The sequence below is a fragment of the Trachurus trachurus genome (assembly GCF_905171665.1).
Source record: "Trachurus trachurus genome assembly, chromosome: 12".
Classification (NCBI taxonomy): domain Eukaryota; kingdom Metazoa; phylum Chordata; class Actinopteri; order Carangiformes; family Carangidae; genus Trachurus; species Trachurus trachurus.
In genome coordinates this window covers 1,973,733-2,262,090 of record NC_139908.1, presented here as the reverse complement: position 1 = coordinate 2,262,090, position 288,358 = coordinate 1,973,733, and the positions used below count along the sequence as shown (strand labels likewise).

Below are 288,358 nucleotides of genomic sequence, written 5' to 3'. Positions count from 1 at the left end.
AGGATGTCCGCCTCCCTCTCCTCTAGGAAGCTCTGCTCCTCCTCGGCCAGACGCTGCTCCTCCTCCTGCAGCGCAGAAACAAGTGTCTGGTTCAGGTGAACACACTTCACTGACCTGCTCATCCAGACTTCTGCAAACCATTTGTTCACACCAAGGTTATAATAGTTTTGGATTTTTTTTTTTTTTTAAGTATATTTTTTCGGCTTTTTGCCTTTATTCGATAGTGATGACAGTAGAGATAGACAGGAAATGGGGAGGCAGAGAGAGGGGGAATGACACGCAGGAAAGGTCTGCCCGACGCGGGATTCGAACCGGGGACGCCTGCGGCGAGGACTGTAGCCTCTACATGGGACGGCCGCTCTACCCACTGCGCCACGCACCGCCCCTAGTTTTGGATTTTTAATTATAGTTTAGTTTTATTTAGTTTTGACTTCTTTTTCCTCTAATTCAGTTAGTTTTAATTAGTTTGTAGAGCAGGTTTGCTAGTTTTAGTTAGTTTTAATTTTTTTTTCTAAACGCTTAGTTTTAGTTTAGTTTTTATTAGTTTTAGTTTTTTCATACTTTGGGTTATTTGTTAGTTGAATGATTCAAAAAGATCAGAGCAAGTATTGTGTAATAAAACTCAAAAGATACCATTTAACAAATGTGTTCAGTTACTGCAGTTTTTTTTACATACCAGTACAGTAAAGTAACAATAGGCTTACAGTAGCCTACCTCACATGTTGTAGCCTATTGTATTTAACATAAAGTAGCATAAAGTGAACACAGCACAATTTTTTCAATTCTAGTTTTCGTCATTTCGTTCGTTTTCGTTAACGATACGTACACTACATGCCGGCTTTTCGATTGTTTAGTCGTAAATTATGAATGGTGTAAATACAGGGAGAGATTCTTGCAGCTTTTTCACCATTTTCTTCAGTCGCAGTGTGAAGGGGAAATAGTTTTGATATAATCTGAGAAGACTCCCACTATCCATGTAAAACGGGTTTTTCCTCAGTGTTTCCTAGTTTGTTCAAATGAGTTTGTAAATCAGATGTTAAGATAGAAGATAAGAACTAATAATCGGTACCAGATTATTAGTTCTTCGGTTCGGTCCCAGAGGATCAATAATTGATCCTCTGGGACCGAGTTACAGACCTGTTACATGGTCCGACTCAGATCAATAGGCAAGGCAAGGCAAGGCATCTTTATAGCGCATTTCATACCAAGGCAACTCAATGTGCTTTACATAAAGACAAAACATTAAAAAAAGAAGCATAAGACAGAATAAAAACAAACAAAACACTAAAAACAGGTAGCGAGGTTAACTGTTGTTGGTATAAAGCCAGAGGTGGTAGTAACGCGCTATATTTACTCCCTTACATTTACTTGACTACCGGTAACTTTTTGGATAAACTGTACTTGTAAAAGTAGTTTTAATGCAGCATACTTTTTACTTTTACTGGAGTATATCTGTGAAGGAGAAGCGGTACAGAGCTACGTTCTGCTCGCTACTTCGTTCTTTTTATCGATCCAATGTGCGATCTAATCAGAGGTTACTCAGCAGTTACTCAGTACTTTTTTCCCCCAAGTACTTTCTTTTTCTTGCTCAAGTAAATAGTTGGATGGCTACTTTTGACTTTTACTTGAGTAATATTATTCTAAAGTTATCATCCCACTGATACAAGCACGTTATATGCACTATGTAGTCTGTGTGTGTGTGTGTGTGTGTGTGTGTGTGTGTGTGTGTGTGTGTGTGTGTGTGTGTGTGTGTGTGTGTGTGTGTGTGTGTGTGTATTACCATGTCTTCCTGGCGGCCAGCGGCCTTGGCAGCTCCTGCAGTGTCACCTGAGGACAGGAACAGAGTGAAGTTCTGCTGGTATTGCTCTCTCTCCTTAACCACGATGCCGATCACCTGCTCACACAGGAAACATGGAAAAACGTTTAAAGTTTATTTCATTTATGTAGCAACTTAACATCCAACCGTCTTTGCTTCACAAACAAAACCTTCACGAGGTTTTGCACCAAAATATGTAAAGGAAGCAATATCTAATTAAATATGCGCTAATTTGCACATATTTCCAGAACAGAAATGTGAACAATGGATAAAGCTACTTTCAAAATTCTTGTTTTATTTAATTGACATATTAGAGTCAGAAGTTTTTACAGAGAGGATTTTGGATATCTCTTTTTATCACTCTGTAAATGAGAAAATACTGTCACCAGTCCTTAAATAATCTAATGTCTCCATGTTTTTAGTAATAAAATGTTGTATAAATGAGGCTGTGAATGATATATCAACAATCCCCTCTGTAAAAACCTTCAGAATATAGAAAGGGATCAAAGTGGAAGGTTTGGTGTCTGTAAGTGCTGCTGAAGTGGAGATTTCTAGCTCAGAGTCTGAGTCTGAACAACTCTTTCTGAGGAAACGGCCTTTAAAGACTTGGACTGTAAAACTACATAGATTGTTAATGTAAATCCTACTTTTACGATTTGTTACGGATACGGAGGAAATGAGAGTTTTGGGTGAATGTCTGAACATCCTCACCTCTGACTTCGACATGAAGATCTCTGTTATCACCTCCTTCTCGTCCTCCTTCAGCTCCTTCATTAGTTCCTCCAGCCGCTCTTTTCTGAACATTTTCACACACGGACACACCTTCACCCCACCCCACCACACACACACACACACACACACACACACACACATACACATAGACACACAAATGGTTTCATCATAATGTAATAAGCTAATGTTATTGTGTTATATTAGGTCTGTGCTCTGTGCTGGCGGTCGGTACCTGTTAATGTCAATTTATTTATATAGCACATTTCATATGGCAAGCATAAACTCAATGTGCTTCAGAGATGCAATACATGTGAGTGCATATTAAAACAAAGGCTAGTGCATGTCACCTGGGCGCTGTGCAGGACGTCCGGTTTGGTCCTCAGCTCCTCCGGCTTGATGAAGGTCATCTTGGTGCAGACGGGTCTGTGGTCCTCCAGGTGCTGCGTCATCTCGATCCGTCCCGCCGTCGTGCAGAACTCTCGCTTCGCCAAGTCCTCAAAGCCCGTTTTGGATCGGTCCCTTTCGTAACACTCCACCACCTTGTGTTTGCACAAATACACAAATAAACACACACACACATTTGAATACAAAACAAAGTTAGACAGAAAACAAATCTCCATGGGCTATAATTTTGTCCGGCGCAAACTAAGGAAAAACAAACTATCTATCATCTCTCTCAGCCAACTACAAACAAGAGTTAAGAAGAAAATAAGACATCTGCGTCTTTCTGTTACACTGAAACCATGAAGAGCTCTAATGGTTTAACTGAAATTAATAAGCTGGAGAGCTTCAGCCTGCACCTTTTGGATCTATGTAATATTTATATTTAATGAAGTTTGAACTAAGGAATGTTTTATTGAAGGTCCATTGATTGTGATCGATGCTCTACTGTAAATAATTTGTGCACAAGATCAAATAAACTAAACTAGATAGATAGGTAGGGAGTACATATTCGGCTCATCTCAGAAAATTCACCCCCTTACACAGGGTTTAGATTTAGCTTCCTAAATGTGAGCGTCTTTATTAGTGGAAAAATTGTGTTTTTTGTTTGTTTTTTACACTGGACAACGGTTCTCAGTGCATCAGGACAAACCTGATTAACGATATTAGTAACCTCCTCTCGGGTTACGTTTACATCACTTTTTATTTCGCGTTTAGACGAGCGTTTTTGGGGTGGAAATCTGCGTGCATACGGAGACGCAAAAGTCTGTGGAATTGAATGTTGTATGCACGCCAGGCGCCGAGTGGCAGTGTGACACACAACACACAACACCACCACATCCGCACGCCTGTGTACAACCCAGAATGTTTTCCTCTTCTTCTTCTTCTTCTTCTTCTTGATTTTTTCGTTTTTAAGATTTCCACTCTGGAGGGTGGTTTCACTTTTTTTCGTTTTCAAGCCCCCAAAACGCTGTTGCCGTCTAAACGAAAGGCACATCCGATGAAATATTTTGCCGTTTTCATCCGCGAGCGTTGCTTCATCAGTCCGTAGAGGTCTGGTTGTGTTACCATATATTCTGCCACTGTGAGATTGGACCTCCTGGAACAAAGCATCAGTTTCCTCCTGGGAGGAGGTTTGGCTGTCTGGCGTCGCTGTCTCTGCAGTGCACCTCGCCACAGCGCATTTAAAGGTGGGTTAGGAAAACTTGCAAAGTGCGCCTGGTCTACGAAACCAGAGCCGAAGCCTCAGTAGCAGCTCTCATCACCATGGAGACACAAGCCATGTTTCCATCCAAAGTGATTTGAATCATGTGTGTTTCCATCTACGGACTTTGCACCCCCCCCCCCCCCCAGACTGACGGTCTGATTTGAAAACATTAGCACGATTTAGCGCATATGTTTATTACCGTCATAACGCGACCGTGTGTGTGTGGGAGAGAGAGAGAGAGAGAGTCGCCACAGACTTTATTAATGATAAACACTGGATTCGCTGGTTGATAAGTTTGGTTTTTACTGAGGAGGAACTATGAAGAACTGTGCAAAATTAAGGTGTGTGGGGGCTTTTATTTTGCCGTGGCGATGCGCCACAATTAATTAATTGTTGTGTGACAGCGGAAACCCTGATGTTGTCTTGTGAGTGAACTGCAACACGGGAGCAGATGGGGTGAACCACACTTGCGCTACGTCACACTTAATTCGCATACAGCTGTTTCCATCCCATTCGAATCAACCAAAACCCGGCCATAGCGAGCGTATTTCAGTTTGTGCGAATCAGGGGATTTTAATTTGAATCACGGCGTTTCCATCATCATTTTCCGATGCGATACATCTCGATGCATCTAAACAGCTGATGGAAACGCACCTACAGTAAAACCAGAAACATTGAGGTTCCATCAGTCTCTTAACTCCCTGTTGACATCATCTACCTTGAACACCTGCTGCTCTCTGCTCTGGTATTTCCCTGGATTCGGGTCCGGTGGGTTGAAAACGACGTGTCGGTAGTAGAGCTTGTCGGGTCGGCCGCCGTACACGTCCGTCATCTCGCCCGGCGACACCACCCGCCGCACCAGCCCGTCCACGCGGCCGAAGCGGAACTCCAGGTCGTGCACCGAGTCGGCGCTGAGGCTCTGGTACCGGTGAGCTGAGAGAGAGAAGAACAGTGTTGGAGGTCAGAGGTCAAGACAACCTGCAGGATTTGGTGTTTTACTCCAAATCTACTGTCGTTTTATCAGTTGTGATCTTTGAAGTGAAGTGTGACTCACATACGAGGTGGGAGCTCCTGTTGCGGTTGAAGCGTTCTGTGGTGAAGCCGTCGACCTCGTTGACCTCCCTCTCCTCCATGTGGTCGTTCCTGTGTCGATACCACTCCTTCACCAGGACCACCTCAGAGTCTTCAACACACACACACACATGCACAGGTTTCATCAGGTTTCCTCCATGTTTTATATGGCTAGGAAATCAGAGAGTCTTTTCATCGCTCACATTCTGGGTCTTTGTACGTAGTGAGCCGTGTGACCAGACCATCTGGCCTCAGGTACGGAGCGAACCTCTGCAGCTCGGCCTCTTTGTACCGGGTCAGCCTGTGTCCTCCAGGCCAGCAGGTCTCCAGGTCTGAGAGAGAGAGGAGAGGCACAAGCTCTGTTGCTGTTTTCACTCGGCTTGATTCAGACTCATCGTGGTGTTTTATATGTTTGTGTCTGGGTGTCACTCGTTCATTTATAGACGAAAGAACACATACAAACTTTAACAAGAGTGTCTCTAGTTTGAATAGCAACATCCAGCATTAGTGGAGAAAACCTGTGTGTGGAGTTTCAGTACCTTTCTCTGAGATGATGATGTCACCGACCCAGGACCGCGGCATCTTATGACCCCGCTGCTTCTTCTCCACCTGCAACAAACAACAACACAATGTCAATATGACGATTGGTGGCAATGGTTTATGGGGTTAAAAATCTGAAATAAATTGAATATTTGGTATGGATCATCAGAGGAGAAGTACAATAGAAGATCTATGCAAAAAAACTGGAAAAACATTCATGTGTACTATTTTTATGGCGTTTTTTCCGTGGACACTTTTGTCCTCTTCTGGTAACAGTGTGAGTAAAGTTTGGAATCTGGGATTGGATAAAAAACTAAAAAAAATCCATCCAAATCAAGTGTGTCACTAATCAATGACTGGTAAAATCCCCACCCTACAAATCCAGTTTACATTCAGTATATTGAAAATATCCCCCTTTTTGTGTGCTTTTTTTTGCCATTTTTTGTCACAGGACCCTATATACTGGCATTTAAGGGGTTAAAAGTCTGAAATTAATTGAATATTTGGTATTGATCATCAGAGGAGAAGGAGGCGTTTTTTCCCGTGGACACTTCAGTTAGGAGTGTGACTTTTTTGAGTTGGGCTAGTTGGGAGAAAAATGATGACCTTTTACCAGATATGATGGCAATAACCCTAAACAGTGCCAAAAAATCAAGAATCGAAAAATGAAAATGGAAATGAATGAAAAATGAAATAGTTTTTTCTTTTAATTATAGTTTTTATTTTTTTCAGTTAACAAAAATGTTTTTTCAATTCTAGTTTTCGTCATTTTGTTCGTTTTTGTTAACGATAATAACCTTGGTCCCAGCTGAGTCTTACTTTGAGACCGTAGCTGCTACACAAGGTGATGATGATAAGGTGAGCTATATACAGTACACACACACATACACACCTCAGTGTCTTGGATCGTTCGGTCCAGCTGCAACAAGACCGGCTCCCACATGTTTAAATCTTCCAGGTCATACACCATGTCCTACACAGAGAGAGAGAGTATCCATCGTCTCTTGATTTAGACTAAAACAACATATATTATATTATATTACATCTGCGGTGTCGTGGACTCACCGTGCAGCCGCCGCTGCAGTCCTGCATGTTGACGTAGTAGTTGCGGTGGTTCCACACGCTCTCGATGCCCAGGAAGTAGTGGTGTCCGGTGTCGTAGCTGAGCCCGGTCAGAGGCTCGATGAAGAAGTTCTCCTCGACACAGTTGCTCCCCGTCAACACCAGCACCCAGCAGTGGACCCTCAGCCCCCGCAGCGGGTCGGCCAGCCGCCGCTCAGTCTCCTACAGGACACAGTAGACACAGGAGGCTTTAATCTCTACACCAGAGGAAACTGCTGCTGCTCACTGGGCTTTGGTTACATATTATTTATTATAGCAACCTTTTTTATTATCATCATCTATTCTATCTCACAGTTTTACTCAGATGTTCTTACACCTTCTTCTGTTTTAACTCTTTTATCCCATCTTTCTTATCTTATTGTATCTCATTTTATTTGTTTTCATCATGCATACCCTCCTTTTATTTGTTTTATCTGATTAACTGCATCCTGCACTTTAATCTGAGTCCCAGTGGTCTCAGTTTGTTGTTGGGTTCTTGTGTTGTTGTAATGCTTGGGCGCTTCATCTTTTACGGTTTATGGCATTTGTGACTTGTCTCTTTTATGTTGTTTTGTGCAGCACTTTAAAAATGTGTGTTTTTAAAGGTGCTATATAAATAAAGTTATTATTATTATCATCAATTAGCCAATGTATGACTTGTTTCACACTAAATTCAGCAGTGTTTATTCTGATCAATGAACATTCATCGTTTCCTTCATTACATATGAAAGTCAATTCAATCCTTTTGGCTCAGACTTTCACGATAAAACAAGATTATAATCAAAACAACATTTAAGCTTTGTTCCCACTTTGTAGAACTGTGTAGGTGTTACAACATTACCTTCTGCTGTTTTTCTTTCTCCAGCAGTGCGGCCTTCGCTTCCTCTCGCCGCACCAGAAACTGACTCTTGAACTCGTAATCCCAGTCGCGTCTCTGTAGGTATTTATTCTCCAGAGCCTCCTGGTCCAACATCACAGTCTGTACAGGAAAACACAACACATTTAATACTAGAACATTTCCTCTGAGGCTCAGAGGTTACCACGGCAACTTGAGGTGGTTGCCAATGACGATAGGGGCCCCCCAGGCTGAGGCAGACAGAAACGTGGAGAAAAAGAGCGATTTTCTGCCTCTGCACTGGTCTCACATTTAGGCTTATTCTGACAAAACGGTAGCTCCTATCAGAACAAAACACAGATCATCATCGCTGTAAGGACTTCCTGAACGATGTGGTGTGATTTTGGTGTTTCTACGGTAAATATTTTGGAGACACTTGTGAGTTTAAAACAGGGGTCCGTTCTGCTTCTCTCAGAAAATCTTTGTATTGGAGTCAATGAGGAGCAGAGACAGACGTGGCCGCACTCAGAGGCTGACAATTCAAATTCTGTAAGTCTCTCCGATATTTTGAGCACATGGTGAGAGAAAGAACAAGTTTGTCTACAAATTTGGAAAAAAAATCATGTGTGTAGAGTGTAAATTGTGTTCAGGAGGAGTGTGGAAAGAGAAAAAAATCAGGAATTTTTCTGGGCTTTCTCCCACTCTAACTGATGATGTCACCCAACATTCCGTGCAATACACACCCATTATAATCTCAAGATGTCAAAAATCATCATGGTCATTGATCAGGGGATTATCGAAAACTATATGACCTATCAAAATGTGGATTCATAAACTAATACACAAGACTTGTGTCTACTGTTTAAAGTTTAAATGAAGTCTCTAGGTGAAAGTATGCCTGAGCAGTAGACGTTTGAAAAACTCCACTAGCACTGGTCAACTGTATATTTCTATGCGCCCACAATGTAACGTTACATTTCTGATACATCACTAATCCTGATCTTTTCAAACACCTCCAAACTGCACACAAGTAGAGACTAGGAAATTAAATTGTACTTTGCAGCGACCTCCTACCTGGATCTGGGAGTCCAGCGCAGGACAGTCCTGGTGGCTGTGGTCGCGCAGACACACGTCCTTGTCGGCGTAGCCGCTGACGCAGTAGGCGTTGAAGCCGGAGCCCAGCAGCAGGCTGCACAGCAGGGTGGCAAACTCAAAACACGTGGCTCTCTGACTCTGCAGCACCGACGTGGAGGAGAACAGGAACCTGGGCTGGGAGAGAAAAACACACACTGTCAGGATCTGGAAGGTGCATGTGTGTGTGTTTATTATATTAGTGAACGTGGACACAAGACATAAGAACTACAGGCAACTCCAGGGAAGTCCTGGACCGAACGGCTGCAGGACTAGAAACCAACAGCCTGGACCAGAATCCTGAGTGTTGATCAGTTCTGACCTGCAGCTACAGGAAACGTTTGGTTGAGTTTCAACCACTTATTAAATCTAAGGGTTCAGTCACTTCTTCCACCTGCACTGTGAATGTTTAATGGAAATGTTCAATAAAGACATGAAATATTATAACTGTTTGTGTGGTATTAGTTTAAGCACATTGTGTTTATTCATACTTGTGACTTAGATGTAGATCGGATCACCAATAAATGCAGAAAACTAAGAAAAGTTTCGTTCACATCCTTCTTCTTGCGACTGTGTTGTGTTTCATGTATTGACATAAACTAAACCAAGAAATCTATGGCAAAGCATCATGGGATCTGTAGTCCAAAAGTCCTGTCATGACACACCACTTAAACACCAACATAAGTGTATTTCATAGTGTGGTGTATTGTGTATTGCTTTTTCTCAGAAGAAAGAAACATTTCCCTCCTGGGATCAATAAAGTCATTCTGATTCAGATTTTATGTTTTATATCAAACACTTGATTGAAAAGTGTCTAAAGTCACTAAGAACCACTTTCACTGTGAGGAGTATTTAGTAATGAGAAGCTGTTTAGTTTGGCCTGAGGGATGTGAGGTTGTGTCTCTCTGACAGACACTGAGGACAGGTGGACTCTCACCAGGTTGCCCGGCGGCTCTAAGAGCTCCAGAGACAGGAAGTTGGCCACGAAGGAGGCGCTGCCGTCCCAGTCGAAGACATCAGGGTGGACGGTCAGCGTGGGACGGAGAGTCGTACACACGAACTTCTGAACGTCAGAAAAACAAAACACACACTGATATTATACAAGAATAGACAGAGACAGAAACACCCTCTGACTTCATTTCTGGCTCAAACTCTGGTTCTGAACTTCATATGAAAGTCGACTGCACAACTTCCCCTCACTGATAACGAGCTGTGTTTCTACTGAAGTCATTAACACACAGCGAAGCCAGTAAGTCTGCTCCATTGAATTTAATATTTACCGTCAACATGAAGACTCATTCACTCACTGCCGCACTGAGCAATAGGACCATAGCTGCATCTGGATGTTTTTATGCACATCTGTTTTAAACTATAGCCTACCCGTCCTCATCACAACATGTCACCGCAGCTGTTAGTCATCCTGCACGTTCATTGCTATGAGTTTATAAAACCTCTATCTGTCACTGATATTTATACATTGATCAGTACTTTTACATTTACTGTGTTAGTGTCTATATACTGTATTCTTGACCTAAGTAAAAGTAGGCTACCAATACAATAAAATTAAAATATAGCAATGATAATACAACTTGAGTAAAAATAGCCTACTGCAGGAAAAATGTAGCTACATTAAAAGTAAAAAGTAAAGTATCCTGTCATTGATCCTGTGTTATTGATCTGGTTTTAACTTTATCATTCATACACTTGGATAGTTTAGTCCACTGGTTTCCAACCTGGGGGTCGGGCCCCTAAAAGGCTCATGTGATAAATCTGAGGGGTCATCAGAGAGAAATAAAGTTTAGATAATACATCTTCAAGTCACTTTCACTAAATACTGGACATCTTAACTTTGTTGGGTCTATTAATAAATACCTTGTTATAAAACATGATACATTTCTGCACCATAGAAAAACAGAAGGTCACTCACTGCCGCATTGAGCAATAGGACCACAGCTGCAGCTGGATGTTTTTATGCAACATCTGTTTAAACTTTAGGCTACCCGTCCTAAATCATCACAACATGTCACCAAGACAGAGACACACTGGAAGAGTTGAAGCTCAGCTGGAGTTTCTGCGTTACCTCGACACCACACTCGTTGACGGGACACAGCAGCAGCGGCTTGCGGTCGGGAAACAGGAGGGAAAACTGACGCTGGAAGTTTTCTGCGGTTTCCACCAGTCGGTCCTCGTCGGGACCGTTGGACGTGTAGGACTCAGGGTAGACCACCTCAAAGCTCAGGCTGGAGAAACATGCCACATTTTGTAATAAAATTCTTGAACGCAATTTGTAGCCTAATAAACGTTGCCACATTTTGTAATAAGTTGTTACATAAATGCACCAAATTATTACAAAATGCATTTGTTGTTGCATTTTTTTTATGAAACAAAAGGTTATAATTTGATGCATTATGTAACAACTTATTACAAAATGTGTTGTCATTACATCATGAGGTTAAATGTATTACCTTATTACATAATGTGGCGCTACAAACCTATATGAGATCGTTTTCTAAAGTACAGTAAGTAATCCAGTACTAAGTATTCAGAATACATTATTTTCCTGCGTAATCCAAATACATTACAGATTACATTTTAGGGCATGTAGTCAGTAATCTGTAGGGGAATACATTATGTGGAGGATGTCATTGCTCACACTGGTGGCGGCTCTGAGATATGAACGCCACTGAGATCCTCGTCCAGCTCACTGTGATCCTCTGCTGTCGTAACACATCTGGGTTTCTTCGGCATCTTGTTGAACAGTAGTCGATGTGGTCGCTACATGCAGCTGAAGTTAAGTCACAGAACAACGAGTCAGGAAAATACGTTCACGTATACAACTGTCATCTCTATATACAACAGTGACACTATATTTCTAAGCCACTTATAGATTCTCTTTTATGTTTTTTATAACTCTGCCCCAACTCTAAGCATGTTAAATCCAGGTTAAATACATTTCTCTTTCCATGTTGAGCTCTTTTAAATAACCTTTAAATCTTAGTCATCTTAATTGTTTTAATACAAATCAATATTTCATGCTGCAAACTCATATTTTATGCTCTATTTTTCTAGTTTTTATTATACTTTCTTTCCCTTTTTTCTTGCTTTTAATTGTGTTTAATGTTTCCCCCTTTTTTTCTTTCTTTTTTCCCCCCTATTTAGAGTTTTAAAATGGTATGTTTTTATCTTCCATGTTTTGTATTTATGTAAAGCACATTGAGTTGCCCCTTGGTTGGTATGAAATGCGCTATATAAATAAAGCAGCCTTACCTGAAAGGGTTGTCTATGATTAGTTTGTAACTATGACAACGAGCAGGAGTAAAACCGGGGTATTGTTGTATTGTTGTAAACTGTACAATGTCCAGAGTCCAAACGTCACCAGAATAAACGGTTTAGTTAAGTTAAAAAGTTGTATATTGTTTATGAAAGTCTGTTTTACTCACCCACTCTCTCTGAATTGAATTGGTTTGCAGCGCCTTGTAAGCTGTAGCGCATCCATGGTAACAGCGGAACGTCATGACGTAACACAACGTTTCAAGCAGCGGCAAAAACAAAACCAACAAACACACAGTGGCGTAAATGTAAAGGTTGTTAGCGGTTGGTAACTCACTCAGTTAACATAAAAACATCATCATCTGTTCTTTCTGTAGCTACTTCACGTCGAAGTTCTCCTCAGGTTTGGCTGTGGCAGTCACCTGACGCTGCTGTGGCCCAATGACACGGCGTCGCCACCACACGGCCGCCATCTTGGCTCAATCAGCCTAGCTTCATCAGATGGAGCATGTTGCTACTAAAATAACCACAATTTACTCCGTTTTTGACCGATTTTCAAACAGTTTGATTTGTTTTTAACATCAGAAATGCAGTTATGATGCTACAGGCTACTTAAAATCATGAATAATTTAAAATAACATTATAGTAACATTATGCAAATAGTTAAAGACACAATTATGAATAGTGTTTTTAGTGAAGATGACTGGATCTAGCTACTGTCAGAGTTTGACTCAACTAATCTCAGCTCAACACTTCATTTTATTTTATTTTTATTTTTTTTTTAATTTCATTTTATTCGACTCCTCTGAACTCAGTTTGACTGCAGAGTTGCTTCCCTTCCCTTCAGTCCTCGACCCTCTGACTTCATTTCTGGCTCAAACTCTGGTTCTGAATTTCATATGAAAGTCGACTGCACAACTTCCCCTCACTGATAACGAGCTGTGTTTCTACTGAAGTCATTAACACACAGTGAAGCCAGTAAGTCTGCTCCATTGAATGTAATATTTACCGTCAACGTGTAGACTAATTCGAGCCATAGGACAAAAGCTGCAGCTGGATGTTTTTATGCACATCTGTTTAAACTATAGCCTACCCGTCCTAAATCATCACAACACGTCACCGCAGCTGTTAGTCATCCTGCATGTTCATTGCTATGAGTTTATAAAACCTCTATCTGTCACTGATGGGCCTACATTGATAAATACTTTTACATTTACTGTGTTAGTTATAGGCTACTGTATTCTTGACCTAAGTAAAAGTAGGCTACCAATACAATAATGTAAAATTAAAATATAGCAATGATAATACAACTTGAGTAAAAGCAGCCTACTGCAAGGAAAATGTACGTTAAAAGTAAAAAGTAAAGTATCCTGTCATTGATCCTGAGTTATTGATCTGGTTTTAACTTTATCATTCATACACTTGGATAGTTTAGTCCACTGGTTTCCAACCTGGGGGTCGGGCCCCTAAAATGGTCATGTGATAAATCTGAGGGGTCATCAGAGAGAAATAAAGTTTAGATAATACATCTTCAAGTCACTTTCACTTATACTGGACATCTTAACTTTGTTGGGTCTATTATTAAATACTTTATAAAACATGATACATTTCTGCACCATAGAAAAACAGAAGGTCAGGATAACACAATAATGCCACAGGGCTTATTTCCATTGTGGTCCCTAAATACAACATAATCAGCCCCAAAAATCACAAGTCTAAGAGTTTAATACAGTACAGTAAATGTAGCCTATTATGATTGGTGTCTGAGCCATTTTTTCAGTTCCTTTTTAAACCTTTCTGTCCTGCTAACAGACTTAAGAGTTCTGGGTAGCAGGCATTAGGGCATTAAGCGATTCCACAAGATGGTTCCAACGTACAAAAAAAGATTATTTTCCCACATTACCCCATACTCTTGGGGGGTCAAACTGCCCCTAGTAGAGTACGTATGGACCTCAGTAACCCGATTAAAAATAATTAATGAACTTAATTAGGCCAGAATCTACAAATTCCTCATTATTATTGTCCTCTCATAATAATAACTCTAATAACTGTAATTTCTTAAAAATGTAATTCTTACTTCATACTGCCAAAAGCACTTAGTTTGCACTTCATTGACTACAAATGAGCAATCCAGCACTTTTATCTAAAACATTTCTACCTCGCACTTTACATCAGGAGCAGCCCCCTTGGATTGTCTTTTAGTGTTTTATGTGCCGTTCCTCCTTACACTGTGATAAGTAGCCTGTTTGAAGGTCGATGTTTTATGTATTGTTTCTATATACACTGCAAAAACTCAAAATCCTACCAAGAATATTTGTCTTATTTCTAGTCAAAATGTCATTTAGTCAAAATAAATCTCATTATACCTAAAATAAGACTCATCACATTAAAAAGTAGCTTGTTTTTAGACACTTTTTACTTCTTTCAAGCAGATTTTCACTTGAAATAATCTGATAGTGAGGCAAGTTTTTCTTTCTTATTACAAGCACAAAAAACTTCCTTTCACTGGCAGATTTTTCTACTTATTTCAAGTGAAAATTTGTTTGAAACAAGTGAAAATGATCTAAAAACAAGATAATTTTTAGGTGATGAGTCTTATTTTAAGTTAAAAGAGATTAGTTTTGACTAGAAATTAGACATTTTGACAAGAAATAAGACAAATATTCTTGGAAAGATTTTGAGTTTTTGCAGTGTAGATGTTGTATATTACTATTTTTATTGTATTATGTAATGGACTACAGATAGAAATGAGCTCTCTGCCAAATCCGATACTACACATATCTCTGTGTACACCGTCCTAACAAAAACAAAAACAGCCAGTTTAGGCTCTAGTTTGTGTTGTTGGTTGTATCTGGTTGTTTCCCGGTGTTGGTGTGTGACTGACAGCTGCACAGCTGCCAGGTGGGGGGGCTGAGATGTTAGGATATCCTGTCTCTTATCACTTCCCTTCCCCTCCATTGTTCTCGGAGCAGCCTGGGAATATTCTCCTCCTCCTTTTCCACATCAACTCGTTTTTATTATCCACAATGAAATGTCACCTGCCGTGGGGCCGTTTGGCACTCGGAGAGGCGCGAGGCCTTGGCAGATGTGTTTAATGTCGGGGCGGGTTTTTGATCTGTATTGTCTGCTGATAGCAGGAACAAGAGGATTACGCACAGCAGCAGCACCACTGGACTTGTTGGGAGGAAGTCGCCTCGGCCATAACCAACAGGAGTCAGAGACCACACACCCTGATTGATCTGTTTTCACCACACAACGCAACACAACACTGCAAAAACTCAAATATCTTACCAAGAATATTTGTCTTATTTCTAGTCAAAATGTAATTTCTAATCAAAACAAACCTCATTATACTTAAAATAAGACTCATCACATTAAAAAGTAGCTTGTTTTTTGACACAAAGTGCTCCGTGAGTCACACAGACTCATGTTGAAGATGAAAGTGACTCTGTGTGTTTAGGTCACAGGTGTTGGCCTTACGACCTGAATATATCCTGCTTTCAAAGTAAAAGTGAGTTGCTATGAATCATTGATGAGAGTTTGGTTCGTTCAAACCGACAGAGCTAACGTCTAACTTGTTTAATGAAGTGGAGCTGGACTTAATTTGTTTTTTTATGATTATTTTGTCTTTTTAAATGTTTCACTGTCTCAGACGCACTTTTACATTTTGTCGACTATGTAGAATAACATCTACAGAATCTTCTATTCTATTCTAGTCAAGTTGAGTCCAGTGAAGTGAAGTGAAATAGGAGTTCACTGGAGTTGGACGAGTGTGAGGGAAGTGAAGTAAAATGAAGTGACGTGCACCAGGAGCTGCATTCAAGTGAAATGGTTCATCTGAGTTACGTAAAAAGGGAAAAGTGACGTCACATGTTGATGCAAAGACGGTTTAGAAACAAGATACTTCACTGTCTGTTTCCTGTCTCTGTGTCCCGTGGGTTTCCCCATGACTCCGCCCCCTTTAGGAGACCAGCAGACAGACTGTGACTCCGCCCCCTTTAGGAGACCAGCAGACTGTGACTCCGCCCCCTTTAGGAGACCAACAGACCGTGACCCCGCCCCCTTTAGGAGACCAGCAGACCGTGACTCCGCCCCCTTTAGGAAACCAGCAACCGTGACTCCGCCCCCTTTAGGAAACCAGCAGACCATAGCTCCGCCCCCTTTAGGAGACCAGCAGAACATGACTCCGCCCCCTTTAGGAGACCAGCAGACCGTGACTCCGCCCCCTTTAGGAGACCAGCAGCAGCAGCAGGTCTTGAGTCTATTGACTCCGATGGGAGAAGTGAATGTGAGCTCAGATTATGGTAGATTCTTTTGCTCCATGGTCACTGAAGTAAATATTGGACTCATTTTTGGACATTTTGACACTAAAATGGACAAATTTCCAACCGTACCCATGTCTGCAGGGAAGATGGCGGACACGGGCGGCGCCATCGGTCCAATCCACACCGGAAGTCCCTAAAGGAAGTCGGTCTTCTGTGTATTTTATTTGCCGCTCCGTACCAGACATCTGATCTACCTGAAGTTTGCAACTGAACTAAAGTTTGCAATCCAACATAAAATTATAATTTTAAAACGTAAATGGATTATGGAGATTAAAACTGAATAATTATAAATGAAGACAGAAGGACATCTGTCTTCCCCGTGTGTTTTTTTTTTGCATGAAGTGGCCCAGATTTAAAACACTTGAATAATCATTCACACGACTGTCCAGCATGTAAAACTGAGACGAAAAAAATAATAATCAATCATCAATCATCAATTCCAATGTTAGTGTTCGTTAATGTTGATTTGCAATTACCATAGCCTATATAAATAATATAATGAATAAGATACACGAAAAAAAAGCCCAACTTCCAGCCCTCTCCAAATTTCAGGCAAATCAGCAGAAAATGAACTTTGGTCAGTCAAAGATCTCCTAGGTAATGTCAACTAAACGTCCACGCTAACTAATGTTTGTAATGCTAAATATAACTGTTAGCTGTGTAAATATTTAATGTTATCATCATGAGAAAATATAAATATTTCACTTTCGGGGGAAACTTTTGCGGGACAGGTGGCCACGCCCACTTTAGGAGACAGGAAGTGATGAACCGTTTCATCTCATTGGTGCAGGTTGTAGTGAAGCATCCAGCAGCATCAAGATCTGAGCTGAGATCAGCTGAAGTGGATCTGAGCTCATCAACACGGCGTCGTGATCTGAACTCAGAACTCAGAGCTCCACATCCACATCAGGCTGCAGGGCAAAGTGCCACTTCACTGTCGGTCGTAAATCTCAGTGTTTCACAGTGAGTTTTTGTGTTTAACTGTAAACACTGGGCCACAGAAAGAGAGGAGGAAGCATCTGGCTGTGTGAGGACACGCATGCAACACACACACACACACACACACACACACACACACACACACAGTGGTTGTGCACCGTTAGCTCCTGTTGGCAGCCTCCTCAGTCCGGACTGTAATTAAAAGTGGTTGCGCTCGTGTTATTGAGCCGACAGGAAAACCTTTTTTATGACCTACTCACCTACTACGTGACATCATGACTTGCTCTCCTCCTCGTGCACACGTGTGTTCATGTGTGTGTGCGTGCATGCATGCATGTGTGCGTGTGTGTGCAATCACTGTCGGAAATAATGAGCTTTCCAGACTCGGAGCTGATTGTGTTGTTTGCTGCAGGAATGTTGTTTGTCAGCAAGATGTTGACGTCCATGCTGCTTCACCGCCACCTGCCACCTCTGTCCTCAATCTGAAAAGGCCATCATCACATCTGGTCCACACACACACACACACACACACACACACACACACACACACACACACACACACACACACACTGCAAAAAATCAAATATCTTACCAAGAATATTTGTCTTATTTTTAGTCAAAATGTCTCATTTCTAGTCAAAACGAATCTATTTATACTTAAAATAAGACTCATCACATTAAAAAGTAGCTTGTTTTTAGACAGATTTTCACTTAAAATAATCTGATAGTGGAGCAAGTTTTTCTTCCTAAATACAAGCACAAAAAACTTGCTTTCACTGGCAGATTTTTCTACTTATTTCAAGTGAAAATTAGTTTGAAACAAGTGAAAATGATCTAAAAACAAGTTCATTTTTAGGTGATGAGTCTTATTTTAAGTGAAAAGAGATTAGTTTTAACTAGAAATGAGACATTTTGACAAGAAATAAGACAAATATTCTTGGAAAGATTTTGAGTTTTTGCAGTGCACACATACACACACACACACACACACAGACACACACACACGGTGCTGAGTTATTCTCGGAGCTCCTTGTGCTTTAAAAACCTGCACTTGAGCACAAATATTTAGAGTTGAGCTTCAGTTTGCTGCTGCTGGACTTTATCTCTGCAGCCAGTTTCCTCCTCCCTGTTTGTGTTTATCGGCCGTGGCATCCGAAGGCACCAGCACCTCCTCCTCCTCCTCCTCCTCCTCCTCCTCCTCCTGATACCAGCTGCAGAGGGAAGAGAAAACGACGTCCATCTGTCCACAAACTGAACCTAAAAAAACCAAAGAAAACATTTCTGCTCAAGATAAAAACTTCACTTTTTCTCACCAACGTCTTCACTTTCCAGGGCCGTTGCTAGGAATTCTGGGCCCCCTTAAAGAATACTAAAGTGGGCCCCTCCCCCTAACTTTTCCTTTTTTTTCTTCTCTTAGACTACGTATGTATTATCGTTTTTTATTTAGCCTTCTTTGTTTTGATGCTAATGCAGCATTACACTGCAAAAACTCAAGTATCTTAGCAAGAATATTTGTCTTATTTCTAGTGAAAGGCTGTCTTTACACTGCACGGTTCAAGTGGCCCAATTCCGATTTTTTTCTCTCAAGTGGCTCAGATCGGATCTGTAACATGAATGTGTAAACGGGACAAATGCGCATGGAATCGGATATTGTCCGATCAGATTCAGGCCCCCGTTATATGTGGAAATAAATCAGATACAAATCGGATCTCTGCCAATGCGTCTGCAGTCTAAACAGACAGATTGGATCTTCCCTGGCAATGCGTGTCATACGTCATCAATGATAATATTAATTCACGTGCTCACGCGTCTCGCTGAACCTCTGTAGTCCGTGATTGACATGTGGGGCTGAGCTGGACTACCGTGGCCAGCTGTGGCCAGCTGTAATCACTGTCACAGGTGTTACAGTGTTTAATAAACTCGTCGTCCCTGTAAATGAGGGAAACCTCAGTGACCAATGAGTTAAAATAAAGGTTTAAATAAATAAAAAAAATAATTTTTGTGGTGTCCGTGCGTCTGTTTTTTTCCCCCTCACTAGTTCTTGTTTTCATATAGGCCTATAACATTCATTTCTATGTGGATCGATACGAGGGCAAGCGAGGGAGCGCGAGATAAACACCAGATTTCACGTTTTCCTACCGGCAAAAACTGAACCGAGCCGATAAGAAATCAAGAGAGGAAAAACAAACTTTGTATACAAATGTGTGAGGCTGTCCCGTCCTCACTACGTGAGCGACGGAGGATCAAACGGTGGCACAACTGTCACCGTCATCCACGCAGCGCCGCAGCCACTTCACTAACGTTATTTTGTAACGTTCACTTTGTAAGTGACGTGTTGTATATAAACTCTGAACACCAGACTCACCTTTGTTTAAAAATATTATTATATTATTACGTGACAATTTCCTGAAATCACTAGTTTATTTCCAGCGGGTTGTTTCATGCAAGCAGCAGGTGTAAATGCAGATTATCAGATCTGGGTCACTTCTGATAGAACATGTAAATAGACCGTCGGAATTGGGCATCAAGGCCTGCAGTGTAAAGACAGCCAAAATGTCATTTCTAGTCAAAAAAAATCTCATTATACTTAAAATAAGACACATCATATTAAAAGTAGCTTGTTTTTAGATACTTTTTACTTCTTTCAAGCAGACTTTCACTGGCAGATTTTTCTATTTATTGTGAATTTAAGTGAAAATGATCTAAAAACTAGTTAATTTTTAGGTGATGAGTCTTATTTTAAGTGGAAAGAGATTAGTTTTGACTAGAAATGAGACATTTGGACAAGAAATAAGACAAATATTCTTGGAAAGATGTAGAGTTTTTACAGTGTACTATGAGTATTAGTCAGGGTCTGAGCAGAATAAATCAGTCATACAAAGATTAGACTACTGGGGTTTTTTATGGGCCCCACTGGGCGCTGGGCCCCTAGAGTTATCATCACCTTTCTCCCCTATACAACGGCCCTGTCACTTTCTATAGAATCTCCTTTTTTCCCGACGGGAAACGAATGCACCACAGCAGGTTGTGTTGTGTTGTGTTTACGTCTCTCTGCTGCCCAACGACAACATTTTTTCCCCTGCGGATGCAACAATCTACACTGAGGGTTTTTATCAGTCCAGAAATAACCACAGAGAGACAGACACACACAGACACACACACACACACACTGCAGTGATTAGAGACTTTAGAAACGAACAAAACAAAAAACAGTTCATTGAAATATGAAAATAAATCACAAATGTGGGGAAAAAATCACAAACAGCTGAAAAAACATGGATTCAAAACCAAACTAACAACGTTTTCCTTTTCTGTTCTATTTTTTATTCTCATATTTTGGAATAAAGAACTGTAACAAGATACTTTTTCCCTTCAGTGTATTAATTAACAAAGTTTTTCCATCAGTTTAACTCTGATCTCTGCTCTGGTTCACTTTTATATTCTACTTGATTAAACTTAATAATAACTACACACTGAAGCATTCATTATTATAAATACGAGTTAATTCTTCTTTAATCATTTGCTGACACTTAAAGGACAATTCCGGGTAAATTCAACTGGGGGCTGTATTTTCCAAACATTTTAGGTCTAAAAGAAGGAATCTGAAGATTTTTCAGTTTAATTGCTCCTGTTTTGTGGTAGAACTTCAATCCGCTCCCATTCATCGCTGCCGTGGCGACGCGGGGACAGACACTACAGCAAAACAGGAGCAATTAAACTGAAAATCTTCAGATTCCTTCTTTTAGACCTAAAATGTTTGGAAAATACAGCCCTGAGTTGAATTTACCCAGAATTGTCCTTTAAACAGTGATCTAATGCAATGGTTCTCAAAGTGGGGTCCGAGGACCCCCAGGGGTCCTAGAGAGGACCAAAGTGGGTCCCCAACTTTTTCTTGAAATTTTACGACTTTTTTTTTTTTTAAGAAATTTTTTGAGATTTCTTTAGTTTTTTTAGTTAGTTTGTTTGTTTGTTTGTTTTAGAAATTTTACTCCTTTTTCAATTTTTGTAATTTTTTTTTTTTTTTAGATATCTTACCACTTTTTTCAAGAAATAATTAAAAAACTTTTTTTTGAGAAATTTTACCACTTTTTTCTAGAATTTTTAAACTTTTTTTTTTAAAAGAAATTTTACCACTTTTTTCTAGAATTTTAAAACTTTTTTTTAAAGAAATTTTCACCACATTTTTCTAGAAATTTTTTTAGTTTTTTTAGTTAGTTTGTTTGTTTGGTTTTTTTTAGAAATTTTACTCCTTTTTCAATTTTTGTAATTTTTTTTTTTTTTAGATATCTTACCACTTTTTTCAAGATATTATTTTAAAAACTTTTTTTGAGAAATTTTACCACTTTTTTCTAGAATTTTTTGAGATTATTATTATTTTTTCCTTTTTTTGAGAAATCTTACCACTTTTTTCTAGAAATTTTTTTTAAAACTTTTTTGAGAATTTTTACCACTTTTTTCTGTTTGAACTGAATATTTAAACGTTTTTGGAGAAATTGTAGGCTACCTCTTTTTTCCAGATATTTCTCTACAATATTTCCAAAATTTCACACCATTGGCTCTAATTTGAACTTACATTGACTAAAAAAGTAAAGGTCTCAGAACTTCTTCCCTTTTTTATGGTCTCAGAACAAATATTTGTGTATTTCTGGTGTTTGCTTCAAATTTTTGTCCAATGGGGGTCCGTGGTCTAATTTCTGTCAATTTAGGGTCCTTGATGTAAAAAAGTTTGAGAACCACTGATCTAATGAACATCAATAATTAGTTTGTTATTGATGAACAAGACATTATAGATGATTATTATTAATATGACTCACTGATCAGTATCAGAGTCAGAAGAATGGATTGTAATGTTTGTGTTGTTGTGAATTCACTTTGTTCTTTTGTGTTTTTCTTTTTAATAAAAACCTGGTTTTCGTGTCGAAGCTGCAGCAACGTGAACGTTTGAACTTCGAGGACTTTGAGTTTTTCACCATCAGCAGCAGCAGCAGAGTCATTACAGAGGGAGGGGTCGACTCGACACGCATGACTCTGTCTGCACTAAACACACACACACACACACACACACACACACACACACACACACACACACACACACACACACACACACACACACACACACACACACACACACACACAGGATGCTATTTTCAAACTAATCACCTCCATGGAGATGAAGAGTGCAGCTGCAGCGTTGTGGGCGTCGTCGTCTGATTCGAACTTTTGAAAAAAGACAAAGTTAAATAAAAACTGGAGCACTGACTGACGACCCAGAATGCTTTGCTGCCTCTGCTGACTCTGCAGTGTGTGTAGGATGTATAGGATGTGTGTGTGTGTAGTGTGTGTGGGGTCGCCTCAGGCCTCGTTGTTGTGCGTCTCCACTTAAAAACTCCCAAACAAACGACGAGTTGAAGGAACTTTTCATCGGAGCGGCCGCGGCACAATGGAGCTGCTTCCTGTGGCTCAGACAGAAAAATAGGCTACACTGAGCACAACATCCCATAATACTACTGACTGTGGAGAATCATCTGTTATGGTTATACATTCTGATATAATGTGGTATTTATGATATTTAAGTAACAGAATCTGTGATAATATAATATAATATAACGTGTCTATTATGCCTTATAATGTAAAACTCACAGGTTAAAGGGATAGTTCAACATTTTAGCAAATTTGCCCATTGCCATAATCCCTATAGTCATAGCAGTAGGTTCGTTACCTTTAATTGTCGGTGCAAGCTGTTTTTAGAACGGCGGAGCAGAGCCGTGAGCTGCTCAGAGCTACACTACGGAGGCTCATTATGGGATTTCTAGGTTTCCCTCATCATCAAACTCATCAAATACACAATCCAACAACTCCACAATAACGCTCTGGTGGACAAGTTGTGACCTGCACATTCACCACGCTATGAGATAATAACACAACGTTACCACACAGAGTTGTTTTAGAGGGAAATTCATGCAAAACAGCTGATGCACGTTGCCTTCAGGGACAGTTTTTCATCAACAGTCTCTGTATTTCCCTCTAAAACAACTCAAACAACTAATATTTGCATCAGTTCTAGAGTCCTTCACTTTTATATCAATAAGTAATGCACCTTATTTAAATAGATGTTCATTTGAGATGTCAAATAGCTTAGTTTGATATCTTTTAGCAAATGTTTGAAAGGCTTACTAATAGAATATCTTCATTTAAAGAGTCAAAACTATATTTATACTGTATGTTAGGTCCTCACTAGTCTTTCTTACCTGCAGGTATGTTATCGGTTATCGGTGTCGGTTTTTTAAAATAGTTATCGTGCATCTCTAATTTAGATCAATAAAGTTATTTCTCTACCTGATCAGATGTCAGTTCCCTGTTGGACATGTGAGGGTGGAGGAGGGGGCAACTGTTCTCATCCTGATCTGCACCAGGACTTCACGTGTCCGAGGGTCTGACAGGAAAAACCAACGAGAGTGTGTGTGTGTGTGTGTGTGTGTGTGTGTGTGTGGAGTGTATCAGTGTTTCTGTCCAGTGTTTAAACACAGAGAGAAAGAGAGAGACTGTGTGTGTGTGTGTGTGTGTGTGTGTGTGTGTGTGTGTGTGTGTGTGTGTGTGTGTGTGTGTGTGTGTGTGTGTGTGTGTGTGTGTGTGTGTGTGTGTGTGTGTGTGTGTGTGTGTGTTGATTAACCTAAATAAAAAGCTGGAAATTCCTCCTCAGTCTCTGAATCGCAGGAAGAGACCTCACACACATCTGCTGCTGCCTGCAGCTCCACCGCCAGTGTGTGTGTGTGTGTGTGTGTGTGTGTGTGTGTGTGTGTGTGTGTGTGTGTGTGTGTGTGTATGTGTGTGTATGAGGGCAGAGATGGACAGAGTACTTGACCCCAGTACTTGAGTAAGAGCACAAATACTACTGGTCAAAATTTACTCCGCTACAAGTAAAAGTAGTTCAGTCGACATGTTACTGCAGTAAGAGTAAAAAACTACTTGCTTTTAAAGGTACTTAATAGGTACCTTTAAATTTACTTTAAGTCAAAGTAAAAGTCAGAGTAAATGTCTTATTCTTCATATCAATGAATGACTCTAATTGTTTCTAAATGAATGTAAGGAGCTTTTAACTCTTGTTAGTGAGAATGGTAAATGGACTTGCACTTATACAGCGCTTTTCTAGTCACTTGGACCACTCAAAGCGCTTTACAAATGGTCGCATTCACCCTTTCACACACATTCATACAGCACTGTTCACAGACAGGCTTTGGGAACTAATCATTCACACACATTCATACATCCGATGATACATCGGAGGGCAAGTGTGGGTTTTGACAAGAAAGAAGATAAATATTCTTGGAAAGATTTTGAGTTTTTGCAGTGTAGGCTATTTCATTTTTTTCAGTTTTAATTTCCTTTGTATCTAAACCCCCCCCCCCCCCCCCCCAAAAAAAGAAACACTTGTCCGACTGCCATGGTTCAACACTATCAATAATGTCGATTTGCGCTATTATGAAATATTTTTATGGGGGGAAAAAAACAGTTTAATGAGTATAACTGTATATATGTAAGATGCTGACTCATGCTGGCTTTGAGCTAGCTTACCATTCTGTGTAATTAGCCTGTTATAGATATTTGTCGTAAAAAAAAAAAAAAGAATTTTGGTTTTCTGATTTATTTATTTTTCTACACGTGTTATATAAATCTAAAAAAAAACAAAAAAACAACAACAAAAAAATAGGATGAATCTCCTTGTTGTTTACAACTAGTCCTACTTCCGGGTAGAAAACCAGCATGAGAACAATAGTGACGGACGAGAGTTTCACTATATATAATTTTTCATGTCACTATATCACCGTTTAGACTAATCTGATGTTTGTAAAGTTTATAAAACCAATGATTGGACAAACATTACTATTTACATGTTACTGCTACTGTGGGTTCAGTGTCTTGCCCAAGGACACTTGGACATGCGGACTGGGGGAGCCGGGAATCGAACCACCGACCTTCCGGTTAATGGACCTCCTGAGCCACAGCCGCCCTGGACGCCACAGAATGAACTCTTTGAAAGCAGCTGCACTGATGTGCTGCTTTTAGGGGTTAGGGTTTCCTTCTCTGACAAACACAGCTTGTGTCCAATAGGATTTTAGAAAAAGACCTGAAAGTAACCAGTACTTTTCAGCCGTACTACTAATTAACTCTTGGAAATGTATTCAAGTAAGAGTAATAAGTACCAAAGAAATCTACACTGCAAAAACTCAAAATCTTACCAAGAATATTTGTCTTATTTCCAGTCAAAACAAATCTCGTTCTACTTAAAATAAGACTCATCACATGAAAAAGTAGATTGTTTTTAGACACGTTTTACTTCTTTCAAGCAGATTTTCACTTAAAATAATCTGACAGTGGAGCAAGTTTTTCTTTCTTATTACAAGCACAAAAAAAACTTGCTTCACTATCAGATTTTTCTACTTATTTCAAGTGAAAATTTGTTCAAAACAAGTGAAAATGATCTAAAAACAAGTTAATTTTTAGGTGATGAGTCTTATTCTAAGTGGAATGAGATTAGTTTTGACTAGAAATTAGACATTTTGACAAGAAATAAGACAAATATTCTTGGAAAGATTTTGAGTTTTTGCAGTGTAATACTCAAGTAAAGTACAAATCCTCTGGATATGTACTCAAGTAAATTTACTCCGTTACTGTCCACCACTGTATGAGGGTGTGTGTGAGTTAGAGATGTAGCTGCTCTCATTGGCTGAGTGAGTGAGAGCTGATTGGCCCAAAGTTCAGCAGCAGCTTCTCTCCCATAAAAGTGTCTGAGCCGAGTGGAGCGCGCTCATTACGCACGAGACCCAGAGACCAGAGCATCCTTCTGCACCTCCTTCTCCTCCCCTCAGGACCACAGACCTCCTCCTCCTCCTCTAACACACACACACACACACACACACACACACACACCTCTCTGCTCCTCTGCACCATGATCGCCGCCTGTCTGGAGTCGCTGGGCCTCGCGCTGTGTGTGACGGGCTGGCTGCTGGTGATGGTCGCGTGCGGCCTGCCCACGTGGAAGGTGACGGCCTTCATCGACTCCAACATCGTGGTGGCGCAGACCATCTGGGACGGGCTGTGGATGTCCTGCGTGGTGCAGAGCACGGGCCAGATGCAGTGTAAAGTCCACGACTCGCTGCTCGCGCTCACCCAGGACCTGCAGACGGCGCGCGCCCTCACCGTCATCTCCGCGGTGCTCGGGGCCGTGGGGCTCGCGGTCACGGTGGCCGGAGCGCAGTGCACCAACTGCATGCGCGACGAGGCGCTGAAGGCGCGCGTGGTGAACGCCGGCGGGGTCGTGTACATCGTGAGCGCGCTGTTCGTGCTCGTGCCGCTGTGCTGGATGGCCAACAGCATCATCGTGGACTTCTACGACCCGCAGGTGCGTCATCATCCTCCTCCAAACACTGCGTCTTACACACTCACACACACTCACAGAGGCTTGAAAATTAAAAAAAAAATCATCCACATTAAGCCAAAATGATGTCATTTAATACCATTTTAAGTTTTACACTGTAAAAACTCAAAATCTTACCAAGAATATTTGTCTTATTTTTTGTCAAAATGTCATCAAAACTAATCTCTTTCCACTTAAAATAAGACTCATCACCTAAAAATTATTTTCACTTGTTTCAAACAAATTTTCACTCGAAATAAGTAGAAAAATCTGCCAGTGAAAGCAGGTTTTTCTTCCTTATTACAAGCACAAAAAACTTGCTTTCACTGGCAGATTTTTCTACTTATAAGTGGAAAGAGATTAGTTTTGACTAGAAATGAGACATTGTGACAAAAAATAAGACAAATATTCTTGGAAAGATTTTGAGTTTTTGCAGTGCATTTTAAATGATGATGATAATTTCAGTTTATATATTTGCAGTTTTACACTGCAAAAACTCAAAATCTTACCAGAATATTTATCTTATTTCTTGTCAAAATGTCATTTCTAGTCAAAACTAATCTCATTATACTTCAAATAAGACCCATCACATTAAAAAGCAGCTTGTTTTTAGACACTTTTTACTTCTTTCTAGCAGATTTTCACTTGAAATAAGTAGAAAATCTGATAGTGGAGCAAGTTTTTCTTTCTTATTACAAGCACAAAAAACTTCCTTTCACTGGCAGATTTTTCTACTTATTTCAAGTGAAAATAAGTTTGAAACAAGTGAAAATGATCTAAAAACAAGTTAATTTTTAGGTGATGAGTCTAAGTGGAAAGAGATTAGTTTTGACTAGAAATTAGACATTTTGACAAGAAAGAAGATAAATATTCTTGGAAAGATTTTGAGTTTTTGCAGTGTAGGCTATTTCATTTTTTTCAGTTTTAATTTCCTTTGTATCTAAAAAAAAAAAAACAACCAAAAAAACACTTGTCCCACTGCCATGGTTCAACACTATCAATAATGTCGATTTGCGCTATTATGAAATATTTTTATGGGGGGGAAAAAAACAGTTTAATGAGTATAAATGTAAAAATGCTGACTCATGCTGGCTTTGAGCTAGCTTACCATTCTGTGTAATTAGCCTGTTATAGATATTTGTCGTAAAAAAAAAAAGAATTTTGGTTTTCTGATTTATTTATTTATTTTTCTACACGTGTATATAAATCTAAAAAAACAAAAAAACAATAACAAAAAAATAGGACGAATCTCCTTGTTGTTTACAACTACTTCCTGGTAGAAAACCAGCATGAGAACAATAGTGACGGACGAGAGTTTCACTATATCTAATTTTTCATGTCACTATATCACCGTTTACACTAATCTGATGTTTGTAAAGTTTATAAAACCAGTGATTGGACAAACATTACTATTTCTGTGTGCACATTTTTGTAATTAGTCATGGTTATCATAGATTAGCCGGGCTAACGGTTAGCTACCTGTTTAACTTTAATAACTCAGTGACTCAATAAACGCTCCATGAAAAAATATTTTCTCCAGCGGATATCTGAGTTCCAACATGACTGAGCTAACTGGAGTAGTTTCATGTCGTGTCCGACAACGGGAGGGTTTTAACAGCTGTCGTCCTGCTGTTAGCTTAGCTACCGTTAGCTTAGATACCGCCGTTAGCTTAGCTACCGTTAGCTTAGCTACCGTTAGCTGTCCCTGTCAGCTGAGCCACTGATGCTTTCTAGACACCGTGATTCCCCCAAACTGAATAAATACAACACATAGCAACACAAAACACACACACAGAAATAATAACGTTTCTTCAATCATTTCAGATTTGTCTAAACGGTGATAGGGCGTGAAAAATATGATATAGCTAAACTCTCTTTCGTTACTATTGATCTCATTCAAATTACGTGCTGGTTTTCTACCCGGAAGTAGAATGTAAACAACAAGGAGATTCGGTCTATAGACAGCATGGAAAGGTTGTTGATTTGTTTTTAACAATAAGTGTTTTGCATCATAAGATAAAATCTGATGCTAAAAAATGAAAAAAAAAAAAAAAAACAGAATTAAAAATGTTTAACTTTTTTGACTTTTTTTTTTATAATGACCCACAGGTGCCTTCGTCTAAGAAGCGTGAGATCGGCGCGGCGATCTACATCGGCTGGGCGGCGGCAGCGCTGCTGCTGTTCGGCGGCACGCTGCTCTGCTGCTCGCTGTCGTCCATGGTGCGCGGCGTCGCCCCCATCAAGTACGCACCCACCAAGACGCTGCCCGGGTCCGACATGATGGAAAAGAAGTACTACGTCTAGAACCAACCGGGACTACGTTAAAGGGACATTGTGTGTAACTTCTTCCTGTTGTCTATTCACGAAAATCGACTGATGATGACACTGCAATGCTGCATTCACCTGCAGTCGGGCAGACGGCCGTCGGTCGGTAACAAACCAGATGTAATTTTAGTCACACACTGCAAAAACTCAAAATCTTTCCAAGAATATTTGTCTTATTTCTTCTCAAAATGTCTAATTTCTAGTCAAAACTAATCTCTTTTCACTTAAAATAAGACTCATCGCCTAAAAATTAACTTCTTTTTAGATCATTTTCACTTGTTTCAAACAAATTTTCACTTGAAATAAGTAAAAAAAATCTGATAGTGAAAGGAAGTTTTTTGTGTTTATGATAAGAAAGAAAAACTTGCTCCACTATCAGATTTTTCTACTTATTTCAAGTGAAAAAATGCTTGAAAGAAGTAAAAAGTGTCTAAAAACAAGCTACTTTTTAACGTGATGAGTCTTATTTTAAGTAGAATGAGATTTGTTTTGACTAGAAATAAGACAAAATATTCTTGGTAAGATATGGAGTTTTTGCAGTGCAGAAGTCGAGAGAAAGACGGTAAAACGTGGGTCAGGTAAACAATACGACATCGCCATGACAACATGTTGTCATGTGTATTATTTTGCCTCGTGCTGACGGACCACTTGACCACTTTTGTATTATTGTTTGCCCCCCCCCCACACACTTTTTTTGAGAAATTTTACCACATTTTTCTATAACTTTTTTGAAAAATGTTACCACTTTTCTAGAATTTCTTTCAGAAATGTTACCAGTTTCTTCTAGAATTTTAAAAACTTTTTTTTAAACACTTTTTCTGAGAAACGTTACCAGAATTTTTTTTTTTTAATTGCAAAATTTTACCACTTTTTTCTAAAAAATGTTAAAGTTTTTTGTTGTTTTTTTTGAGAAATTTTACCAAATTTTTCGTTTATTTTTTTGATAAATTTTTACCACTTTTCCTAGAATTTCTTTCAGAAATGTTACCAGTTTCTTCAAAATTTTTTAAAACTGCCGTCTGCCCGATTTCAGGTGAATGCAGCATGAAAAATACGATTGAGTTGCTTGAGATATACAACCGCAATGCAAGATGGGAGGAATTCCTACACAATGTACCTTTAACTCTCTAAGAGAAGTTTGTCTGTATCCCGCTGGGAGCGCGTGTGTGCGTGCCACAGACGCACGCAAACGCGCGGCGCCTGCAAAGAGCGCAGCACGTGAGACTGTTGATGTTGATGTTGAACGGACTATAAAAAGTGTAAAAAAAGAAGAAAAGAAAAGTGATGTGATGAGGCGGCGGAGGTTTATTTATCTGTTTTTCTAATGAGTGAGTGGGCGGAGCTTTATTTTTATCAGTTATTAACAGAGACCAATCAGGGCGAAGCTGAAGCCGCTGTGTCATCGTGCTGCGGCTCAGCTTCATTGTAAATAGTGAACCGACCGCTCCAACGTTGTGATGGAAGGAGCTCATTTGCATATGAATGCGTCATGTACAGTGTGTTTTTTTTACTTGATGTCATTTTTTATATGAAGTTTTCATTAATTAAAAAAATGTTGTTTTTTCTAATAAATGAATTTAAATGGATGAACTGTTTCTGTTTGTTATCTGTGAACTGATACTTGTGTTTATAAGACAAAGAACACTTGTACTTGGTGTGGGTGGGGGGTTAGGGGGTTTTACTGACACTAATTATCCAAAGGTCCGGAGGGACGCCAATTGTAGTTTGAATGAAATAGTTGAGATTCCTGCAGATTGATTTTGTTGCATTTAAAACAACAACAAATAATAACTATTAAACGAAATTGTGAAATGATTCGAATGTGGAACCGACGACACAAAATGTCAGAGGACAGAAGAAATAACAATGGAGCAGATTACAGTTCCCCCTCCATTACACTGCAAAAATTCAAAATCTTACCAAGAATATTTGTCCTATTTCTGGTCAACATGTCATTTCTAGTCAAAACAAATCTCATTCTACTTAAAATAAGACTCATCACATTAAAAGCAGCTTGTTTTTAGACACTTTTTACTTCTTTCAAGCAGATTTTCACTTGAAATAAGTAGAAGAATCTGATAGTGGAGCAAGTTTTTCTTTCTTATTACAAGCACAAAAAAACTTTCACTGGCAGATTTTTCTACTTATTTCAAGTGAAAATTAGTTTGAAACAAGTGAAAATGATCTAAAAACAAGTTCATTTTTAGGTGATGAGTCTTATTTTAAGTGGAAAGAGATTAGTTTTGACCAGAAATTAGACATTTTAACAAGAAATAAGAGTTTTTGCAGTGCTGGAAAAGAAGACAGGAACATTTGTTTAATTAATCTCTGATGAACTCCTTTGATGTTTTTTTTTTTGGTTTTGAACCCCAAAGATGATCTGGGCCCGTATTCCTAAAGATTCTAAGAATCCTCTCAGAGAGCTCCTAACTTAACCTAAAAATTCCTAGCAAGGAGTCTTAGCTTAGGAGTGATTCCAGAACACTCTCAGAGAACTCTGAGCAAGGAGTGGACAGAAACTCCTATCTTAGTGAGGAGGTGTGGTTGACCCCCGTTGCTAGGTATGAGTCATCATTTCAAACGCTGTGATTGGTTGATCCATAAAGTTAGATAAAGGGGCGGTGTTTAGCTCAGTTGGTAGAGCAGCCGCCCCATGTGTTGAGGCTATAGTCCTCGCTGCAGGTGACCCGGTTTGAATCCTGTGTCGAGCAGTCCTATCATGTCATTCCCTCTCTTTCTGCTTCCTCTCTCTCTCTCAACTGTTCTGTCAATTAAAGACCAAAAAGCCCAAAAAACCTACTTCAAAAAAAGCTAGATTAAAAAATATACTTTTGGTGATAATGTGCAAAGGATGGACCCTCAAATCGATAAATTTAACCATAGAATCCAATGTTATGAAGACTGTGTAATTGTAAAAAATATTTCACATAAAACAAAATATCTGTTAAATGAATTGTAAGCTATACTTTAAAATTATCCCACAAAATGTGTGAAAACTGGCACAGTATTGGCATAGTGAAATATATATTTATTTGCTTATATTAATTACCATGCTAGTAATTTTTGCACTTTCAACTTTCAACATTTCAACTCAATTTGGTATTAACGAGGGTAAAATGGCTCAGCTTTAATCAGTGTCTGTGATTGCTGACCGGCCTATAAGAAGCAGTGTTGGTTGGCTTTGAAATCTACCACAAACCAGTGAACAGCAATGGAGAAGAAAAGAACAAGGAAATCCAACTGGACAGAGGAACAGGAACAATCTGTAGCGTTTCATTAATTCACTGTCATCCAGTGTTTGGAGAATATCTCTCCTGCCTCTTCTGTCCACCATTCTGTCCTCTGCTTAGGGAACTCCTAAGCCACTTAAAAGTCCTCTTCCCTACTCTTAACAGATCCCACCTTAGGAGCTCTCTTAAGAGCTAGGATTCTTTAGGAATAGCTTTTATCTTTACTAGGATCTACTCTTAACTTTTAGGAGAAATTCTAAGAAAACATCATGATTCTAAGAATTTTCTTAGAATTTGGCCACTAGGAGCAACTCTTTGCACTAAGAATCTTTAGGAATACGGCCCCAGATTGCTGCTGAGGATCTGTCTGTTTTAACTTTGTTTCTTTCTTTTCTTATTTCTTGGATGTGTTGATGACAAGCTCTGGTCCGGTTTCTTTGTGTCTTATAAGCCAATGTGAGCTGAGTGTGCGCATGACACTATAATAACATTCAGTTCATTCATTCATTCATTCATTCAACAAAAGTGAATTTTTAGGTTTAAGATTGGAGTTTTCTGAAATCTTCTTCTAGTAATAATAATAAGAATCATTATTTATAGAGCTCTGAACCCGATTAACATAAGAAAACATGAAAGTCTAAACTGTGTGAGTGTGAACAGACTTAACGCAGCGTCAGTAGCAAGAAAAGTCATTAAATCAAATAAAAACTTCAGTCTGTAAAACAAAAAACTGCACAATAAGAGATTTAAATGTGTTTCTGTCATGATCAATGAAGTTGATTGTATCGATCTGGGCTTTTTGTTGTAGTTAATGAAACAATGAAGGGAAAAAAATCTCAATAAATAAAGTTTGGAAGAGAAAAGACGATTTAAAACCAATAAAACTCTCAGACGCCCCAGTAACGAGGTCAAAGGTCACGTGTGAGCGCTGACATGTGAACTTGTTTGTATGTGAACCGGAGGAAACAAACACACACAGAGCCCAGAAACATTAATGTGAAACAAAACAATGCAGCAGCAGCAGAGTCAGACTATCACCAGGATCAGACCAATCAGCAGCAGGAAGCCTGAGATCTGGAGCAGTGGAGCAATCAGTGCCCTCACGTGGACACACACACACACACACACACACACACACACACACACACACACACACACACACACACACACACACACACACACACACAGACACAGACACACAATCAGGAGCTGAGTGCACGCAACCACTAAGTAGGTGGTGAGTCACTGTGACCTCAAATTCACAGTCAGAGTGAAAACAAAGACTGTTTTTATTCAGAAATACGGGGTCATCGATTCACCTGGAGGAGATGTGAAGTCATCAGTTACCGGGCTCCTTTACTGTGGAACCAGCTCTCTCCATGGGTCAAAGAGGCAGACACTCTAACTACATTTAAGTCTAGGCTTAAGACCTTCCTTTATGACAGGGCTTTTAGTTAGGGCTGGTTCAGGTAGCTCTGAACCATTTTATAGCTACGCTGCTATAGGCTTAGACCGCTGGGGGACACATCTGGTTACACAGAGCCCTCTCCTTTCCTCTCCTTTCTCCTTTCCTCTCATTTTGAACTGTCATTATCATTATCTGTTGCACTTTGTAGTTTGGCCTTGGTGTCTCGCACTCTCTCTGTGTTTCCACATGTGACAGTTGAGGTTCCTGTCACTATGCCTCCAATTGATCATGTGCCCTGGCTACTTGGCCAAAGGGATGTCCCTTTGGGTGCAAGCGCACATGACTCTTACCCGGGAGGTGTGGGTTCAATCCCCGCCCGGGACCTCTTCACCTTGCCACACACAGATCCATCGGAGCTCCATCTCTCTGCATCGCCCCTCCTCCCGCCCTTCCCCCTGCTGTTGCACTGCAAAAACTCAAAATCTTACCAAGAATATTTGTCTTATTTCTAGTCAAAACAAATCTAATTCTACTTAAAATAAGACTCGTCACATTAAAAAGCAGCTTGTTTTTAGACACTTTTTACTTTTTCAAGCAGATTTTCACTTGAAATAAGTAGAAAAATCTGATAGTGGAGCAAGTTTCTCTTTCTTATTACAAGCACAAAAAACTTGTTTCACTGGCAGATTTTTCTACTTATTTCAATTGAAAATTAGTTTGAAACAAGTAAAAAATATCTAAAAACAAGTTAATTTTTAGGTGATGAGTCTTATTTTAAGTGGAAAGAGATTAATTTTGACTAAAATTCAGACATTTTGACAAGAAATAAGACAAATATTCTTGGAAAGATTTTGAGTTTTTGCAGTGTAGACTGGCCTCCCCTCCCTTTCCCATGGACCAGTCTGCCATCCAGTCCTCCCATCGAGCTGGCCAGCTCTCCCTGCCTCCCTTTCCTACCAGAAGCTTCCTCCTTCAGCTGTTGTTAACATTTCCATGTTTCTCACATTCTGTGTCATAAACTATAAACTGTTGTCCGTCCTGGGTGAGGGATCCCTCCTCTGTTGCTCACCCTGAGGTTTCTCCTGGTTTTCCCTGTTAAAAGGGTTTTCCATGGAGTTTTTCCTCAGTGGATGTGAGGGTCTAAGGACAGAGGATGTTGTTATGATGGGATGTAAAGCCCTTTGAGACAAACTGTTTGTAAAAACGGGCTATACAAATAAAATTGCCTTGCCTTGACCTGGAGGAGATGTGATGTCATCGGTTCACCTGGAGGAGGTGTGAGGTCATCAGTTCACCTGGAGGAGGTGTGATGTCATCGGTTCACCTGGAGGAGGTGTGAGGTCATCATGAAGGAGAGGTGATGTCATGATGTGCTTCCTCGTTCTGTTTCTGTTCTTAAAACAATTCAAAGTCAATAAAGAAACATTTTGTTAATAAACTCACCTGGGAAACACCTGGATGCTGATGCAGGTCGATGGAGTTCAGGCGTCAGGAGAAGTTCACGTGTGCGAGACAAAACCAATCTGGGATGTAACATGTAATAATACTTAATAATTACATGTATAATCACCTTGTTTTAAGACGTTGAGTTAAAGTCAGAGAAAGATTCAGGAGCTTCGACCGTTTGATCACATGAACATGAAACATCAATAAAGACTCAGCAGCTTCAGAAACATCTGGTTTGTTTGTGTTTAATAAAATCTTCATTTCTCTCCAAGTCGTCCTGTTGCAGTTGTGTTTTTATTTCCATTTCCACACAATAAATTACAAGAAAGATAATATGAAATATGTACAAGACACTGAGGCAGATGAGGTTTCAGGCCGGAGAAAAATAATACAAAATAAAACAGACACAATCATCATCGTTGTTCTTGTTCAAGTATCAGCTGCAGAAACTAAACCAGAAAACCAAACACACTGAAGGCACCGTGTCGCCCCCTGGTGGCCGAAGACACTACACACCGACTCATTCATTTATTTATTAACTCAATAAAACTAAAACATTATTATTGCCCAAGAATAAACCATAATAAACCTGGTTGTTGATATTTAAATCAGATCAGTTCAATCAAAACCACAAAAAACATTCAGTCCATAAACATGAACATAAACATCTGATCTCAGCGTTGGCACTCGATCGATTTTAAAACAGTTTTATAAAGATATTTAACATCTACAGCAGATAAACTCATGTATTATTCATTTAACTAGTTTATCAAACAGATTATAAAGTAAAAATGCACTTATAGAAAGGTGAGTTTGTGTTGATGTACTGTAATGAAAGCTGTAGTTCCTGCTGTGGCCAGTAGAGGTCCTCACTCACTCACAGTTCATCTCAATGTGTCCGAGGTCAAAGTTCATTGTCATTTATCTTTTTCTTTTTTTTTTGGATGAAGGTAAAATGTGTCTCAGTATCATTCTGCATAATCAGCATCATGAGTGTTGTGTTGCTATGGAGACACCGTGGACAGCAGATGATGCTCTCCAGAGAGGAAAAAGGGACAGCATCAGTTTTTGTTTTATTTTAAAGCAGAACTATGCAGGATTTCGGCTGTAATTATTGTGGCTCAGAGTCACTGTGATGGTAGAGTGACCTATTATGAGGTGAATGGGGTCTAGGCCAATGCGCTCACCCCCCCCACTGGCTGAAAACCGCACTTGCAAGATCAGTCCTCCGTCTCGGTGTAAATCTCATCAATGGATAGAACTATCGCGAGAAACTGCCTTACGGCAGTACGAGATAAGAACGCAGATGACATCATGCATGTCATGAATCGTGATTGGTTTGAGTTCGGAAAGTCGGAGGAAACCATGGAAACATGTTTGTACTGATGAAGTTCGGCTTGTGGCTAACACGGAGCTAATGCTAACAGACACACACACACACCATGGATCTTTTATAAGATAATGTAATACATCATGACACACACACACACGCCTTCGCGTTTTGGAACCTTTATTCATGTGTGTGTGTATGTCTGTGTCTTTGTGTCTTTGTCTGTGTGTGGCCGTATTAGCGTTAGCTCCGTGTTAGCATTAGCTCCCTGTTAGCGTTAGCTCCGTGTTAGCATTAGCTCCGTGCTTAGCAAACACCGCTCTCTACCTTCAGCAGTAAACACAAGCACGTGTAGGGAGGGGGTGGAGGAGGTGGGGCGGCGAGTTTTTTTTTTACGACAGTGACATGTGCCTCCCAGAACTGTGGGGGAGCCCCGGAGAGGGAAAAAAAGAGAAACCAACGAAGGAGCGAGCTATTTCCGGCCAAGTTGCATAGTTCTGCTTTAAAGTGAAAATAAAATAAAAAAATCAAATCAAATCTGAATTTAAATTAAACAGTTTCTGTGTTTATATAGTTATTTAATATGTAATATATTGTTATATTTGCTGTTTGGCTGTTTGAACACAGTGATGCAGATTTCCTTTGACACTCAGACATGATGCTGTTTAAGGGGGACGGGTTCGTTCAAGGGATAGTTCACCCAAAATTCAAATTTCACTCATTATCTCCTCCCCCTCATGTGGACTAATAAGGGCTGGGAGAAGTTTCAGAGTCCTCCGTCCCTTCTCTGAGTTACGTCCATATGTCCATATGACACTGGGAGCTTCCGCTACAGTGTCACAGCTTAAAATATAGACTTATTTAATTTTTTTCGGAACAATTTCTCATGTCGGGGCTTCAATACAAGAGGGACATTACATACGAGCAGCATGGAGGTATTTGGATGTTTTTTGGAGTGTCTTTTTGGACGAAGAAAAGTGAGCTCCGTTCTCAACCGTCATATGGACATGCAGTGCTGCACGGAGGATATTTAAAAAGCTAAGTTTGACTATCCGAAATTAACATCGTAGATATCAACAACGTCTTTCTGACTGGTCGTAATCACATTTTGAATAGTTGGATTTTTCATTCCAGATCTCTGTAATTCAGTTTTGCCGAGTCAAAAAGAACATTTCAGATATCTGCAACTACGTTCTTCCTAGGACAAATGACGTCACTTTAACCATTCATGTGTATGGGGTTTGTCATTACAGATATCTACAATTCAGTTGCAGATATCCACTATGTGAATTACGGATATCTGTAACTGAATTACGACTAGTACGAATTCCAGTTTGAGATATCTACAATTTGATTCTGACTAGTCATAATTCCAGTTACAGATATCTACAACGTAATTTCGCCTAGTCAAAACTTAATTTAAGATATCCGAAACGGGACATGTAGATATCTTTAATTGAGGTGAATTAAATATATCTTGAACTGGAATTATAACTAGTCAGAATCAAATTGTAGATATCTCAAACTGGAATTAGGAATAGTCCTAACTCAGAGAAGCCACGGAGGACTCTGAAACTTCTCCCAGCCCTTAGTCCACATGAGGGGGAGGAGATAATGAGTGAAATTTGAATTTTGGGTGAACTATCCCTTTGACATCCACAGTCGTTAGATCCATTAACGGATCTGTAACTCACATTCTGTTCAGTTTAGTCTCCGACTCTTTGATTGATTGATTGATTATTGATCTTCTGGCTCCATGTCTTCATCACTGGCCTCTGTGTCTCTACCGGTGTCGTCGACTTGATCTGATCTCAGATCTGAGGTTTTAAGTCCGAGCTGCGGCAGCGACACACACACTGACACACACACACTGACACACACACACTTACAGACACACACACACGGCGGCTCTACGACTGGTACTCCTTCAGCAACTGGCCGGCGATGACGAGTCTCTGGATCTCGCTGGTTCCCTCGTAGATCTCGGTGATGCGAGCGTCGCGATAATGACGCTCCGCCGGCATGTCGGACACGTAGCCCATTCCCCCCAGGACCTGGATCGCCTGGAGGAGGAGGAGGAGGAGGAGGAGGAGGAGGAGGAGGAGGAGGAGGAGGAGGAGGAGGAGGAGGAGCAGCACATGGACAACATGTCAGAGCTCTGTGTTAAGTCTACCACACAAATAAAGATAATCGGGCTGATTTTGCCCCGATTTCCCCCCTTCCGACCAAAGACAGAAATCACCCGATTATCTTAAGGTCTTAAGATTATCTTATAAGATTCTCTTGTAGTGTGTGGTGTGTTAAGAGTCAAAATTCCCCCGACAATCGGCTCGGAAAACGCTCGGCGCCGATAATCGTAAGTATTAAACATGTTCAATATTTACGATTATCGGAGCCGACAACCGTGGCTGTTTCAATCAAAAGTCATCTTGTGTGTGGAAAGCCGGTGGAGAAGCGCCTGCCACAGCCAGTAATAGAGTAACCATGTTTAAACGATCATGTGACCGCCGCTCACAGCCGCTTTACTGCTCGGCGTCTGAAGCCACAGACACACACACAGATGGTATCGTTGTAAAGGCTGAAGTGTCCCGCTTTCATAAAAAAAAACTTACATTACATTAAAAAATTACATCTCTCACTGTCCATTCCGGAAATAGACCCGAAAGAGTAGCTACAACAATACGGATCTCTTTCTGAGTTTTCTGACCAGAGGGTCAAGATTCTGAAAAATCTTAATGTGTGTGGTGAGCTGTGTTTGGAATATCGCAGCACACCACACACAATACGATCAAAACTGTTCAATCACAGATTTTTTATCTTCTTGTGTGGGGTCTCTCACAGATAAAAAATCGGTTGAGATTTAGAAAATCTTTATGTGTGTACCCCCCATTAGAGAGGGTGCGCTTGGTTTCTCCACCTCCCTCTGGTTCGGTTGATTCTTACCTGGTGTGAGCAGAAAGTGGCGGCTTCAGACGCTGCTAGTTTGGCCATGGCTGCTTCCTGCAGGGAGAGAGAGAAGAGAAGAGAAGAGAAGAGAGAGAAGAGAAGAGAAGAGGAGTTTAAATCTCTACATCGTGAAACCAAACCGTCTATGTGACATCAGAGGAGGAAGTTTCTTCACCTTGGTGAACGGTTTCTTTGAGTCTCGGAGCAGCGCGGCCTTCCAGGTGAGCAGCCGGGCGCTCTCCAACGCCACCGCCATGTCGGCCAGCTTGAACTACAACACACACAGACGATGATTTATTTATTTATTTAGATCTAGACAGTGATCATCATCAGTATTGTAGGAGGCGTTCAAAGGCTTAAAGGTTTAAAAACAACCAAAATAAACATTTTATGATTAAACTACAAGACACGACTCACGAAAAATATATTTAAAAGGTTCTGGGAAACTGATATGAGCATTTTATTTTGAAAAACAGAGCAGTTTTAAACCTGCATAATGCGTTGCCGTGGTTACCTGTATGGCCTGCAGCTTGCCGATGGGCGCTCCGAACGCCGTGCGTTTGTGTGCGTAGTCGGCGGCGCAGTCCAGAGACGCCTGAGCGATGCCGAGCGCCTGAGCGGCGATGCCGATGCGTCCGCTGTCCAGGGTTTGCTGTGACGACACAGACACAGGAAGTGATGATGATGTCACTGAGAATCGCAATTCTCATTTAATACGATTCAAAATCGATATAAAATGTCCCAAAATCAATTTTAAAAAATAAAAAAATGAAACAAATCTGTCGGCCTCCATCTCCTTAGAATTTAAAAGGCAGCATGTTTAACTGCACTTTTAATTTTGTTACTTCAGCAGTATGTGATATTGCTTTTATGCAACAGTTTCAACAATTCCATCTAAGCATGGATACATGTTTAAAACTCAATAAGCTTTAACACTTTAAGACACTTTAGTCATTCTGTCTTGCAAAGCAGACTGGAGTAGATCATGAGGATCCTTTGCACCGACAGACTGAAGCAGAAATCATTAGGAATCAAATCGTTTTGAATCGAAAATCCATTTTGAATCGAATCGTAGCCCCAAAAAACAGAATCAAATCTAATCGTGAGATAGTAAAAGATTCTCACCCCTAATGTACAACATAAAACAAATACGTTTTTATTTTATTCTCCTTTTGTATTAATTAAGTGTTTTAATAATCTTAATTATTTGCTGCCACTCTGAATTTCTTTGTGTTTTAATGTGAAACAATAAAATAGAATCTATTTATCTATTTATCTGGTGATTAAGATGCAAACATGATTTAATTTCATGTGACCAGAGATGGACGGAGTACTCGACCCCAGTACTTGAGTAAGAGTACAAATACTTACTACTGGTCAAAATTTACTCCGTTACTAGTAAAAGTAGCTCAGTCGACATGTTACTCCAGTAAGAGTAAAAAAGTACTTGCTTTTAAAGGTACTTTAAGTCAAAGTCAAAGTAAGAGTCAGAGTAAATGTCTTATTCTTCACATCAATGAATGACTCTAATTGTTTCTAAATGAATGTAAGGAGCTTTTAACTCTTGTTAGTGAGAATGAACTCTTTGAAAGCAGCTGCACTGATGTGCTGCTTTTAGGGGTTAGGGTTTCCTTCTCTGACAAACACAACTTGTGTCCAATAGGATTTTAGAAAAAGACCTGAAAGTAACCAGTACTTTTCAGCCTTCCTACTAATTAACTCCAGTAAAAGTAAAAAATATTTGTCTTGGAAATGTATTCAAGTAGAGTAATATGTACCAAAGAAATCTAATACTCAAGTAAAGTACAAATCCTCTTAAGTACAGTACTCAAGTAAATTTACTCCGTTACTGTCCACCACTGCATGTGACTAAAAGGCTTTTATTGTGAAACGTCAGCATCAGGAGGTGTCATGTCTCACTGATGGTAAAGTAAAACTGATTTAACAGCATTAAACATGAACAAACAGGAAGGAATATTATTAAAATATATATTTTAATCAGATCTGAATCATTCTGTCATTAGAATAAAAAAGTCTTTATAGTTTCTCTCCAGATGAAAAGTCTTCTATTCCAGCTGCTGTTGAGAGAAGCTGGATATGTAAATGTTGCCGTGACCCAGATGAACTCTGTTTGTTCTTTCTGCTGAAGATCCTGTTTCTTTTCCTCCTGCAGCTGTTTAACACCAAACTCCTTTAATCCTGTTGACTCTACGGATCTTACTCTGAAACTCCGTCCGTCCGTGCAAACACAGCTTCTGTTTCAACACCGTGTGTGTGTGTGTGTGTGTGTGTGTGTGTGATGCTCCGGGTTACCATGGCGATCTTGAAGCCGGCGCCCCGCGGCCCCAGCATGTTGCCCAGCGGGACCCTGCAGTCCTCCAGGATGATGTTGGCGGTGGACGAGGCGCGGATGCCCAGCTTGTCCTCCTTCTTCCCCAGGGAGAGGCCGGGGTGAGGCATCGGCACCAGGAAGGCACTGATGCCCTGAGGGGGAAGAGACAGAGGAACAGGAGATTCAATAACATAGAATAGAATAGAATAGAATAGAATAGAATAGAATAGAATAGAATAGAATAGAATAGAATAGAATAGGCCCGTGAAGGTTCTCAGTCATCCAGGTCATCTTATTCTTGTGGAGTTGTAGTAAAAGAGCAACAAGTTCAGTTGCTTTTTTACTACAACTCCACAAGAATAGAATAGAATAGAAACCAGGGGCCAGATTCACAAAACCTTACGAAAAAAAATCTTCTTAAGTGTCATTTTTTTTTCTTAACATCAGTCTTAAAGGGATAGTTCACCCAAAATTGAAATTTCTAAGGGCTGTGAGAAGTTTCAGAGTCCTCCGTGGCTTCTTGTTTGCTTTATTTACTCACGAAGTTGGGCTTACATGTTTATGATCTGAATCTTGCGCATAGAGACACTTTTGGAGTAGATGAAACTGTGATCCAGCAGCACTGTTTATTAAAACTGTTGTTGCTGTGCTGTGTGTGTGAGTAGTTAGCGCAATGGCACAGGCTGCACTTGTCAAGTGTGTCCCGATTGCTTTAAAAATCTCCCACCACACGCTTGACCACTTAATCCACGCTTGCACACTATATGTAAATATACGTTCCGCCGGCAAAACATCACCAAAGTGTGTGCGTAACCAAGCGCACTGAGCCAAGTGTGGAGGAATGGGACAGGCCCGGAGTCTTCCTTCAGGCAAAACACTACTACTATACCGCTTTGGGCCACTGGCGCCACCAAACTCAACTAAAACTGAAAGTTCTTAAGTACTGCTTTAATTACAAGACGGACATTACATACGAGCAGCATGGAGGTATTTTGATGTTTTTTGGTGTGTCTTTTTGTTACGAAGACAGTTGGTATCCATTTGCAACCGTTATATGGACATGCACTGCTACGCCGAGACCCCCTGTAACTCAGAGAAGCCACGGAGGACTCTGAAACTTCTCCCAGCCCTTAGTCCACATGAGGGGGAGGAGATAATGAGGGAAATTTCAATTTTGGGTGAACTATCGATTTAAGACCATATTGGTGAATCCGGCCCCTGGTCTGGTGTTAGCGGTGCAGCGTCATACCTTGTGTTTGAGCTTCTTGTCCGTGGTGGCGAACACGACGGTGGCCGAGGCGTCCCAGCTGTTGGTGATCCAGGCTTTGGTCCCGTTCAGGACCCACTCGTCTCCGTCCTGCCGGGCCACGGTGGACGCCGCGCCCGCGTCGCTGCCGTTACCTGAGCAGATCAGATTAATCAGCCTTAAAACACATTTTTACTCCCTGACTTCAACTCTGCATGAGACTCTGCTCTTGTTTTTGGTCTTTTATGGTTTGCTTTTATTTATTGTTTCTAATTTTTTTTTTTTTCTTTTAAAAACAATGAAACAACTGTTCTACTGTCTGTTTTATTTATTTTATTGCATTTAATTGTTTTATGTCTTATGTACAGCACTTTTATTTTCAATTACGGTTGTTTTAAAGTGCTTTATAAATAAAGTTGAGTTGAGTTGAGTCTGAGGAGTCGGGTCCTTCAGGTTCTTCAGAGGTCAAAGAAAACTATCAAAGTTTCAGTTCAATAAGTCCCTGATGGTTTTATTTTATAGATCATACATTCGGTGTTGGACACATTACTTTTATTATTTTTTAGTTATAGTTACTAGTTACTTTCCTCTGTGGGGTGAAATTGTGGAAAAGAGCTCAAAAACAGCACAAATATAGAAACTGTTTTTAAAAAATTACACAAAAACATGTTTCTAAAAAAAATATGAGGATGAGGAAAAGAAGTTGGAGAGTTGAATAATATTTTGACTACATAAGGGGTTTATAAAGTTGAGGTTTACTTTGTTTTGCTTTGAATATAAGATGATGGAGTAGCTCAGATTCCATCTGCTCCTTTTCAAGCGTACTTTGTTTACTGATCTGAATATTGGTCTTGTTTTTTGGGGACACTATAACACGTGTTATTTATCTTACATGTCTTTCCTTTTCTCTCTTTTTTTTAATATGTTCGAAATAAAGAATAATCAATCAAAACAAGGTGTTTGCTTGCTTACTAAGCTATTTGGATTAAAATGTGGCAGGAAATGGTACATAGTGTAATGGAGGAATGAAATAATAAATGTATATTTTTGTGCTATGATTTTAATTAGAACATATAGTTAAAATTATAGGTGTAGGATTAGATAAGTTTATACTTCTTCCTACTCCTTTTCACTCATGTAAACTGCGTTGCTTATGAGATGTTACTTTTTTGTGTATACATTTTTGCTGTTCACTTATTTCCTTATCATTATATTATTATTTCATCTTTTTTTTTTTTTTTTACATTGTCGTTTACATGATCGAAATAAAGATATCAATCAATCAATCAATCAATCAATCAATGGTTGTCCACCTGGTTCACTGAGGGAGAAGCAGCCGACCTTCTCTCCGGTGGTGAACGGTGTGATCCACTCCTTCTTCTGCTCCTCGGAGCCAAACTTCAGGATGGGTCCGATGTAGAGAGACTGAGACCACAACCACAACCACAACCGTTAACCTCACATACATACCGTATACAGTATATATAGGGGACAACAGACTGAAGCTTGATTTTAAACATACATTTGCAAGGCTAAGCTTAAAACAAATGTGTATTTCTGTTGCAGGTGTAAAAGTATGGCATTCACAAAGCAATGAATTGAAAAGTTGTACAAGTATGTCTCAGTTTAAGAAGTATGTAGTAACTATGTGTAGCTACATTATGTACATATGTGCAACCATGTGTAGAATGTAAACCATGAATGGAAAAAATAGAAATGAAATATATATATATATTAATGTATATATGAGCCTGTGAGTGCTGAGGCTCCACCCACGTTGTTGACGGACACCACGACCCCGGTGCTGGCGCAGCCTCTGCTGATCTCCTCCACGGCCAGACTGTAGGCCAGGTAATCCATCCCCGCTCCGCCCAGCTCCTCCGGCACCTCCATGGCCATCACCCCCATCGCCCCCAGCTCAGAGATCTAGGGCAGGAGGGAACAGAGCAGCAGCGTTAACGTGTTCAATACCGATGCATTTTCATTTTTTAGAATCATATTTAACCCTGAACTCTCCAGATGTGGTGTCTCCTCCTCTGTGTCTCTAACCCTCCTCTCCTCCATGTGCATTTGTTTCCAATGAAGCCGGTGAGAAATCAATCCATGGAGCGGTGGATAAGGTTATTTATCATATACGACAGTGATTCTCAAACTATTTTACATCAAGGACCCTAAACTGACACAAATTAGACCACGGACCCCCAGAAATACACAAATATTTGTTCTGAGACTGAAGAACATTACTTTTTTAGTCAATGTACTTTCAAATTAGGGCCAGTGGTGTGAATTTTTGGAAATATTGTAGAGAAATTTCTGAAAATAAAGTGGTACAATTTCTCCCAAAACATTTACCGGTAAACATTTCTAGAAAAATGTGGTAAAAATTCTCAAAAAATGCCGCAGAGACGAGAGCTGGGACACCGGGTCGGAGGCTCTGATCTTACAAGGTTGGTTTTCAGCCAAGAGACGCTCCATTCTCCCTGGAACTAGTTACTAGTCAGTGATTTAACCAGAACTAGGACATGGAGCTGAGTTAAGGTGGAAATACTAAAGAGTTAAGGTGGAAATACTTTGGAGTTCCTTTTTAAAGAGTTCATATATTCTTCTAGTTTGAGTTCAGAAAAGAAAATGTAATCCAAACCAAGAGGAATAAATGATTTCCTTATTCTAACACACTTACTTGACTGAAGTTACAAGTCATTGATTTAGGGGCCGTGTCCACCAGACGCGTTTTCAGCGCTCTGGGCGTCTATTTTACATTCAAACCCTATTGAGTCGGCGCTCACAGCGCTCAGCGCCCTCGGCGGTAAAACGCCCTGGGCGCTTGCTTCTTTTTGTCGCGGCGCTCAGAGCGCTTCGAGTTGAAATCTGTTCAACTTTTAGAACAGCGCTACGCTCGTCAATGTCACTTTTCCCCGCACTGACCAATCAGAATCAAGAAGGGGCGGGACTTACGTTACCGACAGCAACACAACCGGAGACGTGGCTCGGTTTATATCATGACCCACACTTGTATTGAAGGTAGGCTGACCTCAGGGTCCATGTCAAAAGCTGCCGCTAATGCTGTTGTGTATTTCTGACACTCGTTGTAGTGTTTACATTAAACAAGGCAGGAACACGGAAGTGTCAGAGGACTCGTTTTGTAACCTAGCAACAGCGGCATTCTGACGAGGGAGAGAGAGAGCGCTAAGCGCTGGGAAAGCAGCGCTGAGAGCGCTGTCAGCGCTGAAAGCGCGTCTGGTGGACACGGCCCCTTAAGCAGCACTAGGACTCTGAAGCTGTGAGTTAAGGGACACATGGAGCTGAGTTAAGGTGAGGGTCCTACATAGTTCCTCTTTAAAGGGACAACGAGGAGTTTTGGAAAGCAAAGTGTTCTCATACTACATTTCCCATGAGCCTCCGCAGCGTGAAATTCTTTGACCGGCGCAAGACAGACTCATGTTTTCATTCATCAAGAATTAAAGTCAGAGGTTGGAAGACGATCACATACCGTCGTAGTTCCCACCATAAACGGAGATTCTGCAGCGTTATTCTCATGACTCGCCACGAAACCGAAAGTAAAGAAACGCTGGTCGGCTCGCCCAGCATTTCCACCACCACTAATAATAACAAAATAACCATAGAGACAAAACCATAGATTTATAGAAAATGGACCATTAACAAGTGGTAACGGAGATTCATCCACATTAATATGAGACTTTTTATAACCAAATACAAACTCCTCGTTGTCCCTTTAAATAATCAATTTCTTAAATTTCACATTTACCATGAGACTATTCTGTAATTCCTCCTTTTTAAGTCGTCCTCCTGTCCTTCTGTTATGAAACAGTGTCTTTAAATTTTCAGAAAGTTATAACTAATAAGATATAGATATAATAGATATAACAGAACCGATGTAAAAAGAAAAAAACACTGATCTGAAGCTGATGGATTCTCTGAGGGTTCATCACCACCAACGACTCCTGAACTTTGTAGATGCTTCAGCTCATAAACCAGGTGTGTTTTCTGCAGGTGTGTGTGTGTGTTTCTACCTGTTGTCCGGGGTACGAGTGCTCCTTGTCCAGTCGGCCGGCGATGGGGATCAGCTCTCTGTCGGCGAAGTCCCTGCAGGTCTGTCTGAGGATCTGATGAGTGTCCGGGAGCTCGGCGAGCTGAGAGAAACCTCGACAGCCGCTGAGACACAGGCCGAGAGCTGAAGACAGGACGAGAGGAGACGAGACAGTTATTTATTTATTTATCTGGAGCAGAATCTCTGTTGTCTCCTCCTGCTACAGCATCAACTTTATATTTCATAACAGAGCAGCAAACAAATCATTTTGAGGGAGAAGCAGCAGCTCATCACGGCTCCACAGAGACAAAGAACAGAGCTGAACGATCTGATGATTCATCTGTCAACAAACCAAGAGGAAGTAAAAGTCAAGTAAATATGGTTCTGGAAAGATCGCACTGCAAAAAATTCTAAATCTTTCCCACAATATTTGTCTTATTTCTTGTCAAAATGCTATCCTGACAAGCCAGATTATATCATTAACATGTCTAGTCTGGCATGGATGAAGGCTGTCTTTCAAACTGCCTCTGCACCAATAGGGTAGCGCTACGACCAATCAGAGCAAAGAGCAGGATGACGTTGGTAGATTAAACTTATCTTAAACACATCCCGTCGGCAAAACACCAAATACATCCTTCTTCCAAATGAACGACTTCAGTGCAGTTTCCTGCTCAACTTTTAAAGAAAATGACAAGTTTAATTCTTTCAAAGTTGATGCCAACGCCGATTCAAACGATTCCTTTGCCAAAGCCATCTATCTTCTTGTTCATGTTTTTCACCGACTCTCTAAACAGATAGAGCGCTGTGATTGGTCAACACAAACGCTGTTCGAAACTCAAAAAGTTCCTATGGCTCGTTTCTAGACCCACCTACGGAGCAAAGAGATTTGCTGCTGCTAGGGGGCAGCTAGATTTCTAGGCTAGTCAAAATGTCTAATTTCTAGTCAAAACTGAACCCTTTTCACTTAAAATAAGACTGATCACCTTAAAATGAACTTGTTTTTAGATCATTTTCACTTGTTTCAAACTAATTTTTACTTGAAATAAGTAGAAAAATCTGCCAGTGAAAGCAAGTTTTTTTTGTGCTTATAATAAGGAAGAAAAACTTGCTCCACTATCAGATTTTTCTACTTATTTCAAGTGAAAATCTGCTTGAAAGAAGTAAAAAGTGTCTAAAAACAAGCTACTTTTTAATGTGATGAGTCTTATTTTAAGTATAATGAGATTTGTTTTGACTAGAAATAAGACAAATATTCTTGGTAAGATTTTGAGTTTTTGCAGTGCGAACTACAACCAGCTGATTAAAGCTGCAGATTTCATGTTTCTCTAGTCTTTTATTTGATGGATGTTTCCACGCGGCCTGAGGGAACAGACGCTGAGCTTTGTGGATGTTTCACGTGTCTCAGAGTGGAAACACACACACACACACACACAGACGACGGTGATGAACAGCGAAGGGTTGAAACCTGAGGATGAATCTTTGCCTCCTCCTCCTCCTCTCCTCTCTCCTCTCTTCTCCTCCTCTCCTCTCTGTTGACAGACCAGACTCGCCGGTCGGTCGTTCGTTCGTTCGTTTCTCTGAGAAACTTCGCTTCAAAGTGACGAGTGACAGAAACGACAAGCGCTTTTGTCAACACGCAGTAAAATCCTCCCAACGAAGGAACAAACGAAACCACTCGCTGACACGTCTCATAAAAACACCCACACCGACTGACTGACTGACTGACTGACACTCAGCTGTCGGCTCAACACTTCGTTTCAGAGCTGGAACTCAGAATTATGTTCATTATTATTTATAAAAAAACGTGGGTTATTTATTTTATAACCATCATCAGGTCCATGAAACATTATAACGACAGTGAAGAATCTTCCAACGGCGACAAAAAATGTTTTGTTCAGAAAAAGACAAATACTTATACAGGATAAATGGCAAAAATCCATCTCACCTTCTTTTAATAACGGGAAATTAACTGTAAATACAATTTTGGAAATAGAAAGATTTAGGCTACATATAGAAGAACCAGAATGTCTGAAAAGATGGAATAAGTGGATTGACTATATAAATAAAGAAAACTGAAGAGTCCAGCTCTTTTATTGTATTGCATTGTATTATATTGAATTTTTCTGTGTAATTTATATAACCTTGTTTTCACTTTTAGCACTCCCCTCCCCCTTCCCCTTCAGGCTGCACTTGAAAATAAGAATTTTGTTCTTAATTTGCTCGCCTGGTTAAATAAAGGTTAAATAAAAAATAAAAATAAAAAGCTCTGAAGACAATTAACTGTGTATATATGTGCATGCATGTGTATAATATCTTTTTGTTTATCTTATTTCTTTATTTTACTGTCTTTATCCCACCTTTTTCCGCCTTTATTATTATTATTCCTTTTTTATTCTTTCTGTTACCATGAACTTTTTCATTTTCTTTTATGTTTTCCACTACAACATGCATACGCTCGCTCCAATGGCTAAAAAAAGATGTGTAATGGAACATGAATCAACGACTTGTGCAATCCTGCAATAAAGTATAAAAATGTTTTGTTTTCCCCCAACCAACCCACTAAATCTTTTATTTGTTATTATGAAAAACTGTAAATGAATGAAGCTGCAAACATCAAATAACTGACGGGTAATATTGGCACAATAATGATCTTGCAATTAACTGAGTAATTGTTTGTAGTAAAACCTCATTCTTTCATCTAGACTTACAATACACACCACATCACTTTTCTTATCCGTTTGATCACATTCTTAACATTATTGTGCACATTTTTTGATGTTGTTTTGCTGATTCTCTCATGTGATAATAAATTAATCAAATCAAACCCGATCAGGAAAGTAATACACAAAATAAAATCTACTTCAATCAATTTGAAGGTAAATTCCTGCATTACAGAGTAGGGAATGGATGTCACGATTACTTGTTTTCACAATTAATTATTAATTATTGTGATTCTACGATATTGCAGATTCTCTTGATTTTTAGTCTTTAGCATTTTTAACATTTATCTGCACACAAACACTGTAGTGGCCTATAAATGAACATACTCCATTATAAAGTGAACTTAAACCCTTTTCAAAACCTGGACTCTCTGTATGTTAATAAGGCGAACAAATGCACATTGCACAATATTTTAAAAAATTTAAAAAAAAATTTAAAATTAAAAAATTAAAAATTCAAAGAAAAATCAAATTTTTGAAAAAAAAAATCGATTTAAAAATCGTCAAAAAAGATATTGCGATATTTATGTGAATCGATTTTTTTTCTCCCACCCCTTGAATTGGTAGGAATTTAAATGTTAGAGTGTCTTTTGTAATTTAAAAAAAAAAAGATTAAAATTAACTTAAATATTTGGCATCGATGACACTTCCCCTGGCGGATTAATAACTGGTCATATTTTAATAGATATCTAAAATATTTTATAATTAGTAATGTATATTTTAACTATATTTGATTTTACACATCAATAGTGTTGTGAAATGTATTAATGCATAATAATCGTGATACCGTGATTATTTCTCTGACAATAATCGTACCAAAAAAATCTCTATCTCCCTATTATAGAGAGGAAAACCTATAGCAGAGGTTGTTATTGATCAGCTGTGAACCTGCAGAGAGAGAGGAGCGAGAGGGGAGGGAGCCTGTGGTGCTGCAGGACGTCTGCAGTGATCAGATCCACTTCTCCTCTGATCCTTTTGATTGATTAACTGGTCCGAGGACGAGAGCGAACAACAGGCAGCGAGCGGGGACGGGGGGGGGGGGGGGGGGGGGGGAGCCCCAGCTGCAGCCGCCGAGCCGCCCACGGCCAGCCAGAAGTGACACAGGATGTTATTACTGGGGTAATGATTCACAAAGTTCACAGTTGGATTTGATCTGTTATGATGGAGTCAGATTCAATTGGCTGTCAGGACGCTGAGGAGACGAGGAGAACAGAGAGAGACTGCAGCAGCAGCGCTACAGTACATTAAAGGGATAGTTCACCCAAAATTGAAATTTCATTATCATGATCTACTCCCCCTCATGTGGACTAAGGGCTGGGAGAAGTTTCAGAGTCCTCCGTGGCTTCTCTGAGTTACAGGGGGTCTCGGCGTAGCAGTGCATGTCCATATAACGGTTGCAAATGGATACCAACTGTCTTCATAACAAAAAGACACACCAAAAAACATCCAAATACCTCCATGCTGCTCGTATGTAATGTCCGTCTTGTATTGAAGCCCCGAAATGAGAAATTGTCCCGAAAAATATTTAATAAGTCTATATTTCAAGCTTGTTTGTAGCAGAAGCTCCTCTTCCCAGTTGGTCCAAATTACTTTTTTTTCGGGACAATTTAGCATTTCGGGGCTTCAATACAAGAGGGACATTACATACGAGCAGCATGGAGGTATTTGGATGTGTTTCGGTGTGTCTATTTGTTACGAAGACAGTTGGTATCCATTTGCAACCGTTATATGGACATGCACTGCTATGCCGAGACCCCCTGAAATTTCAATTTTGGGTGAACTATCCCTTTAACAGCATCCTCACATGACTACACAGAAAGAAACTGAGAGATAAACGATAGACTCCCATCACTCTGACAAGTCTGTGCAGTGTTGTTGTGCTCGTTATATGATGCTTATACGTCACTAAAAAAGTCAAACATCTAAAATATTCTGCAGGGAAAATAAACAAATATTCACTTTTCTATTTAAGATCATGCTCAAATTGATGCAAAAGTTTGGTCTCTACTTAGCTACATAGTTTGCCCGTATAAAGATGTAAATGAATACAACCCAACACAGTCATCCTCCATAATCTTTCTTTAGTTTTTATGAACCTAAGAAATAGAAACCTGTAATTGCAGCGTGCGGCCTTCTGGCAGCTCACACAGTTTGCAGATAGTTTTAGTTTTTGGAGCAGCTAAGAGTCTTTCTATTCTTATTTTAGATGTTGAGGTCTGTTTTGGATCATTGTCCCGCTGCAGAGTCCAGCCTCCCTTCACTGACATGACTGACTGAGTGCAGGACGTTTTCTTCTCCTATGTGGTGGGATTCTCTCTCTCTCTCTCTCCTCTGTTTCCTGCACTTTTACAACTGAGCACCAACTACACAGCACATCACTAATACTTTATCTACTTATCTACTTATCTACTACTTATAGTAGTTTTTACACGGCATCATGCAAAAGTTTGGTTTAAAATTAATGTGAACAGTTCATCAAGTGGAAGATGAAATGATCTCCAAAAGACATAAAGTTAAACATGAAACACTCTTTTTCAATATTTTAATAATCAATATCAGTGTATTATTTTTTAGTTTTCTACAGTTTCAGAGTGAAACAGGGAAACAAAGCAGCAGCCTGCAAAAGAATGGGAAACTTGAGCTCTCAGATAACTTTGACCAAGGTATCAGACAAGAGATTTACTATTTACACACTGTCATAGTTTCCAAGGGGGGGGCTACTAGTTACTAACTATGCAGGGGGGGCAAACCTTTGCTGAGGGACCTTTTCCTTTTATTTCTGTTGTTTTGAAAATGTAAAATATATGTGTAAATGGAAAGGAAATGCGTCATCTGTAACTTTATGCATTTTGGAGATCATTTTATCTTCCACTGATGAACTGTTTACATCAACAGAGATTAAATTTTAAACCAGAGGTGCAAACACTTTTGCATGACACTGTATAAACTTCTATAACGTCTTTATTTCAGTTGCCATGTTAATTTGCACTACCTCTCCTCTCCTGGGTCATTGAATGCAGCATGTGTTATGTAGGTGAAAGGTCATGGACTCCATCAGTCACCTTCCCTCTCACTGAGAAGGTTTTTATAACACCAGAACAGGTTTTAAATACAGGTTAACTATCAAACAACCGGTTACCGTGACTGTCCTCAACCGGAAATCAGTCGGTAACAGTTAAAAGTTCTCAGCTTCCCCGGCTAACTCTGCTAATTAGCTACTTAGCCTGGGAGCTAACTGTCAGAAACTTGTTTGCTATTTTATATACATGATTATATCACCGCGTTTGTTACTTCACATAACAGAAGTTGGTTCTTATTAAGTTTTTACAGTCCAGTCGTCAGTTAAAATGATGAATATAACAACGGAATAAGTTTGTTTCCTCATATTATACCCGGCTAGCAGGCTAAGCTAACCGCTGCTCTGCTGTGGTTTTCAATGGACGTTATCGAGCTACTATGAGGTTAGCATGGGGCTCCACGGTGAAGCAGCGTTTCTTTTTCTAGTTTTATACAGTTGTTCCCGTCTTCCCCCGCAGGGACTCACCTCTTCTTGCTTTAAAAAGCGCCGCCATGGTTCCTTCCTCTCGGTTTGATGTGAGACTCTCTCCACCGGCTGCTAGCTAGCTTTACCTTAGCTGTTATGAAGCAGGCTGCTGCCTTCACGGGCTGTCGGAATTCAAAATTATTCAACTCGATACTCAAATAATATCACATATTTTGTATTAATAAATCCAAATTATTAAAATTAGGCACTTGCCAGATGTTTATAGTGTATTTTATGATGTTTTTCTGTAACTTTTTCGTTCTATCTACATACAAAAACAAAGTTATTAATTTATTATACAACCCTAGATCATGAGTGAAGGAGATTTCAAGGACCCGCGAAGGCAGCACGTGACCCAAATACTACATGATGTGAACTTTGCTGTGTCAGGTATGTATGTACTCTTTATTTATTAATTAATGCATAATAAAGTACAAATGTTATGCTTTTTACCTGCACTTCACTATTTTTTTGTTTTATCATTGTACCACTGTTTGCTTGAATTAGTTGTTTCAGGAGGTTAATTTGTTTTTGAGCAAGTTCTATAGGTCATTTACAGATTTTTGTGGATTTTATGTAAATATAGGCTATATCTCATAAGAGACTGTATCTCCTATGGACTTAAATATATACAAAATATAGTAACTATGGTTAATTTTAGGTTTAAGAAGAGATATTTAAAAGTGAGGCTTGTGAATTCAAGTGATAATTCTGCCTTTGGAGCTAAAAAATAAACAAAAAGTCAAGTAGTTCACAATAAAAACACCTTTTTTTCTTTCTGTGCAGTGAATAAAGGTAATCCAGCCAGGTGAGGTTTCAGGTTTTTCACAACATGTTTATTGTTTAGCACCATAAAAAGTCAGTTAAGGTTGTCCGGTGTTGTTGTTTGCTCTCAATCTGTCTTTTCCTTCGGGATGGAGCGACGATGGTGGAGATTTTTTAGGAAAGGAGTGGAGAGATGGGGCTCATTTGGAGAAGTAAAAAGCTGCGAGGGCTGCACGGCTACGGCAGCACCCGGCCTGCAGGTGGCGTTCACTTGCTGGCGGAGGTGAAGGTGAAGCATCCTCTCTGGTGGAACTGCATGTCCCTGATACGACGCATGGACTGGATCTGGGGCTGGAAGGCGCAGAAGTCGTTGTAGTGTCTGTAGTCACCGCACTCGAACAGGTACTGGTAGCCTCTGTATCCGGGGTACTGGTAACCCACCCAGCTGAGGGACACACAGAGAGGAGAGGAGAAGAGAGGAGGAAGGGTTAATGCTCAGTTCAACCTGCAGCAGACTGATTCTCTTGTGTATTGATATATTATGACCAGGATAATGATCAGTGAGGTGCTTGGTCTTTTAGGAGGTTCCAAGATGCCGTTATCAATTGCAAATGGTATTTTAGGAGGTTTAAAGAGCTTCAACAACATCTAGTGATAACTGAGGACATGTATATATGAGCTCTACAGGAAGGCCCAAAGCCACAGCTTGCAGCATTTGAAGACCTCAATGGATGCTCTAAAGCAGGGATGTCATACACAATTTAGTTCAGGGGCCACAAACAGCACAATTTAATCTCAAGTGGGCCGGACCAGTAAAATAATAGCATAATAACCTTTAAATATATTTTAAAAAAATTGAAATTTTCCTCTGTTTTAGTACATTAATAAGATGTTTACAGTTAATGAACTATCCTTTTACAAAACATATTATGAACCAACTGAAATTTCTTGATAAAAATATGTGCAATTTCAAATTTTCACGCTTGACAAATTCATCCCGAGGGCCAGATTGGACCCTCTGCAGGGCCGGTTCTGGCCCACGGGCCGCATGTTTGAACACCCTTTGCTCTAAAGGTTCGTTTTCCCAGTTATGAAGATACGAAGAGAAAAACTCCAGACTAAAAAATACACGTTTGTCAGGAAACAAAACAAACAGCATTCAAGTCAGTCCTTGTGATGACATGTCGTACTACTTCTACATGAACAACTACATTGTCGTGGAGCTCCACCGGCCCCGAGCCTCCTCTGCAGCCGTGTCTGAGACAATATTTGCAGTACAGACAGAGCAGAGCCTCCACTTCACTTCAGTTAGCTACATGTGGGAAAATGAGCAGGCAGGTTTTTTTCAAGCCGCTCATAAACACACACACCTACGACGACGACGAGTCTTCACCCTCCAATGAATCCATTCATCCTGGAGCTGTGAGCAGCTGCAGCTAATGGAGTGTGTGTCTGTGTCTGTGTGTGTGTGTGTCGGTGTGTGTGTGTGTACTCACGCTCCTCCTGGCACCCTCACGCTGCCCACTCTGTCGCAGAAGCCGTGCGCCCACAGGGTGGGCACATCATCCTCCTGGATCTCCATCTTGTTGCCCTTGAAGTCGGAGAGCTCGTACAGGCAGATCTTGTGCTCCATGCTGTCCTGCAAGGGGCAAAGCAGGCAACAAGAGTTAGTTAGTCCTTGTGTCACACTACTAACTTAATTAGTTAATTGCATTAGTTAATGATTTGTTATATTCCTATTTTGGTGTGTTATTTCTGTAATTGTGCCGTAGCTCTGTCTGGTCCAGACTGAAACATCTTAACAACAACTGGATGAGCTGCACTGAGTGAATGAATGAATCCTAATCACTAGCAAACATCGAAAAGTAAAGTATAGTAAAGTAAAGTTGACTCCAGAGCTGAAGGATATTTGCTCAGAAAGGTAATCAGGAACTATGTTGATAACTCATTCATCTTTTTTAGTTGTTTTTCAGGCAGAACTGCCAAGAATATAATGAAGTTCTTAAATGTGAAGCTTGTTAATGTGCCTAACATTTCTCACAGCAAGTCTTTAGGCTCTGTTGTTGTTCATATTTAGCTCTAAATAACCTGCAATTTTATCCATAATGTTATAAATATTCCCTAGTTGTAATAATAACTCATATTATTATGATGACAGTGTACCATGCGGACGGGCCTGAGGGACATGAGGCAGTCGCTGCGGTAGGAGTTGCTCCAGGTATCCCAGCGAGGATACTCTCCCTTCTCCAGGATGAACATCTCCCCACGGAAGTTAGTCTGCTCAAAGGCGACAAAGCTGGAGAGGGGGGGCCGCCGGGCACAGGGGGGGCACAGGGGGGGAGAAGAGGAGGGGAGAGAAGAATTAGAGGAGAGGTAACGAGAGAGAAACACAACAAGTGAATCATGGTTTGTAATGTGTCCACTTACGGGCCGCACTCCACAATGATACTACGCACTCTATCCATGCCACGGTCACACACGTTCATACACTCATTCTGGACCTCGATCATCCTGCCCTGGAAGTTCTCCTGGTCGAACATCATGATCTGCACAGAGGAGGAGGAGGAGAACGCGTTACTACAGCAACAACAGCAGCAGCAGCAGCAGTTACAGCTCATCACAACAGTCAGAGCAGCATGGAGCTATAAAACCAGACACACAACTGTCTGTGTTTGAGCAGCAGCATCTGTTACATACACACACACTGTATAAATATTTAGTTTGAATATGAATGACTCAATTCTTTCCAAACATAAAGTAGATTAATGTTAGATCCATCACAGTCAACTGATGCACCCAGAATAGAGAGCACAACACTATACTGTATACCACTCTGGAAATGACACAGTGTGGTATTTACACCTGAACAGCACTGTTTGCACTCATTTCACTCAAACTAAATTAAATCTAATTAGCAATTAATTTAATAAAATGTTTAAAAAACACACACATTTAAATGACTAAATTCTTTCCAAACATAAAGTAGATTAATGTTAGATCCATCACAGTCAACTGATGCACCCGAAATAAAGAGCACAATACTATAGACCACTCTAGAAATGACACAGTGTGGTAGGCTACTGTTGCTGTATTTACACCTGAACAGCACTGTTTGCACTCATTTCACTCACACTAAATTACATCTAATTAGCAATAAATGTAATAAAATGTAAAAAACACACACATTTAAAGGGACTGTGGGTGTTTGTTCTGCTGAAAACAGCCATACTTGGTCCGTTCTGTAATATCCAAACAACACTAAACCCCACTGAATATCTCAAATTATCTGTTTTCATTGTAATTTGGCTGAACTGGACTGACCCTTTAAATAAAAACAGTGTGTAACGAACGCTGCACACAGTGTGACTCACTCTGTAGGATCCCATGCCGGGCTCTCCGGTCTTGGTGGCCTTGCTGGAGGCGGCGGGAGCGGGGGCTCCCTTGTCCTTGGCATCGGTGCCCTGGCTGGAGGCGGACTTGGCAGTCTGAGACATGGTGAGGGGCTTCAGGAGAGTCTGGGTGAGAGAGAGATGGAGAGATGGAGAGGAAGACAAGACAAGGGGGTGAACAGAAATAGAGGTGTAAATGGAAGTGACAGAATCCCAGAGGAGAGGAGGAAAGGGAAGGAGACGTGGAGGTTCGGTGTGAACGTTGTCAAAGGCCTGAAGGCATTAGACAGACAGGTATTGTGTGTTTTTTGGGATTTGGTGGTCTGCTGTTTAATGTGGGAGGCTCATTGGGGCCCTGGATGTCTGCTTGGGTCTTTCCCCAGGCTGAGGGTGGTTTTCCTGGGTGTGTAGGGCAGGGATGGGGCCCTGTGCTCTGGATGGATGGATGGATGATGTGTGGTGGTGTCAGTGTCTGTGTGTCCTTACCTGCGTTAGTATAGCTTGCAGTGCCGTGTGAGGGAGGCTGGCTCGTGCTGGTCTCTTCAACACTCGACCCAGGCTTTTATACTCTGGCAAAGGCCAAACGTAGAGGCTCACAGCACAATAGAAAGCCCCTCGTCATCACTGTTGGCCCGCGCCAAAGCCACCGGGTCATCGCATAGCCCAGAAACGCCGCCGGCCCCACTGGGCTGCCTGTAAGCGTTTTACTGTCAAAGGAAACCACTGACCAAGGCATTTTCTGCCATGTGTTGGGCTGCAGCGGCTGTGGGCTATAGTTCCATGTAGAGAGCAGGAATGCAGAGGTCCAGAGGGCACAAAGAGGTAATCCTCTCTCTGTCACCTACACACAGACAAATATACAACTCATTTTAACAGCTTTGGGCCCAAAAAATAAAATAAAATAAAAAATATTCCTTCATCTGAACTGTCAGTCACTCATATTAAAGAAAATGTCACACATCTTTACATCAATAATATTTAAAAGTTTGTTTTGTTTTGTCATTTAAAAGAAAAACAACAATGATTCATTGGAGTTTTAGTTGCTAATCAATATCACTCTATAAATGACACAAGGTGGCACTGCTGCTGTATGGAGGAAGTCATTTATTCATCACTTCAATAAAACTATTTGAGTTTTAGTTGCTAATCATTTATTAACCTGGATGCTAAGCTATTAGCTATAGATTAAAAACATAGTTTTATTAATCTAACTTAATAATCATTTGCTAGCTTGGTTCTTGACAAGACAACAACCTACACTTTATTAAAAGTCACATTTTTATCATCAATTCCTGCCTATTCCTAAACTACATTAGCATCCGTGATTTTGGATTTCAGTTTGCTAATCATCAACAGCACTAGGCTATATGCAGCTTTAATTAACCCCAGCAACCCCAGGATCATTAAAATACCAATCTGTTAACTTAATAGTTAAACATTCTGGTAAAATCACCATTTAAAAAATAAAATAAAATAAAAACTTAGTAAAAAAAGGGAGCAAAGTCCCTCGACAAGCTAACGAGCTAGCTTGTGAATGCTCCAACATTATCTCGTTGTTTTAAACAATGACAATAAACTATTGAATTGGAATTGAATTAGTTCTCGACAAGACAATAATTTCATACACTTGATTCAAAAGTCACATTTTTATCATCAATTCCTGCCTCGTCTATGCTCGTAACTAGCGCAGCTAATAAGCTACATTAGCATCCGCCATTTTGGATTTGCTAATTAGTAAAAGCAGCTTTAAATAACCCCATCAACCTCAGGATCCTGTAAATATCAGTCTGTTTACTTGATAGTTCAACATTTTGGGCAATACATGATCCTTTTAAAAATAAAAACTTAGTAAAGTCTCTAGACAAGCTAACGAGCTATCTTACTAGCTTGTTAGCTAACAAACATTGTGGCGTTACAGACCTGCCAACCTCACTGTGATGACAGGAATCATAACATAACACAACTCTCACTAAAGTCACAGATAGTTTTCCTGTAATAATGAAATGTAATGTAGTTTATAGAGTAATATTAATGTAAAATGATATTATATTATTATTATGTATATATAAATTAGATTATATGTTAGCCATATTAATTTTTCATAGGCTACTATATCAATACACTGAGTTTTTCATCGACAGCACCGATGTGTATAAGAATCCCTCCTCCCCGTCCCTCTCCCCCTCCCCGATGTTGATGATGATGGTGGTGATAATTCTGGGATTACATCTGGATTATGTCTGGATTATATCACCCCAGATGTGGTTATTTCCACCATGGGAGCTGGATTAAACTGTGTTTGATATGTGCAGATTAGGTGAGAACTGATCCGGCTGCAGCGTAGCCTAATCTGTGCTGGCGCTGTTGGGCTGGACATCAAACCTCCAGATATCGGCTAAAAAAATCTGGAATAAGCACAAATAAAACCACAAATACAGGCTTTATACGTCGGATTATTAAATAAAGAGTGAGATAATCACAGAAATAGCTCCTTTTTTTGTTTCTTAAACAAGCAATAACAGTGTGTTTGTTTTGTTTCTTGGGGACTATTTTCAGTGGATGAATCCATATTTGCTGCTCTGGGGAGCGTTTTGAGCATTTGTGGTAATGAAGGCTCATTTGTTTTAAATGGTTTTTGGACAAAAACAACAAACCCTGATGGCTCGGAGCGATAGAGTGGGATTTATTGATGTTAAGAAAAGCAGAATATGATCTTGATGTTACTTTAGATCTAAGCAGGGCCGTTGCTAGGAATTCTGGGCCCCCTTAAAGAGTGGGCCCCTCCCCCTAACTTTTCCTTTTTTTTTCTTAGACTACGTATGTATTATCGTTTTTTATTTAGCCTCTTTGTTTTGATGCTAATGCAGCATTACACTGCAAAAACTCAAGTAGCCTATCTTACCAAGAATGTTTGTCTTATTTCTAGTCAAAATGTAATTTCTAGTCAAAACAAATCTCATTATACTTAAAATAAGACACATCATATTAAAAGTAGCTTGTTTTTAGACACTTTTTTACTTCTTTCAAGCATATTTTCACTTGGAATAAGTAGAAAAAATCTGACAGTGGAGCACGTTTTTCTTCCTTATTACAAGCACAAAAAACTTACTTTCACTGGCAGATTTTTCTATTTATTGTGAATTTAAGTGAAAATTATCTAAAAACAAGTTAATTTTTAGGTAATGAGTCTTATTTTAAGTGGAAAGAGATTAGTTTTGACTAGAAATGAGACATTTGGACAAGAAATAAGACAAATATTCTTGGAAAGATGTTTTTACAGTGTAGGCTACTATGAGTATTAGTCAGGGTCTTATTCAGAATAAATCAGTCATACAAAGATTAGACTACTGGGTTTTTTTATGGGCCCCACTGGGCGCTGGGCCCCTAGAGTTATCATCACCTTTCTCCTCTATACAACGGCCCTGGATTTAAGTGTTATTTTGATATATTAAAAAAAATGAAATATCTCAATTTAACTTGTTTTCTTACTGTGCACGTTCAGGACGGAGGCGTCTTATCGATCTGAAACCTATTATTGACCTTTCATCTGCTTCCACTGACACAAAACCTGCAGTTCACATTTATCTGTCAGATGGAAGAAACCTATTGATCTGTGACATTGCTGATCAATCCAGCCACTCATCAGCAGCTGCGTTTATACATCAGGAGTCATTACGGCCTCTCAGACAGTTGTTAAAAACGATTTATCTTTAACGCTGCTGCTGCTGCTGTTTAATCCTCACAGCTCGTCTTCTTCCTGCTACGTCCTTAAAACCCAGCAGATCTGTGAGACAGGCCGTCTTCTCTTCTCTCCTCTGACAACAAGGAAACATAGTATTGATTTTCCCCGACCCCGCGACCTTTACAAACCTCTGATATCAATGGGTGAAGCCTGATTATTCTGTGTGGTGACAGCTACACAGACCAATTATCCACCCAGGAGAGAGAACAAACAGTTGAGTCTTATGAAAGTGGACTTTATGGTTTATTTTTTAAAAGAAGTGACCGTTTAAACAGCGATGAACACAGATGAAATGTGTGTGTTGTGGTATACGTGAGTGTTTGAAGTGGTGTGTGTTATCTCTGAAACACAGATTCTCTAGTCTAAATTCCTGTGGACTCACAGGAAATGGAGCTGTTATTCTGTTATTTAGAAAGTCCTGCTGCTGCCTGCCCAGTGCCTCTGCTCTCCTGTTTACAAGTGGCTGATTATGTAAGCAGTCACACACACACACTTCTCTCTCTCACACACACACACACACACTCTCCCTCACACACACACACACGGGCTGAAGATGCTGTGTTATACTCTACAACCCCCCTGTTTAAACCCTGCTGCTTTCATCTTTTATAATGTGTGATGAGGACAATTACACATGACTTTCATTTTGAAAACTGGATGCAATAAGAGAAGATGTTCATAATATAATAAAACATCTGAAGTGCTGACATGATTGTGTAATAATCCAACCAGATATTCCACTAAAAAAGACAGAAAAAAAAGAAAATTTCCTCACATTCAGAGCGAGAGCAGAAACAGACTCAGTCTCTCAGGATTCGTAGCTACTTGTGAAGCTGTGTGTGTGTGTGAAGCGTTGTTGGGTCTTATCACACAGTCATCAGACGCAGTATTAATGTAGAACAGCGAGCGCCAGGGGAAGTTCTTCTACACCAACATGTCTCCATGAATAACTTCCTCTCTGCTGTTTATATTCCTGCTCGTACGCTTATACAGTCGTGTTTCATAAACGTTCACTATCTGCACAGACAATCGCTTCTCTACTGACACACACACACACACCTGAGCAGGTGAGACAAGACATACATAACACATCTATTCTATTATATGCTTCTATTATCACCCCACAATATCACAGGCCATTGTCTGTCTGTATCTGTGCTTATTTTACTACACTGCAAAAATTCAAATTGTCTTGTTTCTAGTCAAATGTCATTTCTAGTCAAAATAAATCTAATTATACTTAAAATAAGACTCATCACATTAAAAAGCAGCTTGTTTTTAGACACTTTTTACGTTTTTCAAGCTAATTTTCCACTTGAAATAAGCAGAAAAATCTGACAGTGGAGCAAGTTTTTCTTTCTTATTACAAGCACAAAAAACTTGCTTTCACTGGCAGATTTTTCTACTTATTTCAATTGAAAATTAGTTTGAAACAAGTGAAAATGATCTAAAAACAAGTACATTTTTAGGTGGTGAGTCTTATTTTAAGTGGAAAGAGATTAGTTTTGACTAAAATTGAGACATTTTGACAAGAAATAAGACAAATATTCTTGGAAAGATTTTGAGTTTTTGCAGTGTATCGTTGATGTCTGTGTCCACTTCTATGTTCTATGTGTGTGGTAAATGTATGTTGAATGTTAATAATTTGCACATTTGGAGTTTGGGAAAACGTAATTTTCGATCCCCTGTGTAATTGACAGTTACATAGCGTGATTGACAATAATAAAGTTCACTAACAAGACAGTAAATCATTAGACATAGAGATCTTAGGTTTAGGTTTAGCCACTCATGGAACAGATATTATCCTATATGTTAACTATAATTGAATATTTTATAATCACATATTTACATTCTCTGGATATTTACGCAGTGAAATGTGTATTAAATATTAAATAATATCTACATGATGGACTTCATATGGACTCACATGTTCTGACTGTAGATTTCACTAAAAACAATGTGAAAATTGTGTTTGTGTTTAGTTTTTTCCCTCATTAGTCTCTAATTGACTCTTCCCACTCAACAGATATATAATATCAATATATTGACAGTCTATAGGATGGACATACAATAAGTATATACATAAATTAACACACATATATTTGTATGGGTTTCATAGATAAGGGTTTGGTTTTTTTTTTTAACATATATTTATTGGTTTTTGTATTCATACAACAATTTAAACATGTGGCAGTAATGAAAATAATAACACTACAAAAACTCAAAATCTTTCCAAGAATATTTGTCTCATTTCTAGTCAAAACTAATCTCTTTCCACTTAAAATAAGACTCATCACCTAAAAATTAACTTGTTTTTAGATCATTTTCATTTGTTTCAAACAAATTTTCACTTGAAATAAGTAGAAAAATCTGCCAGTGAAAACAAGAAAGAAAAACTTGCTCCACTATCAGATTTTTCTACTTATTTCAAGTGAAATTATTGCTTGAAAGAAGTAAAATGTGTCTAAAAACAAGCTGCTTTTTATGTGATGAGTCTTATTTTAAGTAGAATGAAATTTGTTTTGACTAGAAATTACACTTTGACGAGAAATAAGACAAATATTCTTGGTAAGATTTTGATTTTTTGCAGTGAATGAATAAGTGTTAGATTTTATTTTGAAAGTCCTAGTCAGTGTCCATCCAAAACATGTTTTTGTGCAAACAAAGATCATTCCTGATGTTACTCAACAGTGTGTTCAATAATGAGTGAATATTTGTCTTGTTTTATTATAGTTTTATATTAATTATCTAGATTCTTACTTTGTAAATGTGTTTGGAAAAGTTTTTTTTTATTTGACGTTTTATATGTTCATGTATAATGTGATGGTTTTGTTTTGTGATACATTCAGGTAAAGACGATGATGAGTTCACTGTCGCTCTGTACATTCAAGTCACTTTCTGGCTGCGTCTTGGACCCCCCCAGTGTCTCCTCAGCTGGTCTCTTATATTAGTTTTTTTTTATATTCATACAACAATTTAAACATGTGGCAGTAATGAAAATAATAATGAATAGGCTAAGTGTTAGATTTTATTTTGAAAGTCTGAGTCAGTGTCCATCCAAAACATGTTTTTGTGCAAACAAAGACGTTTCCTGATGTTACTCAACAGTGTGTTCAATGATGAGTGAATATTTGTGTTGCTTTATTATAGTTTTATATTAATTATCTAGATTCTGACTTTGTAAATGTGTTTGGAAAAGTTTTTTTTATTTGACATTTTATATGTGATGTTTTTGTTAAAGGTGATGATGAGTTCACTGTCCCTCTGTACATTCAAGTCACTTTCTGGCTGAGTCTTGGTCCTGGTGTCTCCTCAGCTGATCTCTTATATTTTTTTTTTTATTCATAGCCTACAACAATTTAAATATGCGGCAGTAATGAAAATAATAATGATAAGTGTTAGATTTTATTTTGAAAGTCTGAGTCAGTGTCCATCCAAAACATGTTTTTGTGCAAACAAAGATGTTTCCTGATGTTACTCAATAATGAGTGAATATTTATGTTGTTTTATAACAGTTTTATATTAATTACCTAGATTCTTACTTTGTAAATGTGTTTGGAAAAGTTTTTTTTAATTTGATGTTCATGTATAATGTGATGGTTTTGTTTTGTGACACATTCTTCATTATAATAATACATCAAAAACATGGACTATTCATTCAGGTAAAGACGATGATGAGTTCACTGTCGCTCTGTACATTCAAGTTACTTTCTGGCTGTGTCTTGGACCCCCCAGTGTCTCCTCAGCTGGTCTCTTATATTCCAGTGAGTCCACGACGTCCACTGCCCCTCGCTGCCGCTGCACGGTGGTGGTGGTGGTGGTGGTGATGATGATGATAATGTGGTGTCTGCACTTCTGCCCCGGCCACAGATTAACCACGCTTTTGTCGGGGGGGACAAAGACAAGCCCCTCCCTCGCTGCTGAGCCGGGGCTTTCAGCATGGCCCCTTGCCAGGGGAGGCTTTAAAAGGGTGGGGGCGCGTGGCTCCTCTCACTCTCACGGCAGGACATCCCAAGGGCATCTAACCAAGGTGAGTCCCCCTGTCCCTAACCCAGCCAGCACAGCCTCACACTCAACCCCCCCAAAGCAGCGCAGCCAGCCGGGCAGCGGCAGCAGCGATGATGGGGGAGGAAATGGGCAGATAAACAGATAGGACAGAGATTGGCTCTTCATTTTTTTGTAGGAACTATAAATACATTAGATTACAATACACATTAGCTGCTTTTTTTATACACTTTATGCCTCTTGCACCGACTATTTGTCATTTTTTTTAAGTATCTGTCTATACAAATGTCTGTTTTTAGATTGCGCCTCTTCTCAGCTCTTATATTTGTTTAGTTTTTTATCTGGGAACTGTGTACAAGTTTCGTTCTATCATGTCTAACATGAAGTGGAAGGACAATAAATGACTTTGAACTTTGTAAATAGATGCTTTCAGTAGAGGAATGATGCGTTCAGGCTCATTCCAGCGCAGCGTTCAGGCCTCATTGTTGCTGGAGCTTTCTCTCTCTCTGCTTTTCTCTCTCGTTTTTTGGACACACACCATTGGACAGGATCTCCTTTTGTTTACACAGAACAACACTGTGATGTGTGGTGTGGGTTTAAACTTTTCACATCTGTGTGTTTGTGTGTCTCTCTGCTGCTGGCTTCTATCTATCTAACTGTGTTATGTTTTTCTCTCTTTCTCTTCTACCAGACAAAATGACTCACCACTGCACCAAGTTCTCCGGCCACTGGAAGGTGAGTGTGTGTGTGCAGATTGGAGGAACAGATTCATACATCACCCTGCTGGAGGTCCCTTCAACACACACACATAGACACACAGACACACTGAGACGCCACCGGCTGCTGCTCTCAGACAGGAAGCAGCAGCTCCATTCATCACCAGCTCCTCTGGGGAGGGAGCAGCAGATCTGAGACCAGTGGTTCTCAACCTGTTCCAACTCATTAACCGCCTTAAAAACACATCCATCAGACTTTAACTCTTCCTGCTTCTAAGCTAAAGATAAAAAAAAACAACAACAACAACATGTTCATGCATTATAGTCGAACCCTTATTGACCATATTACCATTTGTTGTATATTTTGTTCAGATCATTGTCTTCGACGAGGAGTGCTTCCAGGGCCGTCGCCATGAGTTCACCTCCGAGTGCTGCAACGTGATGGAGTTCGGCTTCGAGACCGTTCGCTCCCTGAGAGTGGAGAGCGGAGCGTGAGTCAACAACACACACACACACACCAACACACACACTGAGTGCACACTGCAAGAATATTTGTCTTATTTCTTGTCAAAATGTCTCATTTCTAGTCAAAACTAACCTCTTTCCACTTAAAATAAGACTCATCACCTAAAAATGTACTTGTTTTTAGATCATTTTCACTTGTTTCAAACATATTTTCACTCGAAATAAGTAGAAAAATCTGCCAGTGAAGCAATAAGAAAGAAAAACTTGCTCCACTATCAGATTATTTTAAGTGAAAATCTGCTTGAAAGATGTAAAAAGTGTCTAAAAACAAGCTACTTGAGTCTTATTTGAAGTAGAATGAGAGTTGTTTTGACTGGAAATAAGACAAATATTCTTGTTTTTGCAGTGCAGTTTAACATGTTGTGCACTGCACTAGGATGATGGGATGTCTAACAGGTGTTGTGTTCACTGTCACTCAGCTGGGTGGGTTACGAGCACGCCTCCTACCAGGGGCAGCAGTTCGTGCTGGAGAGGGGCGAGTACCCCCAGTGTGATGCCTTCGGCGGCAGCAACGCCTATCACATTGAGAGGATGACCTCCTTCAGACCCATCGCCTGTGCCGTGAGTCCTCCTTTCCCTCCTTTCCCTCCTCCTCTTTCCCTCCTCTCCTCTCTGGACTTGACCGACTGGAAAAACAACTGATATGCATTGTGTTTGCTGTGTTTTTTTTTCTTTTTTTCGCCCCCTGCAGAACCACAGAGAGTGTCGTATGACTATCTTCGAGCGTGAGAACTTCCTGGGCCGTAAGGGCGAGCTCAGTGACGACTATCCCTCCCTCCAGGCCATGGGCTGGTGCAACAATGAAGTTGGCTCTCTCAGGGTCCAGTCTGGAGCGTGAGTCTTACTCCATGTTTTTCTATTATTATTATTTCCCACTTGACTATTCCTTTTTTTTCTAGCTTCCCTTCAGCTGAGCTAAAATAATCCTGGTCAGACTTTCACAACAACAGCCTGCATGTTGCAACATCTCATGTCCTCTTCCCCTCTTCTCTCTCCTTCTCTCTCTCTGTGTGTGTGATTTCTCAACAGATTCGTGTGCTACCAGTACCCTGGTTATCGTGGATACCAGTATATCATGGAGTGTGATCGTCACTGTGGGGAGTACAAACACTTCAGGGAGTTTGGCTCCCACTGCCAGACCCCTCAGATCCAGTCCATCCGCCGTATTCAGCAGTAACAGCCTACTACTCCCCACTCTCCCCTTCTCCCATGTGACCCTTCACCAACTCACCCTTGCTGATTCCCAGTGCTGAATAAAATGTCTTTCTTAAACCTAACCGACTTTTACCATGCATCTGCTTCTCTCATCCCACCAACACACACACAGATAGACACACATTTGGGTTTTATACACTAAAAACGACTGAAAAAACAGGCAAAGCATCCCTGAAAGCATCATATTTCAAAATAAGGTGAACACAGTATGATTGGTTTCTATCATTTTGGGTTCTGTGTGGTAAAGCTGAGTAAAAAAAATGAGTCAAACTGCTGCTTCAATGCTCATAAATCCAATAATAGCATAAGCAGAATGAGGATGTTTACTTACTGCTCATAATACTCTGCTAAAAACAAACATCTACTGATCGCCATGGGGGTTTGTGCGCGTGTCACACCACTACACGACTATATTAATTGATTAATCAAGGAATTAATGAGCGTATCAATGGAAAAATATCAATGTTGGAGACTTAAATGCATCGTTTCAGCCCCAAACCAAAGACTTAAGTACAGACTCTGCCCTGAGATCAGCTGTCTGACGTCTCAATTGTTGTTATTATACAACACATAATAACATGAATCAGCTGTTTGAGGGATTCCTGGTTCCTGAGTGAGACAAAGATCCAGAAATGTACTGTATTTTATATTTATCAACAGTTTTAGATCGATATGTTCATGGTCGGAGGGAGAACTGGGACGTTTTCCCTTCGTTTCATGTTTTAATGGGCAATAATTGTAAGATTGATGATAAACTTCACAACAGCAGCTTACTTGTCAAAAGAAGAAGTGCGTCCGGTGTTTGTGTGGTATTTAACTTGGAAATGTTTTGCATTCACGGTGTGTGTCTGTGTGACTGTCACCTATTGTGTCTCTCTGATGCAAACGACTCACTATAATTAGATTTTGGGGTTTTAACGGCTTCTTGTCATGAGGAGATGATGTTATATAAAGACTTTGATGCAAACAGACCATAAAATGGAAACTTCTGCTTTTCTTAGGAGCCAAATATTTGACCCGGGGGCCCCTCTGTTTGCCTTCCACTGCCACACGCTGCCCTGCTAAAACCTGCAGACCCCACCCACCCCCACCACCCCTACCCCCACCCCGGGCCTCTGCAGCAGTGGGGGCATGATGCATGTCATGATGGGGAACTGGAGCATTACCAGTGGCGGCCAGGAAACGGCACTGCATGTCCACAGAGACGGCTCAGCCCAGCAGCAGCTCACCCGGTTCAGCTCGGCTCGGTTCAGCAGAGGCAGCAGCATCCTATACAGACAGTTGACAACTCCATTAGTAACAGCCTATTCATTATGATTGGCGGCTGCTGCTGCGTTACCGTGCAGATCAGTGGTGTAGTCTAATTTGTCTCAGTGGCTATACTGCTTTTATACCTGTAACACATGGACTATAGATAGTTTTGTTGTAGGCAAGACAAGACAGCTTTATTTATTCAGTGCATTTCATATCAAGTGGCAACTCAATGTGCTTTACATAAAAACAGAACATATATATATAGAAATAATAAAAAATTAGACTAAAATAGAACATAAAATATGAGTTTGCAGCATGAAATATCCAAGATTAGGATTTAAAGTTCTTTAAAAGAGCTCACATGAAAACATTTAAATGTTTTTAAACTGGGTTTAAAGATGCTTAGAGTTGGGTCTGATCTCAGTTCTGCTGGTAGACCAAATTTGTAGTGAGTAGGCCTATACTGAAATATTAATGCATTTTCAGTGGGTATACTGAGTATACCTGAGTATCACACAGACTACTACACTACTGGTGCAGATGCAGATGTGAAATGCAAACAGTGACAGGCCCAGGGTTCCTACACATTTGAAATTTCCAAATGCCATACTTTTTCCAGACCCTAATCTAATTTGTGATATTTAAGTAAACAGATGTGCATAATATAAAAAAAAGCATGCAATGTATCTTGTTTTCATTCTGAATGTGTATGCCATTACGCAACCAAATAATTTCCAGGTGATTGTAGCTAAGTACAATAACACATACAAAATAGTTAACCCAAATAACTTCAGATAAGACCAAAACAAGATAAGATAAATATATATATATATTTTCCATACTTTTCCAGACCTGGAAATGTATAAAATCAAATCCCATACTTGCGTAGGAACCCTGCAGGCCTCACTGTGTCAGTGTGTGTGTGCGCATGTTAAATCCTGCAGCTTTCACTCCTAAATTACCACAACTGTCCAAAACAATTGCTCCAAATTTGGAAAAAACGTGCATTTCCTCATGATGAAACCAGGGCAATAACAAGGTTTCAAGGCTAAAGTTCTGTTGCAATGCGCCATGTTGTTGTAGCCTAGTAAACACGTTAAATAAGAGACACACACACACACACAAAAAAAGGGCAGAATATTGTGTGTGTACAGTCAGTGTGTGTGTGTGTGTGTGTGTGTGTGTGTGTGTGTGTCGACACCCGGCGGCGTGGTCCAGCCCCGGCCAAACAATGACCCGCTCCGTGTTTTACAAGCCTCTCCCCGCCGCAGTGGGAGGAAGTTGAACCACAAAGCAGCAGCGAGCACGGAGAAACACCGAAAAAACACACACACACACGGACACACAAACAGAAGAGACTGACACACACATACACAACAACCAGACGGTGGTGGTGGACCCAATGCTGAAACGAAACATGTGCCATCATCATCATCCCGGAGCTGGAAACCGAGCAGCTTGATCGGGAAAAGAAGAGGAAGGAGAAGGAGGAGGAGCGGACGTAGACGGACGCGTTAGCCGGACAAGGGCTCCCCTAGAGCGGATAGCAGCGGTGACAGGACCCGCTGACTGCCGGAGCAACAGTCTGCTCCCCCCTACCCGATATATAGCTACTCACTTCCGGAGGGGAAGAGAAGAGCAGCATCAACACGGATTCTGTTGATTTTTATTTTTATTATTATTATTTTTTAACAGTAATCGGTACCACCAGCAGCACCGGTTCAGCTTTTAAACTTACAGCGGAGAGGAGGAGGAAAAGTTACCGCTGAGTTGAGCTCCATCTCCTCCTCCCCTCCATTCCACCACCATCAGCCCGCAGTCAGTAGCTCTGTGCTGGGTTACTGCAGGCGAGGAGGGTCGGTCGGTAACGTTGTTATTATCGGTCCCCTCGGGGGTAACTTAACTCACTCACCCCAAGCAAAAGCAGAAGCAGCAGCAATGGATTATTATTATTCTTTTTTTCTTCATTATTATGATTATTATCTGAGATTTTATCATTATTTTTGACACACGTAGGCTACGTACAGAACGAGAGAGAGAGAAGCCAGTTCAGTTCAGTTGACTGACTCGCAGCAGCAGTAGCAGTTGCAGCAGCCGTTGGTAGTTTATCAAGTCTCAAACCGAGGCAAAACCAGTTGTTTGTCGGTGCCAGCCGGTGATTGTGGGTCCGTTAGCGTCAAAATAACCCAAACACACAAAAAAACATAATGGACGTGGTGTGTTATTTTAGTTTAATCGTTAAATTCCCCACCAACACCCCCCTCGCGCGCACCGCACGTTGATATTCGTTAGTTAGCCTACCAAGCTAAAGCTAACTAGCCGTTTTTTTTTTCTTCAGTTGGGGGGCTAAAGCTAACTAGCAGTTTTTTTCTCCAGTTGGGGGCTAAAGCTAACTAGTAGCCAGGTTTCAGTTGGGGGGGCTGAAGCTAACGAGCTAACTAGCTCCCGCGGCTAACGGCTAACTGTAGCTTGCTTGCTGCTGGACGAACCCAAATATCGATATCACCCAACCAACGAGGAGGCTAAAACGGAGTTAGCGAGTTAGCTTTAACACGAAGGGGGAGGAGGAGGAGGAGTAGAGGGGGGAGAAGAGCCAGAGGAGAGGAGGAGAGGAGAGGATTTGGCAGCTGATTAGTCGATCACAGCCTGGATTTGGTGCTTAAACCTCTTAAAGTGTTTAAATACATCTTTTTTTTTTTTTTTTTTTGGAGCTGCTGCTGGTCGGGCGACATTTTTTTTTCGCCTGCTGCTGGTGGTGGTGATTGATGAGCCGATAAGAAGGAAACGTTGCAGCCGAACACAGGAAGCCAGCAGCGGCTACAGACTAGAGGCAGCAGCGACACCGACTCACTACGAGGACGACGACGACGACGAAAGGCAACACAACACAACACAACACAGCACAAACAGCAGCCGTGTCTGTGTCTGTGTCTGTAGATGGATGGATTTCTAAGGGAATGCAGATCATGAGTCCGCGGGCTCATCTTTAATAATAACAATATTATTAACCTGTGCGGGTTTTATTTGTGCCAAATCTCGCCTGAGAGACATTATTTCTTCTTTTCCCTTCGGCGGCGGTAGCTTCTCTGGATGTTTCCCCGCACATCTCAACCTGTCGCCCGGAGTGCTGCTTCATGAATTCCGCCTCTTTTCATCGGAAGAAAACAAGAAGCAGAACCAGCAGCTGCACGTGTTTTAGTATTATTATTACTACAGGGACGCAGGTTTTCTAACTAAAGGGGCCATTCTCTTTTTTAATTTTTTTTTTCTGTGCAGCCAGCCACTGGGAAAAAAAAAAAAATCAGGACATTTTTTTTCCTTCAGTGTTTACATTGAGAGGAAAAACCCCCCGACACATGCTGCACTGGAGACAAACCAGTCACATTTCCATCCAGAGAGAGGAGCAGAAGAGGAGAAGAAGCTCCTGAGGGACCGGACAGCTGCTGAATCCACCTCACCACCACCACCACCACCACCATCATCATCATCCTCACCCTCATCCTCCAGCATCTGGTGCATCCACATCCACCTTCCTCCAAGAGACAGATCACATTACTATAAAGCCAAGAAAAGGAGGAAGAAGAGGAGTGCATCGTTTATTATTATTATTTTTTCTGTGTGTGTGTGCACTTGCAGCACTACTAAATGGGATTATTCCAGGAGGCACGGTGATCTCGCAGCAGCAGGCCCTTGCTTCGCTTCTCCTCTTTTCTTTCTCCTACTCGTGACTTGTCATTTCTCCAGGAACCTGTCACCCAGATGTCTTCCCTCCTCAGTTTCCCCTTTTCTCTCTCACAAACGATGGTGGTACTAGTCTAAGGAGAGGAAAGAGGAGGAGAGGAGAGACTGAAGCCGCAGCAGCACCAGGATCTACCGTTACGTTTACCGGAGGGAGACTATACCTAGACCTGCCTACCTACCGGAGATAAGAGACAGCGATCCCCGGTCCTGGATGTTGGTCACATCTGGAGGAGGAGGACGATATTTTTTATTCCCCTAAAAACATAAAAAAAACAACAACCCTACCCTTCCCTCTCCTTCCCTCCCTCCCCTTTCCTTTCCTTCCCCCTCTTCCCTTTCCTTCCCCCCTTTCTCCCCTTCTTCCCCCTCCCCTCCATCTCTTAATAATAATAACACCTCCAGCCCCGGTTCTTTAGTTTAATTTTATTTAATTTTTTTTTCTATTTTATTTTATTATAACTGATTGATTTGGGTGGAAAGATGGCGGACCTCGAAGCGGTTCTCGCCGATGTCAGTTATCTGATGGCGATGGAGAAGAGCAAGTCGACTCCAGCGGCCAGGGCGAGCAAGAAGATCATCCTGCCCGAGCCCAGGTAACACAAAACACATACACCTTCATGTCTGTCAAATGCATAGATGCATGCATGTGTGTGTGGACTGTGTGTGTGTGTGTGTGTGTCTCTATGTGTTGTGTGCATGCTATACTGCAGCCTTATAGGGAGATGCAGGCAGACCTGTGTGTGTGTGTGTGTGTGTGTCTGGGAGGCCAAGTCAAATATCGGTGTGTAGACTAGAGGCTCTGAAATTGGCATTACTGCAAACATGCTCCGTGATGTCACCTAAACAACCACTGTGCATTTCACACACATACAGACACACACACACACACATTCACCATCCTTTCCACCTGCAGCAGCTTCAGTTCAGGTGCAGGATGTTTCTCAGGGTTATTGATGTGATGTGTCTAGCAGGTGTTGATTGTGTCCTGTCAGTGATAGGCTATAGATGTTCACACACACGCACACACACACACACACACGCACACACACACAGACAGACACACAGACAGACACACACACACAGGCCGCACACACACACACACAGGCCGCACACCTGCAGCCACTGATCAGAGACGTGTCTTCTGCTGCATGTGCCACATATTCATGGCGGCTGTGTGTCTGTGTGTGTGGTATAGTGTGTGTGTGTGTGTGTGTGTGTGTGTGTTTGTGTGTCAGCCCCTTTTGATGCAGTTGCACTATCAGTATCTGCAGCTCTTGATCTGAAACCCCCCCACCCCCTCCCTCCTCCTCCTCCTCTGCTCCTCCACGCTGTTCTCACCAGTCTAGGCCCTCAGACCAGACTACAGCCAAAACCTCATTATTAAACAATACATTTATGAATATTTTCTAGAGCTGCAACAATGAATCGAGCGATAATCGATTATTAAACTACACTAAACGACTAATTCTCTGATTCCAGATTCTTAAATGTTGAGTATTTCTGGTTTCTTTGTTCCTTTATGACAATAAACCGAGTCTCTCTTTGGTTTGTGGACAAAACGAGACATTTGAGGACGTCGTCTGGTGGTTTGAGAAACACTGACATTTTATTGACCAAACAACTAATCGATAATGACAATAATTATTAGTCACAGCTCTAATATTTTCCTACATACATGTAGTTCTATTGAACATGTCGACCTGTGCCTCATTAACCAAGCGTTGTGAACAGAACAAAACCAAATTACAGCATCCACCGCTCAGCCATAAAACATTTTGTTCACAATTTAATGACTTAATATAATTGCTAAAACCAGATTTAAATAACACCCCCTCCCCTCCTCTCCTCCCTCCCTCCCACCGAACCAAACCAAACCAACATCTACACATAATTGCACGTCCTTTTGTTCGTACTGTGCAGCTCGTCTCAGCCGTGCAGGCGTCAGCTCCGACCAGTGACAGAGTGACAGAGTGACAGAGAGACAGTGTGAGCGTCAGTCAGCTTCAGCTTCAGCCTGAGACTTGGTTGGAGAGGATGTGGTTAAAATTTGGTTATTGAGATGTTGGTGGTTGTTGTTGTTCATGCGCGGTGTGTAAATTTAAACACTTGCTTGTTTGAGCCTCGGGGTGAGAAACCTTAAAGGCCGAAGACGCCGACACCAGCTCGGTTTCTATTACTGGTTTTCTCTAAATAAAAACCATATTTTTTTTAATTTAGAATAAGCACAATTGCTGTTAGCAGGTGTTTTTATTAACAGGTGTTTTATTTTTTTTAGTGATGGAGCCGTAGTTCAGTGTGACACGGTGGCTGCTAACTTAACTTAACATTTTAGGAGTGCAAGTATGCAAATCAGCTCGCTAAGCAAATATTCATTATTTCCTTTTCATTCCTGATCCGTTCTTCACACACACTGGCCCGTCGCCTTTAATGACAGATTCCCTTTCACGTTTAACCAGTGTTGGCAAAAAAATTGGCTAATTTACTGCTCGCACATGCACAAGTAGATCAAGTAATTACTTTGCATTGTCACAGAATTCTCCAATTAGGGTCAGACTGCTTAAAGTCTGAAGGTCTCAGGACTGTAACAAACAGAAGGAACTATTGTTTGGTTGTTTCACAGGGACGTGTTACTGTGTGACACCGTCTGAGTTATTATCAGACTGAACCTCACACAGTTTTATTAAAATAACCTGGTTGGATGGAAACGGTACAAAGTGTGAAGCCTACTCTTCTTGTGAATGAAGAACAGACTTTTAACAGCGACATCCCATTGTTCTCATAATTTTAAGGAAGGTGGACGTTCAAAACATTTTGCGTTTCGAGATTTAACAACTTATCAGACCTGGAGCGACGTGTAAATGCAAAAAAAGTGTTTCCATTACACTTTTGCGATTCACTTAGATATCGACACGTTTGAAAATAATGTTTTTCCAAACGTAGGAGTTTCCATTCCCTGTTTTTTATTGCGATATTTAGGTTTTGTGGGTTTCTAGTGGAAATGGAAACACAACTACAACCATACAGAGCTTCTCTTTTATTAATCACAACCTGAACACTTAATATCGACGCACACGCACGCGTGTTGCAGGTTCATGGTGATGATGAACCTGTTGATCCTTCCAACTAGAAACCGAGTTAATTAAAGGATTGTTAAAGGTACATTGTGTAGGAATTCCTCCCATCTAGCGTTGTGGTTGTATATCACAAGCAACTCAATCGTATTTTTCATGCTGCATTCACCTGAAATTGGGCAGACGGCAGACGGACGACAGCCGCTGCACGTAACGGCATAAACAAGCCTCTATGTAAACAAGTGGTCCGTCAGCACGAGGCAAAACAATACACGTGACAATATGTTGTCATGGCGATGTGGTATTGTTTTACCGTCTTTCTCTGGACTTCTGTGACTAAAATGACATCTGGTTTGTTACTGACCGACGACTGTCTGCCCGACTGCAGGTGAATGCAGCATCAGTGTAACGCTCCATTCCTCCGTCACGCTGCCACTGAACGTAAAAACATGGCGACACCACATGGCAGCCAGCACCGAGCTTACCCGCTCCATGTATCCACCACTTGATTTTCCCATGATCCATTGCGTCACACCACAACGGAAGTGGGTTTTAGTAGCATTCTAGCGTTAGCGGCTAACTGGTAGCGTTAGCCACCGGTGTAGGCACCAAATGTGGGGGCTCCGGGCTGCCAAAACCGTTTTGACTAAATCTGATGTTTGTAAAGTCTAGAAAACTAATTATTGAACAAACATTACAAGTTCTGTGTGCACGTTTTTGTAATTAGTCATGGTTATCGTAGTTGTTAGCTTTGCTGCTGCTGACAGCTAACAGCAGCAGCTAAGCTAACACCAGGACGTCAGCTGTTAAAACCCTCCCGTTGTCGGACACGACATGAAACTACTCCAGTTAGCTCAGTCATGTTGGAACTAGGATATCTGATGGAATTTTTTTTTTTTTAATGGGCCGTTTATTGAGTTATTATTGTTTATTGACACTGCTAACCGCTAACAGCTAACGGTTAGCCCAGCTAATCTAAAATGTTTGTTCAACAATTCGTTTTATAGACTTCATAAACATCAGAGTAGTCGCAACGGTGATATAGTGACGTGAAAATGTGACATATAGCTAAAAACTCATTAATTGTTCTGATTAAAAAGTAAAAGTCATCACGGCCGATGTCTCTCAACCAGTCTATGCTATCAACAATACAGTAACGGTGGAATGGAGTGTCATGGCGACACCCAGCGTCATTCTCCGGAAAGTGGTGGATATATGAATGATATGAACGGCTAATTCAGAGCTGAAAGGAACACTTCAGTTTGTTGATGGGGGGGGATTACTGATTAATGAAAAAACAGACTTTTGAACCAAATAATTGATTTTCCTGAATAGATAACAGGAGAAGTTACACAATGTCCCTTTAAAAGCAGTTTTTAGGAGCAGATAAATCCTGGTTGATCCGTCTATCTGCTGCTGCTGCTGCTGGAAGCTTTAAAAGAAACTCATCTCGGTCCCAGCAGCTCCGTAATGAACCCCCCCCCCCCCCCCCCCCCTCTCCTCCACCGCAGGTTAACATCAAACTGCTCAACATTATTTCTCTAATGTACAATCTTCCTTCCTGGCCTCGGCCTCGGCTTTCTTCTTTCTTCTCCTCCTCCTCCTCCCTCTTTCTCTCTTTCTCTCTTCTCTCTTTCTGTTTGAGAGATTCACACGGCCGCCGCTCCAGGATTGTCACATATTTCAGCCCATGTGCTTCGAATTACACGAGCTGCAAACCTTTTGTGAATGACCTGAACCTGCAGGAACCTGAAGGCAACACGACAACGTCCTGTCACAGGTTGTGAACAGTGAACATGACCTATCAGATTTCTATAGTATCTGTGTTAACCATCAATTGGCGAATAACGCACTTCTCCTCGGTTGGTTGTTTGACTCACACATCAGCAGTGACACTACAGATACAATACAACAATAGGGATGTAGCGATGACTTGTTTTCACTATTAATTGCGGTTTTAAACGCCATAATTATTTAATCATAAAGGTTCCTAAATACCGTCACTCTCCTAAAAAGATTATGTTGGAACCACATCGGCACAATACGCACAGAACGAAAACAAAGTCACACAATAACCGCTTTGAAATGTAGCCTAAATGTTAGCGTGTCATTTGTAAGGGAAAAAAATCATTTAAAAAAACTTAAAACACTTGAATATTTCCTCTCAAGGGTTAATAATTGGTCATATATTAATAGATACTTTAAATATCTAGTTTATATAATGAGTAATGCAATTATATTTTGACTATATTTGATTTTACACATTCATAGTGTTGTCAAATTATTTAATCGTGATAATCGTGACTATTTCTCTGACAATAATCGCACCAAGAAAGTCTATAATCGTGACATCTCTATTCAACACGGCTGCTCTTGTGTGTCTGGATCATATTTAACATATTAAACATTATAATTTTGTGCAGCTTCATTTAATAAGAAAGAATCAGAATCAGAAATGTGGTGTTTTTTTTATTTTATTATAAGAGCAGCGAAGGTCAGTTTACAGCACAAGGAACTAGACAAAGGTACAAAAAATTAGGGGTGTCAACAATAATCGATTCGGCGATGCATTGCAATGCGGGACATGCACGATTCAGCATCGATGCGGCAACGTGCCATAATCGATTATGTCACTGTTTATTTTCTGGCCTCAAATAAAGTTGTGAAGTTTCAACTACCTCCGGGGGCGTTTCCGGAGCAACGACATGCGCAGCCTGTAGCTACAGGCTAAGTAAGCAGCAGCACCAGCAGTAACAGTGTTGCCGCTGGCTTTCTTTTTCCTTTTTTTTTCACCCGCGGTCGGGTCGAGAATTAATTAATTAACGCTCGTGAGTCCGGCCGTGTCGGGTCCGAGACTCAACAAGCCGATCGGGTTTTACCGTTAGGCTACTACAGGAAGTATGCCCGTTTATCACCAATAAACACAGTAGAGGAGGGTGAGTGACTGAGCTCAGGCTGGGGGGGTCTCTGATGCAGAGAGAGAGAGACCTGTCGTGCCTTGTAAAAACAACCACAACAGAAAGTGTCACGACTTCCTGTATCGGGCCCTTCAAAATAAAAGCCCCGTAGTCTTTCATATAGTTAAGTCATATTGATTTTGAGTTAGCTAATATTGACAAGACACGGCTCCAAAGGTTTGTTTGTTTTTTCCTGCGACCAATCGACCAATGAAATTTTGGTCGGCTAATTTTTGGGGGCAGCCCTAGAAGTGATTTATGTTTTCTTTTTCAGGTTTGAAAATGCCATATCCAATACCTGTACCATTCAATTTTATTTTATGACATTTATGTCAAAGATACAGGAGAGTGATAATACATAGCAGCCGATAAAATCTGTTGTTCAATATTTCATGACTGATGAAAAATTTGCCATGTTGTGTGCAGTAGAATTTTGATGCATTGCAATGCATCGCAATGCATCGGAGAATCGAATCGAATCGAATCGTTACCTGCTGAATCGTAATCGAATCGAATCGTGAGGGCAGTGCCAATGCACACCCCTACAAAAAATAGTAAAAGGTCGTGAAACAATAACATTTTTGACAAGATAAGACTAAATAAATTAAAAAAAAAAAAGAAAATGCACATGCTATATAGAATTTAGGATTTATATAAAAAGAATAAAGATAGATAGGTATACTTTATCACCTGACCACTTCACTGCAGTGTGTGTGTGTGTGTGTGTGTGTGTGTGTGTGTGTGTGTGTGTGTGTGTGTATGAGCTCGGTGTCAGAACAAGATGAGCTCGGTATAGATAATGTGCGGTGCTCTGTGACGCTGTGTTTTCCCAGCCGCAGTGAAGTGGTCAGGTGATAAAGTTGCAGTGGACTTAATTAGTTTGAGGCGATCAGATCAACACAACTTTAATTTGTCTGTTTGCGTCAGCGAGAAAACGACCCCCCAGAGGGTTAACAAGGTGTTTAATTGATCACCAGTTAATCAGCAGTTAATCTCATCTCATCTCATCTCATCCCGACGCTCCGACCGCTTCGCTCCGACCGCCACATCATCAAGCTCCACTGCTCAGGCCACAAACAACACTTACATCATATGTGTGTGTGTGTGTGTGTGTGTTAATATACATTCGTGTGTCAGTCTGACTTCTGTTTTTTTAATTTAAAAACCAGCTCATAAATGTGGAGTTTTGGTTTTCAGTTGTTTCCCAGAAGCAGAGAGGAGGAGGAAGCAGGGACTATTTTCAGCAGCGGATTGATACAGACCTGGTTTTGTTGATTGAGTATTTGGGCCAACAGGACGACATGTGTGTGTGTTTGTGCGGCTAAGTCTAAGTAAACCAGCAGTGTGTGTGTATGGTTGTGTGTGTGTGTGTGTGTGTGTGTGTGTGTTGCTGGTGATGAAGGAACGTGTCACCAGAGCAACAGTGACATTCACTGATGTGTTTGAATGGTTTTTGGGACCAGAGGAGGAGCAGATACACACTGATACACACTTATACACACACTTACACACACTGACACACACTTATACACACTGATACACACTGACACACACTGACACACACACAGGAGGCCTCCAGTCTCAGGCTGCAGCCTCCAAACAAAGCGGCTAATTGAGGACTCTTGTAGTTATTGGATCATCGGTAAGCACTTGTGTGGGATCTATAACTCTGTATGAAGCTGCTGGGTGGAGGTTCCACTGCAGCTGCATGGGAGGATTGATCCGTATCGATCAGTTGCTGCGCTCAACTCTCCTTCATACACACTGAAGCTGTGTTGTGTTGTGTTGTGTTGTAAATCTCCTCCTATCAGGGATGTAGCCTAGCGCACCAACTATATAGTGTGTTCGCCATTTTGTTGTGTTGTTCGAATCCTCCGTGGCTGATTTCATCCGCTATGTAGGCCTAGTGGATGACAAAACACCCACGATGCACCGCAAAATTGAGTGAACAAGCGATGTACAAACACTACTTTCTACTCCCGTATGTATCCCACAATGCAATGCGGTCGAGCAAGAGCAAGCTAATTAGCATGTTAGCTACGATTTCTTTAGGTTATTGACCAGTAAACTCCTCAGACGTATTTGCCTTCGCTCCGTTTGCCTGAGCAGCAGGAGTTGGGCTGCAGCATCCCAACAATAACAGGCAGCATTAAAGGGATAGTTCACCCAAAATTGAAATTGCACTCATCACTACTCCCCCTCATGTGGACTAAGGGCTGGGAGAAGTTTCAGAGTCCTCCGTGGCTTCTCTGAGTTACAGGGGGTCTCGGCGTAGCAGTGCATGTCCATATGACGGTTGCAAATGGATACCAACTGTCTTCGTAACAAAAAGACACACCAAAAAACATCCAAATACCTCCATGCTGCTCGTATGTAATGTCCCTCTTGTATTGAGTGCGATTACTGAAATTGCGCGAGATTTGGACGAACCGGGAAGAGGAGCTTCAAGAAGCTTCCACTACAAACAAGCTTAAATTTTTTTCGGAACAATTTCTCATGTCGGGGCTTCAATACAAGACGGACATTACATACGAGCAGCATGGAGGTATTTGGATGTTTTTTGGTGTGTCTTTTTGTTATGAAGACAGTTAGTATCCATGTGCCGTTATATGGACATGCACTGCTACGCCGAGACCCCCTGTAACTCAGAGAAGCCACGGAGGACTCTGAAACTTCTCCCAGCCCTTAGTCCACATGAGGGGGAGGAGATCATGAGTGAGAAATTTGAATTTTGGGTGAACTATCCCTTTAAATCAATCTAATAAAGAAACTGTAGTAGAATATGTAGTAAATACCAGCTAACGAGCTAAGCTAGTAGCCGTTACAGCTCACGGTCGGGACACACAACAGCCGGTGAGGACGTTCTCCTACCGACGCTGTCTGAGCTTCTTCTTGGTAATCGAGTTGAGGAACACGTGTCGTTGTCGTGAGACGTTGACGTTAGGAGTTAATCTGAGGATCTGACTGGTCGGTTCCTGCTAAAGACGGGTTATTAACCAGAGAAGAAGAAGATCAGAGGAGATGAGGGAGGTCACGACTTAAAATAAACTGTTATCCAATCAATACGTTAGGACGGCTTCACGCCTAGAGGTCTGTTATCTGATCCAGACTGACACAAGGACCAGTACAGGATAGTTCAACATTTTGTCAAATTGGCCCATTGCCCATAATCCCTATAGTCACAGCAGTAGGTTCGTTACCTTTAATTGTTGGTGCAAGCTGTTTTTAGAACGGCGGAGCAGAGCCGTGAGCTGCTCAGAGCTACGCTACGGAGGCTCATTATGGGATTTCTTGGTTTCCCTCATCAAACTCATCAAATACACAATCCAACAACTCCACAACGCTCTGGTGGACAAGTTGTGAGCTGCACATTCACCACGCTATGAGATAATAACACAACGTTACCACACAGAGTTGTTTTAGAGGGAAATTCATGTAAAACCGCTGATGCACGTTGCCTTCAGGGACAGTTTTTCATCAACAGTCTCTGTATTTCCCTCTAAAACAACTCTGTCTGGTAACGTTGTGTTATTATCTCATAGCGTGGTGAATGTGCAGGTCACAACTTGTCCACCAGAGCGTTGTGGAGTTGTTGGAGTCATTGTTAATATATTTTGTAGTATTTACAAGCAGTTTCTGGACTCAAAAGACCAGTATCCTTTGTGAATAGAACATAAATTAATGTTCCTTTCCATGACCAGATGTTCAGGTTAGAAAAGGAGAAACCCAGGGGTCAATATGAGCATATTCTGGTTTTTCCAAAGGGTTATTGGTGTTTACATGGTCGTGTGCAACCGTGTTATTGCTAATATTCTGATTATGAAAGGGTTATTGCATGTAAATGCAGTCACTGTTGCAATTTTTCATTTGGTCCAGTTTATATTTACAAAGGCCGAACTCACACGGTCCGACAAAAGTCACATGGCTGCAAATACCGTTCAGTTATTGGTCAGACAGTTTTAGGAGCGTTGTCGGTTTATTTTCATGTTGGTGCTGAATCTGAGTGTAGATCAGCAGACTCTTAACGTGCTGCATATGAACGACATGAAATAGTGTATTAGCCTAATACATACATTTAGTTTAAGACGACAAGAAGACGACAGGCTGTAATGAGATGAGAACACACCACTACTGTTTTTATTCTGCCATACGAGTGGAACCAGTGGACAATAATAAGTTCACCATCACAAACATGTAAAAATAAAATAGTTACAACAGCAAAATCTGCGTTTCACGTTCATAAATAAACCAAACCTTAACACTGTAATAACACACTGCTTCTGTGAGAGGAAAAGAAAAATCAATTTAACAAGTTTTTTGCTGTTTTTGTGAAACAGTTTTTAAAATATCTGAATAATTAATTGATGGACAAATCGATATTTACACCAATTCCTGTTTTCTACCGAAGTGTTGCTGCTGCTCCACGGTGATAACTGCCTCCTCATGGTTTGTGTGGTTTGTGTAGTTTGTGTACAACAACAGTGTGTGTGTTGTGATGTGGTGAATGAAGAGATTTTTCAGTGCGGACGTGAGCTTTATTATTTATTGCAGGAGCCGCAGAGATAAAAGCCTCAGCTAATGGACTTGTAAAAGCATTATTACACTGCTGCAGCTGAGTAAAGCAGCTACACACACAGACACAGACAGACACACACAGACACACACACACACCGGGAGCAGTGATATGAAGATTTGCTTTTAGGTCGTTATTGTTATTGCAGCGATATCGGTCCGACATAACGGGACGAAGCGGTGGCGTTGTGTGTGTTCTGTGTGTGTTCAGTGTGTGTGTGGTTGTCGTGCTGCAGCGCTTCAGGAGTTCTTACAGTTTTTCTCGATTGCAAAGACACATTTCTTGGAAGCTGCTCTCCCTCCTTTTCTCTGAACTGTGTGAACACAAACCATTTTCCCCCAATTTTCAAGCTACATTCACAAAACCTCAGACTCTTCTTGCAAAACCAAACTTTCACCTCAAAACAGTTCAATCTGTGCTCAAAACTGAACTATGTTGTCAAATCAAAACTAAAAACACTACTGAGCAGTCACTAAACACTACATAGACAAATACAAAACACAATGCTCAGGACATGAAACTGTAGAAATACATGTTTATTGTTCACTGTAGGCTAAATGCATGTTGCAAAACAAAAAATAGCACTTGTACATAGTAAAAAAAATCCTGTGCATTTACACGTAGCACTTGTACAATACAAAAATAAACAGAAATCTTGTGCATTTAAATGTAGCACTTGTATACAGTAAGCCTATACGTAAAAATAAAGTACAAAAATATAGAAATGAGAAGTGCATTACTCAGCCACAGCATCATTTCTCCGTATCAGGCCACAGGACTTCATCCTCAACTGGCTTATATATATATATGGTGCATCACAATGAAAATGTGTTGGCAAGTTGTGTCTAAACAGGTGAAAAGTGCTGATGGTTTTTGCCAAAAGAGACAGTAGGATTTAGTGTTTTAGCAACTGAGAAAAACTGTAATTTGGACGGGATGGTTAAAGGGATACACCAACATTTTTTTTTTTTCCTGTCTTGCCTCACTCCTGAGTCCATGACCAGCAGATGGACACCATCCTTTCGACTGTGTGTGCAGTAACAAGGGAGATAGAGCCGTATCGCCGGTAATTAGCTTAGCTCAAACGCTGGAAGTGTATGGGTAGTGTTAGCCTGCCTCCACCTAAAGTCATCAGAGAAACTCTTCAGCAACTCTAAACGGAAACCGGCGGGCCGATCTTGGTCTCAGAGCTGACAAAACTCTCCGGTAAGGCATCTTGAGCGGTCAAATGCCGCTAACGGGACGAGATCGGTCAAAACGGAGGGTTCAAGCAAAGACGCTTTATTTTGGTTCAAGCTAGCTACATCGAGGGTAGGTTAGCTTCCTGTTTCAAAGTAAAAGCACAAATTCTATCGTCATGGTTTTCTGTATGTAAAGGGCAACGGGTGTTTTATTTTGTGAAAGTAACTGGAAGTGCGTTGGTCACAACGGCTAGCTTGAGTAGCGCCGAATTCGTCCCAACAAAATTGTAAACAGCTGGTATTTAGACAAATTAACGACACACTGCTGATCTAAACGGCTACTTTCTCACCTAAACATGTTTGAAATGTGGATAAAGTGATATATTTACAGAGTTTAGAGCTAAAATGAAATCAGCTTCTGACTGCTGATTTCGGCTCGGGTAGGAGGCAGGCTAACACTACCCATACACTTCCAGTGTTTGAGCTAAGCTAATTACGGGTGATACGGCTCTATCTCCCTTGTTACTGCACGCACAGTGGAAAGGATGGTGTCTATCTGCTGGTCATGGACTCGGGAGTGAGGCAAGACACAGAAAAAAAAAATGTTGGCGTATCCCTTTAAAGATCAGAGAATAAAGTGTCGGTCGGACAGGAGAGAGGACGAGGAGCGGTTCCTGAAAATAGCAGAACTGGATAAAAGGCCGTGTGCAAACGGACTGCAAACTTTTAGTGTGTGTGTGTGTGTGTGTGTGTGTGTGTGTCTGTGTGTGTGTGTGTGTGTGTGTGCTGGTTGAAGGTGGAGAGGGGGGGAAAGTTAAATGTGGCACTTTGCAGATCGTGTGCTGCTGCCACATTCTCCGCGGGCCGAGGCCGTGTCCTCTGGCAGAGAGGTGAGACTTTGACAGCAACACTGGAGGCAGCCGGGATGAGAGGAGGGGTGAGGGGTTGGGGGGGCGATGGGGGAGGAGGAGGGGGGAGGAGGGGGGAGAGATGGGACGAGCAGAGACGTGACCGAGTTCCCCAGAGAGAGAAAACAGAAGGAACGTCAGTGAAACCTGCACAGATGGTTCTTTAAACAAATCGACTCCGAGGGACGAAGACAGAGAAATGTTCCTTTAACTGACAGGCTGTCGGTTACATTTTTATAGTTTTATATAGTTTATAATGTCTAGAAATAACCGTCAGATTCATAGTAATGTCATGTTTTTCATTAAGTCTAAAGATTACACATGCTTTTCATGCTTTTTAAATGTTTTGGGACAGGCCAGAAGTCCTTTGCAACTGACCATTTCATTTATTTATTTCATTTATTAGTTTATTTCATAGGGACAGTGCACCACTAATCAACAGAGTTTAAAAAAAAAAACTGTAAGTGGGCCAGAGTTAGCCAACAAGGCTAGTTTTTGTCCGTTGTCCCTGGCCAGATGTTAAAGGCAACCTACAAGCCAAAAAAAGGGGCAACAATTAAGCCGTTTATTGAGCCGACCGTTACTTCTGCTCTGTTTCTACACAATCAATTGTTTTTTCTTGACCGTATTTCAACACATTACTATGAAATTAATTGTTGTTTCTAGACATTAACACGTAGCTAATTAGCAGCCTGTAAATTAAAGGGATACTTCACCCCAAAATCAACAATCAAATTGACTCATTTAGCCCCAGAAGAAGTTCCTTCAAGGTGCTAACTGCCCCGGCCCCCATTTAAAAACTACCCCTCAGTTCCTGCAGTGGAAACTCTTCACCTCTTTAAAGGGAAATAATGTGAAGAAAGAAACACAAACAGTCATTTTCAATTTGAATGAATGAGTTTTATTTCGCACGAACATGTCTGAAATAAAAAAAATTAAAAAATATATAAGTATCCATCAAATCATAATACGCACAAGTTTGAAAAAGGAGTGGGACAAAGTATGCACCACTTTCTCCTCATCATGGTTTTATATGTATATATCTATACACACATATCTATCTACTACATAAATATCCATATGTTTAGTTTATTTGTTTCATTCATCAAAAAAAGAAAAGAAAAGAACAGAAAATAACAATAATGCAACTCCTGAATGAAAGGAGGCAGAAAGAAGTGAACTTCTACATCCATAGAAATATATATAAAACATATATATTATTCACCATATAATATCCCATTTGTTTAGTCATTTTATTTTCATCCCTCATCTTCCAGATATCTATTTAGAAATAATTTGCATTGACAGAGTTGGACATTAGATTGTGTGTCTGTGTGTGTTTGTTATTATTTGATCCTTGGCTCCAGTGTTAGCGTGTTAGCATGCTGTGCTTCAATGAGGAAGCAGTAGAGCAGCCTCCTTAAACCAACAGAGATAAACTAGTTATTATGTAATAAGTCAATAGAACCAACACAGGTCAGTAAACGCCTCATAAACCACATCAGCCTCATTTAACAGGATGATTAGATTTATGTTATATTTATTTAATATCAACAGTTCAGACTGAAACCTGCAGGAATGAGTCCAAACTTTACTTTATTAGTTTATTTGAATGGGACAGTGACATTAATGGACAAAAACATGGAAATGTGCCGGATTATAACAAGATGCTAAGTCCCATAAACATAAAACCAGTTCAATAACAGTACACACTACACATAATAATGTAAACCAGGGGTTTTCAACTAGTCTCACTCTGGGCTCCACATCTCCACCCACTTTTATAGAATTCAAACCAAGATTTTTTTTAAGCCTTTAAAAACTCATTTAGCTCTTTATTGAGCAAAGTGCATTTCAGAGCACATGAATGAAACTGAGGAGTTACCATGACAACTGCATGTACGGAAGTGAATAAAAAAATATCAAACTGCACAAAATGGAGACCAACAAAACGATATATTTGACTTCTAATGCATCTCTGCATTCAGAGCATGTTCACACAAGTGAATAAATATCAAATTGCACAAAATAAAGACCCACAAAACAAAACCAGATTCACTGCATTCAGGCCTCATTAATAAGAAAGTGAGGAGGAGCATTACAACTGCATGTGTTCACGTGTCTCGTGCCTTTCAAAATAAGTTATTTTTCAAAATAAAAGACATGTCCAACATCAGATGTGCATTAAATATTATTTACTTTTTTGACCAGCTGTCCGCAACCCATTCAGAACGGGTCCGCGACCCACTTTTGGGTCCCGACCCACCAGTTGAGAACCACTGATGTAGACAACACAAAAAGACAAAGAGGCGACTATGACAATGACAAAAAAGCAACAAGTTAGATTTTAAAACCTCTGAATATTAATGAGCTGAAACACAGCTCACACACACTGTACCTAACACTGACTCCTCTTGTTGTTGTTGTGTAGCTCTCATTGTGTGTGTGTGTGTGTGTGTGTGTGTGTGCTCAGTGACTCACTGCTAAAGGCCTAATGGCTCCGTTTGACCTCCTCAAGACACTAGCTCCTCCTCCTCCTCCTCCTCCTCCTCCTCCTCCTCTTCACAACATCTCCACACGGTTTTCCAGCGTGCAGCAGCAGCGTCGTCGTCGTGGTTACGTTGAGTCAGCAGCTTCCTGTGACCTCGCCGCTCGGCTTCGGCCTCTCGCTCCTCAGTTAAACTCTTTATTTCCTCATTTCTGTGAATCTGTAGAGCTCAGGTTTAATCTGGTGGAAGTTGGACAGGATTGATTTGACGTTACCTCAGAGCAGAGCAGACGACGTCCACGCTGTTGTTGTAGTTCAGAGACGTGAAAAACCCAGCGTGGTGTTACATGGAGCAGCTCAATAAATTAGAATATCATGGAAAAGTTTATTTATCTCAGTAGTTCAATTCAAAAAGTGAAACTAACACATTATATAGATTTAGGGAATCGATTAATCTGTCGATTATTTAAACGATTAATCGATCAGTTGTTTGGTCAATAAAATGTTAAAAAATGTTAAAAACATCGATCAGTGTTTCTCAAACCACCAGACGACATCGTCCTCAAATGTCTTGTTTTGTCCACAAACCAAAGAGAGACTCAGTTTATTGTCATAAAGGAACAAAGAAACCAGAAATATTCACATTGAAGAAGCTGAAATCAGAGAATTTGGACTTAAAACTACTCAAACTGATTATTAGATTATCAGAATAGTTGATGATTGATGTAATAATCTATTATTGTTTCATTAATCGATTAATTGTTGCGGCTCTATATAGATCCATTAGACACAGAACGAAGCATTTCACGTCTTTATTTATTCAATTTCTTTTAATTGTCATGATTATGGCCTAGATTGAATGAAGAGTTGTTGTTGTCTTTCTGAATAGTTTGTCCATCCATTTGAACTCAGTAGTTGTTTGGGGCTTTTTGACTTGAACTTTTCCATGATATTCTAGTTTATCGCGATGCAGCTGTACAAAAAACCTTTAAAGTCTCATCGTTACGTCACTGAAGCAGCTTCAGCTCCGGTCGTATATGACAAAACATGGAGAGAAAAGAGAAAAATTTGAAAAAAAAAACATTTGAGGCCAGTAAAGAGATAATAAATACACACAAGTGTAACAAGATGCAGAAAAGTGTAAAACCAAACACATAAATCTGAGCCCAGACGTGTCAGAGGAGTGTGTCTCAGTAATGAGCCAGACCCAGATCTCCTCCAGATCTACAACTGTGTCCTGAATAATAAACCAAGAGTTTCCACCAGTTTTTTGTTTTTTTGGGACTTTTTGTCTTTTTTCCGAAACCAAAAGAGAACAAGTTCAGTTTCTGGACTCATTTAGTTCTTACAGAAAGTCCTGGTTTTGATGTGGACCTGTAGAAACTGGATGTATTTTATTTTTAGGAGCTGAATCGAGAGCTGAAGCTGTGGACTAAATTTCCTGTTTTTCTTTTTCATATTTATCTGACAGAGGAAGTTTCACGTCGTTGACTTCAGTTCAGTTTACTGTCGTTGAGCATGAAGCAACTAAACATGTCACTCAGGTCCAGCTGTTAAAGAAACAAACACCCCATAATAATAACCATATAACAATAACAGATCAATAAGATATAAGATAGATTGATAACTAGAACCAGTAGAAACCAGTAGAGACCAGCAGCAGCAGCTGTGACTCAGTCTGACAAAGTGAAACTAAAAGCAGCTGCTGATGTTCTGAGTCTCGCTGGGATGGAGGAAACCACTCCACGTTGCTCAATTTGTTTTGTAGGCGGCTACGCACACACACACACACACACGTGAACACACACACACACACACACACACACACACACACACACACACACACACGAACACACACACACACACACACACACACACACACACACACACACACACACACCCTCAGTCCAACTAACCAGCAGCCAGAAAAACAGGTTTAAAGTCTGACTGGTTCTCCAGGTGAAGGATCAGCTGATCCAGTTCCTGTCGTTGGGTAGAAACGCAGCCCATCGCCTCTGTGTGTGTGTGTGTGTGTGTGTGTGTGTGTGTGTGTGTGTGTGTGTGCGTCTGTGTCAGTGTGTGTGTGTGTGTCCTTATCATCACAGTCCAATCCCATGCCCACAGACCAGCTAGAGAAATGTCACTGACATCCTGTTCACATGTTAAATATTTACACATCTGCATACCTGCTGCAGCGTGACAGTGTTGTCCCAGTGTGTGTGTGTGTGTGTGTGTGTGAGTGTGTGTGTGTGTGTGTGTGTGTGTGTGTGTGTGTGTGTGTCACAGTGTGTGTGTGTGTGTGTGTGAGAGAGAGGGATCAGCAGCTAATGAAGGTGAAGCACCGTCCTGTTGTTGTCACTTTACAAATGGAGGTGAAGATGTGAAGCGGAGATAAAGAGCAGACTGTGATGAGTGAACCTTTGTACAGGCTGAACTTTAACCTCTCACTGTCAACACACACACACACACACACACGCACGCACATAGACACACACACACGCACACAGAGAGACACACACACGCCCACACACGCAGACAGACACATCACATGTGTGTGGGTTTAGAAAGCCAGAGCTCAGCAGAGTTGAGACTTTCATTCTAAGTTGTTGAGCAGCAGCTGCTTTCAGCTTCACAACACAAAGACACGTTCAACATTTACACTCTGACAAACTGAGACGTCCAGTATGAGGTGGTTCCATCACAATTACTTGTTTTCACAATTAACCGTGGTATTAAACACCACAATTAATTGATCGCAAAGATTCCTAAATACCGCCACTTTCCATAAAAAGACTATGTATGAACCATGTCGGCAGATGTGATGCCAAAGTAAAGGTAAATACACAGATACTGGTCCATTGACCTAACGTAGCATTGAATTGGTAGGAATTTAAATGCTAGAGTGGCATTTGTAATTAAAAAAAAAAGATAAGATAAAAATTAACTTAAACATTTGGTATCGATGACACTTCCCCTGGCGGATTAATAATTGGTCATATTTGAATAGATATCTAAAATAGTTTATAATTTAGTAATGTATATTTTAACTATATTTGATTTGACACATTAAAAGCGTTGTGAAATTAATTTATGCATAATAGTCGTGATAATCGTACCAAGAACAATCAATAATCGGGACGTCCTTGGTTCCATCCTCATTTATCACCGTGGATTCATCTGTCGAGCCAAAACCTGGCGGGAAAAGTGCGTATTACACCGTGTTTCCTCTAGGATGTTTTGAAGTAGTGGTGGTGATCTCGCTTTCAGAGAAATTCCTCTTCTTTCCCCGCTCTGAGTCTCCTTCCGTCCGTTGTCTTCACCGTCTTCCACTGACGTCATTCCACACATTTCCAGAGTGCACATGGCTACTTAATATGCACCTGCTGTTTTGCATTGACCATATATGGTTGTGTTTGGGCGTGTAGAGGGCGGGATATGAGGCCTGTTTCTTGAGTCCGGTGTGATTTATCAATGGAAGTTGCGGAGAGTTGTGTGTACGATAGATCTGAAAAGGGTGTAAATATTTTTGGCTTTTTGCCGTACGTGAAAATTTAGTAGCACTTTTACAGCCTTTTTGATGAATGAGGCCCCAGAGCCGTCCTAAAGGTTATTTCTTCTGATTATTCTATCGACTATTTTTTCAATTAGTCAAATGATTCTTTTTTTGGGGGGGGGTTGATTACTAATGAACAAAATAACAGTGGTATGGTACCATCTCGCAAAACTGCACAATTTTTGTATAAAGCCAAGCACAATCTACTTCCAGGAAAAATCCAAAAAATGTTTGGAGAAAGAGAGGGAGGGTACAACCTAAGAGGGAGAGGGAAGTTAAAGCAACCTTCTGCTCGTACCACATTGAAAAGTATGTGCATATCTGTCTGTGGAGTGAAACTTTGGAACAGCTTACCAGAAGATATTAAAGATAGTAAAAATGTTGCCCATTTAAAAACAATGATACAGAAGTGAAAATGTTGAGAGCAACAAAGGGAAATAATTAACTTAATTTTGCAACAAACATGAAGTTTTCTTGTTTGTTTGATTCTGACTGTTTTTTAGCGTAGTAGTTGAGGATTGATATGGGTTGTGTAATGTAACCAAGGAAATTTCGACCTGTTTTGTTTTTGAGTTGTGAAGGTTTGTGGATATAGGATGGTCGGTGGGGGACGTACTGTGTAGGTATATGTATGTATGTGTGTGGGGTGTATGTATATGCGCCATTCCGATCAGACTGCTTATGGTTTTTTATAATGAAATGAGAAATGAGGGTGCAGCAGCTATAAGCTTTGCTTCAGCTGCAACCCTTTTCCACCAGATGTATAGTATTTGTTACTACCTTGAATTTGTTTTGTTGAAATTTTGATCCTGTGATCGAAATAAACATTCATTCATTCATTCATTCATCACCCAAAAAAATCGAAGCTTCGAAGCTTCGTTCGTTGCCATGGTAATCGATCATGAAGTCCGTGATCGATTGTTTTTTTTTTCTTCCTTTTTTCCTTTTTGACACCGGTTCTCATCTGCAGTTGTTACATTAAAATGAGTAGGCAACTTGGCATCCTGGAAACCTGCCTGATTTTGGAGATATGCAGCGTTTGTTTGACATTATTTATCAAAAAAATGCTAATCGGGACAGCGACAGCCCTAGTCATGTTGATGATGTAATAGACGACGACTGGACGGTGTGTTGTGTTGTGTTGTGTTGTACGTGTCGATGAAGTGGATGAATGGTGACAGACCTGGTTTCATTTCTTCTGTTGATGAATAATTGATCGATGTATTGATCGTTGTGAGAAGAGAAGACGACATCGTCATCACCATGATGTCGTCGTCATCGTCGTCGTTGGTGATGAAGCAGCTTCTCCTCTGTGTGAAACAGCTGGTTCAGGCTGAACAGCTGGATCAGAGTTATGTAACACAGCCAGGAGGAAGGTGCAGTGTGTGTCTGTCTGTGTGTGTGTGTGTGTGTGTGTGTGTGTGTCTGTGTGTGTGTGTGTAGCAGGTACCGACGTAGAGCAGCATCTCGCTGGAGGAACAAAACGTCTCACTCAGAGACACAACAACACAACAACCATCCCCCAACACACACACACACACACAGACATAGACACACGGACACACACACACTGAAACACACACAGACACTGAAACACACTCACACCCTCTGGCCCCTGAAGGAAACACCAACAATCAGAGACAAACTAAATATTTAATCAGTTATTGACCTGATTATCTGTTGTCTGAGTCTGACCAACACACACACACACACACCACTTCCTGTTGCACTCTGTGTGTGTGTCTGTCTGTGTGTGCACATGTGTGTAAGGGGAGGGGCTAAACACACACACACACACACACACGCACACACATGCAGAAGCAGGTCAACATCTCATTATCTTCAGAGCCATAACAACAACTTTTCTACCAACATGATTAAATCAACAGAACAGACCATAATATCACCTGTTCAGAGTTGAAGTGGATGAACGGTGACGATCAATGAGCTGATTAATCAATAAATAATGATCAATAACCAGAACTAATATAGTTAATTTACAGACTTTTAGGACACAACTCTGTAGAATAAAGATAAAAACTGATGATGACACATTAAAGATGGCCGCCGAGAAGAAGGAATAAGATCTGGAACTGAAGCAACAGGAGGAGAAATAATGTTATTATTTTTAATGTTTTATTATTTTATAGTTTTAATTTTAATAATAGTTTTAGTTTCCATATTTTATTATTTAAATGTTTCCACGTCGCCCCTCGTTGCCTCCTGCTGCTGTGAGCGATGAGACTGTGAGTGAAGTTGATGTGTTGATGGAGGCAGGAGGAGAGAGGCTCTGGCTCATCGCCATGGAAACACAGACAGACAGTGAGGCTGAAGCTTCAGACACGTCGGCATCCCATCATCTGGATTATTATAACCACACGTTACATTATCAATCCGTCATTAACACCTTTTATTATCATACGTACTGATCCTTTATTGATATAAATGAATCAAACAGGTTATAGATGTGTAACTGTGGATCAATAACCTGATCGATCATGTGTTTTATCGATAGTATAACCAACAGATATCAGTGATTGATCAGAGTGGATATAACGCTGTCAATCATCCTGCGTTGTCACGGCAACGGCCTTGTGTCTCGCTGCGTGTGTGTGTCTGTGTGTGTGTGTGTTTGAGGACGGTGAGACGTTCAAGGCCTCGTTCCACCACCGTAAATATTATGTAGGTCTGACAGCTGTGTGTGTGTGTGTGTGTGTGTGTGTGTTACTGTGTGTGTGTGTGTGTGTTACTGTGTGTGTGTGTTACAGTGTGTGTGTGTTACAGTGTGTGTGTGTGTGTGTTACTGTGTGTGTGTGTGTGTGTGAGGGCGTCCATGTTTGTTTGAGCCTAACAAAGCGTGAGCTCTCCAGTAAACAGCAGCTCCAGCTGATCCAGGGTCAGTGTCTCTCTCTACCTCTATTTTCTTTTTCTCTCTGTATCTCCCTCCCCCCCTATTTCCTCTCTCCCTTTCTTTTCTCCCCCCTTTTCTTTCTCTCTCTTCCTCTCTTTTCTCTCTCCCTCCCTCTCTTGCTCTCTTTTCTTTCTCTCTCTCTATCTTTTCTATCTCCCTCTCTTTTCTTTTTCTCTCTGTGCCCCCCTCTATTTCCTCTCTTTCTTTTCTTTTCTCCTTTCCTCTCTTTTCTTTTCTTTCTATCTGTCTTCCCCCTCTCTATTTTCTTTCCCCCTCTCTATTTTCTTTCTCTCTCTTTTCTTTCTTTCTTTCTTTCTTTCTTTCTTTCTTTCTTTCTTTCTTTCTTTCTTTCTTTCTTTCTTTCTTTCTTTCTTTCTTTCTTTCTCTTTTCTCCCTCTCTTTTCTATCTCTCTTTTCTCTCTCTTTCTATCTTTTCCCCCTCTCTTTTCTTGGTCTCTTTTCTCAGTCTCTTTTATTTCTCTCCCTCTCTTTTCTTTCTGTCTCTGTATCTCCCCCTCTCTATTTTCTCTCTCCCTCTTTTCTTTCTCTCTCTCTTATTTTCTCTCTCCCTCTCTTTTCTCCCTCCCTCTTTTCTCCCCCTCTCTCTCTCTCTTCTCTTCTCTCTCCCTCTCTCTTTCAGTCTCTTCCCCCCCCCCTCTCTCTCTGTGATGATTCAGCTCTGCTCCAACAGGAAGTGCTTCACTTCCAGGTTCCTGTTCCTGTCAACATGTCGACTCACTGCAGCAACGACACAACACAAACACACAAACATCTGAGTTGTATAGTTTACACAGGGTTTCAATATCTTAATAGTAAAGGGATAGTTCAACATTTTGTCAAATTGGCCCCATTGCCATAATAATTGTCGGTGCAAGCTATTTTTAGAACGGCGGAGCAGAGCCGTGAGCTGCTCAGAGCTACGCTACGGAGGCTCATTATGGGATTTCTTGGTTTCAAACTCATCAAACTCATCAAATACACAATCCAACAACTCCACAACGCTCTGGTGGACAAGTTGTGAGCTGCACATTCACCACGCTATGAGATAATAACACAACGTTACCACACAGAGTTGTTTTAGAGGGAAATACAGAGACTGTTGATGAAAAACTGTCCCTGAAGGCAACGTGCATCAGAGGTTTTGCATGAATTTACCTCCAAAACAACTAACCCTAACCCTCCTCCTCCTCCTCCTCCTCCTCCTCCTCCTCCTCTTCTCCTCCTCCTCCTCCTCCTCCTCCTCTCTCCTCCTCCTCCTCCTCCTCCTCCTCTTCTCCTCCTCCTCCTCCTCCTCCTCTGGTGTTAATGATCCCGTGGAGTCGGTGCTAATTGATTCATCCTCCCCGCTCTGGTTCTCATTAACACCTGTTCCCTGGGGTAGCTTGTATCTCTACAGGTTCCTCTGAGCCTCCCCCTGTGTCCCTCCTCCTCCTCCTCCTCCCTCCTCCTCCTCCTCCTCCTCCTCCTCCTCCTCCTCCTCCCCCACCGTGTCTCTGTCTGGGGACAGGTGGCAGGGAGGGAGAGTCCCAAACCGAGGTTGGGATCACACACACAGAGGACCGAGTCAGTTACTGTTGCCTGTGGCTGAATGAGCTGTATTAATGATGATGATGATGATGATGTATTAATGCTGTTACCCCCCTCTCCCTCCTCCTCCTCCCCCTCCTCCCCTCCTCCTCCCCCCGTGTGTCCTCAGCATCCGCAGCGTGATGCAGAAGTACCTGGAGGAGAGAGACGAGCTCACCTTCGACAAGATCTTCAACCAGAAAATCGGTGAGTGTCAAAAAATCTGAGTCTGAGAATGAATTTAACTGTGATGATCAACAGAACCTGAACGCATCATCGTCTCTACGTAGAGCTGCAACTTTAACCATTATTATCATTATCCATTATTTAAACCATTAATCCATTAGTTGTTTGGGCAATAAATAGTTGAAAAATATCAATCAGTGTTTCTCAAACCACCAGGCGACATCGTCCTCAAATGTCTTGTTTTGTCCACAAACCAAAGAGAGACTCAGTTTATTGTCATAAAGGAACAAAGAAACCAGAAATATTCACATTGAAGAAGCTGCAATCAGAGAATCTGGACTTTTTTTCTTTAAAAAAAACCGACTCAAACTGATGATTAGATGATCAGAATAGTTGACGATTCATTTAATAATCGATTATTGTTGCAGCTCTAACCCTCTCTATTCTCTATTCGCTCTATTCTAAAATGATTTCTCCGTGTGAACCTGAAGACAAAGAGACGTTATGGTCTGTTATTTCACCTGTGTGTGTGTGTGTGTGTGTGTCAGAGCTGTGGCTTCCTGTTTGCTCTGAACGACTCATGAACCACACGTGTACGATGCGTTCACAGACCTCGGTTGGTTGTGATCAGCTGTTTTTTGGGGCGTCAGACTGAGATGAAGCTGTTTGATTCTCTGTGTTGATTTGGAGTCTGATGTGACCTTACTGAAGGAACTCCAACTCCCATGATGCTCTCTGATTCTCCTCTGGGATCGTTGCAGCAGCTTCAACACTGCAGGAGATCAGAGACGTGGTGTTAAACTATGGGATGTAACGACCGTGTTGACGTTGGCGCTGTCCAGCGGGTTGAGACTCTTTAGGAGGTTTATTATAGCGGTGGGGGAAAGATGGATTCATGTGAGAATCATGATTCTTATCCTCTACGATTCTGAATTGATTCCTAAACTTCAAAAATGAAGTTGATTTTGTATTAAAGCCTCAGAGGAACTTTCATGTTCTGTCAGAATGAAGACTGCATTTCCCATGAGCTCTAGCGTGTGTTGTCATAAAGACGCAGACCAACTGTTTTGTCAGCAGTCTTGGGTAAATTTCTTTGGAAATGTATTTAAACTCCTACAGAGCAGCCTGTAGCAGAGTAGAGGTGAAGTTTGCTTTTGGTTCTAAAAGAGTCTCATATTAATTCAAGATTCAAGATTCAAGATTCATTTATTTGCCATTTTATGTTTAGACATAATTGGAACGTTCTTTGGTGATGTGTGTGTGTTCATTTCTTTTCACATAAATAAATACGTACGGGACAGGACAGTGAAAACATAACAAATGCAATGGACAGTTTAAATTATAAAGTGCAGGTGCAGTTTGTGTTCATTGAAATTTAGTTATTGCTTAGGGGGAGGGGGAGAGGAAAAGGGGGGCCAGAGCTGTTAACAAGCCTGGCAGCCGACGGGAAGTGTTAATGTGGATGAAGCTGCGTTACCACTTGTTAATGGTCCATTTTAGATAAATATATGGTTTTGTCTTTATAGTTATTTTGATATTATTATTTAGTGGTCGACTCACCGGCGTTTCCTCTAAAGACAGAGAGATTTACTACAACGACTACAGAGACAGAGACCAGCAGCAGTTTGACAGAAGACCGAGACGGAGAGAGAAAGAGTGAGAAGCTTCTCGGCCGAGGCAGCGCAGCGCTCAGATCAGACTAACTTCTTTTACTAGCAGCAGAGTGTTCCCTGACTTAAAATGTTAGGAGTGCAAGCAGAAAATGTAGGGGTGCATTATACTGTAAATCGTCTCGCACGGCAAATATTCACATTTTCATTTCATTCATAAAAAAAGCAAATTGACTGGTTTCACCTGCACGAGCAGATGAAACATTAACTTGCACTGACTCACGGATTTTAAACACATTCACAAAGTCAGTTCCCTAAAACTGCTGACAAACAGCTGGTCTGGAGCCAGATGAGTGTTTTTACCACAACAGGCGCTAGAGCTCATGGGAAATGTAGTCTTCTTCATTCTGACAGAACATGGACGTTCTTCTGAGGCTTTAAGAGTTTCTGCAGTGACTCTGGTCCACTGATGAAGACTCTTACAGGTGTTTGTGTCTCTGAGCGACAGGTCAGAGTGTGTGTGTGTGTGTGTGTGTGTGTGTGTGTGTGTGTGTCCTGTGTGTGTGTGTGTGTGTGTGTGTCCTGTGTGTGTGTGTGTGTGTGTGTATCCTGATGAGCTTCCTCCTGTGACGTGTCCAGTTTCTCTGAAACTTGTTTTATCAGCAGCGTCTCAAATATTGACAGAGACCGAGTGACGGCTGCAGAGAGAACGTTCAACAACTCAACAACTTCACTGTCTCTGCATCCTGCTGCTGCTGCTGCTGAGGAGGAGGAGGAGCACTGTTGTGTTGTTGTTGCTGTTGTTGATCATCTTATGTCGCTTTCACACCTAACCAAGCAGACTCACACTGCAATTTCTGAACTGCACCAAACTTGGGCGTCAACAGTCGACGTCACAGCGGTTGAAACGGCCGCTCGTAGATCGGACCGAGTAGGAGAGGAAATCACTCCCGACTGGCAGACCTGCTGGGTAGCAGTAAACATGGAGCAGCATGTGAAGTTGGATGTTTTTGGGATGTTGTTTCTTTTTTTATTTTTTTATCAATTGTACATGCCTCAGCAAGCCGTGCAGTACGACCAGCATGTAGGCAGCGAGACAGCGAGGCAGAGTGTATTTCACTCTTACAACTGCACTGATGACAGAGAAACAGCACCAGAGGAAAAGACGGAGACTGATGAGAGATGTGGAGTTGTTGGTGTTGCTGCGTCACTACGTCATGCACCACGTACATTTGGTCCTGTGTTTGGTCCGGTGAGCTTTCACACCGCATACGAACCAAACCAGGGTTCACTTGCAAACGAACCGAGACCCCGTTTTCAAGCAGACCAGAGTTCGTTTGTTTGATCCGCACCAGAGGTCGTATGAGCTTTCACAGCTGCCCAAATGAAGCGACTATCTGAGGAAACCAACTCTGGTCCGTTTAAAGCGGACAAAACAAGGACAGTGTGAAAGCACCCTAAGTGAACGTTTTATCTTCTTAAATCACAATCAGTCACAATTTAAAGCGTTACTGTTCAATCAGCCTGTCCTGACACGCCTCTGTCTCTATCTGTGTCCCGCCCCTAAACACTTCTTATTGGTTGAAAAGTCCACGCTGCTTCTTGTTGATGAGCTAGTTATCATCAGAGAGAGGAGAATAGGAGAGAAATGCATTCCTCGATTTACTGGTTTCACCTGCACAAGTAGAAGGAAAATCAACGTGCACTGTCTCAGATTTTAGGGGCTAAATGTGTCCGTGTTGGAGCAGAAGTCTCACAACAACTTGTTCAGTGACTCTGGTCTGAGATCGTCTCTTTAGGAAACTCTGAAGCTCTCAACTTCTCTGGTGTCTTTGCTTCCTGCTGCTCTGCTGTGATTGGTCGGTTGCTTTAGCAGCGTGTGTGAGCTCAGCTGAGTGTTTCTATCCTGGGCGCCGGCGCTGTGTCGTACCAGGGGACCTGAACGCCTCGCGGCCCCTCGGGCCCCGGCTCCGTTTACTTACCGCTCTGCTCCGTCCCTCTGAGGATTCACACAGTTAATTCTCTTTGTCTCCAGCTCCTCTGACTCTGTCTCCGTCTCTCACCGGCCTCACCTCAGCCTCCGCCTGCGTGTGTGTGTGTGTGTGTGTGTGTGTGTGTGTGTGTGTGTGTGTGTGTGCACGTGCCAGACGCCGGTATGAAGCCGTGACTCCCACTGTTTCTGTTTCACTCCAACAACAAGTTTCATTGATAAAAGAAAAATCAGCTGCTGATAGTTTTGTTAAACAACAACATGGACTCACAGACAGACAGGAAGTCAGCGTTGCCGTGGCGATCGGTTTGTCAGAGCACAGACTTCTAATAGGGATGGTTGGATATGGTTTAGGTTTTATCAGAGACCGGTGACAAAACCGGTGCTTAAAGATGGAAAATATAGAAACTTTGTCCCAAAACAGTGGCTTTTTATTTTAAAGTTGAACAGAATATAGATAGATAGATAGATAGATAGATAGATAGTAGGGATGGGAACGACACAGGATTTGGATTGTCGATTGTCGAGGCCCATGTGTCGACTTTTTGTCGATTTGTCGGCCCTTTTTTTTTTTTTAAACAGCAGCAGCAGCAGATATGCGGGGGTACTACACGTGCTTTTGTTGTGGTTTATTAACGCCGCTGTCGGCACGAGCGGACTAGGCAGCACGCATTCGGTTTCTTTTTTATTTTTATTTTTTCTTCCGTGCATGTCCGCGTCCTCTACGGAGAATGCAACCATGGCATCCACCTGTTTTGCCGATGGTTTTGCCCTTTTTGCGGAGGCGGACTCGTCATCAATAGCACCATCACCTGAGACTGCAGCGAGCCCAGACAGCTGATCTCTTGACTCTGTCGCCTGTCAGCATGCACGCACGCTCCCGTCACATGTGAAGCAGAATGAGGGTCAACTCAAGTAGCTATCCCATTTAGAAAAAGTGGATTTGTTTTATTTAAAATATCTTATTTCATTAGGGGAAAAGTGGCACTTTCTGCTGTTTATTTGAATAGGAAATATTGAAAGACAAAATGCAATTTACACATGGAAATCCCACAAGCCCCGCCCCCCTCGACAATTCGACACTCCATTTTTTTTGTCGAGGGGAGCATGTGTCGATTTTTTGTCGATTTGTCGACAAAAAGTCCCATCCCTGATAGATAGATAGATAGATTTACTTTATTAATCCCGAAAGGAAATTCATTGATTTAAAACATATAAATGCAACTAAGGCTGAGAAATAAATGAACTAATACGAAATAAATTCACAACTAACTGTCATAAATATCATAATTAAACCAGCAGCAGTTTCAAAAACACTGAGCAACTTTAAAATTCTGCAGTTTTTCTCTAAAAAGTCGACGTAGACTTGAACCTCGGACACTTGACATGACATCACAGAACCATATTATGAATTTGCATAATTTGCATATTCATAATATTGTTGTGTCGTATTGGCGTCTTGTTCCCCACACACACACACACACACACACACACACACACACACACACACACACACACACAGTATTTTACTTCACAGTAAAAGATTTTTTTTTTGTTTGTTTGTTTCCGTTGCTCCGACAACAGTGTGAAAGTGTGAAACCGACACAGAACTGATAAAGTTTGTTCAAACAGACGTTAAATTTGTCACAGTCTGTTTCTGAAACTCTCAGTAACAGTTTGTGACTGTGAACGTCACCAGCAGGCTGAGTGGAGCTGCATGTTTTATTATATTATATTATATTATAATGATATAAAAGCTTTTACAATATGTTTTATTGATCGTCAACGTTACAACATGTCCACAAGGAAATGACATAAACACCAACCATGACTCTAATAGTTACTGTAGATAAAAGGCAGAAACCTCCGTCCCTCCCCAACGTCTCACTATAGTTCAAGTTACAGAAACTCATTATAAACCAACACATCGGCTCCTGAAAGGAATTAAATTCTAAATGATGAGTTTCTAAACAGCAGCAGTAGAACTCGTCTCATTAGAGAAACTGAAGTTGTCATCAGTTTTATTTCTTAGAACCAAATGTTATTCATCATTCTGCAGCTTGATGAGGTCGTGTCGTGTTACAGCCTCATAGATTTCCCCGCCAGTGAATAACTGTAATAAACAAACAGAGAATAGTAATACACAAGTAGTCAGCAAAGAAAATAGACATAAATATGTAGAGAGCATAAAAGGAAGAAAAACAACAAAAAACAGCAAATAAAAGTTGTAAAGTCTGTTTTCAGATTATTTCACTTCAGTTTTTAATACTTAGATTGTGATGACGTCATCAGAGCGTTTATAAAAACCGTGTTGAACATCGACCAGTGAAAATTAAATGTGTTTTTTTTTTAATTCAACACGTCTCAGAACGAGTGAGTCTGTGGAGACCAGGATGGAAATGAGATTATTGCACTTTCATTTCATTTTTACACCAATAACACACACACACACACACACACACACACACACACACACACACACACACACACACACACACACACACACACACACACACACACACACACACACACACACGTGTCCTGGTTTGGCCCCGCCAGGCCTCCGTAGAGAGTTGTGTTTCTGCTGCAGTGGCTCGTGGTGCGTTCACTGTCCGGCTGGTTAACGGGACAACAGGAGGTTGAACACGTGTCGGCAGCTGAACAGGAAACACTTCAACTCAGTTTGACCTCTGACCTCACACACCTGACCTCTGACCTCTGACCTCCAGATGTGATGAAACGTGATGATGTCATAGACTCAGCTGGTTTGTAAAAGCGGAGCAGAGCTGAGACTCAGGATTCACTGACCGTCCATTACAGCTGTTTAGAGTTTTTGTGATTGTTGTGGCAGAAATCCTTGATTATGTAGCACGTTTTCTTAAAAAAAGGAATCTGCAGGATATTTATGTAATTTTATGTGATGAAATTGCAGGAACTTGCAAAATAAGAAAAGAAAAAGTGATGAATAAGTAGAGAAAAAGTGCTTCCCCCAACACTCTGTTGTCACAAGACTGCTACTGTAAAGAGTGGTTTCTAATGACTTCCTATGAGAAGCAGCAAACTAACTGATACTAAGTTCTCATCTTGTTTTATTTCAGACTTTAATAAACACTCGGCTCAAACTTACAAAACGTTGATGAGTCAAACCAGTTCTGTAGCTTTACAACAAGAAAACAAAACGCTACAACTTCTGTCAAAACTAATACATTAAACAATAAAATAAAAAGTGTGCTTCCTGTTTTACACAGATAGCTACACAAAACAGACCTTCTGTTGAAATAAGAGCTTCCAAAATCTCTGACTGTTACGTAAATTTACATACTGTATACTTACTGTAAGGTTTTTGAAACTTCTGCTTTAACCAACTGGGAACAAAGACGTTCATCTTCCATCTGTAAAGTTGCATCAACTCCGATGACGTCACTTCGTAACGTTGCCAAGGCAACAGGAGGAAAATGGCTGCTCTTGTGTGAAGTAAATGCAACATTTTTCAACTCTCTGCGAAGATATTATATACTTCAAGATATATATGTGACTTTTCTGCAACAACAATGCAGAGATTATGAAATGATGCCAGCTCTGCACGTTTCACGCATTTTGCACAGAAATCGGTGATTTATGCGGCGAAAGTGCATAAATATGTTGACTTGGGCTGATGATGTGTTGAATCTCATAATGGCACAGGACCCTGACCTTCCTCCTCCTCCTCCTCCTCTTTATCTTCATCTTCCTCCTCCTCCTCTTTCTTTTCTTCCTCCTCCTCTTCCTCCTTCTCTTCATCTTCCTCCTCCTCTTCTTCCTCCTCCTCTTTATCTTCATCTTCCTCCTCTTTCTCTTACATCTTCTTCTTCCTCCTCGTCCTCCTCATCCTTCTCCTCTTTCTTTTCTTCCTCTTCCTCCTTCTCCTCTTTCTTTTCTTCCTCCTCCTCTTCCTCCTTCTCCTCCTTCTCTTCATGTTCCTCCTCCTCCTCCTCCTCCTCTTTATCTTCATCTTCCTCCTCCTCCTCTTTCTTTTCTTCCTCCTCCTCTTCCTCCTTCTCCTCCTTCTCTTCATCTTCCTCCTCCTCTTCTTCCTCCTCCTCTTTATCTTCATCTTCCTCCTCTTTCTCTTACATCTTCTTCTTCCTCCTCGTCCTCCTCATCCTTCTCCTCTTTCTTTTCTTCATCTTCCTCCTCCTCCTCTTTCTTTTCTTCCTCCTCCTCTTCCTCCTTCTCCTCCTTCTCTTCATGTTCCTCCTCCTCCTCCTCCTCCTGCTCCTCCTGCTCCTCCTTCTCCTCTTCATCTTCATCTTCCTCCTCCTCTTCTTCCTTCTCCTCTTTCTCTTCATCTTCCTCCTCCTCCTCCTCCTTCTCCTCTTTATCTTCATCTTCCTCCTCCTCCTCCTCCTTCTCCTCTTTCTCTTCATCTTCCTCCTCCTCATCCTCTTCTTCCTTCTCCTTCTCCTTCTCCTCCTCTTTCTCTTCATCTTCCTCCTCCCTTCCTCCTCCTCCTCCTCCTCCTCCTCCTCCTCCTTCTCCTCTTTCTCTTCCTCCTCCTCCTTCTCCTTCTCCTCTTTCTCTTCATCTTCCTCCTCCTCATCTTCTTCCTCCTTCTCCTCCTCCTTCTCCTCTTTCTTTTCTTCCTCCCTCCCCCTCCTCCTCCTCTTCTTCCTTCTCCTCCTCCTCTTTCTCCTCATCTTCCTCCTGCTCCTCTTTCTTTTCTTCCTCCTCCCCCCCTCCTCCTGTTCCTCCTCCTCCTCCTCTTCCTCCTCTTTCTTTTCTCTCCCCCCCCCCCCCCCCTCCTCCTCCTGTTGATGTCATGACAACAGCGGTCGGAGGACACCACTGCGTCGAAGCTTCAGACTCGATGTTTTATTATTATTTCTTTATTTTCCGTGGTGTGATATTGTGGTCGTGCGTCGTGGCAACAGGACGAGTTTGAACAGGAAACACATCATCAAGGCCGTGTGCCCTTCACTGTCTCTGCTCCTCCGTCCGTAAACTCCAGCGTCCTGTTGCATCTGAGAATGACTGATGCATCCTGGGTAATTTAGAGGCAGCATTCTGCATTTTTACATTGCACTCAGTGGCTTTTTGTGTTTTGATGGAGCGTAGACTAACTAACAATCAATTTGAATGTTTTATTTTTTGTTTCTTTTGTAGCACTATGTCTCATAATTATTTTGACACCCTCTTTGAAACCCACCGTTCACGCTATCTTGAAAAATTACAATGAATGAATCTAGCGGTATGCTCCTTTAGCCTCCCACAGTGATCAATGACTCCACACAGTGGCAGGAAATGTCTGACCCAGACATCTACACGTATCTGGTGGAATCACCGGGAGGTTTTGGCTCAGTGTTGTCTGTAAACAGCCTGTTAATACACAACTTTGTGTTAGTTAGTTTGTTAAGACAGTTAGGCTGAACTTTTCAATGGAGGGATGCCGGGCGCTGCCCCTAAATTACCCAGGATGCATCAGTCATTCTCAGATGCCGCTCTGGTCGATAGATAATCAATAATCAAACCTGTTGATCAGAACCTGAGGCGTCGTCGTGATGCATTCAGGTGCAGCTCTCCAGTAAACGACACGGAGGCGCTCAAAGATGCAGCTTCTTGCTCCAAAGGAATTCACAACTCTGGTTCTGGTTCTAGACCGTTATTGATTGATTGATTGATTGATTGATTGATTGATTGATTGATTGATTGATTGATTGATTGATTGATTGATTGATTGACAGCTGTGGTATTGATGGTTAATGTTTCACGGTGACTCACCTTCATCTGCTCCTCTGAATCATCCAGATTCTCCCTCTGTGTGTGTTTTTATAATTAGTTTATTATTGACTGAAGCGTGGAACGAAGATAATTGATGATTGAAGAGTTATTGATCAGGACGAATCATATTGATCATCTATCAGTGATCAGAAACCATGAATGAAACCTGATAATGAAACGAGAGGTCGTAGAATAAAGAATAAAACATGACGAAGCTGGAGAGAGAAGCTTTCTACTGGATTATTGCATCATCCACTCCTCTTCTCCTCCTCTCCTCCTTCTCCTCCTCTTCTCCTTCTCCTCCTCCCCCTCCTCTCCTCCTTCTCCTCCACCTTCTCCTCCTCCTCTCCTCCTCTTCTCTTCCTCTCCTCCTTCTCATCCTCTTCTCCTCTCCTCCTTCTCCTCCTCTCCTCCTCCTCTCCTCCGCCCCTCCTCCTCTCCTTCCTCTCCTCCTTTTCCTCCTCTGCTCCTCCTCTTCTCCTCCTTCTCCTCCTCCTCTCCTCCTCTTCTTCTCCTCTCCTCCTCCTCTCCTCCGCCCCTCCTCCTCTCCTTCCTCTCCTCCTCCTCTCCTCCGCCCCTCCTTTTCCTCCTCCTCTCCTCCTCCTCTCCTGTCCTCTCCTCCTTCTTCTCTTCCTCTCCTCCTCCTTTCCTCCTCTCCTCCTCTTCTCCTCCTCTCCTCCTTCTCCTCCTCCTCCTCCTTCTCCTCCTCTTCCTCCTCTCATTCTCCTCCTCTTCTCCTCCTTCTCTCCTCTTCTCCTCCTCTCCTCTTCCTCTTCTCCTCCTCCTCTCCTCTTCCTCTTCTCCTCTTCTCCTCCTCTCCTCCTTCTTCTCCTCTTCCTCCTCTCATTCTCCTCCTCCTCTCCTCTTCCTCCTTCTCTTCCTCTTCTCCTCCTCTCCTCCTCCTCTCTTCCTCTCTTCCTCCTCTCCTCTTTCTCCTCCTCCTCTCCTCCTCTTCCCCTCCTCTCCTCCATCTCCTCCTCCTCTTCTCCTTCTCCACCTCTCCTCCTTCTCCTCCTCTCCTCCTCTTCTCCTTCTCCTCTTCTCCTCTCCTTCATCCGTTCCTAACCCCCCCCCCTCCCTCTCTTTTCTCTCTGTCTACCCGTCCTTCTCTCACTCTTTTCCTTGGCATTCTCTCCCTCTCCATCTGTCAGACTTCTGGAATGGATGATGGAGAGTCGTGCGTTGCCTAGCAACTGCGGTTGCCATGGGAACCCGGCCCTGAACTGCTGCATTTTTTTTTATTACTCCCTTCCTTTCTTTCTTTCTTTTCTTTCTTTTCTTTCTCTCTCCCTTTATATATTTTTTTGTTGTTGCCGTCGACGAGGGAGAAATGAAATTGATTAAAGGAAGAAATGAAATAGAATGAAGTAGGTGATGAGAGGAGGAGAGAGGAAACACAGACCAGCTCTCTATCTCTCTATCTCTCCATCTGTCTCTTTATTCTCCTCTTTTCTCTCTCTCTCTCTGTCTGTTTCTGTGTGTTTTTTTCCCAGAATGCCGTGTGTTTTTCCTAGAGGCCAGGATGTGTATGTCAACAGACTGTCCACGCCCGCGGTCCGACTCACGTCTGTCCTCTTTTATTCATCCGTCATGATTCACACCATCCTCACATCCCATCATTAAAAACAAACTGCAGCTGAAGCTCAGAGTCAGTATCAATCATTAGAATAAGAATAATAATAGTTAGAGCTGCAACAATCAATCGATTATTCAAATAATAATCGATTATTAAATTAATCCTCAACTATTCTGATAATAATAGAAAAAAAGTCCAGTCAACGACACGGAGGCGCTCAAAGACGCAGCTCTTTGCTCTAAAGGATTTCACATTCATCTTTCTCCTCCTCTCCTCCTTCTCCTCCTTCTTCTCCTCTTCTCCTCCTTCTCCTCCTTCTCCTCCTTCTCCTCCTCTCCTCCTCTTCTCCTCTTCCTCTTCTTCTCCTCCTCCTCTCCTCCTCTCCTCCTCCTTCTCCTCCTCTTCTCCTCTTCCTCTTCTTCTCCTCCTCCTCTCCTCCTCTTCTCCTCCTTCTTCTCCTCCTCTCCTCCTTCTCTTCTCCTTCTTCTCCTCCTCTCCTCCTCCTTCTCCTCCTCTTCCTCTTCTCCTCCTCTCCTCCTCTCCTCCTTCTCCTCCTTATCTCCTCCGCTACTCCTTTTCCTCCTCCTCCTCTTCTCCTCCTCCTCCTCTCCTCTTTTTCTCCTCCTCCTCTCCTCCTGCTCCTCCTCTCCTCTTCTCCTCCCTTTCTCCTCTTCTCCTCCTTGAAATGAAATAGAATAAAGTAGGTGATGAGAGGAGGAGAGAGGAAACAATTCTCTGATTGCAGCTTCTTCAATGTGAATATTTCTGGTTTCTTTGTTCCTTTATGACAATAAACTGAGTCTCTCTTTGGTTTGTGGACAAAACAAGACATTTGAGGACGATGTCGTCTGGTGGTTTGAGAAACACTGATTGATATTTTTAGACATTTTATTGGCCAAACAACTAATCGATTAATTGTTTAAATAATCGACAGATTAATCGATAATGAAAATAATCGTTAGTTGCAGCCCTAATAATAATAATAATGACAGTTATAAACTTTATTATTCAACATCTTTCCTGCACAAAAGACATATTTTTCAGATTAAGAGTGGAGCAGGTAAATATTAAAATACAGTAGTGGATGAATAATAATGTGTTCTCCCTCTGGGCTCAGTGATGTCACAGCCTGGTTCTGACCTGGTTCAGGCAAAATGGCTGCGTTCTTAAAGCAGAAGTAAGCGATCCGGTCGTTTTGGCTAATGCTGCGTTCCAGGCAGGCTTTTGAAACCGTAAATTACAGCTTCAGGTCACAACTTACGACTTTGTAGCGTTCCAGGCAACCCACTCGTGTTTCTCCGACCTGTTTTACCTGTGAAAGTCACTATAACGGCCACTCGTAACTTCTGACCCGTGAACTCGTACCAGATCGAACTGGTACCACTTCACAGGTCGGAAAAACACGAGTTACGAGTTGCCTTGAACGCACCATAACGTCTTGTCAGCAGATGGAGTTAGCAGCCCCCGCCCTCGTCATGGATCTATTGGACCTCGTCCCTACGTCACCACATTCACGCGCATCCCTTGGCTGCACACACAGAGAGGACCGCCCCTTTATGCCGTTCTCTCTCCTCATTGGATAAAGGTTGTAGGATACAAGGAAAGTTTTCTCCTGGGCTCAGAGCAGAGCAGAGTGACTGACAGACCCGTGTTTCAGACCAAACACTCTATAGAAGTGATTGCTGTCGGAAGATACAACTATTTAAGACTTAGATTAACACAAATATTCCGCTTACTTCTGCTTTAAGTGATGATGATAATAAAGAATAAGTTTTAGGCATAAGTTGTTGCTGCGGTAACGAGGTGACTGAATGAGCAGCTGCTTAATGAACTTTGTTGTTGTCGTCGTTGTTGTAGAAGTTTTGAAGTAAAAACTAGTTCAATATTTAGTTAGTGAGTGTGATGATGCGTTCAGGTTCAGTCTGATGGTGCGGAGAGAAAACAGTTGATTGAGTTGCATTGTGGGTAAAGTGGACGTCGGTTTGGGTCGGTTCAGTGTGTGTGTGTGTGTGTTAGTTCACTGTTGCTAACCATGAACTTTCTCATTGATTATGAACGTGTTTATTGATCCAGGTCGTCTCATTGACTTACACACAGTTTAATATCTGATACGTACGTGAGTAACAGATTACATGTAACGGTGTTATGTAATCAGGATACAAAACAAACAAAGGTAACTGTAATCCATTCATTCAAACCTTTATTTATTCTGGAAAAGGACACTGAGGTTTTTTTTTTCCTCATTTGCAACATCGTTGATCACAAACAGTCTTCAGATCAAATCATAAACCATTTACATAATTAGGACAGAACAGAAAAGGTCAAATTTAAAAGATTAAAATGAAAATGTAATCACATTACCAGTATATTTGATTTATTTTTTTTTACTTTCTGTTTATCAATCAGTGAGTTTATCCAGTGAGTGTTTCATTTTGAAATTAACCGGCTGCTCTGTGCGTTTGACTTCCTGTTTGGAGCGATCTAATCTACGTGGATGGACTGATGCTTTATGGTTTTAATTTTGCATGTTTGGTATTGAAGTAATCCTAAAGTAACTAAAAGTAATCCATTTTGTGATACTAGTTGTTACTGATTACTTTTCTTTAACAGGTAACTGGTAATTATACTGGATTACAGTTTTACAGTAACAGTGGATATGAGTTATAAATGTGAACCCAGAGGTGTGTGTGTGTGTCTCTGTGTGTGTGTGTGTGTGTGTGTAGCTGATGGTGGTGTGTGTGTGACGTGGCGGTGGTGGCGGCGGCCTGCAGCCCCACGGCACTCTGGGTAATCAGCGCTGCAGGGCAGAGCAGAGCAGCAGGAGAATACTTAAAATTGTTTGCTAATCCTGACGTTGGACTTGAATGAATGTGTGTCACGTTGTGCAACACACACACACACACACACACACACACACACACACACACACACACACACACACACACACACACACACACACACACACACACACACACACACACACACACACACACACACACACACACACACACACACACAGCTGAAGGTCACCACATGTATAATTCAACACAGACGTGTCTCACGACCTCGGCTTCAGACACAAAAACGCCTTTTTTCTTTTCCCCAAATGTCTGTGTGAGTCAGTGAAGGGGTCACGGTGTGTGTGTGTGTGTGTGTGTGTCAGCTACACACACACACACACACTGGTGAGAGGGTGTGTGTGTGTGTTGACCCAACATGTTGAGGTGTGTGGACATTGAAGGCAACACACACACACACACACACACAGAGAGAGATGAGAGGTGTAGATCAGTGTGAAGGTGCTGAACTCCCACACTCTCTCAGGAACCTGAACGCACCACAGGCTGTTTACACTGAGGAGCAGCAGAGAATCCTGATCTCCTCCTCCTCCTCCTCCTCCTCCTCCTCCTCTTCCTCCTCCTCCTCCTCCTCCTCCTCCTCTTCCTCCTCATCTCCCTCTTCCTCCTCCTCTTCCTCTTCCTCTTCCTCCTCTTCTTCCTCCTTCTCTTCCTCCTCTTCCTCTTCCTCTTCCTCCTCTTCTTCCTCCTTCTTCTCCTCCTCTCCCTCTTCCTCTTCCTCCTCCTCTTCCTCCTCCTCTTCTTCCTCCTCTTCCTCTTCTGCTCCTCTTCCTCCTCCTCCTCCTCCTCCTCCTCCTCTTCCTCCTTCTTCTCTTTCTCCTCCTCTTCCTCCTCCTTCCTCCTCCTCCTCTTCTTCTCCTCCTCCCTCTCCTCCTGTTCCTCCTCCTCCTCCTTATCTTTCTCCTCCTCTTCTTCCTCCTCCTCCTCCCTCTTTCTCCTTCTCCTCCTCCTCCCCCTCCTTCTTCTTCTCCACTATTTTTCTCCTCCTCCTCCTCCCTCTTTCTCCTTCTCCCTCTTCTCCTCCTCCTCCACCTTTTCCCCCTTCTTCCTCATCTTCTTCTCCTTTTCTTTCTCCTTCACCTCCTCCTCCCCTTTCCCCCCTTCTTGTCCCTCTCTCTTCTTACCCCCCCCCCCCCCTTCTTCTATAATCTGTTATTTTTCATCCTCCTCTTCCTCTCATCATTCTTACTATTTGATCTCATCATGGTCTGTGGATCGTTGACGTGGTTCTTCAGCTCTTTGACCTTTGACCTCCGACTGTTCCCTGATCCCTCCTGGTCGCCCTGACGACGGCCGGTCGTCGGGCGGCGGCCATGATGGATGGATGGAGGGAGGAGGAGACGTGTGATGTGTTTTATTTTTAGACGTTCAGGTGATCGGACTCATGAGACGCAGCTCAGGCCAGGTGTGTGTGTGTTTCTCTGTGTGTGTGTGTGTGTTTCTGTGTGTTTCTGTGTGTGTGTGTGTGTGTGTGTGTTTCTGTGTGTGTGTGTGTGTGTGTGTGTGTGTGTGAGGCCATTTGTTGAATTAGCCCGGCGGTGTTGAAGTGTTCAGTGATTAAAGTTTTAATCCTCCAGTCGCTGATGTGAGAACTGAACTCTCTCTTCTCTTTCTCCCTCTCTCTTTTCTCTCTTTCTCTCCCTCCCTATCCCCTTCTCTCTTCTCCTTCTCCCTTCCTCCCTCTCTCAATTCAATTCAATTCAATTCAATTCAAATGTGCTTTATTGGCATGACAGTTAAATAAAAGAACGATGTTGCCAAAGCATTAGGAATCAGTGACACGATACAACTCATGAAACCAAATATATACAACAATATACAAATAAATAAAAAGTATACTGTACATGAAATTATTTACCCTATGTGAGAGCATGCACGTGTGTGCTGAACAAGTTCTCTCTCTCTCTTATACACTAACACATTATAAAGGCTATACGTATGTCCATTACACACTTTTAGGCCTTAAAATGTCTTAAATTTGTTGAATTATTGTGTTCAAGTCTTAAATAATTTTAGACAGGTCTTAAATTTTCTTATGCCCACCATGGGCGAGCATTTCACTCGCATTTGCCCCTAAAAAAAAAAGACATGTGTGAACCGGGAAAATCACAAAAAAGAAAGAGCACAACCTGCGATTGGTCCAAAACTACGAATCCCACAATTCTCTGCTCTCAACAATAACAGTAGGCTAGTAAGTGTAAGTGAGGGAGAGTGGAGCTGTAGGTGAAAAGAGGAAACAACGCACGTCTGGTCCTGTTCTATGTTGTTCGTTCACACGTCACCGTTTATTCGTTTCGTCCGCGGTGTAAAAGGCCGTGACGCAAAGACGCGATTAGGCGCGAGACGCGGTATACGCGACTTTTTTTTTTTGCGACACAATACACGCGATTCTTTTATGGCGACGGGACCTTCGCGTCTTCGTCTATTTCATCGTGTTTGGTGGGAAGACCCACAAGACCCACAAGGGGCTTCCCACCAAACACGAGGAACGCTTTTTTTTCGCTCGAGTTGTGACGCGCGACCACACGCGAGATACGCGATTTATCGCTCCTTTTGACTCGTGTCAAAAAAAAATACACCAGCCCGCCACAACTTTTTTTTTTTTTCAAAGGAGGTTCAACTGGACTTAGTTATTTGTCTAGGAAGACGTTTCACCTTCATCCAAGAGGCTTCATCAGTTCATGTAGCATCTGACCAGGCTGGGACTGGTTCAACTATCTGGTGTGGAGACTCAGTATAAGTCCAGTTGCTTTTGATTTAACCTCCTTTGAAATACTATGACCTGGACAAATGAGAATATGCACAGGCCTACAACAACATTTCTGCTCTCACCAACCATGGTTGAGGTCACAACGCTGCTGTAGCTGCTCTGGAAGTCCGAGACACTGAGGCCAAACGCCGCCGTCGCTTCTGGTCCATGACGGCGAGTTCCGGGCTGATGAGCTACAGAGACTGAGCAGCGCGTCGCTGTGTCGGACTGTTTGTTTGGATTTAATGAAGAAGCTGCACAGAGTCAGGTGAGCAGAAGCTGTCCCCCCCCCCCCCACACCGTGGAGCCGCTGCTGCCTCACAGCCGCCACCGACCCCTAGAATAAAACACCACTGAGCCGTGGACGGTCGCTGCGTGGATAAAATGCTGACGACCAAAACAGCCGCCACCAGGTCACTGACTGGAGAGTTTTAAAGTCGGCACATGAACGCAGCTCAGACCGGCCGGTGCCTCAGCGCGGTGATCAGCAGGACGCTATAGCCTACCCAGTACCGGCCAGCTCAGTACAGAGGGGGGGGGGGGGCGATAACGTGACGCACAGTATACTGTTATGAGACACATTATGCATCCCAACCGTCTTTTTTTTTTAGAGGATTTTTTTTTTTTTTTTACCAAGAATGCGCCCAAAAAAGTCATGATCCAGGGGCCAAAATTGGAAACAAATATATATATTTTTAATCATAATTCTCATAATTCTCCTGATGTCGGTTTAATGTAAACAGATTGCGCTGATATGCGAGAGTAATGTGACAGCGGGGCAGAGCTGCAGCTGCTGTGCTGGGATGGACCTGATCAGACTGGTGGTGGTCCACAGTCAATCAGTCCCAGATCCCCCGAAAGCCCCCGCAAATAATACATCGACAAGAAGTTAAGTGGCAAGTTGCACCTTTTCGTCGGCTTATTATTTGCTTCTTTTTTTTATATATAGCCTATATAACGTCACTGCAACATGCGGCTCTCAGTGCTTGTCGGTGTTGTGTCTATAAATTGTGAAATAACTTTTCCTCGATAGAAATATGAGACGTGGTCGACAGGTTTCATTCATCCATGTTTTGGCAGACGATACAAATAACCAATGATAATGAGATTTCCACCCCGCCGAACCAATCATGTGGCTGGAATAGAGCCAGTCAACAGTAACATGTGCATTTGTTTGGGTTGCTGCAGATGTGCACATCAGCTGACACCGCCGGTAAAAGAGAGAGAGAGAGAGAATGAGTGTTGTCTCGAAAAAAAAACAGTAAAGGAGAAGTTGGACAAGTGCATGGATGCAAACAGCGCGCCGAAAAGCGAAACTCGCTTTTTTCATGACCAATTAGGTGACTTGTGTGAATCGTTCAGATCCGAAGAGTTTTTGTTTTTGAGGAGGGAGGGTCTCAGCTGGGGTCAGTAAAATGTTTTTCTAACAGGCTGACAGTGACAATCACGTGAAACTGAGGCGAACTCATTCATGGTTGTCTCTGATTATACTGATAACAGCCGACCTCCAATGTAGACGCGCGACATGCGCGCTCATTAAAGCGGCGCTTATCCGCGTGCAGTCGGTGCGACGGCAACGCCGTTTTTCCCCCCGTGCATGTCCATGGAGCTGTGCGCCGCGGACACGCACGGTTCCCTACGTTGCTGTGTCAGGCAGGTGTTTCCACGGAGCTCTGCCCCGTTTCAGAGGTGAAGGAAGCCCTGAGTGGAAAGACGTCGCCTCCACGATGTAGAATGTGTTCAATTAAAGTGAAACTAACACATTATATAGGCCTATATGTCCATTACACACTGAATGAAACATCCCATGTCTTTATTTATTCAGTTTATTTTAATAGTAATAATTGTCAGTGAAGACCTAAAAATCAGTATCTCCAAAATGGAAATATTGCAAAGGTTTTTTTTTTTTTGTAAGCATTTTTAATATAGAAATGTTGACCTTCTGAAAACTATGCACTATGCATATCTATATGCACTCAATACTTGGTTGGGGTTGAACTACTGGAAATTGCCTTTCCGTGATATTGTAATGTACTTATTTGTTAATGGTGAGCACCCCCCCCGGGAAATTCCTCTCTTTTTTGGTCCTGACCCGTTTGCATCCCTGCAAGTGACTGAAAAGACGCGTGGTGCGTAATGGAGACACCAGGCAGCTGGAGCGGACCGCGGTCACGGTGCGGCCGCTCTGCTGCTCACCTAAGTGTGTGCGACAACTCATTCATGGTTGTCTCTGATTATACTGGTAACAGCCCATTCACCTCCAATGTAGACGCGACGTGCGCGCTCGTTACCCAAAGCGGCGCGTATCCGCGTGCATTCGGTGCGACGGCGCCGCCGTTTCCCCCCCGTGCATGTCCGTTGCTGTGTCAGGCAGGTGTCTCCCACGGAGCTCTGCCCCGTTTCAGAGGTGAAGGAAGCCCTGAGTGGAAAGACGTCGCCTCCGCGATGTAGAATGTGTTCAATTAAAGTGAAACTAACACATTATATAGGCCTATATGTCCATTACACACTGAATGGGATGTTAAATCCCATGTATTTATTTCTTCCGTTTATTTTAATAGTAATAATTATGACTAACATTCAGTGAAATACTTTTAACAGATGATCAGCTGTTTCCCTCTGATATGATGGATCTGCTGCAGTTATCTTTTGTATGAACACCTCTCTCTCACTTTGGTACAGGGGGCAGGAGAGAAGAAAATGGGCTGAAGAACAGTGTTTACATGTTCTTAATTCTCTCGGCTTCCACTCTTTTTTATGCCGACCTTTTTCCACCTCTAGTTGCTGGTCGGAGAGCCTGTACGTTGCCAATGTGTGTTTTTGTTTGGGATTTTGTACGCTTAGTATTAGATATTGTGCTGGAGAGTATTCTCTATCCAGTGAGCGATAACATTCCAGTTTGTTGATGGTTTTAATTTCATTTTTCCCAATTGTTAATATAATTTATTTAGTTCTCTTTGTCGATTGATATTAGTTGAGTTTTGGAGAGATTTTGGAGGTCTTGGATTTTGAGGTGGCAGGTTTCTCTGGTGTTACTCAGGGGGCCTGTTGGTGTGTGTGTGTGTGTGTGTGTGTGTGTGTGTGTGTGTGTGTGTGTGTGTGTGTGTGTGTGTGTGTGTGTGTGTGTGTGTGTGTGTGTGTGTGTGTGTGTGTGTGTGTGTGTGTGTGTGTGTGTGTGTGTGTGTGTGTGTGTGTGTGTGTGTGACATGCAGCCTGTGTGGAGGAAGTGATGCGTCACGTCTGCAGGAGAGATAACGGAGGAGAGGAAGAAGTGAGGGAGGACGATATCGAACGCCCGCCTGGAAAAAAAACAAAAGACAGAGAGGGAGAGGGAGAAAGAGAGAGAAAAGGGTTAACCTCATTTATTTTATTAATATTATTTTATTGTTATGCTTTGGCAATAACTGCCTTGTCATGCCAATAAAGCTATTTGAATTGAAATTGAAAAGAGAGAGAGGAGAGGGAGAAAGAGAAGAGAGAGGGAGAAAAGAGAGAGAGAAGGGGAGAGAGAGAAGAGAGAGGGAGAAAAGAGAGAGAAAAGAGAGAGAGAAGGCAATATAAGCACTGCCTTGTCATGCCAATAAAGCAATTGAAATTGAAAAGAGAGAGGGAGAAAGAGAAGAGAGAGGGGGGGAGGGAGAAAGAGAGAAAAGAGAGCGGGAGAGAGGAGAGGGAGAAAGAGAAAAGAGAGAGAGGAGAGGGAGAGAGAGAAGAGAGAGAAGGGGATAGGGAGGGAGAAGAGAGAGAGAGAGAGAGAGGGGGAAAAAAGAGGGAGAAAAGAGAGCGAGGAAGGGAGAAAGAGAAGGGAGAGGGGGAGAGAGAGAAAGAGAAAGACGGGAGAAAGAGAAGAGAGAGAGGGGAGAAGAGAAAACAGAGAGAAAGAGAGGGGGATAGGGAGGGAGAGAAAGAGAAAAGAGAGAGAGAAAAAGGGACAGAGGGGGAGAAAGAGAAAAGAGAGAGAGAAAAGAGAGAGAGCGAGAGAGGAGCTGGGCGGAGGCGGTGCTGTGGCCCAGTGGGCTGCTGCTGTGCTGGGAGTCGGGAATCGAACATGAACCCTTTAAAACTCCGGCTTCAGTTCAGTTTTCAGCTTCAGATTCAGAATCGACTTCATTAACTATTTAATTTCTCTCTGTTCAAACTACTGGACTGAGACAGAAACTAACACACACAGATCAATAAAACTATTATTACTGACATAAAGGCAGAATACAAAGAGTTAAAATAGTCAAAATATTAAAAACTGACACTGAGGAATGTTTATCAATCAATCAGTCGATCAATATATGGATTATTAACCAGATTTCTCTCAATAAAGTCTAAATCAACCTGATCAGTTTATTGTCTTCTCATTAAAGAGAGTCAATCAGTGATCAATACAGCTGCTGATTGATCCGTTCACATCGACCAGGTTGTTACAGCGGCGGTTTTTACGAGCCTGTCAGTGAACGCATCGCTTCACTTCACTTCCTGCACAGAGCTGCTTGTCAAAATAAAAGTCTTCCAGTGGCTCAGGGCTTCTATTGATTATTGATTAGGTTTCACAAACTGATCAACTACTAAACGGACGATAACGATAAAAGTAAAAAGAAACGTTGGGTTTGAATCGATCTGTTTATCTGTGAAAAAAATAATCTGCAGCTGTTCTTCTGATAATCGATCAATAATTTTTTTTATTTACTCGGATTAAAAAATGTAATTTGTTTAAAGGTGCAGTCCACAGAAACGGCTTTGAGTTTTAGACCAAACACAGAACGAAGACGTCAAACTATGAAGTCACTGTTTATAACTCTGCTGTGGATTATGATGCTGATGATTGATTGATTGATCAGAAGGTCACAGACAAGACTGTGTGTGTGTGTGTGTGTGTGTGTGTGTGTGTGTGTGTGTGTGTGTGTGTGTGTGTGTGTGTGTGTGTGTGTGTGTGTGTGTGTGTGACCTGATCAGCTTCAGGTGTTAACAGAAATAACCGTTAACAGGATCTGAGTGTGTGACATGAGGCTGCTGAGCTCATTACTCCTCCTCTTCTTTTTCCTCCTCCTCCTCCTTCTCCTCTTCTTCTTCTTCCTCTTCCTCCTCCTTCTACTCCTCCTCTTCCTCCTCCTCCTTCTTCATCTTCCTCCTTCTCCTTCTTCCTTTTCCTTCCTTCCTTCTTCATCTTCCTCCTCTTCCTCCTTCTTCCTTTTCCTCCTTCTTCTTCCTCCTTCTTCTTCCTTCTCCTCCTCCTCCTCCTCCTCCTCCTCCTCTTCCTCCTCCTCCTCCTCCTCCTCTTCCTCCTCCTCCTCTTCTTCCTCCTTCTTCCTCTTCCTCCTCCTCTTCCTCCTTCTTCCTCTTCTTTTTCCTCCTCTTCCTCTTCCTCCTCCTCTTTCTTCTCCTCCTTCTTCCTCCTCCTTCTCCTTCTTCCTCTTCCTCCTCCTTCTCCCTCTTCCTCCTCCTCTTCCTCCTCCTTCTCCTTCTTCCTCTTCCTCCTCCTCTTCCTCCTCCTTCTACTTCTCCTCCTCCTTCTCCTTTCTCCTCCTTCTTCCCCCTCCTCCTCCTCCTTCTTCTCCTCCTCTTCTTCCTCCTCCTCCTCCTCCTCCTCTTCCTCCTCCTTCTTCCTCCTTCTTCCTCCTCCCCCTCCCTCCATCTCCTCCTCCTCTCTCTCTCCTCTCTCTCTCTGCTCCATCCTGTAGCCTGTAGTCATGGAGGCTATTTCCATGGCGATGGAGCGTCTCACCCCCCCCCCCCCCCCCCCCCCCCCAGATAATGTTTAGTTGAGTGGATTTGACGACACGTCGTGAGATTTTTATCCATTGTTGGTGCGTTTGAGGGCCACACCGAGTGTGTGTGTGTGTGTGTGTGTGTGTGTGTGTGTGTGTGTGTGTGTGTGTGTGTGTGTGTGTGTGTGTGTGTGTGTGTGTGTGTGTGTGTGTGTGTGTGTGTGTGTGTGTGTGTCATCTACAGCCAATAATGCCCGCTGCCATTTTCTGTAATTATGATCTGTGTGTGCGCGTGCGTGTGTGTAGACTCTAATAAGAACAAGACAACCTTCATCCATTATTAAGGCTAATATAGTAAATGGAGCTGCTCCTCTTTCATGTCTCTCTGTGTGTGTGTGTGTGTGTGTGTGTGTGTGTATCAGTTGTTTACTTCAGTGTGTGTGTGTTTGGACACACTACGTTGTAACCTCCCGACCGTCAGCTGTGATGTTTTCTCACAGAACAAAGACGAGTCGATGAACCAACAAATATTTAGATAATTAAAAGTTTGAGTCATTAAATTTCCAGACGTTTTCTCATGTTTTATCCATTTCATCCATCATCCAGTCATGGAAAACACATGGAAATTGAGAAAAAGGGTCAAATGTCCTGGAAAAGCTTTGAGTTGTCCTGAAAAAAATGTGACTTTTCCAGACCCCACGATAAGGATTTGTTTTCCAAAGATGTAGCTACCCAGCGAGAAGAGCGAGCTGTTTTAGATCTGGTTTAAAAACAAAAACTACATGTTTTTGTGTTGTTCTATGATAAATTTGTCTTAATTTCTAAGCGCGTGAGATATTATTTCATAGATGAGTTAGAGCCACAGACTGTGCACACCGCTAAATCAGATTTCTTGGGGTGAGAATATAGAAACAAACTGGTTGAATGTACAAAATAAAGTGTAACAACTGTCGAACTACAACTTCTCCAAAGCATGAATGGAATGGGACGGGGCTGGGCGATGTGTATGTGTGAAAATGCCCTGGAAAAGTCCTGGAAAATGATTTTAAGAAAAGAGTGGGAAACATCTGGATCGATCCTGAGGTGAATTCCCAAAGTTTTCCAGGTCGTCAGAAGTTTGGACGTGTTCACATCAGAGGGAGAAAAGGAAACGGGGTCATGTGACCTCAGGTGTTTCTGTTGCAGCACAAACTCTGTGAATGAAGCAGAAACACACACACACACATCAAAGCTACGACCTGCGTGTGTGTGTGTGTGTGTGTGTGTGTGTGTGTGTGTGTGTGTGTGTGTGTGTGTGTGTGTGTTGAAACCTCCCACTGACTTTGCTATAAACAGTTTCTTCTTTCTTCTTTTTCTTCTCTGTCTTTTATTTTGTAAACTCTGAGTCTGAGTCATCGTTTTCCCCGACTGTCAGTGAACGCACCACGATGGTCTTGGCCCGGGACCAGATCTTAGTGGGAATCTGTCCAACGGTTCAAAACGCTCCAGTCTGGAGTCACAGGCTGCTGCTGCTGCTGCTGCTGCCAGCTCCGCCCACAGATCGCCACGACGACGAGCGGCGGCGGCGAGCGTTGTTTGTAAAAAAACAACAAAATAAAACAAACCGTGTTGGTCATTTCTGACGTTTCTCTTCGTCTCTCTGTGTCTCCTCAGGCTTCCTGCTCTTCAAGGACTTCTGCATGAACGAGATCGACGAGGCCGTTCCTCAGCTCAAGTTCTACGAAGAGGTGAGTGATGGAGGTCAGAGGTTAGAGGTCAGAGGTCGGGCTGGGATGATTCGCTTTTCTCCCGATTCCATTCTTCTACGTTTTTTTGGATGCCGATTCGATTCTTCTACGATATTGCAGATTTTCTGGATTTTTATTCTGCATTTTTAACACCAGTGAAGCAGTTGAATGATTATGATTCTCTACAGACTATCCCAAGAACCATATTTCCCCCAAAAAATAAATACACATCACATGTATGTTTAGTTTTTAAGGTTTATTCAGCAGCAATATATATATGTTGACTCTCTTTTCAAAAGCCTGGACTGCATAAAAGAGGCAAAAATAAAAGAGTAGAGTAGAAAAAACAGGCTTCTGAAACCTTTCTGACAAAATGAGATATAGACTGAGGTAAACTGCTACATTTTAAAGGGATAAAGGGTTAACCCAAAATTGAAATTTCTCTCATTATCTCCTCCCCCTCATGTGGACTAAGGGCTGGGAGAAGTTTCAGAGTCCTCCGTGGCTTCTCTGAGTTACAGGGGGTCTCAGCGTAGCAGTGCATGTCCATATGACGGTTGCAAATGGATACCAACTGTCTTCGTAACAAAAAGACACACCAAAAAACATCCACATACTTACATACATGCTGCTCGTATGTAATGTCCCTCTTGTATTGAAGCCCCAACATGAGAAATTGTTCCGAAAAAAATTAAATAACTCTATGTTTTAAGCTTGTTTGTAGCGGAAGCTCCCAGTGTTGCTTTTCCTGGTCCGTCCAAATCTCGCACGATTTAGAGTAGATAATGAGTGTAATTTCAATTTTGGGTGAACTATCCCTTTAACATTTAACTGCACACAAACACTGTAGAAGCCTATAAATTAAGATACTCCATTATAAAGTGAACTTGAACCCTTTTCAAAACCTGGACTCTCTGGATGTAAAAAAGGCGAACAAATGCACATTGCACACTATAAAAAAAAAAAAAATCTTAAAAATCGTCAAAATTAATATTGGGATACTTATGTGAATCGATTTTTTCTCCAAACCCCGAGTCAGAGGTCAAAGGTCAGACTGCTGTAAACTAACATGACCGTGTGTGTGTGTTTCTGTGTGTGTGTGTGTGTGTTTCAGATTAAGGACTATGAGAAGCTGGACTCGGAGGACGAGCGGTTGAGCCGCAGTCGACAGATCTACGACGGCTACATCATGAAGGAGCTCCTGTCCTGTTCACACGTGAGTCTGTTTCTATCAATAACCACTAATCGAAGCCTAAATTACCCTATTGATCGATGGGTCTCAATACGTCTGAAGCCTCCAACAAGTTTCACTCCACTGAGAACTCAAAGGTTCAAGAACAGACACTGATCAGAAACCTCAACATCAAACAAGAAAAAACGTTATTGTCTCAAAACAGACGCGTTTAAATTTAAATATGAGACGTTGTGAAGTTATAAAACATTAAATATGAAGCGACAGTTTCAGACTGAACAAAGGAGTTCAATAAAATACAGTTCTATTGACTCTGGATGATCAAATTCAACTTGACACAAAGCTGTGAAATCTGTTGTTCAATTAAAATAAAGGAAACAGTTCAAACACAGATACAGGAAGCTGTCAGAATAAAAGCTCCATAGTTTGCCCTTTTATTTTGAAGGGTTTGATCCACGAGAAGATCTAAAAAACATCTTGGTGTAGTTTTCCATCTCCTCTCTCTCTCAGCTTCTCTCTGGAGCTCTAGTAACAACAGGTCGGTGTCAGCCAATCAGAAGAGAGGAGGAGGCTCTGAGCCTCTCTTCTGATTGGCTGACTGTTTTCTAGAGTGTTACAATAAAAAAACAGCAGATTTCAGAATAAAACACTCAGAGAAACTAAAAACCCTGCAAAGCTGTTGGTTGGATGGATGGTGGGTCCAGGTGGTGAGGGGGCGGGGCTTAGTTGTGACATCACAAAGTGACAGGAAGTCCTGACGGCTGCTTTAATACAAACATCTACCTTTATTCTGAAGGAGCTTTGACACAAACATCTACTTTTATTTTGAAGGAGCTTTAACACAAACATCTACCTTTATTCTGAAGGAGCTTTAACACAAACATCTACCTTTATTCTGAAGGAGCTTTAAAGCAGATATCAGTGGAATGTTTTTGTTAATATAAGTCCTAAATAGTCCTATTTTCCGTCAGCAATCACTTACATGAAGTATTTCAGCCTAAACACGAGTCTCTCCGTCACTCTGCTCTGCTGTAACCCGAGGAGAAAATTTTCCTTGTGGGATACAAGTGTTATCCAATGAGGAGAGAGAACGGCATGAAGGGCTGTGTGTGCAGCCAAGGGATGCGCGTGAATGTGGTGACGTAGCACGAGGACCAATTGATGCCTGACAAGGGCGGGGGCTGCTAACTCATGGTGCGTTCAAAGAAACTCGTACTTTGTGTTTTTCCTTCCTGTGAAGTCATACCAGTTCGATCTGGTACGAGTTCACGGGTCGGAAGTTACGAGTGGCCGTTATAGGGAACTTTCACAGACAACAGGATGGTAAAAACACGAGCTACGGGTTACCTGGAACGCTACCAAGTCGTAGTTGTGACTTGAAGCTGTAACTTACGGTTTCAAAAGCCTGCCTTGAACGCAGCATTAGCCGAAACGGCCGTGAAGCTGATATCTGCTTTAATACAAACGTCTACCTTTATTTTGAAGGAGCTGTAACACAAACATCTACCTTTATTTTGAAGGAGCTTTAACACAAACATCTACCTTTATTTTGAAGGAGCTTTAACACAAACATCTACCTTTATTTTGAAGGAGCTTTAACACAAACATCTACCTTTATTTTGAAGGAGCTTTAACACAAACATCTACCTTTATTCTGAAGGAGCTCTAACAGAAACATCTACCTTTATTTTGAAGGAGCTTTAACACAAACATCTACCTTTATTTTGAAGGAGCTTTAGTACAAACATCTACCTTTATTTTGAAGGAGCTTTAACACAGACATCTACCTTTATTTTGAAGGAGCTTTAACACAAACATCTACCTTTATTTTGAAGGAGCTTTAACACAAACGTCTACCTTTATTTTGAAGGAGCTTTAACACAAACATCTACCTTTATTTTGAAGGAGCTTTAACACAAACATCTACCTTTATTCTGAAGGAGCTTTAACACAAACATCTACCTTTATTCTGAAGGAGCTTTAACACAAACATCTACCTTTATTCTGAAGGAGCTTTAACACAAACATTTATACCTTTATTTTGAAGGAGCAGCGGTCTGGTTTTAACTCTTTGTCGTCTGTAGCTGTGACTCATGAAGCAGCTTTTTCCGCCTCAGATGTTTCTGTGTCACTGGCGAGAAGAAAATAATGGGGAAATCCTCGCTGCATAGTGTGTGTGTGTGTGTTTGTGTGTGTGTGTGTGTGTGTGTTTGTTTGTGTGTGTTTGTGTGTGTGTGTGTGTGTGTGTTGCCCTCAGCATCAACAACAACAACAGTGACACAAAGCAGCTTTTGTCGTGCGATGCAACAGATCTGTATGTAAAGCAAAGTCAGAACAAGCTGCTGCGTGGAGGGAGGAAGTTGTTGAGCACAGCCGCCCCCGCACACACACACACACACACACACAGACACACACACACACACACACACACACACATAGAGACAGACACACACACACACACACAGATATAGATATATGTCCTGTAGAGGCCTTGCTGCAGTCTCATGTCCTGGTGTCGGGGACAAACACAGAAAGCAGAAGTGAAATTACTGGTTGAGCTGCATGTGTGTGTTCGTGTGTGTGTTAATGTGTTAATGTGTGTGTGTTAGTGTGTTAATGTGTGTGTTAATGTGTGTGTGTTAGTGTGTTAATGTGTGTGTGTGTTCTAATGAGCCAGTGTTTCCTCCTGTGTTTCAGCCCTTCTCTAAGAAAGCCGTCGACCACGTGCAGAGCCACTTGGCAAAGAAACAGGTTCCCCCGACTCTGTTCCAGGTAACACACACACACACACACACTGAGCCCCTCCCCCTGCCGACGATGTCACAGTCTGACCTGAAAACTATGAGGAATAACACGAGATTAACACAGATTATAATCTGAGCTCAGCGAGGTGTCGTGGTCCGACTCCGACTAATTAGAGCACGATGTTCTCCTTTTAGTTAATTACACACACACACACACACACACACACACACACACACAGTCTCACACTTATTTGCAGCAGCATCGTTTGCATGTTTTATTTTGACGCCTCTGCACCGTCTGAGCGGCTGCTGTCGGTTTGTGACGTGGAGAAATGCTTCATCATCGTTTTTCATTCCAGTCGATATTGGATCAAACATAACGATCAATGATCAATGATCAATACAAGTCAGAACCTTTATTGATCCGACACCTGCTGCTGCAGCAGAGGAGGAAACGAACTAGCAGAATAAAACAACAATAATGTGACTCAGAACATGAGAAAACATTTTCAATGGATAGTTCACCCAAAATTGAAATTTCACTCATTATCTCCTCCCCCTCATGTGGACTAAGGGCTGGGAGAAGTTTCAGAGTCCTCCGTGGCTTCTCTGAGTTACAGGGGGTCTCGGCGTAGCAGTGCATGTCCACATAACGGTTGCAAATGGATACCAACTGTCTTCGTAACAAAAAGACACACCAAAAAACATCCAAATACCTCCATGCTGCTCGTCTGTAATGTCCGTCTTGTATTGAAGCCCCGACATGAGAAATTGTCCCGAAGAAAAATTAAATAAGTCTATATTTCAAGCTTGTTTTGTAGCGGAAGCTTTTCGAAGCTCCTCTTCCTGGTCCGTCCAAATCTCGCACTATTTGCACTGACGCCGGCGCAAATTACCACAAAAAGTGGTATCCATTTGCAACCATCATATGGACATGCTGTAACTCAGAGAAGCCACGGAGGACTCTGAAACTTCTCCCAGCCCTTAGTCCACATGAGGGGGAGGAGATAATGAGTGAAATTTGAATTTTGGGTGAACTATCCCTTTAAAACAGAAACGAGAAGAACGTGAAGAAAATCAACGTACAGTAAATCTGATTATATAAAGAAGTAGTATGTTTTTCAGGAATGGAGCGTTACACTGACGCTGCATTCACCTGCAGTCGGGCAGACGGCCGTCGCTAACAAACCAGACGTCATTTTAGTCACAGAAGTCCAGAGAAAGCCGGTAAAACAATACCACATCGCCATGACAACATATTGTCACGTGTATTGTTTTTGTATTGACGCCTTTACTGTCGTCCGTCTGCCGTCTGCCCAATTTCAGGTGAATGCAGCATGAAAAATACCATTGAGTTGCTTGTGATATATACAACCGCAACGCTAGATGGGAGGAATTCCTACGCAATGTCCCTTTTAAACATCATAAATCAGATGTTCTGTCACATATCAATCTGAAAATAACATATAGATATAATTATTGATCGTTGTGTTTATGTTTTATTATGTTTTTATTCAGTCTTATGCAGACAAACAGGGTCTAAATAATGAAAGTTTGTTTTTTTTTAGTTTATTTTACAGTAAATGAAGATTATTGATCCTAAAACTGGTTAAATTCAGGTTTTGACGTGTGAAAACAGCAGTTTTACAAACGATACAAAGGTGAAACAAACTTTAAACAAGTCACATGATATTTAAAAAGAGTTTATAAACAGTGAAACTCCAGGAAGTAGCCTCGTCCCTCTGCTTCTTTTCTGCTGACTCCTGAGTTGAGTTTCTCTCTCTCTCTCTCTGCTCGGCCCATGTGACCCGTCGCTGCGCTCTGATTGGCTGCGGACGTGTCGCCCGGCTGAACTTGTGCCGTCTGTATTTTTAAACCATCGTCGTTTACAGATTCAGATTCATACGCTCGCTAATTATCGTCACTGTCCAGAGGGAACAAGAGGCGTCTTCTCACGTTAATCTAATCTCTGGAAATCGAATCAACGATTTCCTCTTTTAAACTACAACAACATGGCTTTTATTCTCACATATTACATCAACCTGTCACTGTGGCCGCCACGGCAACAACAACCATGGTGATGATGGTGATAATGATGCCTTCACTGACGTCCGTAACAAAAAAGAAAAGATAAATAAAAGAAGAAGTTGTTATCAGGTTGTTTGTGTTTGATCCCTGCAGCCGTACATCGTAGAGATCTGTGACAGTCTGAGAGGGAAGATCTTCCAGAAGTTCATCGAGAGGTGAGGAGGGGGGGGGGGGGGGAGGAGGAGGAGGAGGAGGAGGAGGAGGAGGAGGAGGAGGAGGAGGAGGAGGAGGAGGACGAGGACGAGAAGAGGAGAGAAGAGGAGAGAAAGGATACGGGGGAGGAGGAGGAGGGAAGAGGAGGAGAGGAGAGGAGGAGGGAAGGGGGAGGAGGAGAGGGAGGATGAGGAGAGAGGAGGAGGAAGGAGGAGGAAGAGGAGAGGAAGGAGTAAGAGGAGAGGAGGGAGGGAGGAGAGAAGAGAAAGGATAGGGGGAGGACGAGGGAAGGGAGGAGAAGGAGGAGGAGGACAGGGGGAGGGAGGGGAGGAGAGGAGGAGAGGAGGAGGAGGAGGGGAGGAGGAGAGGAAGAGAGGAGGAGAGGAGAGGGGGGGAGGAGGAGGAGGAGGGAGGGAGGAGAGGAGGAGGAAGACAGAAAGGGTAGGGGGAGGAGGAGGAGGAGGAGGGAAGAGAGGAGAGGGGGGAGGGGAAAGGAGGAGGAGGAAGAGGAGAGAGAGAGGAGGAGAGAGGAGGAGAAAGGAGGAGGGAGAGGAGGAGAGAGAGGGGGAGGGGAAAGGAGGAGAGGAGGAAGAGGAGAGAGGGAGAGGAGGATGAGGAGACGGAGGGGAAAGGAGGAGAGGAGAAGTTGTTATTGTTTCACTTCTTTTCTCCAGTTTGACTTTTTCTCTTTTTTCTTCTCAGCGACAAATTCACTCGTTTCTGTCAGTGGAAGAACGTGGAGCTGAACATCCACGTGAGTAAAACCTCCTGGTCTGGGTTCAAACCCTTCTAACCCTAAACCCACTGAGCCATCTCGCCACCTCTATGTCAGATTTTACCTGCAGCTTTTTACTTTCTAACTTTTAATTAAAATCAGTAGTTTAAAACAAACCAGTTGGACAAAAACTAAACATGACGGGAGGAGTGCAGAGAGTCTTCTACTACAATTAAAGTATTTAGGGGCTATTTGTAGATCATACAACCCCACTTTAAAAAAATGATACTATCCCTTTAATCTCCTCCTCCTCCTCCTCCTCCTCCTCCTCCTCCTCCTCCTCCTCCTCCTCCTCCTCCTCCTCCTCTAGTTGACCATGAACGACTTCAGTGTTCACCGGATCATCGGGCGCGGCGGCTTCGGCGAGGTGTACGGCTGCAGGAAGGCCGACACGGGGAAGATGTAAGAGACGCCGCCGAGCTGGAAGCTGATTGGACGAGAGACAGAGACAGAGATGCTGTGTTGTGATTGGTCTGACTGTGGTCTGTGTTGCCGTGACGACAGGTACGCCATGAAGTGTCTGGACAAGAAGAGGATCAAGATGAAGCAGGGAGAAACTCTAGCGCTCAACGAGAGAATCATGCTGTCGCTAGTCAGCACAGGGGTGAGTTCAACACTTAACTAGTTAGTTAACTAACCAGTTAGTTAATGAATTAACCACTTAACCAGTTAGTTAACTAGTTAGTTAGTTAACCAGTTAGTGAGTTAACTAGTTAATGAGTTAACCAGTTAGAGAATCATGCTGTCGCTAGTCAGCACAGGGGTGAGTTCACCAGCTAAGTTAGTTAACTAACCAGTTAGTTAATGAGTTAACCAGTTAGTTAGTTAGTTAGTTTGTTAACCAGTTAGTTAAGGCGTTACCCAGTTAGTTAACGAGTTAATCACTTAACTAGTTAGTTAATGAGTTAACCAGTTAGTTAGTTAGTTAGTTAGTTAGTTAGTTAACCAGTTAGATAGCCAGTTAATGAGTTAACCAGTGAGTTAATGAGTTAAGCTGTTAGTTAATGAGTTAACCAGTTAGTTAAAGGGTTAACCTGTTAGTTAGTTAACCAGTTAGTTAGTGAGTTAACCAGTTATTAAATTAACAAGTTAATGAGTTACTTTCACTGTTATAAATAAAATGTACAGACTGATTCTACATTAATATAAATGATCGGTAGTTTTAATGTTTGTATTCTGTGACTCAGCAGGTTTGGATTTAAATGTTTAGTGTCTTATAAGGCCATGTGGGATGGGCACAAAATATATGCCATATGACACTCAAATAAAATCAATCTATCAATCTATATTATATTATATTACAGTTAGTTAGCAGAGATGTGATGTGAAACAGCTTCACCGACTCAAACCTGAGATGTAGAAGTGAATATTTGTGGTGGAGACGAGTTCATGAGGTTCACACTCTGATGACATCATCATGACATCATCACTCACCATGATGATAATCAATCAATAAATAATCAATAATAAATGACACAGAAGAGAAAAAGCTCCGTCATGGTCTCTGAGTGATGTTGTGTCGATGTGTTTGTGTCTCTCAGGACTGTCCGTTCATCGTCTGTATGACCTACGCCTTCCACACCCCCGACAAGCTCTGCTTCATCCTGGACCTGATGAACGGTACACACACACACACACACACACACACACACACACACACACACACACACACACACACACACACACACACACACACACACACACACACACACACACACACACAGACACACAGACACACACAGTTCTATAAATACACAACCGGTCGATAAACGTCTCTCATCCTATTGATGGATATGGATCCAGGTATGAGGTGTGATGAGGTCATTCTGACGCACTCTGCTCTGTGTGTGTGTGTTTCTGTGTGTGTGTGTGTGTGTGTGTGTGTGTGTGTGTGTGTGTGTGTGTGTGTGTGTGTGTGTGTGTGTGTGTGTGTCCAGGCGGCGACCTGCACTACCACCTGTCTCAACACGGCGTCTTCAGTGAGAAGGAGATGCGTTTCTACGCCGCTGAAATCATCCTGGGTCTGGAGCACATGCACAACCGCTTCGTCGTCTACAGAGACCTCAAGGTACACACACACACACACACACACACACACACACACACACACACACACTGACCGACACACACTGACTGACACACAGACAGATCAAAACATACACTAGTAAATCAAAAGTGCATTAATCCGCCACAGAAACTAGTCCCTAACAAAGTGACGCCTGGCTTTTTATTATCAAAATATAGGTAACACTTTACAATAAGGTTCCCTTAATTAACATTAGTTAGTACATTATTAAGCATTAATATATAAACTAATGTGTTAATTAATGCTGAGTAATGCAAACATAATAATAACTAATTACATTATTCAACTTTTATTATTACTTAATCATTTATTAACTAACTTTTAGTAGTAAACATGAATTAATAGGCTACATTAATTCAAGTGTTTCCTAATCCTAAGTAATACATTATAATGATTGTTAATATATCTGTAAACAGTTAATTAATGCTAAATAATGTACTAAGTAACGTTAATTAAGGGACACTTATTGTAAAGTGTTACCAAAATATATATATTATTATCAGAAATCAAACCTGTCTTTCATAAATCCGTATTTCACTGAAGGTGAATCACAGCTGCTACAAATGAAAGCTTTCTGGTTCCTTAGAATGAGTTGTTACAAGTCGTTACAAATACATAAGTGGGCGACGCACCGAACCGAGGCGGCCATGTTGCATCGTGACCGTAGGTAACCACGGAAACGGCCTGTTAAAACTGTCACCACTGTGTAGTGTGAGGAAGGACGGAGGCACTGGTGTTGCATTCAGGTGCAGTCAGGCAGACGGCCGTCGGCAAACCAACCGGATGTCATTTTACTCCACCAGAGAAAGACGGTAAAACAATACCACATCACCATGACAACATATTGTCAGGCCTGTATTGTTTTGCGTTGTGTTGTCTGTCTGACGTCTGCCCCATTTCACCTGAATGCAACATCAAGAATACGTTCAGATATGCAACCGCACCGCTAGATGGGGTAGAATTCCTACGTACCATACCTTTAACTTATATTATATTTAAAATAATATAAAATATTATTGATTATTGATTAATCAAACATTTTTTTTATTTGTTCTGAACCTTAAACAGACTTTTTTCCTCTAGTGTTTTAATTTAATAAAGAATAAATCAGCTCTTTATTCAAATGTAACTTTATTAAACCTGACAGTGACAGTTCCTGTTTCAGCCTTCAGAAGCTTCACTGTGTTAATAAAGTTTTTCTGATCGATCAGACTGATTGATCCGAGGCCTGTCACTGCAGGTCATGTTGCCTCATGCTGATTATGACCGGTGTTGATCTGGTATTGATCTGATATTGATCGGAAATGACGTGACCCAGAATCTGGAGTCAGAAAAACTTCATTAATGTTTCTGTTACATTGATTCATTCAGAATAAAGAAATAAAATCAAACAATAAACAAAACTTCCTCTTCTCCTCCTTCCTCCTTCTCTTCTTCTTCCTCCTCCTTCTCTTCTTCCTCCCTCCTCTTCCTCCTCCTCCTCCTTGTCTTCTTTCTGCTCCTCTTCCTCCTCTTCTTCTTCCTCCTTCTCTTCTTCCTCCTCTCTCTCCTCCTCCTCTTCTTCCTCCTTCTCCTCCTCTCTCTCCTCCTCCTCTTCTTCTTCCTCCTCCTCCTCCCTCCTCTTCCTTGTCTTCTTTATACTCCTCCTCTTCTCCTTCTTCCTCCTTCTTTTCTTCTTCCTCCTCCCTCCTCCTCCTCTTCTTCTTCTTCCTCCTCCTGCTCCTCCTCAACCTTCTTCCTCCTCTTCCTCCTCCCTCTTTCTCCTCTTTTTCCTCCTCCTTCTGCTCTTCCCTCCTCTTCCTCCTCCTCTTCTTCCTCCTTCTCTTCCTCTTCCTCCTCCTCCTCCTCCTCCTCCTCCTCTTCCTCCTCCTCCTCCTCTCTATCGGTACATTGTCTCCCTCTCTCCCTCTCTCTCCTGTTTGGATTCGTTGCCATAATAATGTGAATATTTTAGCTGGAAGTCAGAGAACAGGTTTAGATCTTTAATAAACACAGAGGGACGATGCAGATAATACAGAGAGAGGGAGGAGGAGGAGGGAGGAGGGGGGCAGGGAAAAGGAGGGGAGAGGGGAGATGGGGGAGGAGGGAGGAGGAGGGGGAAGTCAAACACTAGAGGAAAACCAGGTTCTCTGGCTGCGTCTTCACTGAGCAGGAAACTGAGACTGAATCAGTGACAAGTGTTTCTAATACCTCCGATCTTATCTCTCTCTGTGTGTGTGTGTGTGTGTGTGTGTGTGTGTGTGTGTGTGTGTGTGTGTGTGTGTGTCTCTATCTGTGTGTGTGTGTGTGTGTCTCTGCAGCCAGCCAATATCCTGCTGGATGAACACGGTCACGTCCGTATCTCCGACCTCGGTCTGGCCTGCGACTTCTCCAAGAAGAAACCTCACGCCAGCGTGTGAGTAACCGTTCAGCTCGCCGCTTTACACTTTACTAATGCTTTTAGTTTTTTTTTTTTTAACATTTTCTCTCAGTGAAGATTAAAAAGTCTCTTAAATCATGTTCTCCTGTTGCTTTTAGTGTTGAAATAAAATAAAAAGTTGTAAATTATCAAATGTGTAAAAACTGAATCTTAAAAACCAGAAAAAAGTCGATTTTAGCTTCTGATCATAGAGGAAGTGATGTCATCAACAAGTGACCAATGAAACGAAGCCTGGTTCACCTCAGTGGATTTAATAATACAGCTTTAACTGTTGTGACTGAAACGTGTTTTTTATCAATTACAGCGACTGTTTACTATGTTTTTCTATATTTTATAATCATACACGATTCAGTTTTTAATCTCATTTAGTTTTTTCTTTAGTTTAGTTTTAAATTTTTTGTTTCCAGTGAAAATGAAAAAGCAGAATCGACCAAACTGAGATCAGTCAAAATATCAAACAAATGAATCACTATTTATGTCCAAAAATGGACCAATTTAAAGTTAAATACTTGTTCTTTTGACAAAAGATGATGTCATTGACGTTTTTATTTACATTTTTTAATTGAAAACTAAAATCCAGAGTCAACTGTTGTGACTGAAATGTGTTTTATTATCAACTCCAGCAACTGTTTCCTATGTTTTTCTACATTTTATTATCATACACGATTCAGTTCAGTGTTATTTTGTTTTTTTCTTTAGTTTAGTTTTACATTTTTTTTTGTTTCCAGTGAAAATGAAAAAGCAGAATCGATCATCAAACTGAGATCTCAGTCAAAATATCAAACAAATGAATCACTGTTTTTGTCCAAAAATTGACAAATTTAAAGTTAAATACAAGTTTTTTTGACAAAAGATGATGTCATCAGCAGGCGACCAATGAAACGAAGCCTGGTTCACCTCAGTGGATTTAAAAATACAGCTTTACTACAGTTTGTTTTGTTTTTGTTGCTTTTATTAACACTTTTTTTCATTGAAACATAAATCCTGAGTCAACTGTTGTGACTGAAATGTCAATCATGTTTTTTTAATCAACTGTTTACTATGTTTTTCTATATTTTATTATTATACACAATTCAGTTTTTGTTTTATTTTGTTTTTTCTTTAGTTTAACATTTTAGTTTCCAGTGAAAATGAAAAATGAATCACTATTTTAGTCCAAAAATTGACTAATTTAAAGTTAAATACAAGTTTTTTTGACAAAAGATGATGTCATCAACAGGCGACCAATGAACGTTAGCGTGTATTAAAGCCACAGGTTTGTGACGATGTAATAACAGAACAGACAGCGCCGACGCTTCGTTAACGTTGGTGTTTGTTATCTCAGATGAACTGGTTAGGTGATTATAGGTGATTAACAGCAGATATTTTATCTACCAGTATTAAACTCTGTCAGTCAGTCACATGGTCTCCAGCAGCCAATCAGAGAGCAGCGCCTGTTATTTCCCAGCAGCCTCTTCTGCAGTTGTTGCTGCTGTCGAGGGAAATTAGGTCTGAGTTTAATGTGTCTGTAGAGTGAGATGATGCTGCTGTAAAACTAATGATTGTGTGTGTGTGTGTGTGTGTGTGTGTCTGTGTGTGTGTGTGTCTGTGTGTTGTGTTGTGTTGTGTGTGTTGTGTTGTGTTGTGTTGTGTTGTGTGTGTATTGTGTGTGTGTGTGTGTGTGTGTGTGTGTGTGTTGTGTATATTGTGTGTATGTGTTGTGTATTTGTAGGGGTACCCATGGCTACATGGCACCGGAGGTCCTCCAGAAGGGAACGGCGTACGACAGCAGCGCTGACTGGTTTTCTCTAGGCTGCATGTTGTTCAAGCTGCTGCGAGGGTAAACATGATGATACTCATCTTCTTCCTCCTCTTCTCCTCCTCCTCCTCTTCTCCTCTTCTTCTCCTCCTCCTCTTCCTCCTCTTCTTCTCCTCCTCTTCCCTCTTCCTCATCCTCCTCTTCTTCCTCTTCCTTTCCCCTTTCTCTTCTCTTTCTCCTCCTCCTTTTCTCCCCCTTCCTCCTCCTCCTCCTCTTCCTCCCCTCTTCTCCTCCTCTTCATCCTCTTCTTCTTCCTCTTCTCCTCTTCCTCCCTTCTTCTCCCCCTTCTCATTTTCTTCTTCTCCTCTTCTTACTCCTCCTCTTCCTTTCCCCTTTCACTTCTCTTTCTCCTCCTCTTCCTCTTCTTTTTCTTCTTCTTCTCCTCATCTTCTTCCTCCTCCTCCTTCTTTCTCCTCCTCTTCTCCTTCCTCCTCTCTTTTCTTTTCTTCTTCTTCTTCTCCTCCTTCTCATCTTCTTCCTCCTCCTGTTCTTCTTTCTCCTCTGTTTCTCCTAACCCTCTTCTTCTTCTCCTCCTCCTCCCTTTCTTTCCTTCCTCCTCCTCTTCCTCTTCAGTTTCTCTCAGTTGAACCTTTGATTCTCTCTCGTCCTCCACTTCTCTCACCAGCTCTCCGTCTGTGGAGTGTGTTTGATCTTGTTTGTGTGTGTGTGTGTGTGTGTGTGTAGTGTGTGTATAGTGTATAGTGTATAGTGTGTAGTGTGTGTGTGTGTGTTTGATGTGGAGTGTGTAAATGCCAGAGGTCTGAGCCTGTAGGTCAGGAACCAGGTAAAAGGAGACGTGTGTGTGTGTGTGTGTGTGTGTGTGTGTGTGTGTGCGCCTCCCTTGATGTTCGGCTCAGTGTGTTTGAAGTGTGTGTGTCACTCTGATCAGGAATCGATCAATAGGTTTGATCAGGATCAGTGATGTCATCGTCCTGATCGACAGGTGAACGGCCAGTTGAGCCGCTGGGATGTTTCTCTGTTTCCACGGCAACAGTTTGACTCTTTAAGGAGCTGCTGATGATCGTTAACATAGAGACTCAGTTTATTTGTCACAGAATTATTATATATATATATATATATATATATATATATATATATATATATATATATATATATATATATATATATATATATATATATATATATATATTATTTATTTTAATAATAAATATATACAATTTTATTATTAGCACATGAAAGATAAAACCGCATATTAAAAAGTAGAACAACAACAGAAGTACAATGTTGTACAGTAGATGAAGCAAAACCAAAAACAAACCCCTCAGGGCTCGTCAAGTCAAGTGGTTCTACTAAAGATAAACATTCAAGATAAAAAAAATAAAATTAACAGTAATGTGAAGAACAACATGAAACAGTTAGAAAAGAGAGAGAGAGAGAGAAAAGCCATGTTGTGTGATGATGTAAAGAAAACAGGTGGTTCATGTGTCGCTCAACTGGACCAATAGAAAGTGAATTATTTGTTTCTTAAATGAATTTATGCTTGTGCAGTTTCTAAATCTAATTGAGAACTGAGAGAAAGTTGAAACTTGTAAAAAGTGGGATGAAGATTATTTTGCTGACGTAGTGTTGAGATTATGAATCAGTTTGGAAACAGATGGATGTAACTTGTGAATGGATCGATAATCAAAAATACTTGATATATAGATGATTGTTAAAAGCTAATACTTGATACTTTATACTTCATGTGTTGATGTTTAAACCTGACTGAGGACATATTGTCATCTTCTTCTTTTCTTCTCCTCCTCCTCCTCCTCTCTGCAGGAGGCTCATTAGACTGTAGATCTGGGTCACTTCAAATTAACATTTGTTCATTTTCGCTGCTGCAAAATTTATGAGCTTCAGTTTTTACCCAAGAAGTCGAGTGTGTGTGTGTGTGTGTGTGAGATGTATTCTGGGTATTTCTTCTTCACCTCAGCTCACCCTCCATCTCTCCCTCCCTCCTTCCAATCTCCATTAATCAATAATCTCTCCCCCTCTCTCCATCTCTCAGGCACAGTCCCTTCAGACAGCACAAGACCAAAGACAAACATGAGATCGACCGCATGACGCTCACCATGGTAAGACCCCACATATATACGCTTTTATTTTGAAAGTCCAGTGAGAGGTCAACAGGAAGTCAGGGAGCTATGGTGGTGATGATGATGCAGCAAAGTGTCGTAGGTTGGACCCGAACCTGACAAGCGTTAGCGTTAGTGTTTATTGAAGTTCTGCTGAGTTTTATTTTGAAAATCCTTGAATATTCAGGAGCTCATTTAACTCGGTCAACAGGTGTTTTGTTTGTTTTGTTCCAGTGACGAGGTAACAACAGTCTGACCTAGTTATAAAACCTGAAAAAAAACCAACTCAAAAATACCAGAAGTCATTGAACTCACCACAGCAGCTTCTGTTTAATGTGGAGTTAAAGAAACATTTAATTTCACATTAAAATGACGAGATGAAATGATTCAATGTTTCTTTCTTCAAACACAGACCTCAGATCAGATCAGGTTTCATTTGCTGCTTTTATTTAGTGCGTTTTATTTCAAAATAAAATGCAGTAAATTAAGTGCATGGTCTATAGAAAGGAAATCAAAGGGCGTTCAAGCTGCTTCAAAATAAGAGTCTTTCATAGAGCTGCAGCAACAGTGTTAGAGAATCAGTCTTAGGTTTCTAAGGAGCATAAACCTGAAAGTGCTGAGTCGCAGTGTCAAAGTGCTGAGTCAGCGTAGGAGGAGGGGGAGGAGGAGGAGGAAGATGTGTCTCTCTGAGTAAACAGCTGTGAAGTCTTTACTGGGTTTGGTTCATGTTTAACCAGGAGTTAATACCAAGCACACACACACACACACACACACACACACACACACACACACACACACACACCGCTGAGTCGACTGTTTCGAACTGTACAAACACTGAGAAAACACACATGAACCTGAACGAGCCGAGTTCACACACAGGAGGAGGAGGAGGAGGAGGAGGAGGAGGAGGAGGAGGAGGAGGAGGAGGAGCAGAGAGGAAGAGGAGGAAGAGGGATAGAGACAGAGGGGAAGAGGAGGAGGAGGAGGAAGTACAGAGAAGAGGAGGAGGAAGAAGAGGAAGAGGAGGAGGAGGAGCAGAGAGGAAGAGGAGGAAGAGGGATAGAGACAGAGTGGAGGAGGAGGAGGAGGAGGGACAGAGAGGAGGAAGAGGAGGAGGAGGAAGGACAGAGAGGAGGAGGAGGAGGAGGAAGGACAGAGAGGAGGAGGAGGAGGAGGAGGAAGGACAGAGAGGAGGAGGAGGAGGAGGAAGGACAGAGAGGAGGAGGAGGAGGAGGAAGGACAGAGAGGAGGAGGAGGAGGAGGGACAGAGAGGAGGAGGAGGAGGAGGAAGGACAGAGAGGAGGAGGAGGAGGAGGGACAGAGAGGAGCAGGGACAAAGAGGAGGAGGAGGAAAGGAGGAGGAGGAGGGATAGAGAGGAGGAAGTGGAGGAGGAGGAGGAGGGATAGAGAGGAGGAAGAGGAGGAGAAGGGACAGAGAGGAGGAGGAGGAGGAAGAGGAGGAGCTCCTGTAGTTTCTCCACCTGTGTCGTGGTGAGACTGAGGAGACGAAGCAACAGGAACTTTAAAGTCACGGTTGTGTTTTCGGGGACACTTTAAAACGAGGGACCGGTCTGGAGGACAGCGACGCGTTCGAGGCCCCACGGACTTTACAGCATCGACACAAACCCAGGAGGAGGTCAGAGACACCTCCTCACTGGGAGACCACTCTGAGAGCCTCCCTCTTCCTGGTTGTGTGTCGATGCTGTAAAGTCCGTGGGGCCTCGAACGCATCGGTCACGTTCAGTAAAAACACTGAGGATGAATGGAGTCTATTGTCTCTCTCTCTGGTCCATCGTAGCGTCCACTGGTTTCATCAGGACATGAAGAGACTGAGAGACACACACACACACACACACACACACACACACACACACACACACACACACACACACACAGAGAGACACACAGAGCCGTAAACAAACACACACACCGTGGTGTCGACCTGTAAACAGAGAAACTCTGATCTTTCATATCACAATAAATCCAGATTAGGATTTTAATCCAGCCACTTAATCTGCTTGATCCGCTTAATCCTCCTCTGTGTGTGTCTGTGTGTGTGTGTGTCAGTGTGTGAGAGAGAGAGAGACAGTGAGGAGGGGGCTGTGTGTGTGTGTGTGTCCAGTCTAAAAATACAGCTCTATATGTCTGAGTGTTTATTAAACATGATGAATTGGCTCATTACATAAGAGAAGAGAAGAGAGAGGAGCAGGAGGAGGAGGAGAAAGAGAGGAAGGAGGAGTTTTGTCTCTAACTGGGACGACTCAGCGGCTGAAATTTGACAACTAACTTTTGTTTTTAGGACAAAACCTCCTCCTTTTGTTCTCCTCTTCCTCCTCTCTCCTCTTGTTCTCCTTTTCTTCCTCCCTCATCTCTCCTCTTCCTCCTGCTCTTCCCTCTCTCTTGTTCATTCATTCATTCAGAAATTTATTTAATAGGATAAACCCCTTGAGAGGAATCCTCTCGTTTTCGAGGGGGTCCTAATATACATTACAAACCAAAAAGAGACAAGACACAATCAACAATCTACAAACATACAGCAACAAAGACAACAGACATCAACACAGACATGAAAGAAATGAGTACAAAAGATGGACACAACCTCTCGATGGCTGCAAATGGCCATAGCAATAGCCTAAATAAACTAAGAGAAATGTAAAATAATATCATAATGTTCAAATTAAAAATTACAGTGGGGAAAAAAAAAAAGAAAAGAAAAAAAGATATAAATCATCTGAAGCATGTGCAATTTACCTCAAAATAAGAAGACACAGAATATTTAAACCTATGAAAAGAGGTCAATGAGCGTAAATTTAAAGGAAGATTATTCCAGTCTGAAAGCGCTTTGTACATAAATGCTCTTGTTCCTCCTCCTCCTCTTCTTACTCCTCTTGTTCCTCTTTCTCCTCCTCCTTCATCTCTCCTCTTCCTCCTCCTTCAGGAAGTTAAAGTCAGACTGAATCAGTCCTGTGTAGATTCACTTTGACTTTAACTTCCTGTTCTCAGTGAAACTCCTGTCCTTTCCTCACGTTTCCGTGGTGACGCTGCAAACAGGAAGTGCTAACGGCTGGCGAACTAACTAACAAGTTTAGTTTAGTTTTGTTTAGTTTATTTAGATCCCCATTAGCTTTTGCCACGCAGCAGCAGCAGCAGCAGCTATTCTTCCTGGGGTCTTTGTATAACATAATTGGGAAGGGCATTATATCATAGCTCTACATAATACTGTACCTTGAGAAATCGCCCTGGGTAAAATAAAATAACCTCCAGCAGCAGCGTGTCCAGTTGAGTAATTATGTATGTTTGAACTAAAAGATAATTTTCTATACAAAATGTCTGGCATTTTAGTTGTTATAATATTTCTAAGAAAAAACATCAACAGATATGACAATCTGTGCTTCACATCCAGCCAACAGAGACTGGCATCATGCATTTGACAAATATTCGACCTTATTCCACACGTAAGTGCAACACGTGCTGCTTTATTTTGTAGAAGTTGCAAGAAGAAGGAGGAACTTTACATTCCTTTGCAGCGTATTCTGGAAGTAAAGCGCTAACGGCTAACTGACATAAAGGAGAAGAGGTTTCACTTCCTGTCAACGTCAGTTCTTCTCTTCCTCCTCTTCTTCATCCTCCTCTTCTTCATCCCCCTCTTCCTCCTCCTCTTTACTTTCCTGGGGTTAAATATATTTCCCAGTAAATATCTCTATATTTCAGGTTCAGGTAGAACAGGGTATTGATCAGTATTGATCGGTGTTTTAGTCTTTGGTGCATTAACATCCAGATGTTTAGACCTGAGGATGTAAAGAGAGTAAACATCTGGACTCTAACGATGTCGTCTCTCCTCCTCCTCCCTCCCTCCACCAGAACGTGGAGCTTCCCGACTCGTTCACGGCCGAGCTGAAGGACCTGCTGGAGGGACTGCTACAGAGAGACGTGGCCAAGAGGCTGGGCTGCCAGGGCCGAGGGTAACACACACACACACACACACACACACACACACACACACACACACACACACACACACACACACACACACACACACACACAGACACAGACACAGACACGCACACACGCACACACACACACACACACTGCAAAACTCAAAATCTTTCCAAGAATATTTGTCTTATTTCTAGTCAAAATGTCTCGTTTCTAGTCAAAACTAAACTCTTTCCACTTAAAATAAGACTCATCACCTAAAAATTAACTTGTTTTTAGATCATTTTCACTTGTTTCAAACTAATTTTCACTTGAAATAAGTAGAAAAATCTGCCAGTGAAAGCAAGTTTTTTGTGCTTGTAATAAGAAAGAAAAACTTGCTCCACTGTCAGATTTTTCTACTTATTTCAAGTAAAAAATCAGCTTGAAAGAAGTAAAAAGTGTCTAAAAACAAGCTACTTTTAATGTGATGAGTCTAATTTTTAGTAGAATGAGATTAGTTTTGACTAGAAATAAGACAAATATTCTTGGTGAGATTTAGAGTTTTTGCAGTGCACACACCAGACCAGATTCAAGATTCTAGAACTTTATTTCACCATGTCGTGAACAGACAAGCTGGAACAACAGGAGTCAGATGAGTTAAAGAGGAACTAAGCAGCATTTCTCTCTGTGGCTCTGCTACAGTACATTTTTACCTTCATTAAAAAGCTCTGGAGTAATTGTGATAGTTGTAACTATATGACTTGTGACTTGTTACCGTGACAACAGAGGCTCTCACGGCTGAAAACCAACCTTGTAACTAACATCAGTGTAGTTACTCTCATCTCTGCTGCACCGCAACACAAACGTAATGCGCTCTGTAACCTGTAATCTTCTGTTCATGACGGTTAAAACTATACAATCACACACGTCGTAACATCGTATATGTTATGTAACGTTATCCACCGCTCCTTTTATTGATTTTTTGCCGGCTTCGTTGTAAACCAATGCACATGGAGGAGAGGAGCGTCACCAGAACAGAGGAAAAGCGACTGGACTTGCATAGTTCCCCTTTAAAAGAGTTCAAAAGACTTAAAGGAAGAAGTCAAAGATAAAAAGGACAAAAAACATCAGTAAATAACAAAGATAAATGAGACAGAAGAATAAAACACAGTTGAAGCTGCTAAAATAGATGATATAACATATTAATATACATAAATATAATATAATATAATCTAATCTATGATGTGTGTGGTGTAACAGTTGTATTTAGTTAGTGTGTTTAGCCATGATGAGCCTCAGTGTGTGTGTGTGTGTGTGTGTGTGTGTGTGTGTGTGTGTGAACATGAGCTCATCAGTCAGATTTCGTGCGACGAGCTGAGAGCGCAGTGGGTGTTGTTGCCGTGGCGACGGACGGAGAGACTGATCCGACAGAAACCGAGTTCACGACTTAATTTGATCAGAGACGTCGTCACGGCTCATCACATCAGACCAGAGAGTGTGTGTGTGTGTGTGTGTGTGGAGGCAAACGCTGCCACCTGGTGGACTGACTCAAACTAACACTCTCTCTTTACCTCTCCTCCTCTCCTCCTCTCCTCCTCTTCTCCCTCCAGAGCTCCGGAGGTGAAGGAGCATCAGTTCTTCAAAGGCATCGACTGGCAGCAGGTTTATCTGCAGAAGGTGAGAGAGCTACACACACACACACTTCATCACTAACACACACACACACACGCTTCATGACTAATAACACACACAGAGTGGCTCAGATCTGAATCAGCATCTGTTGTTTTTCAGATTTTCTGTTGATTTAAATCCTGATGAAGCTACATGCTAAAGCTAACAGCAGATTCATATGGAAACAAGCTGTTTCTTTTGTTTTTTTTCTTATAGTTTTTATCTTTTTCTCACAGAAAGTTTGAAGAAATAATTTGTCAGTATAAATGAATACAATCAGTTTTTGTTATTTCAGCAAAAACATTTGAGTATAAAAAATAAGAATTTGCATTATGAGTTCTGATGCAGAGCTGCAGCTTCATGCAGCGACTTCCTTTTTCACCTACGACCAGCTGGATCAAAACCCCTTGTTTTTCACATCCAGGATCAATAATCAATAATTCATATTTACTTTGATCCCAGTTGTTGAAATGACTAGAACAATCTGATAGTGGAGCAAGTTTTTCTTTCTTATTACAAGCACAAAAAACTTGCTTTCACTATCAGATTTTTCAACTTATTTCAAGTGAAAATTAGTTTGAAACAAGTGAAAATGATCTAAAAACAAGTAAATTTTTAGGTGATGAGTCTTATTTTAACTGGAAAAAGATTAGTTTTGACTAGAAATGAGACAAATATTCTTGGAAAGATTTTGAGTTTTTGCAGTGCACTACACAACAATACACACACACACACACACACACACACACACACACAACAATACACACACACCTCTTCATTGATCCTCCTACTCTGATCATGTGAACTTCAACCCGTGTATAAACGAACATGAACAGTTGATATGAAACGTGTCGAAGCCTCAGTGGGCGGAGCTCCGACGCTCAGTTACCATGGTTACCACCTCACCTCTCACCTCTCCCTCCTCTCTCTCCCCCCCTCCTCTCCAGTACTCGCCCCCCCTCATCCCGCCCCGGGGCGAGGTGAACGCCGCCGACGCCTTCGACATCGGCTCCTTCGACGAGGAGGACACCAAGGGCATCAAGGTACCGCACCACGATCACAACGTTCGATTCCCACCGCAACACTGACACACACACACACACACACACCGCTAATGTTCAGTTCCTACGACGCTCTTTAGTTACATTACAGTTACATTTATATTAAAGGGATAGTTCAACATTTTGGCAAATCGGCCCATCACCATAATCCCTATAGTCATAGCAGTAGGTTCGTTACCTTTAATTGTCGGTGCAAGCTGTTTTTAGAACGGTGGAGCAGAGCCGTGAGCTGCTCAGAGCTATTATGGGATTTCTTGGTTTCCCTCATCAAACTCATCAAATACACAATCCAACAACTCCACAACGCTCTGGTGGACAAGTTGTGAGCTGCACATTCACCACGCTATGAGATAATAACACAACGTTACCACACAGAGTTGTTTTAGAGGGAAATTCATGCAAAACCGCTGATGCACGTTGCCTTCAGGGACAGTTTTTCATCAACAGTCTCTGCATTTCCCTCTAAAACAACTCTGTGTGGTAACGTTGTGTTATTATCTCATAGCGTGGTGAATGTGCAGCTCACAACTTGTCCACCAGAGCGTTGTGGAGTTGTTGGATTGTGTATTTGATGAGTTTGATGAGGGAAACCCATGAAGAAATCCCATAATGAGCCTCCGTAGCGTAGCTCTGAGCAGCTCACGGCTCTGCTCCGCCGTTCTAAAAACAGCTTGCACCGACAATTAAAGGTAACGAACCTACTGCTATGACTATAGGGATTATGGCAATGGGCCACTTTGACAAAATGTTGAACTATCCCTTTAATATGAGTTGTGTTTTCTCTGGAGTGAATCTGAAGCCGAGGTAGAAACTCATCCACCTGAACGTAACATTTAAAATAAATATAGAAACATTTGCATCATAGAAAAAGAAAGATGAACCATTAGATTTTCAAAATAAGAGTCTGTGGGTTAAACTCATTTCCATTAATCAGCCACAGGATCATGAAAATAAACTCTGCACCTGTTTGTGGTTGGTTTTGTTCTTCCGCTGTGAAACTGACACCAGATCAGCTCAGACGACAGTGGAGCTGCTTTAACCTATAGAATAATCCATACGTGTTGTTGTCGTTACCTACGGAAGCCCACAGAGGACAAACTCTCACATCTCACCTCCTTCTTTTTGTCCAGAGGAAACAGAATTTGAATTAAACTTCATTTCATTTAATCCATGGAAACACCCCGGGCCTCGAAACTCCAGATATTTGATGCAACTGATCAATATTTAACATTTAGAAGGTTAAAGGTTTATGAAGGATTCAGCAAAACAACCCATAATAAACATGAGACATTAAAAATCAATAAAACTAAAGTCAGATAAATTATTAAAGGTGAATAAAAACGACCTGAAGACTAAATCATGTGCAGTGAAACAGAAACATTGAACAGGAAGCATCCGATTAGGTTTATATTTTTATTCCCACTGGCTTTTACTGTCTTATCTAATTGATTTGTCCCGTGATAAACCTTTGCACCAAATTCCCTCTATGGGACCATAAAGTAAATCTTATCTTGTCTTATTTATTTTCTCCATCTGGAGACGATGATCCTTTATCTCAGGAAAACACAGGACATAAAACTCAGGGCTCCAGACCAACATCGGCCTCTAACTCAACATTTTAGGAGCTGAAGCAGAAGATTTAGTGCTGCACACTGTAAAACAACCTGCAAAGCAAATATTCACATTTATTTTTCATCCATTATCCTCACACACATCGACCTGATGCAAATTTCCTGGTTGCACATGAGAAAGTAGATTAAAATGAACTGCACCGTTTCAGATTTTAGGGACAAAATGCCAAAGTCTGAAGCCCTGGAACGTGTGAATGTTTGTCCGCTGAGGGCTTCTGTACTTTAAAACAGGTTGAAAAGGAAAGTCTTCATCTCTTCTACAGAGTCAAACAGCTTCACTGTGATGAAGTGTAACCCCCCCCTGACCCTTTAACTAACAGATATCACCATGAAACTTAACAAGTTTACCACTTACATTAAGTTTTGTCAGATTTTATGTTAAAATATGTAAATGAGGCTATGTCTAATTAAATATGCACTAATTTGCATATATTTCCAGAACAGAAATCTGAACAATGGATAAAGTCAGAAATCTACAGATGAAATGTAGTAAAATAAAAACCTTAATGTGGATTTTCTACCATTTATTTCCACTTGTCTGAAAGAAGACACGTCTCAAAATTGATCAGTGCATGAAAAAACAGTGTTTTTGCCTTAACAGAGCTCATTAGTTAATGAATTAACCCCCTCCTCTCCTCTCTCCTGTCTCCAGCTGCTGGACAGTGACCAGGAGCTCTACAAGAATTTCCCTCTGGTGATCTCGGAGCGCTGGCAGCAGGAAGTGGCCGAGACCGTGTACGAGGCCGTCAACTCGGACACGGACAAGAGCGAAGCCCGGAAGAGGGCCAAGAACAAACAGCTGGGCCACGAGGAGGGTGAGAGAGGGAAATGGTTGACCAAAGTCAAATGTCCTGGAAACTGATTTCTCTTTATTGATTTTCCTCATTTTTAAAGGGATACACCAAGATTTTTTTTTGTCTTGCCTCACTCCAGAGTCCATGACCAGCAGATAGACACCATCCTTTCAACTGTGCGTGCAGTAACAAGGGAGATAGAGCCGTATCGCCCGTAATTAGCTTAGCTCAAACACTGGAAGTGTATGTAGTGTTAGCCTGCCTCCACCTAAAGTCGCTAATTAGCTTAGCTCAAACACTGGAAGTGTATGGGTAGTGTTAGCCTGCCTCCACCTAAAGTCGCTAATTAGCTTAGCTCAAACACTGGAAGTGTATGGGTAGTGTTAGCCTGCCTCCACCTAAAGTCGCTAATTAGCTTAGCTCAAACACTGGAAGTGTATGGGTAGTGTTAGCCTGCCTCCACCTAAAGCCGCTAATTACCTTAGCTCAAACGCTGTAAGTGTATGGGTAGTGTTAGCCTGCCTCCTACCCGAGCCGAAACCAGCAGTCAGAAGCTGATTTCATTTTAGCTCTAAACTCTGTAAATATATCACTTTATCCACATTTCAAACATGTTTAGGTGAGAAAGTAGCCGTTTAGATCAGCAGTGTGTCGTTAATTTGTCTAAATACCAGCTGTTTACTATTTTGTTCGGACGAATTCGGCGCTACTCAAGCTAGCCGTTGTGACCAACGCACTTCCGGTTACTTTCACAAAATAAAACACCCGTTGCCCTTTACATACAGAAAACCATGACGATAGAATTTGTGTTTTTACTTTGAAACAGGAAGCTAACCTACCCTCGATGTAGCTAGCTTGAACCAAAATAAAGCGTCTTTGCTTGAACCCTCCGTTTTGACCGATCTCGTCCCGTTAGCGGCATTTGACCGCTCAAGATGCCTTACCAGAGAGTTTTGTCAGCTCTGAGACGAAGATCGGCCCGCCGGTTTCCGTTTAGAGTTGCTGAAGAGTTTCTCTGATGACTTTAGGTGGAGGCAGGCTAACACTACCCATACACTTCCAGTGTTTGAGCTAAGCTAATTATGGGCGATACGGCTCTATCTCCCTTGTTACTGCACACACAGTGGAAAGGATGGTGTCTATCTGCTGGTCATGGACTCGGGAGTGAGGCATGACACGAAAAAAAAAAATGTTTGCGTATCCCTTTAAGGAAAAAGAGTCTGACCTGTGACCTCTGACCCTGTGTGTGTGTGTGTGTGTGTTAGACTACGCGCTGGGTAAAGACTGCATCATGCACGGCTACATGCTGAAGCTGGGGAACCCGTTCCTGACGCAGTGGCAGCGCCGCTACTTCTACCTGTTCCCCAACCGGGTGGAGTGGAGGGGGGAGGGGGAGTCACGGGTGAGTCACGGCCTCGCCACGATGACGTCATCATCACCTGTCTGTCTACTTGTCTGTCTGTCTGTCCATGTGTCTGTCTGTGTCCTGCTGCTGCTCTTCTGTCTGTCTGTCTCACGTCTGTCTGTCTGTCTGAAGGACAAGTGGCTAAAACATTTTAAAAAGCAGAGAGACGGGGTGAGTGTCCAACGACCACGACCACGTCCTCGTCCACGTCCTGCTCTGTCCTCAGTCTCTAGCGTCCACTCCCCCCCTTCTCCCCCCTCCTCCCCCCCCCCCCCCTGCTGCTACAGACTCACTAGTGTCTCAGGTTGTGTCCGAAATCACTCACTCATTCCCTCCTCCCTACTCACTATATAGTGAATTCAACATAGTGGACTCTATAGTGACTCACTGGTCAAATGAAAAAACACTTTCAGACACTACTACGTTAATTACGTATTACGTCGCGTAATTAAAAAGAAGAGGAGTTAAAAGAGGAGTAAAGCAATATATTAAGCGGCAATATATATTTAAGCATCAAAATTTGTTCAATCAAACCCACATAGTTTGAAACCACGTTCAAAACACACAGAGCCACTCACAACTAAGCATAAAGTCTGCTAGCTTAATGCTAACGTATAATGTAAAAATCTCATAGACGGGCTAACAGAAATTAGCATCGAGTCTGTGGTCAGTTTATAACGCTTGTTAGGAAATTTGCTCCGACGTTTGTTGTGGGAGTCTGTGGAAGCCGCGACCGGAACAACTCTGGCAGCTGGACACATTTATTGAGGCTGCTGCACTACTGCATTTATTTGGTAGCTACACCGGTCACTACTTGCATTTATTCTGTAGCTACACCGGTCACTACTTACATTTATTTGGTAGCTACACCGGTCACTACTTCATTTATTTGGTAGCTACACCGGTCACTACTTGCATTTATTCTGTAGCTACACCGGTCACTACTTCATTTATTTGGTAGCTACACCGGTCACTACTGCATTTATTTGGTAGCTACACCGGTCACTACTGCATTTATTTGCTAGCTACACCGGTCACTACTGCATTTATTTGGTAGCTACACCGGTCACTACTGCATTTATTTGGTAGCTACACCGGTCACTACTTGCATTTATTTGGTAGCTACACCGGTCGCTACTTCATTTATTTGGTAGCTACACCGGTCACTACTTCATTTATTTGGTAGCTACACCGGTCACTACTGCATTTATTTGGTAGCTACACCGGTCACTACTGCATTTATTTGGTAGCTACACCGGTCACTACTTGCATTTATTCTGTAGCTACACCGGTCACTACTTCATTTATTTGGTAGCTACACCGGTCACTACTTGCATTTATTTGGTAGCTACACCGGTCACTACTGCATTTATTTGGTAGCTACACCGGTCGCTTCGCAACTTGCATTTATTTGGTAGCTACACCGGTCACTACTGCATTTATTTGGTAGCTACACCGGTCACTACTTGCATTTATTTGGTAGCTACACCGGTCGCTACTTGCATTTATTTGGTAGCTACACCGGTCGCTCTGGGCCGGTGTGGTAACGGCCATCCGTGACCGCAATGCATGATGGGATATCTTGACCATCGGATGTTCACTACATTTTGCGGTGAATTATGGGATAGATTCAGTCACTATATAGTGAACATTAATAATCACTAAACATTCAGACACCACTACAACATGGCCTGGTCACTATATATAGTGAGTAGGGGGTGATTTCGGACACAGCCTCAGTCTCCCTGTAGCTGAAGTCGTGGACCTTTACACAACAAACAGGAAACAGCTCTCCAAAATAAAACGCCCCCGAGTGGACGACTCTGTCTGCACCTGAGTTAACCCTTCGAACCCTGACGCACGTTTATTATATTGAAAACAAGGAACAGAAAGACAGTTATATGAAAAGATCATACTTTTAGATTTTTCACAGAACACATACAGAATCCCGGGTCGTGCTTCACAATCTAAGGAGACTCTTTTCTTTCTTTCTTTCTTTCTTTTTTTTATTTATTCCAGTCAAGGCAATTTCACAATTTGACAATATCATAGAAAATCACAACATTTTCTTATTATAATTCAGTAAATACATAAATAAAAGTTATGTTATTGATAAGTAAAGATGAAAAGTCATTCAAGTCATTCAGGTCTGAATAATTAAACAAAGAGAAAAAAGGTCATCTGAAACTAAAGCTTGAGAATAAATGAGGCGTCGTCCCTGAGGATCGACTGGTCCTTGTGGATTCATCAGTTATCGGGGACGGTTTTTAGTTCCTTGTTGCTTTTGTTTGATTAACGAGGAATAAAAATCTCTGAGGACGTTTCATGTAGTCGACTTGGCTCCTGAGTTTCTCTCTCTGAGGTCGATGCTGTCGTATACGATGGTGGAGGATTGTTTTACGTCTATCTCATTTTACACATTTTACACAAACTGAGAACGAGACATGAGCCTCACTCATATGGAAGGAGGAAGTTTGTTCACTGCAGGAAACAAGAATGAGGCAGTTTTGTAAATAATGTAAATAATATATTTTCTATCATAGTTAGAGCCCTTATTATTTTCCCTATAATCCACAAAACCTCACAGAACAGTTATATAGAGTCTAAAAAGAAGTTCATAATAATTTTCTGTGTTTCTCCAACAAATATATGTGAATTTTATTTTTCGTTTTTTATTTTCCTTCCCTTTTCTGATCATTTATCTTTTTCTACATCCATATGACGCCATTACGAGTGAATATAAATCCTGAAATAAAGGACGTCAGTAACTTGATTGTTCATCACAGGGCTGCAGTTTAAGGATTAATACACAAAGAGACCAGGAAAAATTTGATATAGATTATTTCCTGTGTAAAAATATAAATATATAGAAAATAAAAATAGAGATAAAAACAGAAAGGAAAATAAAATAAAATGAAAAGATAAAAGAGTTTTTTCCAGATCTCACAGAATCTAACGTGACTTCAGATTAAAAAAAACAATGAAACATGGAGGAGGATCTTGTTATTATGGTCTGCCGTTCAGGAGACATGTGTGTCGACTTGTTGCCATAGTTACCAGCTGCTGCAGCTTCTTCTTGTTCTTGTTTCCCCGTCGCCTCGTTCAGCAGCGGCGACGCGTCCTGGTCCTTCGCTCTGATTGGCCGGCCGTCGTCAGTGTTTCTGTCTCATGAATATTAATGAACCGGCAGCAGAGGATCGATTTCCTATAGGACGAATCTCCTTGTTTACATTCTACTTCCTGGTAGAAAACCAGCACGTCATTTGAATGAGATCAATAGTAACGAACGAGAGTTTAGCTATATATCATATTTTTCACGCCCTATCACCGTTTAGACAAATCTGAAATGATTGAAGAAACATTACTATTTCTGTGTGTGTGTTTTGTGTTGCTATGTGTTGTATTTATTCAGTTTGGGGGAATCACGGTGTCTAGAAAGCATCAGTGGCTCAGCTGACAGGGACAGCTGACGGTAGCTAAGCTAACGGCGGTAGCTAAGCTAACACCAGGACGTCAGCTGTTAAAACCCTCCCGTTGTGGGACACGACATGAAACTACTCCAGTTAGCTCAGTCATGTTGTAACTCAGATATCCGCTGGAGAAAATATTTTTTCATGGACCGTTTATTGAGTCACTGAGTTATTAAAGTTAAACAGGTAGCTAACCGTTAGCCCGGCTAATCTATGATAACCATGACTAATTACAAAAATGTGCACACAGAAATAGTAATGTTTGTCCAATCATTGGTTTTATAAACTTTACAAACATCAGATTTGTCTAAACGGTGATATAGTGACATGAAAAATTTGATAAATATAGTGAAACTCTCGTCCGTCACTATTGTTCTCATGCTGGTTTTCTCCCCGGAAGTAGTTGTAAACAACAAGGAGATTCGTCCTATAATCAATATTGATCAGTTCTGATTGGAGCTTTATTGTGAAAATCTGTGTGTCAGTAACAGGAAGTGTTTGCGTCCACTAACTAACTAACTAACTAACGCTGCTGTTGCTGCTGCTGCTGCTGCTGCTGCAGGTGTTTCCACATCTGGAGCAGCTGTTTGTCTCTGTCGACGTGAAACCGCCGCCGCTCGGTCCAGATGTTTCTTCTTCTCCTCCTCCTCCTTCTTCTTCTGTGGTGTCTTGGAGGTGGTCCTGGTTGTTAACGATGTTCTTCTTCTCTTTCAGTTAACGTCCCTCCCGTCAGCATGGTTCACATATTTTCAGGGCTCAGAGTCATTTTATCTTGAACGCCAGGTAAAGCAGGAAGCTCCTCCTCCTCCTCCTCCTCCTCCTCCTCCTCCTCCTCCTCACTAACCGATCAATCGATCAACTGATCAATCAGGGACTTAACGCTTCAGCTGTTGTCATGGCGCCGCCTCTGCAGATGATGTAACCGTTAGAAACAGAGAAACAGGGTTCGAAGGGTTAACAGAGTGTTACAGTGTCGTCAGCTCGGCCCACAGCATCACCATGATCCATGATCTCCTCCTCCTCCTCCTCCTGTTGTTGTTGTAGTTGTTGTTGTCCTGCTGGCCTTTGCCCCGCCCCCCTCCCTCCCTGCTCTCCTCTCATTGGTCGGTTCTGTTTGCAGCAAAACCTGCTGACGATGGAGCAGATCGTGACGGTGGAGGAGACGCAGATCAAAGACAAGAAGTGCATCCTGCTGCGCATCAAAGGAGGGAAACAGTTCGTGCTGCAGTGTGAGGTAACGTCACCGCCGCCGCCACATCGCCACGGCGACACCGCCACGGCGACTGCTCAAAGCCCCGTTGTGTAACTTCTCTCTTCGTCTCTTCACAAAAATCAATCACTTTGTTCAAAAGTCTGTTTCATTAATCAGTAACAACCTCCATCGACAAACTGAAGTGTTCAGGTCGGAGCTGGCGGCCATGTTGTGCCGCCATCTTTTACGTTCAGTGGCAGCGTGAGCGTTGGTAACCACGGAAACTTACCGGAGACGCTGGGAGAAATAATGGAGTAGAGTAGTGTAGAGCAGTGGTTCTCAACGTGGGGTCCGGGGACCCCCAGGGGTCCTTGAGAGGGTTAAAGGGGGTCCCCAACTTTTTCTTGAAGTTATACCACTTTTTTTTTTTTGAGAATTTTTATTATTATTGTTTTTTGGGGATTTTACCACTTTTTTTGTAGAAAATCTTTAACTATTTTTTGAGAATTTTTTTTAACCACCTCTTCCTACAAATGTTTAAAAGTTTTTGGAGAAATTGTACCACTTTTTTCCAGAAATTTCTCTATAATGTTTCCAAAAATCCACACCATTGGCCCAAATTTGAATGTACAACGTTTTTCAGTCTCAGAACAAATATTTGTGTATTTCTGGTTTGCTTGAAAATTTTGTCCAATGGGGGTCTGTGGTCTAATTTGTGTCAATTTAGGGTCCTTAGTGTAAAAAAGGTTGAGAACCACTGGTGTAGAGTCACACTAATGCTGCGTTCAGGTGCAGTCGGGCAGACGGCCGTCGGCAAAACAAAACAAACCAGACGTCATTTTAGTCAAAAAGAGAGAGGGCCGGTAAAACAATACAACATCGCCATGACAACACATTGTCACGTGTGTATTGTTTTTTACTCTTCATCCCGTTACGTGCAGCGCCTGTCATCCATCTGCCTGATTCCACCTGAATGCAGCATCAAGGGTACGACTGAGTTGGAGGAATTGTCAGAGTTCCCACGCGTCCTGGAAAACTTAGAAAACCTGGAAAAGGGTTGACCAATTTTCCACATGGAAATTGAGAAAAAAAAAAGTTAAAATGTCCTGGAAAAGTTTTTTTTATTTTTTTTATGGAAACAGGCAATGACTTACAAATTTAGAAACATACAATGACAAAAACAGAACAAAACAAAGCAAGAAGCAAGTCGACATGTTTGTAAAACTAGATCTAATTCAAAGTCTGGCGGAGTCGAGACCCAAGTTGACGCTCGGTGTGTTCAGGTGCAGTGGGAAGCTCCCGTTTGTGTCATAAACACAGGAATATCAACTCTTGACTTGCTCCAAGTAAATAAACTTCTGGCTGCATGTTTGAGTCTCCATCTGACGCTGTCTGTGGCTTTGAGGGATGGAAACAGCCTAAGCAGCGGAACTTCAATCCACTCCCATTCATCGCTGCCGTGGCGACGCGGGGACAGACACAACTACCGCAAAACAGGAGATATTAAACTGAAAACCTTCAGATTCCTTCTTTAGACCTAAAATGTTAGGAACATGCAGCCAGAGTTGAATTTGCCCGGAATTGTCCTTTAACATAATGCTGTAGGCTACGTTTGCCTACAGCTTTTTCAAACTCTACCAAACAGGACAGAAAAGTGCAAAAAAAAAGAAGAAGAAAAAAAGGGATGTAAATGTACACAAATTAAATTTACAGTTACTCAATATACATTTAATCAAACTTAAATTCTTCCCATTTTTTGTCATGTTTTTGATTTGTTGCAAGGAGGGAGAGAAGGGAAACAGGATCAGACTTGGAGTGACGTGTAAATGAGAAAAAAGTGTTTCCATTGAACTTTTTAGTGTTATTTACATCCAGATCGTTGCTCTGTTGCCTCTGTTGTTTAGATTAACATTTACACATTTTACACAAACTAAGACCGAGACATGAGCCACATTCATACGGAAGGAGAAAGTTGGTTCACTGCTTCATTGCAGATACACAACTGTTTTCATGCCAGGCGAGTGGGCCATAAGCCCCAAGACCTCACAGAACAGTTATATAGAGTCTAAAAATCAGTTTATAATAATTTTCTGTGTGTTTCCAACAAATGTGAATTTTGTTTTATTTTCCTTCCTTGAGTCTGTATGAGTGAATATAAATCCTGAAATAAAGGACGTCAGTAACTTGGGCTGAAGTTTAACAAGGATTAATACACAAAGAGACCAGGAAACATTAGATATAGATTATTTCCTTTGTAAAAATATAAATATATAGAAAATAAAAATTGTTTCCATTGAACTTTTTAGTGACATTTGAGAGTTTTTTCCAAACATAGGAGTTTCCATCACCTGGTTGTTATCGTGATATTTAGGTTTTGTGTGTTTCTCTCTCTCTCTCTCTCTCTGCAGAGCGACCCTGAGTTTGTGCAGTGGAAGAAGGAGCTCACCGAGGCGTTCACTGAAGCTCAGAAGTTGCTGCGTCGTGCGCCCAAAGTGATCGGGAAGGGCCGGGCCGGCGTGGTGGAGCTGTCCAAACCGCCGCTCACACACCGCAACAGCAACGGCCTGTGAACACACAACACACACCTTACACACCTTACACACACACACACACACACACACACACACAGGTCGTTATATATAGAGATATACATATGTAAACACACACACATTAACACACACACACACACACACACTGCATCCCCCTCCTCCTCCTCATCGGCCACGCCCCCTCTCTACACGTCGACCAATCATAAAGAAGCGATGTCGTTTTTTCTTTCTGCATGAACCAGATGGACGCCACGGACCCGACGACCACACAGTCGTCCAGCTGAGAGACGTTTGCCCCCCTTGCCCCTGCTGCCCCCCCCCTCCCCTTGCTACCCCCCTATTGCCCCTCCTCCTCCTCCTCCTCCTGAGGCGTTCGAGGGACGTAGGACGTTACAGCGTCTCTTCTTTTTCTTCTGTGACTGAAAAACAAAGTGCATCAAGTGCCAACGCCGACTTTTACTTGAGTCACCTGAAGGCATCGGAGGACACACACCCCCCCTCCCTCCTCCTCCCCCAGGACACAGAGTTGGGGGGGGGGGGTGATGCTGTTGAGGGGGCGGAGCTTAATCATTCCAAAACGGACGTACAAAACGAACGAACGAAGGAGCCAACGAGACTCTTGATGCTTTCTGTGATGTGATTGGCTCTTCTCTTCTTCTTTTTGATGTGTGTGCGGCGGCCGCGGTTGCCATAGAGACTGAGATTTCATAATTTCATTGGCTGACCGAGCCAGTTTACCAGTTTGCCAGTTTTGCCAGTTTCCAGTTGCCATGGGAACCTCGAAGAAGCTTGTTTGGAAGCAGCAAGTAACCACGGACAACAACCGACCACCACGGTGCAACTACGGACTTATTGTGTTGTGTCTATGATGAAGGAAAGGAAGGAGGGAGGAAGAGGAGGAGGAGGGAGGGGGGGAGGGAAGGGGGAGGAGGAGGTGGGGAGAGGAAGAGGAAGAGGGGGGGAGATGGGGGAGGAAGAAGGGGAGATGTGGGGGCGACGGGGGAGGGAATGAGGGGGGTTGTGGGTGTAAATAAGCAACAACCTTTTCTCTCTCTGTGCATCTTCTCCAGTGTTTTAGTGTTTTACATGAACGGGGGAAGAAAAAAAAACTTCCTTCTTCTTCTGTCTGTTTGTGAATCTGTCGTCGGCTTCAGGAGGGGGAGGGGGGGAGGAGAGGGGGGAGGGAGGGGGAGTATTATGGGATGTGTGGAGCGGCCGGATGAGACGAGAAGAGACGACGGCTTTCAATCACTCGCAGCTGCTTTACCTCAGTTGGACTGAGTCGGCTTGAACACACATTAACACGTTAACACACACACACACACACACATGTTGAAACACACACACACATGTTGGAACACACACACACATGTTCACACACACTCGCCCCTGCAGGTTGGATGTAGAGGGGGGGGAGGGAATGGGTGAGGGAGGGGGGAGGAAGAGGAGCTGTATCTAATTAAATGCGAGTCTGAGGCGTTAGAGGACTACGTTACCCAGAATGCCTCAGTCAGTCAGTGCGTTAGAGGACTACGTTACCCAGAATGCCTCAGTCAGTCAGTGCGTTAGAGGACTACGTTACCCAGAATGCCTCAGTCGGTGCGTTAGAGGACTACGTTACCCAGAATGCCTCAGTCAGTTCACATCCGAGTCTGTTGTTTTGTTTTGTTTTATTACAATCGATTGATAAAACAATCATTCATAAGTATTGATCGTCGTCATCAATCAATCAGCCAATCAATCAGCTTTGTGCAGCAGCTGCAGCAGTGTTGCATTGTGGGAATCAAACCTGACTCAACTCTTCATCCTCATCATCATCACTTCCTGTCATTCCTTCTCCATCTTTTTCTTCTCCTTCTTCTTCTTTAACTCCAGTGTTTCTCTTCGGTCAGTCACGATGCGTTTGTGTGACGTCGGATTTCCCAGTTTTCCCCCCCCACCCCGAAAAAAAGAGAAAAACTTTACGGTTCAGAAGACGATGAAGATGAAACTTCTTCTTGTTCTGTTTTTTATCGTCGTCGGGGTCAAAGTGTTTTAACGAAGCGAGAAGCAGAAATGAATTTACAGTCGTGAGTTTCAGGGCTTTTTGTTTTATTTTTTTAGTTTTGATCGTGGTGCGACGACGTGATCGGTCGTTTTTCTTTGTAGCCTTTAAAAAGAGAGAAAGAGAGAGAAGTCGTTTTATTTTTGTAAAACCAAAATGGTTTTTATTGTTTTTAGTTTTTCTGTCATTGCACCTTTTTCTTTTTCTTTTTTCTTTCTTTTTCTTCAGCCGACGTGTTTGTTCAATGTGCCAAATAATTACTGTTGCTGGTCGATCGAGTGGGAGCCAATGGGAAGCCTCCTTTTTTTCTGAACTTTAACCCTTTTCTCACCGCGGCAACAGCCAAAACACACACACATGTTCACACACACACATGTATGAACTCTGTTGGACAAAACTGTGACCAAACATTTTGTGTGTGTGTGTGTCCGTTGCCATGGGGACTCCTGTGTGTGTGTGTGCGTTCGCTTCATTCTGGCTTTGTATGTTCAGTGACGGGGCTTTTATTTTGAAATTTCTTTTTTTTTTTTTTCCTCTCTCACACACACACAGACACATGAACACACATGCACACACACATACAGACACACAATTTAAATAAAAAAAGGATGGCATATAGGAAAAAAAAATCAAAGTATATATAAATATATGTGTATATGAAATGACAAAAAGCTCTAGGTTTATTTAAAAGATTTAATGTAGAAACCGGACGGTGGCGCCAGGCAACGGGGGGGTTTTGGGGGGGGGGGTCATGGGGGGGGGTCGGGGGTCAGAGGTCGATGTGAGTATCTTTGTTTGTGGTGACGACTTCAGCTCGAATCTTGCACATAAAGACTTTAGATATTGTACCTGCGAGTTCCAGATGATTATTTTTGTTTAAAATACCGGACTCTCTCTTTTTGCTCTTTCATATTTATTGCGTGTGCGCGAAAGGGGGGAGGAGGGGGGAGGAGGGGGAGGAAAGGGGGGAGGAGGGGGAGGAAAGGGGGGAGGCGGTGTTGCCGTGGAAACTCCTCCGAGCTCCGCCCATTAAAAAAGAAAAAAGAGAAAAAAAAACCCAACGACGACAACTCTGTTCTGTTTTTTTTTTCATAACGCCACAACAGACAAAAACACAGATAAAATACTACTGGCTTTGGGTTGTTATTATTATTATTACCATTAAGGTTATGATAATACTGATATATAATTGATAATATTATTCAATGATTATTAGTAAATTTATTTTATTTCGATGATTTTTTTTTGTTTTTTTGTTCTGTTTTGTTTTTTTGTTTTATTCTGAGACAGGTAGGAAGTTGCGTGTTGGACTGCTTGTACAAACAGTTCATGAATAAAAATCCTTTTTCCGTGTTGCCTCGTGTCTGCGCTCAGTTATTTACCATTACATGAAGAACGATGAAGAAGTGAATGTAAAAAGTTAAATTGATGAATAAATGTGTGTTTCAGTCTGAATTATTCCTTTAATTTGAGTTACAACATTAAATGCAGTCATGCTTTCTGTGTTTATCTGGAATATAAAACAAATCGGTAACACTTTATAATAAATTACACACTATTAAACATTAGTTAAGCATTAATAAATGCTGAATTCTTCATTTATAACGCATGAATACTCATTAGTATGTAGTTTATAAACAGTTAAAATGTTTTACTCATCATTGATCAGCACTAACTTAAAGCAGAAGTAAGCGATATTTTTGTGTTAATATAAGTCTTAAATAGTTGTATCTTCCGACAGCAATCACTTCTATAGAGTGTTTGGTCTGAAACACGGGTCTGTCAGTCACTCTGCTCTGCTCTGAGCCCAGGAGAAAACTTTTCTCGTATCCTACAATTTTTATCCAAGTTACGAGTGGCCGTTATAGTGACTTTCACAGGTAAAACAGGTCGGAAAAACACGAGTGGGTTGCCTGGAACGCTACAAAGTCGTAAGTTGTGACTTGAAGCTGTAATTTACGGTTTCAAAAGCCTGCCTGGAACGCAGCATTAGCCAAAACCACCGGATCGCTTACTTCTGCTTTAAGATATAAACTACATACTAATGAGTATTCATGTGTTATAAATGAAGAATTCAGTATTTATTAATGCTTAACTAATGCTTAATAGTGGTTACTTATAAAGTGTTACCAACAAATTATAATAAAATAAAAAATGTTTATTTATAGAATCATGTTCAGTTGAAAGAATAAAGTTCAGTCTTGATTTTGTCGACTATAAGTTCATTGGTAACACTTTATTTGACGCCTATCTCTATAACACATTATAACCATACTTATAATGAGTTATAAAGCAGTTATAGCACTGTATAACTATAGTTATAAACACTCATAAATGATCATAATGCTTTATAACAATAATCATAACACATTATAAAGCATTTTATCATGACTTATAGGGTCAGGTATACGTTATAATTGTTAGTAACTGGCTGACAATGCCCACATTTATAATATAGTTATAATGTGTTATAATTGGCTTATAAACATGTATAATGGCACTTTTATCTTATTTTATTTTAACTTATTTGACTTTGCCGTATTTTATTGCTTTCACTGTTTTTATTGTTTTTAAATTGTTTTATTTCTGCTTCTTTCTTTTTTATTATTACACTATGTAAAGCACTTTGGTACACCGAAAGGATTGTTGTAAAGGGCTGTATAAATAAAGTACATTTACATTTACATGTATAACTATAGTTATAAACACTCATAACAATAATCATAAAACATGATAGAGCATTATAACTCTATAACACCTGACCTTATAAGTCATGATAAAATGCTTTATAGTGTGTTATGATTATTGTTATAAAGCATTAAGATCATTTATAACTGTTTATAACTATAGTTATACAGTGCTATAACTGCATTATAACTCATTATAAGTATGGTTATAATGTGTTATAGAGATAGGCGTCAAGTAAAGTGTTACCAATGAACTTATAGTCGACAAAATCAAAACTGAACTTTATTCTTTCAACTGAACATGAATCTATAAATAAACCTGATTTATTTTATTATAATTTGTGTTTATAGTGTTTATAACTATAGTTATACACGTTTATAAGCCAATTATAACTACATTAATAATGCATTATTGATGTGGTCATTGTCAGTGAGTTACTAACAATGATAACGTATTATAATACCTGACCTTATAAGTCATGATAAAATGCTTTATAATGTGTTATGATTATTGTTATGAAGCATTATGATCATTATTAAGTGTTTATAACTATAGTTATACAGTGTTATAACTGCATTATAACTCATTATAAGTCAAGGTGTCTAGTAAAATGTTACCAGTTCATTTACTTCAGGTGTTTTCTGGAGCTTCCAGCTGTTGTCATGACGACGACCTGCAGGAGGAGAAGACAGAAGCTCTGGAAGTTGTTGTGTTGTATTATTATTCTGTCTTTGTGGTGGTGAGTTGAGCCCTGTGGGCCACCGTACGGAGCAGAGCTGTGATTGGCCGGTGGCGACGCTGTGGGCGGAGCCAGAGGATCAGCTGACTCAGAGGTCGGACTGACGGTGACCCACATCTCACACAGACCACTACAGCTCTTCACTCACTTCTCCCCCCTCCTCCTCTCCCCCTTTCTCTCTCCCCTCCTCCTCTCCTCCTCTCTCCCCTCTTCCCTCACACAAACCAGGAGGCTCCTCCCCCTCCTCCTCCTCATCCCCCTCCAGCTGCAGCTGTCAGTCAACCGTGGTGACAGCTGATGTGGCTCAGACCGGCACATGTGCAGTGGTGTCGTCTGTCAGAGCAGAAGCTGCTTCCTATCTCCTCCTCTCCTCCCCCTTCTCCTCTTCCTCCTCTCTTTCTTCTCCTCCCCACTTCTCCCTTCTCCTCCCTGTCTTCTCCTCTTCCTCCCCCCTTCCCCCTTCTCCTCTTCCTCCCTTCCTCCTCCTCCTCCCTTTCTTCTCCCCCCTTCTCCTCTTCCTCCTCCCCCCTTCTCTCTTCTCCTCCCCCCTTCTCCCTTTTCCTCCTTCCCCACCTCCTCTTTCTCCTCCTCCTCTTCCCTTTCTTCTCCTTCCCCCTCTTCTCCTCCTCCCTTTCTTCTCCTCCCCCACCTCCCCCCTTTTCCCTACTCCTCCTCTTCCCTTTCTTCTCCTCCTCCCCCCTACTCCTCTTCCTCCTCCCTTTCTACCTTTTCCTCCTCCTCCCTTTCTTCTCCTCCCCCCTTCTCCTTCCCCACCTCCTCCTCTTCCTCCTTCATAAAACAACTTAAAAGTTAAAGACTATAACTTATAAACTTCACCTGGTTCCTCTCTCCCCCAACAGGGTCGCCCCCCCTCCCCCCTCTGAGGCTGCAGATATTTATAGAGGAATCGTCTGTCAAACCCGTTGCTGTTGCTTATCTCCATGAGTGTGTGTGTGTGTGTCTGTGAGTGTGTCTCTGTGTGTGTGTGTGTGTCTGTGAGTGTGTCTCTGTGTGTGTGTGTGTGTCTGTGAGTGTGTCTCTGTGTGTGTGTGTCTGTGTGTGTGTGTGTGTGTCTCTATTTCTGCCTCTGCTGCTACATGAGTCTCAGCTCAGTCTCTGTCGTCCTGCTGGAGTGTGTGTGTGTCCGTGTCAGTGTGTGTGACCGTGGTGTTTTTGTGCGACCCGGTGGATTCGACCGTTTGGAGCTTTGGACGATTTTTTTTACTGGATTTTAGCAGGTAACCACGACAACAACAATACGACAACAACAATCTGCTGTAAGTTTCAGTCACATTCTCCAGGTTTTTATTTATAGCGGACGAGTCGAGGCCTGACACACACACACACACACACACTCTAACACCTTCACTTCTCTGGAACATTTGAGTTTTTTTATTATTGATTATTGATTAATTCTGGTCAGCAGGTTGAAGGTTTTTAAAGTTTCTCCTCCTCTCCTTCATATTTAAATTGATTTAAAGTTAACTAGAGCTGCAATAATCGATTATTAAATGAATCGTCAACTATTCTGATCATCTAATAATCAGTTTGAGTCGTTTTTTTAAAGAAATAAAGTCCAAATTCTCTGATTCCAGCTTCTTAGATGTGAATATTTCTGGTTTCTTTGTTCCTTTATGACAATAAACTGAGTCTGAGACATTTGAGGACGTCATTTTGTGGTTTGGGAAACACTGAATGATGTTTTTCTACATTTTTCAACATTTTATTGACCAGGCAACTAATCGATTACTTATTTAAATAATCAACAAATTCATTTATAATGACAATAATCGTTAGTTTCAGTCCTAAAGTTAAAAACACAGAGTTTAAGTTAAAACCACTCAGTTGTGGTCGAGTTGTTTACAGCGACTGACTCAGGACCAGCCGCCTCTCAGGCCTCATATGGAAGCAAAGCAGACACCACAAGTAATCAGATTACAACAACACAGAGACATGAGTGTGAATTTAAAAAACAAACAGTATATATATGTGATTTAAAGAGCAGCAGCTGGACATGTTGTGTATTATGGGATGCAGGGGGGGAGACCCCGGCAGCAGCTGCAGCCGGTTGATTGATCTCTGAAAACACATTAGTTGGTTGCTGTCGTCTGATTGGCTGGAGAGGAAAAGGCATGACTCAGCGTTTTTTTTTCTGTTTTTTTGCTTCTTGATGTTGAAGAAAAGTTCAGATATTGATCAATATGCAACAAGAAAATGAAGGTTCAGCAGCTGAAGAGTCAGAAATGTTTCTGTTTATAACCTGAGGTCGTTTTTATTTGAGTCTGATTCTATAAACTACTGACAACACTTTGACAACCAAATTTGAAATGAAAATGTCATTTAGAGAATTTATATATTTGCAGAAAATGACACCTGGTTTATAATAAAATAAAAAACCTGCAGTGTTTTGGACCTTGAATAATAATAATATAAATAATGCAAAGAAAACAAGTTCAACACAACACTAATTTTTAACTAAGGAAGAGTTCAGAAATCAACACTGGTGGAAAACCCCCAGTCAGTTTTTAATCTTTTTAATTTATAATCTTCATTAAATATGACTCGGTTCAGTGTCTCATTAAAGGTACAGTATGTAAGAAATCTAAAGCAACTGGCCGTAAAATCCTCCTAATATGTCACAGAGACTCAGGAATAATGTTCATATAACATGATGAACTCACCAACAACAATAGTACAGCCAGAGTATTCGCATTAAAAATCTTTTTTTGCAGACTGCAAATCATGTTTATGTTTTGAATTTACGTGTTGGCATGTTGCGCCACCTAGCCCTCTCTCCCAGTCACGGCGGCGTCAGTGGCATTTCAGCCTCCGGTCTGCTTCCACTGAGCTGCCGCTACAGCTGGGAGAAAAAACGAGATCGCTTTGTTTTGAATTTGACTGCAGTAACCGTTTTTGGCCACATTCTTACATATGGCACCTTTAAGTGGAATGAGTTTTGCTTCTGTTGGAGTTCAATAAACTCTGGATTTAAACGGCTGCTGAACATGTAGAGAAGCTGATTTATTAACAACATGTTGGAGCGGTTTCTTCTGTTCTTCCAGACCCGTTTATATTTGTATTATTTTGTAGATTATTGTCAAAATACAGTTGAATATACACTATATAATAATATCCCATTACCCATTTAACTATAAGATGTTTCTATATTCTCAAAGGATTCTATTCAGCGATTAGTCGACTTGGAATTACCTGCACTTTGCTAAAAGTGTGAGTAAGACTCTTAATAACTAACTTTGAAGTGCAGTTTTCAGCAAAAGGTTGTTTTTACTCATTTATAAGTCGACTCTTAGCAGCGTCAGATATTCGGAGTAATTCTCAGAAGATGGATAAATATGACCCCTGATGTTCTGGAGGTGCAGACAACAGACACACTCTGATTTAGAGCTGCAACTAACAATTATTTTCATCATCGATTAATCTGTCATCATTTAAATGATTAATTGATTAGTTGTTTCGTCAATAAAACATCAGTCAGTGTTTCTCAAACCACCAGGCGACGTCCTCAAATGTCTTGTTTTGTCCACAAACCAAAGAGAGACTCAGTTTATTGTCATAAAGGAACAAAGAAACCAGAAATATTCACGTTCACATTCACGTTGTGGGGCCTCTGTAAAGTTACCTGTAATTGTGCTGTTATGTATATTTTGTTGTGATCTCTGTACTGTATTTTATTGCATTTTATCCTTGTTGTAAAGCACTTTGTGATTTTATCTATGAGAAGTGCTATATAAATTTAATTTACTTACTTACTTAAATTTTAAGAAGCTGGAATCAGAGAATTTTGACTTTTTTTCTTTTAAAAAAAACGACTCAAACTGATTATTAGATTATCAGAATAGTTGACGATTCATTTACAGTATATAATCGGTTATTTTTCTTTTGCTGCAGCTCTACTCTGGTTTCAGTTCATATTAATATTAATAATTAAATCACTAGTTGAATGTTCCTGCTCTTGTTTGGGCTCCTATGTGCTGTAGAACCGGACAGACTACGGTGGCCCTGAAGGCTCATATATATATTGACTGATTAGGCCTCGTTTCAGCTTCAACAAACTCACACATCAATATAGCCTAAATATAAAATCTTGTTGCAGATTTTCACTTCCATCTCTCTGTCACTTCATCGTCAGGTTGTGTGTCGCTGCTCTCTCTCTCTGTGCACACACACACTCAACACACACCACTGTCACCGCTGCTCTGAGATCCCACCTGGCTGACATCACTGTGACATCATCACCACCAGCTGACCCCCTCCTCACCCCCCACCCCCCACCCCTCCCCCTCCCTGTGCAACATGGCGCTGTCGTCACGGTTAAAACTGTGGGAGAAGAAGGGAGGTGCAGAGTCGCTGCATGCTGCGTTCAAGGAGCATGAGGAGCTGTCTGCACTGCATGTGTGTGTAACTGTGTGTGTAACTGTGTGTGTGTGTGTGTGTGTGTGTGTAACTGTGTGTGTGTCCCGTGTTCTCGGCCTGAATCATCACAACATGTGTCACCGCCGGCTGTGATTGGTGCGTTAGTCATCCTGCATGTTCAGCGCTACGAGTTCTGAAAGCTTCAATCTGTCACTGATATTTATACATTTATACATCCACGATCAATACTTTGATATTTTATTGTGTCAGTGTATTAATATTTACTCAACCTAGGTACAAGTACCAATACAATAATGTGAAATAATAATTCTGCGTTGAAAATACAACTTGAGTAAAAGTACTGAAAGGGAAATGAACTTTAAATCTTAAAAGTGAAAATAAATGCACTGTAAAAACTCAACATCTTTCCAAGAATATTTGTCTTATTTCTTGTCAAAATGTCTCATTTCTAGTCAAAACTAAACTCTTTCCATTTAAAATAAGACTCATCACCTAAAAATTCACTTGTGTTTAGATCATTTTCACTTGTTTCAAACTAATTTTTACTTAAAATAAGTAGAAAAATCTGCCAGTGAAAGTAAGTTTTTTGTGCTTGTAATAAGAAAGAAAAACTTGCTCCACTATCAGATTATTTCAAGTGAAAATCAGCTTGAAAGAAGTAAAAAGTGTCTAAAAACAAGCTGCTTTTTAATGTGATGAGTCTTATTTTAAGTAGAATGAGATTTGTTTTGACTAGAAATAAGACAAATATTCTTGGTAAGATTTTGAGTTTTTGCAGTGTGATCCTGTGATTGATCCTGAATTATTGATCATTCAGCACCGTCCAGGTGGAGCTGGTTTTAACGACATCATTCATACACTTTGATAGTTTAGTCAACTGTGGTTTCCAACCTCGGGTTCGGCCCCTAAAAGCGTCATAAATGTGATAAATCTGAGGTCGTCAGAGAGAAATAAAGTTCAGATAATAAAACTTAATGTCACTTTCACTAATTTTGGACATTTTGACTTTGTTTGATCTATTATATTAAAATCTGACCGTGAGATAAGTTCAGAAAGAAACTATTAACAACTCAGAGAAACACGTGAAACATGAGACACGAGGTTGATTTAATCTTAGACAATGTCAGATGTTTTTTAAATGTAAAATCTAAATCTATATCTCATATTTAGAGCAACAGCAATCAGCCATTTAATAGATGTGTTAATAGACAGAACATTAAGATATTCCTTTATCCTGATAATTTCACATGTGATGATTTGCTGCTTGAACTATAATAAGCCTCCTCTAAAACGGTTATAAAAGTGACAGGAAACAGTTAATGTAAAGTTGGTGTTTTTTGTGTAAAAACTTATAATATTAAATAATAACAGTTTTAAATTGTGGAGTTGTTAAGAGAGTTAAGATTGTGTTTGAACCTGAACGCACCGCTCTTTAGGACCATTTTGCAACAGTTAAACTTCCCAAACAAACTTCAATAAATCGCTAATGTAATTTTTTTTTTAAGTTAAAGCAGAAGTAAGTGATATATTTGTGTTAATATAAGTCTTAAATAGTTATATCTTCCGACAGCAATCACTTAGAGTGTTTGGACTGAAACACGGGTCTGTCAGTCCCTCTGCTCTGCTCTGAGCCGAAGAGAAAACATTTATCGTATCCTACAGTTTTTATCCAATGAGGAGAGAGAACGGCATGCAGGGCTGTGTGTGCAGCCAAGGAACGCCGTGAATGTGGTGACGTAGGGACGAGGACTGTTATGGTGCGTTCAAGGAAACTCGTATTTTTCCGACCGTGAAGTGGTACCAGTTTGATCTGGTACGAGTTCACGTGTCAGAAGTTACGAGTGGCCGTTATAGTGACTTTCACCGGTAAAACAGGTCGGAGAAACACGAGTGGGTTGCCTGGAACGCTACAAAGTCGTAAGTTGTGACTTGAAGCTGTAATTTACGATTTCAAAAGCCTGCCTGAAACGCAGCATTAGCCAAAACGACCGGACCACTTACTTCTGCTTTAAGTTGTGTCAATATAAAATATATTCTAATGTAATGTAATGTTGTTAATTATAGGAAAAGAGACAGAGGAAGGATTGTGTTTGGGACCATTAAATCTGTTTTATTTAACTTGATATGAGCCGAGGTTTACGGCGTTGTGTCCGTTTCCTCTGGTTACTCATCCAACACGCAGCCGGATGATAAAAGCACTTTGAAACACTTCTGTGTGGATCTGGGTCTAAATCTGGCGTTTAGGAACCGAGTCGTGTACGAGGACGAGGAGGAAAATGATACTGGTGATGGTTTTTACTGAGTTCAGTTTGCAGCCTGTTCTTGTTCTCGTCGACGTCTGATGTCAGTGTCATGAGGTTTGGTAGGGGTGTGCCGCCAAAAAATCGATTCACATAAGAATCGCAATTCTCATTTAATACGATTCAGAATCGATTTAAAATGACCCAAAATCGATTTAAAAAAATAAAACAATTAAACAAATTCTAAGGAAAATCCATTTCAATGTGTTGAGGCTATTGTCCTCTGCAGGCGACCCCAGTTTGAATCCCGTGCCGAGCCCAACTATCCTGTACATTAAAGGCGAAAAAGCCCCTAAAAATATATTTAAACATTTTTTTAAAAGGCAGCTGTTTAACTGCACTATTTTTATAAAGAGGCACTTTTAATTTTGTTACTTCAGCAATATGTGATATTGCTTTTATGCAACAGTTTCAACAATTCCATCTAAGCATGGATAAATGTTTAAAACTCAATAAATGTGAAAAAGACACTTCAGTCATTCTGTCTTGCAAAGCAGACTGGAGTAGATCATGAGGATCCTTTGCACCAACAGACTGAAGCAGAAATCATTAGGAATCAAATAATTTTGAATCGAAAATCCATTTTGAATCGAATCGTAGCCCCAAAAATCAGAATCAAATCTAATCGTGAGATAGTAAAAGATTCCCACCCCTAATGTTTAGCATTACTCTTAAAGCAGAAGTAAGCAATATTTTTGTGTTAATATAAGTCTTAAATAGTTGTATCTTCCGACAGCAATCACTTACATAGAGTGTTTGGTCTGAAACACGGGTCTGTCAGTCACTCTGCTCTGCTCTGAGCCGAGGAGAAAACTTTCCTTGTATCCTACAACCTTTATCCAATGAGGAGAGAGAACGGCATAAAGGGGCGGTCCTCTCTGTGTGTGCAGCCAAGGGATGCGCCTGAATGTGGTGACGTAGGGACGAGGACCAATAGATCCATGACGAGGGCGGGGGCTGCTAACTCCATCGGCTGACAAGACGTTATGGTGCGTTCAAGGCAACTCGTAACTCGTGTTTTTCCGACCTGTGAAGTCGTACCAGTTCGATCTGGTACGAGTTCACGGGTCAGAAGTTACAAGTGGCCGTTATAGTGACTTTCACAGGTAAAACAGGTCGGAAAAACACGAGTGGGTTGCCTGGAACGCTACAAAGTCGTAAATCGTGACTTGAAGCTGTAACTTACGGTTTCAAAAGCCTGCCTGGAACGCAGCATTAGCCAAAACGACCGGATCACTTACTTCTGCTTTAAGTTTTCCCGTGGTTACAAACTGTAGGTTGTCAGAATGTGCAGCAGCAGCAGCAGCAGCTTTACAACTGACCTTTATCACGTTCCCTATTGTGTCAGCAGGTGATGCCTATTAGTTTAATGTCAGGCCCCGGGCCACCTCGCCGCCTCCTCCTCCTCCTCCTCCTCATGATGATGATGATGCTCGTCACTGCCACTGACTCACATTTCCTCATAAAGCTGTAGACACACACACACATGATGGAAAACATTAAGACGTTACACTCAGACACAGATTAAAACGATGAGCTTCCTGTCCAGTTTACAGGATTACAGTGATGGATGATGTGAAGTGTTCCTGGCCGCTTCACTGCAGACAGACACTCTGTCATATTTTATTTTTATAAAGTCAGTTATTGAGGCCAAATCACAGTTAGCTATAACCAGCTTTTTCCCTCTGATTATTGCTCTCAGCTTGACAAGGACATTTTGCAGTGAATGTGCAGAATCCACTCCAACAAATAACTGGTTTGAGAGTGTTGATCAGCTTCACTGCTGCTGAGCCATATGCTGCTGCTTTACTGCTGTTTTTATTTTTAGGACTCTTGGCTGTTGTTTAAATGTCTGAGGGATTTATTTATCTGGTTTTTAAAAAAAAAAGTTCAATGAATAGAAATACTATTGGGATGTTCCAATACTGAGTACCACTCTGATTTACATTCAGATAGATAGATAGATAGATAGATAGATAGATAGATAGATAGATAGATAGATAATTAATTGTCATTCACACCATGAAACATGAGGAATGAGATGCAGTACTCAGGTCTCAGTACTATAATGAAATAAGTAAAATGCTTAAATAGAAAAGGTCTATTTAGGTATAATAAATAATGTATTTAACGTACTATTATAAGGGAAAAATAAAAATGAATTTAGGATTAACAATAAATCCCTGGCCGTTAAAATGCAGCCAAAATGTATAAGAAAATATAGACCTATAAGGTTTTATGACGTGCAGTATAAAACAGAAATGCAACGGTAGCTTCAAAATCAAATACATCCAGGAATAAGGCAGCTCTGAAAGAAGAACTACCAAAGTTCAACCAAACATTAGGAAAAAAAACAAAAACAAACCTTTAGTATGTCAGATATGTCACCTTCATACTTGTGGGACTTTCCAACATGAAATCTTTCCAATTTGCTGACAATCTACCAAGCTAGCTCAGGCTAACGTTACACTATGGTCTATGGCCCAGTAAAATAAAAGCTGAATTGCATACCGATGCTCCATCCAGTATTTTTGGCAGCAGCTCTAAATAGCAGAGAGTCTAAAGCTGTGTCTCAAATAGGACAAAGTAGGTCACAGTCAGTCAGTACATTCATACAGTAAATAGTACACTGACTCATTATGTAAACCGTTAATTTCAAAATGGCGGCCTCGTCCCTAAGAAAAACGTTCCTTCATTTGTAGAAGAAAACACTTTTTAATCCCTAGCCAATAAACGCTGCCTCCTTATGAACATTAATCATGATTAATCAATACTTAATCAATATTTATGCAGCCTCCTTATCAACAGAGAGACACTTTAAATGTCATTAATGTGTTTTTCAGCTTCATTCAGTAACGGTTACAAGTAACTGTTAACACTAAGCAGTGGTGGTGACAAGTTGACAAGGTTACTAGGCAACAGGAGCCGCAGCTGTAACGGCGGGAAAAGCTGATGACGTACTGTGAAAATTCTCCTCAGAAACAGAACAGACTTGAGCCGTTAGTGGAGACTTCCCTGACAACGGCCAAACGGTTACATTTCAGTTGGGTCTTTTCGGTCATGTGGGACACAGATAAAAAGCCAACATAATACTCCATAGATACAGAAGATATCAACTGTCGCTCACCTACCGGCCGCTTTGCCGCTAAAATCAACCATGACTAAACAGAATACAGATGGAGGCAGCCGGACGCCATGTTTGGCTGATATGAAAACATCAACAGGTAAGAAGAAGGGCGTGTCCTCCTGTGTCGAGCCCAGAATTCTTCGTCACTTTCCGGCTTGTGGGAGTCAAAACGTCGCTGGTTCACCTGTCACTCAAGTTAAAACGAGAAATTTCTTCTTTAATGCCCTGCGCTAATGTCAACATTTAGCAAAAATCTTTCTTAGGTCGGCATTTTACACCATTTACAGTAGTCCCGCCCCCTTCGACTTCAGATCCAAAATGGCGACCGTTGAGTGTAGGATACAAAGTTGGACACAAACTGTCAAAAAAATTTAAGAGCACAGCAACAACAACAGAAGAACAAACGAAAGATTTTCTGTTTTCTGACCGTTTTGAGCACATCAAGTTATAAATAAGTTACCATTTATCAATATGAACATGGTAATGCTCTCAAAAGGATGTAAGTGCACAAATTGAGACACAGCAACACACTATAATCTTGATTAATGTGATTTAATTTGATTTGTTAGCACCTGGATTCACAGGTAAAATACATTTACCTCCACTGGTTTGGTATCAGTATGTCAAAACCTGGACAACAAGAATTGACTAACTTGCTAACTCTTAATTAGGCCTTATCTGAATTCAACCCAAGTAGCCCAATCCTAACCTGCAATTTAAACCTGTCCACTTTATCTATGTCACTTTAGAGTCAATTTGTAAGTTTTCTTTTTCTGAATTGAGTGATAGCCATGTGAAGGTGCAGATGTTTTCTGTGATGCTGTTGAACTTTTAATATGATTGATGTGTATGAAGTGTGTGCTGATGCAAATGAAGACTCAATAACCTGGCTTTTTTTTTTAATTTTTTTTTATTAAAAACACAGCATGACGCATGGACCAAATGTAGTGTTCTGTGATATGTTCATAACCCCACAGTGACTTTTACTTCCTGTCTAATTGTACCTTCATTCGAACCACAGATAAAGGAGGAGAACACCAAGGAGGCGACGGCCGCCGTCCCTCCACCGCCTCTGTCAGCGCTGCCGGGCGGCTTCCTCAAACAGCTGGTCAGAGAGACGGAGAAGGAGACCAAACAGAAAGAGCCCGAGGTCAAAGAGGAGAAAGCAGTGAGTTTGATTTAATCCAGATTTGGATTTAAAGCTTCTTTAAAGGTCTGACATTTTGAGAAATGCACAGAAAATAAACCTCATGACCACATTTTACCTCATACAGTTCACATAGTCAAGCATAAATATTCATTTTTGTAGTACATGCAGTGAGAAAGAAGGTAAATTACCTAAAAAAAAAAGTCAAGTTTGCATGTTGGAGAAGCTAAAGCTGCTGTTAACCCACTAAAACCATGTGAAACAGAAAACCTAAACCTGTCCTGTGTTGTTTTATGTCAATATCTGAGTCATACAGCCTTCTAAAACACATTAAAAATATAATATACATACATACTGAGTCAATTTTAACAGTTTCCTGTCTTTAACAAGAGTTCGCTGACTGATAAAGCTGTTTCCCTCTGTTTGCCATCTTTATACTAAGCTATAAGCTGAGCAGCTTATGGTTATAACTCCATATTTACATTACAAAAACACCACATTATTACATTTTTTCATTTAATCTTTATTTATATATTGAAAACCATTGAGGATAAACTCTCATTTCCAATGACGTCGAGAGCACAATCCCAAAAAAAAGAACAAAACACAAAGCCGAGTTGGAAGATATGAAGCACATTAAGACATTTTTAATGATGATGATGATATTATATCTTGATTTTCTTTCTTTTTTTTTGCCCACAGCCAAGCAAACTGAGCGACAACCTCGTACAACAGTTCCTCCTTCCCGATCAGACTCCCCCGATCCTGGAGGCTGAGATGTCGCTCCGGGCCGAGCAGCTGATTGGACGAAACTCGGCCCAGTCCGACGGCCGGTCGCCGTCCCAGATGCAGCACATCGTGTCACCTGAGCCCGACGGTAAAACACAGAGCGTGACACCAGAACCATCGAAACAACAGCAGCAGCAGCAGCAGGACACGACGTCAGAGAGGAAGCGCAAGATGATGCTACAGATGGAAAAGGAGGAGGAGGAGGAGAAGGAGAGGATAGAGGAGGTGAAACAGGTGGAGAAGAAGAGGAAGAAAAAAGAGGAGGAGGAGAGAAAGAAGAAGGAGGATGAGAAGGAGAAGGAGAGGATGGAGGAGAGGCAGGAACCAGAGGGAAGACAAGCAGACACAGCTGTAACAGAACAGAACAGGAAGGAGGTATGAATGTTTTAAGAAAGTGAAATTATCATGCATTTAAGTTTTTATCCCATGAATCAATCAATTCATTAAACATTATTTATCCAGGTAGTTGCTTACTGTACATATTGCAGTAAAACCCTGCTGTAAATAAAATATATGATATATTTATGTGTCAATGACATGATGCAACACAATGTCAAGTGGTGTAACCAGTATTTTTTCATAAAAATCAGACTAAATACAAGGAAATAAATCTGGACTCAAATGGGAAAAAAAAATACAATTCATTTTTGCAATGCAACATTATGTTTCTTGACAAATTTTACATCATGTTTTTAGTTTTTAGACTAGGTCCTGCTCAGTGTTGCCAAAATGCATTCAAATTTGAATATAGAAATACAGCAAAAAAAAAAAATCTTATTTCAATTTGGCCTAATGTTTTCAGAAGAAAGTATATTTTTATAAGTACGTTTAAATCCACTGTTATGTCCTCGTCTCTCTCTCTCTCCCAGGTGAAGGATGTGTGGTACGAAGCTGGAACAGTGTGGTGTGTCCAGAAGGATGGATTCACCCTGGGTGAGAACACACACACACACACACACACACACACACACACACACACACACACACACACACACACACACACACACACACACACACACACACACACACACACACGCACACACACACACACACACACACACACACCTCTTAGTGAAGCACATTGATTTTTAACACATTTTCTTACATAAATCTCACGGTTACACATGAATTCATTAGGTCGACAGCAGCAGCTCAGTGTCTTCATGTCAGACATGAATATATGTCTTTTCTTATCTCTGTCACTTTCTTCACTGTAGATTCAAACAAAACAAAGACATTAGGGATGCACCGACTGTAAAACTCTGGGCCAATGCCGATACCGATGTTCTTTCTCTGTTGTTTAATCTTCTTTTGTGTAAAGGAAACCAAGAAATCTTCATTTCTCACAAAAAATCTACAATTATTGCCATAAAAACATTTCTCAGAGGATTAGAACATGTATATTGCATTATTTATTTATATATTTATTTATTTTTGTCGCGTTCAAGCCGCGAATTAATGCTGGCAAGTCCGGCCGCGTCAACTTCAACACCGGCAGGTCGGACCGGGTCACGTTTTACTTTTCAACAGGAATGAAGCAGCTTAGAAAGGGCTCAAACAGGCGATCGTGGGTTTCAGAGGTTTTGTTCATTCACAAAAACGTGTAGAAAATAGAAATGGACCTGGCTTCTAATTGAGACCGGCGTCTATTTGCTCAAACCTGAGACTCGGCTTTTACAGTATTTGAGAATTTACGGTATATTAACAAACACTGATGTGATTTAATCTTCTCATTTCAGATCATTCAGTGTCATTTTGAGTTTTTCTTTCAAAAACCGAAGCACGTTTATGAAGTGCAGCGTGTTTCATTCAGTGTATTGTTGACTCTGCGGGTCTATTGTTAGTCTCCTGTAACAGTCTGTGCAGGATGAAGTTGCACATTGTTCATGTAGTGACAGTGAAATGCGCATTTTCAGTGCAAAAAAACCTTCTTTGTCCCAACGAATGTTGAGCCGATGCATCAGTGTGCATCCCTAGAAGACATCAAAACTATATGAAGGAACACATGGAGTTGTGTAGTAAACGGCAACAAGGTCTCAGCTCCTCTGGGAACTCCTTCACCACTGTTGGAAAACAGAAACGTAACATAACTCCATATGTGTTCCTTCATATGTCTTCACTTTGAATCTACAAAAAAGTAGAAAGAAAGACAGAAATTCACATTTTATATCATATTAATTATTAAAAGATAAAATCAGAATCAAAAACAACTACTTTTCAATGTTCTCTCTTTCATTTTTACTACTGACTGTTACTCTGCTTCCTGTGCCTGTGTGAACATGTGAACAGTGTCTCTGATTGGGCCGTAAACTGTGTGTGTGTGTGTGTGTGTGTGTGTGTGTGTGTGTGTGTGTGTGTGTGTGTGTGTGTGTGTGTGTGTGTGTGTGTGTGTGTGTGTGTGTGTGGATTAGTGTGGGACTGCAGTAAATCCAGACTCAATCTCTATAATCTTCTAGTCTGTTCTATTACCTTGGTATCATGTTGCTACTGTCACTGTGTCTCTCATGATGCTGCTGCTGCTGGTGGCCATATGGGCTCGGCTCGGCTCTGTATCCATCTGTTCATCCATCCCATCACATCCAGCCACTTACCACACTGCACTGCACTAATCCCATCAGAGCTTCATATTCCCTCCTGACCTCTGACCCCTGACCCTGCTCTTTAATATCGAGGCATTAGACAGTTATGATGAACATTTATTTCATTTTATTTGTTCATTCCAGTCCTGGGATTTGAAAGAAGCAGGATGAAGAGAACTTATAAAACCTGCTCCTTTCTTAAAACAAAACAAATTAAAAAAACACTAACATCAGATGAAATGACATAATAATGAACCGGTTTACAGCCAACAATATACAAATTAAAAAAACACTAACATCAGATGAAATGACATAATAATGAACCGGTTTACAGCCAACAATATACAAATCAAAAATCCATAACTGTTCTTTTTTATTACATGTTTTTATTTGCTTATACATCCTCTTAAAATGGAAGAAGAGAAGATTTGTGCAGCTTTTTCCTTCGAATGTTAAAGGGATACTTCACCCAAAATCAATAATGCACCAATTATCTCCTCACCGTCATGCCAAGGAAGGGTTTGGAGAACTTTCAGAGTCATCAAAACTCTTTAGGAGTTCCAGGGGGCAATGGATTTTCATATCACTTTTGATTGGTCCAAAACACACACTATGAAACATCCAGATACCTCCATACTGCTCGTCTGTACTGACCCAAGTGTCCTGAAGCCGCCACATGAAACAGTTTTTGGGAAACATTAATGTGATCTCTCTCTCTCTCTCTCTCCTTGCAGCCACTCAGCTGAAGCCGGACGAGGGAACACCTGAACTCCCAGAAGGCCGAGTGAGGGTCCGGCTGCACACGGACGGCTCGCTGCACGACGTCACCGAGTATGAAATCGAGAAGGTAACGACTCCGTCACAAGACACATGTTCAGTCTTAATGTATTTATAATGATAAAAGTCATATAGAGGGTTAATAATAATAATAATAATAACAACCAACCACATGCACAGCTCTGAACTGATCTCTTCGTAAATCTAATCTTTGTAAATCCAGTGTAACCCGTCGGAGCTGGACCTGTGCGAGGACCTGAGCGACCTGCAGAGCGTGAACGAGTGCGGCGTGCTGCACACGCTCACCAGCCGGGCCAAAGCCAACACGCCGCTCACACACGCCGGACCCAACCTGGTCAACTTCTGGCCTCCGCTGCAGAGCCACAGCAAGGTGAGACCGCACCACCGCTACCAAACTGCCCTTTATTGAAACTGATGATCAGTTTATGGATCAATTAGTTATACAGAACTTTGATTAGCCTGTATTATTGATATATGGAAATCTGACTCTACTGTAGATACAAGGTGGTAAGATTTCTGGGAGGAGTCGTGTCCAGAGTATAAAATGTGATACTCGATACCATTTTCAATACCATAGGTAAAAAACAAAAACAAAATCAAAGATTTCTTAAAGGGAAAGTTCAACATTTTGGCAAATTGGCCCATTGCCACAATCCCTATAGTCATAGCAATACGTTTGTTACCTTTAATTGTCGGTGCAAGCTATTTTTAGAACGGCGGAGCAGAGCCGTGAGCTGCTCAGAGCTACGCTACGGAGGCTCATTATGGGATTTCTTGGTTTCCCTCATTAAAATCATCAAATACACAATCCAACAACTCCACAATGCTCTGGTGGACAAGTTGTGAGCTGCACATTCACCACGCTATGAGATAATAACACAACGTTACCACACAGAGTTGTTTTAGAGGGAAATGCAGAGACTGCTTGATGAAAAACTGTCCCTGAAGGCAACATGCATCAGCGGTTTTGCATGAATTTACCTATAAAACAACTCGATATAAAAAAAATTAAGTATCGATTAGTATCGAGTATAGTAAAAACCTACTATTATACTTCAGAATTTAATCCATCAACCAGAATATAACAAAACAAACAAACAATTAAAGGAAAAATACAATTAACTTAACATAAAGGCTACTAAAACAGTTCCCTTCCAAAGCCGTCATCAAGTTTTCACTCAAGCTTCACTTTCACTCAATTCTGGAAGTTTATATCATAAATATTAGTGGATTCTTCTGTTGTACTGTTGTGTATTGTGGGCACTGTAAGTGCTGTGTTGCTACGGAGACGCCCTGGACAACAAATCATATTCTCAATAAGACACACACACCACATCATCAATTTTATATTATTTATTTTACACTATAGAGCTGCCAAAACTACGAAAAATATTTTTAAGAAATCATTCATACCGCATGCAATCACAATATTAAATTCATAATGCATTTCAGGACACTTTAGAGCTATGTATATCACCTTTTTACTCTTTTACTCTTTTATTCTTTTACTCTTTTGCTATGCTATTTATTGTGTGTTATTGTATTGTATTTTATGTGGTTTTATGCGTACTGTAAGTGGTGAAGCCAAAGACACATTTCCACATTGTGGACAATAAAGATATTGAATTGAATTGAATTGAATTTAACTGAAAATGAAGCAAAACTGACCGTTCACGCTGAAATTGAAAGTGTAAAATCTGCCAATAAAAATGCTAATACGATTATATTTTCATAGTTTTCTAGTTTGAAAAGTGATTAATCTTTTATTGGATCCAACCAGAATTCATTCAAACTTTTAATTCTCTTGTTTATCTAAGTATTTAAACAGTTTCTGAATGTTAATCTGTCTGTTGGTCGACCGGTTTCCCGCTCCAGACGCCCAAGTCGCGGCGAGGAGAGTCGATGTGGGACGCCCCCCCGGCGCTGGCGGCGCTGGTGAAGCGGGTTTACGTGTCCATGGTCGGCAGCAGGAGAGACCACAGCGTGTGCGCGGTGGGACGCAGCGGGACGGGGAAGACGACGGCGTGTCAGGCTTTCACGCACGCTCTCCTCCGCCAGGCCGGGACGACCGGGGACAACATCAGCGGTGAGTTAAAGGATAATTTCTGTTTTTTACAACCTGGACCTTATTTCTAGCATAAAATACGATCATTTACTCACCCAGATAACTTTGGTGTCATTTGGAGTTGTTTTGACGAAATTAGCCCCAGTGGAGCGGCGCGTATATCCGTATAATGCGAGAACACGGGGCAGCAGAATGCAGCCTCTAAATATCACATTATCTGCAGAGAAACTCCTTCATTTCACCAATATTTTGTTCTGATAGGCTAGTGCTATTCCCCTCTGAGTCCGTGGTTAGCTGTTATCAACATGCTGCGCCCGTAGGTTGACTACTAACCTCCGACCTGGATGATGTCATCTCCGACCGCTGCCCGGCGCGGCTAACTTGCTACCGCTAATGCTACGGTTCGTTTCTGCGTGTTTTCGACTTGTCAGAACAAAATGAGCAGCTGGATGAAGTTCAGCTTCCACAGGCTTCCTCTCCTCAACCTGGACTCACTAAAGCTCCGGCTAGTTGAGATAAAAATGGACCCGAATGCCGAAGCAGAATGATTATTATCAGAATGAGCCGCGCGGCGCTCAGAGATGACATCATCCAGGTCAGAGGTCAGTAGGTCAACCTACAGACCCCGGATGTTGATAACAGCTAACCCTGGGCTCAGAGGGGAATAGCACTAGCCTATCAGAACTAAATATTGGCGAAATGAACGAGTTTTGCGGCGGATAATGTGTTATTTAGAGGCTGCATTGCGCTGCCCCGTGTTCTCGCATTATACGGATATACGCGCCTCTCCACTGGGGCTAATTTAGTCAAAACAACTCCAAATGACACCAAAGTTATCTGGGTGAGTAAAATGATCGTATTTTATGCTAGAAATTAGGTCCAGGTTGTAAAAAACGGAAATTATCCTTTAAGGGGCAGTTGGACAGACGAGGACTCAGTCTGTGTTTTTTTATTTTTATTTTTTATTTTTATACTTTATTGCAGGATTGCACAAGTCGTTAGTTCATGTTCCATTACACATCTTTTTAGCTATTGGAGCATTCCCTACAAAAATGTAACACTTTACTTGAATAGGTATTCATAACCATGACATAACAGCTGTCATAACCATCAATGTCATTCTGCTATAGAGAATGTGAAGCTGACGTCACGCCACTTTGGCGTTGTGGGACGTCGGCGCCATCTTTGGAGGAACGCAAACGTAAACAGAGAGTGGGGAAAACGTAAAAAAGTAAAAGAGAAAGAAAAAGAGATGAGGAAGACGGACAAAAAGAAAAAAAAGAAATGGAGAAGGGGAAGGGAAACGAAGGAGGAACGTATCGTGATAAACTCAAATTTAACGAGAAACAACGGTACACAGAAAAACTACAACTTATTAACGGTGTCGATCCCTAACTTATGTTTTGCCGTTAAGGGACTGGATTCAAGACCAGATTTACTCCCTCCACTGACTTATCAAGACATCGTGAACCATCTCGTTTTTGGTATTAGTGCATATCCTACTGTGGCAGCAGGACTGTCCCACCATGATTACTTTTAAGCGACTTTGAGGAACTTTTTTTAGGGAGACGAGCAAGTGTTTACATCCGCGATCCTCCAAAGATGGTGCCCAACGTCCCACAGCGTGACGTAACTTCACATTCTCTATAGGCATTTTTCCTATTTGTATTCTGTGGTTGGTTTGTTGATGTTGACGTCGTCTCTTCGTCTCTTTGTCTCTTCGTCTCCTCCTCCTCCTCGTCCAGCGGAGCGCGTCCAGGCCATGTTCACCGTGCTCCGGTCCTTCGGCTGCGTCAGCTCGCTGCACAGCGACGCCTCGTCTCGATTCGCCACCGTCTTCTCGTTGGACTTTAACCACGCAGGACAGGCCGCCGCCGGACATCTACAGGTACAAAACACACACACACACACACACACACACACACACACACACACACACACACACACACACACACATTTAAAGGGAAAAATTTATCAATATATATATTTTGCATTATATCCACTCTTTGTTGTCCAAAAACAGCAATATGGATCATTAATAACACTTAATTTTAACACATTAATAACTCAATATTCTCAGTTTAAGTTTTAAACAACATAAATAAAGCTTATTTAGTCCTAAAATAGACTACTACTTGGAAATATTCAGAAGTTGTTCAGTGACGGAGAGAAAGGCAGGTTATAATTTAAGTTTTCAAGTGTTTTCAGTCTCATTTTACTTATTTATTTGGTTATTAAAGGGACAGTTCAACATTTAGTCAGATCCTCCTCTCACCATAACCCCTATAGTCACAGCAGTAGGTTCATCACCTTTAATTATCGGTGCATGTTGTTTTGAGATCGGCGGGGCAGAGACGTGAGTTGCTCAGGGTTAACACAATGGAGGTGAACGGTACAGGTCCCCTGTCCCTCATCAAACTCATCAAATACACATTCCAACAACTCCACAACTCTCTGGTGGACAAGTTGTGAGCTGCACATTCACCACGCTATGAGATAATAACACAACGTTACCAGACTTGGATTGTTTTAGAGGGAAATGCAGCCGGAACTACTTGGTGAGGACTGTTCTTCCTTGGGTCATTTTAAAAACAGACAACTTTAAATCACAAGACAGTCAAAATATTCGAACAATTAAGTCAAACTACAACAATATACACTATCAACAACAATCCCTTATAATTAGTACAACAAATAGGATAAAAACCTTTAAAATAACTTGTGCATTTGCCTCTAAAACAACTCTCTAATCTCTAATGTTACATGATTATCTCATAGCGTGGTGAATGTGCAGGTCACAACTTGTCCACCAGAGCGTTGTGGAGTTGTTGGATTGTGCATTTGATGAGTTTGATGAGGGACAGGTTGACCTGTACTGTTCACCTCCATTGTGTTCACTGAGCAGCTCACGTCTCTGCCCCGCCGATCTCAAAACAACATGCACCGATAATTAAAGGTGATGAACCTACTGCTATGACTATAGGGATTATGGTGAGAGGAGTATCTGACTAAATGTTGAACTGGCCCTTTAACACAAAAAGTCAAACATGTTGTCATACAAACTCAGTCACGTCTCCTCTCCCTCCTCCTCCTCCTCCTCCTCCTCCTCCTCCTCCTCCTCCTCCTCCTCCTCCTCCTCCATCAGACCATGATGCTGGACAAGTGGAGAGTTTGTCAGAAAACCCCCGGGGAGAGTAACTTCCTGGTTTTCTCTCAGATGTTGGCTGGAGTCAGCACAGAGATGAGGTAACGTCCAACACACAAGAGACTCACTGAACATTTACTGCACTGTAACTAGAGTAACTAGTTACTTCTGTCCTTATTTATGTACAGGACTTTAAAATGCTCTATAAATAACATGGAGTTGAAAAACTGCAGGAAGTGCTGTAGACACTGTAACTACAGGAAATACTGTGATATAGGAATAATTTATTGTGATAACTTCAACTACAGGAAATAGTTTTATTGTGAAATCATGACCACGACACTGTTACTACTGGAAATGTCTTTATTGTGATTCTTTAACCACAGGAAGTAACTTTAACTGTGAGTGGTTACTGCAGGAAATGCTTTTATTGTGAAACTTTTACTCCAGGAAGTACTCATACTTTGTTACTGTTACTACAGGAAATACTTTTACTGTGAAACTTTAACTAAAGGAAGTACTTTTACAATGATACTGTCACCACTGGAAACACCTTTATTATGACACTTTAACTACAGGAAATACTTTTACTGTGAAATGACTCTACTGTGATACTTTCACTCCAGGAAATACCTTACCTTAAAGGACAATTCCAGGCGAATTCAACTCAGGCTGTATGTTCCTAACATTTTAGGTCTAACAGAAGGAATCTGAATATGTTCAGTTTAATGTCTCCTGTTTTGCGGTAGTTGTGTCTGTCCCCGCGTCGCCACGGCAGCGATGAATGGGAGCGGATTGAAGTTCTGCTGCTTAGACTGTTTCCATCCCTCAAAGCCACAGACAGCGTCAGATGGAGACTCAAACATGCACCCAGAAGTTTATTTACTTCAACAAGCCGACATGTTTGTAAAACTAGATCTAATTCAAAGTCTGGCGGAGTCGAGACCCAAGTTGACGCTCGGTGTGTTCAGGTGCAGTGGGAAGCTCCCGTTTGTGTCATAAACACAGGAATATCAACTCTGGACTTGCTTGAAGTAAATAAACTTCTGGGTGCATGTTTGAGTCGCCACCTGACGCTGTCTGTGGAAAAAAATGTACACTTGAAGCAAGTCCAGAGTTGATATTCCTGTGTTTCTGACACAAACGGGAGCTTCCCACTGCACCTGAACACACCGAGCGTCAACTTGGGTCTCGACTCCGCCAGACTTTGAATTAGATCTAGTTTTACAAACATGTCGGCTTGTTGAAGTAAATAAACTTCTGGCTGCATGTTTGAGTCTCCATCTGACGCTGTCTGTGGCTTTGAGGGATGGAAACAGCCGAAGCAGCAGAACTTCAATCCACTCCCATTCATCCATCGCTGCCGTGGCGACGCGGGGACAGACACAACTACCGCAAAACAGGAGACATTACACTGACAATCTTCAGATTCCTTCTGTTAGACCTAAAATGTTAGGAACATACAGCCTCCAAGGTGAATTCGCCTGGAATTGTCCTTTAATACTTTAACTCAAAGAAATACTTGCACTTTGATACTTTAACCACACTAAAAATACTTTTACAGTGAAACTTTAACTACAGGAAGTACTTTTACTATGAAATAACTTTATTGTGATACTTAAACACCAGGAAATACTTTAATATCTACACTTTGAGTATATTTTAGGGGTTTTTAATGCACTGCATGTTTTATTTGAACAGTATCAGAGTATTTTCTGTATTTTCTGCAGCAGTACAACATGTTTTTTTTCACTGATGATCTGATGTCGTTGGACTTTTACATATTTATAATTTCACAGTGACTCGGCAGCGCTGATTAAATCCTGTTGTTGATTCTTCATTAGGACAGAACTGCAGCTGCACCAGCTCCCCGAGGCCAACTCGTTTGGCATCGTTCATCCCACCAAGGTACAGTACAGTCAGTGTGTGTGTGTGTGTGTGTGTGTGTGTGTGTGTGTGTGTGTGTGTGTGTGTGTGTGTGTGTGTGTGTGTGTGTGTGTGTGTGTGTGTGTGTGTGTGAGACCTCCAGCCAGTCAGCACAGTGAGAATCGGGTTTGTTGTTGTTGCCAGGTTGGTTTTTCCACATTCGAGGAATTAGTTTCAGTGTTTCGGTTCAGAACAATAAAACAACACGACTAATGCAAATCATGTTGTTTAATACATAAATATTAATATAATCATTTACATTCACTCGCTGTGCGTCCTTGGTCCGGCCTTCACACATGTTTTGATGATATATTAAATATTTAAAGAATATGAGATAATGATTATTCCAGCAACAGTTTGACACTAGATGATTAAATCATTTTACATTTTATTTCTGAGGTCACAGAAACAGAAATGAGGAAGAAAGATTTTAGGTTTTCTGCTCCAACTACATGGAACATTCTGCAGCCAGAGCTCAAACTCCAAAATCTGGTATCTATGAGTGTATTTAAGTCCATGATTAATCCCATTATATTCAGGTTTCATGAGTGCAAATGTTTTAATAACAGAACGTTACCACACAGAGTTGTTTTAGAGGTAAATACAGAGACTGTTGATGAAAAACTGTCCCTGAAGGCAACGTGCATCAGCGGTTTTGCATGAATTTCCCTCTAAAACAACTCTGTGTGGTAACGTTGTGTTATTATCTCATAGCGTGGTGAATGTGCAGCTCACAACTTGTCCACCAGAGCGTTGTGGAGTTGTTGGATTGTGTATTTGATAGGGATGGGACTTTTTGTCGACAAAACGACCGACATTCGACACATCCTCCCCTCGACAAAAAAAATAGTGTCTGCATGTCGAGGGGCGGGGCTTGTGGGATTTCCATGTGTAAATTGCATTTTGTCTTTCAATATGTCCTATTCAAATAAACAGCAGAAAGTGCCACTTTTCCCCTAATGAAATAAGATATTTTAAGTAAAACAAATCCACTTTTTGTAAATGGGATAGCTACTTGACCCTCATTCTGCTTCACATGTGACGGGAGCGTGCATCGCCTGTCAGCATGCACGCATATCTGCTGCTGCTGTTAAAAAAAAAAGGGCCAACAATTCAACAAAAAGTCGACACATGGGCCTTGACAATCGATTTTCCAAATCCTGTGTCGTTCCCATCCCTACTATTTGATGAGTTTGATGAGGGAAACCAAGAAATCCCATAATGAGCCTCCGTAGCGTAGCTCTGAGCAGCTCACGGCTCTGCTCCGCCGTTCTAAAAACAGCTTGCACCGACAATTAAAGGTAACGAACCTACTGCTATGACTATAGGGATTATGGCAATGGGCCAATTTGCAGCCAAAATGTTGAACTATCCCTTTAAAGAGGTGAAACGACGCAGTGAAGCCGTGACTCAGCTGTTCTTCTCTGATTAAGTGGCTGATTCTCACAGACCTTCTTCACCCCCTCCCTCTCCGTGTGTGTGTGTGTGTGTGTGTGTGTGTGTCGTCAGGTGGAGGAGAAGCAGCGCGCGTCCGTCGCCTTCACCAAGCTGCTGGTTGCCATGGAAACGCTCGGCTTCTCCGCGGCGGAGCAGAAGGCGATCTGGCACGTCCTGGCTGGTATTTACCATCTGGGCGCCGCCGGGGCCTGTAGAGGTAACAACACACTGACTCACCTTCATCATCATCATCATCTTCACCATCTTCATCACTCACACACGGTGTCACTAATGTTCTCTCTACACAAAAAAACACACACACACACACTGTTAACAAAACAACCAGAGAACTGAAGAGAAAAGCTGCTGCATCTCTAATAAAAGACACATTTATCAATATAATGACTCATTTGGTTCATTATATCCACTCTCTATTGTCCAAACAAACAGCAACATGGATAATTAATAGCACTTGGTATCATTTCAGCATCACAATAACTCATTATTCTCACAGTTTAAGTTATTAAAAAACAACATAAATAAAGTTTTTAAAGTCCAAAATAAGAAATATTCAGAAGTTGTTCAGGGCCAGAGAGAACAGGGAGGTTATAATTTAAGTTTTCAAGTGTTTTCAGTCTTATTTTACTGAATTATTTGGTTATTTAATATGAATTCTATCTTAGTTTATGTATATAGTGTATATTGACTTTGAGTATTCAGTGAATTATTAACAATGAGTGATTTTTGGGGACGAGCGGTGAGATTAAATATGTTTTTTTTTCTTCTTTCCACTCTGGAACAATAATGTGCTATAAAACACTTTTTTTTTTAATTATTTCTCGTCATTCATTTCATATTAGAAATATCAATTTTCAGTTCATTTCAGATGTTTTGATTATAATATCATTACTCTAATTGCACATTATGACATCAGCTGTGTTTCTCCTGCTGAGGTTCAAATGAAAAATTTAATGAAGGATTCAGTTCACCATTATTATTTTCATGTTATTGTCTAATATCATCATTAATCACTTCACCAGAAGTGTCTGCGTGTTTTACTTTTTTCATATAGTATTTCATACATTCACATTAATTAGAAAAATGTTTAAAATATTTTAGAAATTGATGTTGCTGCTCTGACTTTAAATTTAACAGAATAGGCTTTATGCACAGCTCCACTACTTCCTGAAATAAGCCAGCTCCTTTATTTCCTGTCTTACATTATTGGACCAACTAATTAATCCAGGTGTGTTTGACCTCACAACAATGATCAGACACACCTGGATTAATCAGTTGGTCAGGAAGAAAGGAGCAGCTTTAAATTCAGGAAAAGTAAAGTCCATTAAAGACAAAAAGACAATAATAAAGATAAATTGTGGCATGTTTCATATAAATTACCCCATAAATTAAGAGTTAAATGAGCTGTGTTTATTTTGCAGCTTTTAAATGAACATGTGTGATTTAATTTACCTGCTGCTGCTTTTATTTTGAAAGAGGAGCCACATTCAGTGTTTCATGTTAAAGCAGTTTACTTGTGTGTGTGTGATGGAGCAGAAAATGAAGTGTTGATGTAGCAGAGTGAAGCTGCTGATGTTTTTAAACCGCGTCTCTGCTGCTGCTGCTGCTGCTGCTGCTGCTGACACAAACCACCTGCTGCTGCTGAGAGGAGTCAGCACTTTACTCAACGCCTCACATCACACACCAATCTTTCTCTTTTTTCCCCCTCTCCACACCTCCTCTCCTCCTCTCCTCTTCCTCCTGTCCTCCCCCTCTTCTTCTCCTCCTCTCCTCCTCTTCTCCTCTCCTCCTCCTCCTCCTCTCCTCCACTCTTCCTCCTCCTCTTCTCTCCTCCTCCTTTCCTCCTCCTCCTCCCCTCCTCCTCCTCTCCTCCTCTTTCTCTCCTCCTCCTCTTCTCCTCCTCTTCCTCCTCTCCTCTCCCCTCCTCCTCCTCTCCTCCTTTTCTCTCCTCCTCCTCCTCCTTTTCTCTCCTCCTCCTCCTCCTCTCCTCTCCTCCTCTCCTCCTCCTCCTCCTCCTCTTCCTCTCCTCCTCTTCTTCTCCTCTTCCTCCTCTCCTCCTCCCCTCCTCCTCCTCTCCTCCTCCTCCTCCTTTTCTCTCCTCCTCCTCTTCTCCTCCTCTTCCTCCTCTCTCCTCCTCTCCTCCTCCTCTCATCTCCTCCTCCTCCTCTCATCTCCTCCTCCTCCTCCTCTCATCTCCTCCTCCTCCTCCTCTCATCTCCTCCTCTCCTCCTCCTCTCCTCCTCCTCCTCTCATCTCCTCCTCCTCCTCCTCCTCCTCTCATCTCCTCCTCCTCCTCTCATCTCCTCCTCTCCTCCTCCTCTCCTCCTCCTCCTCCTCTCATCTCCTCCTCCTCCTCCTCCTCCTCTCATCTCCTCCTCCTCCTCTCATCTCCTCCTCCTCCTCCTCTCCTCCTCCTCTCATCTCCTCCTCCTCCTCCTCTCCTCCTCCTCCTCCTCTTCTCCCCTCCTCTCCTCCTCCTCCTTCTCTTCTACTCCTTTCCTCCTCCTCTTCTCCCCTCCTTTCCTCCTCCTCCTCTCCTCCTCCTCCCCCTCCCCCTCTTCTCCCCTCCTCTCCTCCTCCTCCTTTTCTCCTTCTCTTCTCCTCCTCTTCCTCTCCTCCTTTCCTCCTCCTCTTCTCCTCCTCCTCCCCTCCTCTCTGCTCCCCATCTTCCTTTCCCTCCTCTTCTCCTCTTCTCCTCTCCTCCTCCTCCTCCTCCTCTCCTCCTCCTCCTCCTCCCCCCCCCCCCCCCTCCTCCTCCTCCTCCTCCTCCTCTCCAGTGGGCCGTAGACAGTTTGTGAACTTCGACGGTGCCCAGGCGTCCAGCAGCGTGTTGGGCTGCGAGGGCGAGGAGCTGCACACGGCCGTGTTCAAACATCACCTCCGCCAGCTGCTGCAGCGAGCCACCGGGGGCAGCAGAGAGAGGAGCGGCGCTGCAGAGGCAGAGGAGGGTGAGACACACACACACAGACACACACACACACACACACACACACACACACACACACACACACACACACACACACACACACACACACACACACACACACACACACACACACAGAGAGAGACACACTAGGTGTTGCTGGTGGGAGGCCAAAGCAGGAATAACCAGGATACACTTGAGAGAGACTCTGTGGGTGAAGTTAAACAGATCAGACACACGCTGAGGCACTTAAACGCATTTAATTAAAATATACTAATGCTAAAAATACTGGAATCAGCTTGAAACTCCTTCAAAATAAAGGTAGATGTTTGTGTTAAAGCTCCTTCAAAATAAAGGTAGATGTTTCTGTTAAAGCTCCTTCAAAATAAAGGTAGATGTTTGTATTAAAGCTCCTTCAAAATAAAGGTAGATGTTTGTGTTAAAGCTCCATACAGTATAAAGGTAGATGTTTGTGTTAAAGCTCCATACAGTATAAAGGTAGATGTTTGTGTTAAAGCTCCATACAGTATAAAGGTAGATGTTTGTGTTAAAGCTCCATACAGTATAAAGGTAGATGTTTGTGTTAAAGCTCCATACAGTATAAAGGTAGATGTTTGTGTTAAAGCTCCATACAGTATAAAGGTAGATGTTTGTGTTAAAGCTCCATACAGTATAAAGGTAGATGTTTGTGTTAAAGCTCCATACAGTATAAAGGTAGATGTTTGTGTTAAAGCTCCTTCAAAATAAAGGTAGATGTTTGTGTTAAAGCTCCTTCAGTATAAAGGTAGATGTTTGTGTTAAAGCTCCTTCAGTATAAAGGTAGATGTTTGTGTTAAAGCTCCTTCAAAATAAAGGTAGATGTTTGTGTTAAAGCTCCATACAGTATAAAGGTAGATGTTTGTATTAAAGCTCCATACAGTATAAAGGTAGATGTTTGTGTTAAAGCTCCATACAGTATAAAGGTAGATGTTTGTGTTAAAGCTCCATACAGTATAAAGGTAGATGTTTGTATTAAAGCTCCATACAGTATAAAGGTAGATGTTTGTGTTAAAGCTCCATACAGTATAAAGGTAGATGTTTGTGTTAAAGCTCCATACAGTATAAAGGTAGATGTTTGTATTAAAGCTCCATACAGTATAAAGGTAGATGTTTGTGTTAAAGCTCCATACAGTATAAAGGTAGATGTTTGTGTTAAAGCTCCATACAGTATAAAGGTAGATGTTTGTGTTAAAGCTCCATACAGTATAAAGGTAGATGTTTGTGTTAAAGCTCCATACAGTATAATGGTAGATGTCCATGTGTAGTGTGATTATAAAGCAGCTCTAGTTTCTATATTAATACTGTGAAAGTATCAAAGCCTCAGTCCACAGAGAAATGCACACAGCCAGTGATGTCACAACAAAGCCCCGCCCCCCTCACCACCTGCCCTTCAAAATAAAAGACACTAATCTATAATCTTCTTTGTGTCTGCAGGTCCCAGGTTGACGGCTGTTCAGTGTGTTGAAGGAATGGCTGCAGGACTTTATGAAGAACTCTTTTCTGCCATCGTCTCACTCATCAACAGGTACACACACTAACACACACACAGAGTGTCCGTTAGGGGTGGGAGAAAAAAATCGATTCACATAAATATCGCGATATCCTTTTTGGCGATTTTTAAATCGATTTTTTTTTTCTAAAATCGATTTTTATTTTTTTTATTTTTTTGAAATATTGTCCAACACTGCAAAAACTCAACATCTTACCAAGAATATTTGTCTTATTTCTATTCAAAACAATCATATTATACTTAAAATAAGACTCATCACATTAAAAGCAGCTTGTTTTTAGACACTTTTTACTTCTTTCAAGCAGATTTTCACTTGAAATAAGTAGAAAAATCTGATAGTGGAGCAAGTTTTTCTTTCTTATTACAAGCACAAAAAACTTCCTTTCACTGGCAGATTTTTCTACTTATTTCAAGTGAAAATGATCTAAAAACAAGTTAATTTTTAGGCGATGAGTCTTATTTTTAAGTGCAAAGAGATTAGTTTTGACTTGAAATTAGACATTTTGACAAGAAATAAGACAAATATTCTTCTTTTTTACATACAGAGAGTCCAGGTTTTGAAAAGGGTTTAAGTTCACTTTATAATGGAGTATGTTAATTTATAGGCTCCTACAGTATTTGTGTGCAGATAAATGTTAAAGATGCTAAAGACTAAAAATCGAGAGAATCGGCAATATCGTAGAATCGCAATTTAAATCGAATCGCCATCCAAAAAATCGTAGAAGAATCGTCCCAGCCCTAGTGTCCGTGCAGCAGCAGCTGATGATGATGTGGTGTTTCTCAGGGCTCTGAGTGGGCAGCAGCTGACCTTGGCCTCGGTCATGGTGGTGGACTCTCCGGGCCTCAGGAACCCCAGACACTCGTCGGAGGAGCGAGCGGCCGGTTGGTCGGAGCTCTGCCACAACTACCTGCAGGAGCGGCTGCTGGAGCACTACCACACACACACCTTCAAACACACTCTGGAGAGGTACACACAGGTAACTACACACACACCTTCAAACACACACTGGAGAGGTACACACAGGTAACTACACACACACCTTCAAACACACACTGGAGAGTTACACACAGGTAACTACACACACACCCATCCAGAGGTTAATACTGTTTTTTATTTCTCATGTTGGTTAGTTTTAATTTTATTTTTCTGTTTTTCTGACTTTTTTTTCTGTTTTTCTGACTATTTTTTTTTCTGTGATGAAGCCTCCACTTCATCGTGCATCTATTAGTTCTTAGATCCATGAGATATGCTACACTTCAAAAAATACAGTCGAGCTCTCCCTGCATTGTTTTGTGCTACATGTTTATACTATGAGCGTGTAAGGACTGATTTCAAAATAAAGGTCACCTTCCAAAACGGATTCAGTTGCATAGTTTGCAAGGTCATGTAGATTTTCGAGGGAAAATCCCACTATTGTTTCTTATTGTCACTGTGTTCCCTGTAAATTCAGATTGGTATTGAGAGGAGACGACCTGTTATTACAGAAAATATCAGAGCAGTCTGGTGTAGCACCTTTATTTTGAAATCAGTCCTTGCGTTACTTGCAGGTGGGAGCTTCTCATGGGATTTTGAAATCTCGTTAAGTCAGAAAAAAAGAGGGGAAGAGGGGATGGGAGGGAGAATAGGGAGAAATTTGCTTTGTTGTCTGTAATAATGCCTTGTTGTTTGATTTGCTGTAATTTGCAAACAAAAAATTAATAAAGACATGCATTTAAAAAAAAGTCAGAAAAAAATATTCTGAAAAACAGGATGGAAAAAAAAACAAAAAATAAATTACCCTGAAAAAACAGAATTTTTAAAAATTATTTTGCTTCCGTATACCCTACACTTGTTTTTTATGAATACCACAGAGTTATAACTGTGTGTGTGTGTGTGTGTGTGTGTGTGTGTTCCAGGAGAAGGTTCCCGTGGAGTTTGAGTGTCCAGAGAGCAGCCCGGCCGAGGTGGTGTCTGCCCTCGACCAGCCGCCGCCACAGGTAAGAGACTCACAGATACGGATTTAATGAATCCGCGTACGTTTTTTATCGTTTCTGCGTTTCGTCCAGAGGGAAACATCGTTTTCAGGAGGTGAAAACTGTGACACCAGGGGAAGAGGGTTTATTGACAGTTAACTCTGCCTATCAGCTATTTCCTTACTACTTTACTATGGGCATTCTGCAGTAGATTCTTGCACTTATAAGCACTTTATTACCCTGCAATACGAATCAGCACTTTACTGTATAATCTTGCATTTTATTACGGCCGGGCATCCTGCAGTAGAATACAGCGGTAGCCTACATAATTTAGCACCTTATACAGGCACTTCTGGCCCACAATCTAGCTCTTTATACTGTATTCTGCAAAGAAAAAACTGTCCCTGAAGGCAACGTGCATCAGCGGTTTTGCATGAATTTCCCTCTAAAACAACTCTGTGTGGTAACGTTGTGTTATTATCTCATAGTGTGGTGAATGTGCAGCTCACAACTTGTCCACCAGAGCATTGTAGAGTTGTTGGATTGTGTATTTGATGAGTTTGATGATGAGGGAAACCAAGAAATCCCATAATGAGCCTCCGTAGCGTAGCTCTGAGCAGCTCACGGCTCTGCTCCGCCGTTCTAAAAACATCTTGCACCGACAATTAAAGGTAACGAACCTACTGCTATGACTATAGGGATTATGGTGATGGGGCCAATTTGCAAAAATGTTGAACTATCCCTTTAAATAAATGAACTTGAAACTTGATTCCTCCTCACAATAGATGGATGAGGGGGTGAAAATATAAATCTCTCTTTTTCTTTCCTCTCACTTTTTGACGCAGCCACGAGTTCCCAAAGTTTTAGTTCAATTTAAACTTGACAACAGTGTTTCTCTTTTGTGGTAATCCTGCACCGTGTGTGTGTGTGTGTGTGTGTGTGTGTGTGTGTGTGTGTGTGTGTGTGTGTGTGTGTGTGTGTGTGTGTGTGTGTGTGTGTGTGTGTGTGTGTGTGTGTGTGTGTGTGTTGCAGGTGCGGGCGGCAGATGGAGACCCCAGAGGTCTGCTGTGGGTTCTGGATGAGGAGATGGTGACACCGGCCGCCACCGAGAACAGCGCCCTGGGGAGAGTCTGCCAGTACTACAGCAGCGCCGGTACAGAGCTGCACACACACACAAACACTGTCTCTGTGTGTGTGTGTGAGCTCTATTAAAGGGATAGTTCACCCAAAATTGACAATTTCACTCATTATCTCCTCCCCCTCATGTGGACTAAGGGCTGGGAGAAGTTTCAGAGTCCTCCGTGGCTTCTCTGAGTTACAGGGGGTCTCGGCGTAGCAGTGCATGTCCATATAACGGTTGCAAATGGATACCAACTGTCTTCGTAACAAAAAGACACACCAAAAAACATCCAGATACCTCCATGCTGCTCGTATGTAATGTCCCTCTTGTATTGAAGCCCCCGACATGAGAAATTGTCTATATTTCAAGCTTGTTTGTAGCGGAAGCTTCTCGAAGCTCCTCTTGAACCGGGAATAGGAGCTTCGAGAAGCTTTTCGGGGCTTCAATACCAGAGGGACATTACATACGAGCAGCATGGAGGTATCTGGATGTTTTTTGGTGTGTCTTTTTGTTACGAAGACAGTTGGTATCCATTTGCAACCGTTATATGGACATGCACTGCTACGCCGAGACCCCCTGTAACTCAGAGAAGCCACGGAGGACTCTGAAACTTCTCCCAGCCCTTAGTCCACATGAGGAGGAGTAGGAGATAATGAGTGCAATTTCAATTTTGGGTGAACAACCCCCTTAAACACATGGCGTGTGTGTGTGTGTGTGTGTGTGCGTGTCCCTGCAGTGCGTCAGTGCGAGCAGCCGCTGCAGTGCGAGGTGAACCACCTGATGGGCTGCGACCCCGTCCGCTACGACCTGACTGGCTGGTTCGGTCTGATCCAGAACAACCCGTCTGCTCTCAACGCCATCTGTCTGCTGCAGAACTCCACCATGTGAGTGTGTGTGTGTGAGTCACAGTGTGAGTCACAGTGTGTGTGTGTGTGTGTGTGTTGAGGCCTGGAGGCACGATGCCACCACACATCGACGACAACGAACAAACAAGTCAAAATTTCATGATCAATATTGGCGAAAGGGCGACGGCAGAAGCAGCTTAATAATGCCTATACCCTGTTTACAGGAAGAAACATTATAACAAATAACAAAACAAAACAAAATTTGTAGGAAGATTACACTGGAAGAGAAGAGTAAGTAAAGTGAATAGTATCAAAACAAAACAAGCAGAACCACCATTTAGTAATAATAATTAACTTACTTTATCCTAGTGTTAAAGCAGAAGTAAGCGATCCGGTGGTTTTGGCTAATGCTGCGTTCCAGGCAGGCTTTTGAAACCGTAAATTACAGCTTCAAGTCACAACTTACGACTTTGTAGCGCTCCAGGCAACCCACTCGTGTTTCTCCGACCTGTTTTACCTGTGAAAGTCACTATAACGGCCACTCGTAACTTCTGACCCGTGAACTCGTACCAGATCGAACTGGTACCACTTCACGGTCGGAAAAACACGAGTTACGAGTTGCCTTGAACGCACCATAACAGTCCTCGTCCCTACGTCACCACATTCAGGCGCATCCCTTGGCTGCACACACAGAGAGGACTGCCCCTTTATGCCGTTCTCTCTCCTCATTGGATAAAGGTTGTAGGATACAAGGAAAGTTTTCTCCTGGGCTCAGAGCAGAGCAGAGGGACTGACAGACCTGTGTTTCAGACCAAACACTCTATAGAAGTGATTGCTGTCGGAAGATACAACTATTTAAGACTTATATTAACACAAAAATATCGCTTACTTCTGCTTTAAATATTTATCCAATACATTGATTTGAAACATCCTTTTAAATTGGGTAATAGTTGTACATGATTTTAATTCATTGTCAAGGCTATTCCATAATTTTACTCCAATAACAGAAATGCATTTGGCTTTAGTATTTGTCCTTGCTAGGGATGTCACGATTACTTGCTTTCACAATTAATCGCGGCATTAAACGGCACAATTAATTTATCACAAAGATTCCTAAATACCCTCACTTTCACAAAAAAGATTATGTCGAAACCATCTTGACAAATGTGGCGCCAAAGTAAAGGTAAATGCACAGAAACTGGTCCATTTACCTAATGTAACATCGAATCGGTACGAATTTAAAAGTTTGCATGTCATTTGCAATTAAAAAAAACAATTAAAAAACGATTAAAATAAACTTAAAGGGACAACGAGGAGTTTATATTCGGTTATAAAAAAGTCTCACGTTAATGTGGATGAATCTCCGCTACCCACACTTGTTAATGGGCCCATTTTCGATAAATATATCGTTCTGTCTCTATGGTTATTTTGTTATTATTAGTGGTGGCGGAGATGCTGGTCGAGCCGACCAGCGTTTTTTACTTTCGGTTTCGCAACGAGTCATGAGAATAACGCAGCTGAATCTCCGTTTATGGTCGGAACTACGACGGTATGTGATCGTCTTTGAACCTCTGACTTTAATTCTTGATGAATGAAAACATGAGTCCGTCTTGCGCCGGTCAAAAGAATTTTACGGTGCGCGCAGAGGCTCATGAATGTAGTGTGGAAACACTTCGCTTTTCCCTTTAAACATTTGGTAAAGATGACAATTAATTCCCCTGAGGAATATAATTGGTCCTTTATTAATAGATACTTATATATATTTGATTTTACACGTACATATTGTTGGGAAATTAATTAATGCATAATAATCGTGATAATCGTAATACCGTGATTATTTCTCTGACAATAATCGTACCAAGAAAATCTATAATCGTGACATCCCTAGTCCTTGCTTTTGGTTTGTTTAAAATGCAGCTCCCCCTGAGGTCAAACTGGGTCGGTAGATTCATATTTTAACCAAAACAAAGCGACCAAAACTCTGTGGACACGTCTGTCTGTTTGTCTGTCTGTGTGAATCTTTTTTTTTATTTATTTCAAAAGCAACAAAACAGCAACTGCACACTCAAAAACCACACTGTGCTTATATCTATTTATTTCCAGCTTTCGGTCATTGTGGCCTGAAGGAGGTCACAATGACCCAAAGCTGGAAATAAATAGATATTTAGTTGTTTCTAAGTTTCAAAGTTCAGCTCCAGCTCCTCTTCGAAGTATTTTGCCTACGGATGAGCGGTGGCCTCTTTCACAATATATTTATTTCGAACAAAATAAGGCACAATTTCAGTTTGTTCCTTGATGCATAAATAACTTGAACAAGCTGAAGTAACAACAACAACAAAAACACAAAAGCAGAGTCATACATATTCAAAAAGGAGTGAGAAGAAGCTTAAGACGCTTATTGAATCCTACCCCAGTTCCACAATCATAAATAGATCAATTACTTGTCCCACTTCATTAATTCCCTTTATTCCACTGTTAGAAAAAAAGAGAAAATAAAATAAAGATATTATTATATTAATAAAGATAAATTTAAAAAAAGTAAGTAGTTTGAACACCATCTTCCCTGTTCCTCTCCAGAGTTATGTTTTTGTACTTTAATTCATAATTTAGACTGTTCCATAGTTTTGCAGCCCCACATAGTATGCTTTGGTTCCCTCAGTGCATTATGGGATGTGAGGCGAGGTCATTGTTTCTATGGTTTCAAGGTGAACTACAGCTTCGTTCAGCTGCTGTTTGTCCAAACTGACTCCATCACACATCGTCTTATATTTGCTGTCAGCATCAGCTGTTTGTGCCGTTGCCATAGAAACACAGACATCTTCACCAGATAAATTTAATAAAAATATATATATAAAGCAAAAATATAAAACAAAAATATGTTATGTTATGTACAAAATGATTTAAATAGAGAAAAAAAACGTAATTTAACTATTGTTTAATCAGAGATAATACAGTGTGGATGGGTATGAAAATACAGCTCGTATGAACTGAACAAGGTAAAATACACAAAGATAAATTATGCGGAAAAATGACGTTCCTCCTGCAGCTTTTCTTTCCTTCTCCTAATTTAAAAATCAGATTAGTGGATGTTTATTTTCACTCGACACTTGAGATAATTATCTGCAAAGTGTTTGGAAAGTTGTGAAACTGCATCTGAGCAGAAGCCGCTCGGAAAGCTGTAAATGTTTTTATTTATTCACGCTTTTCTGCACTGGTATGATTCTGAATGTTCAGATCTTCACCCTGCAGATGCTACAGTTGTAATCTGATTACTCTGATTACTCTCCGTGTGTTCCCTCCCCTGCAGCGGTGCGGTGAAGGCCATGTTCACCCCCAGGGTCTCTCTGCCCCCGCTGTGCCGAGGCCTCGGGGGTCTGGAGGGCAGCAGCCAGCGCTCGCTGCAGAGGAACGGCACCATCAGGAAAACCTTCAGCGGCGGCATGGCGGCCGTTCGCAGACACTCGCAGTGCATCGCCGTCAAGCTGCAGGCTGTAAGTCACACCTGGACACATCTGGTCACATCTGTTTCACCTGGGTTTTAATCTGGATCAATCCAATCCAAACTTTATTTGTTGTGCACATTAAAGCATCCACAGTCGACCGAAATGCTGCACAGAATAATAAATAAAAGCATCAGAAATAAAGACAAAACACCTTACTGTACTGTACATAAGGCGTAAATTACATATAAAAACAAATAAAATCAATTAAAAGGCATACAAACCCTCAATTTGTGTTGTTCAAAACTTTTTTAGTAGAATCAGGAAAACTTTGATCCAAAAACATCAGGATTATTCTGATCCCAGCAGTTAAAATTTGATTTAATTTAAATCCAAAAGTGGTTAAATAAACAACTTTAACTAACTCAATTTATCTGTTTATATTCTGAACCTGATTTTTAAACCTTTTCTAGTTTGATTAAAAACTTTAATCTGGATTAAAATGATCCGGATTTTCAATTCCCTTGTTTTGTTATCCAGGATCATGTGATCCATCTTTACTTTTATCCCAGGTCCCAGATCAGATTAGATTAGATTAGATTGTTTTAATCTGGATCCATCCAATCCAAACTTTATTTGTTGTGCACATTAAAGGACAATTCTGGGCAAATTAAACCCGGGGCTGTATTTTCCTATCATTTTAGGTCTAAAAGAAGGAATCTGAAGATTTTCAGTTTAATGTCTCCTGTTTTGCGGTAGTTGTGTCTGTCTCCGCATCGCCACGGCAGCGATGAATGGGAGCGGATTGAAGTTCTGCTGCTTAGGCTGTTTCCATCCCTCAAAGCCACAGACAACGTCAGATGGAGACTCAAACATGCAGCCAGAAGTTTATTTACTTCAAGGAAGTCCAGAGTTGATATTCCTGTGTTCATGACACAAACGGGAGCTTCCCACTGCACCTGAACACACCGAGCGTCAACTTGGGTCTCGACTCCGCCAGACTTTGAATTAGATCTGGTTTTACAAACATGTCGGCTTGTTGAAGTAAATAAACTTCTCAGACGTTACCACACAGAGTTGTTTTAGAGGGAATTCAGAGACTGCTTGATGAAAAACTGTCCCTGAAGGCAACGTGCATCAGTGGTTTTGCATGAATTTCCCTCTACAACAACTCTGTGTGGTAACGTTGTGTTATTATCTCATAGCGTGGTGAATGTGCAGCTCACAACTTGTCCACCAGAGCGTTGTGGAGTTGTTGGATTGTGTATTTGATGAGTTGATCTGATCTCCGCTGCAGGACGCTCTGGTGAACCTGATTCGTCGAGCCCGGCCCGTCTTCCTGCAGTGTGTGAACGCCACGATGGACGGCGGCGGCTTCGACGTCCCGGCGCTGAGGGTCCAGCTGCACTCGACCCAAATCCTGTCGGCGCTGCAGCTCTACCGCACAGGTCAGCAGGACCAGGCTAATCAATAATCAATAAACAATAATCAATACAACACGTTAAAGCATGTGAGTCTCAGAGGCGTCGTAGAGAAAAACAGTTTGTGCCTCATTTAATAATTCATGTTCCTGGTTTAGTTTCACTTCACTGCAAAAACTCAAAATCTTACCAAGAATATTTGTCCTATTTCTAGTCAAAATGTCATTTCTAGTAAAAACAAATCTCATTCTACTTAAAATAAGACTCATCACATTAAAAAACTTGCTTGTTTTTAGACACTTTTTCCTTCTTTCAAGCAGATTTTCACTTAAAATAATCTGATAGTGGAGCAAGTTTTTCTTCCTTATTACAAGCACAATAAACTTGCTTTCACTGGCAGATTTTTCTACTTATTTCAAGTGAAAATTAGTTTGAAACAAGTGTAAATTATTTCAAAACAAGTTAATTTTTAGGTGATGAGTCTTATTTTAAGTGAAAAGAGATTAGTTTTGACTAGAAATGAGACATTTTGACAAGAAATAAGACAAATATTCTTGGAAAGATTTTGAGTGTTTGCAGTGTTAATGACATCACTCCGTCCTGCAGCTTTAACACTCACACTGTCTGTCTGTCTCTGTGGGTTTAATAAAGTTTTATTTTGAAGTTTCACACACAGGAATATGAACAAACACAGTGTTTTGTCATCTGCTCTCTGAATTTTATTAAACCTCCTCCCTTAAAAATATTTGTTTTCACAGATTAAAAAAAAAAAAAATCCTGGAAGAAAAGTGAAATAATAATAAATCTTATAAATATTTTTGTTGTTCTCTTCAGATTGAGAAGTGTTGACTGAAGGGAGGAGGCCAAATATAATATTTTCTCCAGGACGCGTCCCAGACTTTCTTTATCATGTGGTTTTACACAAACATGAGGATATATTTGTCTTCAATTTTAGGTTTTATTACGCCATATAACACATTTTATCATATTTAATCATTATTTATTTAGTTTGTCAAACATGAATACAAATTCCTACACTAATAATTTGCAGTAATGAGTTTAAAGGCATTCAGAAACAAATACAAGATATTTGTGTGGCCCAGTTTTTACCAACTTTATTTGACTGTTTGGATTGAACTTCCTGTCACTCTCCTCTTCCTCCTCCTCTCTTCTCCTTTTCGTCTCTCCTCATCCTCATCCTTCTCCTCTTTCTCTTCCTCTCTTCCTCCTCTTCCTCTTCTTCCTCCTCCTACTCTCTCCTCTCCTCCTCCACCTCCTCTCTCCTCCTCCTCTTCTCTCTTCCTCCTTCTCCTCTTTCTCTTCCTCTCTCCTCCTTTTCCTCTTCCTCCTTCTCTTCCTCTCTCTTCTTCCTTCTCTTCCTCCTTCTCCTCATCCTCCTCCTCTTCCTCTCTCCTCCTTCTCCTCCTCTTCCTCATCATCTTTGTCCTCTCTCCTCCCCCTCCTCCTCCTCTTCTTCCTCCTCTCTCCTCCTCTTTCTCATCATCTTTCTCCCCCCCCCTCCTGCTCCCCCCTCCTCTACTCCTCCTCCTCTTCCTCTTCCTCTCTCCTCCTTTTCCTCCTTCTCCTCTTCCTCTCTCCTCCTTCCTCTCTCCTCCTTTTCCTCTTCCCTCCTCTCTCTCCTCCTCCTCCTCCTCTTCCTCTCTCTTCTTCCTTCTCCTCCTCCTCCTCTCTCTTCCTCCTCCTCCTCTTCCTCTACCCCTCCTCTTCCTCTCCCCTCCCCCTCCTCTGTCCTCCTCCTCTCTCCTCCTCCTCCTCCTCTCTCTTCCTCCTCCTCCTCTTCTCTCCTCCTCCTCCTCTTCCTCCTCCTCCTCCTCCTCCTCTCCTGCCCCCCCCTCCTCCTCTTCCTCCTCCTCCTCTCTCCTCTTCCTCCTCCTCTCTCCTCCTCTCCCCCCCTCTCCTCTCTCCTCCTCCTCCTCTCTCCTCCTCTCCCCCCCTCTCCTCTCTCCTCCTCCTCCTCTCTCCTCCTTTTCCTCCTCCTCCCCCTCCGCTCTCTTCCCCTCCTCCCTCCTCCTGCTCCCCCCCCCCTCCTCCTGCTCCTCCTCCTCAGGTTTTCCGGAGCACATGACTCTGAGTGATTTCAGGTGTCACTTCCAGGCTTTGTCTCCTCCCATCATGAAGCGTTACGCCTCCATGTTCGTCAGCCACGACGAGAGGAAGGTCAGTAACTGGGTTTCCGAATTTAAGAGCAGATTTTGTGAAAAGGTGCAAAAAGCAAATGCGAATTTATGCCCGTTTTCCATTCGTTATTGTTTTGCGATTATTGGGAGTGGAGGAGGAGTGCGCCGTGAGATTACATCATAAGAGAGCGTGAATGTATCCATGACAACAGCTGACACTCAACATCATGGACAATTTACTTACTTTCCGGACTAGACGCACCTGTATGTAATCCGCACCAGCTAAATTTTAAAAGAAAATACATACAGTATATAGGCCGCATTTGAATATAAGCCGCAGGTTTTCATTAGGTCCGTCTGACCCAAAAAAATCGAAGCTTCGAAGCTTCATTCGTTGCCATGGTAATCGATCATGAAGGCCGTGATCGATTGTTTTTTTTTTCTTCCTTTTTTCCTTTTTGACACCGGTTCTCATCAGCACTTGTTACAGTACGATGAGTAGGTGACTTGGCATCCTGGAAACCTGCCTGATTTTGGAGATATGCAGCGTTTGTTTGCCATTACTTTCATTATTTCCACTATGATCGATCCCCCCCCCCCCCCCCCCCGGTCAGATGTTACGGCCGCCGCCGCCGCCCCCGCCCCCGGTCTCCATTTGTTTGAACGTCGGCGGGTGAAGGACTTTTGGGAAGTCGTCCTCCAGCAGCATTTCACCCACAAACTCTGGCTCAATTCGCAAAAAACCAGTTACCATAACAAAAAGTTGCATTTTCCTTTTATCGATACGCTGACAAATCCCCCCCCCCCAAAGCGTAAAAACTTTTATGCGCATTTACTAGGGGTGTGCATTGGCACTGCCCTCACGATTCGATTCGATTACGATTCAGCAGGTAACGATTCGATTCGATTCGATTCTACGATGCATTGCAATGCATCAAAATTCTACTGCACACAACACGGCAAATTTTTCATCAGTCATGAAATATTGAACAACAGATTTTATCGGCTGCTATGTATTATCACTCTCCTGTATCTTTGACATAAATGTCATAAAATAAAATAGAATGGTACAGGTATTGGATATGGGATTTTCTAACCTGAAAAAGAAAACATAAATCACTTCTAGGGCTGCCCCCAAAAAATTAGCCGACCAAAATTTCATTGGTCGATTGGTCGCAGGAAAAAACAAACAAACCTTTGGAGCCGTGTCTTGTCAATATTAACTCAAAATCAATATGACTTAAAGCAGAAGTGAGTGGTCCGGTCGTTTTCGCTAATGCTGCGTTCCAGGCAGGCTTTTGAAATCGTAAATTACAGCTTCAAGTCACAACTTACGACTTTGTAGCGTTCCAGGCAACCCACTCGTGTTTTTCCGACCTGTTTTACCGGTGAAAGTCACTATAACGGCCACTCGTAACTTCCGACCGGTGAACTCGTACCAGATCGAACTGGTACCACTTCACGGTCGGAAAAATACGAGTTTCCTTGAACGCACCATAACAGTCCTGGTCGCTACGTCACCACATTCACGGTGTCCCTTGGCTGCACACACAGCCCTGCATGCCGTTCTCTCTCCTCATTGGATAAAAACTGTAGGATACGATAAATGTTTTCTCTTCGGCTCAGAGCAGAGCAGAGTGACTGACAGACCCGTGTTTCAGTCCAAACACTCTATGTAAGTGATTGCTGTCGGAAGATATAACTATTTAAGACTTATATTAACACAAATATATCACTCACTTCTGCTTTAACTATATGAAAGACTATGGGGCTTTTATTTTGAAGGGCCAGATACAGGAAGTCGTGACACTTTCTGTTGTGGTTGTTTTTACACGGCACGGCAGGTCTCTCTCTCTCTGCATCAGAGACCCCCCCCCCCCCCCCCCCAGCCTGAGCTCAGTCACTCACCCTCCTCTACTGTGTTTATTGGTGATAACGGGCATACTTCCTGTAGTAACGGTAAAACCCGACCGGCTTGTTGAATCTCGGACCCAACACGGCCGGACTCACGAGCGTTAATTAATTAATTCTCAACCCGACCGTGGGTGAAAAAAAAAAAAAAGGAAAAAGAAAGCCAGCGGCAACACTGCTACTGCTGGTGCTGCTGCTTAGCATGTAGCTACAGGCTGCGCATGTCGTTGCTCCAGAAACGCCCCCGGAGGTAATTGAAACTTCACAACTTTATTTGAGGCCAGAAAATAAACAGTGACATAATCGATTATGGCACGTTGCCGCATCGATGCTGAATCGTGCATGTCCCGCATTGCAATGCATTGCCGATTCGATTATTGTTGACACCCCTAGCATTTACTGCCTTTTTTCAAATTTCCGGCGTTTCCATCCAAGTATTTATTCGCAATTTTTGAAAATGCGAATAAAAAAAGGTGGATGGAAACGCAACTAGTGTGTGTCAGTGTGTGTGATGTTCAGCTCCAGAATCAATACGTTGTTTCCCTCCATGTGTGTGTCTGTGTGTGTGTGTTTCCAGGCGGTGGAGGAGCTTCTGGCTGAACTGGATCTAGATCGAAGGAGCATCGTCGTGGGCGCCAGCAGGGTGAGGCCATGTTGGCTCTGCTCCAATCAGACGGATTTGCATGAATGAACCAGGACTGATGTGACCTCTTCCTCTTCCTCTTCCTCTTCCTCCTCATTCTTCTTTCTTCCTTCTACCTCCTACTTCTTCTCCTACTCTTCCTCCTCCTGCTCCTCCTCCTCCTCCTCCTCCTCCTCCAGGTGTTCATGAAGCGCGGCGTGCTGCGTTACCTGGAGCAGCAGAGAGACCAGCAGGTCACCGGTTGGCTGGTTTACATTCAGGCTTCCTGCATGGGTCACCTGGCCCGACAGAAGTACCGCAAGCTCAAGGTCCGCAGCACTTTAAAGGAGCACTCAGGCTTCTAACAATATATAATAAACAATAATACTGTATTTATAATCCATTAATCTATAAAATGTTAAAAAACAACACAGTTTCTCTGAGCCTAAAGTGACAAACTCAAACACAACCAATGAAGAAAAACACATGTGAGGAGCTGCAACCAGAGAATATTTAACATTATTGTGTGACAAAAACAACCTTATTCTAAGTTCATAGATTCAAATTAATTAGAAATATGTTTAGAGTCTTTTAGAAAATGAATTTTGCTGGTCTGATTTGAAAATGCAAACCTAAAGACAGAAGAATAAGAAGATATTAAATGATAATCTGTGGCATGTTTCATATAATAATAATAATAATAATAATAATAATACATTTTATTTGTAAGCGCTTTTACAAATGCTCAGACACTTTACATTTAAAAAAAATCATAAAATAGAGCAAGTCACATATAAATTACCCCATAAATTATGAACTGTGTTAATGTAGCAGCTTTAAAATGAAGCTATGATTCATGAACCTGTGTGATTTAATTCACCTGCTGCTGCTTTTATTTTAAAAGAGGAGTTCACATTCAGTGTTTCATGTTAAAGCAGTTTCCCCGTGTGTCCGTGTGTGTCCGTGTGTGTGTGTGTGTGTGTGTCCGTGTGTGTCCGTGTGTGTCTGTTTGTGTTTGTGTGTGCAGGTGCAGCAGATGGCCGTCAGCTGTCTCCAGAGGAACCTCCGAGCTCTGAGGGTCGTGGCCAAGTGGAGCTGGTGGAAACTTTTCTGCCGAGTTCGTCCTCTGCTCGACGTCAACATGGACAACGAGAGGCTGCGAGCCAAAGAGGTACGACGGTGCATTCAGGGCCACATCGGAGATCTGAGCACTCACTGGTCTGGACCACATGTCTGCACAGTGGAGGTCTAACCTTTGTTTCAAATGGATAAAACTTTATTTAATTGTAAGGGTGTACTGCATTCACTTAAAAAAATTTAAAAAAAAAGCTCAGTTTTTCAGAGTAATTCATATTTTGTCTTTTTTTATCTGACTTAACAAGATTTAAAATCCCGAAAAACAGAAAAAAGTATTACTCTGAAAAACAGAGCGGTAACACTTTATAATAAATACACACTATTAAGCATTAGTTAACATTAATAAATACTGAATTCTTCATTTATAACACATGAATACTCATTAGTGTGTAGTTTATAAATACAGTTAGTGCTTATCAATGATGAGTAAAGCATTTTAACTGTATTTATAAACTACATACTAATTAGTATTCATGTGTTATTAATGATGAACTCAGTATTTAATGATTAAAGGGATAGTTCAACATGTTTGGCAAATTGGCCCATCCCTATAGTCACAGCAGTAGGTTCGATTTCTTGGTTTCCCTCTGCTCAGAGCTACGCTACAGAGGCTCATTATGGGATTTCTTGGTTTCCCTCATCAAACTCATCAAATACACAATCCAACAACTCCACAATGCTCTGGTGGACAAGTTGTGACCTGCACATTCACCACGCTATGAGATAATAACACAACGTTACCACACAGAGTTGTTTTAGAGGGAAAGTCATGCAAAACCACTGATGCACGTTGCCTTCAGGGACAGTTTTTCATCAACAGTCTCTGTATTTCCCTCTAAAACAACTCTGTGTGGTAACGTTGTGTTATTATCTCATAGCGTGGTGAATGTGCAGCTGACAACTTGTCCACCAGAGCGTTGTGGAGTTGTTGGATTGTGTATTTGATGAGTTTGATGAGGGAAACCAAAGAAATCCCATAATGAGCCTCCGTAGCGTAGCTCTGAGCAGCTCACGGCTCTGCTCCACCGTTCTAAAAACAGCTTGCACCGACAATTAAAGGTAACGAACCTACTGCTATGACTATAGGGGTTATGGCAATGGGCCTATTTGCCAAAATGTTGAACTATCCCTTTAACTAATGCTTAACAGTGTGTACTTATTATAAAGTGTTACCAAAATGTTACTCTTAAGTGGCAGCTCTCATCCTGCTCTCTACACAACACAGAGTGACATTGTTTCTGACTGCTGAAGATGTTTCTAACAGACGATAAAAACACTGAACATGAATCAACAAACAGACGATTGATCAGTCGCCGCTGCTGATCAGAGTTACACAAAATAGAGATGAGACGTTTTAAACGAAGGCAGCGAACAAACGTCTCGTAGAACAAAAACAAAGAACAAAACCAAACGTAGTGAGACAGAGTTGGATTTCAAAGAGTCGTTGTGTTCGTCTGTTTCCGTCAGGACGAAGTTTCTGCTCTGAGGCGACGACTGGAGAAGTCGGAGAAGGAGCGGAACGAGCTGAGGCAGACGGCCGACGGCCTGGAGACCAAGGTAACTGAGCTACACACACACACACACACACACACACACACACACACACACACACACACACACACACACACACATAAGAAAGAACTTAAAGGCCCCATGGCATGAAAAATGTGATTGTGGTTATTTTTTCGTGCTTGGGGAGGTCTCTGGGCCACGTATATACTGCCCCATGCATCAAACTGGTCATAAACGGAGAAACACACACCGCCCATTTGTAGGAACTGTCTCTTTAAGACGAGCAGATAGCACTTCCTCCTTTCTGTGATGTCACACACAAGGTAACTCCGCCCACCGTGACCAGTTGTTTTTTTTTTTCCAATTTTTATGAATGCAGCTTAGGTTTCAGTTACTTGCCTGTGATTGGCCCGACCACATGCCACTCTAAAACAGTCAGCCAACCAGAGGAGAGGTTCTCATTCTCTCTTCTGATTGGCCAAATGACCTGTGCCTGCTAGAGCTCCAGAAAGAGGCAACAGAAAGGGGCAGTAGAAACCATATGAAGCAGATCACAGGTACTCAAAACCAATGATACATCTTGTTAGGGAAATAAACCCAGAGAAAAGTTACCTGTAATTGTGCTGTTATGTATATTTTGTTGTGATCTCTGTACTGTATTTTATTGCATTGTATCCTTGTTGTAAAGCACTTTGTGATTTTATCTATGAAAAGTGCTATATAGATTAAACTTACTTACTTACTTACACACACACACACACACTAACACACACACACACACACACAGAGACACACTAACACACACACACACGGCGAGGTCTTCACGCTGTCGTTCCCCGTCTGCAGGTTACCGCGGTGACATCGGAGCTGAGTGACGAGCGTTTCCGTGGCGATGCGGTGGGACAGGCGCTGGACGTGGAGCGAGCGGAGCGACTCCGACTCAGCAGAGAAAACAAAGACCTGCAGGTACCGAGGGGGGGAAAGTAATCTGTAATCTGTACTTTACAGTAAGGTACTCAACAATTAGAGTAGTTACTGAGGAACTAATGAGGAACTAATAAGGAACTCATGAGTAGTTACTGAGGAACTAATGAGGAACTAATGAGTAGTTACTGAGGAACTAATGAGTAGTTACTGAGGAACTAATGAGGAACTAATGAGTAGTTACTGAGGAACTAATGAGTAGTTACTGAGGAACTAATGAGGAACTAAGAGTAGTTACTGAGGAACTAATGAGGAACTAAGAGTAGTTACTGAGGAACTAATGAGTAGTTACTGAGGAACTAATGAGGAACTAATGAGTAGTTACTGAGGAACTAATGAGTAGTTAGTGAAGAACTAATGAGTAGTTAGTGAAGAACTAATGAGTAGTTACTGAGGAACTAATGAGTAGTTACTGAGGAACTAATGAGGAACTAATGAGTAGTTACTGAGGAACTAATGAGTAGTTACTGAGGAACTAATGAGTAGTTACTGAGGAACTAATAAGGAACTAATGAGTAGTTACTGAGGAACTAATGAGGAACTAATGAGTAGTTACTGAGGAACTAATGAGTAGTTACTGAGGAACTAATGAGGAACTAAGAGTAGTTACTGAGGAACTAATGAGTAGTTACTGAGGAACTAATGAGGAACTAAGAGTAGTTACTGAGGAACTAATGAGTAGTTACTGAGGAACTAATAGTAGTTACTGAGGAACTAATGAGTAGTTACTGAGGAACTAATGAGGAACTAAGAGTAGTTACTGAGGAACTAATAGTAGTTACTGAGGAACTAATGAGGAACTAAGAGTAGTTACTGAGGAACTAATGAGTAGTTACTGAGGAACTAATGAGGAACTAAGAGTAGTTACTGAGGAACTAATGAGTAGTTACTGAGGAACTAATGAGGAACTAATAGTAGTTACTGAGGAACTAATGAGTAGTTACTGAGGAACTAATGAGGAACTAAGAGTAGTTACTGAGGAACTAATGAGGAACTAAGAGTAGTTACTGAGGAACTAATGAGTAGTTACTGAGGAACTAATGAGGAACTAATGAGTAGTTACTGAGGAACTAATTAGTAGTTACTGAGGAACTAATGAGGAACTAATGAGTAGTTACTGAGGAACTAATGAGTAGTTACTGAGGAACTAATGAGTAGTTACTGAGGAACTAATAAGGAACTAATGAGTAGTTACTGAGGAACTAATGAGGAACTAATGAGTAGTTACTGAGGAACTAATGAGTAGTTACTGAGGAACTAATGAGTAGTTACTGAGGAACTAATGAGGAACTAAGAGTAGTTACTGAGGAACTAATGAGTAGTTACTGAGGAACTAATGAGGAACTAAGAGTAGTTACTGAGGAACTAATGAGTAGTTACTGAGGAACTAATGAGTAGTTACTGAGGAACTAATGAGTAGTTACTGAGGAACTAATGAGGAACTAATGAGTAGTTACTGAGGAACTAATGAGTAGTTACTGAGGAACTAATGAGGAACTAATGAGTAGTTACTGAGGAACTAATGAGTAGTTACTGAGGAACTAATGAGTAGTTACTGAGGAACTAATAAGGAACTAATGAGTATTTACTGAGGAACTAATGAGGAACTAATGAGTAGTTACTGAGGAACTAATGAGTAGTTACTGAGGAACTAATGAGTAGTTACTGAGGAACTAATGAGGAACTAATGAGTAGTTACTGAGGAACTAATGAGTAACTATTGAGTAGTTACTGAGGAACTAATGAGGAACTAATGAGTAGTTACTGAGGAACTAATGAGTAGTTACTGAGGAACTAATGAGTAGCTATTGAGGAACTAATGAGTAGTTACTGAGGAACTAATGAGTAGTTACTGAGGAACTAATGAGTAACTATTGAGGAACTAATGAGTAGTTACTGAGGAACTAATGAGTAGTTACTGAGGAACTAATGAGGAACTAATGAGTAGTTACTGAGGAACTAATGAGTAGTTACTGAGGAACTAATGAGTAGCTATTGAGGAACTAATGAGTAGTTACTGAGGAACTAATAAGGAACTAACTAGGAACTAATAAATAGTTACTGAGGAACTAATGAGGAACTAATGAGTAGTTACTGAGGAACTAATGAGTAGTTACTGAGGAACTAATGAGTAGCTATTGAGGAACTAATGAGTAGTTACAGAGGAACTAATGAGTAGTTACTGAGGAACTAATAAGGAACTAACTAGGAACTAATAAATAGTTACTGAGGAACTAATGAGGAACTAACTAGGAACTAATAAATAGTTACTGAGGAACTAATAAGGAACTAACTAGGAACTAATAAATAGTTACTGAGGAACTAATGAGTAGTTACTGAGGAACTAATGAGTAGTTACTGAGGAACTAATGAGTAGCTATTGAGGAACTAATGAGTAGTTACAGAGGAACTAATGAGTAGCTATTGAGGAACTAATGAGTAGTTACAGAGGAACTAATGAGTAGTTACTGAGGAACTAATAAGGAACTAATAAATAGTTACTGAGGAACTAATGAGGAACTAACTAGGAACTAATAAATAGTTACTGAGGAACTAATAAGGAACTAACTAGGAACTAATAAATAGTTACTGAGGAACTAATGAGTAGTTACTGAGGAACTAATGAGTAGTTACTGAGGAACTAATGAGTAGTTACTGAGGAACTAATGAGTAGCTATTGAGGAACTAATGAGTAGTTACAGAGGAACTAATGAGTAGTTACAGAGGAACTAATGAGTAGTTACAGAGGAACTAATGAGTAGTTACTGAGGAACTAATGAGTAGTTACTGAGGAACTAATAGGAACTAACTAGGAACTAATAAATAGTTACTGAGGAACTAATAAGGAACTAACTAGGAACTAATAAATAGTTACTGAGGAACTAATAAGGAACTAGGAACTAATAAATAGTTACTGAGGAACTAATAAGGAACTAACTAGGAACTAATAAATAGTTACTGAGGAACTAATGAGTAGTTACTGAGGAACTAATGAGTAGTTACTGAGGAACTAATGAGTAGTTACTGAGGAACTAATGAGTAGCTATTGAGGAACTAATGAGTAGTTACAGAGGAACTAATGAGTAGTTACAGAGGAACTAATGAGTAGTTACTGAGGAACTAATGAGTAGTTACTGAGGAACTAATAGGAACTAACTAGGAACTAATAAATAGTTACTGAGGAACTAATAAGGAACTAACTAGGAACTAATAAATAGTTACTGAGGAACTAATAAGGAACTAGGAACTAATAAATAGTTACTGAGGAACTAATAAGGAACTAACTAGGAACTAATAAATAGTTACTGAGGAACTAATGAGTAGTTACTGAGGAACTAATGAGTAGTTACTGAGGAACTAATGAGTAGTTACTGAGGAACTAATGAGTAGTGAGTAGTTACTGAGGAACTAATGAGTAGCTATTGAGGAACTAATGAGTAGTTACAGAGGAACTAATGAGTAGTTACTGAGGAACTAATAAGGAACTAACTAGGAACTAATAAATAGTTACTGAGGAACTAATAAGGAACTAACTAGGAACTAATAAATAGTTACTGAGGAACTAATAAGGAACTAGGAACTAATAAATAGTTACTGAGGAACTAATGAGGAACATACTATTTCCCTAAAGTAAAGTGAGACATCAAAATGAGTACCTACTCTAATATTGTTTAACTTAGTTCCTCAGTAACTAGTTACTCATTAGTTCTAATGTTGTGTACCTTATTGTAAAGTGTTACCCAGTAATCTATTACTTCCTGCTACAGTGACAGTTGTCTGTTGCCGTCGTCTCCTCTCAGGCTCGTCTGGACCAGTGTAAGGTCGCCATGGAAACGCTGGAGAAGCAGCTGGAGGAGGAGAAGCAGAAAGTTCAGACGGCGGAGAGCCAGAGAGGAGGAGGAGGAGGAGGAGGAGGAGGAGCAGCGACAGGTAACAACAACATGTCTCCTCACTGTGGTCCATCCCTCTGCTGCTGCTGCTGCTGCTGCTGTTGCCATGGGTTACACAGTGGACGATGCTCAGCTCATCATTTAATATAAAAAAACGTCACATTTACAGTCTTTTTTCTCTTTAACCAGTCAACTGTCGACGAGGTTTGTTCTCTTGTATAAACTGAGTCTGAGCGTCGGTGGTTCTGGAGCTTCAGGTGTTTTTATTGGTCGTTCAAACTCATAAATGTAATAAATCAGTGATGCAGAAGCTCAGAGGTGTAATATCACGTTCTGCTCCATCAGAGCCAGAGCTGCTTCCTCCCTCTGAGGCCGTTAGATACTGTCATAACCAGCTCACACACACACACACACAGAGATTCACTCTGATAAAATTATCAAATGTCGGTCACACCTAATGATAAAGTTATCATTTTTATTATTGATTAAAGCTTCGTTTATCTCTTTTTTTCGTCATTAGTCTATAAAATGTTGAAAAAACACAGTTTCTCTGAGCTGAAAATGACAAAGTGAAACACAACCAACAAAGAATAACACACATGAGAAGCTGCAGCCAGAGCATATTTAACATTAGTTTGTTAAAAACGGCCGAAATTATTTAGATTTTAGTCAACAAATCAAAACAAAACAACTTATTGTAAGGTTTTCCACGTATTTCATACATTCAAATTAATTGAAAAAGGTTTAAATTGTTGTAGAAATTGATGTTTCTGGTCTTAATTTGAAAGTAATGAATTAAAAACTATGGTAATTGATCATTAGTGGCATGTTTCATGTTAATTACTCCATAAATTGGGTAATTAAGTAAATTGTGTGTATAAAGGCAAAGGTAATATGTTCTGCGGCCTCCTTATTATACTGTAACTGCACCAGAACTGATTACATAATCAATCGAGTTTCAATTCAAACACAGAAAGATCAACTGTGATAAAATGATCAAATGTTGAACAATAGAAAAACAAACACGAGCTAAAAGAAGACTTAATTACCCCATAAACTGGGTAATTAAGTGAATGGCGTGTATAAAGCAAAAGGTAATAATGTTCCGCTGTCTCCTATTATACATAACCAGTTTAAACAAATACAGAAAGACTGACTGTGATAAAATGATGATGTTTTTGATGAGCAAAAACATCAAAATTCGATTAAACGATACAATAAATAGAAAACAGATGGACAGATCTGAGTTAAGGAGTTACAGACGGATAAATGAAGAACAATATTTGATGGTCTGGTGATTCTCCAGGAAGAAACGTCATCGTTGACCTCTTGTAAAACTGGTAAAAACCAAAGTGACAGGTTGTGTCTGAAATCACTCCCTCATTCCCTCCTCCCTACTCCCTATATAGTGAATTCAATATAGTGACTATATAGTGACTCACTGGTCAAATAAAAAAACACTTTCGGACACTACTCCGCCGCACAGTTAATGACGTATTACGTCGCGTAATTAAAACGTTCCGACCGAGATCGTAACGGCCGGTGCAGGTACCATGGTAACGGCCGGTGTAGAGGAGTAAAGCAATATATTAAGCGGTAATATATATATTTAAGCATCAAAGATGTTCAATCAAACCCACATAGTTTTAAACAACATTCAACATTCAGTTAATATAATACATCCATGGCCCAGCGTCCGATGCGGCGTCTACTCTTTATATGTCTATGGTGTTAACGGCGTCGATCCGTGACCGCAATGCATGATGGGATATCTTGCTCCGGTTAGTGACCATCGGATGCTCACTACATTTTGTGGTGAATTGTGGGATAGATTCAGTCACTATAGACCGAATCAAAATGTTTAAATCCAAGGTACTTAAAGAATATATAGATTTGTTATGAGCGCCAAATGCTTGTTTGATTTAAACTCTAATGTAAAAGTTGCCTTGTTGAAATAGTTTCGGGATTGATTGTTGTTTTTTTGTTTTTGTTTTTTTTCTCTCTCTTTACCTCTTTTTTTGTTTTGGTAAAAAGGGTAGGCATAATAAGCCTAGGCTTCAGCCTACACCTTTTCGATCAGCACCCCTCATCACATGTACAGTAAGCACTTGTGTACATTTAGTAAATTTTACCTGTGGAGAAGGGGGGGGGGGGGGGGGGGGGGGGGGGGAAATGCTGATCGAATAAACTGAATAAACTGAAACTGAAAAAAAAAAAAAAAAAAATCTCCTTGTTGTTTACATTCTACTTCCTGGTAGAAAACCAGCTGTAATTTGAATGAGATCAATAGTAACGAACGAGAGTTTAGCTATATATCATATTTTTCACTCCCTATCACCGTTTAGACAAATCTGAAATGATTGAAGAAACATTACTATTTCTGTGTGTGTGTTTTGTGTTGCTATGTGTTGTATTTATTCAGTTTGGGGGAATCACGGTGTCTAGAAAGCATCAGTGGCTGCAGCTGACAGGGACAGCTAACGGTAGCTAAGCTAACAGCAGGACGTCAGCTGTTAAAACCCTCCCGTTGTGGGACACGACATGAAACTACTCCAGTTAGCTCAGTCATGTTGGAACTCAGATATCCGCTGGAGAAAATATTTTTTCATGGAGTGTTTATTGAGTCACTGAGTTATTAAAGTTAAACAGGTAGCTAACCGTTAGCCCGGCTAATCTATGATAACCATGACTAATTACAAAAACGTGCACACAGAAATAGTAATGTTTGTCCAATCATTGGTTTTATAAACTTTACAAACATCAGATTAGTCTAAACGGTGATATAGTGACATGAAAAATGAGATAAATATAGAGAAACTCTCGTCCGTCACTATTGTTCTCATGCTGGTTTTCTACCAGGAAGTAGTTGTAAACAACAAGGAGATTCGTCCTATATAGTGAACATTAATAATCACTAACATTCGGACACCACTACAACATGGCCTGGTCACTATATAGTGAGTAGGGGGTGATTTCGGACACAGCCACAGATAAATGTCAGCCGACCTGTCATGACCCCTGACCTCTCTGCCCCCCCCCTACCCTCTGCCCCCCCCCCCCAGAGAGCGAGCTGGTGCTGCAGCTGGAGTGCAGCCAGACGGAGGTGGAGTTCGTCCGCAGGCGGCTGAAGCAGACGGAGGAGAAGCTGGAGTCGGAGCGAGAGACGAGACAACAGCTCGACTCCAAGGTGACGAAGGAGGAGGACGAGGAGGACGAGGAGGACGGAGAGGACGGAGGATTAGAGATAACACCCTGTCCCTGTGTGTGTGTGTGTGTGTGTGTGTGTGTGTGTGTGTGTGTGTGTGTGTGTGTGTGTGTGTAGGTGTCGGCGCTGCAGGCCCAGCTGGAACAGGCCAGGAGGAGCGTGACGGAGCTGAAGCGTCATGGCCGCCGCGTCACCTCCGACCTCCAGGACGCACGAGTCCTGACCGACAGCCTGCAGGGACGCATGCACGAGCTGGAGCGCAAGCAGAGGAGGTGTGTGTGTGTGTGTGTGCACCTGGCCATGTTTCCATCAGTGTGTTTAGATGCATCTAGGTGTATCGCATCAGAAAATGATGTAAAGCAGGGTTTCCACTACCAGTTACCATTACTTTGCCCCTTTCCACTACCAGTTACAACTCTACTCAACTCGGTTTAGATGTTGAGTTTTGTTGAGTTGAGCTTAGTTGAGTTGAGTTGATTTTGTTGAGTTGAGCTTAGTTGAGTTGAGTTTAGTTGAGTTGAGTTGAGTTTTGTCGAGTTTAGTTTAGTTGAGTTTAGTTTTGTTGAGTTGAGTGGAGTTTTGTTGAGTTTAGTTGAGTTTAACTTAGTTGAGTTTAGTTTTGTTGAGTTTAGTTGAGTTTAACTTAGTTGAGTTTAGTTTTGTTGAGTTTAGTAGTTGAGTTGAGTTGAGTTTAGTTTAGTTTAGTTTAGTTTAGTTTATTTCATTGCACCTCATTGTACAATAGAAACTACAGCTCATGAAAGGGGAGACTCTCTACTTTCACCAGGAAAATGAGTGAATTCGTACCTTGTTCCACCTTTTAGTTATCCTCATTTGAATACTGCATGTTTTCTCCAAATTCACCATCCTGGGAGGACGTTTTTGGCACCAAATGAGTTAATAGACTGTCAAAAAGTTAATGCATATGTGACTTGAGATCTTCTGTAACTGCTGCAGAGTCTCGTTGTGTTTAGTCGGAATTGTTTGTTTTGTTATTTGAACTTGATATGAGCAAAGGAACAAGTTTTTCTCTCTGTGTTGTTGTGTGTGTGTGCAGGTTTGACAGTGAGCTGACTCAGGCTCTGGAGGAAGCCGACAGTGAGAGGGAGCAGAAAGACAAATCCTTCCTGGAAAACACAGCGCTCGGGGCCGAGATCTACAAACTGCGCCGCGACCTCCAGGTGAGTGTGTGTGTGTGTGTGTGTGTTTGTGCTCTGCACTGAGCTGCATTCACATACAGACTGAAGCTGTGGTCTGAATATGTCCATTAAAGTCGATTCCTTCCTTTACAGTACCACAGTGCATCCATAGTAACCAGGCATTGTAGGCAAGGCAAGGCAAGGCATCTTTATTTATATAGCGCATTTCATACCAAGGCAACTCAATGTGCTTTACATAAAGACAAAACATTTTTTTTTAAAAAGAAGCACTGTATACTCTTATTGTGAAAGGGCAGAGACAGGAAACAGCAGAGAGAAGAGAAGAGACGTTCGTCCTTGAATAAACAAACACTGAGTTCATGTAGAAAACAGAACATGTTCAGTTTTCAGCTCAGTGAAAAGAAGAAGAAGAAGAAGCTGCTGAGTCTTTATTCAGATCCTGATGTGACAAACATCTATCTATCTATCTATCTATCTATCTATCTATCTATCTATCTATCTATCTATCTATCTATCTATCTATCTATCTATCTATCTATCTATCTATCTATCTATCGTTCTATCTATCTATCGTTCTATCTATCTATCTATCTATCGTTCTATCTATCTATCTATCTATCTATCGTTCTATCTATCGTTCTATCTATCTATCTATCGTTCTATCTATCTATCTATCTATCTATCGTTCTATCTATCTATCTATCGTTCTATCTATCTATCGTTCTATCTCTATCTATCGTTCTATCGTTCTATCTATCTATCGTTCATTTCATCTTTTGTTCTGTTTATCATACTATTGATCTATCTACAGTACCCATTGTTCTATCATTTTATCTATCTATCATTCTACTTGTCTATAGACTGAATCTCCTTGTTGTTTACATTCTACTTCCGGGTAGAAAACCAGCTGTAATGTGAATGAGATCAATAGTAACGAACGAGAGTTTAGCTATATATCATATTTTTCACGCCCTATCACCGTTTAGACAAATCTGAAATGATTGAAGAAACATTACTATTTCTGTGTGTGTGTTTTGTGTTGCTATGTGTTGTATTTATTCAGTTTGGGGGAATCACGGTGTCTAGAAAGCATCAGTGGCTGCAGCTGACAGGGACAGCTAACGGTAGCTAAGCTAACAGCAGGACGTCAGCTGTTAAAACCCTCCCGTTGTGGGACACGACATGAAACTACTCCAGTTAGCTCAGTCATGTTGGAACTCAGATATCCGCTGGAGAAAATATTTTTTCATGGAGTGTTTATTGAGTCACTGAGTTATTAAAGTTAAACAGGTAGCTAACCGTTAGCCCGGCTAATCTATGATAACCATGACTAATTACATAAACGTGCACACGTAAATAGTAATGTTTGTCCAATCATTGGTTTTATAGACTTTACAAACATCAGATTAGTCTAAACGGTGATATAGTGACATGAAAAATTAGATAAATATAGCGAAACTCTCGTCCGTCACTATTGTTCTCATGCTGGTTTTCTACCAGGAAGTAGTTGTAAACAACAAGACGATTCGTTTTATTGTTTTGTCTTTTGTTCTCTTTCTATCTTTCTGCCACTCTTATCGCTCTTTCATTCCATCCCCTATCCATCCATCCATCCATCCATGTGTGTGTGTGTGTGTGTGCAGGAGAGCCGGGCGGAGGCGGAGCGTCTCCAGAAGCAGAAGGAGGAGTTGTGTGCTCAGATCCGTGACCTCAGTCGTCCTGTGGACTTGACCTGTGAGTCTCTGCCCGACCTGAAGAAGCAGCTTCGCCTGCTGGAGACGCAGAGCAGCGAGAGGAGCGAGGAGATCAGCCAGCTGACGGCCCGCATCCAGCAGCAGCAGCAGGTCACCACACACACACACACACACACACACACACACACACACACACACACACACACACACAGTCCTGTCCCATTATGTGCACTTATGCTGCGTTCAAAACAACTCGGAGGTCGGAATTCCCAACTCAGAAATGTCCAACTTCCGACATCATTGCGTTCACGCTGCAGGAACTCGGAAGAGAGAAAACATGGATGCCCGAAGGAAGTTTGGCGTATTATTGTGGCTCATCGCTGAATACGAAAAATAAATCCAGCAGTAAATTATGTTTATTTTGGAGGCAAATGAAGAGGAGAGGAGACGCTGCAGATGAGTGCACATATAATGTTATAACCGTCTAACCGTTAAAGGGACAACGAGGAGTTTCTCCAGCGGCAGAACGAAAAATTCCGTGACAATAAAAAAGTCTGATATTAATGTGGATGAATCTCCGTTACCACTTGTTAATGGTCCATTTTAGATAAATCTATGGTTTTGTCTCTATGGTTATTTTGTTATTATTAGTGGTGGTGGAAATGCTGGGCGAGCCGACCAGCGTTTCTTTACTTTCGGTTTCGTGGCGAGTCATGAGAATAACGCCGCCGAATCTCCGTTTATGGTGGGAACTACGACGGTATGTGATCGTCTTCCAACCTCTGACTTTAATTCTTGATGAATGAAAACATGAGTCTGTCTTGCGCCGGTCAAAGAATTTCACGGTGCGGAGGCTCATAAATGTAGTGTGAAAACACTTCACTTTAACAAAACTCCTCGTTGTCCCTTTAAACGTTATTTCTGTTACATACGAGGACCACAATACAACAATCACAGGTTAATATACATTTATTTCATTTACTGCAATAACACACAAAAAATATGCATTCAAACCTCAACAAATAACTTAAAAATGTTAAATTATAACTGTTTAAGACGAGGGCCGCCATGTTTTGATGTTGTCATGACGTCAAGTCGGAAAGTCAGAGCTCTGTGTGCTCTAGTGTGCTACTGTGTCCTGTTTCTCGAACGACCAAAAGTGCAGTGCGCTTGAAGTATAAATCCCACAATGCACCAGCTGGTGAAGTCTGCCGCCACCGGGAGCGAGGGATGGGTACCAAATTCAGTACTTTTATTGGTACCGACCAAATTCCCACTAAAGTAACGAGTACTGATTCATGTGAAGTCCACATTTTGGTACCTGAACCCTGAACCTTTGTGTCACATTCGTCAGCGAGAGTGCACTGCAAAAACTCAAAATCTTTCCAAGAATATTTGTCTTATTTCTTGTCAAAATGTCTCATTTCTAGTCAAAACTAATCTCTTTTCACTTAAAATAAGACTCATCACCTAAAAATTAAAGGGACAACGAGGAGTTTTGTTAAAGCGAAGCGTTTCCACACTACATTTATGAGCCTCCGCACCGTGAAATTCTTTGACCGGTGCAAGACAGACTCATGTTTTCATTCATCAAGAATTAAAGTCAGAGGTTCAAAGAGGTTCACATACCGTCGTAGTTCCGACCATAAACGGCAATTCAGCTGCGTTATTCTCATGACTCGTTGCGAAACCGAAAGTAAAAAACGCTGGTCGGCTCGACCAGCATCTCCGCCACCACTAATAATAACAAAATAACGATAGAGACAGAACGATATATTTATCGAAAATGGGCCCATTAACAAGTGTGGGTAGCGGAGATTCATCCACATTAACATGAGACTTTTTTATAACCGAATAGAAACTCCTCGTTGTCCCTTTAACTTGTTTTTAGATCATTTTCACTTGTTTCAAACAAATTTTCACTCGAAATAAGTAGAACAATCTGCCAGTGAAAGCAAGTTTTTTGTGCTTGTAATAAGAAAGAAAAACTTGCTCCACTATCAGATTATTTTAAGTGAAAATCTGCTTGAAAGAAGTAAAAAGTGTCTAAAAACAATCTACTTTTAATGTGATGAGTCTTATTTTAAGTAGAATGAGATTTGTTTTGACTGGAAATAAGACAAATATTCTTGGTAAGATTTTGAGTTTTTGCAGTGTGGATATGGGAGTGTCTGTCTGACGTGAATATTCGAGCCCCGCCCTCCCCTTCAACACACTTCAACACAAAGTCTCCTCTCGTCAATACGTGAATACTATATGGCTGTAGGCTGGAGTCTCTCCATGTTTCTCCTTCTGCCACAGGAAAACGGGACATTTTTTTGATCAGCTGTTGCTGTGTGCACAGATTTAGGCTTGTTCTACCGCCGCCGGCAGTTTTTTTTCTTCCAGAGGCAGTTTATAATTAGTGGGATGATGAGCAAGAGCAATAAATCAATTCATCCTGTTACATCCCTATAGGGGCGAGCTAGAGAAATAAACTCAGTGGCAAATCTTCCATCGGCCACTGGCGGGTGTGTGTTTTTGTTTTACATGCCAAACTCATTTTTTACCTGCCACTGGCGCAGCCACGCAAAACCTTCATTTCAACACATGTTGTCTTTTTAGGCACTACTGCATTTTGTTAGATGTAAAGTAGCTGTACATAAACACAAGTCAAGTTTAAAAGAAAGCTTTAATTGTGTGTTATTTAATTTTCAATCAGTGTTGATCTACATAATTCTATAGGGATGATAATATAGTACATAGAGCTATACAGTGATCTAAGACCGACTGTCATGCAGCAAAAGGAGGCAGATGCGAGCAGAGACTTTAACTCAAGGTCAAAGACTTGTGCGCATCTCTGACACACACACACACACACACACACACACACACACACACACACACACACACACACACACACACACACACACACTCTTACAGATACCCTCCCTCTCTATATGATATGCACTGTTACATTCTTCTTTTTCTTCTTTTTTATATTGATTACCATTGCACTATATTATATCCAACCTCTTCGGTTTTAAATATCCTTCCCTTTCTTTCTTTCTTTCTTTCTTTCTTTCTTTCTTTCTTTCTTTCTTTCTTTCTTTCTTTCTTTCTTTCTTTCTTTCTTTCTTTCTTTTATTTTTCTTGTATCTCTATTTATGTTATGCAAATGACCAAAGGTACATATGAATTTCACTGTAATTATTATGTGACAGTAAAGTAAAGTTGAAACTTCTCTCGTCTCAGATCCACATGAGGTTTGAGATGGAGATGGAGCGGATGAAGCAGATGCACCAGAAGGAGCTGGAGGACAAAGAGGAGGAGCTGGAGGACGTCCACAAGTCGTCTCAGAGACGGGTAGGTCCACACACACACACACTCCGATCACTCCGATTAATCCACTTAAAGGACAATTCCGGGCAAATTCAATAATTGCTAACAATAATTAAACTGAAAATCTTCAGATTCCTTCTTTTAGACCTGAAATGTTAGGAAAATACAGCCCCGAGTGGAATTTGCTCGGAATTGTCCTTTAATCAATGACTGTCAGTTATCGTTTATACCTCACTCATACACACACACAGAGTTAATAAAGTGTGCTGTTGTTTTATAGAAGATGGTTTTGGACCTTATCTCTCTCTCATACTGTTCTGTGATGTAGAATAATTACAAAGTCCTTTTAATTCACTCTTATATAATTTTTCAGTCTAAATCCACTTTATTCCTCTGGTTCGGCTTCATATTTAACTCTGTTGGATTTATTTAACAGCTCAAGTTGAATTAATGATGACGCTCACTCGCTCTATTATGGATTAAAAACACCCGACAGAATATAAAACAGTTCACACAGCAGCTAAAACATTAAAGTGCTGCTTATACGCTCATCAATCAGTGATAAAGATATTCCATTAATATGATATATACAGTGACGTGGGAGCACTTTAAGATAAAGGATACGTTAAGATCCATTTACTGTTACTGTTAATAACCTGAGTGTCTTAATTTAGATTTTAAGGAGTAAAAGAAAAGAATAAAGGTATAACCTGATGAACAGATGCTTTTTTAATAAAAAAAAAAAATCAACTTTTCCATTATCTAATTGTTTGTAATTCACCTGTAAACCACCAACCTTCTCCTTCTTCTGTTTCTCTTTCTTTCTTTCTTTCTTTCTTTCTTTCTTTCTTTCTTTCTTTCTTTCTTTCTTTCTTTCTTTCTTTCTTTCTTTCTTCTTCTGTCTCTCTTTCTGTTTCTCTTTCTTTCTTTCTTTCTTTCTTTCTTTCTTTCTTCTTCTGTCTCTCTTTCTGTTTCTCTTTCTTTCTTCTCTTCCTTTTCTGTTTTTCTTTCTTTCTTCTTCTCCTCTTTCTCTTCCTTCTCTTTCTTTTTCTTCTGTTTCTATTTTTTCTTCTCTTTCCTCTTTTTCTCTTTCTTATTATTACCTTTCTGTTTCTCTTTCTTCTACTTCTTCTCTTTCTCTTTCTTCATTTCTTTCTCTTTCTGTCTTTCTTCTTCTATCTCTCTTTCTGTTTCTCTTTCTTTCTTCTCTTTCTTTCGTTCTTCCCTTTCTTTCTTTCTTTCTTTCTTTCTCTTTCTGTCTTTCTTCTTCTGTCTCTCTTTCTCTTTCTTCCTTTTCTGTTTTTCTTTCTTTCTTCTTCTCCTCTTTCTCTTCCTTCTCTTTCTTTTTCTTCTGTTTCTATTTTTTCTTCTCTTTCCTCTTTTTCTCTTTCTTATTATTACCTTTCTGTTTCTCTTTCCTCTACTTCTTCTCTTTCTCTTTCTTCATTTCTTTCTCTTTCTTCTCCTCATCCTTCTTCTGTTTCTTTTTCTGCTTCTTTTCTTTCTCTTTCTTCGTCTTCTGTTTCTCTTTCTTATGCTCTTTCTCTTTCTTCTCCTCATCTTTATTCTGCTTCTTTTCTTTCTCTTTCTTCTTTTTATTCTTTCTTTCTTTCTTTCTTTCTTTCTTTCTTTCTTTCTCTTTCTTCTCCCTCTGTTTTGTTCTTATTCTGTGTTGTGTAGCTGAGGCAGTTGGAGATGCAGTTGGAGCAGGAGTACGAGGAGAAACAGATGGTGATTCACGAGAAGCACGACTTGGAAGGACTGATAGCAACTCTGTGTGACCAGGTACACACACACACACACACACACACACACACACACACACCTACACACACCTACAAATGTCTTAAATCAATTTTTCAAAAGTCTTAAAAATGTTAACACTTGGTAAGTGGTATTTTATGGTTGTAATTAGTCTCAAATCTCAAAATAATTGGTAACATTCTGACATAGAGAAGTTAGTGGCGGCCGTCAATGCTAAATTTCTCACCGCCACCAGCTCCTGAGTCAGTGTTTTTTTTTTTTCCCCGGACTTTTTATGCATTTTTTTTGAAAGGACAGCTGGAAAGAGACACAATCCAATGTTCATGTAGCAGTCACTTTACCTTGGATCACATAGGAAAGTGGGTCAAATTGTCCCTATAACCCTATGTAATTGATGTGGTGTTTTTCTTTTTTTTTTCTGCATTTGTGTTTATTATGAAGTCGGTCTTAAATTTAATTTCAAGTGGCTTAAAAAAAGTCTTAAAAAGTCTTAAATTTAACTTGGCTTAAGCTGTAGGAACCCTGTACAAAAACTACACAAAAACTGCATCTCACACACACACACACACACACATTCTTTTCCTCGTCATGTTTTTGTTTGTGTGTGTGTGAAGTTTAATGTGACAGAGTGCGTGTCCGGGCGGCGCGAGCAGCTCGTCCATCATTGTTATTGTAGGTTAATGTTTCTCGGGCTGATGGATGTGTCACTGCCACATTACGGGCGCCACAAAACAAGCATATGCTTCAAAGAGGCTGATTTAGCCTCCTGTCACCGTGACGACGGCTGTAATTGTTGCTGCTGCCAATAAAAGTCGACCTGGTCTGTGGCCAAACGGGCAAATAACAGCAGTTCAAGGGTTTTAGAGCGTTTAGAGAGAAGAAGGAGAAGAGAGGGAACAAATATTAAAGCTCCGTAAAGGTAGATGTTTGTGTTAAAGCTCCTTCAGAATAAAGGTAGACGTTTGTGTTACAGCTCCTTCAGAATAAAGGTAGATGTTTGTGTTAAAGCTCCTTCAGAATAAAGGTAGATGTTTGTGTTAAAGCTCCTTCAGAATAAAGGTGGATGTTTGTGTTAAAGCTCCTTCAGAATAAAGGTAGAAGTTTGTGTTAAAGCTCCTTCAGAATAAAGGTAGAAGTTTGTGTTAAAGCTCCTTCAGAATAAAGGTGGATGTTTGTGATGAAGCTCCTTCAGAATAAAGGTAGATGTTTGTGTTAAAGCTCCTTCAGAATAAAGGTAGATGTTTGTGATGAAGCTCCTTCAGAATAAAGGTAGACGTTTTGGAGTTGTTGGATTGTGTATTTGATGAGTTTGATGAGGGAAACCAAGAAATCCCATAATGAGCCTCCGTAGCGTAGCTCTGAGCAGCTCATGGCTCTGCTCCGCCGTTCTAAAAACAGCTTGCACCAACAATTAAAAGTAACAAACCTACTGCTATGACTATAGGGATTATGGCAATGGGCCAATTTGACAAAATGTTGAACTATTGCTTTTAAGATCTTCTCATGGATCAACCCTTCAAAATAAAACACAGGAGAAGAAGGAAACATGGAGCTTTAACGTTAGAGACGTGCTGCCGTAGAAACCAACTTTTCAAAGTAGATTTACAGTATTTAACCGTCTCTCTCTCTCGTCTTGCAGGTTGGACACAGAGACTTCGACGTGGAGAAGAAGTTGAGGAGAGACCTGAAGAGGACTCACGCTCTGTTGGCCGACGCCCAGCTGCTGCTCTCCACCGTCGACAGCCCCGGGCTGCACCTGCCCAACGGCAGCAAGGACCAGATCGAACGGCTGCACTGTCAGGTAAACACAGAGGGACAGAGAGAGATGCTGCAGTGTTTTTTTAAAATTTGATTTAACCTTTATTTAACCAGGAATAATCCCGTCTAACTAGATCTGTTACGAGGGGTGAGTGTAGTATTCCTCAACGTAGAACTCAGTTTGGCAGCTCTTCTTTTTCCTGTGTGGCCATGACTCAGTGAAATGCCCTTCCCACAGAACTTATTCTATGTACAAATCCTCATACATTCTCCTGCTTGTCAAAGCGCTGGTTACTGAGTAAAAGCAAGTTTGCACACATTGTTGAGTATTATGTATTACTTTATGATTTGGCGCTCCTGTTTCCCTGCTTTTATTAGTGCCTTCTGTCAATTTTTTTTTTTAAATATTATGGTTATTATGTCACTTGTGTCCTATTTCAATTAATCTTAATATTGTATCTGTTCCCACTTTACCTGCCCAGGGACTAACAGGCGGAAATTAGCAACTGTTGCTACAACCTGGCTCAAAGCATCTCCTCTTGTTTTACAAGATTAATGTTTTTTGTGCATTGTCCCTGTTTTAAATAAATAAATTCATTCATTCATTCATTCATTGAGATTCAGAATCTCTTTTGCAAGGGGATCCTGGCCAAGAGAGCAGCACAGTAGGTCCACATAAAGTAGGCTACATACTTGAACAACAACAACAAAACAAAGAGAGAGAGAGAACATGTGCATGCAGTAGTCAAATAGTCCTTGATCCTATAGCGTTAAAATCTTCCATACTTGGGGGGTAATCCAATTTAAAATGACTAATGACTGAATGTAATTTATACCAGGATGAGGGTGCGAGTGTCTCCTCTGATGGACAAACACTCACTCTGTCTGTGTGTGTGTGTGTGTGTGTGTGTGTGTGTGTGTGTGTGTGTGTGTGTGTGTGTGTGTGTGTGTGTGTGTGTGTGTGATCAGCTGGAGGAGAGTGAGGCGAGCCGCGTGGAGGCCGAGAGCGTCCAGACGACTCTGTCCCAGGAGCTGGAGAACACGCAGATCGAACTGGAGAACATCTGCAAACAGAAGAGTCTGGTGAGTGTGTGTGTGTGTGTGTGTGTGTGTGTGTGTGTGTATTTACAAAAAGAAAGGAAAGGCATGTCAGACTTTAAACAATAAAAGTATTTTTTATCACCTGCAATTAAAAATGTAGATTAAACATGTTCTATGTCGTCTAAAGTTGCTGATTGGTCATGTGTTTAATAGATTCTGGTTATTAGTTGTACTCTTCAATACAACAGACTGGAGCTCTGAATGCAGCTCATTCATGGTGCGTTCAGGTGTTCTCAGCAGTCGGGATTTCCCTAACTAAGTATATAAACGTTGTATTTTCGTCTTCAATTTATTAATCGTCCATTTTTCCGACTTCTGTGTCGGTTTTTCAACTGGAAAGAGCTCAACGTTGTTCCCAGCTCCGAGTTCAGACTTCCAATGTAAATGAAACACACCATTACTGTACATACTGTGATCTATTATACTCTTGTTAATATGTGACGGTATGTTCGATGTTCCATTGCTCATGTCTGCGTTATTATAAAGTAAAGCTGTGGCCAACAAGTTAATAATTAATTTTTCATTTCATTTCATTTTTATTATTCGTTCCCAATCCTAAGATTAAAACAAAAGAACACTTACATCCGATGAAATGCCAGTTTACAGCCGACAATATACAAAGAGAAAGTAAATAAATAAAATGCACAACCAATACCTTCCATCACAACATGTTTTCTATATAAATTCCCCACCTTTTCCTTATCTACCCTCTTAAACTGAAAAACATTTGACCAACTTTTCTCTTCGACTGTTATTACTTTTAACTTGCTGTTTGTTTGCTATTTGAAATTAAATTTCCTTCTATGGCTGTTGACTTCAAGAGTGTTATTTTATTATAAGAACCCAAGTAAACTATAACACAAACCACCACCAATGTGCAGAAAAGTGGTGAACAGGCCTTAGAATGGGTCCTATATAATATAAAAATGAAGTTTTATTTTGAAGCTTGGTGTAGCGCCCCCCCCACCCTGGAGAAAACTGACTGTATTTGTGTGTGCAGGTGGACGAGCAGTTGTCGATGCTGCAGCATGAGAAGTTGGACCTGCTGAAGAGGCTGGAGGAGGATCAGGAGGATCTCAACGAGCTGATGAAGAAGCACAAGGCACTCATCGCACAGGTACAGTCACAACTCCACTGTTTCCTCCTCCTGTCTTCTCCTCCTCCTCCTCCTCCTCCTCCTCCTCCTCCTCCTCCTCTCTTCTTTTTATTAACCACTCTACAAATCAAATCATAGATATTGATTACATAAAGACTGCAGAACACTTCAGAGAAACAAGGTGATCAAGTTTACAGTATTTTCAGATCTAGTACCAATCTTGCATGGTTATTAAGGAGATTTACCACAAAACTAATGCTGCAAAATGAGAAGGAACTCTCTTAACTGGTGCATTGATAATATTAATGTTTAGGCTACATTAGAAAAGGTTAAGCAGATACATTATGCACATTCATGAACCACTCCTAACTCCTCAGTACAGTTTCATATTTCATTTCATAATCATATTTAATAGGGATGGGCAATGATTTTCTAATAGTCGTATTTTTACTGTTGCAGAAGGAGAAACATGGAGAAACTCCACCAGAAAGTTCTGTGTGAAACTCTGTCAAATAAAAAACAAGTGAAACTGAGCTGCAGCTCAAACTCTGCTGCAGGCTGTGATGAGAAGCTACCGGAAAATATTGGCGTAGTTCTACTGTACACCGGGAGAGGAGACTTCCTCGTTTAGATGAGCGCTCATTACCGGCACCGAGTCTCACAGTCGGCCATTTCATTTTTAAATGACAGACGGCTGTTTTTCAGTCGGTACCGCTGTTCCGGTAGATAACACTTAAGCATGGCCATCCAACCTTGTCATAAAGTGATGGTTTGGATCACATCTCCAGTGATTAATCAAAGTGCATCAAGGGGCTTCGATGTAGAGAGAGCAGCATGCACGTAAATGACATCACCGTAATCAAGTGCAGATTAAAAAAAGTGGCCTGAATTCCAATTCCTATCTTAACCCACAATCTCAGAAATGCACACTCCCACGAAGTGCTCGTTCTGTCCTGATTCTCAGGATGTTAAGTTGAGGGACAAGTTTAAGGGCTGTATCACCCTCAATATTGAGATTCTCCGACAAGGGCTACCCAGAATGCAATATTTTCTCGTAAATATTACGTAAACCATTGTATTATCTTAGTTTAGGCCCATTTTATGGATTATTTACCTCATTGTTGCATAACATTTATTTTTTATTTCACAATCTTTTGTCAATAGCCGGCCGGTGCGGACAAGTCATGTTGCTATGGTTTAGTTACAAAATGGTCATTTTTCTGGGTGGTGATGTAGTTGTTAAGTTGTTTTATCAATGTCATCTCCCGTAGCCACAGAGTTACAGCTGGTGTTAATTTTCAATAAACTTAATCTGTCTGTGGTTGTGGTATTTATACAGACTATTTGTTTGAATATCAATTTATATTCAACTCAACTAACTTATAGCCCACAAAAAAACGAATAACCCTAAGTAATAACTGACAGATAGTCCACAACCATTTCAAAAACATGGACCTGATGGACCCGTCGATGATAGCTGCTTTGTGGCTTATGATTAAACTGGCTAACAGGTTAACAGTGCAAATATAAAAAAAACAATAAACTAATGCCAAACAGTCTGAAGACGTATCTGCATTTGAGGGGTGTCCCATTTCTAAGTCACAAAATAGCCCTTTACACTTGGTTTTGAGGGTTGAGCTTGAGTTCTTTTCTGCTTTCTCATGTCTCTGTCCAGTCGTCCAGTGACATCGCTCAGATCAAGGAGCTGCAGGCCGAGCTGGAGGAGGCCAAGAAGCAGAGGCACTCGCTGCAGGAGGAGGTAATCTGCTGTGAGACGGTTATGAACCAATGAGCTGCTGAATATGAGCTCGTTATGGATTTCAGGCTTGTTTAACCTGCTTGTTACCGAGCTCAGTGTAACTAACTACCGGCTTCAGGTGCAGCGATGTCACACTCACTGGTCTGTGGGAGGATAATAAGGCTCTCTGCTCCTCCTCTCTCCTCCTCCTCCTCCTCCTCCTCCTCTCTCTGTGATGCAGCTGCAGCAGTCGGTGTCCCGGGTGCAGTTCCTAGAGTCGTCCACCGTGGGGCGCAGCATCGTCAGTAAACAGGAGGCGCGAGTCTGTGACCTGGAGAACAAGCTGGAGTTTCAGAGGGGCCAGGTGAAGAGGTTTGAGGTGAGAGCAGCTCTTCATCATCATCATCATCATCTAATAATAATAATCTCAAAGTTATTGTCCCTTTTATGTTTTTTTCAACATCTTTTGTGACCATCCTGGATTTTCTGACTGTGAAAAATGCAAATTTAAAATCTATACAGCTCCTGAACTAAACGTCCCACAGAGATTTTCTTTTTGTTTTGCCATGAGGAGTTGGTAGAGATGGAGATTTCAATGATTTAATCACGTACGGTGCATAAAAACTCAAATAAACACAAAAAATGTTTTTAAAAAATGGTAAGAATTTGATGGTAACACTTTATAATTAAGTACACACAAAAATAATCTACCAATAGGATGCATGGGGGGAGGAATACACACTATTAAGCATTAGTTAAGCATTAATAAATACTGAATTCTTCATCTAAACGCATGAATACTCATTAGTATGTCGTTTATAAACACAGTTAAAAATGCTTTACTTATCATTGATCAGCACTAAAAACTACGTACTAATGAGTATTCATGCGTTATAAATGAAGAATTCAGTATTTATTAACGCTTAATATTGTGTATTTATTACAAAGTGTTACCAGTTTGACCACAGGAACTCCTCCCTAATGCATCCTATTGAGGATATTTTTTTCTAACTTTTATATTCTTACAATCTTCAAGTTGTCTAGTAAAGAAATGTTGATGATCTCAACTTGAAATATCGTCCCATATTATGAATGTTTATTTATTTGGGCTGTATTGGTTACAACCCTGGATTTCCAACATTTAAAAACACAAAAATGTTAAAATCTACGTAAATAACTTTTGAATTTTACACCATGCAGAGACAAATGAGCCAATTTTCTGTTTCATTTTAGCATGAGACATTAGTGGAAATGGATTCACATGGATTATTGAAACAAAACAACAAAAATACCTCACTCATATCTTCCAAAACATGTAGACGTTTAACAGATTCTCATTCGAATGTACTGAAATTGTAGCCTGACAAGCCAGACTACATCATGAACATGTCTAGTGTGTCAACGAGCGGTAGACCTCGGCTCAATCCAGGGGGCGGGATGAAGGCTGTCTTTCAAACTGCCTCTGCACCAATAGGGTAGCGCTACGACCAATCAGAGCAAAGAGCAGGATGACGTCGGTAGATTAAACTTTTCCTATATCCTGTTGGCAAAACACCAAATACATCCTTCTTCTAAATGAACGACTTCAGAGCAGTTTCCTGCTCAACTTTTAAAGAAAATGACAAGTTTAATTCTTTTGCCAAAGCCATGTTGTCGTTATGTTTTTCACTGTCGCAAGTATGTCGTCATGGCGTTAAGCCCGCCCAACGACTCTCTAAACAGATAGAGCGCTGTGATTGGTCAACACAAACGGTGTTCGAGACTCCAAAAGTTCCTATGGCTCGTTTCTAGACCCACCTACGGAGCAAAGAGATTTGCTGCCGCTGGGGTGTCTAGATTTCTAGGCTACTGAAATTGAGATTTTTGAGTAAAACGTGAGTCATATAGGTCAAAACATCCTGGTATGGGACCTTTACGCTCAGATAAATGTTAAAAATGTCAATAATATTAATCAGAATTCGTCCAGAGGAACCTCAAACTGCAAACTGTGATGTGATGTTTTATATTTTCTATTATCTGGACTCTCATCATCATCATCATTGTTGTGTCAGGGTTTCCGCGGGTCATTAAAAAGCATTAAAAGTCATTAAATATATTTTGCTGAAATTAAGGCCTTAAATGGCATTAAAAGGAATTAAATTCGATTCTCAAAGGCATTAAGAAATTGATTAAAAAAATTGATTGATTCATACAGTGAGATTTTGATATCATTACATCCCTATAGAGCACAAAGAGCAGAAAAATAGGGAGATTATACAGTTAATCTACAGTAAAATTAAACTTAAATGTACGCACACGTATAGTATTTGCAGTCACAGGCATTAAAAATGTTTGAAATGGCATTAAAAAGGGCATTAAAAAGCATGAAATTAGATTTGCTGGTACCTGTGTGTTTTCGTCAGGTGCTGGTGCTGCGTCTGCGGGACAGCGTGGTGCGTCTGGGGGAGGAGCTGGAGCAGAGCGCCGCGGCCGAGGCCCGAGAGCGCGACAACGCCAAGTACTACCTGCAGCGCCTGCAGGACATGAAGCTGGAGATGGAGGATCTGATCCAGAGGGAGGGGGACAGCGGCCGCCGCCGCATGGAGCTGGTAACCAACACACCCCCACACTGTCATTAAAGGGATAGTTCAACATGTTGGCAAATTGGTCCATTGCCATAATAATCCCTATAGTCATAGCAGTAGGTTCGTTACCTTTAATTGTCGGTGCAAGCTGTTTTTAGAACGGCGGAGCAGAGCCGTGAGCTGCTCAGAGCTACGCTACGGAGGCTCATTATGGGATTACTTTGGTTTCCCTCATCAAACTCATCAAATACACAATCCAACAACTCCACAACGCTCTGGTGGACAAGTTGTGAGCTGCACATTCACCACGCTATGAGATAATAACACAACGTTACCACACAGAGTTGTTTTAGAGGGAAATACAGAGACTGCTTGGTGAAAAACTGTCCCTGAAGGCAACGTGCATCAGTGGTTTTGCATGAATTTACCTCTAAAACAACTCTACGTATTGATTGATTTATAGTAGTTTTAGTTTCAAGTTTTTAGTTTCATAGATTGAACAAAGGGTTGAAGGGTTGAAGTTATTACGTAAGCTTTTATACACACCTACACTTAATCCTTCCCATTCATTTGCCCTTTAAAGCTATTTATAATTTCTAATGTGGCCAAAAATAGCAGAGCCAACACAAATTAATGAATAGATTAATATATATATATTAACACAACGTCCAATTAACCCTTAAAGATAGATAGATAGATAGATAGATAGATAGATAGATAGATAGATAGATAGATAGATAGATAGATAGATAGATAGATAGATAGATAGATAGATAGATAGATAGATCAGACACTCCCAGCTCTCAGACGTCCACTCAGTCTCACCCTGATCCTCCTTAATGTGTCGATGTTGTTGTTGTTGTTGTATCATTTAGTTCTTTCATGTCTTTTTCATCTGATTCTTTCATGTTTTGTCTTTAACGTCTCTCTGGTGTCATGTGGAGGAGATAAGAGGAAGATCACAGTAACGGCAGAAACAGCCGCGGCTCGTTGCTCAGATATTCAACATTCAAGATTCAGAGTGTTTATTGTCATTTTGCACAGTAGGAAACATGTTTCTCCGACAATTACATTCTTACTTTGTTGTCCACATCACAAATACCAGCATGAGAGATATGAAACTAACTATACAAATAGAAAGACAATTAAAGAGCAACAATAATATAATAACAATAATACAAAAATATATCGCTCTTTGTCTCATTGCCCAAGCCTTTACAGGAAATAAAGAAAATGCAAATATTTTCAACTGAAAAAGACGTTTTAGCTTCTCAGCATCGTCCAACCACACAAATCCGTTATTTGGACTTACCTCACTAAACTGTTTTTGTCTTATAAAGTCATATAAAGGACAGTATAACACCGAATGCATTTCATTCTCCACCTCTTGGATGTCACACAAAGTACAAATTCTATCGTCTTCTGCTGTGCAAACAACATATCTGCCTGTTTCAATATGAAGACCAAGAATACCAGCTCTAAACTGAGCACACAGGGATCTTTTCTTCTTTCACAAATTATACAAAACATATTTTTCTGGGCCAGATATCTGTTTTATTTCACAGGAAGTAAGCCGTTTTGCCCATCTATCTTTACTTTTAATACATTAATCTCCACTTTCTCTTTGTTATAATAACAGTCTTCATCTCCAACTCTCAGCAAGATGTCATATATGTCCCTGTCCCATGTCCCATTAGTCCGAGTGTCCTACTCAAAGATTTTATATTTATATACAGCGGGGAAAATAAGTATTGAACATGTCAACATTTTTCTCAGAAAATATATTTCTAATCGAGCTATAGACATGAAAGTTTCACCAGATGTCGACAACAACCCAAGTAACGCACACATACAAAGAAATCCAAACATTACTGTCCACAAATTAAGTAATGTCAAGGTCAAGGTCAGGTTTATTGATATAGCACCTTGAACCAATAACAAGGATCAATGATGTGAACATAAAAAACACAGTAAGAATAACAAAAATGGAAAAAGAAAGAATAAAAATTAATTAATTAATTAGAAACACAAGAAATTTGTTTTAAGATGGGAGTGTAGTGACATCCTGAAACAATGAAAAGAGGTAATAGAACGCAAAAAAAGGAGGGAGACTATTCCAATCCAATGATTATAGACTTGTTTCATCTGTTAATCCAGAACTAAAAAGAACATTTTATAAACTGGACACGACCAGGTCCTCCCAAGTCGAGTCAGGTACAGTTATAAAAAAACAAAACAATGAGTAGCTAATGCATTTAACCGCCATGGCCTCTATGCTGCTCACCATGCAGGTCTATTGACACGTTCAATACTTATTTTCCGTGCTGTAATATAAATCTTGTTCCAGCTGTGAGCCGCTGTGTCGTAGAGAGAGAAGCTGCAGCTTTAGGAAATAAAAAGTCCAATAAAAGCAAACGCTTGCTGGAGGCGGCGATTTGAGAGAGAAGTGCAGTTTTTTTTTTAGAAGAGTCAGTGTTTCTGCTCCGTTCTCATTAACAGAAACAACAGCTGGTGAATTATCTGGAACATGAGGAAACATCACTGTCATTACTGCACAAGTTTGATCAGAGCAGCAACGAACAGCAGGAGGGGAGGGGAGGGGGGGCTGCAGCAACAACACACACACACACACACACTCTGTCTGTGATGCTCAACGTTTAGTTTAATCATCGTGGTTTAGGAAACATGATGATGATGGTGGTGGTTATATAAATAATCATGACGAAGCTGTAAATGAAATAATTAGTTCATTTAGATGGAAACAGAAACTAACTCATTTCAGTGTTTCTCTGTTTTTAAAGGATCATTTAAATGAAAGTTGGAGCTTTAATTTTCCTTCTATGAGACGACGACATTTCTTTGAGTATTATGTAACATTAACAAGAATTATTACCAGGGAGTTTATTCAGTTAAAGGAAGAAACAGGTTCAAATAAGCAAAGTTGAACAGTGAAACAATTCATTTGAACCTGCTGCATATTTATTTTTTCTGTGACCAACAGTCAAAGAAGTTATGATTATTATTTTTTAATTCCAAACGCTTGCTTTGGCAATATGTACTGTAGCTACAATGTATGTCATGCCAGTAAAGCCATTTGAATTTAATTGAATTGAATTGAACAAATAAAGTAAAAAATCGTGCATAAGTTTTAGTTACACATATATAAAATACAGATATAAGGCTGAAATATTAAAATAATCAAATATAAACAGAGAAATATAACATTGAACCCCAGCAAGGAGACAGTAATACAAAACAAGGCAATAAGAGGATAGATAGATAGATAGATAGATAGATAGATAGATAGATAGATAGATAGATAGATAGATAGATAGATAGATAGATAGATAGATAGATAGATAGATAGATAGATAGATAGACAGACAGACAGACAGACAGACAGACAGACAGACAGACAGACAGACAGACAGACAACTGAAACCAACTGAAACCTATGTATCAAAAGAATAAACATCTATAAGATACTTTCAATTCAAAACAACTTTATTTGAACAATAACAAAGTTGGGCTCTTTACTTTATTACATGAAGAGAAACTGAACCTCTCCCACGGAACTGACCTTTAAATGAAAATATTAAAAAAAACTCATATTTCAGTAACAATAAACTGGAAAAAAAATAAGGAAAAAAAAGTTATTTTCTTTGTTAGTCAGAGTTTGCAGCTTTGACCCAACACACTTGTTCCTTGACAACAGATTCAGACCTTGAGGAGGTTCCTGATGTTTCCTCAGTGAACACAATAACTCACTATAACTCTGTAGATAAATAAATAAATAAATAACCAACACAACAGAACAAACACAAACTGTTTCTGTGATAAAAAAAAACAAAAAACACACATGAAAGTAAAAATCTGTTGAAGAAGATGAGAGGAAATCTGCTTCACCTGCTTCTTATTGGTCAAATAAGTGACGTTTAGTTTTAGATAGAAGAGATAAACTGTTGGTTTATTTCATTTTTAAGGTGAGACACTAACAGGCAAAAACACTGGTTTTTCATGCACTGATCAATTTTGAGATTTTGGGCTATTTTTCTTCCTTAACATGTATTCTTTCAGAAAAGTCAAAAGAAATGTTAGATAATCCACATTTAGGTTTTTATTTACATTACATTTACACGTTTTCTTCCAGAAAAGTCGAAAGAAGTGGAAGAAAATCCACATTAAGGTTTTTATTTTACTTCATTTTGTCTCTTTCGTCTGTAGATTTCTCCTAAATTCACCAAAATTTAGTCTGACCCAGGTCATGTCAGGTGTCATTCTAAAGCTTTTTTCTCTCCTGAACAATGATGTAGGCTTCAAAAATGGTCATTTCCTCCGTATCCACAACCAATCGTAAAAGTACGATTTACATTAACAATCTCTGTAATTTTACAGTCCAAGTCTCTAAAGGCTGTTTTCTCAGAAAGAGTTTTTTAGACTCAGACTCTGAGCTAGAAATCTCCACTTCAGCAGCACTTCCAGACACCAAACCTTCCACTTTGATCCCTTTCTATATTCTGAAGGTTTTTACAGAGGGGATTGTTGATATATCATTCACAGCCTCATTTATACAACATTTTATTACTAAAAACATGACGAAATTTGGATTTTTTTAGGGCTGGTGACAGTATTTCCTCATTTACAGAGTGATAAAAAGAGATATCCAAAATCCTCCTCTGGAAAAACTAAAGACTCTAATATGTCAACAAAATAAAACAAGAATTTTGAAAGTGGCTTTATCCATTGTTCAGATTTCTGTTCTGGAAATATATGCAAATTAGCGCATATTTAATTAGATATCGCCTCATTTACATATTTAAACATAAAATTTGACAAAACTTGTAATACAAAAAATATTTGTCTTAATGTGAGTGATAAACTTGGGAAGTTTCATGGTGATATCTGTTATTTAAAATGTTTTTACCCTATTTACCTGCAGTGTCTCATCCGATCAGGACCAATTAATGATCAATTGAAGAAACAGGAAGTGATCGATCGCCAGAGGAGAGGCGTTCACTGTCCATGTCGTTTATCTGTAAAACGGAAACACAAACACGTTCAGAAACATGATTTTTTTTTTTTTTTTTCAGTGGAGATGTCTGCTCTCTACACACACACACACACACACACACACACACACACACACACACACACACACACACACACATTCCTCCGTGACCTCGAGCTTCAATAATTATTCTGTTATTAGCACAAAGAAACGCACACAAGGATGCCCTTTAACAACCTACCAAGCAACTACACACACATATAGATCCCTCATGAATAGACATATTCAAACACACACACAGACACACACACACACACACACACACACACACACACACACACACACACACACACACACACACACACACTCCTCCTCCACCTTCTTAACGTCATCTCTCTCTCATCCTGCTTTCTCCCTCTGACTGTGATTAATCCTCATTGTCTCTTCAAGGTTATAGGCACACACACACACACACACACACTGATACACACACACACACACAAACTGACACACACACACACGCACGCACACACACACACACACACTCTCTGATACATGCTTATGTGTCACTATGACAACCACTGCACCCACACCCCGTCTCCTCAAAGCCAACAAAGCCAATAACTTTGAAAGCCTGGATGCTTGTGTGTGCGTTTGTGTCTCAGTGTGTGTGTCTCAGTGTGTCTATGTTTGTGTGTGTGTGTGTGTGTGTGTGTGTGTGTGTGTGTGTGTGTGTGTGTGTGTGTGTGTGTGTGTGTGTGTGTCTATGTTTGTGTGTGTGTGTGTGTGTGTGTGTGTGTGTGTGCGTGCGCCACAGAGGAGCAAACAACAGAAACAGATTAGATGAATTAATAAATCACTCTTTTCCTCTGGTGTCAGTCTGCGTATGTAACGTCTCCTCGTCAATAACACGTCTCACTCTGTGTGTGTGTGTGTGTGTGTGTGTGTGTGTGTCTGTGTGTGTGTGTGTTGGAGGACACCGTTCACTGTTTGACTGATGAGGTAATACGGCCGACGGCGGTGGTAATTGCTGTGGTGGATTGGACCTCGGGCTCCGAGCAGGAAGGTGAACGGGTCGGAGTCGCTGACGACCTTCACCCAGAAGCCTTAAAACGTCTTAAAGGGCGATTCTGTGCAAATTCAAAAACTCAGAGGCTGTATGCAGGGTTCCTACGCAAGTATGGAAAGTATGGAAAAGTATGGAATTTGATTTTATACATTTCCAGGTCTTTAAAAGTATGGAAATGGAAACTATTGTATGGAAATATATTTATTTTATTTATCTTATCTTGGTTTGGTCTTATCTGAAGTTATTTGGGTTAATTATTGTGTATGCACTATTGTATCTACTGTAGCTACAATCTCCTGAGATTATTTGGTTGCATAATGGCATACCCATTCTGAATAATGAAAACTAATGATAAATTGCATGCTTTTTTTTTTTTTATATTATGCACATCTATTTACTTAAATATCACAAATTATTTGATTTTTTTTTTTTTTACCGAGAAGTCTGGAAATTAGGGTCTGGAAAAAGTATGGAATTTGGAAATTTCAAATGTGTAGGAACCCTGTGTATGTTCCTAACATTTTAGGTCTAAAAGAAGGAATCTGAAGAGTTTACAGTTTAATGTCTCCTGTTTAGCGGTAGTTGTGTCTGTCCCCGCGTCGCCACGGCAGCGATGAATGGGAGCGGATTGAAGTTCTGCTGCTTAGGCTGTTTCCATCCCTCAAAGCCACAGACAGCGTCAGATGGAGACTCAAACATGCACCCAGAAGTTTATTTACTTCAAGCAAGCCGACATGTTTGTAAAACTAGATCTAATTCAAAGTCTGGCGGAGTCGAGACCCAAGTTGACGCTCGGTGTGTTCAGGTGCAGTGGGAAGCTCCCGTTTGTGTCATAAACACAGGAATATCAACTCTGGACTTGCTTCAATTGAACAATTGAAAGCTTCTTTTAGACCTGAAATGTTAGGAAAATACAGCCCCCGGTTGAATTTGCCCAGAATTGTCCTTTAAAACATTGAATTCATTAATCTAAAAACAAGGTCTTAATTGGCATTGAAATGTCTTAAAGGCCCCATGCTGTGCACTTTTCTCTGGGTTTATTTACCTTCTGATATCCCTAACAAGATGTATCATTGGTTTTGAGTACCTGTGATCTGCTTAATATGGTTTCTACTGCCCCTTTCTGTTGCCTCTTTCTGGAGTTCTAACAGGCACAGGTCATTTGGCCAATCAGAAGAGAGAATGAGAACCTCTCCTCTGATTGGCTGACTGTTTTTGAGTGGCATGTGGTCGGGCCAATCTCAGGCAAGTAACTGAAGCCTAAGCTGCATTCATAAAAATTGAAAAAAAACAACTGGTCACGGTGGGCGGAGTTACCTTGTGTGTGACATCACAGAAAGGAGGAAGTGCTATCTGCTCGTCTTAAAGAGAATGTTCCTACAAATGGGCGGTGTGTGTTTCTCCGTTTATGACCAGTTTGATGCATGGGACAGTATATACGTGGCCCAGAGACCTCCCCAAGCACGAAAAAATAACCAAAATCACATTTTTCATGCCATGGGGCCTTTAAATCAATTTTTCAAACGTCTTAAAAATGTGGGATTTTATGATTGTAATTAATTAGTCTCAAATCTCAAAATAATTGGTAACATTCCGAGATAGAGAAGTTAGTGGCGGCCGTCACCGCTAAATTTCTCACCGCCACCATCTCACCAGAGTCAGTGTTTTTTTTTTCCCAGACTTTTTATGCATTTATTTTTAAAGGACAGCTGGAAAGAGACACAATCCAACCAACCTAGAGTCGCTGCAGCGGCGGTGCTCTACGGTGCTGAGATACACAGCGCTCGCGGCTCAGCGTATTATTTAATCAGAGCTTCTTCGATCAAGCGTTTCAGTGGCGGTGAACGGCAGCTGCTTTGGAGTTGGGGCAGATGCACAGCAACAGTACCGACGAGCAAACGTGTCCTTTTTAGTTGATCATCCCCTCTCCTTCAGCCGCATGTTCTTGTAACAGTTGTCTGCCTTGTGTTGTTTATTTGCAAGAAGGACCGACACTCTCTTAGCTTCAGGACCGGACTTTTGTTGCCTGGACAATGATACGGAAATGACTGGTCAGCTCACGGTCAAGCACAGCATTCATTCGGCACAGCTTTATGGAGGAAAATTAGCAAGTTAGCTTAGCCTTCGAGCTAAGGTCGCTCGTTATAAACATTAAACAAAATAAACCCTCTGTAACACATTTAGTTACATGTAAAACTGTCGCCAGCTTCCTGAACATCATATCATGATAACTGCATTATTACATTACATTGTTTACACAGTTTCAGTGGCTATAACGCTGTGCTTCGTGTAACAAACCTACCATGGGCTCAATCCTCGCATACTGGCACTGTGTTTGCGTCACAGCCCATATTTATGTGCTGAGGAGAGGAGAGCCCTGCTAACCAGTGAGCGTCCGTGATACATGAATAAAGATAAATGTGATAGGCTGTCACTGTGGAAGTGGAATCAACAGCAAAACTCTGTTACATTCTCACTACACAATGTTGTGTTGACGCTGCAGCCCAACAACTCTCCGCACACTCACTCTGTGTGTGTGTGTGTGTGTTTTAGGAGATGCAGGTGGAGGAGCTGAGCGCCGTGCGTCAGGCGCTGCAGGCCGACCTGGAGACGTCGATCCGCCGCATCGTGGACCTGCAGGCGGCGCTGGAGGAGGTCGAGTCCAGCGACGAGAGCGACAGCGAGAGGTAGAGTAACTAAGTACTTTTACTCAAGTTACTTCCTCTCATCATCGTGACACCTTAGAGGAACATTATTTCTCTAGATATTTACACAGGAAACAGACAAAGATTATAAAATATTTAACTTTATTACAGATTAAATCAGAGCTAGAGATGATTAATACGTTGGTTTTGAGGTTTTGATCAGAAACAAGAATAAATGTGATCAACATTTCTCATTTAGTTCTTTTAAATTCCTCTAAATGAGTTTTTAAACAGTAAAAATCCTCCTCAGTTTTCAGTTTAACTTGTTTTTCACACTTTCAAAGTGGAATAAAAGTTTAAAAACTAGTCTGGAAACATAGAAAACAGAGCAGTTAATGGATTTAACATCTTTTATTTCCACAAGTTGACCTGATTGGTTTCTTGGTGGAAACAGAATTAGTCGTCATGTGTCTCATATTTTATATAAATAAACATCTTATGGGGTGTTCATAAAATTGAATTTAAAGTTCCTCTCATCAGTGGATCTTTAAAAATCAACGATGAATGAATAAATGAGGAATGAATCAATAATAAAAGTCATTAGTTGCAGCTGATGTCATCATGATGTCATCACTCTGCCCTTCAGTGTTCAAACGGCCGTGGAGTCGCTGACTCGAAAGAAAGACCTGTAAGAACCTCTGGAGTGTGTGTGTGTGTGTGTGTGTGTGTGTGTGTGTGTGTGTGTGTGTGTGTGTGTGTGTGTGTGACTGTACAGGTGTGTGTGTGTGTGTGTGTGTGTGTGTGCGTGTGTGTGTGTGTGGCTTCGGACCTTGAAGTGTCGTCATTAAACGTCCTCGTCATAATTAATTAGATGTGAAGGAGAACGTGGCTCACACTCGGCCATCTTGTCTTTCACTAATAATTATTATAATAATAACATTATAGTCACCATGGTAACGGCTGAGAGCTGAGACACGGTGATAAGCCAGTGGAAATGTAACCTTTCAAATGAAATGTCAAAGATTAACACAAATAAATAAAAGATTCAGTCGGTGTTGGATCAGTTCTTGTTCAGTGAACGAGACTCTTCATGTTTGTTTTCATGCATTTAAACCTGATTATTTCAGGTGGATGTGTCGTTATGTTAAGACGAGACACTACAGGCAACAACACTGTTGTTTCATGCACTGGTCAATTTTGAAATTTTGGGCTATTTTGCTTCCTTATCATGTCTTATTTCAGAAAAGTCTAAATAAATGGTAGAAAATCCACATCCAGGTTTTTATTTTACTTCATTTCGTCTGTAGATTTCTCCTAAATTCACCTAAAGTTAGTCTGACCCACCTCATTTCAGGTGTCAGAGATATCCAAAATCCCCTCTGTAAAAACTTCTGACTCTAATGTGTCAACAAAATAAAACAATAATTTTTTGAGTAGCTTTACCCATTGTTCAGATTTCTGTTCTGGAAATATATGCAAATTAGCGCATATTTAATTAGATATCACCTCATTTACATATTTAAACACAAAATCTGACAAAACTTGTAATACAAAAAATATGTGTCTTAATGTGATAAACTTGGGAAGTTTCATGGTGAAATCTGTTAGTTTCACCTGTAGTGTCTCACCTTAACCATCACTCATCATTTCTTCTGTTGAGTCTCAACTTTTACATAAAATCACATCAGTTTACCTTTGTTTAAATGAGTTGTGATGCAGCTGCAGGTTCGTTAACGACCCGTCTCTGATCTCAGCTCGTTAACTCGGTGATTAAAATGTTAAAATGAATGAAACTGAGTGAACATGGCTGCTGCTCGGCTACTGACTAACTCCATGAGCCGTCGCTTTGTCAGAAAAGAAAACCTGAAATCTGAGCTTCATTTGCATTTTTCCTACTTTTTCCATCAGCGCCTGAACGCAGCAGAGCCAACAGTGATGGATCTTTATGTATGTGTCTGTGTGTGTGTGTGTGTGAGCGCTGTGATGATGCTCAAACTGACCAATCAGTGGCTGCGGCTGATGATGGGTGATGTAATGGGGGGCGAGGGGGGCGTTGCCTTGGTGATAATCAATAATCAATGACTGTGATTGGTCCACAGCGACTCGGTGTCGAGCGTGGGCTCCATCGGGACGGAGGACGTGGGCGAGGGGATTCGCCACTGGCTGGGCGTCCCGCGGGGGGGGTCGCGGGGCGGCGGCTCTCCCTACGGCGGCCAGGGGGGGCGCCAGTCTGTGGCCGACACCATGAGCAACTACAGCTTCCGGTGAGATCAATAATCTATATATTCACTGCAAAAACAAGAATATTTGTCTCATTTCTAGTCAAAACTAATCTCTTTCCACTTAAAATAAGACTCATCACCTAAAAATGAACTTGTTTTTAGGTCATTTTCACTTCTGTCAAGCAGATTTTCACTTGAAATAAGTAGAAAAATCTGATAGTGGAGCAAGTTTTTCTTTCTTACTACAAACACAAAAAACTTGCTTTCACTTTTTCTACTTATTTTAAGTAGAAATTAGTTTCAAACAAGTGAAAATGATCTAAAAACAAGTTAATTTTTAGGTAATGAGTCTTATTTTAAATGGAAAGAGATTAGTTTTGACTAGAAACGAGACATTTTGACAAGAAATAAGACAAATATTCTTGGAAAGATTTTTGAGTTTTTGCAGTGTAAAAAAAAAGAAATTGACAAAACCTCTGAAATCTGAATATTTATTTCTCATCACAACTCCTCACACTGCAAAAACTCTTTCCAAGAATATTTGTCTTGTTTCTTGTCAAAATGTCTCATTTCTAGTCAAAACTAATCTCTTTCCACTTAGAATAAGACTCATCACCTTAAAATGAACTTGTTTTTAGATCATTTTCACTTGTTTCAAACAAATCTTCAATTGAAATAAGTAGAAGAATCTGCCAGTGAAAGCAATAATAAGAAAGAAAAACTTTTCTACTTATTTCAAGTGAAAATCTGCTTGAAAGAAGTAAAAAGTGTCTAAAAACAAGCTGCTTTTTAATGTGATGAGTCTTATTTTAAGTAGAATGAGATTAGTTTTTGTCTAGAAATGAGACAAATATTCTTGGTAAGATTTTGAGTTTTTGCAGTGTTGATCAGAGGAAACTGGATGTGTTTTACTGAGGCTTTTATTTTGAAGGGTCTGTTTCCTGTTTCAGCTCCTGTGTGGACCCTGACGACGGCGGCTCAGCGGTGGGCGGCGCCGGCGGCCGCGGTCCCAGTCGGGCGCCGTCGTCCTCGGCGCTGTCGGAGCTGCTGGAGGGGCTCCGTAAGCGGCGAGCGGGCGGCGACGACGCAGCGTCGAGCAGCAGCGCCGTGTCGCTGCCCGTCTACCAGACCACCGCCGCCGCCGCGCTGAGGCGCCGCGCGTCCGCCGCCTCGCTAGGCGCCTCGGAGGCTGGCGAGCCCCCGGAGCCGCGGAGCATCCTCAAGCCGCCGTCGCCCAAGCTGCCGCGCGCCGCCAGCAGCCGCTCCGTCACCGAGGCGACCGCCGCCGCCAAACCGTCGCGCTTCGGCTCCAGCGACTCGCTCTCCTCTATGCCCTCGCTGCCGCGCCTCTCCTCGCTCGCCGCTCGCCACCGCCCCCCCTCCCTGTCCATCCCCGAGGAGGACGGAGAGGAGCCGCCGCGCTGCGTCACCGCGCCCGTCAAGCGCTCGCCGCAGCCGCCGCGGCGTTGCATGCTGGGAAGTCTGATGGCGTCCGAGGACGGAGGCGAAGCTTCTCTGGGCTCGGAGCCGATGGTCTTCCAGAGCCGCCGCCTCGCCCCCGGAGACAGTAGCCGTGGCGACAGCAGCGGCCGTGGCGACAGCGACGCGGCCTCCGACTTCCTGCCCGCTATCCGCCGCGCCCAGTCCGCCAGCAGCCTGGCCGGGTCGCTGCGCGGCGGCGGCCGCCGGGCGCTCAGCGTGCACTTCGGCGAGCTGCCGCCGTCGAGCCGCAGCAGGAAGAGCTCCGAGTCGACCGAGTCGTCGTCGTCGAGCTCGGGAGCGTCGGCGGCGTCGAGCTCCCAGGGGGCGGGGCCACGACTCCGCTACGAACGACCACAGGGAGAACGACTGGAGGCCGAGGGCAGCGAGGGAGGAGACGTGGCCTCGGTCATGAAGAGATACCTGAAGAAGGAGGTCGACTGAGGCACAGGTGAGGGGGGGCAGGGGGGGCAGGGGGTGGGGCCACGGGGGGCGGGGCCACGGGGGAAGTTAAAGGAGACGTTTTATGTAAACATCACTCTCTGAGGCTTTTTAAAGGGACAACGAGGAGTTTCTATTTGGTTATAAAAAGTCTCACGTTAATGTGGATGAATCTACGTTACCACTTGTTAATGGTCCATTTTAGATAAATATATGGTTTTGTCTCTATGGTTATTTTGTTATTATTAGTGGTGGTGGAAATGCTGGGCGAGCCGACCAGCGTTTCTTTACTTTCGGTTTCGTGGCGAGTCATGAGAATAACGCCGCCGAATCTCCGTTTATGGTGGGAACTACGACGGTATGTGATCGTCTTCCAACCTCTGACTTTCATTCTTGATGAATGAAAACATTCTTGGCAAGACGTCCGTCGTGCGCCGGTCAAAGAATTTCACCGTACGCGCAGAGGCTCATGGGAAATGTAGTATGAGAACACTTCGCTTTCCAAAACTCCTCGTTGTCCCTTTAACATTTATCTCGGTGTTTGTCTTCTGGCCCCAAAACGTGAGAATTGACAACTGACAATGATGTCATTAGTTTTCTAATTAGCATAATCCCGCCCCTACCTGTGAGTACAGGGAGCTGTAAAGGGGGCGTGGCCTGGTGAGCAGAGGCTCATTTGCATTTAAAGGGACAGACACTGAAACCAGAGAGCTGTGATGTTTGATCCTTGGAGGATTTTGTCTTTAAGAACCTGGGAACTGTTTTAATTTTTTTAATTTTAAGAATACGTCTCCTTTAATAAAACTATACACAAAGGTTTATTTAGCCTTTTTCTGCATCAAATCAGATTTTTATTTCTAGTTTGTTTCCATAAAACATTTCAACTTCAGTCACTTTGTATTTTCAATTTAATTTTAGTTTTCACTCATTCTGATCTGCTGCTTTAGGAAACATAAAACTTTAATGAAACCCTGTTAGAGAAGAAAGAAAAAAACATTTAAAGACGATTGGTGATAAATGAATGAATTTTTATTTTCGAACATGTATAAAAAAATATGTGACTATTTGTACATACAAAAGAAAGAAAAAAATAAAAATAGAGCCAAGACATAACAAAACACCGCACATTGTTCGAAAAAGGAGTGGGAAGAAGTACAAAACTTTTTTAATTTCCCAAGGTCCCACCCCTTTTTAACTATTCTTCAGTTTGTAACTACACAGATGTCCTTATAACTACATAATACACTTATATAAATATATACCACTTCATAAATATCTATATAAATATATAATTACAAAAATAAAACTACATACATATCCTTATAAATAAAAAAAAATATATATATAAACTATCCCCATAAATAAATATACAGTATAGCATATATACCTAAGTTAGTTACAATATAACAATCAACACTATTCAATTTATAGATTTATAGATTTATCTCTCATCATGGTGATGAGGTGAAACTAAAAAAAAGCTGTAGTTAGTTTCAATCTTGCAGAACCGTGAGTGTTTGTGTATTTTTAGTCTCGGTCCATGTTCCTTGTCCATCATGAGGTGTTGGATGAACAGGCTCAGACCTGTTCCTCCTCCTCCTCCTCCTCCTCCTCCTCCTCCTCCTCCTCCTCCTCCATCTTGTTTCCTCTCTCACCCTCTCCTCTGTCTCTTCTCTTCTCTCCTGGTCCAGAAACATCGGCTGCTGCATCGAGGCCGAACTCGGCTCCTCGAGGACGTTTCTGATTCTTCACACTGATGTTTTAATCCAGATGAAAAAAAAAACACATAGATTTCAGTTTTCAACCCACAGGCACTCGATCGACTTGTATTTCAGATAAGAACTGTTTGTTTGTATATGAATAAAAATGAAAAATGAAAAGAGTCTCTGTGGATTCTTGAACATTTTTCTCTGTTGTTGTTGTTGTTGTCAGTTAGAAGCAAACAGCTGCCAGATGTTCAGCGATGTTTGTCAGAATCACTCAACTAGTCGCTTCTAGAAACACCCTGAGTTTTAAACTTTATAGTTTTAACTCGTCCTGTGACATATTATTGCAGCATTTAAAGGGGCAACGCCACCTTTAAATGCACGGCACGGTGGCACAGTGGTTAGCACTGTTGCCTCACAGCAAGAAGGTCCTGGGTTCGAATCCCCGGCCGCCCAGGTCCTTTCTGTGTGGAGTTTGCATGTTCTCCCCGTGTCTGCGTGGGTTTCCTCCGGGTGCTCCGGTTTCCCCCACCACTAAAAACATGCCAGCTAGGTTAATCCTCCAGTCAGCGCCACTGACCAAAGGCACTGGCTCATAATCTGGAGTTGGTCCCCGGGCGCCGCACCGTGGCTGCCCACTGCTCCTCAGGGATGGGTTAAATGCAGAGAAAGAATTTCACTGTACTAGCTGTATATGTGACCAATAAAGTACCTTTACCTTTACCTTTACCTTTACTTAAGTAGAAGAATAGACGTCATTATATATAACATGAGAGTTTCTTTTCACATCTGGGGACAGATGTTGGAGAGTAAGTTTGACAATAAAACAGCAGCTTATGCTAATGTTAGATTTGTAAATGTGCAAAACTTACACATTTTCCATTTAAAAGGATAATTCATTGATATTTATGGTTCCACATCATTTATTTTGGTCTTGTTTTTTTACTTCTTCTTCAAATTACATTCTTATTGTCACAGCTGGATCCACTGGACAAAGACTGAAGGACTGCACGTCGACTGGTTCTTGGTCATTTCAATTAAATCAATGAAAATAAGGTGGATTCTACGTTACAACTTAAAACTCTATGTTTTCCTCTTCTACTGTCTTATTTTGAAGGATTTGATCCATTAGAAGATGTAAAAACCATCTCAGTGTACTTTTCCATCTCCTCTCTCAGCTTCTCTCTGGAGCTCTAGTAACAGGTCGGTGTCAGCCAATCAGAAGAGAGGAGGAGGCTCTGAGTCTCTCTTCTGATTGGCTGACTGTTTTCTCAAGTGATCCAATAAGAAAACAGCAGATTTCAGAATAAAACACTCAGAGAAACAAAAAATCCTGCAAAGTTGTTGTTGTTGGATGGTTGGTGGGTCCAGGTGGTGAGGGGGCGGGGCTTTGTTGTAACATTGTGACATCACAAAGTGACAGGAAGTCCTGACAGCTGCATGGTTTTTTTTAAGGCTCAGTTTCTGAATAAAGTGACATTTTGGGGAAAAAAAAAAAAAAAAAAGAGCATCCTGGATCCTGATTGGCTGAAGGAGTGAAAGCAAAGACAGAAAGAGAGAGAAGATGTTCAGACTGTGGGAGTGGGAAGATGAAGATGAAGAAGCGATGGAGGAAGAAGACGAAGAGGAAGAGGAAGAATCTCTCCCACGGAGCCAGAACAGGAGCGACACAGTGAAATATTTATATATTTTCTCTGCTTCCATGAGTCCATTGAACTCTTTGTGTTTCTATATTCACAGTTACTCACACCTGCAGCAGGAGGAAGAGGAGGATGAACAGCTGATGAACTCAGTGTTTCCTTCTTTTCTCCAAACTCATTTTCATTTTCCAGCCAAGTTGAAAAAAAAATAAAAGCATCGCCTGAACTGTGGCGAGACACCGGAGGCGTGAACGGACTTTGACCCGTCCACACGTCTGTGTCTGCTGCTGCTCGCTGCAGTCCTACACGTTAATATTATCTCTGTACAGACATTCATTATTTATTAAGAGAAAAAACAACTCAGATGTGAAAACAAAACAAATCTCAACGGGCGAATAAAGTAAAATAAAATAAAATGTGTTTATTTATTTCCAGGGAGGAAAGAAATTCTTGTCTCTCATGAAAAACAAATACACACACTGAAAGAACATTACATACAATTCAAACACACACATATCACTGGTGGAGGAGCTGCAGAGTTAAAGGGATAGTTCAACATTTTGGCAAACTGGCCCATCGCCATAATCCCTATAGTCATAGCAGTAGGTTTGTTACCTTTAATTGTTGCTGCAAGCTATTCTTAGAACGGAGGCTCATTGGTTTCCCTCATCAAACTCATCAAATACACAATCCAACAACTCCACAACGCTCTGGTGGACAAGTTGTGACCTGCACGAGATAATAACAGAACGTTACCAGACAGAGTTGTTTTAGAGGTAAATACAGAGACTGATGATGAAAAACTGTCCCTGAAGGCAACGTGCATCAGAGGTTTTGCATGAATTTCCCTCTAAAACAACTCTGTGTGGTAACGTTGTGTTATTATCTCATAGCGTGGTGAATGTGCAGCTCACAACTTGTCCACCAGAGCGTTGTGGAGTTGTTGGATTGTGTATTTGATGAATTTGATGAGGGAAACCAAGAAAAGCTTGCCGCTCTGCTCCGTTGTTCTAAAAACAGCTTGCACCGACAATTAAAGGTAACGAACCTAATGCTATGACTATAGGGATTATGGCAATGGGCACAATTTGCCAAAAATGTTGAACTATCCCTTTAACTGCTGCTTGATTTACATCAGGATCAGTGTCACTGGGATCGACGACTGACATTGAACGCACCGTTAACGACCTTCAGATATAAATCCAGTTGATGAAACTGAAAAGACGAAGAAAAAACAGCTCTTAATAATTGATGATCGGCCGATGGAGCTGTAGATCAGTGTGTGTGTTGTGTTATTGAGTGTGTGTGTTGTGTGTTGTTATTGAGTGTGTGTGTTGTGTTATTGAGTGTGTGTGTGTGTGTGTTGTTATTGAGTGTGTGTGTGTGTGTGTGTTGTTATTGAGTGTGTGTGTGTGTGTGTGTGTGTGTTGTTATTGAGTGTGTGTGTGTGTGTTGTTATTGAGTGAGTGTGTGTGTGTGTGTGTGTGTTGTTATTGAGTGTGTGTGACGGCTGCAGCCAAATGTGGCTTGTTAGAGAAACTGAACAATAGAGAAGCCGCACTTTAGTAAATCTTCAGCCTCGGGGCAAAACACACACACACACACTGCAGCAGCCTGTGTGTGTGTGTGTGTGTCCTAGAGCTGCTGCAGCAATGTGTGAATGTGTGTGTGTGAATGTGTGTGTGTGTTTAATTTCATGTCCAGACTAAATTGTCCTGCTCAGTGACCTGTTTATTTCCCAGCAGCCTTTGTGTTTCGTGTCATCGTGTCACTGCGTTAAGTGGTGAAACGTCTCGTCAGCAAAACCAGTGACCAGTTCAGACTGGGACACACACACACACACACGCACACACACACACACACACGCACACACACAGACACACACACACACACATGAACACAGGTGTACACACAGTTTTACAGTCTTCTTTGTATGTTATTTGCGTTATTTGCTCCATCTTGTTCCCAGGTTTAGACGTTGCGGCTCAAAGGTCGACAAGGTCACGGTGAGAACAACGACTTCCCTGATGGAACTTCTTAACATTTAAAGGGACAGTTCAACATTTTAGTCAGATCCTCCTCTCACCATAATTCCTATAGTCGTAGCAGTAGCTTCGTTACCTTTAATTATCGGTGCTGTCCCTCATCAAACTCATGAAATACACAATCCAACAACTCCACAACGCTCTGGTGGACAAGTTGTGAGCTGCACATTCACCACGCTATGAGATAATAACACAACAAGAGTTGTTTTAGAGGTAAATTCATGCTAAACCGCTGATGCACGTTGCCTTCAGGGACAGTTTTTCATCAACAGTCTCTGTATTTCCCTCTAAAACAACTCTGTGTGGTAACGTTGTGTTATTATCTCATAGCGTGGTGAATGTGCAGCTCACAACTTGTCCACCAGAGCGTTGTGGAGTTGTTGGATTGTGTATTTCATGAGTTTGATGAGGTACCGTTCACTGAGCAGCTCACGTCTCTGCTCCGCCGTTCTAAAAACAACATGCACTGATAATTAAAGGTAACGAACCTACTGCTATTGTAGCCGATGTCATATCTGGCCCTCTGCGTTGTGTTTCTCACGGCCTGCCCTAGGTGGGGTTCGATCCCACGACCTCCGGCACCGGAGGCGACAATACTAACCTCTTCGCCAAGAGGTTAACAACCACTTGGCGGGTTGGTTAGCACGTCTTTTATGGGTGGAGTGAGTGCACATCCGTTACACTATGACTATAGGGATTATGGTGAGAGGAGGATCTGACTAAAATGTTGAACTATCCCTTTAACACAAATGTTCACTTTGTGTTGACTTTGTGGGTCAAACATCTTCAACAACCTCACACCTGGTTTTATTACAACAGTGTGGACAAACAGGAAGTGAGTGTAAGGTGGAGGTTTGATCTGAACACAACGACACAACAGCAGCAGCAGCAGCGTGAGAACGAGGAGCGACGGCACGAAAGACGAGAGATAAAAGAGATGAGATCAGGGAAAGAAGAGAGAGAGAGAGGATTAGACAGAGGGAGAACGAGATGAGGATGAGGACGGATGACACAGCCAGCGAGCCGGGGGGAGGGGGAGGAAGGGGGGAGTTATACAGATATAATGATATCTACTCTCCTTCACATTCATTTAATCTGGTGATCCTTTAATTACGTCATGTCAAGAAATGGCCGAGAAATATTGCTTCATAAAGAATAGAAATAGCCTATAATAACAGTGAATTTCATAGTAATGTCATGTTTTTCATCAAGGTAATAGATTACACATGCTTGAGAAAGGCCAGAATGTTTCTCCACCAAGTCGTTGTAATCAATCAATTATATCTGGACTATTTCTACGCAATCAATTGTTATTTCTTGGTTGTATTTCTTAGATATTATTATGAAATTGACCGTTATTTCTAGGCTGTCTCTAGACATTACGGCGCAATTAATTGTTATTTCTAGACATTATCACATAATGAATGTCCTGTAAATCAAATGGTGACCTTTAATCTTTGTTACCATTGTTACTCATTAAAGGAATAGTTCAGTGCAGTTCAAGTGCATCTGGAGACCCGGGAGGCCGGTTCGTAGTCCAACCAAAACTTTATATGAGATTAATAGCGTGCAACACAAAAACGTCCATAAAACTACACAAAAACCATTTAATATTCCTCCACACTGCTCGTCCACTGCAATCCAAGTGTCCTGAAGGGAGATAGTCCAGAGTTTACTGGAAACAACCTCATTTAGGACATTTTTACAGCCTAAACAGTCCTCCTGGATTGAATTTGCCTGGTAAACTCTGGACTATATAACTCTGGACGAGCAGTGTGGAGGAATATTAAATGGTTTTTGTGTAGTTTTATGAACATTTTTGTTGTCGGGTCCTATTGACTCTCATATAAAGTTTTGGTTGGACTACGAACCGGCCTCCCAGGTCTCCAGATGACCTTTGAGGAATAAAAAACTACTCTGGAGTATTCATCAGCATGAAGGGGGAGCCAATAATGACTAATGAATTTCATTTTTTGGTGAACTATTCCTTTAATTATTGATTGATCAACAAACGTCACAGAGAATAAAAAACCTTGTTGTGTCTCCGCTCAGTTTTCAGCTCAGAGCTACAAGTGAAGCTTCCTGCAGGAGTCAGACAGCTGTGGTAACACCGAGTCTAATGAGGTGTGTGTGTGAGAGAGAGAGTGTTATGAGTGTGTGTGTGTGTGTGTGTGTGTGTGTGTGTGATAAGAGAGTGTGAGTGTGTGTGTGTGTGTGTGTGTGTGTGTGTGTGTGTGTGTGTGTGTGTGTGTGTGTGTGTGTGTGTGTGTGTGTGTGTGTGTGTGTGAGAAAGTGTGTGCTGCTTCTTTCCTACTGGAAAACCAACCTTGAAGCTCCAGATGGGCGAACTGTACCTTTATCTTTGTGATGAGTCTTTTCCCCTCAGTGTAAGTCAGTGCCAGCACTTTTGAGGATTTCTTACTACTTTTCAAACAGCCACAGAAAATGTTGTGCTATAACTAAAATGACACAGAATACCTCAAAGGAAAGGAGAGACTCTCTACTTCCACCAGGGAAAAGAATGAGTTCGTAGTTTGTTCCACTTTTTTAGTTATCCTCATTTGACCTACAGCGTGTTTTCTCCAAATTCAGCAGTGAGACATAAAGAAGCAGCAGCTGCAGTTCCTCTCCTCACCACTAGAGTGAGTCAACATGTTTTACAGACTTCCTGTTTAAACAACTCACCTGTTAACACTTTATTTAAACCTGAACTCTCCAGGTCTGGTCCCTCCTCTCCTCTAGTTACGCATAGATTACGGCGGCCAATCAGCGCTGAGAGATAAGCGACTGGCGGCCAGAGAGTTGGGATTTCTCATCTCGGAAAATCGCTCTGTCGTTGTCGCTCGGAGCCCCAGCGATTTTTCGTTTCATTTCGTTTGCATTGACTTAATATGTAAACTCGTCGCCAGCGACAAAAATAAAAGGTCCGATGTGAACGCACCTTAATCCTCCTCTCCTCCTTCCATAGATGTGTAGGCTAACTTAAGTTTTATAGGGATACACCAACTTTTTTTTTTCGTGTCTTAGATAGACACCATACTTTCGACTGTTCGTGCAGTAACAAGGGAGATACGAGCAGAGCTGGCGCACCGCTAATTAGCTTAGCTCAAACGCTGGAAGTGTGTGTTGCTGATTTCATTTTAGCTCTAAACTCTGTAAATATATCACTTTATCAACATTTCAAACATGTTTAGGTGAGAAAGTAGCCGTTTAGATCAGCAGTGTGTCGTTAATTTGTCTAAATACCAGCTGTTTACTATTTTGTTGGGACGAATTTGGCGCTACTCAAGCTAGCCGTTGTGACCAACGCACTTCCGGTTACTTTCACAAAATAAAACACCCGTTGCCCTTTACATACAGAAAACCATGAGGATAGAATTTGTGCTTTTACTTTGAAACAGGAAGCTAACCTACCCTCGATGTAGCTAGCTTGAACCAAAATAAAGCGTCTTTGCTTGAACCCTCCGTTTTGACCGATCTCGTCCCGTTAGCGGCATTTGACCGCTCAAGATGCCTTACCGGAGAGTTTTGTCAGCTCTGAGATGAAGATCGGCCCGCCGGTTTCCGTTTAGAGTTGCTGAAGAGTTTCTCTGATGACTTTAGGTGGAGGCAGGCTAACACTACCCATACACTTCCAGTGTTTGAGCTAAGCTAATTAGCGACTTTAGGTGGAGGCAGGCTAACACTACCCATACACTTCCAGTGTTTGAGCTAAGCTAATTAGCGACTTTAGGTGGAGGCAGGCTAACACTACCCATACACTTCCAGTGTTTGAGCTAAGCTAATTACGGGCGATACGGCTCTATCTCCCTTGTTACTGCACGCACAGTCGAAAGGATGGTGTCTATCTGCTGGTCATGGACTCGGGAGTGAGGCAAGACACGAAAAAAAGAAATGTTGGTGTATCCCTTTAATAACTTTGCTCCTCATATTAAAGTAGAAGTAAGCAATATTTTTGTGTTAATATAAGTCTTAAATAGTTGTATCTTCCGACAGCAATCACTTCTATAGAGTGTTTGGTCTGAAACACGGGTCTGTCAGTCACTCTGCTCTGCTCTGAGCCGAGGAGAAAACTTTCCTTGTATCCTACAACCTTTATCCAATGAGGAGAGAGAACGGCATAAAGGGGCAGTCCTCTCTGTGTGTGCAGCCAAGGGATGCGCGTGAATGTGGTGACGTAGGGACGAGGGCGGGGACTGCTAACTCCATCAGCTGACAGGAAGTTAGCCAAAACCACCGGATCACTTACTTCGGCTTTAACCCTCCTCTCCTCCTTCTGTAGATGTGTAACTTTAGTTTTAATAACTTTGCTCCTCATGCTAAGTGTGTTAGCTTCACATGGTCGAACGTGTTTCCTGGAAATTCAACCGTTCTGAACCGGTCTGAACCGGTCTGAGGACTGGGTGGAGACCAGCAGCCTATGAGAGGATGAGGTTTTCGGTGTTTATGAGCTGCAGGTTCATGTGTGTGAAGCTGCACACTGAAACACACACACACACGAATACTGCTACTCATACAGATTACACCACACACACACACACACACACACACACACACACACACACACACACACACACACACACACACACACACACACACACACACACACACACACACACACACACACACACACATCCTGTAAATCTGCGCTACATGGGACAGTGTTATTTAGCCTCTCTCTCTCTCTCTCTCTCTCTCTCTTATGTAAGTGTGTCCTGATCTTCCTGCAGCTACAACAGTCACAACAGTCACCCTGACACACATACACACCCCCTCTCTCTCTCTTTCTACCCCTCTGCTGCCCCCCCTTTCTCTTTCTACCCCCCTCCAATCCCCCCCTTTCGCTTTTTCTCCCCCCTCCCCTCTCCAATCACCCCTCTCTCTCTCCTCTCTTTCTCTCTCTCCTCTCTCTCTTTTTCCTTTTTCTCTCTCTCCTCTCTCCCTCTTTCTCTCTCTCTCTCTCTTCCTCTCTCTCCCTCTTTTTTCTCTCTCTCATCTCTCTCTTCCTCTTTTTCTCTCTCTCCCTCTTTTTCTCTCTCCTCTCTCTCTCTCTCCTCCCCCTCCCTCTTTTTCTTTCTTTCTCTCTCTCCCTCTCTCTCTCCCTCTTTTTCTCCTCTCTCTCTCCTCTCCCTCTTTCTCTCCCTATTTTTCTCTCTCTCTCCTCTCTCTCTCCCTCTTTTTCTCTCTCCTCTCTCTCTCTCCTCCCTCTCCCTCTTTTTCTTTCTTTCTCTCTCTCCTCTCTCTCTCCCTCTTTCTCTCTCTCTCTCCCTCTCTCTCTCCTCTCTCTCTCTCCCTCTTTTTCTCTCTCCCCTCTCTCTCTCCCTCTTTCTCTCCCTATTTTTCTCTCTCTCTCCTCTCTCCCTCTTTTTCTCTCCTCTCTCTCCAATCACCCCCCTCTCTCCCCCCTCCTCTCTCTCTCTACAGTAAAAGTTTCATTATCATTAAGGTCAGGTTGTGTGTGTGGTGTGGAGGGGGGGGGGGGGGGGCACAGAGAGAGAGAGAGAGAGAGAGAAAAGAGAGAGAGGCAGTGAGTGAGAGAGAGAGAGAGAGGACAGAAGGAGGACACACACACACACACACCGATCGGAGGAGGAGGCACGAGCCGCTTCTTCTCTCTCAGTCTCGAGGATGCTGCTGCTGCGCTCGCACGCGGACAGAGTCTGATCCAGCTGAGCTTCACCGCGAGGACACACACACACACACACACACACACACACACACACACACACACACACACACACACACACACACACACACACACACACACACACACACACACACACACACACACACACACACACACACACCTCCTCCTCCTCCTCCTCCGGACCGGCTCGGGCTCCCGTCGCCATGCCGACGCCGCTGCCGCCTCGCGCCGCGGTTCTGGTCCTGGTCCTCGCGCTGTGGAGCTGCGTCTCAGCGGGAGGTAGGAAGACTCATTCCTGCGGTCTCATACACCTCCTTTCCTCCCCCCTTCTCTCTCTCTCCCACCCCCACTCCTCCTCCTCCTCCTCCTGCATGCCTCTACTCCTCCTCCTCCTCCTCCTCCTCCTCCTCTGCTCCTCGTGCAGCGTCTTGTTTCTGTTGCAGTGTGTTTTGCTCTGTGTGTGTGTGGTTTTATTGTTTTCTTTACTGTGCAACGAGCTCCTTTTAGTCCGAGCTGCTGCACGCGCATCCTCATCAGAGAGAGAGAGAGTCTCGCGTGCGTGGGTCGCGAGAGAGAGAGAGAGAGAGAGAGAGAGAGAGAGAGAGAGAGAGAGAGAGAGAGAGAGAGCTCACCTGTCAACAAGAAGCTCTGCTGCAGTTGGACTGTTGTTGTTACTGGTTGAGCATCTGTGTGTGTGTGTGTGTGTAGCTATTCTTCCTGGGGTCCAACAACAGTATCAAATATACTATCATTACACATCAAACATCATACTCCTATATACATTCATTCTACAGAATATATATAATATATAATGTGTGTGTGTGTGTGTGTGTGTGTGTGTGTGTGTGTGTGTGTGTGTGTGTGTGTGTGTTGGTGTTTCCTCTGTATCATCAGGAAGTGGTGGTGACCCTGGTGATGATGTCATTAGAGGTTTGGATGTTTGGTCTCTGAGTTCAGTCTTCCTTTATCTTGTTGTTGTTGAAGTCGGCGTCGCTATAGGCAACAGAGACCAGTAGGAACAGCTGGACTGTAGAGGTGAAGACACTGTGATGTTTTAAGTTTCATTGTCTTAATTGACCTGATGAAGAGCGCACTGCTTGAAACATTGTCCTTTTTATAGTCCTCTAATACATTTTTGTATATTTGGGAGCTACTACAGTGTGGCGAGTCCTTTCTTGTTTTAGATATTAAGTTTCATTAAAAAAAAAAAACTTTAGTGTTTTGTTCTAATGCACAAATTGTAAAAAAAAATGTGTAGAAATCAAACACAACCGTCGTATATTTATATTTATAATATTTATTTTGAACATATAAAACTAAATCAGGCTCAGTTTCACTTTGTTCCTTCGTATGTAAATAACATAAACAAGTTAAAGCAGAAGTAAGTGATCCAGTGGTTTTGTCTAACTTCCTGTCAGCAGATGGAGTTAGCAGTCCCCGCCCTCGTCCCTACGTCACCACATTCACACACAGAGAGGACTGCCCCTTTATGCCGTTCTCTCTCCTCATTGGATAAAGGTTGTAGGATACAAGGAAAGTTTTCTCCTGGGCTCAGAGCAGAGCAGAGTGACTGACAGACCTGTGTTTCAGACCAAACACTCTATAGAAGTGATTGCTGTCGGAAGATACAACTATTTAAGACTTATATTAACACAAACATTCACCTGACTTCTGCTTTAAAGCAGCAGAAATAACAACAAAAAAACCCACAAAACATAACATTTGTTATTAAAGGACTAAAACACAACAGCACTCCTCCTCCGCTCAGTGACGTCATCAATAAATAATGACGCCACATGTTTCAGGATCCACGATAAATAACCTCCATGTTTAATATTAAATCTCTAATGAAGCTTTGAATGAAGAGAATGAACCAGAGTGACGAAGAGATTTGACCTTTAACGACCTTTAACCTGAACCACAGCGTCTGAACGACTTCACTTCAGTACATTAAGACCTTAAAGATCCAATCTGTACGTTGCCATGGAGATATTTTACTGCCTCAAGTTTTTACAGTTGGATAAACATGGACTTGTTAAAATGTGTTGAGAAAAACAAAAACTCTGTTAATTAATGAAGTTGTTTTTTTTTTGCTGTGAAACGATGCAGCGGTTTTATGTTGTTATTTTTTTATTTTTAATGTCATTTTACACATTTGTTTGTTTTTTTATCCAAAAGAATCAGAAACATCAGAAGAAACCTCATATCAGACCTCAGACAGCCAACAAGTTTCCTTTATTATTGATAGGATGATCAGTGATGTCATCAGTGATGTCATCAGCGTGTGTCCCACGGCGACGTCCTGAGAAACTTCCCACTGAGCTCATTTAACACACACACACACACACACACACACGTTAACACACGTTCATCATCAGCGCCGCTCAGCAGGCCACACACACACTCATCACTGATACACACACACACACACGCACACACACACACACACACACTCCGTATCATCGCTGCATCGCTGGCTCCATGTGTGTGTGTGTCTGTGTGTGTGTTTAATGAGATCACCCAGCAGAGATGTAGTGTCACTGAGCTGGTGTGTGATTGTGTGTGTTGATGTGTTTAACTGTGTGTGTGTGTGTGTGTGTGTGTGTGTGTGTGTGTGTGTGTGTGTGTCGCTGCTCGGTCTAATTTCCCGGGCTGAGAGCGATAATCTGCTGAGACTCGACAGCTGAGCAGAGATTGGACCGAGCTCCAGCTGAGACACACACACATATACACACACACACACACACACACACACACACACACACACACTGTTCCTCCATCAACACACACACACTAGGGGTGTTCCAACAAGGAACCTCATGATTCGATTTGATTATGGGAGCTTCGATTCTTCGATTTTTGCCATTTTTAATGCTATTTTCCATTTTGTCTTAAAGGGACAACGAGGAGTTTTGTAAAAGCGAAGTGTCTTCACACTACATCTATGAGCCTCCGCACCGTGAAATTCTTTGACCGGTGCAAGACAGACTCATGTTTTCATTCATCAAGAATTAAAGTCAGAGGTTGGAAGACGATCACATACCGTCGTAGTTCGACCATAAACGGAGATTCGGCGGCGTTATTCTCATGACTCGCCACGAAACCGAAAGTAAAGAAACGCTGGTCGGCTCGCCCAGCATTTCCACCACCACTAATAATAACAAAATAACCATAGAGACAAAACCATAGATTTATCTAAAATGGACCATTAACAAGTGGTAACGTAGATTCATCCACATTAATATGATACTTTTTATAACCAAATAGAAACTCCTCGTTGTCCCTTTAACAGTTGACGTCCTGATGTTAGCTTAGCTACTGCCGTTAGCTCATAGATATATCCATAGATAGCCTACACATAGATGCCTCTGACACTGCTGTCCATTGGAACGATATAAACGTATCTATGCTGTCAGCTCAGCTACCACAGCCGTTAGCTTAGCTGTCCCTGTCAGCTGCAGCCACTGATGTTTCCTCCGGCGTAAACTTTGTTTACGTGTGTTACGTAAATTGGCAGGGCTAACTGTTACTGTTTAACTTTAATAGCTCAGTGATGCTCAGCGCCGTTTGTTGTCGTCCCACTCCGCACTAAGGTTCCGGTTAGCTACATTTGATTTGATTTGATTTGAAAATCTTTAATGTCCCCGAAGGGCAATTTGGTTTGCAACAAAAGTTCAGAGTCAACACAGTAGATCTCACATAGCACACACATGATACAATAAATACATATAAATACATAGTCATCACAGATTACAGTAGCCTACTGTAGGCTACATCCTTCCCAACAGGTTCGCCTACAGCGTATTAAGGAATCTAACGGCAGACGGGACAAAAGGATTTTAAATATCTGTTTGATTTGGCCTGACAAGGGAACGTGTACCTCCTCTTAGACTTTTTTGTTCTGGTCTTGCGGCAAAGCATCAACGTTAATTAATCGATGCCAAATCCTCACGTGACGCATCGCGATACATCGCCACATCGATGAATTGCACCCACCTCTAACACACACACACACACACACACACACACACACACACACACACACACACACACACACACACACACACACACACACACACACACACACACACACTGTTGTGTTGCTGCCTCATTTAAGAACATGGATCCTCCTCTTCTCAGAAACTCGTCCTTTCTCTTCTCATCACATCACCTCCTCCATCCCTCAGCCTCTCTCCATCTCTCTCTTTTTTTATTGTATCATTAGTTGAGTGAGAGGAGAGGAGGATGGAGGGAGGGAGAAGAGTGGAAGTGAGGAGGGGGAGACGGAGGAGATTGTTTCTTCTGGTTGGATAACTCTGTCCTAATTATACAACTGGATCCTCAGGCTTCAAACTTTTACAGAGTGTTGTGTCAAAACGAGAGAAAGAGGGAGAGAGAGGGGGAGGGAGGAGGGGGAGAGAAGTTTGAGAAAGAAAAGTAGAAGAGAAGAGAAGAGAAAGAGGGAGTTTGTGCCCCAGAAGCAGGAAACATAAACTCAGATGGTCGACACCCACACAGGAAGAAGCTGAGTTCATCATCATTTTCTGTTTCTTTAGTTGTTTTCTCCTCGATCGTGTTTATTAAAGAACAAAAACAGAAACAAGCGTCTTCAAAATAAAGGTAGATGTTTGTATTAAAGCTCCATACAGTATAAAGGTAGATGTTTGTATTAAAGCTCCTTCAAAATAAAGGTAGATGTTTATGAAAGCTCCTTCAAAATAAAGGTAGATGTTTGTATTAAAGCTCCATACAGTATAAAGGTAGATGTTTGTGTTAAAGCTCCATACAGTATAAAGGTAGATGTTTGTGTTAAAGCTCCATACAGTATAAAGGTAGATGTTTGTGTTAAAGCTCCTTCAAAATAAAGGTAGATGTTTGTATTACAGTAAAGCTCCTTCAAAATAAAGGTAGATGTTTGTATTAAAGCTCCTTCAGAATAAAGGTAGATGTTTGTGTTAAAGCTCCTTCAGAATAAAGGTAGATGTTTGTGTTAAAGCTCCTTCAAAATAAAGGTAGATGTTTGTGTTAAAGCTCCTTCAAAATAAAGGTAGATGTTTGTGTTAAAGCTCCATACAGTATAAAGGTAGATGTTTGTGTTAAAGCTCCATACAGTATAAAGGTAGATGTTTGTGTTAAAGCTCCATACAGTATAAAGGTAGATGTTTGTGTTAAAGCTCCATACAGTATAAAGGTAGATGTTTGTGTTAAAGCTCCATACAGTATAAAGGTAGATGTTTGTATTAAAGCTCCATACAGTATAAAGGTAGATGTTTGTGTTAAAGCTCCATACAGTATAAAGGTAGATGTCCATGTGTAGTGTGATTATAAAGCAGCTCTAGGTTCTATATTAATACTGTGAAAGTATCAAAGCCTCAGTCCACAGAGAAATGCACACAGTCTGTATTCAGAAACTGAGCCTTAAAACCAGCCGTCAGGACTTCCTGTCACTCACCACCTGGACCCACCATCCAACAACTTTGCAGGATTTTTAGTTTCTCTGAGTGTTTTATTCCTGATTTTCTCACACAAAAAGTGGATAATAAATTTCTTTAACAGTAGAAAATCATTAAATTTGCCTCATGAAGCTTCAGAAACTTTAAAAGCTTCATAAACAAACTGGAAACTAACTCAATAACTCAACAACATTTGGCTCAAACACGACTTCCACATTAAACACAGTCATCTTTTTTTAATCCATGTGCCTGAATAACCTGAATAATAAAACGTGAGTGTAAAGTGAGCGTAGATAAAAGGTCCAGGTGGAGACGAGTCAGCGTTTCACTGAGACACGTCATGACTGATCGTTAATTAGAGGCTCAGCTGTAATTTAACAAAGTGAGAGTCATTAAAAAAAAAAAAAATGACTCAAGCTGTCAGATAAAAAATGAAACATGAGATGAATCAGATGGAAATTACACACACACACACACACACAAAAAGAAACTTGAAAAGCTCTGAACTTTAGAAACGCTCACTAATCAAAGAGTTTATGTATCAGTGACAGATTCAACTCATGTAAACTGATGCCAATAAAGTTTATTCAAACAAAACTTTATTTTGAAGAGGCGTCGAACCTGTGTAACATGAGTCAGGTTCTGAACGCTGCTCATTTTACATTGAAGGTTCAGTCACTAAAGATTCAGATTCAGGTTTCATGTTTTTATCTTTAATGTGAAACTTAAAGAGGAGGATGGATGGATGGATGGATGGATGGATGGATGGATGGATGGATGGATGGATGGATGGATGGATGGAACGAAAAGAGACAGAGAGAGGGGTAGAAAGAAAGAAAGAAAGAAAGAAAGAAAGAAAGAAAGAAAGAAAGAAAAAAAGAGACAGAGAGAGGGGTAGAAAGAAAAAAGAAAGAAAGAAAGAAAGAAGGGGGTGATAGATAGAAAGAGATAGAAAGAGGTGGTAGAAAGAAAGAAAGAAAGAAAGAAAGAAAGAAAGAAAGAAAGAAGGGGGATGGATAGATAGAAAGAGATAGAGAGAGGTGGTAGAAAGAAAGAAAGAAAGAAAGAAAGAAAGAAAAATAAAGAAAGAAGGAGGCAAAAAGAGAGAGAAGGGGTAGAGATAAAGAAAGAAATAAGTAAAAATACAGAGAGAGGGTAGAAAGAAATAAAGAGAGAGAGAGAAAGAAAGCAGGAAAGAAAGAAAGGACGAAAGAAGTAAAAAGACAGAGAGGGGGTAGATAGAAAGAAATACAGAAAGAGAGAAAGAAAGACAGAGAGAGGGGGATAGATAGATAGATAGATAGATAGATAGATAGATAGATAGATAGATAGATAGATAGATAGATAGATAGATAGATAGATAGATAGATAGATAGATAGATAGATAGATAGATAGATAAAGTTGAATTATTGATCTGAGCAGAGTGAAAGTTGAGGGATGTGACCGGTGGAGCTGATCAGCTGTAGAGACGACGTCTTGGAGATTTGAGAACTTTACAGAGGAACTTGTGGAGGTTCTTCTCTCTCTCTCTCTGCTCGATGAAACCAAACACAGGATTAATGTAAACGAGCAGCAGCAGGTTCGATGCCGGCGGGCGGCCGCGTTCGTCTTTGCAATGTGTCGTTGCCCAGATCACTCTCCACGTTCACAAAGTCAAACAAAGTTTCCCGTGGTGCAGTGAACGCCTCATTGCTGCGAGCTGCTCTGTGATGTTCTGATCCTCCGTAGCTACTGTCGACAAATCCCATAATACAACCAAACAACAACAACAAGGAGTGAACTTTAAGACGCTCGACAACAACAACAAAGATCCTGACGCTGAGTCGGACTGTTGGCGCCTTTTATGGGATTTATTTCACAACAATAACACAAATACAGGATTTTACCAAGAGCTCAAGTCACTGATACACAAACACAAACACAAACACAAACACAGCGACGTGTCGACAGAGCAGATTAAACGTGTTGTGTTCAGGGAACGTTTCACAGGACGGTTATCTGTAAATCACGCCATTATGACTTTTTTTTAACCGTTTAACAAAAAGTTCAGTTCCAGAGTTTGTTGTGTTTTTTGTTGTGATGCATTCAGGTACTCGTGATTTTTTGGAGCATTTCAAGTGATGCATTCAGAGGAACATGTGGGTTTTGGACGTTTAACATGTGATGCATTCAGGAACATAGCTAGGTGTTTTTTGTAGTTTATGTTTCTTCTGTGATGCTTTCAAGACACATGTAATTTCAGAAGTTTCACACGTGATGCATTCAGGAACATCGGTGTTCAGCATTCAGAGGTTTTGGTGGTTTTTGGATGTTTTACATTATGCCTTACAGGTAAATGTTTTGCATTCCAGTCTCTAAGGAGTCTCAACAGTCTCTATGCAGCATATGTGTCTTTTTTGGAAGTTTCACATGTGATGCATTCAGGGCACATGCACATTTCAGATGTTTTCCACATTATGCATTGGGAGGAATAAATTATTTTTTAGTTTTTTGGACATGATGCATTCAGGGCACACATGGTTTATGTGTTTTGTTTTGTTTTTGGGAAGTTTTATATGTGATGCATTCAGGGCACATGCTCTTTTCTGATGTTTTACATGTTTTGTGGACGTTTCATGTGTAATTTTATTGTATTTAATGCTGTTTCAGTGAGTTTTTGAGCGTCGTGGTTTCCCTCCTGTCAGGTCTGAGGTCTGTGCAGGTTTGTTTCTCCTCTGTAGATGAAACCAGCTGCTGCCTGGAAAGATGAAAGTCCATTTTTAAAAATTCATGTGGTGGCGTTAACGTGCAGCGACGAGCGCAGGTTGTAGCTAAACGGCTAAAAACAAACAAAACAGCCCAAAAAAAAAGAACAGTCGTTTAAAGATTCAACACTTCATTTACAGCAGCGATGTGGGTTTTTTTTTTTTTTTTTGAGGATTGTTGCATTTGTATCTTTGTCCTGACTCCTCCTCTGTGTTTGGCAGCGTGTGTGTGTGTGTGTGTGTGTGTGTGTGTCTGTGTGTGTAGTGGAAGCTCAAGCTGCTGCTGTATTTGTCAATTAGCCTCAGAGTTCATTAGCAGCAGCGACTGAGAGCTGCAGCTTCTCTCTCTCACTACGACATCTGGTCCGAGCTGCTGCAACAAACTTACCAGAGAGAGACGACAACATCCCAGAGAATTAATCAAAGATGCTGTGTGTGTCTGTGCAAGGCTGTGTGTGTGTGTTTGTGTGCATGCATGTGTGTGTGTGTGTGTGTGTGTGTGTGTGTGTGTGTGTGTGTGTGTGTGTGTTACATTCCCTGGAGCTCAGCACCTTCCTCTTCCTCGGAGCAGAAGGCTTGAAGCTCTGACATCTCCACCTTCAGCAGGTCTGCTCTGCTCAGACCTCTGTGACGCCGCGGTGCAGCATTTCAAAGGGTTTAGATGTGTGTGTGTGTGTAGTATGTGTGTGTGTGTGTGCGTGCATGAGTGTGTGTGTGTGTGTGTGTGTGAGATGCCTCAGTATCCAGGATTATCCTCTCTAGGATGGCTGCAGGACGGCACGGATGCTGCTGACACTTCTCTACAATGGAAGCAATTAACCGAGGCTTAACTTTGTGTATGTCTGTTTTAAACCATGGATTTTCTGCATGTGTGTGTGTGTGTGTGTGTGTGTGTCTGTGTGTGTGTGTGTGTGTGCGTGTGTGTAGTTGAAACTAAACACTAAACCAATCAGGGTTTTTTTTCTCTTTTCTCCCCCTTGTCTGTTATCCTTCTCCATTCCTTCCTGGATCTTCATTTATCAAAGCAGCCACAGAACAAGTTTTCAGTGTGTGTGTGTGTGTGTGTGTGTGTGTGTGTGTGTGTGTGTGTCTGTGTGTGTGTGTGTGTGTGTGTTTGTGCCGCCGGCGTTTCGCTTTACCCCAAATAAATAAGCTAAACATGATTCGTCTTCAGGGAAACGTGGAGAACGTTTATGCAGATTTCACCCACATGTTTGTGTTTCTGTGTCGGGACCGAACCGGTTCAGACGAGTCGGGTCTACTGTTGTCCTGCTGGGGGAAGGAGGGAAGGAAGGAAGGAAGGAAGAGAGGAAGGATGGAAGGAAGGAAGGAAGGAAGGACGAAGGGAAAAAGGGAGGAAGGAAGGAAAGAAGGACGAAGAGAAGGAAATAAGGAAGGATGACGGGAAAAAAGGAAGGAAGGAAGGAAGGACGAAGGGAAAAAGGGAAGGAAGGAAGGCCGAAGGGAAAAAGGGAAGGAAGGAAGGACGAAGGGAAAAAGGGAAGGAAGGAAGGCCGAAGGGAAAAAGGGAAGGAAGGAAGGACGAAGGGAAAAAGGGAAGGAAGGAAGGACGAAGGGAAAAAGGGAAGGAAGGAAGGCCGAAGGGAAAAAGGGAAGGAAGGAAGGACGAAGGGAAAAAGGGAAGGAAGGAAGGCCGAAGGGAAAAAGGGAAGGAAGGAAGGACGAAGGGAAAAAGGGAAGGAAGGAAGGCCGAAGGGAAAAAGGGAAGGAAGGAAGGACGAAGGGAAAGAAGGAAGGAAGGAAGGACGAAGGGAAAAAACGAAGGAAGGAAGGACGTAGGGAAGGAAGGAAGGCAGGAAAGACGAAGGGAAAGGAAGGAGGGAAGGGACAGATTAGGTCAAGGAAGGAAGCAGAAGGAGGGAGGAAGCAAAGAAGGAAGGAAAGAAGGAAGGAAGGAAGGGAAAAAGGATTGTGGAAAAAAGGAAGGGAGAAAGGGAGGAAGGAAAGAAGGAAGGATGGAGGTGGTGAACGGTGATCCACACACAGCTGATACGGTTGAAACGGATTAGAGCGACAATTTGGATTCTCAGTTACACACATACACACATTCTTGTAATGCAACCCAATGCTATCTTTGTGAGGACATGTCATTGACATAATGTATTCTCTAGCCCCTTACCCTTACCTTAACCATCCAAAACTAATGCCTAAACTTAACCATTACTCTTAATTTAAACCTAATTATAACCTAACGTCTTAACCCTCAAACAGCCCTTGGAAAAAGTGAGGACTGGCCAAAATGTCCTCACTTCCCAAAAATGTCCCCACTCTGTTGGTTAAAAATTCGTTCCGGTCCTCACAACGTAGCATGTACAAGAACACACACACACACACACGGCCGTGACTCTGCCCCGTCGGCCTCGCCGGCAGCTGATTGGCTGATCCAGTGTTTAATTCCACAGGTTCATGTTGGTTAATCTGCTGCTCAAGTTTTGTTCCTCTAAAACCTCGTCAGTGTGATAATCCAACTCTGCAGCAGCGGCGACGGTGACAGTGCTGATAGCTACGCCTGTCACGCCGCTCTGCTCCAATCAGCTGAGAGCTGAGAGGAGCAGTGCATTATGGGAGAGAGAGGAGAAGATATCTGCTGTTGTGTTGTTTATTGTCTTCAGTCTGAAGCTGCAGCTCCTCTGGTCTCTGGACTCAGGTGTTGATGATTGATTGATTGATTGATTGATTGATTGATTCCTGTCTTGTGGAGACGAAGCTTCTCTGAGCTTCTGGGAAATTTATGGTTGAGCGACTCTGGAGGAGAGAGAGAGAGAGAGAGAGAAAACAAAGATGGCCGCTGGTCGGTCGTCAGGTCGAACTCCTGAAACTAAAACCCTTCTACTCTTTTTCTCCTCCTACTCCTCATCCTCCTCTTCTTCCTCCTCATCTTCCTCCTCCTCCTTCTTCCTCTTCCCCCTCTTTCTCCTCCTCAGCCTCCTCCTCCTCCTCCTCCTCCTCCTCCTCCAGCTCAGCCAGCTCCTATCAGCTCTCAACAGAAACATTTTAAGCAGCTTCTCTGTCGGTTTGTGTGATTTTATTTTGACAGTCAGATTATTTTCGGAGCGACTTCCTGCAGCCGCTGCTTTGCATGATTTTACACCACAGAAGAATAAGAAGAAGAATCAACCTGCACAGACTCGTGTTTCCATTTGTTGCAGGATGAAAACAGCTCCAGGAGGCTGTTTTCTGTTTTTATTAACACTAAGACGATGCAGACAAAGCTCAAATAACTTGTTTTTCGGAGGGTCAGTGAAGTATCCTCCGAGCAGATCCAGAAACATGTTTATACTGAGACATTAACCATCGTTTGCACTCTCAGTTTAGACGCAAACGGAGAATTCACCCCTGAAACGATGCTTTTTAGAAACTCCAGCCAGAGTGGAGATTTCGGAAAACTCTGTTTTCACGTTTGCATGTAAACAGAGAAAAACGGAGATTTGGGAAGCCGACGTCAGACCCTGACGTCTAACCGTAACCAAAGAGAGTAGTGGAGTATCTTTACCGTGTTCCCTAACCATATTTTATAACTTAATAAAATAAATAATAATAATACAATTTAATTTAATGCAGACTGATGTGTTCATTGTAAAACATTTATTTATTGATGTAACGTTAATTGGGGTGATTTCTGGCGCTGCTTTTCATTCAAACAATAAACTAATGCTACTGCCACAGCTGTTAGATTTCATCAATGAGACCAACATTTATCTCTTAAAAATAATGTAACCAGCCGGTGGTAAACCTCTAAAAACCTGCGGGTAAGTTAATTAGCGATCGTTTTCTCCCCCCGGGATGACGACGGAGGTTGGCCGGCCGAGCAGCTCTGCAGACCGGCCACTGTCCATGATGTCACGGTCGTTGCGGAGCTTCACTTCTCCGAAAAACATCGGATCAAACTTCTAAATGGCCGCCATTTGGATAAACTGGCCGTATATTTGGGATCTAAACAGTTTCTTTCTCACATGAAAAAAATATTTAAACTTTTTAAACTTTTCTGAAAACGGACTGGTGTGCACGCAGTTTTTTTTGTAAACGGAGCGGGTGGAAATGTCAGTTTATGGAAATAGCCGCGGGCACGTGTAAACGTAGTCTGAGACTCATGAGGAGCGGTTTCAGCTTCATGGAGGGAAGTTCATCCTCTGGGGAAACCTGAATAATAAACACAAGTTGTTTTAGTTTGGTGCTGCGTTCAAAGACACCTGCAGCTTGCTTGGATGTAGGTAGGCCTACTATCTAATTTGTGAATTAATTCTTTGTAACAAGGGGTAGACAATATAAGTTTGCTTCTTTCTGCCCCCTTTCATTCAAGAGTTACAGTATTGTCATTGTTTATTTTATTTTCTGTTTTTATGCTCGATAAATGAATGAAATAAATAAATAAACTAAACTAAACTGTAGGACAGAATAGATCCATGTGTTATCATCATCACTCAGATCTGTTCTTCACTCGTCCTGTGATGGTTTTACTCCTGAAGGTCACTGATCGACGACGCTGAGGTCAGCTCCGATTGATCCGAGCCATGAAGTAAAAATAAAACATGTATATTTCATGTCGGCAGCGGGAGAGCGACTCCATCGTCCTATATAAAGACGTTAATGGACGTAACAGAGGCTCCGCTGCTTTTAGAGCCACATGTTCTATTCTATAGAGGAGAAGCTGGAGGAGGAGGAGGAGGAGGAGGAAGAGGAGGAGGAGAGTTATTTCTATAGATGAATAGAGAAGGAGAAAATAAATATGAGACTTTTATGATTCATTTACAGTGAAAAACCACAAAGAACTGGTTTGTCTGAGTTTCTTTGAACGCAACACTTCAGTTTGTTTCTTTATCTTCTCACTTCACCTGTTTCTTCTTTTTCTGCCTCATCTTTTTATTTCTGAACGTCCTCCATGTTGACGTGAGGCTCAGCACGGCCACCGGAGGTTCAGGATAAGAGCTCCTCTTCATCCTCTTCATCCTCCTCCTCTTCATCCTCTTCTTCTTCCTCTTTCTCTTTTTCCTCTTCATCCTCTTCTTCCTCTTCATCCTCCTCTTCCTCTTTTTCCTCTTCATCCTCCTCTTCCTCTTTTTCCCTCTTCATCCTCTTCTTCCTCTTCCTCTTTTTCCTCTTCATCCTCTTCCTCTTTTTCCTCTTCATCCTCTTCCTCTTTGTCTTTTTCATCTTCATCCTCTTCTTCCTCTTCCTCTTTTTCCTCTTCATCCTCCTCCTCCTCCTCCTCCTCCTCCTCTTCCTCCTTCTACTTCCTCTTCATCCTCTTCTTCCTCTTCTTCCTCTTCATCCTCCTCCTCTTCATCCTCTTCCTCTTTGTCTTTTTCCTCTTCGTCCTCTTCTTCTTCTCCCTCCTCCTCTTCCTCCTCCTCTTTTTCCTCTTCATCCTCTTCCTCTTCTTCTTTCTCCTCTTCCTCTCCTTCCTCTTCTTCTTCTTCCTCCTTCCTCTTCTTCTTCCTTTTCTACTTCCTCCTCCTCTTTTTCCTCTTCTTCTTTCTCCTCCTCATCCTCCTTCCTCTTCTTCCTCCTCCTCCTCTCCATCCTTCAACTTCCTCCTCTTCCTCTTCCTCCTCCTCTTCATCCTTCTACTTCCTCCCCTTCCTCTTCTTCTTCCTCCTTAAACTTTTTCCTCCTCTTCCACCTCCTTTTCTTCCTCCTCTTCATCCCCCTCCTCCTCCTCCTTTTTTTCCCTCTTCACCCCCCTTCCTCTCCCCCCTCCCCTCCCTCCTCCTCTTCCTCAGCTCCTCTCACAGTTGATGTGGCCGGTGAAGCGATACGTCCACCTTTTCTTTTATTCATGGATTAAAAGCACAGAGCTCACATACCTGTGACAGGCCCACAGACACACACACTACACACTATACACACTACACACACTACACACCTTCACAAACACACTACACACACACACACACACACACACATACACACACACACTGTAGGCCTGAGTGTAAGCGAGCCGTGAGCTCACGCCACCGAGAGAATGAGAGAATCTCTGACCACCGTGACGGTTTATAGGTTGTTATTAATGATTTATTATGGGATGATAAATACTTAACTAACGCTTTATTACAGCAGCGTCGGGGTTGCCAGGTTGTGGGAAACTACGGAGGCCAACTAGGGCAGATAATGTCTCCAAAAACCACCACATCGGGTTGAGATAAACAGAAGAACAGAGCAGATAAATATTGTTATCTCAGGAAAGGTTAAAGGGATAGTTCAACATTTTGTCAAATTGGCCCATTGCCATAATCCCTATAGTCACAGCAGTAGGTTCGTTACCTTTAATTGTCGGTGCAAGCTGTTTTTAGAACGGCGGAGCAGAGCCGTGAGCTGCTCAGAGCTACGCTACGGAGACTCATTATGGGATTTCTTTGTTTTTCCTCATCAAACTCATCAAATACACAATCCAACAACTCCACAACGCTCTGGTGGACAAGTTGTGAGCTGCACATTCACCACGCTATGAGATAATAACACAACGTTACCACACAGAGTTGTTTTAGAGGGAAATTCATGCAAAACAGCTGATGCACGTTGCCTTCAGGGACAGTTTTTCATCAAGCAGTCTCTGTATTTCCCTCTAAAACAACTCTGTGTGGTAACGTTGTGTTATTATCTCATAGCGTGGTGAATGTGCAGCTCACAACTTGTCCACCAGAGCGTTGTGGAGTTGTTGGATTGTGTATTTGAAGAAACCAAGAAATCCCATAATGAGCCTCCGTAGCGTAGCTCTGAGCAGCTCGCGGCTCTGCTCCACCGTTCTAAAAACAGCTTGCACCGACAATTAAAGGTAACGCACCTACTGCTATGACTATAGGGATTATGGCAATGGGCCAATTTGACAAAATGTTGAACTATCCCTTTAAATTTAGTTGAGTTTAGTTTAGTTGAGACTTTATTGCCCCCGGAGGGTAAATCCTCTCACACCGCTGCACCAGAAAATAGATCCCAGTCGTGTGAAACTGAATCCTGACCTGAGGGAAACTCACAGGAGTTTAGAGTTTGAATCAAACAGCAGGAGATCGATGGATGGGAACTATTTTCAGCAGCGGATTAATCCACATCCATTATTGTAGTGAACATGTCATTGTTCAGTGCGATTCATTGACGTGTTTTTGGAAACAATGGAGCTCCATGGCTCAGAGGAAAAAGACACACACACAATAACACAATAACACACAGACACACACAGAGCTTGTTAGAGGAGGGATTCATGTGATTTACATGGAGCAGTGGGAACAACAGAGAACAGCAGCAGATTCTTCCTCCTGAAGCCTGAACGTCAGATCTGAGCCCATCAGATCAAATCCAGCAGGAAACGACAAGACGACAATGTTCAGTTTGTAGAGTTTGTTCCTCCTCAGGTCTGATGATGTCACACAGCTCATCTTCTTCATCATCATCATCAGTCACTATTATAATATCACTGTTAGTTAAACCCTGAAATCTTGTTGTTCCTGCACAGATAGATTAACCAACAATGAATCCTTTAATTTATAGGCCATTAATTACGTGATAATGTCAGGAAATAGTCTAGAAATAATGGTCAATTTCATATTAATGTCATCGGTTGAATTTCAATTAAAGTCATTAAAGCAGAAGTAAGGGGAATATTTGTGTTAATCTAAGTCTTAAATAGTTGTATCTTCCGACAGCAATCACTTCTATAGAGTGTTTGGTCTGAAACACGGGTCTGAGCCGAGGAGAAAACTTTCCTTTATCCAATGAGGAGAGAGAACGGCATAAAGGGGCAGTCCTCTCTGTGTGTGCAGCCAAGGGATGCGCGTGAATGTGGTGACGTAGGGACGAGGACCAATAGATCCATGACGAGGGCGGGGGCTGCTAACTCCATCTGCTGACAGGAAGTTAGACAAAACCACCGGATCACTTACTTCTGCTTTAAACCCTGAAATCCTGTTGTTTCTGCACAGATCGATTAACCAACGATGAACTGCAGCGTTTGGTAACCCTTTAATTTACGGACCGTTAATTACGTCATAATGTCAAGAAATAGTCTAGAAATAACGGTCAATTTCATAGTGATGTCATCAGTTGCATTTCAGGAAAAGTCATTAACAGTGAATACATCATTATAAAGGCAACCATTCAAGCTTCTTTCTCTGAAAATCTTCTTTACTTCAGGGAAAGATGAGAGAGAAAATAGTTGGAAATTTGCGTCGTTGTGTTTTTGCTGATTCCACTTAAAAAGCCTCTAAAGACCTGACGTTTTACTTTTACTACAACTTAAAGGGATAGTTCACCCTAGAATGATATTTCGCTCATTATCTACTCACCCTCATGTTGACTAAGGGCTGGAAGAATTATCAGAGTCCACCGTCCCTTCTCTGAGTTACAGGGGGTCTCGGCGTAGCAGTGAATTTCAATGCAACGGTTGCAAAGGGACACCAGAGCTCTTCGTAAAAAAACACACACAAAAAAACATCCAAATACCTCCATGATGCTCGTATATAATGTCCGTCTTGTGCTGAAGCCCCAAATTGCGTAATTGTCCCGAAAAAAATTAAATAAGTCTATATTTTAAGCTTGTTTGTAGCGGAAGCTTCTCGTCTTCTTCTTCTTCTCCTCTTCCTGGTCCGTCCAAATATCGCGTGATTTGCGCCGGCGTCAGTGCGGTTACTGCGAATCACGCGATATTTGGACGGACCAGGAAGAGGAGAAGAAGAAGAAGACGAGAAGCTTCCGCTACAAACAAGCTTAAAATATAGATTTATTTAATTTTTTTCGGGACAATTAAGCAATTTGGGGCTTCAGCACAAGACGGACATTACATACGAGCATCATGGAGGTATTTGGATGTTTTTTTGTGTGTGTTTTTTTACGAAGAGCTCCGGTGTCCCTTTGCAACCGTTGCATTGAAATTCACTGCTACGCCGAGACCCCCTGTAACTCAGAGAAGGGACGGTGGACTCTGACAATTCTTCCAGCCCTTAGTCAACATGAGGGTGAGTAGATAATGAGCGAAATATCATTCTAGGGTGAACTATCCCTTTAAAGCGAAGCAGCAAAAAGTTAAAAACTGATAACCCTTTAATTTACAGGCCGTTAATTAGAAAATAAATAGGCTAGTCTAGAAATAACGGTCAGTTTCATAGTAATGTCATGTTTTTCATCAAGGTAAAAGATTACACATGCTTTTCATGCTTTGAATTTTTTGGGAAAGGACAGACTTTTTCCTTGCAAATTTACAATCAATTATTTCTGAGCTATTTCTACACAATCAATTGTTATTTCTTGGCGATATTTCTGAACATTATTATGAAATTGACTGTTTCTTCTAGGCTATCAACTACCAACTGCAAGGACTTAGTGGAGTAAAATTCTGGCTTTTCCCAAAAAATTCAAAGCATGAAAAGCATGTGTGATCTTTTGCCTTTAAGAATAACATGACATTATGTAATTGACCGTTATTTTCTATACTATTTCTAGACATTATGACGCAATAAATCGTTATTTCTTGGCATTATCACGTAATTAACGGCCTGTAAATTAAAGGGTTGTTCTCTGTTTTCTTCATCACAGAAGTGTTTCTGTCAAGCTGCTGTTTCTGTCAAGCTGCTTTCTGAGTTTGTTGCACGTTTGTGTCTTTGCGTGTTTTCTTTAAGCTGCAGTGACTTGAGCCTTCAGGGCCACCGTAGTGTTTGGGTAGTTAATCCCCTTTTCTTTTTCTTTTTTTTTCTTTTTATCCTCGACAGGCTCTGTAGTTGTGGAAGCTCTGGAGTCAGTGTGTGTGTGTGTGTGTGTGAGCTTTATCCTATATAAAGCCCATATATAGCTACTGTATCAGATCAGATGTGTGTGGATATAAACCACTGATACTGTGACATAAATATAAATAATACAGAAGCTGTTTAACGCTCCGTGCTGCTGTGGGACTGGGAGTGAGTCGTCACCGAGCTGCACGCTGTAGTGGAAACAGCAGGATTCTCAGTCTGTCTGTTTCCTCTGGCACCGACCAGCATCAACTTCCTCCCATCTCCTCCCCCCTCTTCCTCTTCCTCCCCCTCCTCTTCCTCCTCCTCCTCCCCCTCACTGGAGGCAGGCAGGAGTGTGAGGAGAGTTTCAATGACTTGTGCACTCACACACACTGATGTTTCTGCTCAGCGGAGCGGCTAACACACACACACACCAACACACACCAACACACACCAGGGCCGTTGCTAGGAATTCTGGGCCCCCTTAAAGAATACTAAAGTGGGCCCCTCCCCTAACTTTTCCTTTTTTTTTCTTAGACTACGTATGTATTATCGTTTTTTATTTAGCCTTCCTTGTTTTGATGCTAATGCAGCATTACACTGCAAAAACTCAAGTATCTTAGCAAGAATATTTGTCTTATTTCTAGTCAAAATGTCATTTCTAGTCAAAACAAATCTCATTCTACTTAAAATAAGACTCATCATATTAAAAGTAGCTTGTTTTTAGACACTTTTTACTTCTTTCAAGCTGATTTTCACTTGGAATAAGTAGAAAAAATCTGATAGTGGAGCAAGTTTTTCTTGCTTATTACAAGCACAAAAAACTTACTTTCACTGGCAGATTTTTCTATTTATTGTGAATTTAAGTGAAAATGATCTAAAACAAGTTAACTTTTAGGTAATGAGTCTTATTTTAAGTGGAAAGAGATTAGTTTTGACTAGAAATGAGACATTTGGACAAGAAATAAGACAAATATTCTTGGAAAGATGTTGAGTTTTTACAGTGTACTATGAGTATTAGTCAGGGTCTTACGCAGAATAATTCAGTCATACAAAGATCAGACTACTGGGGTTTTTTATGGGCCCCACTGGGCGCTGGGCCCCTAGAGTTATCATCACCTTTCTCACCTATACAACGGCCCTGACACACACACACACACACACATTGGTATTATACCTCTGCATACTTGTTAGGGACTTCATTGACTGTATTCATTCCCAAACCGTTTCCTCTAATCCTAACCTTTACCACTACTCGCTCTGACATTTCCACGTAATCCGGCTCTAATCTCGGCGCTAAACCCCGCCGCTAACTCCGAGGAGAAGTTAGAGAAAATGTTCTGACTCGGGAATATTTTCCCCTCTCTCCCCGTCTTTTCTTTTTGAGAACATTTAATCCTCATGAGGATTAAATGTTCCCTCATAAGAAGACACCCAGAGTCCCAAAGCTGTGGCAGCGGAGGACGCACTACTTTAAAATCAGCTCTGCTCTCCTGTGTGTTCATTCTGGGGCTCCATCATTCACAAACACTCCTCTTCATCCTCCTCCTCCTCCTCCTCTTCGCCTCATTGCCTCAAACACTCAGCCAGAGAGTTTGAGGCACAAGTGCTGCTCAGGTCAGCGAGTCTCTGTGACAAACATATTTATAAAACCTAATCGGCGATGTGAAATGTTGGAGTTGGAGTCGCTGCAGCAGGTGTTGACTCGTCTCTCTCCGTCACCGTCCATCTGGGAGAATCTGGCACAACAAGTGTGACTGAGCGAACCCCCGCCGCTGTGAATCTGCTCACAAGACCAGACAAGGGGCTTTATCAAGCCAAAAAATGTTAGTCTGAAACAGTCTGGAACCATAGTCTGCAACTGACACAGATACAGGCTTTAATAATATTAATAGTAAGAAATAATAATGATAGATAGGCCTATAAACTAGGAATATATGTTGTCTTCATGCAGTTTATTTAGGCTATGTATTTAGGTTTAAATATAGGGTTATTATAAAATGTATATACTTTAGGCCTATTAGGCTACACAAAACTTTAAATATTTACATTTGCATCTATGAAAACAACAGTTGTGAGTTGTAAACAAGTCGGAAAAGCCACCCATTTCAGTTGTTGTTAGCATAATTAGCTAATAGCAGCTGATAACAACACACTTTTAATACTTTTTGTATGAAAGCACCATAACAATATGTCTGCCACTACGACTAGGCCTAATTTAACAACACAAAAACAAGACTGCTGTGTCTCAATTTGAATACTTCCTACTTAAACTAAGTATTTGTAAAAGTGCATCTCAATGGAAAGTGTGAAAATGCAGTGTAGGCTACTGTAAACTACCGAATGGTTTCACTCAAAACGGTCAAAATGGTGAATCCCATGGTTTCACTGGTTGACATAGGCTAGTTGTGGTAAATGCATGGATCTATTAATGCTGACTTTTAACAATGGATGTCCATTTGTGTGACATCCATTGTTTAAAGCTGGTGTGATGATCCATGCGTTTACAGATTTTCAATGAAAAGAGGAAAAAAAGATCCATGCGTTTACCCCGACAACTGAAACCATGGAAACGCAGCCTAATTCAATTCCACTGGAAGAGCGAAACCGGCTTATGTTTTTGACGTTTGGAAAAAAGTGGATAGGCTGCTCATGGAAGTAGATATTCGAATTGAGACACAGCATTTTGTCTGATAAAACAGTGTTAAGCTTTTATTGACTTGACGCGCGGGAGCGGCCATCTTGGATTAAGAACTCAGGATTCGCCTAATGAAGATTTATTTCAATATTTCAGTTTCTTTTAAAGTGATTCTGTTCAAACTTTAATACAACCTACAGTAGTTCTTCTGTGTGTGGGTGAAGCTGTTACCACGACAACACAATTCCAACTATGCCAGAGCTAGCTTGATTTACAGCTAATGGCTAAAACAATAAAAGCATGGGAAAACATCTAGGTAGACTCACAATAAACACAAAGTAAGTTTAAATAAAGAAGCAGACAGAGATATACAGAAATCAATTTACCACAAAAACTAACCTAATGATCTCAAAATTGTTTTATTTCCTCTAAAACTGTTTTGTCAGGAAGCTAAAGCTAAAGCTAAACCCTCCGCAGTCTCCTCTTTCGATGATTTAAAAATATGTGTGGGGAAATGAAAACAGAAACTAAACTATGAAAAGCCGAGAGAGATGAGAGGTCTGACAAAAACAATCAGTATCTCTGTGGTGGATTTTCTGTCGTCGTGATTAAAACCAGGTGACGACTTCACTGAGTTCTCTCACTGTGATGTTAAAGCAGATATCAGTGGAATGTTTTTGTTAATATAAGTCCTAAATAGTCCTATTTTCCGTCAGCAATCACTTACATGAAGTATTTCAGCCTAAACACGAGTCTCTCCGTCACTCTGCTCTGCTGTAACCCGAGGAGAAAATTTTCCTTGTGGGATACAAGTGTTATCCAATGAGGAGAGAGAACGGCATGAAGGGCTGTGTGTGCAGCCAAGGGATGCGCGTGAATGTGGTGACGTAGCACGAGGACCAATTGATGCCTGACAAGGGCGGGGGCTGCTAACTCATGGTGCGTTCAAAGAAACTCGTACTTTGTGTTTTTCCTTCCTGTGAAGTCATACCAGTTCGATCTGGTACGAGTTCACGGGTCGGAAGTTACGAGTGGCCGTTATAGGGAACTTTCACAGACAACAGGATGGTAAAAACACGAGCTACGGGTTACCTGGAACGCTACCAAGTCGTAGTTGTGACTTGAAGCTGTAACTTACGGTTTCAAAAGCCTGCCTTGAACGCAGCATTAGCCGAAACGGCCGTGAAGCTGATATCTGCTTTAATGGAAAAAAGGTCATGAGACAAAGTCGGTCGAAGGCGTCAAGTGGCTTCGTTTCACTGCTGTGTTGAATAAAAAGTTACTCACGTTGTAGAATAAATTCAACACGGCTGAAAATTTCCCTTTTTATATTGTAGCTCTTGGCATGTTGCACGTTTCCACCATGTTACATACAAATCTTTACATTTTCATGCTTATAAAGTGTCAGTAAATGATTAACAGACTATTTAAATGAGCTTTTATGCTGCACTGATAAATGTATTTTGGGTTAGGGTTTGATTATTTCAGGTATTTAAATGTTTTAATTTTTCATGTAGCCTATCTAAATAGTTTTTTAATCACTTTATAAATGATCTTATGAAACTCTAACTTCTCCTTCAGTAAATAACTGGTTTGTAATTGATTTATAAATGTTGAATCAATCAATGGTGAAGTAGCCTATGAAAATAAAAATAAGATTTTATTATTGATGAGCAATCCAGAGTTAAACATTTATAAACTAATTAGTATAGCCTATCAGTGAAGGAAGATATCAATTATAGAATTATTAATAATGCTTAACCAATGCTATGCTTTGTGTTATCTATAATTGCATAATATGATAAGTGGAGTTAAATAAGTTTGAACCAATATCTGTGATGATAAGCTATAATATATTATATTAAAACCAGTCTGGGTTCAGTCTTCTCTGTAACGTCTGACGCTGGCTTCATGTTGTCGATGTGTGGGTGTTTGTTTCTCGTGACGGACGAGACCATAAGAAGTGAATTTGTCAGAGAAGCGCCTGCTGCTGTTGATGTGTGTGGAACAAGGAGGAGACGTGACGCTCCGGCAGCGGTGGAGGCAGCGGCACCGTTGTGTTACAAACCAACAGGGGAAACAAGTTTATATGGTTGAGCAACAGGATTTATCGCTCATTAATCATGTGTGTCCCCCTCCCCCCCACCCCCCAACCCCCTGAGGGAGGAAGGAAGAAGCAGCTCCACAAAGACGTGAGTCATGGAGGCTGCAGTCGAGGAAAAAAAGCGACTGAGAGGAAGAGGAGAAGGAAAGTTGACGTGGAAAATGAGTGGAAGGTGGAGGGATGGTGGTGAAAAATGATAATGGTAGATATAGGCCTATAATTAACTAGAAATATAGTCTTTATGCAGTTTATTCCTATGTATTTAGGTTTATAAATATATTATTTACATACACAAAACTTTAAATATTCACATCTGCATCTATGAAAACAATTAGTCTAGGCTACAATTGTAAAAAAGTCAGAAAAAACACTAATTTCAGTTGTTAGCATCATTAGCTAATAGCAGCTGATAACAACACACCACAATGTCTTCTGTCACTAGGACTAATTTAATAACACAAAAAGACAAATGCTGTGTCTCAATTTGAATACATAGGCTATGTAAACTACATGGCCTATTTTGAGTAGCTATGTAGCTTACTGTAAATGTGCGTCTTAAAGGGATATTCCAGCGTAAGTTTAACCCATGGTCCAACGCACCGTAACACAGAGTTAGACCCCCCCCTCGAGAGATGAAGTCTGCTAACCGCTAGCTTCTCTAGTTGTAGCAACTTTAGCAATGACCGCACCATAACAAACAGCGCAGTATACGGATCCACTATCAACCGATCAAAAAGTCACTCATAGCCACAAATAATGCTCAGAACAGCACCAAATGTCATCAACAGTACAAACAGGGTCCCAGCCCATAATACGAGGCATCAAACATCTGTTATCATAGCCTGGTTTCTATCGAAAAGAGACGAAAACAACTCACCCACTCTGACATTATTGGACACACTGATTAATCCAGGTGTGTCTGAGTGGTCACAATGGTCAGACACACCTGGATTAATCAGTTTGTCCAATAATGTAAGACAGGAAATAAAGGAGCAGCATTGAAAACAGGAAGTGATGGAGCTGTGCATAGAGCCCATTGGCATGAGAAGGCAGTGCTTATATTGACAAAGCATATCACAATAGAATATTAATAAAAATAAACAGATGAATAAGTGGCAGAACATTAACAATAAAATATAAACAACTTAACAATTGAGGCGTGGTCATGATCTTTATGTAGGCCTATCATTAATTATAATCGATTTGTTTGGGACTCGAAACAAAAATCTTAGGACTTGGACTTGACTTGGGACTTGGGAGCAAAAAGACTTGAGACTCTACTTGGACTTGCAACATAGGGACTTTCTCCCACCTCTGCAACATACCGGTATAGGTCAATGTTTTCCACCAGTATTAGTGGAGCTGGCTGACATGGTGGTGTTGGTGGTGTAATCCCCACCTTGCATTAAAGAGGTGGGGCACGCAAGCAAAAAAAAAAAAGACGACTGAGAGGAAGAGGAGAAGGAAAGTTGACATGGAAAATGAGTGGAAGGTGGAGGGATGGAGGAGGAGGGAGGGGGGAGTTCCAGCTGCACTGACAGGCTGGATGTGATTTGGGAGGAGGTGGAGGAACAGTGGAGAGAGGGAGAGGATGGTGTGAAGGAGAAAGATCCCACAGACGAAGCCATCTGCTCAACTGAACTGGTCATGCCTGGCTGCAGTCACACCTGCTACTGACACCACACACACACACACGCACGCACGCACGCACGCACGCACGCACGCACGCACGCACGCACGCACGCACGCACACACACACACACACACACACACACACACACACACACCAGCCGAGGCTTATGGCATGGACCCACGATGTTGGATGTTTTTGAGCCTTAAAGAGATAGTTCAACATTTTGTCAAATTGTCCCATTGCCATAATCCCTATAGTCATAGCAGTAGGTTCGTTACCTTTAATTGTCGGTGCAAGCTGTTTTTAGAACGGCGGAGCAGAGCCGTGAGCTGCTCAGAGCTACGCTACGGAGGCTCATTATGGGATTTCTTTGGTTTCCCTCATCAAACTCATCAAATACACAATCCAACAACTCCACAACGCTCTGGTGGACAAGTTGTGAGCTGCACATTCACCACGCTATGAGATAATAACACAACGTTACCACACAGAGTTGTTTTAGAGGGAAATTCATGCAAAAGCGTTGCGGTCAGTTACAGTTTTTCAGCAAGCAGACTCTGCATTTACCTCGAAAACGGCTCACAACTTGTCCACCAGAGCGTTGTGGAGTTGTTGGATTGTGTATTTGATGAGTTTGATGAGGGAAACCAAGAAATCCCATAATGAGCCTCCGTAGCGTAGCTCTGAGCAGCTCACGGCTCTGCTCCGCCGTTCTAAAAACACCTTGCACGGACAATTAAAGGTAACGAACCTACTGCTAAGACTATAGGGATTATGGCAATGGGCACAATTTGCCAATTTGCCAAAACTATCCCTTTAAATCGAAGGTAGTGCAGGTTTATTTCAGATTCACTGTGGCGCGTCGTGTTTGAAAGTTTTGATTCAGAGCTGCTTCAGTTCAAATCCGCTGATTCAGACTTGATATATATAACACATATAGCCTAGATATATATTTTACCTTTTCAGTCATCAGACCTGCAGAGGAGGAGGAGGAGGAGGAGGAGGAGGAGGAAGAGGTCTGTGCATATCAGCTCTGCCTGAACGAAGCATCGCCACAGCAGCATGTACTGTATTTGAAGTGTTAGACTTTGGTTCAGCACTTTGCTCAGATCAGAGCGGAGGAAACGTCTTGGATGACGTCGTTACATCAGAGACTCAGGAGGAGCTGCTGCTGCTGCTGCTGCTGCTGCTGCTGCTGCTGCTGCTGCTGCTGCTGCAACGTAGTCCAGGATCAAAGACTGAACAGCAGCAGAACAAGTTTCAACAACACACAGTCGCTGTACGGAGGTTTCACACAGCGACAGGTGGAGGGACGGCTGCAGCGTGATGGGATGACGGAGATTATAGACGTAGATCTTCCATCCTAATGTAACCATGATGCTGTCTCTAGTGCTGAAGTCACAGACATTTAAACTCCTCCTCCTCTGATATTAAACTGTCCCTGAAATAAATATCCTACCAAGTTCTCTGGTTGTGTTTCAAGAGATATTAGCATTTTTTTAGGGGCAGGTTCATATGTTTTTTTGGCTGGTTTACGTGTTGTTTTGGCAAGTTTATGTGTTTTTTAGCTGGTTAACGTGTTTCTTGGGCAAGTTTACGTGTTTTTTTGGCTGGTTTACCTGTTTTTTTTTTGCAGGTTTACGTGTTTTTTTTTGGCAAGTTTACGCATTTTTTTCATAAAAATGTTGTAGAAGACACCACACGCCATTTCTTAAGTCATTTTGCGTGCTATTATGCATTTTAAGCTTTTTGTGTGTCATTTAACGCCGCCATTCCATTGCTACCCAGTCCGCGTCACAAGACTGATGAGAAAATAGCTGATATATGTAATTCTCAGTGGATAATGCAACATTTTGAGATAGTTTTAGCGAGAAATATGTAGTTATGTGTGTAGTCTTTGTTCAGTGATGCATAGTTTGTTAGTTTATACAGAGATTTTTCTGAAACATTGAAGATTTTTTCTTCCAACCTTTACTCTGGAAGTGTAAAAACATAACCCTCCATATACCTGGCTGATCAGTTGTGTTTTTTCGTGGTGACTTGACAACGTCCTTCTTTGTTTTAGTGTTTTAAGTGACTTCCTAATCCTCAGCTCTCTGGAACCTGATAGTTTTGTTTTTACTGGCAGTCGTTTCCTGTTAACCGCTTTCCCAATCAGCCAGGTTTAATTAATGGACTTTAATTAACTCTCTCTCCCTGCAACTCTGTTGCATCATTAGCTGAAGGATGTTGTCATTTAACCCTTCAATGCAGTCCTCATTAATCAAGCCATTAATTTGATAAACGTTTGGAATTATTTTTTGTTCCGTGATACGGGGAAATTTGAAAAACACACTCCTCACGCCGGCACCGGCAGCTTTAATGAGGCTGCGTGAGTTTAACACTAACGGCGATATAGATGCTAATAAGCCTGTTTATATTACATATGTATGTGTATGTGTGTGTTGGTGTGTGTTTGCGTGTGTGAGTTTGTGTTGTGCCTGAGTGGATGGGAGATTATCTACATGCTCATCTGCTCCGAGGTCATCGTTGATTGGTCGGGTCGATAGCAGCTCTGCTTTCAGTTTCAGGTCATTCCACTCGCTGACCCTGAGCACAGTTCAAGCGCCAGTTCCAAGATAACATTGATTGGTTTGAATGTGTGTGTGGGTGTGTGTGTGTGCGCGCAAAATGTGTGTGTATGTTGGCACTCATCACTCCTCACACAGGAAATCATTAAATCAGTGCAGCGTGCTGCTTAGCCAGCGCCCGGCGCTCACAGACAGACACACACATCTGAGGTCAGAAATGCTGCATTTTTACCAGAGTCTGACTCCAGCAGCTTCGTCCAATTAGCAGAGAAAACTGAGAATAATTAACATCAAGGCAACGAGACGTCAAGTATCCAGAGAAGTGGCTCTTAATACTCGGTTATTACAGCTTAGATCTCACTTATGTAAAGAGCACATTGCTTAATTGGCTTCAATTACTGTAAAACTCCATACAGTTTAAAGGTAGATGTTTGTATTAAAGCTCCATACAGTTTAAAGGTAGATGTTTGTATTAAAGCTCCTTCAAAATAAAGGTAGATGTTTGTATTAAAGCTCCTTCAAAATAAAGGTAGATGTTTGTATTAAAGCTCCTTCAAAATAAAGGTAGATGATTGTGTTAAAGCTCCTTCAAAATAAAGGTAGATGTTTGTGTTAAAGCCCCATACAATATAAAGGTAGATGTTTGTGTTAAAGCTCCTTCAAAATAAAGGTAGGCGTTTGTGTTAAAGCTCCTCCAAAATAAAGGTAGATTTTTGTGTTAAAGCTCCTTCAAAATAAAGGTAGATGTTTGTGTTAAAGCTCCTTCAAAATAAAGGTAGGCGTTTGTGTTAAAGCTCCTTCAAAATAAAGGTAGATGTTTGTGTTAAAGCTCCTTCAGAATAAAGGTAGATGTTTGTATTATAGCTCCTTCAAAATAAAGGTAGATGTTTGTGTTAAAGCTCCTTCAAAATAAAGGTAGATGTTTGTGTTAAAGCTCCTTCAAAGTAAAGGTAGGCGTTTGTGTTAAAGCTCCTTCAAAATATAGATGTTTGTGTTAAAGCTCCTTCAGAATAAAGGTAGACGTTTGTGTTAAAGCTCCTTCAGAATAAAGGTAGATGTTTGTGTTAAAGCTGAGATGGTTTTTAGATCTTCTCATGTATCAGCCCTTCAAAATAAAACCCATGAGAGTAAAAAAGAAAACACAGAGCTTTATAAAAGATGCTCAACAGACAGATTAGACCGGTTGGAACGAAACTTGAGCTTTGTCAAATTCACTTTGAAGTTAATTCGTGACCCAAAACTCTCTGATGTAAACTGACTTAACATTGTCTTTATGCATTAGCTTCGCCTGTTTGTGCAGTTGTCAGCTTTTCCTACTTTCCAGCGTCTGGATCTCTTACTGTAATACAGAGGTAGAAGTAAGTTTTTTATTTTATTATTTTTTACGTTTTTTTTCTCAGGGCTGCAGGGCATCATGCTCGGAGGATGTGCTGGTATCGACTTGAAGCGAAGCGAGTTATGTTTTATTAAAAGGTTGTTACACACCAGAGTTTAAACTGGGGAAATGCTGCATCCGTATCACTTCCTCCACTCGTTTCAGTGAAATCCAAGCGACCGTGGACTGTGGAGGAATTTCACTGTGACCGCAGCGCTGTGTTGCTCAGGTGTGGTCAGAACCTGTGATCACACCTGCTGCTGTGACCTGTCACCAGCACTTGGCAGGCGAAGCAGGATTATAGGACTTTTACTTTGATAAGCTGTGGAAGCTGTTTGCATCAGTGCAGACGGACACAGATCTCTAAGAGAAAATCAAACTCTTTCAAGTTTTGGCTAAATAACAGCTGAATTTTTTGATCTTGACCTGTTGGACATCTTTGTTTTTTTCCCCCACTACATTGATCATCTTTTTTTTTTGTTAAACTACAAACCAGACTGCAGGCGAAACACAAAGACTGAGCTCTGGTTTCAGTGTTTCTCTGAGACAGAATATCTTTGTTTTTATAGTTATTTAAAGCAGAAGTAAGTGATATATTTGTGTTAATATAAGTCTTAAATAGTTGTATCTTCCGACAGCAATCACTTACATAGAGTGTTTGGACTGAAACACGGGTCTCTCAGTCCCTCTGCTCTGCTCTGAGCCGAGGAGAAAACATTTATCGTATCCTACAGTTTTTATCCAATGAGGAGAGAGAACGGCATGCAGGGCTGTGTGTGCAGCCAAGGGACGCCGTGAATGTGGTGACGAGGACTGTTATGGTGCGTTCAAGGAAACTCGTAACTCGTGTTTTTCCGACCTGTGAAGTGGTACCAGTTTGATCTGGTACGAGTTCACGGGTCAGAAGTTACGAGTGGCCGTTATAGTGACTTTCACCGGTAAAACAGGTCGGAGAAACACGAGTGGGTTGCCTGGAACGCTACAAAGTCGTAAGTCTCGACTTGAAGCTGTAACTTACGGTTTCAAAAGCCTGCCTGGAACGCAGCATTAGCCAAAACGACCGGATCGCTTACTTCTGCTTTAATTTTTTGAGGTTTTTTGTCTTCATCACAGTCGTAGTAGTAGCAAAAAAAAAACACAGATCAGACCTGTGGAAACTGATGACAATTTAGACGTCACCACCAGTGTGCGAAATACCCATCAATATTCGGGGGGGTCCCTAACTCGCGATTGTTGCGCAATACCGTTTTTTTTTCTTTTTATAAAGTAGGACTATAACATTACAATAAGCCAAGAAAATTAGCCTATAGCCTAAAAAGGAGAGGCAAAGTTGTGCATTACAATGCAGAAAGTAATTGATAATAAATAGACGATAATTCAATAAATAAAAGACAATAATTGGCACCACACTGGCGCACTTGAACAACGAATAAATGCCAGGTATAGGAGACTGGCGCGATCAGGGCAATGCAGAAACGAATAGACAATAAATAAAATACAATAATTAAAATGAATGAAAGACACCAAACTCGTGCACTCAAATAACAACTGTATAAATCTGGAGATCAGAGACTGGCGTGCAATTATGTGCACGACATCCTCAGCCTGCAACTATGACCGATCATGTAACCTTATCTAACCATCCATCTGGCAAATACGTTTAAACACAGCATCGAACACATCCACAAATCACATTCGTATAACGGGCCATCATGAAAATTGAAAAAGCACAGACAAATAGCTCACAACAGGCGCCTGGCCAAACAACACCACTCAGGCCATAGTATGCTGAAGCAGGCTAGCCTCTTACCTCAAGTTATTTTCCTGCCTTAATGTCAAGCCAAGGGTTGCGGTATTTCCATTACCCCACCTGCTTAGGTGTAAAAAAAAAAAAAAAAAAAAAGAAAGAAAGAAAAAAAAGCGGCCAATCACCAGTGCTAGCAGCAGGGGCTGCGGCTACGTCTTCAGAGCACTCGGCCTCAACTTCACTTTCTTCGGCAGAGGGTGGAGAGGAACGGGATCCTCTGTTCTGATAGCGAGTGGGCTCGACTCCTGCGCTGGGCTGGCGCACATGGCTAATTTGCATAATGCGCAGGTGACACGGTTCAGCTTAATGTTAAACGAATAAATGTTTTGAATTATGAATACTGGACATGGTGATCTTAAACACATTTAATTGACCACAATAAAATTATTATATTATATTATATTATTTATTTTTTGACAAGATTGAGACCCCCCTCAGATTTTGCTTTTGAGTCTTTCAGGGGGTCTCAAGGGGTTAATCGGGGGGGTCCGACCCCCCCAAACCCCCCCGTATTTCGCACTATGGTCACCACCAAAAAGAAAAGAATTTACAGACTTTTATTATGTTGAGCTCCATCTGTCTGTTTGACATGTAGAGTTGGTCACAGGCCTAAAGTACGAAGCCTCCTCTTCCTCTCCCTGTTCTCTCTGCTCACTTTTCTTAATGGACTCAAAGTAGTTAATTTGCTGTAATGGAGGAAAGGAAAGGCTCAGTGTATCGGAAGTGCTCCTCCTCTTCCTGTTGTCTCTGCGCAGTCTCAACGTGGTATAAAAGTTTTCCTATAATTTCTTCCTTAAAGCAGAAGTGAGTGATCCGGTCGTTTTCGCTAATGCTGCGTTCCAGGCAGGCTTTTGAAATCGTAAATTACAGCTTCAAGTCACAACTTACGACTTTGTAGCGTTCCAGGCAACCCACTCGTGTTTTTCCGACCTGTTTTACCGGTGAAAGTCACTATAACGGCCACTCGTAACTTCTGACCCGTGAACTCGTACCAGATCGAACTGGTACCACTTCACGGTCGGAAAAATACGAGTTTCCTTGAACGCACCATAACAGTCCTCGTCGCTACGTCACCACATTCACGGCGTTCCTTGGCTGCACACACAGCCCTGCATGCCGTTCTCTCTCCTCATTGGATAAAAACTGTAGGATACGATAAATGTTTTCTCCTCGGCTCAGAGCAGAGCAGAGGGACTGACAGACCCGTGATTCAGACCAAACACTCTATGTAAGTGATTGCTGTCAGAAGATATAACTATTTAAGACTTATATTAACACAAATATATCACTCACTTCTGCTTTAATAATGATACATGGAGTCAGTGTATTTGCTGTAATGGAGTTGAGGCTCAGTGTATTGGAAGTGCTCCTCCTCTTCCCTGCAGGGAGGACGTTACTGTGCATTACTCAGGAGGAAGTAAAACACAACAAGCAGCAAAATGTCTTTGTTGTTGTCTTGGTAAACTTCTTGAACCCAGCCTCGACCATTTCATTTCATTTCATTTCGATTTATTCCATTCAAGGTCTACATACTTCACACGGTTGCACATATTTACATGATGTACACATAGTCACCATAAATGAAAAGGAGCAGGATGAAGAAAAACGTGTAGTACCTACCCCTTTCTATAGTTATAATTACATTGGCTTAATAGCAACCCCAATATTATACACTATTTCAAAAAAATAGATCTCTTCCACAAGTTAGCTACAACTTGCGCTTTCTTATTCTGCTTTCTAGCTTTTCTCTTTCTTCTTTCTTTTCCATCTTGTCAGTGGCTGCCTCCTTCCTCCTTCCTCCTTCCTGCTCGTCTTCACAGCCTATGTCACGGTTTGGAAAAGGAAAAACCAGCTGTTTTTTGGTTCCATTAAAAAGCGGCTTTTCAGGTTCCAAAACAAAAATCTCTTTTTGTGTTTGGGAACCAGAAACTGAGCCCAAACTGTGGCTCTGAACTCCACTGACCTGAACTGGAAACATCATCACTCAGTCAGTCAGTCAGTCAGCGACATCCGAGATCACCGGGTCGACCCTGCTGTTTTTCTCCAGCCAAAACAATAACATAATAATAATAATAATGCACAAGTTGCATACACACATACAAAGCAGAATGAACATTTAATGTGATTAATGAGAGCAGGAGCGGAGCAGTGGAGCCTGTTATTCCTGCAGCTGAAACCAGAACCTGAAAACCTGACTTGTCTTTTCTAGTGCAGCCAAAAAACTGTCTCTGATTGCCTGTGCACTATTCAGACAGCTGAGTCGTGCTGTGTGTGTATGTGTGTGTGTGTGTGTGTGTGTGTGTGTGGTTATCACAGAGAGTCTCCATGGAGAACGGACATGGCAGACAGGGAATGTATCCCAGATACAGTTGCTGCCAGTCTCGGGGTCTGATAAAGGCCTTTAAACAGCCACCAGCTCCTAGAATACAAATTAAACGCCGTAACAAAGAAAACAAAAAGATGAGCTCTTTCTCTCTCTCTCTCTGTCTCTCTGTATTTTCGGTGCCGCGGCTCAGACTCACAAATATACACAGACAAAAACCACAAAGGAGCAGATTTTCTTTGTCGTCGTTCTCCCGGTTGAAACCTTTTTTGTGACATTGCTTTACACCCTCAGACTTGATTGTGTTGGAGTGGCAATGAAAGTCTGCAGCCACTGAGGACCATTTAATTCTTTTCACAACACTCATTCTGCTGTGAGCTCAACCGCTCCTCACTCAAATAAACACACTCAGTTGCACTTGTTTTTCTAATGCATTAACACACACACACACACACACAGCAGACGTTAACAGTTGCTAATAGGTGGTTTTATCGTGCACTCTCTCTTCATGTGTGTGTGTGTGAGGACGGAGACGCGCTGCAGACGTAATGAACGGTTTTAATGAAATTCCTTCTCGTCTAATATTCACGGCTTCAATCATCCATCTGATAACAAACCTCCATCAGCGCTGATGAAACGGAGCAGCGCGTCTCCCATCCACTTCCCTGCCACAGTTCATTTCCTGCAAAGTCAGGGAATTCAAACCGGCAACATAATGGACCCCAAACTCCCAGACCGACACTTCACACACACACCACACACACACACACCAAGTGAACAGTTCTGTTTGTGGGATAAATGAAAGAGGCCTTATTATGATTGTGAGCAGGGACACTTAAATCCACATAAAGACGAACACTTATGTGAGTTAAGCCCAGTTTTTTCATAACCTCAAGTGGCTGCAGAGTTTCTGCAAGCTCGGCTTCTGTTGTTGTGTTTATCATCAATTAATAATAATTAACGAGTCTGACTGATGGACAGCTGAGTTGTGATTTCTTTTTTCTTGCATGGCAGGAATTTGGGCTCATTGTGTTGACGTTGAGATGTTTTAAAACAAGCTTGTATCTGCATCACTGTTGTTAAATGTTGTAGTGATTGCTTTCAGAATTTATTTGATTGATAATTCAATAGATTTTTCGATCGAACGTCCAGAAAACTAAAACCTCCGAAGTGCTAAAAGCTGCAGTTCCTCTCCTGACCACTAGGGTGACTCAGTATGTTTACAGCTTTGGTCTCTGTGTCCCGTGGATTCCTCCATGACTCCGCCCCCTTTAGGAGCCCAGCAGCCCATGACTCCGCCCCCTTTAGGAGACCAGCAGCCCGTGACTCCGCCCCCTTTAGGAGACAAGCAGACCATGACTCCGCCCCCTTTAGGAGACCAGCAGACCGTGACTCCGCCCCCTTTAGGAGACCAGCAGACCATGACTCCGCCCCCTTAAGGAGACAGGAATACAATGACTCCGCCCCCTTTAGGAGACCAGCAGACCTTGACTCCGCCCCCTTTAGGAGACAGGAATACAATGACTCCGCCCCCTTTAGGAGACCAGCAGACCATGACTCCGCCCCCTTTAGGAGACAGGAATACAATGACTCCGCCCCCTTTAGGAGACTAGCAGACCGTGACTCCGCCCCGTTTAGGAGACCAGCAGACCATGACTCCGCCCCCTTTAGGAGACCAGCAGACCATGACTCCGCCCCCTTTAGGAGACCAGCAGCCCGTGACTCCGCCCCCTTTAGGCAAGGCAAGGCATCTTTCATACCAAGGCAACTCAATGTGCTTTACATAAAGACAAAACATTAAAAAAAGAAGCATAAGACAGAATAAAAACAAACAACACTGAAAACAGAGTTAAAAGCAAGAGCAAATAAAAGTAAAATAAAAGAAAATAGATAAAGTTTTAAGTTCTCAGCTATAAGCACGTGAAAAGAGAAATGTTTTTAACCTAGATTTAAAAGTGCTGACAGTTGGGGCTGATTTCAGTTCTGCTGGTAGTTTGTTCCAGTTGTGTGCAGCATCACAGCTAAATGCTACTTCACCATGTCTGGTCTGAACTCCGAGCTCCACTATCTGACCTGAGTCAGTAGATCTCAGAGCTCTACTGGGTTTAGACTCTACTAACATGTCATTCATGTATTCTGGACCTAAACCATTCAGTGATTTTAGGACTTTAGGAGACACTTTAAGTGACTTTAGGAGACCAGCAGACCGTGACTCCGCCCCCTTTAGGAGACCAGCAACCCATGACTCCGCCCCCTTTAGGAGACCAGGAGACAATGACTCCGCCCCCTTTAGGAGACCAGCAACCCATGACTCCGCCCCTTTTAGGAGACCAGCATAGCATGACTCCGCCCCCTTTAGGAGACCAGCAGACCGTGACTCCGCCTCCTTTAGGAGACCAGCAGACCGTGACTCCGCCTCCTTTAGGAGACCGGCAGACAATGACTCCGCCCCATTTAGGAGACAGGAATACCATAACTCCGCACCCTTTAGGAGACCATCAAACCGTAACGCCGCCCCATTTTGGAGACCGGCAGACCATGACTCCACCCCCTTTAGGAGACAGGCATACCATGACTCCGCCCCCTTTAGGAGACCGGCAGACAATGACTCCTCCCCCTTTAGGAGACCAGCAGACCGTGACTCCGCCCCCTTTAGGAGACCAACAGACTATGACAGCGCCCCCTTTAGGAGACTAGCAGACAATTACTCCTCCCCCTTTAGGAGACCAACAGACTGTGACTCCGCCCCCTTTAGGAGACCAGGAGACCTTGACTCCGCCCCCTTTAGGAGACCAACAGACTATGACTCCTCTCCCCTTAGGAGACCAGCAGACTGTGACTCCGCCCCCTTTAGGAGACCAGCAGACCGTGACTCCGCCCCCTTTAGGAGACAAGCAGACCATGACTCCGCCCCCTTTAGGAGACAAGCAGACCATGACTCCGCCCCCTTTAGGAGACCAGCAGACACAATCAGCGGCGTAACGTAACCGTGCGGGGCCCCCCCGCGGCCGTCCGGGGGGGCGGCGATGATGGGGGGGGGGGGGGGGGGGGGGGGGAGTATACTTTACGGCCCAGGACACAATACACATCTCTTCTGAACATTTCGACACAAAAAGATTCAGCAGGTCAGCAGGCGATCATCTCACCTGTTTACTCTTTAATAACCAATAAACTTAAGTGTCAGCTCCATTCAGGCTCCTCCTCTGCGACCATATTTGGGAGTATTTGAGGCGTTGGGGGGGCGGAGTCAGACAGAGCTTCACTCTGAACTTCAATCGTCTTTTTAAAGCGTCTGTGTCTGACAGGAGGAAATCAACAGCTGGAAGCAAATACATAATTAATCATCAGAGGTGAAGCAGCGTTGCCTGATTGAAGCTGTTTCTGTTTCCCTTGCACGTCTCCCTGATGATAAAAGGTGATTAGTTGATATAACATAACATTAATAAAGTTGTACAGAGTCTCCTGATATAAAAGGCAGCATAAGACTGAAGGATGCGTAGGAGTGTGTGTATATTATCCATTACTCCAGCAGAAGGTCCACAGGCTCCTCTCACTGCTCCACCGAGTGCTGCAGATATGTATTTTTTTTCCCTGTCCATCAGTTTCTTGCCGATAAAAATCAGCTATGAATAGAAAAAAAGAAGAAAAAAAAAACATCCCAAAATCCAATTGCAGCCGGCCTCACAGGATGAATCTGAGTCAGACTGAAACCTGATGCCAGACGCTCTGACTGTCTATTGCTCTGCAGAAAAATTTAACATGCAGTTATAGATTATTATTTGGGGGGAAACCTGGGGCAATTTAACAAAATACAGTAGATAATATTACAAACCACAATAGTCAGTAGATCAATTGTTAATATAGAAATATTGGTTGTTATTCTCCTGGTTAAATGAAAGGATTGCATTAGAGTAGGGATGTACTTGTATTATTCTATTGATCGTGGTATAAAATGCTGCAATTAATTCATCAAACAGATTCCTAAATACTCACTTTCCAAAAAAGATTACATTGGAACCATATCGGCAAAGTAAATGTTAATACATAGATACTGGTCCATTTACCTAAAGTCGCACTGAATTGGTAGGAATTAAAATGTTAGCGTGTCATTTGCAATGAAAAAAACATTAAAATACACTTAAACATTAGGTATAGATGACAATTAATGACTTTAATATTTCAAACATTAATAATTGGTCATATATTAATAGATACTTCAAATATTTTGTGTATATTTCGGCTATATTTGGTTTTACACATTCATAGTGTTGTGAGATTAATTGATGCATAATAATCGGGATAATCGTAACCGTGATTATTTTCTCTGTACCAATAAAATCTATAATTGTGACGTCACTACATGAGAGTTTTGTGTCGTGTGTCCAGAGTTTGTTCCGTCGCAGGAACACGACACTTGAATCTGAGCTGAGCACCTGTACCTACAGCTGCTGGGAGGTTTCAGCTCAGTCTGGACAGGAAAGCAGTAAATCTTGTTGTTGTTGTCGTCGTCGGCAACAGATTGGACCCTCAGAATCAATAAAGTCGTCTTTACCCACAGTTACACTGAGCTGTACAGTACAAGGTCCTGTTTTCTTACAGAGAAGGAAGAAAATAAAAAAAACCCTTGTCAAGGAGCAGCAAGTGGTGACTTTCATCCTCTGTGTGATGGAGAGGTCATCCAGGTAGCCCCCCCCCCCCCCCCCCCCCCCAACCCCCCCCTCCATCACCACGAGCCTTTGAAACCAATCCCATCAAACCAGCAGCCGTCAGTCTTCAGAGCGGTGACGATGCTGTGACCTTTCAGACAAACAGACACATCGACTCCTGGTTTATAAAGAACAAACAGCTGCTGCAGCTCTGACGCTCACTGTCTCACTGCAACACGGCTATTATAGCTCACTCAAACTAAAACTAAGAC

The 288,358-nt window shown here is 41.5% G+C and overlaps 7 protein-coding genes across 8 annotated transcripts in view; 4 read left to right on the top strand and 3 right to left on the bottom strand.

The window, feature by feature from the left end:
- Positions 1-12,617, bottom strand: part of LOC310994978 (dynein regulatory complex subunit 7-like) — a gene marked incomplete at both ends in the record, with an annotated part of 15,125 nt that extends 2,508 nt beyond the window's left edge. Inside the window, 14 exons of the mRNA XM_083983908.1 lie at positions 1-65; positions 1,781-1,894; positions 2,896-3,087; positions 4,915-5,129; positions 5,251-5,379; positions 5,471-5,599; positions 5,807-5,876; positions 6,700-6,758; positions 6,851-7,091; positions 7,750-7,887; positions 8,818-9,012; positions 9,812-9,937; positions 10,955-11,114; positions 12,526-12,617. The exon at positions 1-65 is cut by the window's left edge and continues 139 nt beyond it. Coding sequence (XP_083840034.1) covers positions 1-65; positions 1,781-1,894; positions 2,896-3,087; positions 4,915-5,129; positions 5,251-5,379; positions 5,471-5,599; positions 5,807-5,876; positions 6,700-6,758; positions 6,851-7,091; positions 7,750-7,887; positions 8,818-9,012; positions 9,812-9,937; positions 10,955-11,114; positions 12,526-12,617 — 1,925 coding nt within the window. The remainder of the gene's footprint in view (positions 66-1,780; positions 1,895-2,895; positions 3,088-4,914; positions 5,130-5,250; positions 5,380-5,470; positions 5,600-5,806; positions 5,877-6,699; positions 6,759-6,850; positions 7,092-7,749; positions 7,888-8,817; positions 9,013-9,811; positions 9,938-10,954; positions 11,115-12,525) is intronic.
- A 13,710-nt stretch (positions 12,618-26,327) lies between these two features.
- Positions 26,328-29,187, top strand: cldn5b (claudin 5b). The gene is made up of 2 exons (XM_083983681.1): positions 26,328-26,808; positions 28,933-29,187. The coding sequence occupies exons 1-2, from the start codon at positions 26,356-26,358 to the stop codon at positions 29,125-29,127; spliced, it is 648 nt and encodes a 215-aa protein (XP_083839807.1). The 5' UTR covers positions 26,328-26,355; the 3' UTR covers positions 29,128-29,187.
- Positions 29,188-38,441: 9,254 nt separating this feature from the next.
- acads (acyl-CoA dehydrogenase short chain) lies at positions 38,442-53,518 on the bottom strand. The gene is made up of 10 exons (XM_083983469.1): positions 53,399-53,518; positions 47,118-47,278; positions 44,863-45,012; positions 44,400-44,511; positions 43,090-43,241; positions 41,822-41,992; positions 40,023-40,160; positions 39,684-39,779; positions 39,506-39,562; positions 38,442-38,625 (listed from the first exon to the last, which is right to left on the bottom strand). The coding sequence occupies exons 1-10, from the start codon at positions 53,424-53,426 to the stop codon at positions 38,473-38,475; spliced, it is 1,218 nt and encodes a 405-aa protein (XP_083839595.1). The 5' UTR covers positions 53,427-53,518; the 3' UTR covers positions 38,442-38,472.
- A 912-nt stretch (positions 53,519-54,430) lies between these two features.
- crybb1 (crystallin, beta B1) lies at positions 54,431-57,657 on the bottom strand (the record flags this gene model as incomplete). The annotated part of the gene is made up of 5 exons (XM_083983680.1): positions 54,431-54,608; positions 55,660-55,802; positions 56,327-56,459; positions 56,591-56,709; positions 57,535-57,657. 5 exons carry the CDS (start codon positions 57,655-57,657, stop codon positions 54,431-54,433), a joined length of 696 nt encoding a protein of 231 aa, XP_083839806.1.
- An 8,338-nt stretch (positions 57,658-65,995) lies between these two features.
- On the top strand, positions 65,996-67,792 carry cryba4 (crystallin, beta A4; the record flags this gene model as incomplete). Its single annotated transcript, XM_083983684.1, has 5 exons — positions 65,996-66,034; positions 66,388-66,506; positions 66,960-67,101; positions 67,232-67,374; positions 67,570-67,792. The coding sequence occupies 5 exons, from the start codon at positions 65,996-65,998 to the stop codon at positions 67,715-67,717; spliced, it is 591 nt and encodes a 196-aa protein (XP_083839810.1). The 3' UTR covers positions 67,718-67,792.
- A 2,503-nt stretch (positions 67,793-70,295) lies between these two features.
- On the top strand, positions 70,296-154,008 carry grk3 (G protein-coupled receptor kinase 3). Of its 2 annotated transcripts, XM_083983621.1 has the most exons (22): positions 70,296-73,343; positions 96,089-96,165; positions 120,034-120,107; positions 121,222-121,323; positions 123,997-124,071; positions 126,225-126,286; positions 126,987-127,038; positions 127,370-127,461; positions 127,564-127,663; positions 128,601-128,679; positions 128,997-129,127; positions 131,446-131,540; positions 133,276-133,383; positions 135,374-135,440; positions 139,302-139,402; positions 140,969-141,035; positions 141,977-142,072; positions 144,374-144,536; positions 145,781-145,917; positions 150,105-150,173; positions 150,511-150,624; positions 152,991-154,008. In XM_083983621.1, exons 1-22 carry the CDS (start codon positions 73,231-73,233, stop codon positions 153,150-153,152), a joined length of 2,136 nt encoding a protein of 711 aa, XP_083839747.1. In that variant the 5' UTR covers positions 70,296-73,230; the 3' UTR covers positions 153,153-154,008. The 2 variants fall into 2 exon arrangements, with proteins under 2 accessions (XP_083839747.1, XP_083839748.1); XM_083983622.1 differs by lacking the exon at positions 150,105-150,173.
- Positions 154,009-159,603: 5,595 nt separating this feature from the next.
- myo18b (myosin XVIIIB) lies at positions 159,604-241,882 on the top strand. Its single transcript, XM_083983603.1, has 43 exons — positions 159,604-159,879; positions 169,446-169,592; positions 170,274-170,735; positions 171,230-171,293; positions 173,674-173,786; positions 173,940-174,107; positions 175,613-175,823; positions 177,548-177,690; positions 178,948-179,048; positions 180,792-180,855; positions 182,383-182,527; positions 185,106-185,276; positions 186,725-186,815; positions 187,585-187,777; positions 188,697-188,777; positions 189,786-189,906; positions 190,610-190,757; positions 194,026-194,209; positions 195,456-195,606; positions 197,648-197,757; positions 200,206-200,271; positions 200,451-200,579; positions 201,278-201,421; positions 202,855-202,944; positions 203,746-203,865; positions 207,684-207,813; positions 210,836-210,960; positions 211,096-211,250; positions 212,036-212,159; positions 213,782-213,982; positions 217,067-217,177; positions 218,834-218,938; positions 220,557-220,718; positions 221,645-221,758; positions 222,777-222,893; positions 224,548-224,631; positions 224,852-224,989; positions 227,013-227,198; positions 235,805-235,938; positions 236,543-236,584; positions 237,996-238,160; positions 239,069-240,048; positions 241,730-241,882. Exons 3-42 carry the CDS (start codon positions 170,349-170,351, stop codon positions 240,039-240,041), a joined length of 6,261 nt encoding a protein of 2,086 aa, XP_083839729.1. The 5' UTR covers positions 159,604-159,879; positions 169,446-169,592; positions 170,274-170,348; the 3' UTR covers positions 240,042-240,048; positions 241,730-241,882.
- Positions 241,883-288,358: the final 46,476 nt, after the last annotated feature.

Coding starts and splice junctions, on each gene's coding strand:
- cldn5b (XM_083983681.1), top strand. CDS start 26,356: ATGATCGCCGCCTGTCTGGAGTCGCTGGGCCTCGCGCTGTGTGTGACG. Junction 26,809..28,932: donor TGGACTTCTACGACCCGCAG/GTGCGTCATCAT, acceptor AATGACCCACAG/GTGCCTTCGTCTAAGAAGCG.
- acads (XM_083983469.1), bottom strand. CDS start 53,426: ATGGCGGCGCTTTTTAAAGCAAGAAGAG. Junction 45,013..47,117: donor ACTCGTACCCCGGACAACAG/GTAGAAACACAC, acceptor CTCCTGCCCTAG/ATCTCTGAGCTGGGGGCGAT. Junction 44,512..44,862: donor TCGTGGTGTCCGTCAACAAC/GTGGGTGGAGCC, acceptor TTGTGGTCTCAG/TCTCTCTACATCGGACCCAT.
- grk3 (XM_083983621.1), top strand. CDS start 73,231: ATGGCGGACCTCGAAGCGGTTCTCGCCGATGTCAGTTATCTGATGGCG. Junction 129,128..131,445: donor TCGTCTACAGAGACCTCAAG/GTACACACACAC, acceptor GTGTCTCTGCAG/CCAGCCAATATCCTGCTGGA. Junction 141,036..141,976: donor AGCAGGTTTATCTGCAGAAG/GTGAGAGAGCTA, acceptor CCTCCTCTCCAG/TACTCGCCCCCCCTCATCCC.
- myo18b (XM_083983603.1), top strand. CDS start 170,349: ATGTCGCTCCGGGCCGAGCAGCTGATTGGACGAAACTCGGCCCAGTCC. Junction 187,778..188,696: donor CTCTGGAGAGGTACACACAG/GTAACTACACAC, acceptor TGTGTGTTCCAG/GAGAAGGTTCCCGTGGAGTT. Junction 224,990..227,012: donor GCCAGGTGAAGAGGTTTGAG/GTGAGAGCAGCT, acceptor TGTTTTCGTCAG/GTGCTGGTGCTGCGTCTGCG.